The sequence below is a fragment of the Pleurodeles waltl genome, chromosome 8, assembly GCF_031143425.1.
Source record: "Pleurodeles waltl isolate 20211129_DDA chromosome 8, aPleWal1.hap1.20221129, whole genome shotgun sequence".
Lineage (NCBI taxonomy): Eukaryota > Metazoa > Chordata > Amphibia > Caudata > Salamandridae > Pleurodeles > Pleurodeles waltl.
This window is the reverse complement of record NC_090447.1, coordinates 1,280,360,231-1,280,647,227: the sequence shown is the minus strand read 5'-3', so window position 1 is coordinate 1,280,647,227 and position 286,997 is coordinate 1,280,360,231. Positions and strand designations below refer to the sequence as shown.

Here is a 286,997-nt window from a genome sequence, read left to right as displayed (position 1 = left end):
TGATGTGAGGTGAATGGGGATTCTAAAGGACTGGGCTCCTTTGAGGAATCTGCAAATCAGAAAATGAGTCTAATGTAAAAGTAAAAAGTGTTCATATGCAACAGACCCATAGGAGGAACAATGCTGAGGAATGATGGGGTTAAACTCCTACCAACTCAAAGGTCTGGACACTTTGTAAAGATATATACATGAACAGGCTATGGCCTAGGGATTAGAGGCTGTGGTGAATGAGTCACTGGTGCTTGACGAGTTGCCTCCAGTTAGCGATCCTTTTAAGAAATCTAGGCCAAACAGCAGCTCTGGGTCACATTAGCTAGTAGTAGTTACACATGGTTATCAGCCACTGAAGCATGTGTCTTCCCTATTAACTCTTGTTCTCTCCACTTATTTTCCAGGGGTCGTCTTGCAGAGGTGGTGTAGCATCTCCAGATGCAGTTTCTATCAGAAAGGCAGAGTTTACTTCAAATCTATTTGCAATCCCATTACCAGTCATGACATCATGCACCTAGAGATCAATGCACATTGTTGAAGGCCATGATCAATGAGTGCTGGAATTAGAGAGCAGAGACAGGATCAGTAGAGGTTGGTGTACAAAGCACAGAGCTTGGAGAAGGCCAGGCTCTAAGCTCTAAGTTTGCTGGTGCCATGACACTGTCTTGAAATGTTCTGCTGGTCTTGTTCCATCCAGAAAGCTTTGCAGAGACTTGGAAGTGCTGCAGTCCTTTCCCACAGACGCGGCTATGTACATAATCACTATTCTTCTAATGCAATCTTCTTCTCCCCATCTTCCATGATTATCAAGCTCAATCTCAAGGAATACACAATTTACAATTAACTTTCCCACCTGGGTTTGAACAAATCCATCCATTAGCACCAGAGCTAGTTGTACTCTGGATATGTGTAATTCTGGAGGTACTCGTCGGTGGGCAGGCAAAGCAAGACAAAGAGCCAAAGTACCACACATCAGAAAATGTTAAAGGGAGCCACAAAGAGCAAAATAAACTTAGGGTGAGACCTGGCAATGGAATGAAACTTAGTGGAAAAGCAACACTGGCGGAGATTAGCGGTATTGTAGTGCCATTTATGTTGCACTTTCTACTTTGGCGAAGATGCTGAAGAGCTTTGCTGGCAGATAACATACATTGAGACCTTTTTCATGCAAATTAAATTACAATTTGTCATGCTGTTTTCATACAGGTGACAAAGTGTCTGGTTTACAGTTTGGTGGATGGGTTACTCCACCACATATGCAGCAGATATTGGGGGTCATTCTGACCCCGGCGGTCTCAGACCGCCGGGGCCAGGGTCGGCGGGAGCACCGCCGACAGACCGGCGGTGCCCCGCAGGGCATTCTGACCGCGGCGGTTCGGCCGCGATCAGACAAGGAAAACTGGTGGTCTCCCGCCGGTTTTCCGCTGCCCTTGGAATCCCCCATGGCGGCGCAGCTTGCTGCGCCACCATGGGGGATTCTGACACCCCCTACCGCCATCCTGTTCCTGGCGGTTCGCCCGCCAGGAACAGGATGGCGGTAGGGGGTGCCGCGGGGCCCCTGGGGGCCCCTGCAGTGCCCATGCCAATGGCATGGGCACTGCAGGGGCCCCCGTAAGAGGGCCCCACTGTGTATTTCAGTGTCTGCAATGCAGACACTGAAATACGCGACGGGTGCAAACTGCACCCGTCGCACCCCTGCAACTACGCCGGCTCAATTCTGAGCCGGCGTCCTCGTTGCAGGGGCATTTCCTCTGGGCCGGCGGGCGCTCTTTTGGAGAGCGCCCGCCGGCCCAGAGGAAATGTCTGAATGGCCGCCGCGGTCTTTTGACCGCGGTGCGGTCATTTGGCGGCTCCCTCCAGGCGGCCGGCTCCCGCCGCCCGCCGGGCTCAGAATGAGCCCCATTGTGTCTGCTGTATTACAAGTGGTATTGTGTCAATAAAGTGTTTGCCAACTACTTCATCAGGAATTGTTGTTACAGTTGAACCAACAGAAAAATAATTTCCACCTGCCATGGCCAGAATTGGCACATTTCAAGAAATGGAAAAATTGTAGGTTTTATAGTCAGTCCAAACAGTGACCCTTTAAATAAAGATGGTGGTTGGTAAAAATGAATGTAATTATTTTTCCATCTCAGATAATGTCCTAGAATAATATGCAGTCTTGGTTCTATTTTCTCAATATGCCCCCTTCAGCTACGGAAGGGCATCAGTCTACACAACAAAAGTTCTCTGTACATCAGGCCGAACAAGGGGAGTGTTGTAAAGGCTGACTTCATGGATTAAAAAATGTTTCTCAGGCAGAGATAGCCGAGTTCCTTGACAGATGGGTTTATGCAGAGCTCTGGTGTTTCTCCCACTGCAGGGCCTTAAACAGTAGCCTCTGGAGAAAGCCAAGTAAGTCTGGTACCTTCGAAGTGAGTGAAGGGACTAGGGCATGGAATGGTCTAGTCCAAGGCCTGCTCACTGCACCAGCCTGTAAAACACCAACAAGCGTCTCCCTCTACCTCTGTCACTGAAAGGAACCCCAAGATGGTCCAGTACCAGCCAAGAACTGCCTTACAGAGTCTGAAGCTGCAGATAGAGAGGCTCTCCAACTATGAGGGAGGTGAGCGCTACCGGGTGACTGGCACTAAGAGCACTGTCCTGGTGTAATGATTTAATGAGGTCGGGAAGAGAAAATAACTGGGAGAGTCAACATGGGATGTGGTGAGGATTGTAGGGCCTCGAGGAACCACTCCCTGTGGATTACAATGACCAACACAGGGAAAATTTATAGAAACCCATATCTGCTGAACAACTGTGATGGCCAACACCTCCTACAGGAGTAATTAACATTGGAATCCTCTTGCTTCATGTCACCTAAAGAGGTAAAAACAAATCCCTCTAGAGACAAAAAGACGTTTTCACCACAAGCTGCAGGGCTCCATATTAGAAAGTGAGCATGGACAGCAAACCCAAGGACCCTGGTGTGTTTGGCTTGAGCTTCGAAAAGACAGTGATCCATGACCTTCTAGGGGACCTGAAGGCCACTGTGGGAAACATTAATCCCAGGGTCACAGCAATTGAAGTATGGAAGAACTTAGGGAAGTGCAGACTGCCCAGGAAGTGTCACTTTTGGGAATGGAGCAGCTCGTTGTGATATTGGAGAAAACTATTAGTAGACCGGTGGATGCAACAGAGGCAAGAGAGCTTCAGGAAATGCACCATCCATTCTGTCATCTGACTTGAAAGACAAGTGGATATGTTGGACAACACGTTGGGGGCCTTGTGCTTTAAAATACTGAAATTCCCTAAATTAGATGATTGTTAGAAATGGGGTCTCTAGTTGGTAGTGGCCTGAACCCTGTCCAAGTAGTCGGGGTAAGGGAGTCACACAGCTTAGATAACCCCTGCTCACCACCATGGTAGCTTGGCTAAAGCAGCCAGGCTTATCTCGGAGGCAATTTGTAAAGTATTTATATGTACACACAGTAACACAGTGAAAACACTAAAAACGTACTCCACACCAGTTTAGAAAAATAGCCAATATTTAATTAAGTAAAACAAGACCAAAACAACAAAAAATCCATAAACAAGCAAAGATACAAATTTTCAAAGATTAAGGGGGTCATTACGACCTCGGCGGTCTTTTTGCAAGACCGCCGAGGGACCGCCGTGCGGAAGACCGCCTGTGCAGGCGGTTTGCCGCTCGGCGTATTATGACTGTTGGCTGCTCTCCATCGTTATTCCGATGGAGAGCCGCCAACAGCCATACTTGCGGGCGGCGGGGAAGTGGAGGTTGCTCCACCTCCACCGCCACGCCAACAGAACACCGCCCAGCGAATCACGTCCTGTGATTCGCCGTGGCGGTGTTCTGTTGGCGATGTGGTGTCGGCGGAGCTGCCTCCATGGCTCCCGTCCCCTCCCGGAGGATCGACGGACCAGGTAAGTCGATAGTCCGTTAGGGGAGGGGGGTGGGGGGGTGTTGTGTGTTGTGTGCGTGCATGGGGGTGTGCGTGTGTGTATGTAGAGGGGGTGTGTGGGTGCGTGTATGCTTGCGGGGGTGTTGTGTGTATGGGAATGAGTGCGTGTATGGCAGTGGGTATGGCTGTATGGATGTGTGCGTGTATGTTTGAATGTGGGTGTGCATGTCTGACTGTGTGTGTGGATGTAGGCATGTATGTCGGGGTGTGTGCGTGTGTGTGTTGGTGGTGCCTGTATGCGTGTCAGGTGTGTGTGAGTAATGTTATGTTGGGGGTCGGGGTGGGGAGGGGGGCCCTGCCACCTTTGGGGGGTGGCAGGGGTGGTGGGGGGTGTATGGGAGGAGTCGGGTGGTGGTGGGGGGTGGGGGAGACCCCTATCAGTGCCAGGGAAGGAATTCCCTGGCACTGATAGTGCTTACCGCCATGGATTTCATGGCGGCTGAAACCGCTGGAAATCCACGGCGGTAAGCCGGGTCCAAATACCGCCGGCGGTATACTGACAGCCGCCGGGCTGGAGACCCAGGTCTCCAGCCCGGCAGTCATCTCCGCCCTGGCGGGCGGGACGGAGAACCGGCGGATGACCATGGCGGTAACCGCCATGGTCATAATTCACCAAGGTAAGACCGCCAGCCTGTTGGCGGTCTTACCGCCGGTTCTCCGCCATCCGCCAGGGTTGTAATGACCCCCTAAATCTTAGTATAGCGCTTAGAAACACAAGAGCTCCAACTGGGTCTATCACGACATCTTGACGGAGTAGTTCCTAACAGTCCAACACCGCTCGCGAGGGAGTGCGGGCCGGTCATGGAGTCGCATGGACCTCAGGTACAGTACCACAGAAAACAAGGAAACAGGCGTTGCACGGAGTCAGGGAGAAGTGATTTTCAGTGACGATATTTGAAAGTCACAAGCTGCATCCGCCAAGAAGCCAGTGTCCCTCGAGACAGAAGAGGCATCCAGGGGTTCCCCGTTTAACCTACATCGATATGTGACTGTTCGGATACGGGGAGTGACTTGGCTACCTAGTGATAATTGGGTTGTCACTTACTGTACCTTTCGACAGACAGTTGAGCTTTATTGGCTTACTCATTGACAATTTATTTCCTGGAGAGTAAATGGTGTCTAATGTCTTCCTGTTTGTCCTGACGGGGCATGGCCTATAAAAAAGCCAAAAAGCATCAACACATATTTTGGAGGAGTCCACTAATAAGTCGAAATAAAGAGATGGAATCGAGCATATGGGACACACTGCAGAAATGCTAATAGGACATTTAGGGCCAGATGTAGGAAGATTCCAAATTGCGAGTTGCAATTTGCGAGTCCCAGCGACTCGCAAATTGCAACTCGCAATTTAGAATGCAGAAAGGTGTCTCAGACACCTTCTACGAGTCGCTATGGGGTCGCAAAGACCCACCTCATTAATATTAATGAGGTGGGTCGCAATTTGCGACCCCATAGCGATTCAGGGCACTCACGGGGATGGTGGCCTGCTGGAGACAGCAGACCACCATGTCCATGACTGCTTTTAAATAAAGCAGTTTTTATTTTCAAAGTGCAACCCGTTTTCCTTAAAGGAAAACGAGCTGCACTTTGAAAAAAAAACGAAACCTTTAGTTTCGGTATTTTTCAGGGCAGGTAGTGGTCCATTGGACCACTGCCTGCCCTGAAAAAATATTTTTTTGTTCCAGACACAAAGGGGAAGGGGTCCCTTGGGGACCCCCTCCCGTTTGCGCCTGGGTTACCATCCACTTCAAGTGGATGGTAACTGCGCTTTCATTTGCGACTGCAATCGCGGTCTCAAATGAAAATGCATAGCATTGCGAGTCGCAAATAGGAAGGGAAGACCCCTTCCTATTTGTGAGTCGGAAATGCATTTTGCGAGTCGGATCCGACTCGCAAAATGCATTTCTACATAGCAATGAGGCTTTAGCGACTCGCAAACGGCGATTTTCGCCGTTTGCAACTCGCTAAACCCTTGCTACATCTGGCCCTTAATCCCTCTACTGTGTTTTTGTCCTTGGGACTACCTCTAATAAGGACTGTAATTATTATATAATAAAGACACGACAAAAAATTGTTTTTGTAAATTTTGTTGTGTCTAATTTTTGGTATGTTATGTGTTATAGTATTGATGTGTTATATTTCTGCACATATGTTTTCCATAGTTTATACAATAAACCAATGGAGGAATGTGGATTATATTCTCTTTTTAATTAAATAAAAGATATTGTTCTACAAAGGTTTTTTGAGTGAGGGTGGGGAGCAAATGATAGGCTCATCCTTGCTTTAACTTTGGTTTATTTTATCCTACTGTAAACAACTATATATATATATATATATATATATATATATATATATGGTTGTATACAGTATATATATCTACATATTGGCATTGGTTCCTCATGGTTGCAGGAGAGGTGATGCAGTGTCGGTGGAGAGGAGCTTGTTCCTTACGACAAGGTGGGGTTGATGAATCCAGCAGGCCAAAATACAAGGCATCGAATTTGCAGTGTCGCGATCACACCATGTGGCCACAGGTGCTGTGGCGGAGATGGAGGCAGGTGCCACGGGCATCAGTGACATGACACCCAGAACTCATGCTGTGGTGGGGCTTCAGAGGTGCTGCAGCGGTGTAGGGCCTGCGGTGTTGGTCGTGGTCATTGCACTCAGCTCAGACCAAGACCATTGAGTCGCTTTGGAGTCAATGTATTTGATTTCTTCTTGGTTGCACTAGAACTCACTCCCAAGGCCCAGGGATTGGATGTGGCACCATTTGGCAAGTCAGAACTCTCTGCAAGAGAGCCCAGGTGCTGGTAGATGAAGTCTTTGATATCCTTGGGAATTCTTAACAGGTGACAAGCTCATTCCAAGCCCTTGGAGAACTTTTGGAAGCTCGATGTAGAAAGCAAAGTCCGGTCCTTTCACTGCCAGGACAGAAGCAGCAAGCCGCAGGCCAGCACAGCAAAGCAACAGGCAGAGTGGCAGTCCCTCCTACAACATCCCACTCTTCTTCTTGGCAGAGAATCCTCAGTCCAGAAGGATTCTAACGTTGTGGTGTCAGAGGTCCAGTACTTATACCCATTTCTGTCTTTGAAGTAGGCAGACTTCAAAGAGAAGTCTTTGTAGTGCAAAAGACCCTATCCTTCCCTGCTCTGGTCCCAGACACAATGCACAGCCCTATTCAGGTGCAAGTGTCAGCCTCTCCCACCACTCTAGCTCAGAAAGACCCATCAGGAAGTGCAGGGCACACCTCAGCTCCCTTCGTGTGGCTGTCTAGAGTGAACTCACAAACAGCCCAACTGTCATCCTGACCCAGATGTGTATTCCACAGACAGGCAATGGCACAGAATAGTTAAGCAAGAAAACACCTACTTTCTAAAATTGGCACTTTCAAACGTACAATTCAAAAATCAACTTCACTAAAAGTTGTATTTTTAAGTTGTGATTTCAAAGATCCCAATTCCATATCTCCATCCGCTCCCAATGAGAAATGACACTTAAAAATATATTTTAAGGTAATCTCTGTGTTACCCTATATGAGAGGTAGTCCTTGCAATAGTGAAAACTGCATTTAGCAGTATGTCACTATCAGTACATGTGAAACACACCAGTAAATGTTCTACCTTTTAAATACACTGCACCATGCCCAGGGGGGTGCCTTGGGCCAACTTTAGAGGTGACTTACATGAAGTAAAAGGAAAGTTTTGAGCCTGGCAAGTTTAAAACTGCCCACACAGACACTGCAATGGCAGACCTGAGACATGATGACAGGGCTACTCATGTGGGTGGCACAATAAGTGCTCCAGGCCCACTAGTAGTATTTGATTTACAGGCCCTGGGCACACATGTGCCCTGTACTAGGGAATTACTAGTAATTCAAATATGCCAACCATGGACAAACCAATTACCAAATAAAAAATAAATTCAGACTTGGAAAGAAGGACTAGTATCAAATCCCCAACTAGGTACTCCCTCCACTTCTTTCCTTTATGATAGATATATTTCTGATTTTTATGACCTTTCTCTAGGTTGGCATGAGCAAGTTTCCTTAATTTTCCTGTTTGAGATCTCAGTTGGTTAATGTAGTCAAATAGACGACCTGCTTCCTCTTTGTTATCCTTTTCCCAAACTTCCTTGGGAATCTCTAACAAGGTATGTGGATTTTCGCCCAAATTCAAAGGATCAGTATCCAAGGATGCTTTGTACTTGTCTTTTTAAGACACACAGGGTTAGAGGTAATAACTGGTCCCACTTCCTTCAATCACCTGATAACATATTTTCAAGAGTCATTTTAAGAGAAAAATTGTACCTCCAGACCAATCTTAAGTCTGGGGATGATACACTGAAGTTTTAATATGTTTGATATCTAACTGTTTGAAGATTTGTTTCATTAACTGTGACACAAATGGAGAACCCTGGTCTGTCAGAATCTCCTTAGGGAACCCCTTACAAGAAAAACTTTCAATCAGATGTTGTGCTATAGTTCCAGAAGTAGTGTTTCTTAAGGGTACATCTTTTGGGTAACGAGTGGCGTAATCAAGCATCACCAGCAGGTATTGTTACCGCTTCGGGGACTCAGGTGGAGGCCCAATTATATTCATTCCTACTTCAAAGGGCATTCCTGTGATCGGCATAGGCTGTAAGGGAATAGGTGGACCAGGTGGAGGACAATAAGGAGTTTTTTGCTAGCAGAACTCGCACTCTTGCCAATACTTCTTTATTTGGGCCTATAAAAATACTGTAATATAGCCTACATGGTGTTATCACAATCAGTGTGCCTGCAAGAAGATGGGCATTTGCATAGAACAATATTTGTTCTCTGAACTCTTGGGGTACCAGCAGCTGGGGAGACTGGCTCCAGTGATCCTATATAAAAGTCTCTTCTTAATCTGAAAATGAGGATATGTATTTTAGGGTTTCCCTTCACTTTGGTTGGTGCACTGGTGGGCATGCTGTAATGTTCCGTCATTTATATGGGTCATCTTAAAGTTAAAGTTGATAGCCCAAGGTTTACTAGGCTATTTTGAGTCCACAGGGAATCTTTTTTAGCACTTCCCTGGCTACCTCTTTCTGAAACCCTTTTCTCTCCTAAACAGCTCTAGAAAGTGAATGGGTTCCCAGGATGATGTCTTTGGCCACATTCTTAAGAACCCCTACTTCAATACCTATCTTTTGTCCCTCTGTATTAGTTTGGGCTACAGGATAGGTTTTAACATCCCCATGTACACACCCAATACGCACATATCTCACTGGTATAATTTGATAAGGCCGTACTAACCCGCCTCGAAAAATCTACTCGCCCACTCACTTTGGCGAGTCATTTTTATCAGGTCCAGCAGTTTTTAGGACCTACTTCCCCTTCTGGCGAGTTGACAAATAACAGGTGTTCTGTTCAGTCAGAAAGTGAAGGAGCAAAAAAGAACCCTTTAAAACCTGTTCTTATATTGTCACATATGTTGTGTGGTCAGAAACAGAGGTCAAAAGTCAGTTTGTCTTCTTACAATTAATTTTCCTTCTGACTGTAGAGTTCCGGGATTTTGTAAGGTGAATTGTCTGACCTGCTGTACAAAAAGTGTGTCAGGTTTTCCTTAACTCACAACATTTAAATAACTAAGTCAACTGCACAAACACATATTTCAGTAGTTGTGAAAGTCAATTATTTGTACTTCTGTGTGATGAAATAATATTTTAATAGGATGAAAATAAATCAGAATACTTTAATTGGTGTTGTGCAAAGGATAAATATGTTTTCTGAAACCCAATTTTCACAGATTATTGTTAATACACTATAAAGGTCTATCAGTAAAGCTGCAAGTTAGTGGGAAGGTTTTTGCACATTTCTTGGAAATTTACTGTCTGTAAATGACAGTGTGCTACTGCATCATGCTTTAGTAATATATTTATTGAATGTCAGTGTGTTTAAACATAAACTTAGAAACACTTCTGCTCTGATGACAATGCTATTAGTAAACTAAGAGACAAGTGATGAATCATGTGTTCCCTACATGTGGGCTAAATTCTTGTTATACATGAAGCAAGCATTTAGTCTATGAAATCAAATAAAAGAGGTTTTAGGTACAGCAGAAATTCTGAGCTCACATATTTAAAGGTGAACTCACATGTGAGAATGAAAAAAAGGGCGGCTCTGTAAACTAAAATATTTGCCTAGGATCACACAATATGAGACCCGTTTACGGGTCAGGTTAATTTTATGACAAGACCGGAGGCTCTATTATGCGTTCTTTTCTTACTTTATTTTAAACAGCAGCAGTCAAGAAACTACAGCTCCCAGGGGGATTAGCGCCAGACTAACCAATGGGAGTGAAACAGTAACTAAAACTAAGCCAATCAGCATAAGCCATCAACCATAGAGAGTACCCTTGACTGCAAACAGCCCTCTTTTCTTGCTGCTCGCAGTCAAGATAAGTACTCTCTTTTGGTCGTTCGTATATTCTGATGTTTTGTTTCAAATGTTCTTATGTTATATCTTGATATTGTTTATATCCGAGTAGTTTCTTTGTATTCTGTTGATTCTGCCGTTACGGCATATATTTATTTACCGCCCCCCCCTCCTTCGTGCGGCCGTTCGCTCCTAACGCGCGCCAACCGCCGCGTTCTATCTGCTCCTCTCGACTCCGTTGAGACAGCGCGCGCTGCATTTCAAACGCGCGCCTGTCAGGAGTTTACCTCGCGTCTTCGGCAGCAGGGTTTCGGCAGCTTGCGAGTCTCCGGCCTCCCGCGCATACACACGGCTTCACTTCTTGACGTGCCGCTTCTCATTGAACTCCTCCTCCGGCTCTTCCTTTTGTCCCCGCCTCTGGGGGAGTACCATATCGTGCCTCAGGGAGCGTCCTGCTCCCTCATTAACCCTTAGTTTCCCAAACACTTTGCTAATTGGTATTTCACTTATAAAAATTTCTTTCCATTATGGATTGCAATTCACCTTCAAAGTCAGACTCTGGGGATGATGAGGAATCGTTCAAACAAGATTTAAATGATTTTATTCAATCCTCAGTGAAAAGTGCTTTAAAAGCATCAATGGATAAAATGTCTAAGAACATTGAAAACTCAGTCATGTCCATGGTGTCCAATTCTATGGCCCATTCTGCGGGGGAAAGCAGAAAAAGAAAACTATTTTCAATTAAATCACGTAAAGGCGCACACACAGAGAGGGAGCTTGCCTCACACCAGACTGAGGACTTGTTTCCTCCCAGGCCTCCTTCCAAGGAGGGGATTTCCGTTCATAAATTCGACACCTCCCTCAAAATGTAAAACAAAATCAAAGCATATTCCTGCGCCAAAAAAGATTGTGATTTCGAAAATATTGGACACAGATGATGATGACATGGACAACTCATCCCAGTCTGACAATCCTGACGATTCATTCTCCCATTCCTCCCCCCGCCGTAAACGTACTAAACTTTCTCCAAGCGGCCCCTCCACCAGTGTGGTAGATGCCGAGGGCGTTCCTATGTTCGATCCTTCCCTCATTCATCACCCTAACTCAACAGAGTGGCTCGCATTGGATCATGTAGGCGAATATATCTCTTCCCGCCTACGTTTACCTCTGGACAAACAAACACGGTCCAAACTGAAATCAGAATGTCCTAGACCATCGTTGGATTCCAACATTACCGCAACACCGACTATTGATGAGAGTCTCATCACCTTTTTTACCAAGTTTGGCAAGGACCCCCGCAAAGGGGTGGACAAGGCCTGGACCACGTGCCAGGATAAACTCTTGGACGTGGTCGGTCCCCTAGCTAGAATTTTCGACCTGGCCAAATCAGCCAGACTAGAGGACGCTCCTATTGACCCCTTAGATCTTTCTCTCTGGACCCAAAGAGCCTTCTGTCTTTTAGGCAACGCAAATTCCGCCATTATCCATGAAAGACGCAAAGGCCTTCTTCTGAGGATGGACCCTAAGTTGGCTAATTTAGCCACTCGGGACCCCGCCATCCAGGCCGACGGCAACCTCTTCGGCGCTTCATTCATTAAAGACCTTAGCCGTTTCGTTTCGACCTTTTCATCTCTAGACAAAGCCCAACAATCAATAAAAAAGGTCTTCAACCAACGTGTTTTTGCCCGGGCCGGTAGAGGTAGGAGCCGCTTTACCGGCCGCCCATACAGAAATCAAGGCTCAAGAGGATACTCAAACTCCTACAACACCTATCCACAGGAATTCAAACCCCAATTTTACCCACAAAGATCAAGGGGCTTCCGCAACCGTGGTCAACGCTTCTCCAGATCGTCCAATAATCAAGGTAAGCCAAATTTCTGGCCCTCCCGTAGGAGGTCGTCTTTGCTTCTTTCTCCAAAAATGGAAGTCAATCTCAACAGACCCATGGGTCCTTTCCACTATTCGGGGATACCAGATCGAACTTCTTTCTCCCCCCTTCCAATCCTATCTTCCTCCCCTCCCAAAGTTTTCTCTCGAAATGTCCTCTCTAATCTCTTCAGAGATCCAATTCCTTTTAGGAAAAGAGGCTATCCACTATTGTGCTCCGGACCCTTCAGGTTTCGTCAGCTCTATCTTCCTCATTCACAAAAAGAACAAAAAGTTAAGACCAGTAATCAATCTAAAATCTTTCAATCAATTCGTCGTCTATCGCCATTTCAAGATGGAAACCATTATCCATCTCAGGGATATTTTAGTCCAATTCGATTGGCTAGTCAGACTAGACTTGCAAGACACATATCTAACCATTCCTATCCACCCTTCTCACAGGAAGTTTTTACAATTTCACTGGAATTCAAAAAACATTTAATTTTTCCTCTCTCCCTTTTGGCCTGTCTTCCGCTCCCTGGTGCTTTACAAAACTATTGAAACCGGTCGTGACCTATCTCCGATCTTTGGGCATCAGACTTATTATCTATCTCAACGATATTCTGATCATGCACCAGAGCAAGTCTTCCCTGCTGAACCATCTTCACTTAACATCCACCCTTCTCACAGAACTCGGGTTCCTTATAAACCACGAAAAATCTGTGGTCCTTCCTTCACAACAGATAGAGTTTCTAGGTTTCCAGATAGATTCGGTGTCGGCCTCTCTGCTTCTTCCTCATTCCAAAATTTCTGCGATCAAAAAAGAGCTGATTTTAACTCTTCAAAAAGACTCTGGGGGTTATTCTAACTTTGGAAGAGGTGTTAATCCGTCCCAAAAGTGACGGAAAAGTGACGGATTTACCACCAGCCGTATTATGAGTCCATTATATCCTATGGAACTCGTAATACGGCTGGTGGTATATCCGTCACTTTACCGTCACTTTTGGGACAGATTAACACTCCTCCAAAGTTAGAATAACCCCCTCTATCTCTCTCAGAGCGCCCGCAAGGGTCGTCGGTCTTCTCTCTTCTTCGATCCAGGCCATCTTCCCAGGACCCCTTCATTACCGCGCTCTCCAGCGCCTCAAAATTCTTCATCTCCGGCGAGGTTTGGCCTTCTCCGACCTCGTGTCTCTAGATCAAGAATCCCAAATGGAAATCCAATGGTGGATATCCCATTTAGAGGCCTGCAACGGCAGATCCATCTTCCCCTCTGTGCCCGATCTTGTGTTAGAATCAGATGCAAGTCTCACAGGCTGGGGCGCCCGCTGTGGTTCGATATCGACTGGCGGTACATGGTCCGCAGAGGAGTCCAGATTGCACATAAATTGTTTAGAGCTTCTTGCAGGTTCCTTTGCGATCAGAAGCTTTACGAAAAACAGAGCACGATGTTCTATCCTGCTCCGCATCGACAATATTTCAGCGGTACGTTACATCAACCATTTAGGAGGCACCAGATCCAAGCCTCTTGCACTACTGGCCAAGAGCCTTTGCGAATTTTGTCTGTCCCACAAATTTTCCCTCATAGCCGAATATCTCCCAGGCTCGTTGAACTCCAACGCGGACTGGCATTCACGCCACTTATCCGATTCCAGCGATTGGAAATTACACCATTCAGTCTTTCGCCAAATAGAAAGAAAATGGGGCCCTTTCCAGATAGACCTCTTTGCGTCCAGACTCAACGCTCAACTTCCTCACTTTTTCAGCTGGCGTCCCGATCCTCTCGCCGTAGCTACAGACGCGTTCCTCCAAGACTGGTCTCGATCTCTCAACTATGCTTTCCCTCCATTTATCCTAATCAACAGAGTCTTAAATCAGGTCAGACGTCAAAAGGCGTCCCTCGTCCTGTTGGTCCCCTTTTGGCAATCACAGGTTTGGTTTCCACCCCTACTCGAACTCGCGGTGGACTTCCCAATACTTCTCCTGAATTTTCCGTCACTTCTCTTAGACCCTTTCGGATGTCCCCACAACCTGATTCTCAACAAATCATTAACCCTGTCAGTCTGGCACATTTCCGGTCTACCCATCAATCCTTCGCTATTTCGTCAGAGGCTTCAGAGTTCATCAATAACGCATGGGCACCCGGCACAAGGCGAGCATACACATCAGCTTGGACTCTTTGGTCAAGCTGGTGTGTGGGAAAATGTGCCAATCCCTTTTCAACAGATCTAAATTTAATTATCAACTTTCTAGCCGCCCAGGCGGGTCTAGGCAAGTCCTATCACACAATAAATCTTTACAGATCCGCTATATCCATGAACCACTCACTCATAGATGGCAACCCTATCGGGATCCATCCTTTGATTTGTCGCCTTCTAGAAGGCGTGAAACTCTCCAGACCCCCTTCTGCCAAATATTCTCACCTCTGGGACGTTTCCCTAGTGTTGAACCTACTTCTTTCTTGGCCGAATAATTCAAGTCTTTCGCTTAAAATGCTTTCGGCTAAGCTTACTATGTTACTATGCTTAATTTCTATCAAAAGGACGTCGGACGTTAAGTCCCTAGACGTCTCTGCCCGCCAATTCTTACCCTCTGGGGTTTTGTTTCACATTTCCAAATGTACGAAAACTAACTTACATTCTGTCTTCTACCCCTTCTTCCCTGACAAACAAAAACTATGTGTGGGCCTTTGTTTAAAAGAATACGAAAAGAGAACTGTTAACCTGAGAATGTCCTCTTCCAATCAATTGTTGATCTCCTTTCGTAAACCCCACAAGCCGGTGTCTTCGGCAACTCTAGCCCGTTGGGTTAAATGGATCATGTCCTTAGCGGGGATCAATATCTCCGTTTTTGGAGCTCATTCGTCCAGGGGAGCCATGGCCTCCAAGGCGTTTGCCCTGGGTTCCAGTTTAGAGGACATTCTCAGGTCTGCAGATTGGTCCAATGACAATGGGGGTTATTCTAACTTTGGAGGAGTGTTAATCCGTCCCAAAAGTGACGGTAAAGTGACGGATATACCACCAGCCGTATTACGAGTTCCATAGGATATAATGGACTCGTAATACGGCTGGTGGTAAATCCGTCACTTTTCCGTCACTTTTGGGACGGATTAACACCTCCTCCAAAGTTAGAATAACCCCCAATGTGTTTAAAACTTTCTATTGTAAACCTGTTAGATCTGCTTCTTCAATTGTTATTGACAAGCTTTAAACTCGCATAATAGAGCCTCCGGTCTTGTCATAAAATGTAGATTTTCCTAGTAATTTATGACGGAAAGTCTTAATTTTATTAAAGACACGGAGGCTAATATTATCCCACCACAGTACTTCTACTAATATGTACTTTTTTTTTTTTTTTTTTTTTCTCCCTCCCAGCGACTCCAGCACTTCCTCCAGCTTCCGGATAACGCAGCTGGCTCCTCACTCTCTCCCTTCAAGAGGAAATCTCCGGATGCATCATCGCAACCTTCGCAGAACCTCCTGCCTCCTTCATCCGCCTCTCATTTCATCGCTGTGGTCCAAGAGTTTTGTTCCGTTTCCTTGGAATTGGCAATTGTCGGACTTATTTACCCGTTGTTTTATGATTCTATCTAACTTACTCGCTCAAGAAAAGAGGGCTGTTTGCAGTCAAGGGTACTCTCTATGGTTGATGGCTTATGCTGATTGGCTTAGTTTTAGTTACTGTTTCACTCCCATTGGTTAGTCTGGCGCTAATCCCCCTGGGAGCTGTAGTTTCTTGACTGCTGCTGTTTAAAATAAAGTAAGAAAAGAACTCATAATATTCGCCTCCGTGTCTTTAATAAAATTAAGACTTTCCGTCATAAATGACTAGGAAAATCTACATTACAGATTATTCAAGTTACTCAACCTACAGGTCTAGTATAATTTTTTTGAATTTTCGAGGCCTCCTAACGAACGAGTTACTTACCTTCGGTAACGACTTTTCTGGTGGATACATTAGCTACCTGTGGATTCCTCACCTCATGAATACTCCCATGGCGCCAGCATTCGACGGAAATCTTCTTACTAGTCTCTGCACGTCGACGAGGACGTCACTGTCTCGCACGCGACCCCGTCTGACGTCATACAGGCAATAAGAGGTCCTCGACGACGTGCGGACGTCAGTACCAATCATTTTTTACGTGCATGAGAACAACCAGGCAATGCAATGAAAGAACAAAGCAACATCCATTATATTGTAAAAATACACCACATTGTATGAATAACTGTAAATCTTTTTATGTACATATATATATATATATATATATATATAAAACTCTCTCTTTTAAAATATATACACACACCAAGTATATACATAAAGATATATACACATATACCCATATATATATAAATATATTATATATATACATCTATTGCACCCTCAAAGACCAAGAGGAGCGCACTCAAGGATTACTTGGCAAGACCATAAAGGCAACGGGGAGGCGGGTGGGACCGTGAGGAATCCACAGGTAGCTAATGTATCCACCAGAAAAGTCGTTACCGAAGGTAAGTAACTCGTTCTTCTGATGGATACAACTACCTGTGGATTCCTCACCTCATGAATAGAGTCCCAAAGCAGTACCACGCCCGGCGGTGGGTGCCTAAATGGTCAAACCAAGAAATCCTGCAGCACTGACCGTGCAAAATGGCCGTCCCTTCTAACCTCAGAATCTAAACAGTAATGTTTTGCAAAAGTGTGAAGGGACGACCAAGTTGCGGCCTTGCAGATGTCGACCACAGGAACACCTCTGGCTAAGGCCGAAGTGGCCGACTTAGCTCTGGTGGAATGAGCTCTAATGCCCTCAGGAGGATCCTTCTTTGCCAAAGAGTAACATATTTTAATGCAAAGAACAACCCACCTGGATAGTGTTCTCTTGTGGACTGCCTTTCCTCTCCTCTTGCCCACGTATCCAATAAACAGCTGATCCTCCAGCCTGAAATCCTTTGTTCTATCGATAAAGAAGCTCAACGCTCTCTTTGGGTCCAGACGGTGCAGTCTTTCTTCCTCTTTGGAAGGATGAGGCGGAGGATAGAACGTGGACAAAGTAATTGCCTGAGCCAAATGGAAGGGTGAAACAACCTTCGGGAGGAAAGCAGCCTTGGTCCTCAACACCACCTTATCCCCATAAAAAGTTGTATAAGGGGGTTTTACTGATAAGGCCTGCAACTCACTCACTCTCCTTGCTGATGTTATAGCTATCAGGAAGACTGTTTTTAAAACCAAATACCTCAAGGGGCAAGAATGCATAGGTTCAAAAGGGGACCCCATAAGGAAAGTCAGGACTAAGGACAAATCCCATTGCGGCATAACGAATGGCTTTGGAGGATATTGATTTAGAAGACCTTTCAAGAATCTGATAACAATAGGGGATTTAAATAAAGATGGTTGGTCTGGAAGACATATGAAGGCTGACAAGGCCGATAAATAACCTTTAATGGTAGCCACTGCACAACCTTTCTGCGCCAGAGATAGAGCAAAAGACAAAACGTCCGATAGATGAGCATGTAAAGGATCAATCTGCCTCTCTCCACACCACGCAACAAATTTAGACCACCTATTAGCGTAGATAGATTTAGTGGAGTGTCGCCTGGCCGCTAATATAACATCCACTACCTCAGGCGGGAGAGAGAAGGAACTCAGGTTGCCCCGTTCAATCTCCAGGCATGTAGGTGCAGACTCTGGAGGTTGGGGTGTAGAACCTGCCCCTGCGACTGTGAGAGGAGGTCTGCCCTGAAAGGGAGACGGAGCGGCGGGCACGTTGAGAGTTGAAGAAGGTCGGAGTACCACACCCTCCTTGGCCAATCCGGAGCTATTAAGATTACTAGAGCCCGGTCTTGGCGAATCTTCCTCAATACTCGAGGAATCAAGGGTATGGGAGGAAACGCGTAAAGCAACTGGCCGCACCAGGTCATTTGAAACGCGTCCCCCAACGCTTCCTGCATCGGATACTGAAGGCTGCAGAACAACGGACAATGCGCGTTCTCTCGAGTGGCGAACAGATCTACCCGAGGAAACCCCCACTTCTGGAAGATTAAACGGACTTGATCTGGATGGAGACGCCACTCGTGGTCTGCCGAGAAGTGGCGACTGAGACTGTCCGCACGCACGTTCAAGACTCCGGCCAGATGGTTTGCTATCAAGCAAATCCGATGGTCCTTTGCCCAGGACCATAGTCGAAGAGCTTCTCTGCAGAGAAGGTACGACCCCACTCCTCCCTGCTTGTTTATGTACCACATCGTGGTAGTATTGTCCGTTAGGACCTGTACCGACTGACCACGAAGGGAAGGGAGGAAGGCCTTGAGAGCCAGACGTACAGCCCGTAACTCTAACAGATTGATGTGAAAAATCTGTTCCTCTGGAGACCAAAGACCTTTGATCTCCAGATCCCCCAGATGAGCTCCCCACCCTAGAGTGGAAGCATCCGTTATGACTGTGGCCACTGGTGGCGACTGCTGGAACGGCTTTCCTTGTCAAAGATTGTTGCTTGCAATCCACCACTTCAAATCCACAGCAGCATCTCTGGAGATCTTGACAGTACCCTCTAGATCCCCTCTGTGTTGAGACCACTGCCTTCGGAGGCACCACTGAAGAGCCCTCATGTGCCAGCGAGCATGCGTGACCAACAGAATGCAGGAGGCAAAAAGACCGAGCAGACGAAGGACCTTGAGGACTGGAACTACCGCTCCATTTCGAAACATTGGAACCAAATCCTGAATATCTTGAATCCGCTGAGGCGGAGGAAAGGCCCGACCCAATGTTGTATCCAGTACTGCCCCTATGAACAGGAGGCGCTGAGAGGGCTCCAGGTGAGATTTGGGCTCGTTCACCGAAAAGCCTAGGTCGAACAACAACTGGGTTGTTGACTGCAGATGACGCAACACAAGCTCCGGGGACTTGGCTTTGATCAACCAATCGTCCAAGTAAGGGAATACTGCTATCCCCTTCCTTCTGAGCTCTGCCGCAACCACCGACATCACCTTCGTGAAGACTCGAGGTGCTGAAGTAAGACCAAACGGAAGGACCGCAAACTGGTAGTGTTGCGATCCCACCACAAACCGGAGATACTTCCTGTGTGACTTGAGTATCGGGATATGAAAGTAAGCATCCTGCAAGTCGACAGACACCATCCAGTCTTCCATGTTCAACGCCAAAAGCACCTGTGCTAGGGTCAGCATCTTGAACTTTTCCTGCTTGAGGAACCAATTCAAGATCCTCAGGTCCAGAATTGGTCTCAAACGACCATCCTTCTTGGGAATCAGGAAATACCTTGAGTAAACTCCTTGACCCCTTTCCTGCTCCGGGACCAACTCCACCGCGCCCTTTAAAAGGAGGACTTCTACCTCCTGTTCTAGCAACAGGAGGTGTTCTTGTGAACAATACGAAGGGCGGGGCGGGATGAGGGGCGGAAACTCCCGAAAGGGAAGGGTGTAGCCTTTTCCCACAACACTGAGAACCCAAGTGTCCGACGTAACAGTCTCCCATTTGGTGAGAAAATGCTGTAATCTTCCCCCTACAGGAGAGGAGTGAGTGGGAAATGGTGGAAGCCTAAGGCTGCTTCCCCTGCTGCACCCCGCCAGAGGATGAGGAAGAGGCAGAGTGCTGCTGAGAGGCTCCCCTGGTGCGGACCCTACCCCTCCCCCTAAAAGATCTATAGGGATGGGAAGAGGCAGGTTGCTGATATCTTCCCCGAAAGGAAGAGGAGGAAGAGCCACGCCCAAATCCACGAAACCTCCTGAAGAATCTGGAAGAGGCCGTGGAAGAAGGAGCTTGGAGTCCCAACGACTTAGCCGTGGCCCTGCTCTCCTTAAAACGTTCCAAGGCCGAATCAGCCTTAGCCCCAAACAGTTTGTCCCCATCAAACGGGAGATCCAACAATGTGGACTGTACATCTGCCGAAAAGCCCGAGTTACGGAGCCAGGCCTGTCTCCTTTCCACCACAGTTGTGCCCATTGCTCTGGCTACCGAGTCGGTGGTATCCAGTCCCGTCTGGATAATTTGGGTCGCAGCAGCCTGGGCATCAGAGACAAGATCCAAAAGACCCTGGGGAAGCTCTGTAAACGAAGAGGAGATGTCATCCATCAGAGCATGAATATACCTCCCCAGGATACAGGTCGCATTAGTGGCTTTTAACGCCAGACTGCAGGACGAAAAAATCTTCTTCGACTGCGCCTCTAGCTTTTTTGAGTCTCTGTCCCCAGGCACCGTCGGGAAAGAACCAGGCGCTGACTTGGACGAACAGGAGGCCTGCACTACCAAGCTCTCCGGCGTAGGGTGCCTAGATAGGAAACCAGGATCAGTTGGAGCCGTCCGATACCTCCTGGCCACGGCTCTGTGAACTGCTGGGGAAGATGCCGGCCTCTTCCACACCTCTAAAACCGGATCCAGCAGAGCGTCATTAAAAGGTAACAGAGGCTCCGCCGCGGCTGAGGCCGGATGCAACACCTCCGTCAAAAGGTTTTGTTTTGCCTCCACCACCGGCAAAGGCAGGTCCAAAAAACTAGCTGCCTTCCGTACCACTGTATGAAAGGAAGCAGCTTCCTCAGTATATTCCCCCGGGGACGAAAGGTCCCACTCAGGGGAAGTGTCCAGCCCACTGGCCGACTCCAGTCCACGCAGCCCATCACCCGAGTCCTCTAGCTCTCCTTCCTCTAGGGCTCGTTGGTACTCCTGCTCTTCTAGTAGCCGGAGAGCACGCCTCCTTGAATGCAGTCGTTGCTCAATCCGCGGAGTCGACAATGCCTCCGCCGAAGTCGGAGATCGGCGCCGATCTTCCGAAGCCACCGACGCCGCATCCGGCGCCACGGGTAACTTCGGCGCCGACTGAAGAGCAGCTGAAACAGATGGACCCACCGGAGTCACAGGCCGAAATCTCGACGTCGACGGGATGGAAATCCCTGGGGCCAATCCCTCCGAAGCCACCGGAGCGGCCACCGGCGCCAACACTGGCGCCGAGCCCACGTTCCCAAACGGGAGAAAGGGCATAAAGGGTGCCGGCCGAAGAGGCGCAGGATCACCCAAAGAAAAGGCCAAAGGCCCAGCCGGAGCACCCCCTGGAGCCATCTGTTGGAAGATGGCATACATCGCATTCAAGAATGCGGAACTATCGGCTCCAGGGGTGGGAAAAGCCGGATACTGGGGTGCCTGTCTCGGAGGCGACCCCGACGCCGGCCTCGGCGTCTGCGCCGGAGAAAACACTTGAGGCTCCAATACCTCAATCACCGACGCCTGTCCAGGCGAAGTTGGTGACGCCGGAGAGGGCAACGGCGTCGAAGGATGCGGCGTCACCGTGGGGCTGACCTCCCATGTCTTTCGGCGCCGATCCGGAGACCTGGAACGAGCCTCCCTTGAATGACGCCGAGATTCTCTACGGCGCCGGGAGTCTCGATGACGCCGATGTCTTGGAGAAGACTTCTTGTGATGCTTCTCCTTTGACTTGGCCATAAACAGCTTCGCCTCACGTTCTTTAAGGGCCTTCGGATTCATGTGCTGACATGAATCACAAGTCGAGACGTCGTGGTCGGAGCTCAAACACCAAAGGCAATCGGAATGAGGATCCGTCACCGACATCTTGCCTCCGCACTCACGACAAGGCTTAAATCCAGACTTTCTCTGCGACATTATTTCCACAGAGAAAGAGTACGCAGCAAGATATACACTGTAACTGCAAGAGTAACAGTTGCTCCCTCGAAGATAACCGTTTCGAATGCACGGAAAAAAGGGAACTGACGTCCGCACGTCGTCGAGGACCTCTTATTGCCTGTATGACGTCAGACGGCGTCGCGTGCGAGACAGTGACGTCCTCGTCGACGTGCAGAGACTAGTAAGAAGATTTCCGTCGAATGCTGGCGCCATGGGAGTATTCATGAGGTGAGGAATCCACAGGTAGTTGTATCCATCAGAATCCTCTTTTACTACAGATTGTCTACAATCTGAATCTAACAAGGCAGTCACTCATTTCTGGTTTTCTCAAAGACTCACATAGTAGCAAGGCCCATCTCTTGAGTAAAAAGTACGACTCGGGGAACATAGTTCACTTCCATCAGTTCTTCTTCTCTTTTCCTACTTCTGCAGAATCTAGTGATGTGGCCCCAATGTCCCCATCAAAACTTTGAGGCCTGTTGTTGGGTGGCATCTCGGCTTTTATGGAGTGGGGCTTTTGTATTTCCATCAAGCTCCTTTGAGGTTTTTTTCTCATTTTTACTATGTATATCAGTGGAGGTGTATTTGTGTCCTTTCTCATTATCAGGCTGATGAAATTGCGGTTGCATCCTAGAAAAGGTCATAACCATTTCCATTGCCTGTTCTACAGTTAACCTTGAATGTTGGCAGAGCCATTTCTGGGTATGAATGGGTAGCGCTTCTCAAAACTGCTCCAGATATATTTTGTTCAGAATTTCCTCTTTACTGGCCTCTTGGTGTTTAAGCCAGTTGTTGGCTGCACTTTTTAATTTGAGAAATAAGGTTTTTGGAGTGTCTCCATGTGGTCCTCTTTCTATCCTAAACAGGATCTGGTATGTTTCTTCATCTACTCGTAATCTGTCAAAAATTATTTTCTTAATATCAGCACACTGGGTGTCCCTGGTAGTGTTAGCAGTCTGATAGGCGGATTGAGCCTCACCAATTAAAAAAAGAGCTAAATAGAAGGCCCATCTCTCAATAGGCTAAGCACTTGGTGCTCTCTCAAAGATCAATAAGAATGATTCTGGATCTTCCCCAGAAAAGAGCTACTGAAAAGATATAGTAAGTCCAAACGGGTTAGATCCCCTAATTATGGGCTATTCCAGATGCTAGCTGGAGTTGATCCTCTGAAACTTTGCTCAAATTTCTGCTTGGGTTTTAAAGGCATCACAGAAAATCTCGTAATGTGCTTTCGCCAAGGACATCTGACGTTCCTAAGCCCAATCGAGTTTTCGCTGTTCCTGGGCAAGTTGTTGGATAAGATTTTCCATCTTGTATCAGAGGTTTAGATTGTCCACATTCTTCATCATGTGTCGCTTAGCAGATACAACTCTTCAGGTTTATCATAGTTGATATCAGGGATAAAGGTTTATTCATTTGTTCCGAGCACAGCTATTCATAGAAAAGAAAAAATATATATTGTTCCACTGTAGCAGTATCAGAATAACTGTTGTCTCTCTCTCTTCATTCTTATAGGTTCATCTTGAGGTAGTCCTGCCGGCACCCTCGGAAAAACAAACCAAAACACAGGTAAATCTTGGGTTTTTAGGATTATAATCTCTATTTTATGTCTCCTCTTTCTGTCCTTTATTCAACTACCCTTCTTTTCTTTCTCTCTTTTTTCCTTTTGTTTTTTAAAACTTTTTTCCAGCTTTATCTCATCTGCTATCTTGCAAGCATACTTAATAACTTCACTGTTATCCGCTTATCTAGTGTTTCAATACTAATAAACCTTGAGTTTTTTATATGTGGACACCAATCTCACTAAACCATGCAACCATAGAAATTAGTGATAAACTAGTGCAGAAAAATGAGAGGCTGGAACCGTGCCTGCCATTCAGCGCTGTCCGACACATTTGTTACTTCTCCACTCGTCTCCCTCCCACCACTGCATACGTGCCCGCACCTGTGAAAGCCATGTGCGGGTCAACGCGTCCAGCCAGACAGGAGTTCTGCTCTCCTTCACGTTCGGGCAGACCTCCTTTCATCTTGTATCACAGCATCCCTCAGCGGACTCTTGTGGCTCGGGTTCTCTGTAGGTGGGCTCTGGGCTGACTATCCTTCCCCTTTTCACAGCTTCAGCGTTCTCCTTCGAGCTCTTGTGACTCCCATAGACTTCCTGCACCACTCTCCTTTGGGGCTCCAATTCGTCCTCACTGTCATTGGCCACAGCTCTTATTCCCGCCTGCTGAACTTGTCCTTCTTCTCTTTCTGGCGTTTTTTTAATCATGTCCTGTAAGAACAAAAGTGTCTTGTCTTTTTTTGTTTTGTAGGAATGATGTTTGGAGCGGACAAGCAGCAGATATCAGGTAGTCCACCCTAGAGACCCTCTTCCTCGTGACACCCCTCAAATTATTTTTTAGGAAAATGTCTACTTTTAGTAACAAACTTTAATTAAGCTGAAACTGAAGGGCCCCTATGCTCAATCTATGGTCACAGTGGATAGGCACTGGCAATGGCTTGGCCACATTTATTGCTATGTATGGTGGAACGCAAAGCATAGTGCCATCTCTTCTATGGGAAACAAGACTTGGTGCAGGCCATGGGTGAAGGACAGGGCCTCCAGTTGTGCATCCGGTGCCTGCGCCCCCCGTCCACAGCCAAAGGATTTGAACAGTTGTTTAGTGAGCTTGGGGACAGAAAACATTAATAAAAGGATTCATATTCACTTAAAAACCTTAGTTAAGTGCCATGCTCTATGTCCCATGCCCATTGTGCATAGCAAAACATCTTGTGTAGTAAGGTCCGTTCAAGTGCAAAAGGACTTGGCAAAATGGTAATGTCAAAGAATCCACCATGCACCCTCGGCATGGTGTGCAAGTCCCAGTGACAGGCGATGTGGCTTTTGGGCTATAGAACTGTATGCAGCAGAGGGCTTGCCTGCAGCAGACAGCTAACAGCCATGTTTTGTGGGCTGTACTCCTGGGTTACGGGATTAGGAGGATGTCCTGGCATTGGCCATTCCCACTGTCCAAGGCAGGCTGCTCATGGCCAAAGGATGTACACTGCTGGTTTGGGGGAATGGTGGCTGGGTTCAGGGCATGGTATCTGTCCTGGTGTTGTAGAGTAGAGAGACTGGATGCAGAACATGGCCAACGACACTGGCATGCACCCAGTGCCGAGTGCACATAGATGAGGGCTTCACGAAGTAGGTTTTCGCTGCACAGAAAGAAGAAATGTCATTTTCTTTAAATCTAAATTTATGGAAAAACCTTAGTTCACCTTACAATAAAAAACATAGAAATTTGCAAAAATAAAAAACCTTTGTTAATACCACACTATGCAATCCGTGCACTGCTAAAAGGGAATGGGCATAGAGCATGGCCATAATACAGGAGTGGTTCACCCGGTGGATATCACCTGCAAAAATAAGAAAAGCGCCAATGCCAAAAATAAACTGCTTTGGCTGGGAATGGATTAATGATTTCACAAAAGACCCCCGCTGAAATCCAGGAGTGAACTGAGAATGGGAAACATGGATGAACCAAACTGACCTTCCATGAGATCATCCACCAAGAGGTTAGGGGAGTTTATTGTCCCATTCTTAACAGCATTTGAACTGAAAATTGGATGGTAGTGGTCATTACAGGGGCAGAAGTGAAATATGTTATTAGAACATACAGTCTAATATAGGTATGGTTTAGTTAGCTAACTTAAGCTGCATTAACAAGAGTGCTATCACATTGCAGAATGTTTATTTGTTGTGCGCGAGCTGTACAGTTCATGTGGTTTATTTGATTTCACAAAATGATTGAAATTCAGCTGCAAACCATGGTCTCTGTCCTTGTGTGCAAATGTAACTTTCTCTAGCTTTCCTCGAAAAGAATATACTTGTTTTGCAACATTGCCAGGCTATTAGCCGAACCTCTATAGTTAGGAAAGTGCAGATGTAGTTCTTTGTTCTCTGCATTAACAAAGCATGCAATTTCTTCTATGCAACAAGTAATGTATTTAACAGTCAATGAAAATAAGGTATCAGTTCATGTTATTTTGAAATTATCATTGTGACTGGTACTGTGTAACTGAGTCTGATGAAGGTGACCTGGCTGTGAAGTTCAGAAGAATGGACTGGTGAGTGCAAATAAAGTAGTTTGTCTTGTGCTGTGTAATCTGCAATGGTTGTTTGTATGTTTAGGTGAATGCATCCATGTTGTGTTATATAGTATTATGTTGTGGGTATTGTGTCTCGCCATGCATGTGGCATACTGTGCTTAATTTATAAAACAATACGTGCTGGGGCTTAGAAGTCAGTGGACAGCATTATTGTATGTCATGATACCCGAATACCAAGCCTGTGTAGTCTTCTTTCTGTCTTGCACCTTTTTAATACACTACCAGGTACTTCCTGCCTCTTCATGTCACTCTGAAAGGTTCTTTTCACCTCTGCTTTCTCCTTTTCTCACTGTTTTTCCATCTTCGTCTTCATCCTTCTATCACTTTTTATGTGTTTTTCTATCACTTGCTCTAGGTGTAAGTTTTATGAGGAAAAGTAAGTGCTGGTTTCGAAAAATGTGTGTCAGTGGGCCCTATCTGTAACAACCGGCTCAAATTAAGCAATGATGGCATTTTATGGTCTTTTTTATGAAGATGCATTTGTTAGACCTGACAGCCTTAGGGTGGTCACCTCTAACACTTTGCCTGCCTCCCTCCACTTTTTGGACACTGTTTTCCAAGCATCTCCTCCTCTTCGGTTCCTTGCGGAAATTTTGAACACAAACCAGGTACTTTGAGCTTGCAAGAGACACTTATTGCTTTCAAGAGACTAAATACACTTTATATCATTTTTACAGTGATATCTCAACATATACTTATAGCATCATCATCATTTTGACCTGTATTTTACCAGATAAATATTATATATTTTTCTAAACAATGTGTGGTGTATTTTTGTGGTGTTCTACTGTGTTATTGCTTGATTTACTGCACAAATACTTTACACATTGTCTTTTAAGTTAAGCCTGACTGCTCAGTGCCAAGCTACCAGAGGGTGGGCACAGGATAATTTGGATTGTGTGAGACTTAACCTGACTAGAGTGAGGGTCCTTGCTTGGACAGGGGTAACCTGACTGCCAACCAAAGACCCCATTTCTAACAGCAATGTTAAATATTGTCGATGATTCATTTGTCTTGACTCTGTATTTGACGTGAGGATATTGGATTTTTGGAGAACTCAAGTTAGGTATAATGTTTGTGGACGATTAAAGGTAGCACCAACATTTTTGAGTTTAAGAATTGCTTTATAGTATAGTTGTGAGTCAGCACTAATTAAGAATGGATTAGTAGTGTTTTTTCTAGGAACAGTAGTAAGCCATGCAGATTCCAGGTTAGGTCATCGCAGGTGAAAGCCTCGCTAAATGTCCATGTGGTTGGCAGTGCCTTGAAGCACTACTTCCCTCCTGTAGTGAGTTTAAATTCTGCCCACTTACCCATACTTAGACACAGGTTTGATTGTTTATTTTGTAGTTTATGAATTATCCAATTTGAAGATATTGTCTAGTTATTACATTGTTTGGTATAGTGTACAGTTACAATTAATGGGAATCTCTTAAACCCCAAAAGAGCTTAATGACAGTAATGCAAAACTCCTGTGCTAGGTGGATGTCCAGCTCATATGATGCTCATATATTCTGGCATGCATACTTGTTCATGGCTTGAAGAGGGGCACAAAGCTACTGCAAATGACAAACAGTTACTGTTTCCTGAGAATGGTATATCTGAATTGAGGAAATGTGCTTACTTGAAACATAGATTCTTTGACACAAATCTGCAACCAAGATCTGATTAGTTTGATGCACTGAATGATTGAAATTTGGTAGCCAATACGAAAGCCCAACAGAAAATGTTGAGAGATCAGGTTGCTAAGGCTGTGCATGATTGGATGGATAATGGGTTGCATTTGTGGAAAAAAGCATTGTATTCTGAAGTGTTAGGAAACAGTGGGAGAGTTTCTGCAGTTTGCCACTGATCCAGTAAAGGACAAATCAAAAGGAAATAAAAATAAGAAAAGGAGTGACTTGAATGAATTAATGGATATATTGTGACTAATCTGCTACCTTATAATGAGGTTGGGGAAGTGGAGTTGGGTCTGAAGTATGGAATTTCACTATTAGAAATTTCACCAAAGAGTGGGACAGCAGTTGCTCGGGATAGTGCTTCAACAAGTAAATTGAATTTGCACCTGGAAAACTTGGGAGAGTGGCACTGAGAGGGGTGCAGATTTGCACAAAAGAACCATGTGTAACCCAAATATAACAAACAGAAAATGAGATGCCAAGGAAACACAGAGTTGGGAGTGAATTTAAGAGAATTGCAGAAATAATTCGGAAAATATAGAAATATACAGGCATGAATAAATTTCAAAGCCATTGAAGAATGAAGGAAGGAGAGTTGCAAGTGACTTTAAGTGTGATACTGTGAAAGGAGAATGTCTATTGAGAGAAGTGCCAGGAGTATCTCATATTAATTTACTAGGGAGCAGAGAGTATTTATGGACTTTTAAGAAAGATTTTCTAAAACTTAGAGAAGAACCTGCGAAATAGTACACTGGAGTGTAAAGGACTGTAACTGTGTCAAAGGTATTGTGGGAAAGCGTTGTTTTCAGTCTTAGTACCAAAGGATTTGTGGATTGAATGTGAGGAGGTAATGAAGTGACCAGAAGGGGAACCGCACACGGGTCCACCTAGTTATAAGTCTTTATCGGGTGTGATGGAAAAAATATGGTGAGGTTATTGCGCATACGAAGTGAAAGGTTCCAACTAAGCAGGTTAATTGGTTAACATTCATGAGAACGACACAAACTGAAGATGAGTCTGTTAATTCATATTATGAGAGATTGATGCAGATTTACAAGCAATACAGTGGAATTGAAAATCCAGATAAGGGGAGACACATCCGATTTTGTTCCAGAATTTATTTTGGGTTTGCATCTGGAGCTGAGTTTGGGACTTCAGCAGAGTATGATGTTTTGGCAAGCACAGTTACTTGACTAAATATATGTGAACTATTGTAGTGATTATTTTGAGTCTAAAAGAAATCATTGAGGGAAAAATTGATGGTGGCACAGACTTAATTCTTTCAGCAAGGAGGGCAAGCATTGGTATCTCAGGGAAGTAGTGCACAGTTTCGGGGTCGTCCAAGAGGTGGAGGTGGTTTTCAAGGTAAAGGTTTTAATAATAATAATGTTAACAATGGTAGGGTGAGATCTTGAGCTTCTCACATCTATGGTAAAAAAGGTCATTGGAAAAAACATTGTACATGTTATGTAAATTCATATACTAATGGAACACAATGGTGCCTCAAATTAACCCCAAGCAACAAAATGTGATTCCCATGGGACAGAATGGGTTGAGTAAGTCAATGATCCCTGCACCCACTTGCTTCAATGCAGAATATGCAGAATACAGGGCAGTTCTATATGGCCAATCAGGTGGCTCCACCTATTTCACTACACTACAGATGCAGAATAGAACAACAGAATTGATAGAAAATTCCAATTTCAAAATGATGCAGATCAGCCACAAATAGGACAATCAGTGACAAGTTATTCATTTCCACAATAAGCAGCTACCCTCAGATTCCACAAAGATCCAGACAGGCACAATGTCAGAGAGGGGAGGAGGGCTACATGCTTGGTGCCCTTTTGTACAAGTAGAAGTTAATTGCTTCTCCCATATCATTTTTGGTTAATACTGATGCTACCCTATAAACAGTTAGACTGTGGAAGTTCCCAACCTACCCCTCTCAACAAATGAAGTCCAAGTAGTATGCATTTCAAATTAACATGTGGTTAACAAGTTGTCAACAAATGTTCCAGTACAAATAGGTTTAGTCATAAATAAATATGAATTCATGATTAGTGAAACCAGTGCAGTAAATCAAATTCATTACAGTGATGTCATACATCTGGGGCCTTGTAATGATACATGCATGAAAGCCTTCCTAGAGTTAAAATACATTTGTGAGGCACCCACTTACGAAATATAATTGTTTTTATTCTGGCATGAAAAAGAGAGGTGCTCCCTTTCTGATCTTGCACAACGATGTGGCAATTCAAAGAGACCTATTGCTTATTTTTCTGTAACCATTGAACCGGTTGCCACTGCATGTATGACATTTGTAGATGTTACAGCCATTGCCACAGAGTGAGTTAACTGTTATGAGTAACATGTTAAACATATTAGTGCCTTATTCCTTGGAGTTATTTGGACCTGCATCAGAACCCAGTACCTAATAAACAGCGGTTTTACTAAATATGAGCATTTGATATTGGCAGCTCAAAATGTATCAATCAAAAGATGTGAAATACTGAATTGAGCTACCCTTTTACCATTGCCAAGAGATGAAAGTGTTGACGTGGTGAAAGATGTTGATCATAATTGCATAGATGTAACAGAATTACTCACCTTGCTCAGACCTGATACTAAAGATGTAACACTCGATTTGGCTGATTTGGTATAATTCGTAGATGGCTCACGTTTGAGAGATGTCGAAGAAAGCCTATCAGAAGCATATGCAGTTTGCATGCCAACATGATTTATAGAGGCATCAAATTTGTGCAGTGTAACTTTGGTACAAGTGGCTGAATTGATTGCCATTACCAGAGCTTGCTGCATAGCAAATACACAGAGTGTTACAATTTACACTGGTGGTCAGTATAGTTTTGGAGTGGTGCATGATTTTGGCATGTTGTGGTCACAGCAGGGTTTCATGACTTCTACTGGGACACCAATTCTAAATGAACCATACATTCTTGATTTGCTCCATGCTTTGAAATTGCCAAAAACATAGGTATAAAAGGTGCAACTCACAAACAGGGAAATGATGTAGCACAGACATGTAAAGGCTGGAGGGGGCCCCCATGGCCAGCCCCGTTGCCTGCTTTGCAGACAGTGAACATCGCAACAGGTGCTGGTGCACCTTACGTTCTGCAGCATTGCCGCAAGCGTCAATGTTGCAGGCTGTTTCCTGCTGACCCAGCAGGAAACTCCTAATAGGGCCGACGGGAAGGCGGCCACACTGGCGGTAACCTGACCGTGGGTATTTGGTGGATGGCCTTTTCCGTCCACCAAACTCATAATGACCCCCCAAAGTTTCTGCTTATGACCCCACACAGTACATCACTCATGACATGTTCTATGACATTGTTGATAACATCACTGATAACATCTAAAATGACATCCTTGCATGGCAGGGGTGCGAGTCTAGTTATTACAGTTAACTATAATTAGATAATAGGTTATAACCAATGCATAGTGAGATTGCTAGTTATAATTACTTTCGGTTAACTATAACTGGTGAGTTTCAGTGTTTTTTTAGTTTAAAACATTACTTTTAACTGACATTTTCACCGCACTATAATGTCACTTGAACATTTTTTAGTGAATTTCTGAGCCTTTTTAATGCAAAGTAACATATTATTACCAGACTTAACTGTAACATCACTTTAAACTTTTTTTTTTTTTGGAAAATATATGCAGATTTACAAAGAAACACACTACATCTAAACATATACATGTGTTTAAACACTTTATACACGTGTTAATTTAACCAAAATGTTAATTTGAAAATTAAAAATATTTTAAATGTTAGTAACTAAGTGAATATTTAAAGTACATAAATAAAACAAATATAAGTTCTTTCTAAATACAAAGCTATTATAATACAAAAAATACATTTATTGTACAAGTCTATGGTTTTAGGATTATGGGGCTGATTATGAGTTTGGCAGGCGGTTTACACCATCCGTCGAACTTCCAATGGTGAGGTTGCTGCCATACTGGCTACCACCCCGCTGGCCCCATAAGAGTTTCCCGCTAGGTCAACGGGCGGAAACCTGAGTTTCCGCCCGTTGGCCTAGTGGGAAATAACCTACAGCATTGTCTCCGACTCATAATCGAGCCTGCGGCAATGCTGTAGAGCACAGGGTGTACGAGCACCATTGCAATGTTCAATGTATGCTCTTGCGATGGTGCTGGCCAGGGGGGCCACTGCACTGCCCATGCCAAGTGCATGGGCAGTGATTGGGCCCACTGCACCCGTTCCCCGCCAGCACTTCGATGGCGGTGGTACCGCCATAAAACCACTGGCAGAGGACGGGTGTCGTAATACCCACTGCCCTGGAGGATTGGGACTGTCACCAGATCCCGGTGGAGCTGGCAGTTCCCTGGCGGCCCAACCGCCAGGGTTGTAATGTGGCGTTCAGACTGCCATATGCTAGTCTGGTGGTCTAGTGACCACCAGACTCATATGTGTTAAGTGGTATTAAGGTGTGTGCAGGATTCAAGGCTGGTTAGTACTAAGGGGTAGTAATTGTTTTTTAGGGTTCAGGAAAGGGTAGAATTATGGTATAGCATGATGTTTTTAAGGGCCAGAAAAGGGTAACGTTGAGGGGTGGTAAGGAGTTTTTAGACTTTGGGGAAGAGTAACATTAAGGGGTAGTAGGAGTTTTTAGGGTTCAGGTACTGGCAACTTTGCAGAGTAGTAAGGAGTTTTTAGGGTTCAGGGAAAGACAGCATTAACAGGTAGCAAGGGGGATTTTAGGGTCCAGGGATTGGTGGCATTAAATGGTAGTAAGAAGTTTGGAGGGCTCAGGGAAGGTAGCATTAAGAACTGGTAAAAGGTATATATATATATAGATATATATATAATATTTTTTTAAACAAAGGTTACAGGGACGTTATTGTTAGGTTGACGTTTTACCCACACAAAACCACAGAACTTCAGCAGTTATACCTATAATTATAATTATACTTATGTTAAGAAACTATAAATTGTGGTCTAAAGTTACTTAAAAGCAAATTTATAGTTTGGGACCCCACCACCAGAGCTAAGGGGTCAGGGTGTTCGTACCCGGGCTCCTTTTGTGATTTTTAAATATTTTTTTCTGGGACTCAGCCTTAGTCGAGTACCAAGATGGGTGACAACACTTCTGTTGTTGAAGTGTTATCAGCCAATCAGATCTCTGCACGAGATCGGGAGATGTCGCAAATCCTTTGTGTACAAACAAATTTGGATTTTCTTAACTTTCTCAAAAACTACTGAACGGATTTACACTTTTTGGATCAAGAGCTACCTTTCTTCCAAATTTGGTGTAATTCCGTCCAGAAGTTTTTGCACTATCGCTGTTCAATTTTTCCTATGGAAATTAACATTGGAAAAGCTCTAAATGTTACCCGCCCTCTCTTTATCTCAGCCCCCGCTTGACAGATCACCCCCAAACTTTTCCAGACAGCAGCTCACGTGACCTTCTAAGTTTTGGGGAAACATTTGTGAAGATTCTTCAAGGGACACCAAAGATATAGGCAAGCAAAACATTTTTTTTCTATAGAAACTAGGTCCTAACTATGGCTGCATAGTGGTGTCTGCCACTAGGTAATATATACATATATATTTATATAAATCAATATATATATATGTATATATATATATATATATATATACACACACACACACATACTGAAAGAACCAAAGGTTTAAGTGAAGTTATAGGTAGATGAACTTTCAGTGACAACGCAATGTTTTAAACTCAAGAAAAAACACTAACATTCGCCAGTTATAGTTATTTCAAGTAACTATAACTTGTTTCTAATTAATAATTACAGAAAATTACAATAAATAATTTCTAGTTTTTTTTAAATGTAAAGTAATATTTTATTACCTTATGTAAATCCAAACCCTCGACACAGCATGGCCACATGCCCCCTTCTTTCAAGTATTCAGCCCCCAAGGATGGGATCCCTGTGGACCACAAGGGAAGGGAGCCCCACTCACACCCCCCAGGGGTGCGGTATTTAATAAGATATCTACTTGTCCATGGGACAAGTTGCTTCCTAAATCAACTTGTCCTGTAAAGAAATCTACGTGTCTCATTGGTGTCATGTGGTGCGGCGACAAATTATAGCAGCAATCTCATTATGTATGAGTTCTGATAATAGCCACTCTGATTATGCCAGGGCCACTACTATAGTGGTCTTGAATATTTGCAATTTCAAACCCTACTATAGTAATTTCCTTATTTTGCTACCTTTCCGCAGATCTACAGATTGGGGCTGCAGGAAGCAGTAAGCAATAGTGTAATGCCTTTGAGTCTGCAAACCTACTAACTTGCATGTTTTAAGGATTTTCGCAAGCTCTTCTGTAATCTTTTCCCATAACGAGAAAGGTTGGAAATTTACTCCTGACAATGGCAGAAGTAGAAGTTCTTCCAGGGTTGGGGAAAAAAGTGGTTGGAGGGAAAGTGAACTTGTAAACCCTCAACAGATTTTCACATGAGCAAATCTACACTTGCATATTTGCTCGTGCTAAAATACAGTTCACAAATGTTTTCTAGCAGTAGAATTTCCTGGTCTACTTCTGTCTGGCATTAACAAAGACATTTTGGGGCTTATTTACAACCCCCTTGCGTGCTGGTGTGTCACTTTTTTCCTCATATAAAAAGTGGTGTACCGGCGTTGCAAAGGGGCTTATAAATAAGCTCCTTTGTATTTATTAAACTTCTATTTCTCTCTCTACTTATGAGCTGGCTTTACGGTGAGTGATCGCATTCTGCTCTTCCAAAGTAGCATATTGGCACACAAAGTAGTTTTGTTGAGTGCCAGGAACTACTGTGGCTATCAGTAGCGTATCGAAACTGGAGAAGGCCCCCCTGCAAAGAATATGGAGGGCCCCTTCCCCAGACACGCTCAGGGCTGGTGCTGTGCTGAAGGGGCCCCTGGGGGGGCTGAGGGGCCTTTGTCACGCCACTGGTGGCAATGTGTGTGTGAGACCAAAAACGATTTTTTTCTTTCTACCAGTGATGGTTACATGGTGAGGGCCTGGCAGCTCCCAAACAATAAAGTGTTACAAAAGCCATGTCAAAACAAGACTCGCATTGACAAAACCAAAAGACTCACAAAATATGTTGGATCGGTTGGCTTTGCCATTGCTTGTTTATTTTCATGCTTCTCTTAATCTTATTGAAAATGGTTACACTGATTTCCATTAGGAATGTTTTTTGGAAATACTAGCATGCATCAACACATTTTACTAAATGAATCTTCAAATAAATAACACCTAACATTTCATAGTAGTGAAACCTTTTTTTTACCTACTTGCATTTTTTATGAACATTTCATTTTTTACTGGAACCACTGTAAATAGTGCAGTGTGACCTTAAAATATTTATTTGCAGTACTCTCCCTAATAATGAAGGCTTTTAATTAATGAACCATAAATACAAGTTCGAACAGCATTGACATATGGACACACATATTACCTCAACTGCAGACAGTTTCCTTCTGTGCAAACTGACAGCCAAAGGGTTTGTGCTGCAGGGGGTTGGGCCTACCTGTCTCAAGGACAAAATAAACATAAAAAACTTGTTGCCCTTGACCCCATACAATGTGTCAGGGGATAGGAATTCCACATCCCTGCCCCTTCCCAAATACCTCAAAGAAGGTCCTGGGGCCCTGGCCCACATCAGGGGTCTAAATAAAGTAAAGCAGACCAGCAGGCATTTTCTTTTCTAAAAAGATGCAATCCCACCGGAGTCTCACGACTACCGTGGGATTGTGGCTTTTTAAAAGAAAATACAGATTTGTGCTCCCGGGTGGGGGCCCTTTTAGGGCTCGGGGGCCAGGATATCTCTACCCTGACCCATTATTATTTTCAAAATTAATCTCAGGACAGGGGCAAAGACAGGGCAAGTCCTGTAATGGCTGCCAGCAACATTTTTCTTAATGTTGCAGGCAGCCAATCAGAGTGTTCGCTATCACAGGGTGCCTCTCCTGTAGGAGCAAATTGACGCAAGGGAAAAAAAGCCCCCTGGGCCAAACAGAACAATCTATTTTTTTAATTTTGATTTGGGGACTCTCATGAGAGTCCCTCAAGCCCAACAATCCAGATATACCATATATTACATTCTTAATTTCTTTAAAACTACTGAACAGATTTACACTCAATCACAAAAATTACACTTTCAGGACCAACATCTAGCGTTCTGCCAAATTCAGCTCCGCACAGCACTACTGCGGTAGTGCTGTCTAAACAAAAGTCTATGGAAAATGCATGGGGATTCTACTTTTTGGGACACCCTTTTTTTCGTCCACCACTTGACAGATCACACTGAAACTTTCAATGCATAAACTAGGATAAAAAAGAGCACCTTTTTTAAAAGCTTTGTGAGTATCTGTCAAATGTCTCCAAAATTATTAGCAAAACAAAAAAAGCCCTTTCCCACGGAAAAGCTTATCTAGCTATAACTACCCAGTGGCGTTGTCATTGGGTTATATATAAATATAAAAATATGTGTATGTTTGTGTGTGTGCATCTGTGTTTCTGTGAGAGAGAGAGATAACCATCATGTATTATTCTCCAGTGTAAAGTTGTATTGGTCTTTGCGTAACATTTAGAAAACAAAAGTATACCACATTCATCTGAGCTCAAGCATGTCATGTAGAGATACCTTCCACCATATGTATTCCTTTCCATCTCTGCTTCTTATGGGTGGTCATCAAGTGTATGAAGTTGTTGATATCTGCGATTTATATACAGTCCATTGAGGGCCCAGATCATGATCAGCAGGAAGCAGTACATGGAAAGTGAAAGCTATCTGCCAAACCACACTGTCATATTATAGCCTTTGTTAAAAACATCAGTAAACAGAAAATATCTTCAGACACCAAAGGCCACTGTGACAAAGAATCCTATGAAAGGCTGCAGGACTTCTGACTGATTTGTACGCAGTACCCCTAACTGCAGCATGCTCTCTTCATCCAACATCTAAGGCATGAAGGATTACTTGGCACAAATTCAGCTAAGAGTTTTCTGTTGTGATGCTGACCTGCCAAGTCACAAAACTGGTGGGTTGATTTGGAGCTAGCTTGCAAAATCATTGCCTTATGAGGTGAATTCTAATCAGATAACAGTCACAACAGATGCTAACTGTAGGAAACAAGAAAACTCCAAAGGCAGCACTTCCAGTTATATTTTGCAACCCTTCTCATGTCAAGCTTTAACCGAAGACATGGGTCTGATGAAAAGCCTGGCTGTTACTAACTTACTTTGGGGGTAATGACAGTACGATTTCCAGGGTGTCTCATTAATGTCACAATCCTTGGGATTTTCCTTTCATTCAAATTTATCATTAAAATGTAAGTCTCTTCAGCGTGCACAATGTATTATATACACAAAACGAAAGGCTGGGCAACATCTGAATACACAGTGCATGCCACGAAAAAAGGCAGAAGCACTCTGATGGGCAGAATAAACTAGAGGGGGCAGCCAGTGAATGCCTGTGCATGCTGAAGAGACTTACATTTTAATGATTGTACTCGGTATTATAGGATATGAGTATCGATTAACCGGACTCAGGGGCGCACTATGGCCCTTATTATGACCCTGATGGACGGCGGTATTTTAGAGAAGAGTACTGCCAACAGGCTGGCGGTACTCTTCCCCAAAATATGACATTGGCGGTTTGGCTCAAGCCAAACCGCCAATGTACCACTCCGTCCGCCAGGGCGGTAACAGCTGCTGGGTTGGAGACTTCAGTCTCCAGCCAGGCGGCCGTCACTGTCCCACCCGCGGGATTATGACACCGCCTACCGCCATGGTTTTCGTGGCTTCCTTACTGCCACAAAAACCATGGCAGTAAGCGCTATCAGTGACAGGGAATCCCTTCCCTGTCACTGATAGGGGTCTCCTCCGCCCCCCCCTCCCCAGAGTCTTCCCCCACCCTCCCTCTCCAGACCCCCCACGACAGACATGCACATTCACGCACCATCATACACATGCATAAACACACTCATACCCACATTCACCCACACATGCATACATCCATTCACCCACACATCCACACACTTACATACATACAAGCACCCACGCATTCACACAACATACACGCACAATCACAACCCTGCATGCACACGCATTCCACACGCCACACACCTGCATGCACGCACACACAAACATACGCCCACACACACAACACCCCCCTCCCCTGTTGGAGCACCCGACTTACCTGATTGCAGGTGGTCCTCCGGCAGGAGACTGGATGGGGCCCTGCACACCGCCAGGCCGTATCATGGGTCATGATATGGTCTGCGGCGGTCTACTGGCGTGGGGCTGCTGCTGGCAGCAGCGCCACCTTACCGCCGTCCGCCACCATGGCCGCAGCCGGAATTCCGCCATCCTTCTGGCCTCATAATGAGGGCCTATACGTCTAGAAAGGCCAACCTAGCGGGTGGAACAGAGAATCCCTAGGATTGTGACATTAATGAGACGCCCTGGAGAATTTTATGCTGTGACTGGGAGGATTATCCATTCTTTTGTCCTGAAGAAGGTGGTGATATACAACGAGAGCCACCGAAATGCGTCAACGTATATAAAGTACTGAATCCATTGTGTAGCATGTTACCACAGGTTGAAAGTTTTTACATAGGAATCTAGTAATGAGCATAACAGGTGATTAGATCAGTAAGACTGGAATAGAAAACATATTCTATCTTATATATGTGTCTCCCTTGTTTATGAAAATGTATATTTTTTATTGTCCTGGTTTGATTTAAGTTGAATTGTCGTTTGACATTTTTTAAACAACACCCTTACGCCGAATGGGAATTTTAATGTATATTAAAGGGGAAAATTGATTTTCAATGGTTTACTTTGGTGCCCTGTCTCCTTGAAGTAAGGGACCCTCTCTATTGTATTACTCAAGAATAACAGACAGAGCCACATATTAGAGAATCCATAAGGAGCGGCATGGTCTGCAGACACAATCTGACTCCTTACTGGCACACCCAGCTAAAAAGGCTTGAAAACAAACTCGAAAAAATAAATGAGGAATTAAAAATTGGGAATATGAATATTAAGACATTACTAGCCTTCCTAATAATGAAGTCTTATGTGCAACACGCGTTAACATCAAAGGATAACAACCTCTCCCACAAAATCACAAGCTCCGCCACTCACCCTTGGCCATCCACACCTGCACCTCATGATGCACTTCGGCCAAGGAGAGCACATAGTCTATTAGAAATGGAGTCTTTGGTTGGCAGTCAGGTTACCCACCTGTCCAAGCAAGGACCCTCATTCTAGTCAGGGTAAAGGAGAATCACTCTTGGTTAACCCCTGCTCGCCCCCTTGGTAGCTTGGCACGAGCAGGCAGGCTTAACTTCAGAAGCAATGTGTAAAGTATATTTACCAACACACACAGTAACTCAGTAAAAACACTACAAAATGACACAACAGAGTTTTAGAAAAATAGAGAATATTTATCTAAACAAAACAAGACCAAAATTACAAACATCCACCTTACACAAGTCAAATTATGAATTTAAAAAGTAAAAGAGTCTTAAATCCTATTGAAAACAGTAAAAACACTGTTAGCGTTCAAAAGTACCTGGGTAGCGTCAAAATAACACCACACGGGCTAGTGTGCGTTGGAAAAGGCCAGTGATGCGTCAATTTCTCACCCGCAAGCAAGACTGTGCGTCCTTCCTCCTCCGGTCAGGTCAGTGTGCGTCGATTCCTCTCTCCGCAAGAGAGCGAAGCGTCGATCTGGACGGGCACCTCCGGTCGGGGCAGGCTTTGCATTGTTTTTCCACGCCCAGCGATGTTGCGTCAAAAATAAAGGCGCACGGTGTCAGGAAACCACGCTATATGGGGTTGCGACTTTAACACCCTCCGTCAGCTGGTGTTACGCGTCCTTTCTCCAACTGCGTTGCGTCGATCTTCCAGCCGCGATGCAAGTGGAGCGTTGATTTCAGCCGTGAAGCTGGCGGCGCGTTCTTAGCCGCGTCTTGGAAAGTGCGTCGAAAATTTCCCTGCACGGCAGTCTGTGCGTGGATTTTCAGTCTTGGTCTGCAAGCTTCACCTGTCAAGGGCCCAGGAACTGGATAGGGCACCACTTGGCAGGGCAGGAGTCTCAGCAGGGAGTCCACGTGCTAGCAGGGGAAGTCTTTGATGGTCCTGAGACTTCAACAACAGGAGGCAAGCTCAGGTCAAGCCCTTGGAGCTTTCTTCACAAGCAGGAATGCACAACAAAGTCCGGTCTTTGTCCCCTTTCATAGGCAGAAGCAGCAACTGCAGGATAGCTCCACAAAGCAAGGTCACAGGCAGGGCGGCACTTCTCCTCAGCTCTTCTCCTTCGCAGAGGTTTCTCTTGATTTCCAGAGGTGATCTGATTTTTAGGGGTTTGGGTGCCCTTCTTATACCCCTTTCTGCCTTTGAAGTAGGCCTACTTCAAAGGAAAGTTTCTCTTGTTTGTGAGATCCTGCCTTGTCCAGGCCAGGTCCCAGATACACACCAGGGGGTTGGAGACTGCATAGTGTGAGGGCAGACACAGCCCTTTCAGGTGTACGTGACCAAACCTTCCCTCCCTCCTAGCACAGATGGCTCATCAGCATATGCAGGCTACACCCCAGCTCCCTTTGTGTCACTGTCTAGAGGTGAGGTGCAAACAGCCCAACTGTCAAACGGACCCAGACAGGGAATCCACAAACAAGCAGAGTAAAATAATGTTTAACCCAAGAAAATGCCTACTTTCTAGAAGTGGCATTTTCAAACACACAATCTCAAAACCAACTTTACTAAAAGATGTATTTTTAAATTGTGAGTTCAGAGACCCCAAACTCCACATGTCCATCTGCTCCCAAAGGGAATCTACACTTTAATCATATTTAAAGGTAGCCCCTGTGTTACCCTATGAGAGAGATAGGCCTTGCAACAGTGAAAAACGAATTTGGAAGTATTTCACTGTCAGGACATCTAAAACACATTAGTATATGTCCTACCTTAAAAATACACTGCACTCTGCCCGTGGGGCTACGTAGGGCCTACCTTAGGGGTGTTGTACATGTAAGAAAAGGGAAGGTTTAGGCCTGGCAAGTGGGTATACTTGCCAAGTCGAATTGGCCGTTTAAAACTGCACACACAGACACTGTAGTGGCAGGTCTGAGCCATGTTTACAGGGCTACTTATGTGGGTGGCACAACCAGTGCTGCAGGCCCACTAGTAGCATTTGTTTTACATATTATCCCATCTACAACACTAAAGGAAATCAGTCACCTTTTCTCCCCCATACTAACAAATCTTGTAAATGCATCACTAAAACAAGGCATAGGGCCTGATTTAGAGTTTGGCAGAGGGGTTACTCCGTCACAAATGTGATGGAAGCCCCGTGTGCCGTATTACATGTCCATAGAACATAATGGAACCGTAAAACGGCAGACAGGTCCAGATGAGCCTAATGGTCAGCTGGTAAATAGATTAACCAAAGTGAGCAATGGAGAACATAAAGTATTTTATTTTTATTTTATATTTGCATTTAAATAACGAGCAAGTATGCTGGGGAAGTATCTGTGCACAGTGCAAAGAACAACTTCTTGAGCGATAGGTGATTCTATGTGAAGTAAAGGATAGGCCTGTGTTTTAGGAGAAAAGGATATCCTAGACAGAATGTGGTAACAGAAGGAGAGAATGAGGTAGGATACATGTGAAAGTGTAATTGCCGATGAGGAGAGATTGAAAGGTAAACCTGAAGGGATAGTCAAGAAAGACATATCAAAAATAAGAAAGCTGAGATGGTGTGGGAGGATGGATTCAAAAAGCAATAGACTACGGGGAAGGATAGAGAAGAAATTACACTGAATAAGGGTAATGAGCATTGGAGTATGAGGGATAGTGAAGTCACAGAAGAGTTATTTGCCCAGATATTGCACATGTAGACCGGTTTGCAGTTTTTTTTTTCCGAACGGAGATAGCTCCTTGATCTCAACTCTTCAGGCAGCGAGTTCCACAGGGCAGCAGGAGCTGCGGAGGTTAAGTCACAGATTATCTTTGTTCTTAGTGTCTTTTACGCAGTCAGAAAGTTTCAGGGAGAAGCAAAGATATTTAGGTTTGTTAACTGAATATTTGCCAACCTACTGTCCCTTGAATGAGAGTCGTGTATCTGAGGATTATTCCACTTTACAAAACAGGTTTTGTGAAAAAGGTGGCAATATTGCAGTCTGTGGGGCAGTTTCCTTTTTTAAAGGATCAATAGGATTGAAAAAGTGACACTCCAAATGATAAAGAGCTGACAAGTTAGTGGCACGTTCAAAGATATCTCTGTAGCTGAGCCTTCTGGACCACACCAAGTGCACGGACGAGTGCAGGTCACATCCCCAAGCACGGTAAAACTGTTTTGGATGTTATGATAAAGAGATGAGAGCTTGTCATGTGCAGTAATGTGCACTTCGTTTAAAGAAATACATAAATGCCATAGTTGATTTTGTTTATGTTCCCTTGTCACAAGTGTCATTTGTTATTTTCGTTATTCCCACCCTGCACCCCCCAGTGCTGTGTCTCGTGAAGCCTCTCGTGTTTTTGTGGACTCGTGCCATTCCTCGTGTGTTTCTGTCTCACCACGTGTTCACTTTTTTATCAGATGTCAATAATTATCTTTGTAAATATATCAGTTGATGAGTAAAGCTGGGAGGAGAGCTCTAATGGACAAGTCGGCTGTCGGGGTCTTTAACCCCTTCCCCGCCATGGACGTAATGGTTACGTCCATGGCAGCGCCCGTGTGGCGCCATGGACGTAACCATTACGTCCTGCTACCGGCCCTCGGGGGAAGCGCTAGCGCTAGCGCTCCCCGAGGGCCACCCCACACCCCCCCAGGCAAGGGCTGAAAGGGGATTCCCTTCCCCTTCCACCCCCGACCCCCCCATCCCCCCTGTGACGTCAGCGCGCGCTTATTCACAGAGCCTCCCAAAGAGAAATGCTCAGCATTTCTCTTTCGATCACGTGGGGGAGGCCTGGAGAGGCTTCAAAGGGAAGGAAATGTATTTCCTTCCCTTTGAAACCCCACTAGACACCAGGGATGTCTTTTTTTTTTTTTTAAAGTGACATAAGGGAGCGACCCCTTGGACAGGGGTCGCTCCCAGGGGGGCTTTTTTTTAAGGCCTTTTCTGCCCCTCCTGGGGGCAGATCGGCCTATTATTAGGCTGATCTACCCCCAGGGGGGGGCAGAAACCTCTAGGCACCAGGAATAAAAAATAAAAAAATGTTTTTGTTTTGTTTTGTGTTTTAGGTGTGGGGAGCGACCCCTTAGGCAAGGGTCGCTCCCATAGGGGGCAAATTATATTTAGGCCATTTCAGACTGGCATATTTTTATGAGGCCAATCTGCCCCCAAGGGGGGCAGAAACCACTAGACACCAGGGAGTTTTTATTTTTGTTTTTCACGTAAGGGGAGCGACCCCTTAGGCAAGGGTCGTTCCCCTGGGGGGCAAATTTATTTTAGGCCATTTCTGCCCCCCATGGGGGCAGATCAGCCTATTTTAATTAGCCGATCAGCCCCCGAGGGGGGCAGAAACCACTAGGCACCGGGGATTTTTGTTGTTGTTGTTGTTTTACAGATGGGGACCGTCCCCTTAGGCAAGGGTCGCTCCCCGGGGGGTGGGGGGCAAATTTATTTTAGGCCATTTCTGCCCCCCCCAGGGGCAGATCGGCCTATTGTTATTAGGCCGATCTGCCCCCAGGCGGGGCAGAAACCTCTAGGCGCCAGGGCAAATTTTTTTTTTTTTTTAGAGATGGGGAGCGACCCCTTAGGCAAGGGTCGCTCCCCTGGAGGGGCAAATTGTATTTAGGCCATTTCTGCCCGCTTTGGGGGCAGATTGGCAGAGTTTAGGTCAATCTGCCCCCAAGGGGGGCAGAAACCACTAGGCACCAGGGATCTTTTTTTTTGCGCCGTTACGCAAGTGGAGCGACCCCGTAGGCAAGGGTCGCTCCCGGGGGGGGGGGGGCAAATTTATTTTAGGCCAGTTCTGCCCCCCCTGGGGCCGGCTGAGCTAGAGGCCAAAATCCACAGGTAGGCACTTTGCAAAAAACACCTCTGTTTTCTGTGAAAAAATGTGATGTGTCACGTTGTGTTTTGGGCCCTTTCCTTTCGTGGGTGCTAGGCCCACCGACACAAGTGAGGTACCATTTTTATCAGGAGACTTGGGAAAACGCTTGGTGGAAGGACATTTGTGGCTCCTCTCAGATTCCAGAACTTCCTGTCACCGAAATGAGAGGAAAAAGTGTTTTTTGGGCCAAATTTTGAGGTTTGCAAAGGATTCTGTGTTACAGAACCTGGTCAGAGCCCCTCACGTCACCCCATCTTGGATTCCTCTAGGTGTCTAGTTGTCAGAAATGTGCTGGTTTGCTAGGTTTCCCCAGGTGCCGGCTGAGCTAGAGGCCAAAATCCACAGGTAGGCACTGTTTTCTGTGAAAAAATGTGATGTGTCCATGTTGTGTTTTGGGCCATTTCCTTTCGTAGGCGCTAGGCCTACCCGCACAAGTGAGGTACCATTTTTATCGGGAGACTTGGGGGAACACTGGGTGGAAGGAAATTTGTGGCTCCTCTCAGATTCCAGAACTTTCTGTCACCGAAATGTGAGGAAAATGTGTTTTTTTAGCCACATTTTGAGGTTTGCAAAGGATTCTGGGTAACAGAACCTGGTCAGAGCACCACAAGTCACCCCATCTTGAATTTCCCTAGGTCTCTAGTTTTCAAAAGTGCACAGGTTTGGTAGGTTTCCCTAGGTGCCGGCTGAGCTAGGGGCCAAAATCTACAGGTATGCACTTTGCAAAAAACACCTCTGTTTTCTGTAAAAAAAGAATGGGATGTGTCCAAGTTGTGTTTTGGGCCATTTCCTTTCGTGGGCGCTAGGCCTACCCGCACAAGTGAGGTACCATTTTTATCGGGAGACGTGGGGGAACGCTGGGTGGGAGGAAATTTGTGGCTCCTCTCAGATTCCAGATCTTTCTGTCACCGAAATGTGAGGAAAATGTGTTTTCTTAGCCAAATTTTGAGGTTTGCAAAGGATTCTGGGTAACAGAACCTGGTCAGAGCCCTACAAGTCACCCCATCTTGGATTCCCCTAGGTCTCTAGTTTTCAAAAATGCACAGGTTTTGTAGGTTTCCCTATGTGCCGGCTGAGCTAGGGGCCAAAATCCACAGGTAGGCACTTTGCAAAAAACACCTGTTTTCTGTGAAAAAATTTGATGTGTCACGTTGTGTTTTGGGCCCTTTCCTTTCGTGGGTGCTAGGCCCACCGACACAAGTGAGGTACCATTTTTATCAGGAGACTTGGGAAAACGCTTGGTGGAAGGACATTTGTGGCTCCTCTCAGATTCCAGAACTTCCTGTCACCGAAATGAGAGGAAAAAGGGTTTTTTGGGCCAAATTTTGAGGTTTGCAAAGGATTCTGTGTTACAGAACCTGGTCAGAGCCCCACAAGTCACCCCATCTTGGATTCCTCTAGGTGTCTAGTTGTCAGAAATGTGCTGGTTTGCTAGGTTTCCCCAGGTGCCGGCTGAGCTAGAGGCCAAAATCCACAGGTAGGCACTGTTTTCTGTGAAAAAATGTGATGTGTCCATGTTGTGTTTTGGGCCATTTCCTTTCGTAGGCGCTAGGCCTACCCGCACAAGTGAGGTACCATTTTTATCAGGAGACTTGGGGGAACACTGGGTGGAAGGAAATTTGTGGCTCCTCTCAGATTCCAGAACTTTCTGTCACCGAAATGTGAGGAAAATGTGTTTTTTTAGCCACATTTTGAGGTTTGCAAAGGATTCTGGGTAACAGAACCTGGTCAGAGCCCCACAAGTCACCCCATCATGGATTTCCCTAGGTCTCTAGTTTTCAAAAGTGCACAGGTTTGGTAGGTTTCCCTAGGTGCCGGCTGAGCTAGGGGCCAAAATCTACAGGTATGCACTTTGCAAAAAACACCTCTGTTTTCTGTAAAAAAAGAATGGGAAGTGTCCAAGTTGTGTTTTGGGCCATTTCCTTTCATGGGCGCTAGGCCTACCCGCACAAGTGAGGTACCATTTTTATCGGGAGACTTGGGGGAACGCTGGGTGGAAGGAAATTTGTGGCTCCTCTCAGATTCCAGAACTTTCTGTCACCGAAATGTGAGGAAAATGAGTTTTCTTAACCAAATTTTGAGGTTTGCAAAGGATTCTGGGTAACAGAACCTGGTCAGAGCCCTACAAGTCACCCCATCTTGGATTCCCCTAGGTCTCTAGTTTTCAGAAATGCACAGGTTTGGTAGGTTTCCCTATGTGCCGGCTGAGCTAGGGGCCAAAATCTACAGGTAGGCACTTGGCAAAAAACACCTCTGTTTTCTGTAAAAAAATGGGATGTGTCCACGTTGTGTTTTGGGCCATTTCCTTTCATGGGCGCTAGGCCTACCCACACAAGTGAGGTACCATTTTTATCGGGAGACTTGGTGGAACGCTGGGTGGAAGGAAATTTGTGGCTCCTCTCAGATTCCAGAACATTCTGTCACCGAAATGTGAGGAAAATGTGTTTTCTTAGACAAATTGTGAGGTTTGCAAAGGATTCTGGGTAACACAACCTGGTCAGAGCCCCACAAGTTACCCCATCTTGGATTCCCCTAGGTCTCTAGTTTTCAAAAATGCACAGGTTTGGTAGGTTTCCCTAGGTGCCGGCTGAGCTAGGGGCCAAAATCTACAGGTAGGCACTTTGCAAAAAACACCTCTGTTTTCTGTAAAAAAAAATGGGATGTGTCCACGTTGTGTTTTGGGCCATTTCCTTTCGTGGGCGCCAGGCCTACCCGCACAAGTGAGGTACCATTTTTATCGGCAGACTTGGGGGAACACTGGGTGGAAGGAAATTTGTGGCTCCCCTCAGATTCCAGAACTTTCTGTCACCGAAATGTGAGGAAAATTTGTTTTTTTAGCCAAATTTTGAGGTTTGCAAAGGATTCTGGGAAACAGAACCTGGTCAGAGCCCTACAAGTCACCCCATCTTGGATTCCCCTAGGTCTCTAGTTTTCAGAAATGCACAGGTTTGGTAGGTTTCCCTATGTGCCGGCTGAGCTAGGGGCCAAAATCTACAGGTAGGCACTTGGCAAAAAACACCTCTGTTTTCTGTAAAAAAATGGGATGTGTCCACGTTGTGTTTTGGGCCATTTCCTTTCATGGGCGCTAGGCCTACCCACACAAGTGAGGTACCATTTTTATCGGGAGACTTGGTGGAACGCTGGGTGGAAGGAAATTTGTGGCTCCTCTCAGATTCCAGAACATTCTGTCACCGAAATGTGAGGAAAATGTGTTTTCTTAGACAAATTGTGAGGTTTGCAAAGGATTCTGGGTAACACAACCTGGTCAGAGCCCCACAAGTTACCCCATCTTGGATTCCCCTAGGTCTCTAGTTTTCAAAAATGCACAGGTTTGGTAGGTTTCCCTAGGTGCCGGCTGAGCTAGGGGCCAAAATCTACAGGTAGGCACTTTGCAAAAAACACCTCTGTTTTCTGTAAAAAAAAATGGGATGTGTCCACGTTGTGTTTTGGGCCATTTCCTTTCGTGGGCGCCAGGCCTACCCGCACAAGTGAGGTACCATTTTTATCGGCAGACTTGGGGGAACACTGGGTGGAAGGAAATTTGTGGCTCCCCTCAGATTCCAGAACTTTCTGTCACCGAAATGTGAGGAAAATTTGTTTTTTTAGCCAAATTTTGAGGTTTGCAAAGGATTCTGGGAAACAGAACCTGGTCAGAGCCCCACAAGTCACATCATCTTGGATTCCCCTAGGTCTCTAGTTTTCAAAAATGCACAGGTTTGGTAGGTTTCCCTAGGTGCCGGCTGAGCTAGAGGCCAAAATCTACAGGTAGGCATTTTGCACAAAACACCTCTGTTTTCTTTCAAAAAATGTGATGTGTCCATATTGCGTTTTGGGGCATTTCCTGTTGCGGGCGCTAGGCCTACCCACACAAGTGAGGTATCATTTTTATCGGGAGACTTGGGGGAACGCTGGGTGGAAGGAAATTTGTGGCTCCTCTCAGATTCCAGAACTTTCTGTCACCAAAATGTGAGGAAAATCTGTTTTTTTAGCCAAATTGTGAGATTTGCAAAGGATTCTGGGTAACAGAACCTGGTCAGAGCCCCACAAGTCACCCCATCTTGGATTCCCCTAGGTCTCTAGTTTTCAAAAATGCACAGGTTTGGTAGGTTTCCCTAGGTGCTGGCTGAGCTAGAGGCCAAAATCTACAGGTAGGCACTTTGCAAAAAACACCTCTATTTTCTGTAAAAAAAAGAATGGGATGTGTCCAAGTTGTGTTTTGGGCCATTTCCTTTCGTGGGCGCTAGGCCTACCCGCACAAGTGAGGTACCATTTTTATCGGGAGACTTGGGGGAATGCTGGGTGGAAGGAAATGTGTGGCTCCTCTCAGATTCCAGAACTTTCTGTCACCGAAATGTGAGGAAAATGTGTTTTTTTAGCCACATTTTGAGGTTTGCAAAGGATTCTGGGTAACAGAACCTGGTCAGAGCCCCACAAGTCACCCCATCTTGGATTCCCCTAGGTCTCTAGTTTTAAAAAATGCACAGGTTTGGTAGGTTTCCCTAGGTGCCGGCTGAGCTAGGGGTCAAAATCTACAGGTAGGCACTTTGCAAAAAACACCTCTGTTTTCTGTAAAAAAAAAATGGGATGTGTCCACGTTGTGTTTTGGGCCATTTCCTTTCATGGGCGCTAGGCCTACCCACACAAGTGAGGTACCATTTTTATCGGGAGACTTGGGGGAACGCTGGGTAGAAGGAAATTTGTGGCTCCTCTCAGATTCCAGAACTTTCTGTCACCGAAATGTGAGGAAAATGTGTTTTCTTAGCCAAATTTTGAGGTTTGCAAAGGATTCTGGGTAACAGAACCTGGTCAGAGCCCTACAAGTCACCCCATCTTGGATTCCCCTAGGTCTCTAGTTTTCAAAAATGCACAGGTTTGGTAGGTTTCCCTATTTTGCCGGCTGAGCTAGGGGCCAAAATCCACAGGTAGGCACTTTGCAAAAAACACCTCTGTTTTCTGTGAAAAAATTTGATGTGTCACGTTGTGTTTTGGGCCCTTTCCTTTCGTGGGTGCTAGGCCCACCGACACAAGTGAGGTACCATTTTTATCAGGAGCCTTGGGAAAACGCTTGGTGGAAGGACATTTGTGGCTCCTCTCAGATTCCAGAACTTCATGTCACCGAAATGAGAGGAAAAAGTGTTTTTTGGGCCAAATTTTGAGGTTTGCAAAGGATTCTGTGTTACAGAACCTGGTCAGAGCCCCACAAGTCACCCCATCTTGGATTCCTCTAGGTGTCTAGTTGTCAGAAATGTGCTGGTTTGCTAGGTTTCCCCAGGTGCCGGCTGAGCTAGAGGCCAAAATCCACAGGTAGGCACTGTTTTCTGTGAAAAAATGTGATATGTCCATGTTGTGTTTTGGGCCATTTCCTTTCGTAGGCGCTAGGCCTACCCGCACAAGTGAGGTACCATTTTTATCAGGAGACTTGGGGGAACACTGGGTGGAAGGAAATTTGTGGCTCCTCTCAGATTCCAGAACTTTCTGTCACCGAAATGTGAGGAAAATGTGTTTTTTTAGCCACATTTTGAGGTTTGCAAAGGATTCTGGGTAACAGAACCTGGTCAGAGCCAAACAAGTCACCCCATCTTGGATTTCCCTAGGTCTCTAGTTTTCAAAAGTGCACAGGTTTGGTAGGTTTCCCTAGGTGCAGGCTGAGCTAGGGGCCAAAATCTACAGGTATGCACTTTGCAAAAAACACCTCTGTTTTCTGTAAAAAAAGAATGGGATGTGTCCAAGTTGTGTTTTGGGCCATTTCCTTTCGTGGGCGCTAGGCCTACCCGCACAAGTGAGGTACCATTTTTATCGGGAGACTTGGGGGAACGCTGGGTGGAAGGAAATTTGTGGCTCCTCTCAGATTCCAGAACTTTCTGTCACCGAAATGTGAGGAAAATTAGTTTTCTTAACCAAATTTTGAGGTTTGCAAAGGATTCTGGGTAACAGAACCTGGTCACAGCCCTACAAGTCACCCCATCTTGGATTCCCCTAGGTCTCTAGTTTTCAAAAATGCACAGGTTTGGTAGGTTTCCCTATGTGCCGGCTGAGCTAGGGGCCAAAATCTACAGGTAGGCACTTGGCAAAAAACACCTCTGTTTTCTGTAAAAAAATGGGATGTGTCCACGTTGTGTTTTGGGCCATTTCCTTTCATGGGCGCTAGGCCTACCCACACAAGTGAGGTACCATTTTTATCGGGAGACTTGGTGGAACTCTGGGTGGAAGGAAATTTGTGGCTCCTCTCAGATTCCAGAACGTTCTGTCACTGAAATGTGAGGAAAATGTGTTTTCTTAGACAAATGTTGAGGTTTGCAAAGGATTCTGGGTAACACAACCTGGTCAGAGCCCCACAAGTTACCCCATCTTGGATTCCCCTAGGTCTCTAGTTTTCAAAAATGCACAGGTTTGGTAGGTTTCCCTAGGTGCCGGCTGAGCTAGGGGCCAAAATCTACAGGTAGGCATTTTGCAAAAAACACCTATGTTTTCTTTCAAAAAATGTGATGTGTCCACATTGTGTTTTGGGGCATTTCCTGTTGCGGGCGCTAGGCCTACCCACACAAGTGAGGTATCATTTTTATCGGGAGACTTGGGGGAACGCTGGGTGGAAGGAAATTTGTGGCTCCTCTCAGATTCCAGAACTTTCTGTCACCAAAATGTGAGGAAAATGTGTTTTTTTAGCCAAATTGTGAGATTTGCAAAGGATTCTGGGTAACAGAACCTGGTCAGAGCCCCACAAGTCACCCCATCTTGGATTCCCCTAGGTCTCTAGTTTTCAAAAATGCACAGGTTTGGTAGGTTTCCCTAGGTGCTGGCTGAGCTAGAGGCCAAAATCAACAGGTAGGCACTTTGCAAAAAACACCTCTGTTTTCTGTAAAAAAAAGAATGGGATGTGTCCAAGTTGTGTTTTGGGCCACTTCCTTTTGTGGGCGCTAGGCCTACCCGCACAAGTGAGGTACCATTTTTATCGGGAGACTTGGGGGAACGCTGGGTGGAAGGAAATGTGTGGCTCCTCTCAGATTCCAGAACTTTCTGTCACCGAAATGTGAGGAAAATGTGTTTTTTTAGCCACATTTTGAGGTTTGCAAAGGATTCTGGGTAACAGAACCTGGTCAGAGCCCCACAAGTCACCCCATCCTGGATTCCCCTAGGTCTCTAGTTTTAAAAAATGCACAGGTTTGGTAGGTTTCCCTAGGTGCCGGCTGAGCTAGGATCCAAAATCTACAGGTAGGCACTTTGCAAAAAACACCTCTGTTTTCTGTAAAAAAAAATGGGATGTGTCCACGTTGTGTTTTGGGCCATTTCCTTTCATGGGCGCTAGGCCTACCCACACAAGTGAGGTACCATTTTTATCGGGAGACTTGGGGGAACGTTGGGTAGAAGGAAATTTGTGGCTCATCACAGATTCCAGAACTTTCTGTCACCGAAATGTGAGGAAAATTTGTTTTCTTAGCCAACTTTTGAGGTTTGCAAAGGATTCTGGGTAACAGAACCTGGTCAGAGCCCCACAAGTCACCCCATCTTGGATTCCCTTAGGTCTCTAGTTTTCAAAAATGCACAGGTTTGGTAGGTTTCCCTAGGTGCCGGCTGAGCTAGGGGCCAAAATCTACAGGTAGGCACTTTGCAAAAAACACCTCTGTTTTCTGTAAAAAAAAAATGGGATGTGTCCACGTTGTGTTTTGGGCCATTTCCTTTCGTGGGCGCTAGGCCTACCCGCACAAGTGAGGTACCATTTTTATCGGGAGACTTGGGGGAACGCTGGGTGGAAGGAAATTTGTGGCTCCTCTCAGATTCCAGAACTTTCTGTCACCGAAATGTGAGGAAAATTTGTTTTTGTTAGCCAAATTTTGAGGTTTGCAAAGGATTCTGGGAAACAGAACCTGGTCAGAGCCCCACAAGTCACATCATCTTGGATTGCCCTAGGTCTCTAGTTTTCAAAAATGCACAGGTTTGGTAGGTTTCCCTAGGTGCCGGCTGAGCTAGAGGCCAAAATCTACAGGTAGGCACTTTGCAAAAAACACCTCTGTTTTCTTTCAAAAAATGTGATGTGTCCACGTTGCGTTTTGGGGCATTTCCTGTTGCGGGCGCTAGGCCTACCCACACAAGTGAGGTATAATTTTTATCGGGAGACTTGGGGGAACGCTGGGTGGAAGGAAATTTGTGGCTCCTCTCAGATTCCAGAACTTTCTGTCACCAAAATGTGAGGAAAATGTGTTTTTTTAGTCAAATTTTGAGATTTGCAAAGGGTTCTGGGTAACAGAACCTGGTCAGAGCCCCACAAGTCACCCCATCTTGGATTCCCCTAGGTCTCTAGTTTTCAAAAATGCACAGGTTTGGTAGGTTTCCCTAGGTGCTGGCTGAGCTAGAGGCCAAAATCTACAGGTAGGCACTTTGCAAAAAACACCTCTGTTTTCTTTCAAAAAATGTGATGTGCCGACGTTGCGTTTTGGGGCATTTACTGTCGCGGGCGCTAGTCCTACCCACACAAGTGAGGTATCATTTTTATCGGGACACTTGGGGGAACGCTGGGTGGAAGGAAATTTGTGGCTCCTCTCTGATTCCAGAACTTTCTGTCACCGAAATGTGAGGAAAATGTGTTTTTTTAGCCAAATTTTGAGGTTTGCAAAGGATTCTGGGTAACAGAACCTGGTCAGAGCCCCACAAGTCACCCCATCTTGGATTCCCATAGGTCTCTAGTTTTCAAAAATGCACAGGTTTGGTAGGTTTCCCCAGGTGCCGGCTGAGCTAGGGGCCAAAATCTACAGGTAGGCACTTGGCAAAAAACACCTGTTTTCTGTCAAAAAATGGGATGTGTCCACGTTGTGTTTTGGGGCATTTCCTGTCGCGGGCGCTAGGCCTACCCACACAAGTGAGGTATCATTTTTATCGGGAGACTTGGGGGAACATAGAATAGCAAAACAAGTGTCATTGCCCCTTGTCTTTCTCGACATTTTTTCCTTCCAAATATAAGAGAGTGTGTAAAAAAGACATCTATTTGAGAAATGCCCTGTAATTCACATGCTAGTATGGGCACCCCGGAATTCAGAGATGTGCGAATAACCACTGCTCCTCAACACCTTATCTTGTGCCCATTTTGGAAATACAAAGGTTTTCTTGATAGCTATTTTTTACTCTTTCTATTTCAGCAAATTAATTGCTGTATACCCGGTATAGAATGAAAACCCACTGCAGGGTGCAGGTCATTTATTGGCTCTGGGTACCTAGATTTCTTGATGAACCTACAAGCCCTATATATCCCCGCAACCAGAAGAGTCCAGCAGACGTAACGGTATATTGCTTTCAAAAATCTGACATTGCAGCAAAAAGTTACAGAGTAAAACGTAGAGAAAAATTGTAGATTTTTTCACCTCAATTTCAATATTTTGTTTTTTCAGTTGTTATTTTCTGTAGGAAACCCTTGTAGGATCTACACAAATTACCCCTTGCTGAATTCAGAATGTTGTCTACTTTTCAGAAATGTTGCGGTTTCTGGGATCCAGCATTGGTTTCATGCCCATTTCTGTCACTGACTGGAAGGAGGCTGAAAGCACAAAAAATCGTAAAAATGGGTATGTCCCAGTAAAATGCCTAAATTGTGTTGAAAAATTGGGTTTTCTGATTCAAGTCTGCCTGTTCCTGAAAGCTGGGAAGCTGGTGATTTTAGCATCGCAAACCCTTTGTTGATGCCATTTTCAGGGGAAAAACCACAAGCCTTCTCCTGCAGCCCCTTTTTCCCATTTATTTTTTAAAAACGAAATTTTCACTGTATTTTGGCTAATTTCTTGGCCTCCTTCTGGGGAACCAACAAAGTGTGGGTACCTCTAGAATCCCTAGGATGTTGGAAAAAAAGGACACAAATTTGGCGTGGGTAGCTTATGTGAACAAAAAGTTATGAGGGCCTAAGCGCGAACTGCCCCAAATACCCAAAAAAAGGCTTGGCACCTGAGGGGGAAAAGGCCTGGCAGCGAAGGGGTTAAAGGAAATAAATAAACTACTTATTTTGAAGAACATTGATTTTAGAAGTGTTATTTGCTACCCGATGCTAACGTCGACGCGCATGCAAGTGTAATATTCATGAGAGTTCAAGGCGCGACACCTGCGTTCATTGCAGAGGTTCCCAGGGTACAAATCCCAAATATAGAGTTAAACGTTTGATGAGTAATTGCTGCTTCTTCCACAAGCCCCAGTGCTTCATTTGTTGAAAAATAAGTTGTGGTGCTCAAGCCTCTCCTAAACCCGGGACCAGCACCCTGACAAGAATACAAGTCCGGAATCCACCTCACGCGTCTTTAATCGACGACCAGACACTCCTTGCCGCTTATTCTCACTCTTGCGGGTTCCTATTTTCTCCCGTTGTGACATTTTTTGTCACAACGGGACATCTTTTCTTTTCTGCGTTTTCACTCTCGGGAGCTGTCCGATAAGGACAATTAAGGGACACTGGGCCCCACCGGCTCAAATTAAACACTGTAGCCTTATCTCCGGTGGAACGATCAAAATTACTTTCTCCTTACTGGGAGGCACTTGCTAATATGAACCGCTCATTACGTCCAATAAACATGCAATTTCGGGATGGTGTTTGCGCACCTACAGTGTACTGAATGAGAAAATGTACCATACAAGCATTTACAATGGAGCATCGTGACGTTCAGTCCTGCCTTTTTGTACAAGTCTGTTCGGCCGTCTCCAACGCCTACAGATCTGTTCTTCTCTGCAAGTCGGATTCGACCTCACACAGATTGTTTTTGAAACCGAGACTTACGCCTTATAACACATTACACTGAATTATTAAATCGCAGTTTTGTTTACTGGTTGATCTCCAACACCTTTAGCTGCTGCCTCTTTAGTGTCACTAATGTTTATTATACGGGGGCACAGGTATGGAAAACGGACAATTAAAGCAAACGTAAAGCGGTCCTAGCACGACAGTTTTACGTCAGCGGCGCGCCGCAAGTTGCCGGCTGTATATGTGTATGTTGCGGGAAGAGCCGGGCACAGTGCGGACCCTCCTTCCCCCACCCCTCGAGCGGCTCCCGCCGGTACATGCTGATACGGCAGCGGAGCTTCTAGGTAGAGCGAGGGGGTCCCCAGCCCCTGCAGACATGGACTATGATTTCAAAGTCAAGCTGACGGCGGAGCGCGAGCGGGTGGAGGATCTCTTTGAGTACGAGGGCTGCAAAGTAGGCAGAGGGACCTATGGGCATGTGTTCAAGGCAAAACGCAAAGACGGGTGAGTTTGGGGTGGAGACGGAGCACCCACCTGTCTACTCCTTGGTGCCGGGGACGGTCACCTTGTACCTGTGTTATTGTCTTCACCAGTGCCTACCATATGCCTTCGGTTATGGGCGATCGCCCACCACGATCAGATGACACCCAGCTAGTTTTCAAATATTCTCTAGTTCAAGGATCCTACGGTTGATCAATTAGATCCGAAAGTAAACGTTCCAACTGTCGTTGTTAATTCCAGTTGAGCTCACTAGGACAGTTGACACTTTTGGGTGCGCCTGTGCTTTAGTCTCACTCAGACGGGTTTGCCGCCTGTCAACAAATGCTCACTCAGGCGAGTTTGCCGCCTGTCAACAAATTCTCACTCAGACGGGTTTGCCTTTTGTCAACAATTTCGCGGGGCTATTATGCGTTTGCATTAGTCTGTCTTGTGGATTTCTTTGTGACTAAGAATGAGTGAGTTGGCTAGGTGAAATAATCGGAAGCCGATGATATGGAGGTTCAGATTGTTACAACTCATTAAAGCAGATTATAGCCTTTTATTTACCCCGAATTCAGTGGGACAAAAACCTTTTGGATTGAGTGATTCTACTGGTTAGGAACCTGTACGGAATGCTGCGGTGGTTTAGCCTCTCCAGTGATGGCTTTAAGGCACTATTGTTGTCCTGCGTTCTTTTTTGGTCTGGCGTTATTCAAAACCTTTTGATTGTACACAATTATATCTATAATAATATACTTTCATCGCACCCGCTTTATCCATTGATTTATCGTTATCTCACGCTTTTCCCCGTCCTGCATCTTACAGCAGGAGGAACGTAGTCATCTTCTGCCATTGGCTTATTTTACCGAGTGACAGCATTGTGATCCTTCACAAGGAGCAGATCCGCCAAGAAAGAAGGGCACTTCAGTGCCGGGGCCTAGATTTTGCGGCAAAGTGAACTCAATTTCGTGGCAATAAAACATACATTTTGTAGCATAATGTAACCTTATTTATTTTGTTATTTTTATTCATGTTAACTCTGAGCAAATAATTTACCTCAGTACCAGTTTAACAACTAAATACAGCATTAAGCAACAGAAAGGTGGCATGTTCACCTTTACAAATGCCTTCCAGTGTAATGCGTGTCACCACCTTTTATGGTCTGGCTTGTCAGATAATTATGTAAGAGTCACCAGAGATGTGCTTCGGCTCCACCCACATGTTGGGCGCCAGAAGTACATACTTTGATTGGGCTGAAGTTGTGTGCTTCCACAAAAATTTGCTTGACTTCCACTATTTGTGACTTTTGTTAATTAAAGCTTGAACTTTCGAGACTTCACCCATGACACTGGATTGCTATTAAAGTGTGTTAGATATCTAGATAATTTGTTTTTTTCGTCTTGATAGTAGAGCAGACTGGAAAAAGGCAGTCATTAACTTGCATGGAAGTTTAGGTCTGGCTGGGCAGTTCAACTGTCACTTGACCTTTAAACTTACACCACTATTATTGTACAGTTCTTTGCTTCCACTCCCATACGTATCATTTCCCATGCTATTTACTTGTAATGCTTCACATTACTATACAACATTCCATTAAAGTCAGATCTATTGGCTTTCCTAATATTTATTAGTAACTTTGATTCGTTTGTGCTAGAAAAAGTTTTGGTTAAAATGTGCAAATTATGCTGTCGATGATATATTATGTGGCAAATGCCGAAAACTCATAATTATGCCGTAAACGCAGCTGCCAGAAAATCACATATATCCCACGTCTCTGTGTACAGATAAAAAAATATATATATATATTTTAAGGCTCATTATTGTGCTTCAACATCAGTTCTGTGGGCAGATATCAACACAATTAAGAAAGTAAGAAAGTAAGCAAGGTAGCATCTATCTAGCATCCATAAAAGTGAAGGAAAAAAAAAAGGGGGGACGGTTTGCCTACATTCTAAGTTTAGTAAGGGTCTAAAGAAGGGATACAAAGCAGTAAGAGGTTGGCCTGTTTGCATATATTGAGTGAGACTAAAGATAAAGGCATGAAGTTAATTGCCATTCTCTTTATAATTCTGCTTCAGCGCAGACTTATGATTGCATGAGCAACAATTACCGTTGGTCAGGCGTGAACTGATGATAGCATTCTTTTTCTAAAGTGCTTTGAGTCATTTCCTTCTGTAGAGTTACACAATCATTATCAGCACAGTTTACTCTCACAGCATGTGGACCAGCAGTAAGGCGAAAAGGGGATGGAAGCATCTTAGAATCAATTCGACATTAAATGTTCTTCTAATCCACCAAAGCAGGACATTTTTGTTTGATGAACTGTTTGTGCATACATTCCAGGAATATATTACGGAACAGAAGGAAATCATCATAGCAAGTGTTTATTTCCTATTCCATATAAGGAACTCTATCATGTAATGCATTTCTCTTCAATGTTGTTGTCTGCTCCATATATATATATATATATATATATATATATATATATATATATATATATATATATATATATATATATATATATATATATGGAATGAGGTTAATTGCTTTATGGAGAGTTTTCATAATTTGAATGCTTTTTTTCTGTGAGATTTAAAGTCTACGAAGCATAAAACAGATTAGATTGGTAATCAATATGGGAGAGTTGTTGGTAATCGCCCTTTTTTTCTGTTTCTATTTAAACTAATACATCAAGCATTTATTTCAGTTGAGTGGGCTAAATTACTGCTTAAGACGAATAACAAGCACAATGGAAAACCATGTAGGTAAAGGAAAGTCATGATAGTAATGACATTTCGGGATAGGCATACCCCAGGCAGACCAAAATCATTCTTAATATTACCCATGATCGTTTTCCTCTCAGTCTCGTAACATTAGCGTCTTTGGGCCAGGTGTACCAAAGGATTTTACCTATTCTGCGTCTATGGGGAAATGCATTAGTACATATGGCCCTTTATTCTCTTTCGTTCCAGTGCACTTTCTTAGTGCATTAAACTCTAAAGCTGGATGATTGGTCTTCTTTTTATGGTGTTCTTTCATAGCACGTTCAATATCCTAACACTTTGCCTCCATAGCTATAAGTTTATTAATTTGTATATAAAGCAACCCCTTAGGTAATTTCTGCGAAGATAATCTTGAATACGTTTATTGTGAGATAGATGATGTGTGCATTACCAGCGACCTCTTATTACACTTTCCAGACACAACATTTGAAACTGGCAGTTTTAACTGCGTTCAGAAATATCCTTTCACTCAACTTGCCTATTTAACCCGTTTGTGCAAGGGCCCCTCAAGTTTGCCTCTGAAATGCAACTATGAACTAGTGGTGCAGTATTATTTGTTCCTTTTTTTTTTTTTTTTAAAGAGGTTTGCATGACTAAGTTCCAAGTCCCAGGGAATGTTCAAGCAGTACACAACAACAAATACAAAGCGTTTTAGTTTCGAGTAAGATGGCATATTAGTCTACAACTAGCAGTTAGAAGAAAGGCAGACTTCACGAAGACCATACATGATGTGATCTATATCAGTGTTTGCCGACCTTTGTGTAGCGGGAAGGTTCTCTACAAAGGTTCTTATTTATTATAAGCGTTTGAGGGCATTTTTGAACAGCAGGAGACGGGTGCCATTTGACAGTGGGTTGGGAAGTTCATTACAGCAATTCTTGTAAAGGAACAATCCAGAGAAGTTTTTTGTTGTTATTGAAACATTGAGAAAGGAATTTGAATTTGCTTTTGACCTCTTGATATTCTCCTTGAGTTTCTAGACTAGGTAGAGGGGATTGTTGAGCTTCAGTTCCTTAAAGATAACACAGTTAGTTTTGTCGCAGCTCTGAGCTTCATTTGAGAGGCAAGCTTAGAAGACTAGGGCAGGGGTATTGTTGATGCGGTTGGGTTGCTTAGTACAAATCAGATTTGATGTGTAGCCAGGGTATTTTTGGAGTTCTGCCAGGAGAGCATTTCAGAACAGAAATGCATTGATTTCATTCCAAATGCTCGTCTTAGAATATAGTTATAACGAATAAAGGGGGTAAGAGAACAAACCCTGTTTTCCCAGATTTCAGCTTCAAAAGTCTTTGAGACGTTCACTTTTTGTTTAGAGACTGTCAGAATCAGGAAGTGTGGAGAGTCTGTTTTTAACAGTAGTGGCGTATCATCAGTGCACTTTAATGGTCCAACATTCTGCAGCTATTTTAGCTAAGTTTGTCTAGTGGTCTAATGTATAGGCGGAACAAGATATCTGCAAGAGTGACTCTGATGATCACAGAAAAGAGTTGAGTGTCATAATTTTTCCGCTGCTGAGCTGTTTTTGACAGGATCTGAAATAGTTCTTGGCAGTACCATTCTCACCACCGTAGTGTGCAGAGTGTCCATGAGAATATCCTGGGCTGCCGTGTCAGCATCTACGTATGAGTCCATGAGAATCAAAATACACTAATTTACTTTAATTAATGAATCGACAATGCATAGTCAGCAATCCTGTTTCATAGTTTCTGTGCTGTGTCCAGTTCCGAAGAGAGTCTGGGAATTCCATAGGTGACTTATTTATGTGTGTGTTAAAGCTTTATCGATACTTGTCTTCTATAAGTTTTGGAGGAAAGGGAGTTTGCTGATTATAGTCGTTCACACTGAACGAGAGGCTGAAGACCTGGCAATTCCACTAACCCCCAGCAGAGAACCTACACACTTACTCCAGCTCTTGGATACCCTTTGGGTGATAAGTTGCACGCTACGCATCCCAGTAACATGCCATAATATATCTGGCACAGATATTGACTTTTTCAGAAGTATGTTCTCATGTCCAAACTTAAAATTATAGCGAGTCTGCCATGACACTTTCTGTAAGTTAAGCATTTGGCAATGCTTGCCAGTGTGGTAAGCAATTGAGCAACTTTTATTGGGGGTTGCAGTGGAAGTGGTTCTCCCAGTAACCAGACTGTTTCACAATGTCTTGTGTGTCACTTCTGCAATGAGGTTGATGAAAGTTACATTTGTGTAGGTTATTGTAGACCTAGGTAAGTGGAGTAGATCTAAAGAAATGTTTTTTTTTTTTTTTTAACTGAGGAATTAAGAAAAGTCGCTGCATCTATTTTCTGAAAGCTCGTGATTCGAAGAGGAGTAGATTGTTTACCAGCTCAATTAACTTTCAAGGATGTTTCCCTGCCTTTCAGTTTGGTCTGTGAGGAATCTGCCTCGCCCCGTGCATATTCTTTTGTAGTTCTGGTTCATCTCCAATGAGTGTAGTAGTCAAAAAGACGTTTTGTCTCGATTTTATAAAATGTAATGGTTGGCCTTAATAATGTAATTTAAGAGACTACATCCTTCTCTTTGTTTTTACGATTGTGCGGGCCATATTGTCCCTCATTGTACAATAGGAACGTCGGTGAGGATTATGCTTTCTCTTTCATCACATTACTAAACAGCAGCTCAGTTTCAAAGTTGAACAAACTACTGTATCCTTAACACACAAGAGAACCACAATTAGTGACTTATATAGCCACTCGGTAGCTACAAAAGTCCCTAACCATTATGATCTCTTTCTTCGCTGTTGAGCAGCTAGAGAGAGTCTCTCTCAAGTTCTTTATTGTGGTGCCATGTAATTGTACTCTTTTTATTGCTCGATATGTTCATTATGCCTAGTTTTCGCTAATTAGCTGTAGATGCTGGTTTTAGCAGTGATCCTGGGTTATGTAAGCTATTTTGCCCTTCACATCTTATTCACTCTCCTCACAGGTATGGAGGCCTTGAGCGCAAATAGTTCAGAGTGGGCTCCGTCTGCACCTGACCCCTCCTGGCAGACATATCTTATGGGGACAGTCTCCTCCTTCCGCCATCCTCTTTCCCTCCCTTGTCTTCACTCCTTCTCACCTTTATCATCCCTCATCCTCCCTCATTGGCATCCTCCTTCCCTTCTTCTTCCTCCACCCTCATCCTTGCTCCTTCCTCAACCCTCATCCTTGCTCCTTCCTCAACCCTCATCCTCACTCCTTCCTCCCCCTTCCTTTCTCCCTCATCCTCAGTCCTCCTCATCTTTATCCTCCTTCATCAGCATCCTCCCTGATTGGCATTCATCCTCCTAATCCACCCTCATCCTCAGTCCTGCCTCATCCTCGCTCCTTCCTCCTCACTCATCCTCGCTCCTCATCCACCCTCATCCTCGATACTTCCTCCTCCCTCGTCCTCACTTTTTCCTTTCTCCTCCTTCATCCTCACTCCTTTCACATCACTCCTTTCTCCCCCTCTTCCTCGCTCCTTTCTTTCCTACTCTCTCATTCTCCTCATCCACCCTTTCTCTTCACTCGTATCTCCTTTCTTCTTCCCACCCCCCTCCTTATTTCTTCCTCATCCATCACTTATTCTCCCTCCTGCTCATTACCCCCTCATCCATACACACATCACACTGGTGCACATGGATGTGCAGATACACTGCTGCCCTAGATCATCAATTAGAAAAAGAAGTTGTCAAATTAATAATGACCATCTCCGCTTCAACTATTGGAGTAAAAAAACATAGCTGTGCAGCACTAGTTTGTAGGACACTATTTAGGTATTTCCTGATTCTTTCTTCTTTTCTGCAAGCTTTATTAATCTATGAGATATGTGAATCCACACCTCATCGGCAATGAGCCAGTGCCCATATTTGTAATTGGGATGATCCCCTCTGGGCTGATTAGCAAAGCAGTGCAAGAAAGGCTTGCATGCATTCCTCAAAAGACTGACTAAACCCCAACCAAGCCCTCCTCTGGAGAAAAATGGTCAAAACAGAGGTACTGATTAGGCTGCCAACAGACAGGAGAGGTCTCCATTCACTATATCCAAGGGTAAACCAACAGGAAGTTCCACAAAGAAAAAATAAGTATTTTTCTTCGAAAATTCAAAAGGTTTGTACCAAGGTGCCTGCATTTCCTTTTTTATACCAGAGAACTTCTTTAAATAGGTTGGGATATCTATTGTTTAGAATTTGCAGCAGCCTGATTCAGAAGAGGGTTGTATAAGGATTCTCAGACCGTGGATCTCAGAGATTTTTGGTTCATTTGTCACATGAGCAGAAGAAACAAACTAAATGAAGGATCCATTGACCACCAAACAAAAGTTGAAAGGAATGTTTTCTGAAAATATAATACACAGTAGCTCATCAAACTGGATACCGTCTTCTAGGACAGCTCCTTACTTACAGACTATGCTTAGGAAGTCCATAAGCAAGGCAGTTTGGTGATGCCAAACTGCAGAATGACCCAAACCTCATTAGAAGGGAAAGTTGCAGTTACTTCAGAAGTGGATCCCAATTTGCCCACGTTCCTAAGAAAGTTCTCAAAGAACTCTACAAAGGGTCTGACAGAGCCCGGTGGGCTTGCCAGGGTAAGCTTCTCAGTCTGACATTTACATTGTGGAAATCTTCAGCTTGCAATTTTTGGCCAAGGAAAGTTTCTCATGGGCCCTGATCTATTTGATGGACAGCCCAATTGGCTGCCTCCCTCTTGTAACACAAATTGTGACATCTCTATGGAGAGGTTTAGGCATAACGTAATTCTTAGGAACCAAAATTTGTTGAGTTGGACTTTTCTAAGGCTGAGCTGATAGCACAGGGATTACTGTTTGGCAGTCCCTTAGTGAAATAACTAAGCCCGTTTTTCATTACTTTGACAGCCTTGGGTAGAGCTCGACTTTTGCATATCAATGGGTCCCCTGAGCAACAGCCAAACCTTGAATTGGCCAGTCTGCCTCGCTTTCTCTGTCCCAAACATGTGAACAGTTCAGGAGTTGCACCAGAGGGTGACTACATTTACAAACTAGGAATAGCAAGTAAGCCTTCACTCTATTTCCCTTGGAAACTAAGTGGGGAGCATGGGAATTCTAGCACAACCGGTCCCAGCCGACTCCCTATGAGTGAGTGTTGCACACTGTTCAGGGCTTTGTTTGGAATTTTACCATATTCTGACCTAGTGCAGACTGTAAAATGATTTAATTGTTCCAGCAGGAATTAGCAGCGATGGATGTAGAAGTAGAGGTCATATCGTGCAGTGGAGCAATTTCTCCTCCAATGATCTACTCAAGAAATTCTTCAGCTATGGCTTTTGGAGTGAAGTAAAGGGCAGTTTGTTTCGACTACTAATCAGCCTGAGGGACCTAAAAACGTACATTTTGTGTCATCACTTCAACATGGAAGGAATTCATTTTCTAAAAGATGCAAGGTGCACTCGGACCTAAAGGATACATATCTTATAATCCTGGAATTCCAGTCCCATCACACGTTTCTTCAAGTCATATGGAGAGTGTAAGACTACAAGATTTTTGCTCTCCCCTTCTGGTTGTCCCAGGCTCTGCTTTGCCTTACCAATATCATGTAGCCATTGGTTCTGTAAGTGAGAACTTAGAGAATTTATATGATACTTTACCTTAAGCTCAGCACTCTGAAACAACACCTGAACACATTGGTGACTTCTTGAGAATTTGATATATTTTTTTATCAATGGCCACAAGGGCCTAGTACTAAAGAGACACATTGACTTCCTGGACTTCAGGGTAGACTCTTTTTTTTTTGTGTGCCCTTTGCACTGACAAGCACTTCAGAGGTTAACAATTCCTCGCCTCAGGAAACGACCATCTTATTGTGAACTTTTTTTTCTAGCTCAGAAAATTCCCAGTAAGATCTTCAGAGACGGTTAACACCACATGTCATCTGTGAAAGGAAGAGCAATTTTGTCTTGTCACCTGATAATATTATAAGGTTTAATGAAAGAAGGACTGGATAAGGGGCAGGTACGGGTTTTTTTCTACAGTTGCGAGACTGATGAAGAGCCTTCATGCCATTTGTCTTGAGCTCCTAGCGGGCTCATTTCGAGTGAAATGCTTAGTATGAGAGAAGACAAATTGTTGTGCATTGCTAAAGACGGACAGTGTTTCAGCAGTCTGATACTTCAAATCACTGAAAAGAACTGGATCCAAGTTTGTGCTTAATTTGACTAATTAGTTTTGGCATGATTGCAAAAACTACAGGATCTCTGTATCGGAGAGTACGCTCCAGGCAAGTGCAATCAATTGGCAGACTGGAACCTCCAGTGCTTGGAGGTTGAACTCCCAAGTTTATGAGAGACTGATACTTCGTTTGGATTTTTCAAGATAGATCTGTTCACGTCCTGACTAAACTGTAGATTTAATCTCCCCTCCAATTGCTTGTGCGATTGGAAATTTTCTTTAGGATTAGACTGGAGCTCTGCAGTATCCCTTTCGACCATTTGTAATGATCTATTGGGTGACCACTCAAATCCGAAGAAAGTGGGTAGAACTGGTTTTAGTAACTCAGAATCACAAGTTTTGGTTTCTGGTGCTCCTCTGATTCTAACAAATTCTCTAGAAGAGGGCCCATCCCTTTGCAAATTTCGACTGATGGCTTGTGAAGTTTCAGGGGACAATGGAAAGTCCTGGGAATTTCAAAATGTGATTTCCACTACACCATCCAGGCTTAGGCCAGATATTCTTAAGAGATAACAGGTCAGCCTGGATTAAGTGGCCTAGTTAGTGTTTGTTATGGAATCTGGATCCTTATAGTTAACAGCATCACTTTTTTGTGTTGGATTTGGATATGACCTGTTGAACTGTTAACTTGTATGGATCTGAAATTTCAGCTGGTCACTTGCATTACCAGGGCCTCTGTTAGAGGATTCCTTCTGGTCAATAAGCATGGGTATATGGATGGTTCTTCCTATTGAGCCACAGTAGCCTTCTTATTGGATGTTGATTTGGTATTGGGATCCCTTCATTCGTAGCCTCTAAATGCAGATTTGTCAAGAAAGTGCTAAATTAACCATGATACTCTGCCTTGGTGTCACACATTGAAGCACTTGATCTGGATAACAGGATGCTGACCCCTAATAGGGTCAGACTGATGATCTTTACGAGGAATAAGATATTGACAAGCTCTGGTTTTTTTTTGTATCATGTTTTTCATAACAGTCCTAGGCTTTGTACTGTACAACACTTAAAGCAGTATGAATCAAGAATGAGGGTATTCAGGCCCAAGGCTGCTGAGACATCTTTTTTTGTGTTTGAAAATCATTTTGTTTTGCCTATTGGGCCAAACGGATAATGTCACTAACAATTATTGACCTGGATAGGTTTGACATGCACTTAAATAGCAAGGCCACTGCTACAAAATCTTTTTTTTTTTTTTGCTCTACATTTAAACTGAAGGGAATTATGAGGTCTTGTTACTGGTAACAGGACTCTATAATCAATATTTTTTAACTTAAAACTAGCCTCATGAATAGCTGCTCAGGTACTGAACTAGCACAATTCTCACCTCCAGCCTAGCGTTTGTATTTGAAAGTTGTAATTCAGTTAAGTACACTGAGGCAAGTAATATCCATCCCAAGTTTTCGTATGCTCTATTCATGTATCCTTGTGTAATGCTGTTGAGTTTCATTCTGTTTTTATGAAGCAGTGTTTGCCGGCACTGATAAAATATGTAATATTAATAATGTGTTGCTTGTATGTATTATAGCTCCAGTCTAATGATGAGTTCGTCTTGGGAGTTATGGATATTGTAGTTTATTATTATTAAACAATTTACATTAGAAGCTAGTACTCAGGTAAACCTGCACTCAGTATCCGTATGGCAAAGTATTGAACTGGTGCAAAACACTATAGGTCCACCTAAAACAGAACCCATTCCCACGTATGTGATAGGATATATACCATGTTCATCAAATTGGTGTGCAAACATAAATTAGATCACCATTTTGGTCTGAAAGTAGTCCTCAGAGATGAATAATTTCAAACCTTTTTCAAAGTATGTTTTAGTTCCAAAACCTTATTTTTCTTTCCATTAGGCAAGAGTTGGGCATCAACAGCTGGCTCGTTTCACCCCAAAAGGGACTTCCTCATGGAAATGTGCGTTTGGCTTCTTATACAGAAACTTTAGTAAGGTAATCAATAGTGATTAATTTGTTCATATAGTCTTTACTAGGGTAGAGAGTGTCAGTAATCGGATTTCATTTATATGATCTAAGGTATAGCAATGACGTAATCTTTGTCTCTTTGATTTAGCTTTTTGAGGTAAAATGGGACAATAATGTTGAAGGGGGACCAACGCACATGCAATCAGAGCAGACTATGGCCAAAAGGTCCACGGTCTGCAGCATTTCAGGGTTGCAGATGTTTAAGTCCATGATGGAAACGTCTCTTATATTTTCAGTGCTATTTGTTTTAATGCTTTCGGGCAAGTGAGGGCATTTTTGTATGTGACTATCATTCCACTCAAAGCCTATCCTCCTGATCTAACAGCAGAACGTAGTAGTTCTCTAGGAGGGGCTTGTCAGTTTGGGTGTGCCCTGTTTCCATAAAGAAGCAAGTCTGAATTGGTCCTGAATATCGATAGCAGAGCCAATACATTTAAGGAACCAGTTGCCTATTTTGTAGTGCAACAGTGGTGCCAGTGGATGTTGTGAATAACAGTTTTATTTGTACTATATTTAAGGTGTAATGGATTCTTTGTTTTCGGACAGTGTAGCAGATATTAAGAATGCAACACATGGTCCTATACATTTGCACTAGTCTGTCAGATAGTGTAATTTGTGTTTCAGGACAGGTGTAGTAAGGGAGATTTGGTTGTAAATCATATGGGGGATGAAGCTAGTTCCGTAGAGAATAAGGTGACATTTGGTTTGCTAAGGGAATAAGTAATGAGGACATAGGGGTTATTTGTAATTGGTTACAATTAGTGGCTTAGTAGGTTTTTGAAGCTGTGTAGCTTTTTTCTGAGGTAATCACTCTTGCAGGGATTGCATACAGCAATGGTTCTTAGCCTGTGGTAGGGAGACCCCAGGTGGTCCTGAGGTTCTGCTCTGGTGGTCCGTAACTGCTTAGAAAATTGAATATTAACAAAGATTAATTAAGTGTCTGTAACTAAAAAAGCAAAATTGAAAATTTAAAAAACATTTCAGTAAATGTGAAGCAAATTGCAGTTGGAACTAACATGATTCATAAAGGTAAACTTACACTCTTTCACAAACAACCAGTGTAGTTTTACATGCAGTGTTTTTTGTAACTGCAGAGTCTGTTCTATCTTCTCCACATTCGTAAATACTACTTGTAAAACTGCACTCGTAGTTTATGAATAAGAAAAAAAAATAGCGAACTTAAACCAAAAGTGTAACATTACTGTAAATGGGTTCGTTATCGGAATGATGTAAGATATTGGAAGAATGCGACTGGCACCACTATTTGAGGGAATAATAACTGTTTTATTTAAAGTTGGCCAATTCTCTCTTGTTTCTTTCCACAAGATTAGCCCTATTTTCTATTTCCCCAAAACCCTGCTTGGGTTTTACAGTCTCTGGTGGTGTCTTGGTTCCGTCTTGAGGCGGTCTGGTTTTTCCGTCCTCCGATCTCCCGTATTCCCAAAAGAAAAAGAAAAATAAAAGTAATCAGGTAAGTGAATAAAGTAGGGGTAAGACAAGGGTTCAAACAGGGTTAGTAGGGTGGTGTGGACTAGGTAGGGCTGGTGCTGGTGGTGGGTATCACTCTGTGGTTATTGTGCCCTTATTTCCTTTTTACTCCAAAAAAAAATCCCCTTTCTCTTCCTCTTCTTAGGGTTTTTCGGGTGGTGTCCCTGTCCGTGGGTTAAAGCAGTTTAGGTCCCCCTCTCCTTTTCTGGTAAGTCCCCTTCTTTCACGAGGTCTTCCCGTCCTCCCTTTCTTCCCCCCCCCCCCCTCCCTCTTTTCCCTGTCAGCCAGCCTGACAGAGTCTGCCAGGCAGGGTATAGACGTACCTGGGAGGGCCACGTCCCTCCCGGGGCGCGGCCGGCACGTGGGTGATCTCCCGATTTCTCTTCGTCTGGGCCGGGAGTTGCCCAGTGGTTCCTCCTTCCTTCGAGGCGTCCTGACTTCTGGGTCTCTTCCTCCGTCCTGGGCACTCGGATGGCGGTGCTTCCCTTCGCTGCAACCGACTCTCCGACCTCGACGGTGTCCTTCTCTTTCTCCGGCCCCCTGGTGATGGCGGTTTCCCTTTCCGTTGTCGGCTCTCCGGTCACGGCGGTCTCTTTCTCTTCTTCCGATGCTCCGATGGCGATCTCCTCACTCCGGCTTCCCCGCGTTCTCGGCTCCTCCTTCTTTTCTCCCGATCTCTCTCGTCCGTCTTCTCTTCTGATGTTTATGACGCCCTCAGCGTCATACGTCATGGCAGGGAGGTTTTCTCTCGTGTCCCCGGGCCATTGTGTTCCTCCCCCGACAGGTGTTTGGGAGCTGCGTTCGGCGGCACTCCCGTTACACATCCCCTCCCTTGGATGGGGCTGTTCGAGCCCCCCAGGTCCCGGAAATCGAGACAAATAGTCTGCTTGTCCCATAAGGTCTCCAGGGAGATGGCAAACCTGGAAGGAGAAAGGTTGTAGCTCCATAAACCATCTTAAAATGCGAACGTTGGTGTCCTTATACCTCGAGAGCCAGGTAAGAGGGGCGTGGTCGGTATATAAAAGGAAGGACCTCCCTAGGAGATAATATTGAAGGCTTTCAACAGCCCATTTAATGGCCAGGCACTCACGCTCTATTATGGGATAGTTCTGTTCCCGTGGAAATAGCTTACGACTAATGAAGACCACCGGATGGCTTATCTCATTTTCATCTTTTTGGAACAGTACTGCACCCAGGCCTACGTCCGAGGCATCCGTTTGGAGATGGAAGGGACGACTGAATTCAGGGCATTTTAATACGGGTTGCGTGGTTAGGCACCGTTGCAAGGTACGGTAGCTATGTGATTGTGGAATGGTTAGACTTGTGATGTTCTTGGGTTGCCCCTTCCTCAAGAGGTCAGTGAGGGGGGCGGCCACTGTAGAGTAGTGGGGTATGAATCTTCGATAATACCCCACTAGTCCGAGGAAGGATCGGATCTCTTTCTTTGTGGTGGGTGCGCTTATACGTAAAATGGCTTCTATTTTACTCATTTGGGGCCTGATATTCCCCTTCCCAATATGATAACCCAGATAGGGAATTTCATTGAAAGCCAGTCGGCTCTTGGAAGGATTGGCGGTCAATCCGGCCGCCGACAGTGCTTTAAAGATCTGTCCTACATGGTTTAAATGGTCTTCCCAGGTTTCGCTATGAATAACGATGTCATCCAGATAGGCGGCCGTGTATCTGGTATGTGGTCGTAATATAGTATCGATGAGTCTCTGAAAAGTGGCGGGGGCTCCATGCAGTCCAAAAGGGAGTACCTTAAAGTGATATAGACCGGAAGAGGTGGAGAACGCCGTTTTTTCTTTATCGGCTTTAGCTAAAGGAATCTGCCAGTATCCTTTTGTTAGGTCTAGGGTAGACATGTATTTGGCTTTACCGAGCCGTTCTATAAGTTCGTCTACCCTGGGAAGAGGATACGTATCAAATTGGGACACGGCATTGATTTGTCTAAAGTCGATACAAAAGCGTATGGATCCGTCCGGTTTTGGCACTAACACCACCGGGGAGCACCAGGGGCTTTGGGACGGCTCTATAATATCCAAATCTAACATCCTTTTTACCTCCTCTTCAACTATGACCTTCCTCGCTTCGGGAATGCGATAGGGACGTAACCGGATTATTTTACCCGGTTGGGTTATAATCTGGTGGTGGATTAGCTCTGTTTTACCTGGAACAGGGGAAAACACGTGGGGGTGCGCATTAAGGAGTTGGTTTAGTTGTTGGTTCTGTTGCACTGTTAACTCCGCATTTCGGAGGGGTATATCGCCCTTTGAGGGGGGGTCTGTGGGGCACCACCCTATTTCTAGCTCTTTTACTGTGTTAACTAAACAGTTTATATTTTGGTCTACTTGAGATTCCTCCCATCTTTTTAGTAAGTTAACATGAAAGATTTGAAATCGGTTGGGATTAGTCGCGAGTTGTAGTTTATAGGTAACCGGAGTTACTGCTTTTATTATTTTATATGGGCCTTGCCATTTTGCCAAAAGTTTATTGTCTGAACTGGGTAAAAGCACTAATACTTGGTCTCCCTCTACAAAAGATCTCATTTGAGTGTTCCTATCGTAATAACGCTTTTGTTTCTCCTGAGCTTTTTCCATGTGCCCTCTCACATCTTCCCATATCGTTTGTAGTCGGGACTTTAACTCACTGGTGTACTCTAGGAGAGGTTTTTCCCCGCTTTCGTCTTCCTCCCATAACTCGGCTGCCATGTCTAATAGGGTCCTAGGCTGTCGCCCAAACAGCAGTTCGAATGGACTATGTCCTGTAGATGCTTGTTCATGGGTTCTGACGGCATATAACACTAGGGGAAGTTTCTTGTCCCAATCTTTACCTGACTCGGAGATCGCTTTCCTCAGAAGGGTTTTCAGGGTGCGATTATACCTTTCTACTAGTCCGTCTGTCTGGGGATGATAAACCGCTGTCCTTATCTGTCGTATCCCTAATAATTGACAAATCTGAGCCATCAAGTTGGACATAAACTGGGTCCCTTGGTCCGTCAATATTTCTCGGGGAAACCCTATTCGTGAGAAGAAACCTATCATGGCGTTGGCGACACTTTTAGTGCTAATACTAGTTAGGGGGATAGCTTCCGGATACCTAGAGGCGTAATCGACCAATACTAGAATGTAACGGTATCCCTTGGAAGACGGTAGGAGGGGCCCGACTAGATCCATTCCTACTCTAGAGAACGGTACGTCAATAATGGGAAGAGGATGTAGGGGGGCTTTTTTCCTGGGTCCGGGATCTATCAACTGACATCTAGGACATTGCTGACAGAACTTTCTGATATGGGAAAAAACCCCAGGCCAGTAGAATTTCCTTAATAGGTATTCCTCTGTTTTTTCTCTCCCGTAATGACCCCCCCCCCCCGGCTGATTATGGGCTAGATGCAACACCTGCTGCCTATAGGGTTCGGGAATCAGTAACTGTTTCTTTTCCCCTCTCTCGTTACTGGTGATTCGATATAACAGATTTTTATTGATCACAAAGGAGGGACCCTTATCATCTATGGTTCGAGGTTTGGCACTTCTCCAGGCGTGGATCAAACTGGGATCGTCCCTTTGACTACATCGGAAGGGCGGAAGACCAACGAGGGCGAATACCTGTGCGTTATCTCTGTCGTGGTTTGTATCCTCTCTTCTATAGGACTTCCTGGCTTCTCGTTTTTCTCTTTTAGTGGGTTTATAGCGGGTCACCGGGGCTGTTATGGGTAATTCAGAAAAAGGGGCGCTTCCCAACCAGGCATCCAGGTCTTTCTTGCTCTGTGTGCTGTCCAAAAGGATCGGAAAGTCTTTAAAGTCTGTTCCTATGATGGCCTCTTCCACCAACCGTTCAACTACCCCCAGCCGTATGGGGGTATTTGTTCCTTCCCAAAAAAGGGTAGTCCATATTAGGGGATATTCTCTTGTTTCCCCGTGAATACAACATATGGATACTGTGAAACCTGGGTCAAGTGTATGCTCGGCAATCAGATCCGCTCTGATAACGGACTGACTACATCCGGAGTCGATGAGCGCTAGTGTGTCCCTCCCATTAATGGACAGTATCTTTTTGTATTGGGTATCTTTCCCCCCGGTGTAGAAAACCCGGCCTCTCGTAACCCCTATTTCCATGGGTTCGGGTTTGCCGGACTTCAGCGGGCAAAATCGGGCAATGTGTCCCCATTCCCCACAACTAAAACACTGGGGCTGCTGTCCAGAGGGCTTCTCTATCCCTCGTAACCTTCCCGGTTCCTCTATCGGCCTTTTCCCCGAGGCTGCGGATTGTCCCGTGTTTTGCCTAACTGGTTGAGGTAACAACCGCGGAAGGGGTGTTTTGAATTCGAGGGAGCGGTGGAAAGCACAGGCCAGCTCAATGGTAGTATTCGTGTCGGGGTTCGGGTGTTGCTTGATCCAATGACGAGTATTGGCGGGTAGGGCGTCTAGATATTGTTCTAGGAGAACGGCCTCAATAACATCTTCCCTATTCGTCCCTATGGGTCCAAGCCATTTGAGACCTAAATCTTTGACCCTAAAATATAAAGCTCGAGGGTTCTCAGAGGGGCCCCACCTGGCCTTCCTGAAGCGAACCCGATAGTGTTCTGTATCAAAGCCGACCCTTTCTAGGATGCTCTTCTTGATGTCCGGATAGGGTGTTGTCCCACCCGGGTTAACCGCTTGATATGCTGCTTGGAGGGTCCCGGTTAATAAGGGAGCGATATATTGACCCCATCTGTCCTGCGGCCAGGTGGCTGAAATGGCGACGCGTTCAAAGTTAGTAAAGAAGGCGTCGGGGTCTTCGCCTTCCTGATATCTCTGCAAAACGGAACTAGGTACATTTGGATGTACCCGAGTTGCTGCAATGGTATCCGTCAAAGTCTTTATCGCGTTGTCATGTACCAACTGATTGTTGGCCATGATAGTAGCCTGACTTTTAAGCGCGTTTTGCAGAGCCTCCCTTTCCACCTTGGCTGCCTTCTGTTGCTCCTCCCATACAATTTGCAGATGGCGTTGCCCCTCAGCTAGTTGCTGCATCATATCCGCCATTGTGGGCACCCCCTCCATTTTCTAGGGTTCTCCTGTCGCCTGTTCCAATATCCCACTTCTGACACCACTGTAAATGGGTTCGTTATCGGAATGATGTAAGATATTGGAAGAATGCGACTGGCACCACTATTTGAGGGAATAATAACTGTTTTATTTAAAGTTGGCCAATTCTCTCTTGTTTCTTTCCACAAGATTAGCCCTATTTTCTATTTCCCCAAAACCCTGCTTGGGTTTTACAGTCTCTGGTGGTGTCTTGGTTCCGTCTTGAGGCGGTCTGGTTTTTCCGTCCTCCGATCTCCCGTATTCCCAAAAGAAAAAGAAAAATAAAAGTAATCAGGTAAGTGAATAAAGTAGGGGTAAGACAAGGGTTCAAACAGGGTTAGTAGGGTGGTGTGGACTAGGTAGGGCTGGTGCTGGTGGTGGGTATCACTCTGTGGTTATTGTGCCCTTATTTCCTTTTTACTCCAAAAAAAAAACCCCTTTCTCTTCCTCTTCTTAGGGTTTTTCGGGTGGTGTCCCTGTCCGTGGGTTAAAGCAGTTTAGGTCCCCCTCTCCTTTTCTGGTAAGTCCCCTTCTTTCACGAGGTCTTCCCGTCCTCCCTTTCTTCCCCCCCCCTCCCTCTTTTCCCTGTCAGCCAGCCTGACAGAGTCTGCCAGGCAGGGTATAGACGTACCTGGGAGGGCCACGTCCCTCCCGGGGCGCGGCCGGCACGTGGGTGATCTCCCGATTTCTCTTCGTCTGGGCCGGGAGTTGCCCAGTGGTTCCTCCTTCCTTCGAGGCGTCCTGACTTCTGGGTCTCTTCCTCCGTCCTGGGCACTCGGATGGCGGTGCTTCCCTTCGCTGCAACCGACTCTCCGACCTCGACGGTGTCCTTCTCTTCCTCCGGCCCCCTGGTGATGGCGGTTTCCCTTTCCGTTGTCGGCTCTCCGGTCACGGCGGTCTCTTTCTCTTCTTCCGATGCTCCGATGGCGATCTCCTCACTCCGGCTTCCCCGCGTTCTCGGCTCCTCCTTCTTTTCTCCCGATCTCTCTCGTCCGTCTTCTCTTCTGATGTTTATGACGCCCTCAGCGTCATACGTCATGGCAGGGAGGTTTTCTCTCGTGTCCCCGGGCCATTGTGTTCCTCCCCCGACAGGTGTTTGGGAGCTGCGTTCGGCGGCACTCCCGTTACAATTACCTTTGTGAATAAGACCCTATGTTAGTGTCCTCAGATTGATCCTTGGGACCTATGCAAATATATCAAACAATGTAATATGGAAGATAGGGGGCCTCAGTTGAATTTTGAAAACCCCCAACCTTCCAATAAAATGAACAATTCTATTTTCTTTAATTTTGAGATGTATAAAAAATAATTTGTGTATTTGTTTGATTAATGCTTGTTTCTGTGTTCTTGTGTATTGTTTTGCGGTTCAAATCATCCAAACTGCTTCAACTGGGTTTTCTGGCCTTCAGTAATGATTCAGTTGGGGTTCCCAGATTTCATTAATGATTAAGTGGGGGTCCACAGAAGTCAAAATGTTATGAACCACTGGTATAGAGAATTCAGACTATGTAGTTTCACATCCTTTTACAGAGGTACGTATTTTCACCCTTCACAGTCCTTTTGTGTGGCAGCCTACACAAGGGGCACATGCCCAAATAAGAACCAGGATGGAAATTACGATTCCATGCAAGACCTAGACTTCAGTTTTTACTGATTTCTATTTATTTAATTTTTTATATCTAAACACAGACTGAAAACAATCTATTTTCCTGCCTGTAAGTATTTTTAAATATGGAAAAATACAGAAAATAAATAGTTTTTCTTCAGGACAATTCTCGCTACTGTCAGTCACATATACTAAGATTGGCAGGTACGAGAGTTACAAAAATAAGATTTCTGTATGAATCTTAAATAACTGCAGCAGTACTGCAGTTTAAGCTGTTCTACCATGCAGATGATTTCAGATGACTGTATTGTAGTATCAGTGACTAACACTCACTGAAAAATTCAAGCATAAGTAAATATTTGTTGGTAAATAAACATGAAATATACCTGTCACACCTTCATTTTTTTTTACACTAAATACAAATTAAATATGGTTAAATACAGATAAAATTAGCAAAAAATAAATATGGATAAATACAGAAAGAAATATAAAAAATAAACACCATAAAACCACAATGTTGCTGGTGGATTTGAAGTCATTGGTTCTGATCGTTGTCTAATTTAGGTTGGTGCCAGTCTGTTTTTAGTTTTAGAGGTTGATTTACTTGACAGCTGCCATTAGGTTGACTATATTAGAGTATCTGCACTTTACCTGTTTGAAACTGTTTCCATGGTTTGGTAATGTCACTTTGCTACACCTCCAGCAGGATCCTTGTTAGCTGTTTAAGGTCTTTGTTTTTTCGTCATATAAGATGTTCTTTTCTGAAGTGTGATTTATCCTATGTAGTCACGCAAGGAGGTTTTAATTTTCAGTGTTTGTAGATTCAACTAACCAATGAGAAAGATATTAGTAACTTGCAGGGTGTGGAATTTAATGAAATATCTACTTGTCCACGGGTCAGGTTGCTGCATAAATCTATTTGTCCTGTAAACAAAAAAAAAATCTGCTTGTCCCTTTGGTGCCACGTAGTGCAGCAACAAATTATGGCAACAATCTCATAATATTAAAGTTCTGATATTAGCCTCTCTGGTTATGCCAGGGCCCAACCATAGAAGGGCTTGAATTCTAGCAGTTCCCTTATTTTGCACACATTTCCGCAGATCTACCTACTGGGGCTGGAGGTGGCAGTAGTTCCTGGGCTAGAATGCCCTTTTGGAGTCTGTGCAAACCTAATAACTTGCATGTTTTAGGGGGTTTTGCCAGCTCTTCTCTAATCTATTCCCATACTGAGAAAAGATGGAAATTTACTCCGGACAAGGGCAGAAGTAAAACTACTTCCAGTTTTTGAAAAAAAAAGTGGTTGGAGGGAAATTGAACTTGTAAATGCTCAACAGATGTTTGCATTGCATAAGAAAATCTACACATGCATATTTGCTTGTGCTAAAATGAAGTCCCCAAATATTTTCTGGGAGTATAATTTCCTGGCCTATTTCTGTAAATTCTTGTGAATTCATGAACACCGCAAACATGCACTAATGCAAAGATATCTACTATAGGTGCACTTTTGTGACTTACTTAAATTTTTGGGGCCCTAACTAGATCTGAACTTAATGAAGACCTCTTGTTTTTATAAACATTCTCTCACCCTCTCTCACTTGCTCCCTCCAGGAGCATATTGGCACACAAAGTAGTTTGTTCAGAGCCAGGGACTACGGTCGAAAGGTATGCTTTTTGAGCCCAAAATATATTATTGCGTTTTGCCAATGTTTGTTATAATGGGGAGGGCATGACAGCTCTCATAACAATATCATTTTACAAAAACCATGTCAAATAAATGCATTGATAAACCTAAAGGATAACTACCAATGTCGGACCTTTTGTCTTTGCCAATGCTTGTTTATTTTCATGTTTCTCCTAATCTCGTTGAACCTGGTTGCACTGTCTTTTGTTTCCTTTTTTCTTTTTCCATGTTTTTCTTTTTCTGTAAATACTAGCATGCATCTACTCATTTTTACTAAATGACGTTTCAAAGAAATGGTACCTAAAATTTCACAGTAGTTTAGCAAAACACGTTTTTTCCTAGTTGCATTTTTTTTTTGTTGTGAACATTTTATTTTTTTAAGCAAAGGATCATCAGTCTTGCTTTCAAGTGTCTGGAGATATTTGCATCCAATCAGAGAGAGAATTCTGGGAACATTACATGTAATCTCATAATGATAATCTTTGCAGAGGCATGCACACATTTGTACACTGGAACCACTGTCTGTAGTACATCCTGATCTTATAACATTTACTTGAAGCACTCACACAAATAGGAAAGGCTTTGCATTACTAAACCATAAATACAAGTTCAAACAAAATTAACATATGGACACAAATATTACTTTAACTGCAGTCAATTCCCTCCCCTGGTTCATTTGTTTTTAACACAAACTTTATTGTAGTTTTTTTTTTTAATAAACATTACAGGAGAATGACCTGCTAGTAGTGAATGAGTACAAAAAATTGGCATCAATGGCATGTATAAAGTGCCATGAGTATGGCATCAGTCTATTCTTGGTTGAGCCAAAGTAGGAAGGCAAACAAAGATTAAGCAACCTAATCAACCCCCCCCCCCCCCACCTGGATCCAAATCCCTTGATATGTCAACCTAGGAGCCACCGCTCAGAACAGGAAGTGGGAGTGTACATGCTAGTGTGGCGCAGTGGAGTCATAGACCTGGTTGAACCAGTGGTTTCTGATGGATACAACTACCTGTGGATTCCTCACCTAATTAATACTCCCATTGCGCAGGGAGTATTCATTAGGTGAGGAATCCACAGGTAGCTAATGTATCCACCAGAAAAGTCGTTACCGAAGGTAAGTAACTCGTTCATTAGAGCCCCTCTTCCCACCCCCTCCGGGTGCACTCAGTGTTCGACCAATGTGGAAAACCTTGCTGTGAATCAGGTTCTCCTGTAATATGTGAGTTTTTACCACTGACTCCATATTGCACTTAGCCTGGCACTACACCGTCACATTAGTGACCACAGCTTCATTTTGTCTGTTGACTTTATTTTAGCATTAGCCACTGCCTCGTTAAAAGCTGCAAGTAGTTTTCCATGTTATACTGTGCTCATGTTTTTATTCTTCTTGTTTTTCCCACCAAGGGCTTAGGCTGATAAGAATGTACTCAGATGGCAGGGACGGTCTTGTTTTGAATTGGCACTTTGGGATTGTGGCTGAGTCCCGAATTGTTATTTTCAAAGCTAGCCTAAACCAATCGGCATTTTTTGAATAAATGAACTTCTGCAGTGAGAGGGATGTTCTAGACTTTTCCTCTTTTGTTTGTTCAAAGTATAAGAGGCTGAGACCAGATGGACTGGGGACAGAGAGTGTTTGCAGATCTCGGGCACATCCAGGACCCTGGAGTGTGCCATTTTTCCCTTGAGGATAATTGATTTCTCTCTCCTCGATCGATTCTGGGATCTGGCGTTCTGATGCTGAATAAGAGGGACATGAAGCAGTGATGCCCTTTTCTCATGGTGATGCATATTTTTTAATTCATTATTCACTTTGCACTATAATATAGATGCATATATTTGCTGTTTATATTGCAGTGGAGAATCATTTGTACATTCTTTCATTTCATTGCTGTGACCATTTTTGAACGTGTGCTTTCAGCATACTAATCTCCTTTTAGGAACTTTGAGTAGTGAAATAATAAATGTCTTCTTTGGACTAAGAAGCGCATTCCAGAGATTTTTGTCAGTGCATGAGTGTTTCAGCTCTGTCATTAGTGAAGCAAAACACCTCCTCAGAGAACGGGATCTTGTTCCTTAAAGCCCTCCCACAGAATATCCCATTCCATGGAGGTGGGCGATTTGCGAAGCCCCCTTTGTTTCTCCCATCTCAGGGCCAAACTTTCTGCAAGACCCCAGTGATGAACCTCTTCATGCCAGGCTTCGAGAATCCCGTAAGAAGGCGTTTTGCCAGCAGTAAAGCTAATTTCATGAATCATATGCCCACTTTGGATACTCTAAATCTCATGGCCAGTCCAGATATACAGTGTTCAATGTTATCCCAGTGGGCCTGTCCAGTGATCTCACCTAGTGCTCCTGTTATTCCTGCCCAATAGTATGAAACGGGCCTCGGCATGTGACGTAAGTCTGCCCCCTTCACTTTCCAACAGGGACAAACTGACGATGCAGTGGGGTACATTGGATTGATTTTTGTGAGGCATGTGTAGAATGGCAAATTGAAAAAATTTGAATCTCGAGTTGGTATTCTAGCATACATGCCCATTCCTTGTCTGACAGTGCCCTGGCTAAGTCTGCCTTCCACCTTTTTTCTTATGAATGTAAGTGGCGTCATGAGGTGGTCCTTATATAGCGGCCACACTATGTGCCGACCATGCCCCATTGCGTGCAGTGCCCAGAGTAACTCATGAACAGATGGCTCCCGACTGTCCGCTGCCCAGTATTTACACACATATCCAAGGATACTGGCACGAGTTGTTGTGTAGCCCTTTTAGTTACAGCTCCATGCACGTTATTTTAATACACTAGGCTGCTGTGCACTTTAACCTAGATATATTTTATTCAGCTTCGCTTTATTATTATTACAATAACCATTTTTACTGTCATGTTTATTTTCATCTATCTAACTGTTTTTACCTAAGCCAGCACTCTGTTCTCAAACAAGACATTCTTGATCACTCTGTGCTTCATTCAAGGCTGCAGCTCGGCACATTGCCGGTGAACGTGGTAGAAGTTTAGTCTCCAACATTCATAGAAAATGCACATCCTTAAGTAGGGACATTTTCTCAGAACTTCAGCTGTGTTATTATCTAAACCCTTCGTGGTCCCTTACACGTTAGAGGGAGATTCCAGCCAGGGAACCACGACTGTATGCTGATTGCTGAATGCTTCGCTACAGATGCTAACGCAGACCACGGGCCTTTGCTCAGGTATGGGGGTTGATGTCTTCCCAGGGGAACCTGAAAGGCAGAACTAGAGCTTAACATGCTATGCTCAAATTACAACCTAGATAGGAAATAGTCCATTGTTCATAGTGACAATATGATAGCGTTGTTTTTATGCTTCACTCTTCTCGTCACAATTTCAATACTGTCATGTTGTGTTGTCCTGGTTATTGCAGCTCACGCTTTGCTATCTAAGATGCAGTTGTTTTATTAAACTCATTATTGAAACATATAGTGCCTCTGTTTGTCATTTATATATGAGACAGAATTGTAAATGAGAGAACCGGTGCCGACCTTAGTGAACATGACTTCCCTGAGAAGCCTAGTATGTCATGCGCTCGACTGCCCAATCATCACTATCCTTTGGTAGAGATGAGGCACTGCTAGTTAGCCAGAGCAAAACCTGGATTGGAGCAACAGGTGTCACCCGCAGTGGGTTGGACTCAGTCTCCCACACTGCGGGCGATTCTGCTGCTCAAAATCCAGTAGTCTCATTAGAATAATGAGAGCCTACGCGACAGAGCGAGGAATAGGGAACCGTTCCTTGCTCCATAATGTGATACTGTAAACTGGCAGCCAAAGGGTTTGTGCTGCGGGGAGTTGGGCCCACTTGTTTGAAGGACAAAATAAACATGAAAGCTTGTTTTTCTTGACCCCAATCAATATGTCTTGGGAGTCGGACTATAGGAATTCTACACCCCTGCTCACTGCCTTATAAATTGGTTGCTGAAGTACCTTGGCCGTGCCTGCTTACAATAAGATGTAGCTGGCATGTAGCACCTTTAAATGAGCCTACTTTCTATTTCTTTGCAGGCGCATTGAGGTGTTGTTTCATATGAAATTACATTTGCATAACTCTTGAGTGAATTGTAAATAGGGGAACTGTGCTTGTTGATGGAAGGATTGTTGCTCTATTCAAACATCACTGTAGTACAATTATTGGTCTTTAATGTTTAATAAGTAATCTTGCATCTTTTTTATAGTTGATGCTAACTTTGCTAACAGCTGCAGTTAAGCTCTCACTAAAGTCTAATTTGTTTATGATCTAGACAAAGGGGCATCATATCTTCTTACTACGAATCATAAATTCTTATCAGAATGGCCATACCATTGATTACAATGTTGATCAAATATGGTACCTGTGAGTTTGTTCTAATATTTATCTCCATATAGAATTTCTCATTTACCCGTTAAAAGTATTGGCATAGAAAGTAACAGACCTATTGCAGTACCTTTCTTGCAGCTTTATATCGGTTCTATTAAAATAATAGACTAATTGCAGTAACACTAAAAATCACAACTAAGCGTGCAGTATATTGCTGGTGTCCTCTGACAGCCAACAGTCCTAAATCTGCTTTTGCATGTAGTTGCGTGTCTAATTAGGGCAGTAGTGAATGTTTTTAAAGCCTGTTTTTTTCTATTATTTTTCTCCAACCAGGAAAAAGGGATAACTCAGTTGGCCATCAGCGTTATCCCTTTTCAGGCCTGGACGACTCAGATTTTATCAGGTCAAGCTTAATTTAGAATATACTCCCCCAGAGTTGACATAGAACAGGTGTTCTGATAACTCAAAGTGAAGGAGCAATAAGATGCCTATAAGTCATCCTTTTATCTTGTCACATTTGCTCTGTGCTCAGAGAAAGAGGTCAGAAGTCCGTTTACTTCTCTGACTGCAAAGTTCCAGGATTTTGTAAAGTGAACTGTCTGACCTGCTGTACAAAGAATGTGAAATTAGAGGCTGAGATTGTCCGGTTTCTCCTATCACACATGTAAATAGCTAATAGGTTAACTGTACAAACTTTTCAAAAAAGTTACATTTTGTTTTTTCAGTAGTTGTGAAACCCATTTGTTCTTCTGTGGGATGAAAACACATATTTTAATAGAATGCAAACAAATCAGAACACTTTACTTCGTAATGTACAAATGATGAATGTTTTCTGAAACCCAATTTTCACCAATTATTTATTTTTTAACTATATTGGTTTTCAGAGAAGTAGGTATTTGAACAATGGCGGCACATAATTAATTAGGCATTCAACAGTTTCGTATATGAATGTTCTTTTGTATACTAGTATGTATATGTTATTCGGCACATCTATTATACGCTGTCAAGTGTGCTACAATGCTTGTGCTCGGGAAGCAAAGCTCGAGTATATGATGCCGCTCAGCCTCCCCTAAAATGTCATTTCTATGTGGTGTGTTGCTCAATAAGTAGTTGTGCGTGGTTGTTGGTCGTTTTAGTGTGTGTGATGAGTAATAGTCATATTTGTGGGTTGGGTGGAGAGAGGGTTTTAAATGCATGTATCATTACATCATATGGGTTCAAAGCACGGCTTATACACGAGGGTCGCATTTGTGGCGTCATGTAGTCTGTAAAACAATTTAGTAAGTGTGTATACGGTAGTAGTGATCTGTTTATTTGTATGTTCACAGGGACATCTTGAACAGACTCAGGGTGCTCTACTATCAGATTTTGCTTCCCCCTTTTCCAGATACCTCTGCCATTGAGGGGGCCTGGTCGGTGGAGTACCCCCTGCCCTGCTCGCAGTTAATGCCACTTGTTCAGCCATTATTCCATTACGTAGGTCTGATAGCCACAGTCGGATGAAAGGGGCAGTTTCAGACTTCCAACACATCGTAAGGCGTTGCTGCGCTAGAATGCGTGCAAGATCAATACTTTTTTGTTTTTTGTGCTGTGCAAGTTGGGTCCCCCTAAGAGACAATGTAGTCCTTCCCTGTAGACCTAGCAACTCAAGACCTCTGTAAGAAACTTAGTTATTTCCTCCCAGTAAGAGTTAAGATGGGGGCAGGACCAGACCATGTGTATGAAGTCTGCAGCACCTGTTTGAAAGCGCTGGCAGGTGTCTGTTGCCCTCTGGTACTATAGGCGCTAGACGCTCTGGTGTGAGGTAAGTATGGGGTAGATAGTTTAATTGCATGTATTTTAGCCCAGCATTTGTGGAGCTTAGATTTGGCACAACTAGAAAGTTGTGTCCATTGTTTCTCTGTGAATACTGCCTTAAGGGAGGCCTCCCAGTAGGATTTGATTGTGGATAAGGGGAGCTCTCTATATAGAGTGGTGATCGCTCTTCGCACCCCCCACATGTCAGCAGTGCCTGTAAGAGTAATATTGCTATTGGCTCATTGTGTGGATTGTGCCAGAGTTGGTTCAGATATTGTGTAAGTGTAGCGTTTGATAGGTCGGAACCCAGTGGTGATCCGTAATCGTCTACCAAGCTCTTGAACGTGTTAAGAATCTTTTCAGTAAAGGCGGTCTTCCCACATGGTCAGTCACGCCTCTGTCCAGGATATCGAGTCCGGGCGTGACCGGAGTTCAGAGCAGCCTGGCATTGCCCAGAGAGACATCCCCGGCCCATATGGGGGACAGTGGCATTTTGTGAGTATATCTGTAGTCCAACACTTTTTGGCAACCCGCGTCAAGATATTGGTGCCTTCTGCAGGTGCCCTCACCACAGAGTTCAAGAGCCACCAGAGCACCTGTGTAGTAGTCACCCTGCTGGACCAGCTCCCACAGGTCGGCCATATTCTCGCCGGCCACACATCACATTGGCCACTGGAGCTGGGCTGCTGCGTAATATTTGTAGTTGGGAGCACCCAGGCCCCCCAGCACTCCAGTGGAGCGTACAAACTAGACAATGGCACTCTACATCTGCCGTTACCCCATATTAGCTCGGTCAAGAAGGAGCACATATCCGTGAATAGCCTGCGGGGTAATAGGGCGGGTATGGCTGAGAAGAAGTAGAGGAACCTGGGGAGTACCACCATCTTGGAGATGGCAATCTAACATGCTGGGGAGAGAGGGAGGAAAGTCCATAACGTAATAGATGCCCGCGCCCCTTAAGGGCTCTTCTTAGATTTCCATCTATCAGATCTTCCTTAGAGTGATATACTCTGCCACCAGTCTAATGGTATCATACACCCACATAAGCAAGGTGTGCGGGAACTCTCTCCGCTGAACCTCGGACAGAGCAGTGAGATGGAGCAGACAGGATTCATCCCAATGGACCTTCAGCCCCGAATCCTCTCCCAATTGTCCCAGGAGGTCAATTACGTGGTGAAGTACTGTCACATCCTCTCGAAGATAAAACAGGGCGTCGTCTGCATATAGTGAAATTGTATGCCAGGTGTTCCCAGCCTGTATCCCCCAATCCTTTGCAAGCAACTGCAGAGCACAAGCAAGAAGGCTCCATAGCCAGTGCAAACGTTATTGAGGATAGAAGGCATCCTCGACGGGTGCCACGTTCAATTGGAAACAGCTCTGAGTTTGCGCCATTGGTGTGTTGTATAATAAAGCAATCCATTTGAAGAAATTAGGGTCTATTCCCATTCTTGAGAGGACTTCTGCAAGTTTCCCATCCTGAGGTATCTAAAGCCTTTTCTATGCCTAAGGCTGCTACCCATGGTTGCACATCCGTACATCTCGCCCAGTCCATCAACATGAACCGGCTCCGCAGATTCATGAACATGTTCCTGCCTGTTATAAACATGTTTTGGTCAGGGTGAATTATATGTTGTACCATGGGGATCAGGTGGTTAGCTAGGACCTGCCGAAGGATCTTGTAGTCTTAGTTTATTAGGGAGAAGGGACTGTAGGATCCCAGTAGCAGGAGATCTGTCTGGCTTCGGCAAGACCATTAGACTTGCCTCACGCAAAGAGGCCGGTAGCATCCCTGTGAATTCAGCAGAATTATGTACCTAAAGCAGTTGGGGGATAAGCTGCGTTTTATAAGTAGAGTAGAAGTCGGACGGCCAACCGTCTGTCCCTGGGGTTTTTCTGCATGCCATTTGCTGTATTGCTTCTGTGATTTCAGGGTTTCAAGGTCCGCGATCTGGGAAGCCCGCACGTGTGGAAGGTGGGAATGTGTTTAAAAAAAGAACCAATATGGTTTGTGTTATCCGGCCTCTAGGCTGGTTTAGTATAGTAAGAGAAAAAGGTCGCGTTAATGGAGTCTTATGTGTTAACCAGTCAGCCTGAGTTGCCGCAGATGTCATTGACATGGACGCGGAGGCAGTCTGAGCGTGAAAGCCAGGCTAGAATCTTGTCTTGCTTATTGCCCTTTTTGTGCTTTTGCTTCAGATAGTCTCTAAAGTCGAGCTTGCCCAACTGATCCAGTGTTGTTTTATGATCGAGTCGTGTCTGCACCAAGGGGCAGCCATTGCTTGATCTCCCGGTAGCATTTGCTCATACCTCTGTATATTTGCTTCTAGAGTCAGTTTCGCTCCGTATACTGGCTTAATTGCATTACCACATAGGACTGTTCTGAAGGTGTTCCATTCTATGGTAGTATTAGAAGCTGTGCACTCACTTACCTCAAAGTATGCAGTGATGTGGTCCAGTGTATTGTTGTGAAATGCCTCTTCCTGCAGAGCTATTATTAGGCACCTTTGTCCCCGTGCTGTTTGAAGTTGCGGGGGGCAGTGATCTGAAATAGTGCGCCGGAAGTATTCAGCGCTAATAACTTTTGAAAGAGCTTTGGGGTTGCCACTAGAAGAGGTCTATCGTAGTTTGTTAGTTGTGCAATCCTGAATAATAGGAGTATTCGCTAGTGGTAGGGTGCAATTTTCACAAATTGTCACAGACTTGTGTGTGAGATGGCCATTGCCTCAGGTGTTGCGTAAGGGCCATGGATTAGACACCCTGGACCAGAGGGCGTGAGTGGTCCAAATCTAAGACTCAGTTGAAGTCTCCTCCCCAGTAAAAGGGTGCGAGTAAATCGTACATTCGTGTAAGTGATTGTAGGAATTGGGCCTGATTGGCAATTGTGCAATATAGAGTGACCAACAACATCGGGAAGCTGTCCAGTTTCCCCTCCAGCACCACATACCTCCCTTCCAAGTCTGTTTTGATGTGGAGTACTTCCAATAGTACTCCTGGAGCCACCCATATTAAAATCCCTCTAGCACACCTAGAGTAAATGGTCCCTACCAGAGTACATACGTAGGCACAGGAAAGAAACTCAAGGTCCGGGGCAGTGAGGTGGGTTTCCTGGGGGGAAGTGACAAATTTATTGGTACACCGATACCGTTTAACAAACCCAGCAAGTCCTCTGACATTCCAATACAATAATGTACACTGTCATGTGACTGCGCGCAGGGCCATTTAATAAGTGGTAACATTTGAAACATTATCCCACTGCCCAACAACCCTCCGAATGACCCGATTCCCTCCCTCCATCCCGTACTCCTTCATCCACATACCTATACGTTTCTGTGCACCAAAAGATATGTTAACAAACCCCACATGAAACTCTGGGGATAACATCAAACATTCCCCCCAGGTTGGTGTGCCAATGGATGCCCATCCAATGGCGCTGCAATGATACTTGGTAACAACATTGTAAACTAGTGTATTTCAGATTCACTGTCTGTGAGTGGGGAGATGGCAGTGAAGTTGTATAGGCACCCACTTGCCTAAAGTCTGAGGCCCCTGGCCCATTACTTGAATTACAGCTTCTACCCCCTGTGGACTGTACAGTGTGTATTACTTATGTCTGTGTGCTCCAGTAGTATACAGGAGTTTATATGACTTCCTCAGCCATCTGGGGAGTCACCATAGGCTGCCCCTCCCACCCCCGCAGGGTATCCATAAGTGCCTGCATAGCACCTCCCGGGCCCTATTTCAGCTGCCCTGTGTCTGGGTTAGTTGGCAATAGTGTCACCTCACTATTTCATTTCTGCTACCACCTGCACCCTTTACTTTGCCCCCTGTTCTTACGTGGGGCCAACCAGTGAACAACAGCGGTGGGGTCTCTGACGCCTCTGAACTCTTCATCCTGTAGAGGGTTCCTGACTTTCTGGGGTCATGCCTCTATGCTCCATCCAGGACCAAGCTTCGTCTGGGGGTGGTGCATAAAGTGGTGGTGTTGTCATACATTTTTTATGGAGTGTAGCAGGAAACTGCACAGCATACCTGACGTTATGGTTTCTAAGGCTCTTTTTCACCTCTTAGGTGTAGTTTTAGAAGATAGTGACTTGAGAGTCCTTGATTCTCCATGGGGTTTTTGTATGTGTAACTTGCAGGATGTTATCCCTGTCTCTATAATCCCTGTCCCTAAGGTTGAATAGGCGGGCAACCACTGGTCGCTGAGGGGCCCTGGTTGAGGTGGTCTGCCTGGCACTCTGAGCATGCTCCAACAAGAGAAAAGTTGACTGTCCTGGAGGGTTGTAGTCGAGAACCACTCTTCAAGGTACAGTTTCATGCTGGGTCCTTCAATTCGTTCTGGTAAACCCAAGATGAGCACATTGTTGCGGCAGAATCTGTCCTCCTGATCGTCCGCCCGCTGTCTGAGGTAGGCCACCTCTTCTTGGAGGGCTTTAATTTGCGCACTAGTGTTTGTAACTGAAGGCCCTAGGGGGAAGCCTTAGTGGATTCAGTGGTTTCAACCTGTTCCTTCAATTTCTTAAGGTTCTCCTTCCTTAGTCCCATATCTATTTGAAGAGCATTGATTTTAGGTTCCAACGTAGTCTTGATGTCAAGTACTGCAGTGAGGATTCCATCGAACCTGCCACAGCGTGCCACCAGGGTGCTCTCCCATGAACCCTCCTAAGAACGTGGTTTCTCTCCATCCGTGGTACCTCCCTGTGCGCCAGTCTCCCCAGCCATTGACCTATCTTGTTTTATGCAGCCAATTGTGTTTGGGGTTGGCACTATTGGGTAGCAGCATGGAGTGCTTGTAACCGTGCTATGCGCTCCAGTCAGTGCATGAGGGTAGTAGTGTAATGTTTGAGCTACAGTACACCGTGTCCGTGGCGGGAGAGGAGGTAGACATGGCCTCCTGTCCAGACTACTAGCTTGTCTCTAGTGTTTACCTTTAATGCATATATTGTGGCCCATGAGGAGGGGGGGAAAGCAGCAGTACACCTTCTTTCAGAGATCGGATGCTGTGTGAAGGTGTAGTTACCATGAGGGACAGATGAAGTGACTTCTTCCTCAGTGCACTCTGTTAAACCCTTTGAGATGGCTCGGGCATAACACAGTCTACTAGGCCTACGTAGGGTTGCTCACCAGAAATGGTAGGGTAGTTGTATAGGTGCACACCCAGTTTTCCTGTTACTGCTTCTGTAAAGAGGGAAGAGTGACCACCAAGTGATGCAGTATATTCCTATGCTTCTTTTTTCCCCTTTCCTGCATCCTTGTGCTGTGGCTCTCCCTAAGTCCATTCGCCGTTAGTGCGCAGGCACCAACCCTCTATAACTCTTGCTGCTTCTCCAGGAGGACTGCAGGAGACACCTTTTGTGTTCTTTGTCCTCCAATGCCAGTGCTATCTACCTAGGGCTGTGCCTACCTAGGGAGCGATGGTGTGGTGACCTCACACCCCAGTTAAATAGGAATATCCTTGAGTCTCTAGAGGATGTTTTGGGGGTGGGGTCCTGCAACAGCCTTGCGATGATGAAGGGGAATCCCCTGTCTCCCCAGGGGGGTCATCCGTGATGCGTTGCTTCTCAAGTGCAGCAGGTCGCTACTTAATTGGGTCAAGTCAGCGGCCTAGTTTCACATGCCAGTTGTCCCCAGAGGGGGATTCTGCCTCAGGACCTCAGGAGGCCCTGGCAGACTTTGCATGAGATTGATAGTTTTAGTATTTGATCCCCAACGTCACTGATCTCTGTGCCTCGGATTGTGCAGTGGGAGGATGGGATCTCCTGTTCCTCTCAGGGGTCCTCCTCAGCTTGCTTCGGCAGGGGCACTGCAAAATTCTGATCATTCGGGTCACACCTATGGTTTGCTTCACTGTGCAGGCTGCTGTATGGATGATCACAATGCCGATGACTTCTTCCACAGCCACAACCCCCTGTGGAAGACTGACGGCTCCAGAGCCTGCTCTTGCTGTTCACAGGAGTCTATACCACAGTTGGTGCTACATTGGGGGCTTTGGTTTAGGGGTAGGATGATGAACGTACGGGCTAGGCGCAGCGGAGCTTCTCTCTATGTGACTTGTAAGGTTGCGGTCTTGGCCACGCCCCTTTCACTGATTAATTTTGAATACATTATATAGCTTTAATGGTAAACTGCAAGTTTGTGGGAGATTATTTGGCCATTTTAATGGGAAATTTACTGTCTGTAAATGACAGTGTGCTACCACATCATGCTTCAGTAATGTATTTATTAAAAATGAGTGTTTATACATGAACTGAGAAACACTCCTGCCTTTACCTGATGGCAGTGCTATTAGAAAACTAAGAGGCAAGTCAGGGATCATGTGTTCTCTATAATTAGGCTAAATTCTTAATATAAATGGAGCATACATTTAGTCTCTTTAATCGAATGTACAGAGTTATTTTGTACAGTAAAATTACTGCACTCAGATATGTGAAGGAGTACTCGTACGTGAGAATGAAGTAAAAGGCATCTCTGCTAAATAAAATATTTGCTTTGGAGTACACCATTTGAGACCACTTTACAGATCAAGTACATTTCAGTTGGGTCGAGTAGATTATTCAAGCTAATCGACTTGCAGGTAAACATTTTTACGATTTTTCTAGGCCTGCTTGTTCCTGGTGGGAGAGAAAGAGTTGAATATGTGGAGCGTGTTGCTGTTTTCCCACATGCCGAGGCCACTACGCTGGGAAAGGCGACCTTAAAAAATAACAACAACAAAAACCCACAAAGGTTACAGGAACATTATAGCTAGGCTCACATTATAAACGTACACAACCATAGAAATTAACTTGTGATATTTAGAGTTATCTCAAGTAACTATAACTCGTGCCCTAAGGTAACTATAACTCGTGCCCTAAGGTAACTATAACTCGTGCCCTCTGAATACACAGTTAACTGATCAATAATTTTACTGCAGATGTTGCAGTGAATGTTCATTCCGATACATTAATCAAACCACCGCCGCGCACGGGCCTCGGCCGCGTGATGCAGCTGTTGGCATCATGGCGTGATGCCAATCCCCTATAGGCTTCCAGCACTGTGCCGTGCATGGTCTTTGGCTGTGTGTGGCGGGGGTGGCAGCAATAGCCAGACCCTGCGTCCAACCCCCTTATCCACCCAACCCCACGCTGCACACCGCTCTTTGGCAGTGCATGCCGGGAGTTGGCTGCAGCCTGTCTCTCTGGGTGTGAGAATAGGTGCGATAGGGTGTATCTGGGGGTGAGAGTGGCTGTGAGAATGTCTGTCAGGGTGTGAGAGTGGGTGTGTCAGTGTCTGTGTGGGTGCGTGACGGTTTCATTGGATCAGTGAAATAAAGTGGAAGATTGATAGCGAGAAATGAGAGAGAGAGAGTTTTGAATGATAGAATAATGATATACTTAGAATGAGAGATTTCTGGACAAATTGAAAAGAAAAATGTATCTGTCAATTAGAGTGAGATCACCTTTCAGTATGAACCTTTTTAAGCGTTTGAAATTAAAAATAAATTAAAGAAGGAGAATGACCAGGGACACACCTGTAGTAGACCCTTCAACTTTCAGTCTGAAGGTCTGTGACTTTAACCTTTAGGCTATAGGTGACTGCTTAGTATGATGCTTCCAGACATATCTATAACAGTCAACCCACGCATGTGATTGGAAAGAAAAGTGAATGTTCCATCACTAGAACCTTTAACAGTCAAAACACTACTAAATAAATAAACACACTGCCAAGCGATACTAGGATTTGAAACTTCAGCCTATTGAGTGACAGTACAAGACCATGACCTCTCCCTCTCCCTCTTCCATTCCAATATGGGATGGAAGGCACAGTGACTGGACCATGGGGGAGTCTGAAGGCCCGCATGGTCCTGGCCCGATCCCTACATCCTGTGGGAGCCAGCATTACTCCCCCCAATCAGGGAGCTGCTTTAAATATCTGCTCCCTGCTTGCGGGAGCAATGTTTTCATCTGTCTTCCCCGCATGCATATTTATGTGTAGAGAAGACAGATGTAAACTCTGCTTTCTGCAAGTGGGGGCTGTTTGACAGTTCTCACTCGCAGAAGTGGACTTTGTTTGCTTTTGCTTGGTGGGAGCTGTTGGCACGCCCCCTGCGTATTAGAAATGGTAAGCCCTTATTTTTTACTTTGCTTCCGGGACCATGATCAACCCGGGGGCTTCCCCCCTTCCCCTCCCCCCCCAAAAATGCAGGGAAGCCCACGCTTGTGGTTTGTGGTTTTTTTTTTTTTTTTTTATCAATTTTTGCTGCAAATTTGCTCAGAGACTCCATACCGGGATGTGTCTACCCCGCCCCCTTCTCTTTTTTTCATTTGAGGGACTCCACTGAAGCAGAGTCCCAAGATGGCTGCCAACACTTCCTGGTTGTAGGTTTGGCAGCCAATCAGTGCAGTGCATTTCCCTACACAAGCTCATCATTATTCACAAAGTTGTCACGCCAGAGATATACAAATTTGTATTTCCTTAAGTTTCTTAATCTGTGGATTTACACCACATAAGCGAAAGCATAACCTGTGCATCGAAAGCTACCTTTCTGCAAAATTTGGTGTAATTCCATCCAGGGTTTCGGGCTGTAGCCTTGTCTAAATGTCATATGAGAATTAACATGGGAAATGCAGCATTTTTAAATCTCTCCCCCCCCCCCCCCCTTTTTTTTTTTTTTCCCTCTGCCCCTGCTTGACGAATTGTCAAATGCACATATTTGCAGATACTTACAAATGCATTTACAAAGGAGTTTTTGACACGGAGAGCCGGAGTGAAAAATCAATGACCAAAGGTCTGTTTATTTTTGCTGCAGCAAAGAGGACAGGTTTACCACTGGCATCCCAGGCCCGAAGTAAAGTGTGCTAGCATAAAGCGTTTAACAGTGATATTTATACTCATACATCAAAGGATACATAAAATGTGTAAATAATGATATACGTCATACAGATATTTTAAGGAGTTAATCAGTTTCCACACACCGGTTCCATTCCCAGCTTTGTCCTTGCCTCCCCTCTGCAGCTGCCTGACTCCCCACATTCTTGAGACCCTTCAAAGGATTACGTGGTTCAAAGGTGTAGATATCAGCCTTTCCCTCCCCAAAATACCACAGCCGAGGTCAGTTAGTTATTTTGAACACACAATTATAATGAGTACAGTGCCCCAGAGAGGGAAAGAAACCAGCTGCAAGCCTATGGCGTGGAAACAGGCTTATTTTACTTAAACAAATATACATAAGATAACATATGTGATAGACGGTGCGTTCAGAGACAACAAAAGCTCAAACTTACACGTGTAAAAGGAACGAAACAATTCAAAATGGATTCTAACAATCGACCCTTTTTGAGTTTTTTTTCTTCTGAACATAATCAACGTTTGAATAGTTCTAAATTTCCTCATATATGTTGAATTTTACTCCTACTTCCTTGAAATTTGCATTCATGGGGACATAAACAACCGATGGGTATGAGCAACCAGTATCTGTAGTGAGGATAGTGGGGTCAATAGCCATTAGGGAATTTATCTCTTCTCTCTGCATCATAGCTCGATTGGTTTCTAGTATTTTCACTGGCGGAAGTTTACACAATTTTAAACAGGAACAGAGAGCAGGTAAGCACTGTACTAATAAACAACTTAATACAATAGCTATTATTATAAAAAGTATGTCTTTAAACAACCAGCCCCACCCCCCAAACCAAGACCATAACCATGATAAACTCAAATCGCCTCCTTCATATTGGCCCCCCTTTTCAAATACCTGTACTGCTTCTTTTATTTTCCCAATATCCAATTCTATCTCTGATGACTTGTTGACAAAATAACAGCACTTTTGCTGGTACTGATGTTGGATTAAAACACATACTCCTCCTTGTTGTACTGTAATCAAGTCTAGGGCAAGCCGATTTTGTATCGCCAATTGGGCTGAAGAGTTTATCTCTATCTGTACACTTCCTATGGCCTCCCTGGTGGCATTAAATGCAATGGCTAATTCAGCTGACATATTCATCATTGCCAGTTGTAAATCGAAAATTCCAAATCCTGGAATAAGAACATGTAACACTTGAAATACCCAGTTCTTTCGCTCCTCCAGTATGGGTGTCCCTCGTTTGTACCTATGTGCAAAACTCCCCATGTTAAGGGGCTGGGAAGATGATATATTTGATATCACAGTAATGTTGGGTGCCAAATATGCCAGTGAACATATCCCTTCCCAGTTTAGAGGTAGTACTTTATATGCAGTTCTTCCACATACGAAGTACATGCCTCCCTGGATTTGTGAATTTATAATGCTGTATTTTATTCGGGGCAATCCTACACCCTCTGGGGTGTCATGCTCAGAATTATTGCAATACTTGTAATCCTCCCAGATTGTATTTAGCAATGATACATTTGCCCAGGGTGCAACATATGAACATCTAGCCGTCCAGAGGGGGCCAAGGAAAACCCGGGACAATATTACAGGTGAATTTTTCCCATTTCTATCTTGTTCTCTGGAGGGATCATATAACAATCCTTCTGGATCTACTAGAATCTCATTTTCTCCCACAGTCAGGTTCCAATAATTTACAGTGTAATTTTGATGAGTCCCATTAATTAACGCTGTCCAATTTCTGTCTATTTTCTCCTCTCCTTCAAGATCCCAATTCCCTGTTTTTATATCAAATAACAAAGTGTAAACACACTGTTCAGGAGGGATCTTTCCCATGTATTTTGCCTCTGGGTTTTGCCCATAAAAATAGGTACCAAAACACATGGGAAACATTTTAAGTGTGGCATTCTCTCCAGGCATCGGGGAGAGCTTGTATTCTGCCTGGGTATTAGGGAGCACCGCACACCTAGGGTACCATTGATATTCTTGTTGGTCACATCTCCAAGTGGTATTTGGTACAAGACACACTTCCCCTCTTTCATATTCGCTTGGTGATACTGGTACTTCATAAAGGCCTATAGGATCCTCAGGGTGTCTAGACAAGTGCCGGCAAATCCAGCAGTCAGTGAGACTTAATGTCTCCGCTAATTTTCCATGAACCTTTATCAATGGATGTAAGGTAGGATTTTGCAACAATGATGCAACACCACTGGACATTATACATATTAACATAAGGGTCACTAGGTACTTCATTGTTGTTTTGTAGAAATAGTTATAAGGCCACTCTTCCCTATTCTCTAGAGGGATATTTGTCCTGCCAAATGGATATATTTTAATAATTTTTATTGTGCTCTCCTCCTTGGTCCTACAACCTTTCTATGATACCGTTTTACTCGTCTCAACCGCCTATGTGTGTTCAAAAATATACCCACACAATTACCAAATATGTAAATGCAAAATATTGATATCACTATACTAATAATCATATACGTATAGATACAGATAAGTACGTTTTCCTTCAATGTTCACACCCACTAGGGTTCAGCACTGCCGTGCTTTCCACTCTAGCAGTTAGGCTGCACTGGTTGGTCCATGAACAAGTTTTTCAAATACAGGACAATAGATGTTGGCTTGATCCTAGGTCCCTTATCTTCTCCTTTTCGAGTTTTAACTCCTGGTGAGTCTCAACTCCCAGTGAGTAAGTCGCGATACTTCAAAGTTCGTCTTCAGTATAGTTTGTCAGTTTCGTTCAGTGTCTCGGCAAAAATGAGGGCGGAGGCCAGCAATTTTCAACCAGATCAGTGATGTGCTTGGGTATTAAACAGAAAAGGGCACCTTTTTTTTTTTTTACCGCTGGGACTACAAACCGCACCAACCATAATGGCTGGCCGCTTCCGTAGAACTGGTACTTGGTCTTTCTCGCCAGTCACAGAACTGTTAACTCCATTTACCCACTGCTTTTAACACAGATAATAGCGTTGCATAAGCTGCATCCCACTATGCTTGTGTTCTCGTTGAGACAATTGTTCTAACCAATGTTCTGGTGTCGTTGCACAGGCTAGTCACCCGTGTTCCTGTTCATGCTGAAAATTTAGTCATCAGTCATTTACAACCTCGTCGCCCAAAGTGTGCGTAACAACAGTGAGGATAGCTCGTTTTAATGCTGGTACATCAATGGCATCGGAAATGCCGGTGGCGGTGAAAGCGGGGAACTGTATTTCATGAAGGCAGGCGTGCCGTATTCTGCTGAGCAAAGGATTCCTTGGCCATTCAGAAGAGACCTCAGTTTGCAATTCCAAGCTAGGAGCTATCAGGGTGATGTAAATGTAGCTTTTCGTAGGGGTCACCACCTTACGCACCTTCAAAATTCTGTTCATTTGGATGGGCGAGGACGCAGGTTGTATCGATGAGTTTGTTGATCTTCAAACAGTAACTCTTCGTCACTGGGCTGCTGTGTCACCTCAGGAGCAGAAGTAGCACTTGAAACCTGTGGAGGTGTTTCCGGTCTCCCTACTTTTCTGTAATCAGGAGACAATGGTAATTCTGCTGTTAGAGTACTTTGTAGTGGAATTGGTGCACGCTTACAGTGGCTAGCATGTATCCAGTTTTTCCTTCCTTCCACTTTCACCGCTGTCTGTGTTGCAAGCAGTACCTGGGCTGGCCCCCGCCACCTGGGCTGAAGACTGTTGGTTCTTTGAAAATTCTTTGTCATAAGCCAATCCCCTGGCTTAAAAGGGTGACCAGGGCCTTCAAGAGGAGTTGGTAGGCTGGCCTTGACCTGTTGGTGGATCAAACGCAAATCTTTAGTCAATTGTTTACAGTAATCTACAAACAAAGGATATTGCACTTCAGAAAGCTTCTTTGGTCGTGGTACCCCCCAGATATTGGCTGGCCTCCCCATGACAACTTCATAGGGGGATAATCGTGACTTGCTACTGGCAGTCATCCTGATGGACATTAATGCTAGGGGCAAAGCATCTGGCCATTTTAAGTTGGTCTCAGCACAAATCTTAGCTATTTTGCTCTTCAAGGTGTAATTATACCTTTCTACAAGGCCCGCTGATTGTGGGTGATTTGCAGCATGAAATCGATGTTTGATGTTAAGGGCGGTACAGACCTTCTCCATTACCTCATTAGCAAAATGACTGCCATTGTCACTCCAGACTAATCGTGGCAATGCGTATCTAGGAAAATATTCTTTTAGTAATATTTTAGCGGTAGAGAGGGCACCATTGTCTTTTAATGGATAGGCCTCTATCCATTTTGAAAACATGCATGCTACCACTAACACGTATTTCAGTTTGTTACACGGTTCCATGTGGATAAAATCCATCTGTATAGCTTCAAAGGGGAGATCAGGAGGGGCAAAGTGGCCAGGGGGCGTAGGAGTCCCTTTTCCTGCATTGTGCACTGCACACACCATACAACTTTTAACCAGGTTATTAGCAGCTTTGAATATCAGAGGATTACTCCAAACATGGTCCAAAGTTGTCTTGATGCCTTGGGCACTGATGTGTGCAGGACTGTGGGCCATAGTAACCATAGCGTGTACATAACAATTAGGTAACATCCATCTTCTTCTGTCTGTGTCATCTGTGTAACAACCCTCACTGTCTAGTCTACCGTTCTTCTCCCACTGTTCCCTTTCCTCTGCTGTTGCTTCTGCTTGAATATCTCTCACACACTGCATGGTATTTCCTAATACTTCGTTCTGGGGCTCTCCCTTGATGCTACTCTCAACATATGCATTGTCAAATGGTGCTCGTGCTGTTGCTTTCGCTGTAGCATCTGCAAAAGCATTTCCTCGTCCTATATCATCAGTAATATTTTTGTGGGCACTACACTTAATGATTGCGACCTGACGGGGCAGGCTGAGAGCATTCAAAAGTGTCACAATCAAGTTGCCATGCTGAATGGTAGTGCCATGTGACGTGATAAAGCCTCTATTCGCCCAGAGTCGCCCAAAATTATGAGCTACTCCAAACGCATATTGGCTATCAGTGTAGATGTTAACACTAAGATGTTCACTTATTTCACAAGCTCTGGTGAGGGCAATTAATTCTGCAGCCTGTGCCGAATTTTGCGTGATTCTATGAGATTCAACCACTGTTTTTACTGTGGTGACGGCATAGGCTGCAGTGGTCGTACCATCTGGTAACTTGAAGCAAGACCCATCTACAAACAGCTCTCCCTGTGGGTCAGATAGGGGAGTGTCTGTTAAGTCTACCCGTCCCTTGGTTTCTTCCTCCGTGGCAAAAATGCAATTATGATCAAATTCCACATTGTCCTGAGGGAGGGGTAGTAACGTAGCTGGGTTCAAGACATTGCACCGCTTCAAAGTAATATTTGGACTGAACAATGTTAATTCGTAACCCGTTAGACGAGCACTGGTGAGGTGCTGCGTCTGTGTCTTGTTTAACAAAATATCAACTGCATGAGGAACCATCACAGTGAGCGGATTGCCACCAACAAACCCTTCACTTTGTTTCACCGCAGCTGCTGCAGAAGCCACTCCTCTAAGACAAGTAGGCAAAGCTTGCGCCACAGTGTCCAAGGTGGAAGAGAAGTATGCACAAGGGCGTTGTCTCCCACCTTGATCCTGTGTCAAAACAGACAATGTACAGCCATGCTTTTCATGCACAAATAAAACAAATGGTTTGCTGTAATCCGGATTACCCAATACAGGAGCAGAGCACATCGCCTTTTTTAAATCTTGAAAAGCCTCCTCACATTTGTCAGTCCAAGGTACAGGAGAGGGCACATCTGAAAGTGTCAGAGCAGTCAATGGTTTTGCTATAAGTGAAAAATTTGGAATCCACTGTCTGCAAAAGGATGTAAATCCCAAAAATGCTCGGACTTCAGAAGGGGTGCGTGGTGCAGTCATTGTATGAACCAGTTTAATTCTGTCTGGATGTAATCTCCTTCCCTCCTTAGAGAGGAGGTGTCCTAGATAGGTGACCTCCTCTCTACAATACTGCAATTTTGGAAGGGACACCTTATGGCCCAGAGGCGCTAAATGATGTAATAATGCAACAGTATCAGTCTTACATTGTGTCATGGAATCTGAGGCAATTAAAATATCATCAATGTACTGCAACAATGCAGAGCCTGAAGGTGGATTGAATTGGTCTAATTGACGTTTAAGACATTGACTATATATGCTCGGGGACTCAACAAACCCCTGAGGAATTCATCGCGAATGATCTACCAAAAATCGCGAAGCTAAACAAATATTGAGATTCTTCGGCAATTGGAATGCTGAAGAAAGCATTCTTCAAATCGATTACGGTGAAAAAACACGCAGAGGGTGGAATCATGGTAAAAAGACTATTCATGTCTGGGACCACGGGAAACTGGGGAATTACTATTTTATTTATTTCTCGGAGATCAATAACTAATCGATATACTGTGTTATCAGTAACTGATTGCTCACCATCTAATCTATTTGCATCATTTTGTTTCTTTACAACAGGAAGGATTGGACTGTTACATGGGCTGCTCACTATTTCCTTTATGACACCTGCATGCACAAGATCAGATATGACTGCCTTGAGCCCTTTTTCGCTTGATTTAGGTAATTTGTATTGAGGAACACGAGGTAACCGGGCACCTGGTTTGATTTTTATTACAATAGGGTCGATATCCATAATGCCTACATCATTCTTGCCTTTGGCCCATAAGCGGGGTCTATTTCCTTTAGCTCTGGGGGTAAGTCGTATTCCTGTGAGAACATGCACCGAGTAGGGGAAACACTATCCATAGTTACATAGACACCATCCATTGAACAGTGAATAACTGCATTTAATTTCTTTAACAAATCTAATGCAAACAAGTTTTCATTGCAACCTGATGTTAAAGAGAGTGGCGTGTGTACTGTAAATGGGCCTACAGTTACTCTCATAGGTGTTGAGATGGGGCTCACCACGGGGATCCCAGAAATCCCAATTAATGTGGTATGAAGCCCAGACAGGGGAGCCCCGGGGACTGCAGAATGTGCAATAGATGTTCTGGTGGCACCAGTATCTAGAAGAAACTTATGGCCCTCTCCTTCGATTTTTACATCAATGTAGGGACCATTCTGATCTACAGGAATACTTACTCGCCCCTGGCCCTGTCTGTGGCTGTCCTAATAATTGTAGGATTCAGAAAAGAAATCATCAGCATAATATTGTCGTTCAAATGCATTGTCAAAAATATTAGTGTTACGCGGGACCTGATTCTCATTCTGCGAATTCTGATCAGTTCTACCTCTTCCTCGTCCTCGTGCATTACCTGCCGCGTTCCCTCTATGAAGTGACATACTTTGTCTTCCTTCCAGTAATGGGCAAGTATCACGCCAATGTCCATCCTGCTTACAGTAGGCACATTGGTTGATATTTAATCGGCGGTCTTGGGGTGGTGCAGATGCACCTCGGCCTCGACCCCCTTCCCCGTCCCCTTGGTGGGCCACCCCTTTGCTGAGGGGTTGTATCCCGCTGGGGGTATGCCTGCTGTAATAATACCTTTTTCTTCAATTCTTTTACTGACTTCTCATTCTTTTCTAATTCTTCCTTGTACCTGCTCTCATAATATTGTGCCATCTGTAAAATCTCTGCCTGTCCCTTCGTCATCCACGAACTCTGTTGCTTTTAATTTTTGTGATATTTCAGGTAGAAGGCCATTAACAAAGCGTTCTACAAATAGTGTGACACCTGTTACGGTGGCGAGGTCTTGACCGCTAAAATCTATGAAAGCTTGTTCAATTCTAGTAAAATAATCTGGGACATCTTCACCTATTTTCTGTTTATAAGTGGCAAGTTTTCCCCAATCCACAGTCTGAAGAGGTATAACAGTTTCTAACTTAGTCAATATCCGGTTAGGTAAATTTAAAATATCCTGATGCGGCAGGGTTCCTGGTGCCCTTTGTGCTTCCCGTGCTTCTAAACCCCCCCATGTATTTCCCAAAGTAGGTGCATCATCTACTCTTCTAATTTTATGCCAAACTTCAGGACCCAATAAAACACCAAAAAAATAGTCAATGTCTTTGAGTGTCATGGTTGTGGTGGAAATGGCAGTTCTAAGGTCCCGATAGAATCCAGCTGGATTCTTTCGAGGGTCTGGCAAGTCTTTCTTTATAGCCATTACCTCCTCCCTTTTCCATGGTATATGGACAAATTGGGCCACCGGCACGGGAGCTGGTCGTCCGGCGGCAGCTGCTGCTGCAACTGCAGCTGCAGTGGGCATATCAGGGTGCACTTCACTCATTGGGTACCCCTTGTCATATATATTGAGAACATCTTCCCTGGCTATGACACAAATGCGTACTCCCTCATTTATGCTGTTACTATCAAGAATACAAGCCACACTGTCCCGCCATAATTGGTATAATTCTTGTTCATGAGGGAGAGGGGTAGAATCTGTAATACAAGACTTCCAATCCCTCTCCAATTTTTCAATCATATACTGTAGTGCTAATTGCTGTCCAAAATGTGACATCTGTTGTATTGTGTCCATAATATTGGTGTGGGTGTAAATAGTATGTGACATCCAGTTCTCTGACTGATTCTTGATAACCCGTTTTTCCCCATCCCCAATAGTGGAGCGGGTACTAGGGGGCGAAATCGACTTAATAGGTGTGCTCCATATGGGTGAAAGTGAGTGTGTGGCTGTGCACTGTCGGCGTTGTCCATTTGGGGTATTAGGGGCAGGGGACATTATTTGTAACCTTGCAGTGCTGGCTGGTAGTGGTGGGGCAGGTGGCGGAGGGATTAGGACTTGGGCTATTGGGGTAGCTTGGGCTAGAGGCTGTGGTGGTTGTGGCACATGCTGCTGTAGTGGTGCACCTGGATTTCCCAAATTGTGCCCTTGCCCTTGCTGCTGTTGCTGTGCCCCCATGATAGGTTGGGCTACTGCAGGGGGTGTGTAAGGTGGAGGTGCAGTAGGGCTATTATCTAATAGCTGTAGCATTACCTCATCTTCCTCTAATGCATGTTTGGTTTCTGTTGGCTTTGATACATAACTTCCCTCCACCTGGGCCCTATGGACTCTATCTTCAGATTCAATCCCTTTCTGGGTTTGGGAATGGTGATACAGGGCGGCCTTCTGCATGATGGTTCTCCTGTTTTCCCTCTCTATCAGTTTATCTGATTTAATTTTTCTTTTAGTGGCCTCCATTTCCCATTTTCTGTATACCTCAAACATATGTTGTCTAGCCTTTTTATGAAACAAACATTCCTGTAGGTAGGTTAGTTTCTTTAAATCAAAAGACCCATCCTCCGGCCACTGGAGGTCAGGACAATGTCTAGTATACCTGCGCCATATACTATTATACAAATTATTCTCTAAGCCATAATCCTTTAACATGTCCCACCCTGGTGTTCCCTCTTTTGGGATCGGTTGCTTTTTATCTAAACGTGGCACATGATTTCGGCGAAAACAAAGACATAACCCTTGCCAACATTTCTTATTTCCCATATCTAACCTTTTAAATTTTCAAAAGACAACACACACCAAATTTCAAAATGCAACATGCACCAAAGAAACCCTTTTTCAAATGTGCACCAAAGAAAACCTTTTTCAAATGTGCACCAAAGAGGAAAAAAAAAAAAACCCTTTTTCAAATATTTACCAACTTACAAATTGCTCCAGGCCTGGGCAAATTACTCAAACAAGAAAAACACGTGTAATACAAATTGTCAAACGGTACCTTGTACAAATGCAAATTTACCAAGAACTAATCATTCCCAAAAGTGATAAGTTATCCAAAAACAATTATTCTCTCAAATGCAAGTTAAAGCAGACAAGTAGCCAGCGAGGAACAGTCTTACCTGACTATCTGCTTTTTCCTGGATTTCTCTCCGGCCGCCCGTGTCAGACTAATCAGTCAAGATAAAAACCGATGTTTTCAGGGACTTCGCTGGGACATCATGAGAAAGCGGGGAGAGGCCTGCCCGGTGGATAAGATGCAGCTGCTTTTGAAACTAAGTCTTTGTGCAGGGGCCCCTGGAATCTACACCTCCGGAACGGCGTCCCCCCACTGGCAGCACGTCTCTTGACAGAGCTACTGAAGATATCCACTGGAAGGTCCCTGTTCGGGCGCCAAATTGTCAAATGCACATATTTGCAGATACTTACAAATGCATTTACAAAGGAGTTTTTGACACGGAGAGCCGGAGTGAAAAATCAATGACCAAAGGTCTGTTTATTTTTGCTGCAGCAAAGAGGACAGGTTTACCACTGGCATCCCAGGCCCGAAGTAAAGTGTGCTAGCATAAAGCGTTTAACAGTGATATTTATACTCATACATCAAAGGATACATAAAATGTGTAAATAATGATATACGTCATACAGATATTTTAAGGAGTTAATCAGTTTCCACACACCGGTTGTTTCCCAGCTTTGTCCTTGCCTCCCCTCTGCAGCTGCCTGACTCCCCACATTCTTGAGACCCTTCAAAGGATTACGTGGTTCAAAGGTGTAGATATCAGCCTTTCCCTCCCCAAAATACCACAGCCGAGGTCAGTTAGTTATTTTGAACACACAATTATAATGAGTACAGTGCCCCAGAGAGGGAAAGAAACCAGCTGCAAGCCTATGGCGTGGAAACAGGCTTATTTTACTTAAACAAATATACATAAGATAACATATGTGATAGACAGTGCGTTCAGAGACAACAAAAGCTCAAACTTACACGTGTAAAAGGAACGAAACAATTCAAAATGGATTCTAACAGAATCATTTTGAAACTTTTAGTGCACAACAAGAATCACCAGTACACTTTTTTTGGAATGGTTCCAAAGATATAGGCAACTCAAAAAATGCTTTTTTTATGGCAACATAACTACCCCGTGACCACCACTATGTAAAATATATATATATATATAATGACTGACACTGTTTTGTTTCGATTTCTTCTAGAAATCGAAAGCTTTCTGTTCACTTCAGTTATTACTAATTCCTTTATCCAGTACTGGATCCGTTTCAGCTTTTTAAAACTCTTGTAGGGCTTTAATGAAGCCCCAGATAACATTTAACCATAGTTAGCACTCCTGAAACTTGCTCACCCATGTTTGACTCGTCCCACCTCTTTTCTTTGCTACTTTCCCTTTTATAGAGTTGCAAGATACACCTCTATTTATTTCATTCTACACATTTATGATTGAGCTTCCATGGCTTGAATAATTCTACCGTAATGACAGTTTATCATTTTTAAGTTGATTTTATGGCTGCTTTTAAAAAAAAATATATAATTTACTAAACGGCACCAGTTTTCCATATGCACATACTTACCCGGTCTATAACGTATTGCATAATAATATTGTGTCATGATAAGTCATTCATATGAATCTTTAGGGAAAATCCTTTGCATAATATTTTGAAAAAAACATGATACTCATTTAACACATTCCACTCCAAGAAACTCACATTAGACAAACCTAGACACTTCATTACTCCTTGTGTTTTAATTTCCGTATTGTAATTGTACTTCTATAGCTCTTACTACCCCTGACAAGGCATTGAAGCATTTTTCGGTGAGTAGCACGCTACGCTGGAACCCAAAAGAAAGATTAGTGGTGGTTTAGCACAGGAAAATAAAGGTTGTTAATATGCGGTGTGGACACGTGAGTCTGTCAGTTTGATTGAATGGGATACAGTAGGGTTTAGAAGAGGGAAGATTCTAGATGGTGTTATTTGGGAGTTCATATTAGTTTGAGGTTTGGGCTGAGCCAAAGGAAGGATAGAGGAGAGTAGAGTGTAGAAAGGGTTATTAGGCTGATCATTGTAGTAAAATGAGGTTTGGGGTGAGCCAAGGAGGTATAGAGGAGGGACGAGTCCAGAAAGGGTTGTATGGGAAATCATAATAACATAATGAGGTTTGGGATGAGTCAGAGTGGAGGTAAAGGATAGATTGAGAGAGGTATAAGGTGAGGCACACAGTAGTGCACTCGATGGAGTTGAAGGCTTTTTTTTCTCTTTCTTTCTTTTTACAGTAGGAGTAAAGTAATAAATATATAAATACATAACTACATAAAAAGGGTATATGAGGAATATAATAGAGATCTAAAAATTGTATTGCATAAAGTTCCATTTGTGCAAGTATGGACAGAGTTAGAAATTCAGACTCTGAAGTGTTGCTGTATGTAAAAGCCAATTGATTTGTGTAGTTTTACAATTTATTTTTTCTTCATAGATATTTTTTTTTTTATTTTCCTCAATACTCCATATTTTAATAGTGAAGCACTTATAAATACCATTGTTATGATTGTATTTACATATTGTGATAGATAAATATAATAACCAGAGACTTATAAGCATTTAATCAAATAACTTGTATGAAAACTAAAATGATCTACATACATTTTAAGGATAAAATAGCATATACATGTGTATATATATATATATATTTTTTTTAACTACATGCAGTATACAAAAATGTTTGCCCCTACCGCCCGTTAATTTCCTATATTTTTAAATAGTAACCTTCAGTGGATTTTCTATCTTCCACTTCTCCAGCATAGTGCACACCCTTCACCTGATGCATTGACAATGAAAATGAGGTCTAAGTTGTTCTCCTGGTGTCGATTTAAACTCTTCAGCGCTTTTGTTTGATGTTGCAAACTGTTGGATAACACGAGCATTCTTTAAATATTGATACAAAAACATGTCATTAAAAATTTGCTTTCCTTTTCAGAAAGGACGACAAGGACTATGCTTTGAAACAAATAGAAGGTACTGGAATTTCAATGTCTGCATGCAGAGAAATAGCAGTAAGTAAATATTAAGCCTTTTTGGTCAGAACAATATTTTTTTTTTTCTTTCTTCTAAAGCATCCGTACAGTCCTTTACCCATATTCTCTTTTTCTCCTATAAATAGATAATTTGTAATATACTATGTCTTGTATTGCCGATCTGTGGCGATGACCCCATATTTGCACTTCAGCTCTTTTGTGTTACGTAAAGTTTATCAAACCAAATTTCAATAACTGGCATCACCATAATTTTATTATGTAATGGATTAAATAAAAAGTGGGCCACTGCAAAGAATGATTTTTTTTAATTACATTTCCAGCCTCCAGGCAGGCATAATAGGTTCTTCTCACAAACGGGGGAGCACTCTTGTCTTTCTTACAGCCTGATGTTGGGAACAATGTTATGGAAATCTGCTATAATGTTAAATTACTCTAAAAATGCTTTGCATGCAGCGAGAAACATGCAGTGCTTCTCTGCAGGCCCTGCAAGTAGTCACAAACATAGAGATGTTTGGCTCACTTCAAATTTAGAGACACCACAGCACCTCCTGCACCGAGACAGGTTTGCCTTTTGACATGTCACTGTCTGCGTCCACTGGCTGGGTGTCAAAACCCAAGTCAGAAAGATATGTGACCGAACACTTCCTGTGGGTTGCAGAGTTAAGGTATACAGTAGAGCAACAACTAAGTAGAATAAGACAGAACAAAGTGGTTAGACAAATGACTGCTATTGTTCACATTTATAACAGTGACCCCACTTGTAGAGAGGAAAACATTTAATCGAACTGAACTATACTCAAAGTGCAGCAGAGTTAGTAAGCCCTTAAAAGGAGTATAGTGAGATAAAACAGTCAAATAATAGCACTGCTGTAAAATGCACAAACTAAAACCACTAAAATGAAGAGTAAAATTGTAGATGTAGAGGGGATTAGCAGTGTGTGACCTTTACAAAAAAAAAAAAAAAAACATTTTTAAAAAGTGATTTCCTATGCCTTCCACAATACTTGGACTGTCCGAAGTGGGCAAGACTTAAAATAAACACTGTTTTGTTAGGGAAGAAAGAATATAGAAGGCATTAGGACTTGTCACAGCAGGACATTGTTCTTCCATGTGAAGTTCACAATAAACCACTCTGATAACACCATGTGGATGATTCAGGCAAGCAGTATTAGCCCGAAAGATTTTGAAGCTACCTATGTAATCCTCAAATGTTTCAGATTAAAAGAGCCAAAGAGGAAAAACATTAGGAAAAATGCAATAAGAGACTTACATCTCCTATAGAGCTGTCACACAGAAGTGGGCAGTCAGAGCCACCAAAAATGAATGATCGGTATCGACCAATTATACAAACTTGCCAACTGAACTCATGGCCTTCGTGCATTTTTTTTACCCTGCAGTACTAATGCAGTGTAATGACTGAAAAATATTGCGAACTATGATGCAAAAAGGTCTGACCGTTTAAAAAAAATCACTTCCTTATATTTAAACACCACCTTAGAATGCGGTACAAGGAAAAATGAATTGATAGTCTACATAAATAGGAGCAAGTAGCTGTAATGCCTGTGACTTGTACCAACATCCAGTACCGAAAACCTAATTTTAAACTGAGCCCTAAAAAATCCAAAACAAACACTAACCACAGAAAGAAAAGGGTAAAAACTCCGCATCCTCGTTGACCATAAGGAAACGCACAAGACAATTCATAATATTTGTCAATAACAGACCTGCAGTGCTCTACCAGATTGAGTGGTATAGGGAAGCGGGCTAACATGAGCCCGAAACAAACGTGTCAACCATCAATTGCCCTCAACTGAAACAAATATCACATAATGGGCTTGATTATTTCACACCCAGCTGAAAAATACTAAAATACTCACTTTTAAATCATGGAAAAGTAATGCTGAATATTAGGCCTCACAGAAGCACAGCTTGCTCAATCGCTATTTTAGAAGACATACTACCTAGCTTTATAAAAATCATCCAGATAAGAAGGCTCATGAAGAGATGAGATTTTTTTTTTTTTTGGTGGTGGTAACATTTGAGACAGCAGATTAAGGCATTTGAAGGAATTTAAGTTAAGGAGTGGGAAAGAGAGAGACAGAGAATTACAATGGGCAGTGAGGCGATTGCCGTTATGAAGGGAGTAGAAACATCTTTTGGTACACAGACAGCGTCAGATATGATAGCAGTACAAAAGTAGAAACAAACTAAAATCACAATGTGTAAGCAACATCAAAGCAAACACCTTAACTCAAACAAATGTTTAATATTTCCCATGAGTCAACCAACCCATAAAGTTTGAAAACTTCCGTGTGAAGAATTCTGCAGGGCTGTGAAAAGCAATAATGTTCTCAATCCAAAATGACACTTGCAAGCAATGTTCCGTCTACTTTGTTCCTCTGTGTGTGCGATAAAGAATCTCTGTGCGCTGCAGCCACTCCTGTGTACTTTGAAGACATTCACCCACTCTCTATGCAAGTGACTGCAGCAGGCAAGCAATCAAAATCATTGTTGTTAGACCCTCCAAAAATGGTCGGTAGGGAGTGGCCACTGGCAGTGCAACCAGTAACATCAAATATAGAACGAGTAAGATGCTTCAAATAATTTTTAGCAACTCTCATAGTTTTCAGGGTTCACTGCACTACTATGTCCAATGCGCTTCCCAGAGAGCTTAGCATCTGTTGGGTAGTATATACCAGAAAACTCACTTGTACACCCTGCCGTGTATCCCAAGTGACCATGTATGCCCTTACACGCCAGAAAAGATCAGGTTCTGGCATGCCTAGGCACACTGCCAAACAGATCTTTAAATCATCATCATCATCTTCTTAAAAACGTTATTTTGGCCACCAGAACCATAAAAGTACAGCAACAATACACATACAAAAATATGACAGTAGCACATAAGCTGGTTCTAAACAAATACATTACACATAAGTAAAAACTACAACCAAGGTACACCCCCTATAGGCATATTATTTTACAACAGTAAAACAATACATTGAGGGGGTAGCATTGCAGCGTCCAGCCTCTGCAGGTGAGAGTAACATTTTTGTTCTAAGAAGCCCCATGGCACCAAGAAACTTAGCAACAGAAATGGTTAAAGCCTGTTGGATGTCCGTCCTAAGAATGACGAGAGCAATTAAGTAGCTGCGAACACCCATTAATCTACAGGCAGGGGCATGCGATTTCCTGCGGTGCACTGCATAGGCTGGTCACACAAATAGAACATGTGGTAAGTTTTCAGTGTGAACTTTGCATGCTGGGCAAGTGGTTGCTCCCCTAGTCGACCACTTATGAGTAAACAATCCTAAGCCAAAGGATGCTAGTAAAATTATCTGCTTTCTGCACAGTCTGAAGAGCTGCAACATAGTGGGCTAACTCTGGAGTAGTCCTGAGCTGCCTCAAGTACAAAAGAGGTTGCAAACATGCTTTGGACCCTATCCCTTTAATGCCCAGGTCCTTAAAAAGAGGGGCCAACGGGGTGCTCTGTGGAAGGGAGGCAAGATTGCTCAAAATTGTTTTCTGTTGAGGATAATTCTTGAACATTAGAATATCCCCCATAACGCCTCACCATAAAGGGCGGAACCAGTGTCCTTAGCGTCCTAGACCTGAAGGGTCTGGCAAACGGGTTTGGTGTACGAGGCAGCAAACTCCCTAATCAAAACACCAGTAATCTGCTTTTGTTTCAGTGCCACCTTAGCAGTGCGTGGCTTCCAGGACATGTTCTTGAAGATCGTTAAGCCTAAAAAGGTGAAAGATTTCACCATCTCAAGTGGGGTGCCTGTTAGTACAATGTTCCAGTTGAACAATTTGTGAGGATTAAACAACATCAGTTTAGTTTTTGAAGTGTTGATCTCCAGCCCATAAATGAAACAGAACTCTTTAAAACATGTTAGGAGTTTCTGTAAACCACTCGGGGTCTTGGAGAGCAGCAGAGTGTTGTCCGCAAATAAGAGGATTGGAACTTTAACTGTTCCTAAAGATGGAGCATCTGTCTCATCCTGCGCCAGAAAAGGAACAGTGTCGTTGATGAATAACGAAAATAAGGTGGGAGACAGTATGCATCCTTGATGTACTCCCCGGACACTGAGATCTTGTCAGTTAACTGACCTTGGTCACTCCACCTAATACGTGAGTAACTGCCTTCATGCAGACGTACAAGTAGTGAAAGAATATGGGGAGTCATTGCCATATCTGAAAGAACGTTTCAGAACTTTGCACAGGGTTCTAAATCGAACGCTGATTTTAAATTTACAAAAAGAACATAAAGATTCCCTTTGCCAAGTGTAACCGTTTTCCAATACAAATGCAAGAACCTGAAAACTTGATCTATGTTGGAAATTTTCCTACGAAAACCAGCTTGTAATGGGTTGAGAATGTCAAAATCAGACATCTAATCCCGGATCTTCCCCAGAAGGCAGCGACAAAACACTACCTACAATTTCCTCAAGAAGATGTTGGGGGAGGTGGTCGTGGGGGCAGTGGCCCAGCCCAGTCTCCTCTGTCCCCCTCGCAGCAGGGATGTTGCCAGCACTATATAATGCCTCAAGTGCCAGCAGCTGGGTAAATGAAAGGGACGCCTCGAGGGCCCAAGGGCAGTCTGTGATATGGAGTCCCTTTTCCAACATCAAGCGTTGGTGACGTACTTGGCGCAGGGGCCAATCAGGTAAATCTCTCCTTTGTTTTAACTGCAGTACATTGGTTCATGTCTACTAACTTTGTTAAATCCCTCAATATGTGAAATCCTTTTGATTTGTGCAATTTACCTTTTATAGGATGCCGAACTCCTGATTTCACCTTTGGAAACCTATCCTGCATCTAGCTGGCAGACAGAGCTTTTGGAGTTTTTGTTGACTCCGGTCTCTCCGCTACCTCTTATGCATTGGATTCTCTCCGTTTTAGGACTTCCTCATTGTGGACCTGCAGTTAATGACTAAGTTGCTTCTAGGCAGTACTACAAAAAAAAAAAATTCGTGACCTTTTGAGCACCTTTCAATATATTTTAAAATCTGCGGGCTTTCTGTATCTTGGCAAGTTAATATGTTACTTCCTTTACTTCTGAGCCAGAAGCAGATTCAGCTTAAAGGCTTATGAATGATCTAATGCAGCAATCTAAAGTAAAGCCTCAGTCTCTTCGTTTTCCTGGAATAGTCCCCATATTTTGGTTGTCTAACACTTTCACCACGAGACCACACTAAGCTAAGTTCTTAGTTAAATACCTTATTGACATTTCAAGGCCACAGAAAGCATAGATCAAATTGTGCTTCAAAAAATTGGTTCAGGTTGTGGTGCCACAAAGGCACTTTTTAATCTGGCTGGCAACTGGTAATTCCCTTTGACTGCCTTCTTGAAGACAAAAAAGAGAACATGTCCCTGCGTAAACATGATGGCTACTGGCTTTAAATAAAAAAATGAAATAAACTAAAATAAGCATCACATATAATGCTAATAGAAAAGTGTTGATGTTTACTAGTAAGCACACATGTTTAGAATAGGTATGGAAACCCCTTTCAGTTTTAATGATATCACAGGAAAAAATATTCTTATTGGATCAAGTACTGCCACACCAGTACTGCCAAAAGTGCACTTTTTTTAGGTGGCTCTTAACAGACAAGGTAAAATATTGTGTAAGAGGCCGAGGCTCAAGTGGGCTGACCACTGCCCCATGCTCAGTGCTGTGGTGGGAAAAAGCAAAATGTGAATGACAGCTGAGCAGACCAATAGATCAGGATAGCTGACACAAAGCATTGCTGTATATGCATATTTGTGTTTTTATTCATGAAGTGTTTTGATTAAATGGGACTTGCAAGGCACTTACATGGTCTTTAGGCCTGACCGAATAACAGAAGGCAGAGGTTTTTTGTATCTATTGCCTTCATGTTATATTAGGTCATGTGTATTTATAGACTTTGAAAATTGTGCAGTGACTGATTTTAAAATATGAAATTCGGTGTCTTTGCTTCCACAAACCAAAAGTGGGATCATAGTTCAGAATATCGTGTGTGACCGAACAATTCTGATACGCTTATTCATGTTAAAATAAGATAGTGTACTTTGCAGGTAATGAATTCCATGCACAAGTGTGTCCTAGAAATGCAAAAAGTGACTAAGCATCTGAAAGTCCATGCAAAGCAGAAGGGATACTCTGCACCTCAGAGAGAAATAGATTTTACAGCACCCAAAGCACATGGCAAGCTTGTGTTAAGTTAGAGTAGCCTATACCATGTGGACAGCATTCCCACTACATGGCTAATTCAGATCTACGTTTTAAACTGTTCTGCTGTTGAAAGAAAAAGAAAATACAACTTCTCTTATGTTAAAGTTTGAGAATGTGCTGTTTAGATTCTGCCAGTAGTCTCTCCCTTAAGGAATTTTCAATCAAATTAGTGGTAATTGTATATTTCTGGAGGAAGACAAACTCTGGTATAAACCTGTTCTAAAGCAGTTCAGAAAAACATTTAAAAAAAGCCAAGGCTTGTTTATTTATAGTTCAAATTTGTTTTATCAATGTTATTATTCAGCCAATTGATAACAGGCATAGCATAGCTTATGACCATGGCCCAGACACATAGAAAAACAACTTGGAACACACCCTACCCTACCCTACCTCTCCATCCCCTGGGGTACTAACAAGCACCTGGCAAGGCTTATTTATTTACCAATAAATCAATGAAGCATAAAACACACCCCGTACAAATTTTGAAAGTTCATTTCTTGATAAATCGATTGGTACAAAATCAATCTATTCCAACATTGCAGGAGTTTGTTGATAACATATCAGAATATTTCCATGACAAAGTGACCAACATTTTTTCTAAGTTTTCAAATACTAGAGACATTAGGTCGGTCACACTTGGACCGACTTCCCAACTGTCTGCATTTGAAAAGATTTCTTTCAAGGATTCCAAGAGTCTGATCCTAAAAGCTCATTCTGGCTCTCTTTTTGGATCTTTGCCCGCCACCCATTCTCAAAAGGGCTTCTCAGTCCCTGAATCCACAGATCAACACTCTCTATATCCTTTTTCTTGAGTCACGTTCTGTGGCTGCTTGTTGGTAGGAGGCGTTGGTCCCCTCTCTTTTAAAAATAAATAAATAACTTGGACCCCACATGTACTGCCAGCTATAGACCTATCTCACCTCTTCATGCTTGTGGGAAGATGCCATAATCTGTAGTTAATTACCAGATTACTCGTTTTATTGATGTAAATAATGCGCTATACCCCTCACAATCTGGTTTCCAGTCGGGATTCAGTACAGACTGTACTTGAAGTGACTGAGTTTATCATAACCCATGTTGATCTGGGCTCAAATACCATTGTCATTCTGTCGGCGGCTTTTGACAGTGTTACATGACATTATTCTGCAAAACTGGAAAAAATAGGAATAGTCAGCACCCTGTGGATATGGATCAGGTCTTTTCTTTCCAACTGAAAGCAAGCAGTCCACCTCCCCATTTACATCAGCGTTTCGAGAGGTCTATTGCGGAGTACCTCAGGGATCAGCCTTGAGCACGTGACTCTACAGTATCTACATGCGCCCCTTGCTGCTATTGTTCAGGGGTGAGGTTTCAATGTGATGTCCTATGTTGTTGACACGCACTTTGTTTGCTTTCAAACACCTGGGGATCTCAGTCTCAACCAATTTTAAGGGTCTGCAGTAGCAGATTGGATGCATAAAAGCTGTCTTTCCTTAAACTCCGAGAAATGTGAGATTTTGATATTTGGTGCACCCCCTGTTTCAAACCTGAACCATTTGTGGCCTGCTGAATTGAAACGCCCCATGGTACCATCCAACTCTGCTAGAAATATGGGGGTAAAGCTAGATGATGCTCTTTCATTTAAGCCATTTGTCAGTGCTACTGCAGGAATGTTTCTTCTTGTTGAAAGTACACCTGAAAGGTCATTATTCAGGCACTGATTACGTCAAGACTCAACTATGCCAATGTGCTGCTTTCAGAATCTCTCCAAGAATTGCTTAGCAGACTGCAACGGGTTCAGAACACTGTAACCAGGCTGGGTCTCAATATTCCTAAAGTGCAGTCAGTTTGAAATGGCTTGAAAAACCATCACTGGCTTCCTGTCAATAAAATAATAAACTTTAAAGCTCTGACAGTAACATTTAGGCCACTCAAATGAAAAGGCCTGACGTAAATCTGCAATAAAATCAAAAGATACCTTCCTTGCAGAGCATTGCTCTCCGCAAACCACAACTTCCTATGCATCCCCAAGGTTATCAAAACTAAAGGAGGTGGGTGCTCCTTCTCTTATCTGGCCACTAAGCTCTGGAATCTTTTACCTGAGCCTGTTACTTTCAAGAGCCTTTTGAAGACCCACTTTTTTAAGGGAGGCCCTGGCCTGGTCAGCCCCACCTCTTTCACCTTCTCCTAGTGGCTTCTTACTAATACCTAGCACCGAGACGCTCCTTTCTGGAGCAACTGTTTGTACTCTATGAATTTAATTCAGTCGTGTTAAAGTTAGATCGTCCACAACACAAATCAAGACTGTACAGAAACTTTGAAAACAGTGGTACATTTTTCTGACAAATTCTGCCATGTACCAGGTGCATAGAGCTTGTGGCTGGATAACGGCTGTAGCTCGGAGATTTTGCTCCATTGCTAACACATTACTGTTAGTTATGTAAGCGCAGCTCACTGATTTGGCAGCCAATCAAAAAGTTCACAAATTAATACTATGAGGTGTGTCTGCTCCAGACAAAAATGAAGATGCATACAGGTGTGTTGCCTGTTGAAATACAAAATATAAACTGTAGAAACCTGCTTTCTGAACTTTTCTTAATTCACTCTCCCCACTCTGTCAATCCTTCCTCTGAATCTTCTGCATATTCCCTTTGCCTTGTTTACAATACCTTTCTGACAGGCTGGCATTTCTATTTTCGTTGGACTGTAAATGAGCACCATTGAGCAACTCATACCACAAAGTCATAAGTGTTTTGTAAAGTTTCCTAGCAGGGTAGGCTGATTTGGGGAACCATGGAAATAGAAAGCATAAGGCGACATGATTCACCGCCACATTTCATTTTTTTCTTACCAGGCCTTATTTTTTTTTCATTCAGCAGCTTGTAAGTATGATGCAACTTGTAATTTGAACTTTACAATTATAATATTGACCTACAAGTTGACGGATCCTTAGTACTGTTGGCTTAAAAAGCAAGAATTGCTGTAAAATGCCTTCATACTATGATGGAGGTTGATAATGGAAAATTTTAAATAAACTCCTGCTTTTGAGTATTCGAGAGGAATAACGGATATGCACATGTAAAACAGTTTTCTGGCATTCAGTTTCTTTCCATTGTAATTTAAGGTTTTACAATTACTGTAATCACAACCCACTTTAAGAAGAGTAAAGACTCCAAGCAATATTGTTTTTACTGGAGACGATTTACTTTGGTTGGCAGGTACCATTAGTTGTACATAAGGGCAAAAAACTACCATGGTGTAGCCAGAAAATTAAAATACCCCCTGCTTTTAATCAAAGCTCTGATAACACCAAGCAATTAAAGCAAGTGAGCCTGATTCTCCCTGGAAGAGCTCCTTTGTCTCTTCCATCCAAGCATCTGTCCATGTCTACGGTAGTCAAGCATATATCCATCCATCCATCCTCCCGACCTTCCTTCCACCTGCAGATATCCACCTTTTACATCGTCATCCGTTTATTCTTTCATCCGTCATTCCATTTTTTTTATCATTCCATCCATCTGGTCATTCCATCCATCCTTATATCTACCATTTCACCATTACATTTAGTTACCTACTCATTCTTTCAGCCCTCTTTTAGTCTTTCACCTTTCCATCCATCCATTGGCAATTCGATCCATCCACTCACACATTCATCTATGAATTCATCCACCCATAAAGCCATCCTTTGGCTTACCCATCCATTAATAAAGTTAAAGAATTTCATCCATCAGTTGATCCTTTTTGTCCCTTCGTCCAGATTTCCATTTACGTTGTCATCCAGTCACCTGTCCGTTCAGTTAGCCATTCACCCAGCCATGTATCCACCCACTCATCCATCCACATCTATCTACCTTCACTCCGTACTTCCTATCACCCTTCCTTTACTCTTCCTTACTTTGAACATTCCATCCTTCTTTTGGTGGTCTGTCAATCCTGCTGTCCTCCTTGCCTTAAATATGAGCTATTGTCTTTCCTTCTCCACTGTAGCTGCTAACGGAAAGCGGGCAGGGAAGGTTCACAACAGCCACACTCACTGCCACTTAAGTAATAGGAGTCTATAAAAATACGTCTGCACTGAATGAGCCTATTTATGTAATGCAGCAGGATGTCAGCAGAAGCCTCAGCCTGTATCCATGTGCCCTGCTGGCCTCACCACATCCCATTTAGGTATAAATAAAGTTGAGAGCTATCCCTTGTGATATTCCGATAAGTTTTCAACAATAATTGCCCTCTTTTCCATGAAGCAGTCTGATTCGGTAGCTGATCATCGTGGCTCTCGTCTGTTATCAACTGAAAAAGGATTTTTTTTTGCTATAAATAAACTGTAGAGCAGGCGGCATTGACATGCTTTAGATGTCCCAGTCCTCGCACACCTCCCTGATAGTCCTCATACTAAGTTTTAACCCCGTTCCCTCTGTCTCCCTTCTCTGTCTAGTTTAGTACTTTTCACAGCAGCGTCGCACATCAAGAGGAACTCTAGCTTTGATGGTAACATTTCTCTCCTAGATGCTAGGTCGGCCTCCACGCTCTCAATATGATTTTGGTTGACAAGCGAAAGAATGGTAAGAGAGCAAGCTATGGGGAACACAGCTTGCAAGTATAGTGAGCTCTGCGTTTCACCCCAGTTTACTGAGTAGCATTAACTACTTTTGCTCCTGATTATGTTCTCCCTAGAACGCTAACTTAAAAAAAAAAAGGAAAAAAAACCTCTTAAGTCTTTATGACTTTGCTTCTACAAATTATATTTCAAACCAGAATTGCACTTTTTTTTCACGTGCCAGAAACTAAAATAGCCAAACCATGTAATTATAATTTTTTTTTTTTTTTTTTTTTTAATGGAAAGAAATTAGGACCTGGATACGATCTTGGCTGCATTCGTGCCGCGATCTCCAATACGGCGGGGCGAGGCTGCCGTCAACCTGGCGGGCCTCATCCTGCCGTAGTACGATGCTTCCACCAGGCTGACCGGCGTAAACATTGTGTTATGATGTTTCCGCAGGTCAGCCTGGCCTAAACAAACCTTAAGGTAGCTAAAGCCAATGCCGTCACACACAAGCACCCTCGGAAAGAGCAGACAGTGCGCATTCTGAGGGTGCTGGCGGGGGGGAAAGGGTGCCCAGCACTGCCTTTCTGCCAGCCTTTACATTATTGGGCAATGGCTATGGAAAGGCTGGCCAAAAAAGGGGAGGAAGAGTGGGGCCATGATTGGATCATAACTCTGACTGCTGCCAACCTGTGGGGATCAATGATCCTGGCGGTGATGGTCAGACCACCAGGAGTGGGCCAGTCTGACCACTGCTGCTAGTTTGGCGGTCCCCAGACCACCAAACCCGTATATGGAGCCTTTGTTTTATTTTTCCTAATAATGGTGTCAACAAATGGAATGCTGTGTTCAAATTGCCCTCTTCTGACCTTCCTAGACAGCTTGAGCGTAATAATATATCCCATGGTTATTTAATTATTTTATTTCCTTTTTTATTTCTTATTCTTACCTTTTTATCATGAAATTCACTGGTAATTTTTTGAAAACTGAGGCAAAATGCTGATTTCATGCTGAGCATAAAGTTATTTGTGTAAATTGTCAGAAGTCACCCTACGGAAGTCTCATTAAAAAAATGAAAATGATGAAAAGTAAACGGAAAAAAAAATTGGTGGCAATGTTAGTACTAATTTTTCGGAGAAAATATATCCAGTAGGGTAGAAGTGAGGGGAGGGGAGGGAAGTGGGCAGGGTGGATGGGAGTAAAAGGGAGAAGACCAGGGCAGTGTGGAGTGGAGTGGGAGCGAGGCAGGGTAAATTGGAAGCAGATGGGGAGGGGAGCGGGGGCACAGGGCGGATGGAAAGCAGATGGGGAGGGGAGCGGGGGCACAGGGCGGATGGGAGTAGAGAGGAGGGGAGTGGTGCAAATGGGAGTGGAAGGGAGGGGAGGGATGAGGGCAGGAAGGATGGGAGTTGAGGGGAGGGGAGGGATGGGGGCAGGAAGGATGGGAGTTGAGGGGAGCAGGGTAGGGCAGAGGGGAGCGGGGCAGAGGAGCGTGGCAGGGACAATAGTAGAAGGTAGGGGAGCGGGGCAAGACAGATGGGAGTAGAGGAGAGGGAGCAGGGTAGGGCAGGTGTGAGTGGCGGGGAGCAGGGCAGGGTGGAGGAGAGGGGAGCGGGGCAGGGCGGATCGGGTAGAGTAAAGGAGAGTGCTAGGGAGCGGGGTAGATGGGAGTGGAGTGGAGAGGGCTGGGGAGGGGAGCAGGTCAGGGCAGATGGGAGTAAAAGGGATGGGAGCGGGGCATGATGGAGGGGCGGGGAGCGGAGGAGGGAATGGGAGCAGAGAGGGGCAGATGGGAGTAGAAGGGAGAGGAGCGGGTCAGGATGGATGGGAGTAGAAGGGAGGGGAGCAGTGAAGGACAGATGAGAGTGGAGTGGAGGGGATGGGAGCGGGGCAGGGCAGGGCAGATGGGCGCAGAGGAGAGGGTAGGCAGGAGGGTCACTGTTCGAACAACCATGTTTTGAGGTTCTTTCTGAAGAGCAGGAGGTCTTTGGTTTTGCGGAGGTTGGTGGGGAGGGAGTTCCAGGTTTTGGGGGTGAGGTAGGAGAAGGACCTGCCTCCTGTGGTGGTGCGTTGGATGCAGGGGACTATGGCTAGGGCGAGGTTGGCTGATCGGAGGTTGCGGGTGGGAGTGTGAAAGTTCACTCTTTCGTTGAGGTATGTCGGGCCGGTATTGTGGAGGAATTTGTGTGCGTGGATGAGGATATTGAAAGTGATTCTCTTGTTTATGGGGAGCCAGTGAAGGGTTTTGAGGTGTGGTGAGATTTGTTCATGGCAGGGGAGGCGCGCAGCTGTGTTCTGGATTCTCTGGAGTTTGCATGTGAGTTTGAGTGTGGTGCCGGCATAGAGGGCGTTATCGTAGTCTAGTCTAGTCTGCTGCTGATGAGTGCATGGGTGACTGTCTTCCTGGTCTCTGGGGGAATCCGTTTGAAGGATTTTTTTTAGAATGCGGAGTGTGAGGAAGCACTAGGAGGTAAGAGCATTGATTTGCTGTGTCATGGAGAGGGAGGGGTCCAGGATGATGCTGAGGTTGCGTGCGTAGTTTACGGGGGTGGGTGCGGGTCCTAGGGCGGTGGGCCACCAGGAGTCGTCCCATATGGTTTTGTTGGGGCCGAAGATGATGATCTTGGTTTTGTTGGAGTTAAGCTTGAGGTGGTTAGTTGTCATCCAGTTGGCGATGTCGAGGAGAGCTGCGTGTAGGTTGGTTTTGGTGGCGGTGGTAGGGTTGCGGGTGAGGGAGAGGATGAGTTGGGTGTCATCTGCGTAGGAGAGGATAGTGATTCCGTGTGATCGGAGGATGTTGGCTAGGGGCATCATGTAAATGTTGAAGAGTGTGGGGCTGAGGGAGGACCCTTGGGGGGACTCCGCAGATGATCTTGGTGGTGGTGGTGGAGTGGAAAGGTGGGAGGTGGACTCTCTGGGTCTGGTCAGTGAGGAAGGAGGTGAGCCAGTCTAAGGCTTTGTGGTGAATTCCTATGTTGTGGAGGCGTGTGCGGAGTGTGTGATGGCAGACAGTGTCAAAGGCTGCGGAGAGGTCTAGGAGGATGAGTGCGACGGTCTCGCCTTTGTCGACTTTGGTCCTAATGTCGTCAGTGCATGCAGTGAGGGCGGTTTCTGTGCTGTGGTTCTTGCGGAACCCAGATTGTGAGGGGTCAAGAGTGTTGTTTTCTTCGAAGTGGTGGGATAGGCCGGTGTTGACTAGTTTCTCTGTGACCTTGGAGGGGAAGGGGAGGAGGGAAATGGGGCGATAGTTAGAGAGGATCTCTGGGTCGGCTTTTTTAAAAAAAATTTTTAGGAGAGCAGTGATTTCCGCGTGCTTCTAGGGGTCTGGGTAGGTGGCGGAGTCAAAGGAGGAGTTGATTATGTTGCGGTGTATGGGGGCTATGGTTGGGCTGGCTTTGTTGTAGATGCGATGTGTGCAGGGGTCGAAGGGGGATCCGGAGCGGATGGAGTTCATGGTTTTTTTTCGGTTTCTTCATGTGTGGTGGGGGCCCAGGTAGTGAGTGTGGTGGGGGGTGGGGGATCATGAGTGGGGGTTGAGTTGGGTGAGTGAGGTGTGTGTGTGTGGTGGGTGGGTGTGGTATGAAGCTGTTGTGGATGTCCAGGATTTTGCGGTGGAAGTGGTTAGAGAGGTCGTCACATAGGGGCTGTGTGTGAAGGGTCTATGTTGCTGGCTTTGGGTTTGGCTAGTTCATTAATGATGGTGAAGAGTTCTTTGCTGTTTTGAGAGTTGTTTTCAAGGTGTGTCTTGTAGTGGTCTCTTTTGGCGGTGCGTATAAGTTGGTGATGGGTGCGAATGGTGGCTTTGAGGGTGGAGAAGTTGGTTGTAGATGGTTCTTGTCGCCATATTTTCTCCGTTTGGCGGCATTTGGGCTTGGAGTCTTGGAGTTCGGGGGTGAACCATGGGGCGTTCTTGATGTTGCGGGTGGCGTTGTGTTTTCTCAGTGAGGCTAGTGTGTCTGCGCAGGTGGTGATCCATTTTGAGAGGTTGTGGGCTCCTGTGTTGGGGTCGTTGGGGAGGGGGGGGGGGAGTTGTGAGCCAGTTGGGAGTTAAGGCGTCCTGTGGGGGTCTTGTCCCACATGCGGTAGGGTGTGGTGTGTTGATGGGGGTGGGGTTTGGCAAAGGAGAAGTGGATGCAGTGGTGGTCAGTCCAGAGGAGTTCGGTGGTGTGGGTATAGGCTATGTGTTGGCTTGAGGTGAAAATTGCGTCGATTGTGTGTCCTGCTGAGTGGGTGGGTGCGGTGACCAGTTGTTTGAGTCCGAGGTTGGTGATGTTGTCTATGAGGGATGTAGAGTTGTGGTCTTGTAGGTTCTCCAGTGAAAGTTGAAATCACTGAGGAGGATGTCTGTGGAGGTGAGGGCGTGCGAGCTGATGGTGTCGCAGAAGGCGGGGCGTGGTCCTGGTGGTCTGTAGATTAGTGTACCTCGGAGGGTGGAGTTGTTGTTAATGTGGATTAGGAAGTGCATGTGTTCTATGTTGTCAGTAGTGTCTTGGGAGCTGGTGGTGACTTTGATGGTGTCCCTGTGTAGGATGGCAATGCCACCCTTTGGCCTGTTGAGGCGGTCTTTGCGTTGGAGTTTGTATCCCTTGGGGGTGGCTATGGCTATGTCGGGTTCTGAGGAGGGGTTGGTCCAGGTTTCCTTGAGGAAGGCGACGTCGGGTGATTGTGATGTGATGAGGTCCCAGAGTTCTATGGCATGTTTGTGAAGGGAGTGGGTATTGAGGAGCAGGCAGTTGAGGCGGTTGTGGTGGGTGGTGGGTGGTGTTGGTGTGGTGCATGAGGGTGTTGTTGGGGGTGTGTTCAGGTTGTGGGGTGGTGTGCTGCTGGGCTGGTTGGTGGGGGTGGGAGCGGGGGCAGAGCAGGTGTGTGTTGCGTTGGGGGTGTTGTGTAAGTTGTTGGGGGGGGTCGCTGTGGTTGGTGTGTGGTGTGGGGGAGGAGGAGCAGGAAAAATGACAGGTGTGGCAAATGAATGTGTGTGGGGCTGGAAAGGGTGCAGGTGGGGTGAGGGCCTGGGTTGAGTGAGTGGAGGATGAGGGGGGGAGTAGGCTTGTCTGCGAGGGCCAGGGGGACTGGCGCTGGGCGCGGTCTTGCCGCGGACGGGCGCAGACGGGCTTGCCTTTGGCGCGCCTTCGGCGCGTCCGCTGCGCGCCACAGCTGCCATAAATGGGGGGGCTGGGGGGAAGGGAGTGGCAGCGGGGAGGAGGGTGGGCTGGATGAATGGGAAGGCTGGGGGGAGGGGGCCGCAGGGGACGTAGCAGCTGGGGAAGCTGGAGTGGAAACAAACGGAACAGTGAGGTGGAAGGGGGGAGGCGGGAGGGGCCGCCGGAGTACACAGCGGCTGGGGAATCTGGAGTGGAAACAAAGGGAACGGAACGGTGAGGTGGAGGGGGGAGGCAGGAGGGGCCGCAGGGGACGCAGCGGCTGGGGAAGCTGGAGTGGAACAAAGGTTTTGGAATGTTGAGGAGGTGGGCGGCAGAGCAGGGAGCGAAGAATGAGATTTAAGACTACTGAAAGACTGCAGAAAAACAAAGACTGCAGACTAGACTGTGCACTTGCATAGTCTAAGGATAGAACTAACAGTTGAAATAATCTTGACAATTTGAGTAGGAAATAAGTGACAGTAGTGTAAAAATAGAGTGGAACAACCACTGATGCTGTGAACATAAATCCTAGTAAACACGTTCAGTTTCATCTAGTTAGAGAATTTTTGCATAGATTTTCTAAGTGTTGGTAGTCCATGGTCAAAAATCATAAATATTCAGATTTGATTATTGAACTAACCTCTCTAATTGAAGTGCTAATATTAAGATACTTCACTTATTTGTATTCTAGAACTGTATGTGGGGCACTCTGTAGGGCGTCTTTCCTGCAAAGACATGTTGTGTCATTGGCTATGCACAATCTCTCCCTATTTAAGAGACATCATGTACCAATGTGAAGACGTTGCATTGTATTTGGGAAGCCTGTCCATTTCACTTAGAAAACATAATCTTAACAATGAATCGCTAAAGGTAAGTAAGCTCCTTACTCCAGAACAGGGTAGGTTAGCGTCTGTCTTGATCCCTGGGTGCGATAATCCTTGTCTGTGTGTCCTTAATGGAACAGAAACTTATCTTCACTTAAGCTGGGCAAATTGTCATTCTATGTCCGGACCGGAGGTGAGGATTATGCTGGTTCAGAGCTTACTTGCCACCACTGCTGGCTGAAAGTAGAATCTCTTAAAAATGAAGTTTGAAGACCAATCTTCTGCTTGTATAAGGTCTTCCAATCGTGCTCTCTGACAAAAAGCTTTTGAGCCCATTGCACCTCTTGAGTGTGCTCCAGATACTTTGGTGTCTATGCCAGCCTCTTGCATAACCCACCGAACCCATCAGGCTATCATAGGCAAGGATACCTCTTTGTATGGTTTTCTCAGTGCAATGAGAAGTTGCCTTTCGCCAGGAGGCTGCCCCTTCTGTCATTTGCTTTTATGCCTTGAGGCACTGGACCACACATAGGTTTGGAGAATCTGCAAAATCTGGATAAGAAATTATGAAAGTATTGGACCTTGTACGTCTACTTACTGTGAAAACCACCCCTTCCAGGGAAAACACCCTGGCAGTTAAGTCTAAGACTTGCACGTGTGACTCTCTCCTGCATGATACAAGACAGAGTAGCAAAGGCAACTTGGATGAGAGTTCTTTTGAGGACAAAAAACAGTTTGGCTGCTGTGACAAGAAAAGGTTTAGAACTAGTTTACGCTCTAAAGCGCTACGTAGCAAGGTTCCGATGAAAAAGAGGCGTATACCGCTAAGCAACCTGCAAAAAAAGGATGTTCACCTACTAGGGCACCATCAACCAGCGAGTGACCCACTGAAATTTCAGAGCAAACACCGTTATTCGCGGAATGGAACGGTGATTGCTAAACCTCCCTACAGAGAAATTGTCCATCTTTAAAAGGACTGAAGACTGGATCTGGTCTTTTGTCCAACACTGAACCGTGAAAGACCCTGCCAGGAAATCCAATAAATTTTATATGTAAGTTCTGTTCTAGTGGTGACCAGCTTCCTTCTGTGGAGAAGTCCCGACATCTGAAGCCCCTACTGGACCAGCCTGTGTATGATTCAATTACAAGATCAGGAGATGAACCGAAGATCGCTCTCCCATTCCAAGCCTCCATGTGGGAAAGCCATCATTCTGTTTCCTCTCTGGCCTTGCCGGACAATGGGACTGACCCTGCATACATTAGACCTTTTCCCAGGTGTTGCGCCTTGAGGTGTTGAAGGGCCCGGTTGTGAAAATGGCCCGGGAAGATCGTCGCAGCATGAGGCTGGGCGTCACCTTGAGCAGCTGGGCAAGGTTCAAACACTTACAGGTTCCGATGGTCCGTTCAGGGAGTACGCGTCTCGGAGCTAGAGTGCCTCACCAGTCAAACGCCCTCTTGGAGGCGGAGGACCGCACCGCAGTCAATGAGGGTTTTCCAAGGTGCGTAAGGAGCGCAGCAGCGGTCATGCGACAAAAAGGAAAGCTTGAAGGGAAGCACATATGAGTGCAATATTAGATTAGGTATTAAAAAAAATACCGTAAATTATCTCAAATAGTCTACAAACTAAGGAAAAGCAAACACCACTTAACTGACTGCTAAGCAGCAAAGAAAGAGGAAGATCAGAAAGTGACAAAGGACTACGTTGGGTCTTGATGGCAGAGACTATGGAAGGACTTAAGGACTCTGTTCTCCCTGGTGTTCATGGGAAAAGTACATTTTTATTGCTTTAATGGTTGCTGTGTTTTGAAATGGTATGAAAGTAAAGAAGGAATATAGCATAATCCTTGCTTTCGGCTCTGACATAGAATTTAGACAGTTTCAGGAGGTTTATTAGATGGGGTCAGCTATGTAGTATTTTAACAGTTTGCTATGTCTAATGACTGGAGCTGACTAGATCTGTGTTTGGAAGAGGGGTACGTCTTGGCTGCCACTATCTGAATTTGGATGGGTTAGTAACATATTTGTGTTTACAAGTTAGCTTGTGTTTTGCATGAATTTTGGAACTGGGCATTAGAGCTCAGTTTGAAATATTTTTTTCCATACAAGAATGTACTACTTTCAGATGGGGATTTTGTATCCAAGAATTGATTTTGCATCACCTGTATTCAACAGCAGTGTACGCTGTTGTTTTGTTCCCCCTCCACCCCCAAAAAGACCTGACTGTAAGCTGCAGTATGCATTGTTCCTGCTTTTTGATAATGATCTCACTTATCTCCTTATCTTGCATTACATGATAGTCCCATTTTAGCTGGATTTTACATTTTAAGTACAGGGTAAATAAATAGGCAGCATCTTGCCAGCCAGTGATGCTAATTTATTTCTGAGCTGAACCTAAGGTATGTTTTTGCTTTACCATTTCATAGGTTGCCCAGCAGGTGAAAGTCAGCTGACCCTTGTCAGTGGACGGTGGAATTCCCAGTTTAACAGTCATTGGAGGGCTGTTTCGTATTTGGGCCAAAGTTTTAGCCTGACTGTCAAAACGCTAATATTACTGTAAATAACATGCCACATGTCTACATCTCCATGCACTGGAAAGAGACCCGTATGTCAATGGGTAGTGGGTCAGGTCATTTATGATCTTGTGATAAGAGATTTTTTCAAAATCATAAATGCTTCTGCCTTTCTTGGCAAATGTAAAACTCTCAAAAGATCCGTGTGGTATGTATCATGAGTGCAGCAAGGAAATGTGTGCAGCTCTTCATTGAAGATCCGTAAAAAGTCAGCTGGTCTTTAAGAATTTTAACTGATGTCAAACCATGCAGATTGGATGGAACTCAGTGGAATTTCTCTTGAGCTTGTTTCTCTGGGTGGTGAACATTCAGTCGTCTTCGTTACACACAGCTGTTAAAATGACATGTGATTGATACTAGCACTGATGTAATACGCTTTAAAGAGAATCGTTTGTACTTTAGATCAGTTTGGAGAGTTTGAGATCGTCTATATACGTTAAATATGCATGGCTCTGTGGTTTATTGCAAAAATTAGGAGAACCAGTATCCCTTGGTAGGTAGCATATCCTTAGTGCCCTCAATTCATCTTCAGTCCTTGCTATTTCTTGGAAGACGACTTAGCAGGACTTGTTTGAAAATATGTGTGAATGGATATGCGCTTGTCTATTTCCTTTCCTGTTGACAACAAGAATACTCCTGCTGCTCTACTTGGGTCTAATTACTTTTTATTTGTTTTGCAGCTGTTACGAGAACTTAAGCACCCAAATGTGATTTCTTTGCAAAAAGTGTTCCTTTCTCATGCTGACAGAAAAGTGTGGCTCCTTTTTGATTATGCCGAACATGACCTATGGGTAAGTTCTACTCAAGAACATTTTGAGCTTTTCTAATAAGGCGGTTCAGTAAAGAACGCAATTGTGGCGTTTCTGCCATTTCGGTAGTGTAACCAAGCAACTAATGAGTTCTTCTGTCAGTTCATTGACTTTGCATTTTTATCAGGGAGAAGGAATTGAAGTAAAATGTGAGAGGTCAGTCATGCTATATTACTTAATAGCAAAGTCGAAATCAAAAGTTGGTAAAGTGTGGGAATTTAAAGCAGTAACAAGAAAACCTGATTGCGTGGAACCCTTTTCTAAAGGAACTAGTTGCTTTAGCAAGAGTATAGGTCCGTGTCTAAGTAATGCCAAACAGATTATTGCCATTTAGAGCCCTATTCTTTGAGTATTTATACAATAATCTATATATGAACTAGATGAATTTTCGGATTAATTTTAACGTGCTTGTATTTTGTGGACTAATCTATAGTGTCACATTGGAAAGGTATAAGGGAAGGATTGAGTGAGATGTGTGAAATATGTAATAATACGTTTGGTGAAATTTTTAGTAAATGAAATACAAATTTTAATGGCTCTATCACTCATGCTATAATATAATTTGTTGTTTGAGTTCCTGTAACTGTGCAGTGTTCATAATTTGAATGTCTTGCATGATCCCGTTAGATTTAAAAAACAAAAACAAATTATAAACAAATTTTGTTCTTCTGTGGACAAAACAGCAAGTCACAATTACAAGTCAAATATATATTAGTCCGCCCCGTCCACGGTTCGTGTATACCCATTGTATCCAGTACATATCATGCAATACATAAGATAGCATCACCATAATAAGACAATCAGCGCCATTGTTACAGCAGTTCAGTGTCCATTCCTGTACCATTGAACCATTTATTCTAGATCTTGCATGTTTTTTTGGACACCCTCTGTGCTAAGTACATGGGCCTTTCCATCTGGGTACACCAATTGACCCCTCGCCTCCATTTAGAAACTGCGGGAGGACCAGGTGCCTTTCAGTGTGCCGCAATATCTCTTTTAGCGAACCCCCCACTCCTTATCCACTCCCAGTAGAACTACAAGTGGGGACATGTCTACTGTTTGGCCCAGCACCGTGGAAAGCTCAGCCTGGATCGCTTCCAGTACCATGGTATGACTGGCATGACCAGACCATATGGACGAATTAGGCAGGCGAGTGGGGGCAGCAGTTGCACTGTGGACTGGCCATAAGGCCTGACAGGGATAATATAAGCACAATGTAGATAGTATACCTGCACCAGTTGTAACCTGGTGGTTCGTGATGACTGTAGGTGCCATCAATGCATTCCGCCAGTCCTCATCCTCCACGGGTCCAATCCAATTTCCCCAGCGAGTCCTAAGGGAATGGAGAGTCTCAGGAGTGTTCAGAATCAGGGGAAGGGCCTTACCCGGGGACCCCATCATCACCTTTGCGTTCATAGGACTGAATCCTGGTACAAAGGTGTCTGAGGGGCATGTGAATCATCAACGCATTGTGCAGCTGCAAGAAGTTATGAAATTCTGTGTTGGATAATGCATAGTTCTGTTGGAGTTCTTGGAAAGATGCCATGTTTGTGTCTGTCGATACATCTCCCACAAGGGTGATTCCTATGGTGCCCCATCGGGTAAAACCTTTTAAAATGGCTACATCCCACATACCATGCCACACAGGGGTATGTTGAGTGATTGTCTTAGACCATCCTGTGTGTTGCTGCGCTGCTATCCACCCATTAAACGCCATCCTAGTAACTTCTGGAATTTTCACAGAAATGGGGCTGCCGTAAAGCAGCTCCATAATACAAGGGAAGCCCAACAAGGTAAATTCTTGTTGGTAAGCTGTGTCTGAACAGCCCCCAGTGATAATATTATTTAATAAGCCAAAATGATAGCTACATTAATTTAGCACCTGCTGTAGATGTACATGGTAAGGTCCAGTGGGGAAGGCATGGCTATATGTTGTAAAAGATGAGGTAAGCCTGTGGAATGCTTGAGTGAGCCTTGTTGATTCTAGCAGTGGTGAGAACAATAAGGCATGCAGTGTCTCTGGCTCTATTTGAATTGTACATGAATCAGTCTTTCTCCTTCTAATAGGATGCATGCTGATCCAGACTATAACAAGTGGTTCAACACTGTATTGTAATTATATTTCATTTTATAGTGATTACTATCACTGACAAGTTGTTAAAGCACTTTAGGGCGGGTAGCACTCTACTCTATACCCCAATGTGTGTGCTTAACTCAGTGGTTATGAATTAATGTTTTACAATTGTTAGTTTTTGGGTTAGTCTTGTGCTCTAATTAAACCATTTTCAAATGGTGATGTAATAAGTTAATAAGAAATGGTTGTAATTATTTGAATAAGTTAATGCAAGTTGAACAAAGGGTGAATACATAGGGAGAAGAAGGTTAGATATTGTGAGATGGCAAGGAAAGAATAAATGGAATGATAAATTAAGATTTATGGGAGTGGGATAAATTGATATCTTAGAATGGTTGTGGTATTGCAGGGATGGTTATTTGGAAGGAGTGTTTATGATTTGTAGGGAGGGGTTATGGTTAGTTTGCTGAAATTTAGTAAAGATTAACACAGGATGTACTTGAAAAGATGGGTTAAACTCTGAGGCACTAAGGCATTCAGAGGATGGAGCGCAACAAAGGTTTAAACATAATTGAAATTGTTTGAATTTGTATTTTTTTTAAATAAGGGATTCCGAATTATGTTTAATGTTTAGATAGTGGGTTGTTAAGGTTTGTCTGAGTTGTTGAGGAGTAGACGATCTCTGGGGTTTGCAAAAGTATCATTCAAATAGAAAGGGTGGAGAAAGAATGATCCCAAGCTACAAATCGGGTTATTTTCATGCAATGGATTTTGGGATGTTGAGCTAGGATGTATTCTGAGGAAGTACAAAGAGTAGGAAAAATGGCTGAAAGTTGATTACCTGTGGGAATGGTAATACAGTGTGTTCAGTGTTAGGTTGTTCAGTTTGACTGTTGGTGTTGACCCTGTGTTCCTTTTACACAGATATTAAACATAATTGAAATTGTTTGAATTGGGCGGGGGGAAAGGGCAGGCTGGGGAACAGTTATTTGTTCGCCACCCCAAGCCCACTTCACCATAGGGCAGGATGGTTTTGTGCATGAGCATTGCAATAGCTCCTCATCTTCCCGCCCCCCCCTGAGTTCTGAGGTTTTCGGTGCCCCTGCCTCCTACCCTGCCTATGAGCAAAAGAGCACAATTGACATGGGGCCAGATGTAGCAAAGGTTTTTACCCATTCTGTGTCTATGGGAAAAAGTGTTCGTACATATGGCCCATAGTCCCTTAGCCTGTCTATTTCTGGTATTTTAACATGTCTTGCAGGCACAATTTAACTGCCTTCCTTCTGAATTAAACTCTTCTCTAGTATACATGTTTGTATATATTTTTCAAATTAGTCAGTTGAATTGTAAAGATGTCACAGCAGAGACAGCAGTCTTTAAATCTACACAGTACGTAATTCTGAGAATGAATATATCAAAGAAAGTGGCCAGGTACGGATAGTACAGCCTCGTATAGTTAAAAAAAAAAAAAAACAGCCCTGTGCGTTTCAGTATTCAAGGCTTAGAGAGCCTGTGGTTGTTGTGCGACAGTTCCTTTTTCCAATCTGCAATCCGGTTCTTTTGACACAGGTCTTGTTTTGTGAACTAAATCCAGTTTGACTTTTTTTTTTTTTAAGTTCCATTTCCCTTCAACGTTAACGTTGTGCATGTTTCACTTTCCGAATATTCTTTTGAGATTTGTATGATGTATTATGTATATTTTCACCCCTCCACGCCACGTGTTCTGTGAAATGCTCACCCTGTTGCATGAAAATATCAGACAAATAATTCCTGGCCTGTGCATACTCTGCATGTCCAACAGACTTACAGTACATTAATGACCATTCTGCAGAAAAATAGCTAAGAGGTCATTGTGAGACCATAGGGTGTAAGTATAAGGCTGACAGGTAGGGAACATTCTAGAGCCTTTTCAAAGTCTGCTGCTTGGAAATTCTAGTCCTAGGAAAAGCTCAAGGAGAGGCTCCACCTATGCTGTCTCTGGTGTGTGGCTCCTCCAATTGAGTGTAAATAAATCGTATAAGGCGGTTAGTTTCCTGGAATACATTTCTATGTAATTTGTAAAGGCAATCAAGCAGTAAACTTTGTGTAAAGAGTTGTTTCTGTAATTCCTAAGCACAGAACTGAGTACAGAGCAAGGCAGCACTTGCCACTCTGACCTTCCAGTGAACGTGCGTTACAAGGTCTTTAGCAGCAGTAGTAGGTAAAAAAAGCATGTCGGCAGTTATGTTAACACTGGCTGTATATGAAATTAATGTTTATTTTTTCAGAACTTGATACCCTATGTCATTTTGTAACTAGCCCACCACGTTTGAGATGTCAACCACCAACCCCCTTGTTGTCTCAGGGAAGCTGCAAGAGTTTTGCTTGCTTAGAGCTGAAAAACACCTGTAGGGTAGCTTTGACAAAACGTCGCTAGAACTGAGGATGTAAAGGACAATTGCCTGCTTTTACTTATTTAAGATTATAGATCTCACTTTCTAATATGCTTAATATTCCAGCCAATCGTATAATGCTAGAGATGCAACCAGTTGCTTAACATAACTTTTTCTTTGACTTACACCAGTTAGGTCCCCTTCCCTGTAGACTACCCCATCATACCCACTCTAAAATATGCATGCGTTATCTTAAGATAGACGGGAGCAGAGATAGGGGACATGCTGGTCACAGGACAGATGGGGGCCTGGTTGGACCAGGCTGTAGGAATATTAAGAGTTTTAAACCTTTTTTTTTATTTTTTTTATTTGTAGTTATAAAATGCCCTCTTACCTGTTCCAGCTGTTTAGGGCAATCCCTAAAGTACAGTTGTCACTAGGTATGTTTATTGTACTTATTTATGTTTGCAGAGAAAATCAAATTGCAGCTTCATTTGAATGGGGAAATTGAAGCCTATGAAATAATTTTTTTATTTAGGTATACCTGAAAAAATACATTTTTATTCACATTACGTTTTTGGCACTCATTCCAGGCTACTAATGACAGCCTATCAATTTAGATGTTGGTGATCTGTTTAGTTGTGCAAAATAAATGATCATGATAAAATATAGGCTACGTGACCTGGATTATGTACAGCTGTCATTTTGTGTTGCTTTTTAGCCTAATCCTTATAGCTAAACAATTGTGTCAAATATTGCTAAATGTTAGGGGGATTTGTGAAATGTCCTGTAGAGGGCCCTCAAGTATAAAGAATGAAAATCTAAATCCTTTTTTTTTCTTTTTCTTTTTTTACTAATGCATAATGTTTTTTCTTTCCGTTTCAGCATATAATTAAGTTTCACCGAGCATCGAAAGCAAATAAAAAGCCTGTACAGTTACCCCGGGGAATGGTGAAGTCCCTGCTATATCAAATTCTAGATGGTATTCACTACTTGCACGCCAACTGGGTGTTACACAGGGATTTGGTAAGTTGATGGTGTTTTGGGCCTGTTTGGATCCCATCGGTGCTATAGGAGATATTCTGAGTACATCTTCCCATAGCGTAATAATTGAACTCCAGAGTAAGTAAGTGTGTGCTGTGTTTATGATCCAAAAATACCATTTATAATATAAGGCTTTGTCATTTTCTCCCTTGACATTTGCCTCGCGTGATTTCCACTGTTTGCTTTGCGACGCGTGATTTACACTGTTTGCTTTGCCACAGTAAACCCCTTTGTGCTATGCTTCCTCTAAAAATAGTTGTTGCTTTACTACCCCTGACGCTCTCCTGGGCTTGGTCTAGGGCATGGGTACTCGGAAGCATTTTCTGAGGGGCAGCAAAGTTTGGTTTGTGATGTGACCGAGGGCCGCATTGATGCTAGCAGGGTGGCGGGTGTGGGGGGAGGAGATGCAGTATGGCGGGTGTTCCCCACTTTTCCAAAATGTGTGATCACAGGCAATTCTTTTTTTTTTTTTTTTGTCCTTTTTCTTCATTATTGCAAATAATAGAACCTCAAAATATGACTTCAGGGTGTGCGCAGTATAAAACCTTCTTCTATGTTCGATTTAATAAACTATATTGATTTTCATGTATAACAGGAGACCAGGCCATCGAGAGTGCACATAAAAACAGACTTGCCTCTTAGTTCACTACTGCCATTGTTTTCATGGTAGGAAAGAATGAATGTTTCCGAATTTATGTTTGAAAACTATCACTTAAAAAGAAAACATTCAATGCACTAATATTATCTGATGTACTAAGCTGAAACGATTCTGCATGTTAATGAAATACAGTTTTGGTTTTTGAAGAGACCTTATTATATTTTTATACTTTTGCTGCAATAGGTATTCAAAGGTGCAGGACAACCTAGTTAATTCCTTTCCTTATCTCCAATTATCGTTTAAATAAAGATTTGCCTTTTATTTAACATCTTTTCAGTCATTGTGCAGAGGAGAGTAAACAGCAGCCCAGTCCTGCTGTTGACCAGACGGCTGCATACGTCCCCCGGTCCGTACTTTGAGTATCACTGGTCTAGCTAGGGGGATGCTAATTCTTTACTTTAAATGCTTTGGAATGTTGCTGTGCTCCTGTCAGTGGCCAGGAATCCAGAAGATCATTTTTAGATAATGCCCTGAAGGCTACAGGAGCTACCAAGCTCACATGCTGCTAAACATCAATGTCCTCAAAAGTGACGTGGTTTCATAAATGGTGTTTTGCCTCTTCTTTGGTACCCTAAGCATTATTATAGTCCTAAGAGGAAATCTCTGGTGTTGTGCAACAGTGTAACTACTCAACTGTTGGAGAAATGAAGGATGTTCACTATGGCCAACACCAGGTTTTAGTAAAAGTGAGTAAGTTAATAAAAAACAAACCTGGAGTTAAAGTAGAGTTGTCAGTCAGTTCAAATGTTATGATGGAAAATCTGAAATCACTGTAAGAAACAATGCAGCAAAAATGTTCCAAGGGCAAGTAATGGGTAAATTAAAAACACTTAGTAAAAGTAGTCTTTGTTTCCAAGTCTTATAGGAGGTGGGGGTTAGGCCCAAGAAAACCAAATCGGGCTGAGTAGTTGATGACCTGACTTCGACCACTGACTGTAACCTGTTGACTTCCGGACTGTGTGATAAAGTCTGTCACTTGTTTACATACACCTTCTACAAACATCAAAGGGGCAAATCCCTTGAGATTTGTGCCTTGTGGCTATGACACGTGCATACATATCACAGTGGCGTGAAAGGCTTATGTTTGGGTGGGAGTGGATTGGGAAGGTATAGGAGAGACCAATTGTATTTATTCTCCAGACATACTTTTGCCTCCTCTCACATCTAATGAAGCCATGGACTGACCAACAGTAGATATCCGTGACCCACTGTAAAAGATTTGAACCTGCACAGAGTAGAGCACATGGAGCTGAAAATATGGAGCAAACTTCTCGTTTGAATCTCTGAATCCTTGCACAATTTGGACTTCATTCTAGTGTTGCGTAGGGTGTCGTACAGAAGGGTTTCTAAAGATGCCTCTTGTTGGGTTGTTACATTTTAATTGATGTGTGCATAATATGATCAGTGTTAATGGCAGTCCTGCAGTGGTCAGCGCACATTGGCTACTGTACACGTCTGAAACGTGTGAATTTTATGCAGTTTTAATTAACATGTTGCAGTACCAACAAGGTTGGAACCTGGTGACCTAATTTCTTTTGGTCTCGACACTTGACCAAAATTAGGATCCTAGATTATCGCAGCGTGTACCTCTTTCTCTTGGATCATTGTTTTCAATTTGTTTTCAATTTTTGAATGGTAGTGCAGTCTAAGTTCACGTAAAATGTAATGTAATTAGTTGTTTGCGATATTGGTCTATTTCTTTCAGTGTGTTCAAAGAAGGAGCCCATCTTTAAAGGGAAAAAATCCTTAAAATGCACTCATTTTGTTCTCAAATTAGGACGATTTTGACTGTGCTTGAGTAAGCGCATGCAAATTCTTGGATAACTTTCGAAATATGATACTCTGAAACGACAAGCGTGATATTTCATTTATCCGTGGAGAGCGCTGTGTAGACTTACGTTTATTTTGCTGTTCCTTTTAAGGTCTGTATAGAAAATACCTAGCTCCTTGTTTTTTCCTAACCCAATTACTCTAACATAATATATACATGCACTGAGAAGAAATTAATACAGAAGCTGTGGGGACTACGGAATCATTCAGTGACGCTCTGTCAGTAGCTTAAAAACATCAGACCACATCCTTGATGCCTGTAAAGAACCATCACCAGAGGACTTCATTTTTTATGGTGTCGTCAATTTCTAATGTCCTCATTGCTAGGGCCCAAATTATCAGTCGGTCCTCTCATTTTAAAGAGGGTCACAAATTCAGATCTAGAAAGATGCAACAATGCTCTCTTTTTTTCTATATTCAGGCTTCCGAAAAACATGTAAAAACCCATCACCCTATTGGATTTCAACTCTGTGACAACCTCAGTCTTCATCTGAAAATCTGAACCTGCACCCAAAACATTAAAAGACCTTCGTAAACCAGCCTTTATTACCATCATGTTGTCGAATCGAGGACGTCCTGCCCCACCCCCTATAGTGAGAGAAGAATCCCTAGCATTTGCAACCTCTGCCAGCCCAACTCACTGTAACAACACTTGACTCCGGGCACACCTCCTGTTTCTTATTACTAACATGAGAGGTGGAGAAATAATTAAACCTAGAACTTACTTTAGTTCCTATACTGGCTGCCATCACTGCTCTGTGTTAGGACAGCTCTGAAAATACAGGGTTGACCTAGAACAGAGAGAAAACTAAGCTAAAGATGTTGTTTAATGTGGATCTTCTGGCGGGCATTTGAAAAAATGTTATTGTTGGTGTAGTAGGCTGCTCATTAATAGCTGGCCAAACACGGAGTAAATTAACCCGCTAAACACATGACAGGACCACACCTCTTTGCCTTATAAACAATTATTAGACTGCAGTATTGAAATTTACAAATCCATATAGTAAATAGAAAATATAATCTGTACATTAATTATATAATTACAGAGTAGGGTAGCATTAATTCATCATATAGTATGCCAGATCACTATAAATGTGTATCTAATTGTACACATTTATTTTTCTTAACACTGTACGAATTTAAACCAACAGTGCGATCCTGTGATATTAGTAAGCTCACGCCAACCTTTGGAGTTTTAAGGGTCATAATCAGGACTACAGTTAATTGCCAAAAGAGGGCCTGTGGAAAGTTGCTAGTTACTTATAGACATCAACAAGAGTTGATTAGGTGCTGCTCCTCTGGGAAGGTACCAGTTTATTTTTTGTTGCACTTTGCATATTTGTGTGGCATCAGACTGAAGAGTCTCCCGATTTTTAAATACTCCATCAAGGATGTCCACGATGTGAGTAGGTCCTGCTCAAAAAGTAGTAGTTACATTTTTCTCTATGTACATGACTTGGAGTGCCCGTGCCTCTTTTTATATCTGCATTCAGGACACTGATGCTGTCTTACAGTTTTTCTACAAATTTTACAAGCTTAAAATGTTTCACAGCAAGAGGATTTGCAGCACATCCCTCTTGGATTGAAATAAGCAAAAATTTAGTGAAGCGGTGACAGCGTTCTGAACTTCATTCATCACTCATTTGTTAGCTGCTTACAGATTGACAACTGATCATAATATTTCTCCAAGCCCTTTTTTTGCTGCAAAAAAGTAACTCGGCCACGTTTATTTGCTCCTTTAAACCCCAGGGCACACATACCCAGATTTTATTTTTCTTGGATTTATTGCACTTCTTAACCAGCTGGTTCTCCTGTGAATAGGGTTATCTAACTTAGGAGGTGCAGTGTTTCAGTGTATGTTTTTGAGAATGAGTGCATAACCAGTCTGTACAATAATTTGCGCACAGTTCTCTTGTCTTATTTACTGCCACTGTGGGAGTTAAATAAGCATATTTCTGCACACCAGTGTGCACAGAGGGCAAGGTTGTGAGTTACGTCTTTCTTGGATTTGGAGGTTTTGCAGCTGCTTTTGAAGACTGGGCTTCTCTTTTTTTCTTTCATTGCTGTTTTTGCCGATAAAGTATTTTGTTTTGGGCCTTCCGGGTTAGGTTTTCTACTCTGCATCGATTCGTTGCCTGCCCTAGTGAATGTACATTCTGATCTGAAGTGATACGTGCCTTGGTGTGATCTTCTGCTGAATGTGTGGCCACCTCACTATTGTAAGTGGGCTAAGCCTCTAAAGATTGGAGGGATGAATGCTATAAAAAATGTTGACGGTGGTTTGAACTAAATTTGACAAAAGCACCTTTTGCACATCCCTCATTTTCCGTATATGTGACTTGTGCAATGTATCTATTTGTTCTTTATGACTGCCTTATTCACTGATTGCTGCAGCCACCAGGCCCATGTTTATTTTAGCTCCGGCCTCCTTGCTGGCTTTCTTGATATGTCTCTTCAATTGCCTAATCTGCACCATCCACAATTTGTAAATTCTCCTCCCATGCCGAGGTCGTGAACGACTTCCTACTTAAGAATTTGAGGGCTTTGCACCCTAGATCCTGCACCCTTTCTGTCCCTTAACAACTTAGAAAACGGCAAAATCTCAGAATCCTAGAGAACTGCACCATCTGTATTCATTCAGGATAACCACACCACCTCTTTACCTATTACATTTTTGTCTCGGTTCAAGTCATGTCGCTTGGTCAAGACTGCCTCACTTTATAAAGACTGATGAGAAAGAGCTGAGCTGTGGATAACCAACATTTCTGATGGATACAACTACCTGTGGATTCCTCACCTAATGAATACTCCCATGGCGCCAGCATTCGACGGAAATCTTCTTCCTAGGTTCTGCACGTCGACGAGGACGTCACACTGGCCCACGCGACGCCGTCTGACGTCATACAGGCAATAAGAGGTTCTCGCCGACGTGCCGACGTCAGTTCCCTTTTTTCCGTGCATTCGAAACGGTTATCTTCGAGGGAGCTACTGTTACTTTCGTGGTTACAGTGTATTTTTTTGCTGCGTGATTTTCTCTGCGGTTATAATGTCTCAGAGAAAGTCGGGTTTCAAGCCCTGTCGAGAGTGTGGGGGCAAGATGTCAGTTACTGACCCTCACTCCGACTGTTTATGGTGTTTGAGCTCTGACCACGACGTCGCTACATGTGATTCATGTCAGCACATGAATCCGAAGGCCCTGAAAGAACGAGAGGCTAAGCTCTTCATGGCGAAGTCGAAACGGAAGGAGAAAAAACATCATAGAAAGTCATCTTCGCCGAGATCTCACCGGCGTCATCGAGACTCCCGGCGCCGTAAGGATTCACGGCGTCATTCCAGCAAGGAGTCTCGTTCGAGGTCGCCTTCGGCTCGGCGTCGGAAGACCTGGGAGGTCAGTCCCACGGTCACGCCACATCCGTCGACGCCGTTGCCTTCTCCGGCGTCACCGACTTCGCTTGGACAGGCTTCAGTGATTGAGGTGACGCAGCCCTGGGCGTTTTCTCCGGCGTCGCAGACGTCGAGGCTGGCGTCGGGGTCGCCTTCGATCCAGGCACCCCAGTATCTGGCTTTTCCTGCCCCTGGAGCCGATAATACCGCATTCTTGAATGCGATGTACACCATCTTTCAACAGATGGCTCCAGGCGGTGCTCCGGCTGGTCCTTCGGGGCCGTTGGCTTTTTCATTGGGTGCTCCGGCGCCTTTACGACCGGCACCCTTTATGCCCTTTCTCCCTTTAGGGAATGTGGGCTCGGCGCTGGTATCGCCACTGGCCGCTCCGGTGGCTTCAGAGGGTTTGGCCCCGGAGGTTTCCATCCCGTCGACTTCGGGATTTCGACCTGTGACTCCGATGAGACCTTCGGAGACTCCAAGACGCGACCCTCTTCGTCCGGCTTCTGCCTCGGCGCCGAAGCTGCTTGTGGTGCCGGATATGGCGTCGGATGGATCCGGAGATCGGCGCCGATCCTCGACTTCGGCGGATGCCATGTCGACGCCGCGCATTGAAGAGAGGCTACACTCTAGAAGGCGTGCTCTTTCTCTTTTAGAAGAGCAGGGATACCAACAAGTCTTGGAGGAAGGAGAGATTGAGGACTCTGGTGATGGACTTCATGGTCTTGATACGGCCAGTGGGCTGGATACTTCCCCTGAGTGGGACCTTTCATCTCCAGGGGAGTATACGGAGGAAGCTGCTACCTTTAACGCGGTGGTAAGAAAGGCAGCTAACTTTCTGGACCTGCCTTTGCCAGTGGCAGAGGCGAAGCAGAATTTGCTGACTGAAGTTCTGCATCCGGCCTCTTCTGCAGCGGAGCCTCTCTTGCCATTTAATGAGGCTTTGCTTGATCCGGTGTTGGAGGTGTGGAAGAAGCCAGTATCTTCCTTGGCGGTTCATAGGGCTGTGGCCAGGAGATATTGTGCTGCGCCTTCTGACCCTGGCTTTCTATCTAGACACCCTACGCCGGAGAACTTGGTAGTGCAGGCCTCCTGTTCTTCTAGGTCAGCTCCTGGATCTTTCCCGACGGTGCCAGGGGACACGGACTCCAAAAAGTTGGATGCACAGTCCAAGAAGATATTTTCGTCCTGCAGTATGGCGTTGAAGGCCACCAACGCGACTTGCATTTTGGGAAGATACATCCATGCTCTTATGGACGACATTTCATCTTCTTATACGGAGCTTCCCCAGGGGCTTTTGAACATTGTTTCGGATGCCCAGGCTGCCGTGACTCCGATTATCCAGTCTGGGTTGGACACGACAGACTCGGTGGCTAGGGCGATGGGCACGGCTGTGGTGGCAAGGAGACAGGCTTGGCTCCGCAATTCGGGGTTCTCTGCAGATGTGCAGTCGACCCTTTTGGACCTCCCGTTTGATGGGGACAAACTGTTTGGAGCCAAAGCGGATTCGGCCTTGGAAAGGTTTAAGGAAAGCAGAGCCACAGCCAAGTCACTGGGACTGCAGGCCCATTCTTCTGCCTCCTCTAGGTTTTTTAGGAGGTTTCGAGGTTTTGGACGGGGTTCTTACTCCTCTTCATTTTGGGGGAGATACCAACAACCTGCCTCTTCTATCACTTTTAGACCAGTTAGAGGGAGAGGTAGGATCCGCACCAGGGGAGCCTCTCAGCAGCAGCACTCTGCCTCTTCCTCGTCCTCTGGAGGGGTGCAGCAGGGGAAGCAGCCTTAGGCTTCCACCAGTCCCTACTCACTCCTCTCCTGTAGGGGGAAGGTTGCGGCACTTTCTTCACAAGTGGCAGACTATTACATCGGACACTTGGGTTCTCTGTATTGTGGGGAAAGGTTACATCCTTCCCTTTCGGGAGTTTCCGCCCCCCATCCCGCCCCACCCGTCGTATTGTTCAAAAGAACACCTCCTGTTGCTAGAACAGGAAGTCCAGATCCTCCTATTAAAGGGCGCGGTGGAGTTTGTCCCAGAGCAGGAAAGGGGTCGAGGTTGTTATTCGAGGTACTTCCTGATTCCCAAGAAGGATGGTCGGTTGAGGCCAATCTTGGACTTGAGGATCTTGAATTGGTTCCTCAAACAGGAAAAGTTCAAGATGCTGACCCTAGCTCAGGTGCTTTTGGCGTTGAACAATGGAGATTGGATGGTGTCTGTCGACTTGCAGGATGCTTATTTTCATATCCCGATACTCAAGTCGCACAGGAAGTATCTCTTCTTAGATTCTTGAAAGGTCTTCTAAATAAATATCCTCCAAAACCATTCGTTATGCCTCAATGGGATTTGTCCTTGGTCCTGACTTTCCTTATGGGGTCCACTTTTGAGCCTATGCATTCTTGCCCTTTAAGGTACTTAGTTATTAAGACAGTCTTCCTGGTGGCTATAACATCTGCAAGGAGAGTGAGTGAGTTGCAGTCCTTATCGGTAAAACCCCCTTATACAACTTTTTATGGGGATAAGGTGGTGTTGAGGACCAAGGCTGCTTTCCTTCCGAAGTTTGTTTCACCCTTCCATTTGGCCCAGACGATTACTTTGTCCACGTTCTATCCTCCGCCTCATCCTTCAAAGGAGGAAGAGAGACTGCATCGCTTGGACCCAAAGAGGGCGTTAAGCTTCTACATTGATAGAACAAAGGACTTCAGGCTGGAGGATCAGCTGTTCATCGGATACGTGGGCAAGAGGAGAGGAAAGGCAGTCCACAAGAGAACACACTCCAGGTGGGTTGTTCTTTGCATTAAAATCTGTTACTCTTTAGCAAAGAAGGATCCTCCTGATGGTATTAGAGCTCATTCCACCAGAGCTAAGTCGGCCACTTCGGCCTTGGCTAGGGGTGTTCCTGTGGTTGACATCTGCAAGGCCGCAACTTGGTCGTCCCTTCACACTTTTGCGAAGCACTACTGCTTGGACTCTGAGGTCAGAAGGGACGGCCATTTTGCACGGTCAGTGCTGCAGGATTTCTTGGTTTGACCATTTAGGCACCCACCGCTGGGCGTGATACTGCTTTGGGACTCTATTCATTAGGTGAGGAATCCACAGGTAGTTGTATCCATCAGAAGAACGAGTTACTTACCTTCGGTAACGACTGTTCTGGTGGATACATTAGCTACCTGTGGATTCCTCACGGTCCCACCCGCCTCCCCGTTGCCTTTTTGGTCTTACCAAGTAATCCTTGAGTGTGCTCCTTTTGGTCTTTAAGGCTGCTATAGATTTTGTATATATGGATACTTGTATATGTATATATATATATATATATCTATATATATATATCTTTGTGGGTATACATAATTAGTGTATATTTGTTTTGATTTAAAGAAAGAAAAAAAAAGAAAGAGGAGTTTTATTAAATCTACAGCCATTTTATTGCAATGTTGTGTGATTTACAATGTTATGAGATGTTGCCTTAATCTTTCATTACGTCAGGTTATTGTTCTCATGCACGTAAAAAATGTTGGTACTGAAGTCGGCACGTCGGCGAGGACCTCTTATTGCCTGTATGACGTCAGACGGCGTCGCGTGGGCCAGTGTGACGTCCTCGTCGACGTGCAGAAGCTAGGAAGAAGATTTCCGTCGAATGCTGGCGCCATGGGAGTATTCATTAGGTGAGGAATCCACAGGTAGCTAATGTATCCACCAGAAAAGTCATTACCGAAGGTAAGTAACTCGTTCTACTGGTAAATATTTGCAGCACTATTTACACATCAACTCTTTTAGCGGGCTAAGGCATGATAGGGTGTGCGTTGCGACAGGCCCACTGGATTCTGACTGTACATTGAGATAATGTTCACCAGCATAGTCCGAAGACTTCATTTTTTACACTTCAAGGCACTATAAATGGTTAAAGCAAAAGGTCCGTACTTCTCTCTCTGAAGTATAGAGTTGTAGAATGGCCTGTCTCCTGTACACAGCTCAGTATTAGTAAATATCAAGTAATTTGTTTATCTGCTTTTCTTCTCTGTTAAACAGTTTATTTCAGTGCTCCTACAGTATTTGCATATCACACATAGAAGGTACATTTTTAGGACAACCCTGGGTATCCCTCTTCGTTTTCAAGTATGTTTTATATGCTATTTAGGTGCAAAGGGATATCAAATAACCTAATTAAAATGAAAGATTAACAACATAAATGGACCAGGTGTATGTTTCTGTGTCGTAGACTGGAACAGGATGATTTGATTGGTTCCTTTACAGGTAAGATGCCAAATAGGAAATTAATTAATGTCGCACCAAAAAAACGCTAATTCAAAACTTTTTTTACCCCCACAGAAACCTGCTAATATTTTAGTTATGGGTGAAGGCCCTGAGCGAGGACGAGTAAAAATAGGTATGGATATTATGTTCTTATCTTATTGATGGAATTTATTCTCTTTGTCTCGTAATTTATTATTGACTGAAGTCTCCTTGGGCTGGGTAGTATCATAGGAAAGGGCAGTGTGATATGCCTTTAACCTCTTTGATGACTGAGTGATGGTAGTTGTGTGTGTGTGTGTGTGTGTGTGTGTGTGTGTGTGTGTCTGTTATCAGAACTTTGAAGCAATGGTGTCTCTGAATTGAAGCAACATGTGAAAACGACAAACCTCTTCATCCTGTCCTTTAAAGGCTTGCTACACCTTGTGAATTACTTTACATTCAAAGCTGCTACTACTAAATATGAAAATGGCGAACACATGATATACATTGTGTTTCAAAATCAGTTTTAAAACTGGTCTTCAGGTCTTCAGCTTTAATTTTGGTGTGTGTCTGTATATTGTGGGCCTATGAAAGGACCTATTACTTTGAGGCACAGCCCTGCGGAACAGTATGTTGAAATAGATATGCATTGTGAGAGTGTCTTTTTAGGAGTCCGGCCTAATATGACAAAGTGAAGTAAAACCTAGGGGATTTTTCTACATTATGAATGCCCTTTTTCTGATGGATACAACTACCTGTGGATTCCTCACCTTATGAATTCTCCCAATGCACCAGCATTCAAAGGAAATTTTCTTCCTAGCACTCCACATCGACAAGGACGTCACAATTGCACGGCTCCGCACTCAACTCCATCTGACGTCATCGTGGCAATAAGAAGTCCTCGTTGGTGTGCTGACGTCAGTTCCCTTTTTTCTGCACGTTCGACGCTAACGTTTTTTTCCTACTCTCGAACAGTTACTGTTTCGAGGAGTTGTTGTTGAGTTACAATGTCTCCACTGAAAAAATCGGGCTTCAAGCCTTGTCATGAGTGCGGGGGTCATATGTCGGTAACAGATCCTCATGAGGACTGCTTGTGGTGTCTGAGCTCGGACCACGACATGGAGGGGTACGTGTCCTGCCAGCGGATGAACCTGAAGGCCTTGAAGGAGAGAGAGGCTAAGCGCTTCTTGGCAAAAGCTAAGAAGGAGCATAAGGGTCATCGAAAATCTAAGGTGAGGGATTCATCTTCGCATAGGTCCTCGAGGTCACATAAGAAGCGGCGCCAGCATGATTCTCGACACCGTTCTTCCAGGGATCGGACTCCTCCGAGATGGCGCCATACGGCGTGGGAGGTCAGTCCAACGGTCACTCCTCAGAGTCCATAGGCTTCTCCGGCGCAGATGTTGTTGGAGGTCACCTGTGGTTCATTTTTCTGCTGTGTCACCTCATGGTCAGGAGTCGGGTGTGCAAACCTCTGATTCGGTTCAAGTGCCTCAGGAGGAGCAGAGGTTTCATACCTTCCTGACTCCGGGAGCAGATCCATCAGCGTCCCCTAATGCTATGTTCAGCTTTTTCAAAAGAGGTATGGCCCCTCCTGGTGCACCGGCTGGTCCCATGGGTCCATTAACTTTCACGCTGTGGTCGCTTGCGCGGTACAAACAGCCACAGGTTTGTACCCTTCTATCCAGGTGAAGGTGCTGGTTCGGAGTTGATGACGTCTTCACCCCAGATGATGATGCCGATGGGGTCCATGCAGGCGCCGGATGGGTACCGATCGGGCTGCAATGTCTCTCCACCCTCCTCCGCCGGATCGTCCATCTGCCTTGAAACCGGCATCATTGACTAATTCTCTGTTGATGCCACGTTTAGAGGCCAGACTTAGGTCGAGAATTAGGGCCTTGAGGCTGTTGGAGGAGCAGGAGTGTCAGCAACAGCTGTTGGCGGAAGGGGAGATTCTGAGCCTATGGGTGAATTTCAGAGCCTGGACCCCTGAGTGGGATTTTTCATCACCATGCGAGCTCACAGTGGAGGCAGCATCTTATCACAGAATGATAAGAAAGGCTGCTGAGTTTTTGGACCTTCCTTTACCAGCATCGGAGGCGAAGACATACATTCTGACTGAGGTGTTGCATCCTTCCTCTACGTCTTATGAGCCCCTCTTTTCATTTAATGACGCCCTTACTGAGCCCATTGTAGACATTTGGAGGAAGTCTGTCACAACTCCAGCGGTTTCCAGGACTGTGGCTAGGAGGTACAGAGTTGCTTCAGGGGATCTGCAGTTTCTGTCCCAGCATCCAACACCTGAGAGCTTGGTGGTGCAAGCCTTTTGTTCTGCCCGGTCTGCACCTGGTTCGTTCCCTGCTACTCCATCAGATAGAGAATCTAAGCGAATGGAACAAACAGCAAACAAGGGCTTCTCCTCGTGCAGTATGGCTTTAAAGTCTGTCAATGCTACCTGTGTGCTGGGGAGGTATATTCATGCCCTGATAGACACAGCAAGAGCTCTTGTGCCAAGCTTGCTTCAGGATGTGCAGGGGTGGTTTGATGAACTCCTGTTGGATACTCAAGCGGTGGCCAAACGGGTTATTCATTCTGGTTTGGATACAGCAGATTCAGTGGCCAAGGCAATGGGTTCAGTGGCGACCAGGAGGCATGCATGGCTCAGGTCTTCTGGCTTCTCCACCGATGTTCAGGCAACTCTGATGGACCTTCCGTTTGATGGCCGACTCTGCTTTGGAGCGTTTTAAAGACAGCAGGGCTAATGCAAAGTCCTTGGGACTCCAGGCGTCAGTGTCCACACCCTTTAGCTCTTTTCAGAGGTTCAGGGGTTTTGGCTGTGGGTCCTCTTTTTGTGGGTGGCCACAGTCCAGCATGCAGCATCCTGCCAACCCTCTCTAGAGGTCTTATAGAGGGCAGGGGGGAGGGTTCGAACGCGAGGAGCCACTCAGCAGCCTCCCGTCTCATCTTCTTCCTCCGGGGGAACCCATCAAGGAAAGGAGCCTTAGTTTTCTCTCCATCTTGAATCATACTTATCCCGTAGGTAGAAGGCTATTTCATTTTCTCCATGACTGAGAGTTAATCACATCAGACTTTTTTGGGTGCTGAATATTGTGGGGAAAGGTTATGCCCTTCCTTTTTGGGAGTTTCCCCCTCCCAACTCTCCCAGTCATTTGTTTTGTATGGAAGATCATCACCTGTTGCTTCAGCAGGAGGTGCAAGTCTTTTTGTTAAAGGGTGTAGTAGAGTTGGTTCCAGAGCAGTGAAAGGGTCAGGGATGCTGTTCGAGGTATTTCCTGATTCCCAAGAAGGATGGTTGATTGAGGCCTATCCTGGACCTGAGGATTTTGAATTGGTTCCTCAAACAGGAGAAGTTACAAATGCTGACCCTAGCACAGGTGTTTATTGCATTGAACAAGGAAGTCTGGATGGTGTCTGTAGACTTGCAGGATGCTTATTTTCATATCCCCATTCTGAAGTCGGACAGGAAGAATCTCCGGTTTATGTTAGGGTCGCAACACTACCAGTTTGCGGTCCTTCCTTTTGGTCTTACTTCCGCACTTTGAATCTTTTTGAAGGTGACAATTGGCTGATCAAAGCCAGGTACCCAGAGCTCGTGCTGCATCACTTGCAAGTGACAACCCAGTTGTTGTTCAACCTGGGCTTTATGGTAATCGTGCCCAAGTCTCACCTGGAGCCCTCTCAGCGCCTCCTGTTCATTGGGGCAGTACTGAACATGACATTGAATCGGGCCTGCCCTCCACCTCAGAGGAATCAGGACATTCAGGCGTTGATTCCAATGTTTCAGGATGGAGCGGCTGTTCCGGTCCTCAAGGTCCTACGTATGCTTGATCTGTTCGCTTCTTGCATTCTGTTGGTCACTCATGCACGTTGGCACATGTGGGCTCTCCAATGGTGCCTCCGCAAGCAGTGGTTTCAACACAAAGGGGATATCGAGGAGTCGATAACGATCTCGAGAGACGCTGCTGTGGATCTGTGATGGTGGGCTATGGACGGCAACCTTTCCAAAGGAAGGCCGTTTTGCCTTCCACCTCTGGTGGCTATGGTCATAACGGATGCTTCCACTCTGGGGTGGGGGGAGCTCATCTGGGTGACCTGAAGATCAAAGGCTATTAGTTTCCAGCAGAACAGATGTTTCACATCAATCTGTTAGAATTATGGGCAATACGCCTGGCTCTCAAGGCCATCTTCCCGTGCCTTTGCGGTCAGTCAGTTCAAGTCTTGAAGGACAACACTGCCGCGATGTGGTACATCAACAAGCAGGGAGGTGTAGGGTCATACCTTCTCTGCAGAGAGGCATCTTTCGGATGTGGGGATTTCCACAGATAGACCCGTCTGCCACTCAGGAGAACGCACACTGCTTGTCGTTCTGCAGCCTCCAGTATCTGGTGCAGGGGCACTGGGGGGCCCGTTTCAGATGTCTTGGTGTGACCATTCGCTTTGTGTTCCCTCCCCCCTCCCCCAACCCTTGATTCCTTGGGTTCTGAGGAAGATTCGCCAAGATCGAGCTCAAGTCATTTTAATAGCCCCGGATTGGCCAGGAAGGGTGTTGTACACAGACCTTCTCCAACTTTCACTGTGCCCTCTGCTCCGCTTCCCTCACAGGGCAGACCTCCTCTCGCAGTCACAGGGGCAGGTTCTACACCCCCACCTCCAGAGCCTGCACCTACATGCCTGGATATTCAACGGGGCAATCTGAGTTCCTTTTCTCTCCCTCAAGAAGTAGTGGATGTTATCTTATCGGCCAGGCAACACTCCACCAAGACTGTCTATGCCAACAGATGGGTAAAATTTGTTACTTGGTGTGGAGAGAGGCAAATTGATCCCTTAAAGGCCCATTTGTCTGATGTTTTGCTTTTTGCTCTTTCCTTGGCGCAGAAGGGTTGTGCAGTTGCAACTGTGAAGGGTTATTTATAAGTGCTGTCTGCCTTTTTTTGCCTTCCTGATAAGCCTTTCTTATTTAAGTCCCCTATAGTTATTAGATTCCTGAGAGGTTTGATTAACAAGTTTCCTCCTACTCCGTTTATCATGACCCAGTGGAATTGGAATTTGGTTCTGACTTTTTTAATGGGTTCACTGTTTGAGCCTATGCATTCTTGCCCGTTGAGGCTTTTAGTTTTAAAAACAGTTTTCTTAACTGCGATCACGTCAGCTAGGCGTGTGAGTGAGCTTCAGGCTCTTAGTGTGAAACCTCCTTTTACAACCTTTTATGCTGGCAAGGTGGTGCTGAGAACCAGGGTCGGCTTTTCTTCCTAAAGTAGTCACTCCCTTTCACATGGGTCAGTCTATAACGCTCTCATCCTTTTACCCTCCTCCTCATCCATGAAAGGAGGAGGAAAGAATTCATCGCTTGGATCCAAAAAGGGCTCTGAGTTTCTACATTGAGACGACAAGAGACTTTCGAGTTGATTATCAACTCTTCGTTGAATATGTGGGCAAGATGAAGGGCAAGGCCGTCCACAAGAGAACCCTTTCCAAGTGGCCATTCTTTGCATAAAGATTTGTTATTCACTAGCAAAGAAGGTTCCTTCTGAGGTAATTAGGGCCCATTCCACCAGGGCTAAGTCTGCCACTTCGGCCTTGGCTAGGGGTGTCCCAGTTGTTGAAATTTGTAAGGCTGCAACTTGGGCTTCCCTCCACACTTTCGCAAAGCATTATTGCTTAGACTGGGAAGTTAGGAGGGATGGCCATTTTGCGTGTTCTGTTTTGCAGGATTTCTTGGTTTGATCGGTCAGGCACCCACCTCCGAATGTGGGACTGCTTTGGGATTCTATTCATAAGGTGAGGAATCCACAGGTAGTTGTATCCATCAGAAGAACAAGTTACTTACCTTTGGTAACGCTTTTTCTGGTGGATACAGTAGCTACCTCTGGATTCCTCCCAGTCCCACCCACCTCCCAGTTTCCTGTCTGGTCATATCAAGACTTTATTATAAATGTATATACGTTTTTGGTGTTTTCATATAAACAAATATTGTGGTTTATTTTTGTGTTTGGTATATATAGTTCTTGTGAGGTCGGTATTCACCTGTTTGTCTCAAAGGCACGAAAAATATGGTGAAACTGATGTCCGCACGCCGGCAAGGACGTCTTATTGCCACGATAACGTCCGGCAGAGTCCCATGCGGAGCCGTGCAATTGTGACGTCAACGTGGAGTGCTAGGAAGAAAATTTCCGTTGAATCCTGGCGCATTGGGAGAATTCATAAGGTGAGGAATCCACAGGTAGCTACTGTATCCACCAGAAAAAGCGTTACCGAATGTCGTCTCTCAGAATGTAAATGGTCAAATAGTATGGTTGACCGTCAAGGACTTTGAAGTTGTCATCTTGGTCATCTTATCCGCCATTTCTCTTCTTAAGCTATTCCACAGAATGTTGATGCATTGGGATGCCCACAGCAACCCTAGTTTCTTTCCTATGTTTTTTAAGGCAGCATGTCCTATGTTTGGATATTTTATAGGTGCAATAGTGGCCTCAATCTAAAGAGAACCGCAGATAAGTGGTCTAACTTCAGCTTGCTAATGAAATGCCTGAAGTGTGACTCAGTAGGAAAGTCGCAAAACAGATTTGAGGGACTGTCTGAGCCTTCCAGACAAGGATAATTATTTTGCCATTTGAAGTTGTTTTTCCACTTGAATGCCTGAGGATACGGAAATACACTGTCTACTATAGTATGCCATAGTTCTGTAATATATGGCTATGACATCTGGTGTCAATTCTCCAGTAAAAAAAAGTTACTGTGTCCAGTTGATGGATCGAGTATTTTAGTTTTAGGTTCAGTAGACGACTCAAGATATTATATCTGCAGGTCAGGCAGACTATTGCAAGACCTGATCTCTTAGGTGCCTGCAAGAAGAGTACTGACTGCTCAAAAAGGACCTGGAGCACCAGTTTTATTGTTTTTCTTTTCTTTAAATCTGAATTAAAGTTGACCTTCAGTCTTGGGTTTATTCTAGGTCTTTAGTGTGTCTACACTCTGGGCTTTTCAAAGTCGCTCCTTTCATAAAGGGGTGTTTGGGGGGATGGTGTTGGTGGGGGGGGGTGAGACAAAGAAGGAATCCGTATTCTCATCCTGTTTGATTTCTGTTTACACATTTTAAACATGGTAGGATTTTTTTCATGCTCCTGATAAACCCTTCTCTAATCCATCAGTAGAGGATATTGATAGAATAGCTGCACAACGTTGTCACCTGTTAAATATTAGAGAACAGCAGTCGGTGGATAAAAGGTAAACAGCTCACTTTCACTAAGTGTTTTGTACTGCTTTTCTCTGTATGCCAAGTCTGTATGGTAACTTTTGGTCTCTTCAGTTTGGAGCAGGATATATTTTTTGTTGAAATCTGCATAATATGCAACAGGTGCTGAATTACATGGCATATGCTGGAAAAAAAAAAAAAAAAACACGATGAAACAAAAAACACCACCATCTTGCGTGACCCTTTTTGTGGTTGAGTCTGTGTTCAATGGAAAGACCCTGTTTTAGTTTGCTAATAACATCAAAGCTTCATTTGAAGTATTGGCACAAAATTGACTGGCTAAACAAAAAGCACATAAAAATACATCAGGAAATAGTGACCTACTCAATCAAACAATTGTGAATCCCTAGTGATGTCATTGATGTCAGTGGAGAGGTGATATGTATTGTCACTAATTATGTAATTGATGTAATTGATGCTGTAGTCTTTTATATGATGTAATAGGCAGTGCATTGGGGTGAGTTGCATGCCTAAATATAACTGGCTATTTTCAGTGATTTCAGTTTGACCTAAAATTGTAACCGTAACCTTTCCCTATTTCTCCATCTCACTCCTTTCCTTTCCCACTCTTTTTGTGCCCCTATCACCATGAAATGTAGTGGGCAAGGCACTTTCACCTGAAGATTGGCACCTTCAAAAGCATGTAAAGAAAGCTTAAAGAAGAGAATGAATTGATTTAAATAAAAAACTGGACTAGATTTGGTGAAGCATAGAATTTAGTTTTAAAAATATGACCATCTGAAACAGAGTTGATGTAGAAAAGGTGTTCACTCTTAGCTGCTAGAAGCAAAGGCCTTGAGGCATGCTATGGCCACATCATCAGGATATTGGGCTTCCCTGAAACCACTGTCCTGGGAAGGCAATGACTCTTTTTGAATAGCCTGCTTGCTGACTTCTTGGATCACAGCAACCTCTCTGTTACGTTTGGTTTTGAGAGGGCACACTGCTCCCTTGCCTTAAGAACACAAACCTAAAACTCTGTTATATTCGGCTAAACTGAGTGTGAACCTACTTGGAAAATCTTAGCTCTTCACTGATGCTAAAGAATCTGCTAAATTTGTGCAAAATGATATGATTAAAGAGAAGCACCAGAATGCCTCCATGTCACAGAAATCTAGACCTAAATCGATACAATATTTAGAAGGGGCTGTGAAGTGGAATGATGTCCTTGCATGGGCTTCACTGGAGACTATAAAAACTTCATGACACAATAGACCAATCTTAGTAGTCAGCCTTGTGCTCCTGTTTGGGGATAACCAGTCCACAGAGGATGAGTAGCATTTATGGGTTCTCTTTTTGATTCATGTTTATGGCAGGGAAACCTACTCATTATACAGTAGAAGTTGAGGGAGGGCAGTTAGGTTGGAAATCACACTCCCATGTGTATATCACACTCAGATCTGTTGTGGTCTTTATAGAATGACTGCTTTTGGGGGCAACTTCACTGATTAGTTGGGTAGATTACTGTACACAGGATGTTGAAAATGTTAAGTGATGTTTAGATATTACCGGTGACAAATGGGTACCATACATGAAAATAACTAGCACAGATATATGATCAGACACACACCATACTAAAGATGGATGAAATGTAAGCTTTGTTTCCCCGTATAAATATTTCCTTATGTTCCTGGAACATTAGGTGACTTAAAACACATAAGGCTAGAAAAGTGATAGCTTACGTAGATGGACATGGTACAGGCATAGTCATGCTTCAAGAAATGCATGTGGACCTAAGCAAAAGTTGCAGTTTACTTCAAAATGGGGGTCAGAAAGGTTTTTTTTGTTCTCACTGTAAGTATTCCACAGGGATGTGCATGTTAATATGTAAACCATTGGACTTAAACCGATAGAGTTTGATACAGATTCACTAGGCAGATATCTGTTAGTGACTCGACTGGCTATAGAGGAAAGCTGATGCCAGTATCCTCATACAGGGAGTGCAGAATTATTAGGCAAGTTGTATTTTTGAGGATTAATTTTATTATTGAACAACAACCATGTTCTCAATGAACCCAAAAAACTCATTAATATCAAAGCTGAATATTTTTGGAAGTAGTTTTTAGTTTGTTTTTAGTTTTAGCTATGTTAGGGGGATATCTGTGTGTGCAGGTGACTATTACTGTGCATAATTATTAGGCAACTTAACAAAAAAGAATATATACCCATTTCAATTATTTATTATTACCAGTGAAACCAATATAACATCTCAACATTCACAAATATACATTTCTGACATTCAAAAACAAAACAAAAACAAATCAGTGACCAATATAGCCACCTTTCTTTGCAAGGACACTCAAAAGCCTGCCATCCATGGATTCTGTCAGTGTTTTGATCTGTTCACCATCAACATTGCGTGCAGCAGCAACCACAGCCTCCCAGACACTGTTCAGAGAGGTGTACTGTTTTCCCTCCTTGTAAATCTCACATTTGATGATGGACCACAGGTTCTCAATGGGGTTCAGATCAGGTGAACAAGGAGGCCATGTCATTAGATTTCCTTCTTTTATACCCTTTCTTGCCAGCCACGCTGTGGAGTACTTGGACGCGTGTGATGGAGCATTGTCCTGCATGAAAACCATGTTTTTCTTGAAGGATGCAGACTTCTTCCTGTACCACTGCTTGAAGAAGGTGTCTTCCAGGAACTGGCAGTAGGACTGGGAGTTGAGCTTGACTCCATCCTCAACCCGAAAAGGCCCCACAAGCTCATCTTTGATGATACCAGCCCAAACCAGTACTCCACCTCCACCTTGCTGGCGTCTGAGTCGGACTGGAGCTCTCTGCCCTTTACCAATCCAGCCACGGGCCCATCCATCTGGCCCATCAAGACTCACTCTCATTTCATCAGTCCATAAAACCTTAGAAAAATCAGTCTTGAGATATTTCTTGGCCCAGTCTTGACGTTTCAACTTGTGTGTCTTGTTCAGTGGTGGTCGTCTTTCAGCCTTTCTTACCTTGGCCATGTCTCTGAGTATTGCACACCTTGTGCTTTTGGGCACTCCAGTGATGTTGCAGCTCTGAAATATGGCCAAACTGGTGGCAAGTGGCATCGTGGCAGCTGCACGCTTGACTTTTCTCAGTTCATGGGCAGTTATTTTGCGCCTTGGTTTTTCCACACGCTTCTTGCGACCCTGTTGACTATTTTGAATGAAACGCTTGATTGTTCGATGATCACGCTTCAGAAGCTTTGCAATTTTAAGAGTGCTGCATCCCTCTGCAAGATATCTCACTATTTTTGACTTTTCTGAGCCTGTCAAGTCCTTCTTTTGACCCATTTTGCCAAAGGAAAGGAAGTTGCCTAATAATTATGCACACCTGATATAGGGTGTTGATGTCATTAGACCACACCCCTTCTCATTACAGAGATGCACATCACCTAATATGCTTAATTGGTAGTAGGCTTTCGAGCCTATACAGCTTGGAGTAAGACAACATGCATAAAGAGGATGATGTGGTCAAAATACTCATTTGCCTAATAATTCTGCACTCCCTGTATGATGATAACCTGGATCCATTAAAAGGCAGATCTGGGTTCTGTGATGTCCGTACTTGAAATAATGGAGGTTTTTGGACAGGAAGACCTTTGGAGACTCCGGTTTGGCAGTACACAATTATTCTTATACTCTTTGTATGTACATGACACATTGTGTATAGAGCACTCTCTTTTTTTCTTGGGATATTGCTGCATGGGTACAGTCTGACTATCTTCTGTAATGCTCTCCTGTGAAACTTGAAGTGAAAATCTCGAGCAGGGGTTACTGGGCAAAGAACCAGATATCGCCCTCCTTTGCTATGATCGACCAAGTGTTTCACTGGCAAACACATCAGGCAAGCACGTTCTTCCATATCTGAATTCTTTCAGTTACTGATTATGCAACACTTTGGGATACCGTTCACCTCTACATAAGATGTATGGCCTTACCCAAGCAAGCAAAACTCTTAGAAAGCTCTACAGAGAGTTACAGCCGGTTAAAGCCCAACTGCACCTTCTTGTAATACAACACTGTTTATCAGAGATTAATGTTCTTCTGCTGAAATATCAGGAACTGGATGATAGGCAGGCAGATTATCTGACCAAACAGTCACTTGCTCATCCTGAGATAGCGAAAGATCAGTCAAAACACTTGAGTGAAAGGTGAGGAGGAAAAGGGGCAAGGGAGTGATGAAGGAGGTTAGCAATGAGGATGGGAAAGTGGTTACTGATGTGTGCAGCATAGCGGTGGCTTTCTCTGCGTATTATTCCTGATAATGCACTTCCAGGTGGAAGATAACCAATGCTCATTTTGAACAATATGTGAATGGGTTGTCTTTTACATGCTTGGAAGACCCCTGCAGAAAAATACTGTGCAAACCAGTCTCATTGGCTGAGATTAACTAGCATTTGCAAAGCCAGTAGTTTTCGTTTTATATTGCAATTGGCAAGCTATACTGGTGGCAAAGCAAACATATCTTACATGTATTTCAAAACAGAACAGTGAATTCAGTATTTTCAATCTTTCTAAACTGCATGGTATGTTCTTCAAATAATTTTCAAGCAGGAGACTGAACAGAGTTAAATAAATCCTGATACATGCAACCAGCTTACAAACAGCATATGTTGAGGCTGCGGGTAAGGTACTGTCAGAATTTAGAGTAAAAAAATAAAATAAAATTGCCACAGCCTACTCGCAGCTGGGCAAATACTTTGGCCATTCCGTGCAGTGCCTCAATCCAGGGGGAAATGTAGTCCGTCTGCCTCAAATGGCACGTGAGTAAGTATAGCAGCCGGCTTCTCCACCCTGGATGCTGCCTTTGTTTACTGAGTAATGTGCTTTCACAAGGAATATAGGCAATTAAATAGTCATTCTTTATAGTCTGCTAATCAAATCTCAAAAAATATGTCTTCTATTGTTCTTTCACAAACAATCCAGAAGGGCTTACAGTCCATTATAAGATGTTGGCACTTACTCCAATCACCTTAATGATCTGCTATCACCCTAATTATCTACGCCTCACATATTGTTTCCCCTTTGCAAAGTGTGTCACTTATTAATCTCTTTATACCTATAAAATTGCATTAAAATGGACTAACGATACTTATTCCGTATATCTACTTCGAAAAATCCAGAGACGTTTCACATTTAACAGAGCTTTTATTGGACTTGTGTTGTATGAAAAAAAAAAAAAATATATATATATATATATATATATATATATATATATATACGTGTTTCGGCTGTTGCCTTCAACATGGTTATAAAGTCGCCGTGGGCAGAGTACTTATTTAAAGGGACCACCCCTCCCCACTACCGTGCAGTTAAGAACAACTGGGCCGCTACATTCAACATTACAATGAGTCTCACCTTGTCCGCCTTTGTTCCACATCGCATAATATTCCACATCGCCTGAGGATACAGTTCTTGTAAGAATCTTGTATCATGGAGAACATCTGAATGATCAATGCTTGAGAAGTTATGTTCAGAAGTTGTTCAATACATTATTGCCATTTATCTTAAGAAAAGTCGTAGAGTCTAGTGAAGTGACCAAGTCCATTTCATGTGCATGAGTAAGGAATTTTGAACAAGCACAGTCATGAAGAAGAGACCGTGTCTCGAAGCAAGTGTTGCCTGTTTCTGCTGTTTTCAATGGACAACAAATATTGAAGAATAAAAAATAAAAAACGTTTGGAACTATGCATTTGTGATGGAATATATTCTCTGACTAAAATTGATATTGCTTACCTACGCTGGCTGGGTACCAGTGTTTCTGAGAATTCGCACCAGGCAATTGCCTGATTTTCTTTTGTTTGTGTGTGTTTTCTTCCACCCTTGGTGTTGAGTACCACAACAGAGCCACAAAGTGTGTTTTTTCTTGGTCTCAAACTAAACACTTTCAGAGAAACGCCCATCTTGGAGTCCGTTTGGAGGAAAGACTAGGCTGTGGAGCGGAGTGTCTACCAGACTCCCCTGCATGATTGTCTCCACTGACCAAAAAATATTGTCAACTCAAGCTCCAGTACAGCACCAGTAGAAGACTGAAAATGCAAGCGGACAGATACCAAGACTGTCACATGCTGCCTTTTTTTGGTGGATCGCATGTATTTCTGTAGAAGGAAGCTATGCAGAAACCATATGAAAAACACAAAAGAAGGGTGAATGCTTTTGTCAAGAGAACAGGGTTATTCCAAATGCTTGCATCAAGACCATCATGGATGCCATAGGTGCTGCTAGCAGGCAATTTACATCTGGCTGGGTGCAAAGGTCTTTCATCCAAAGAGAGTCTGTAGATCTATCAAAGTGTAGGTACACATATTAAATGTCTGTTGAAAACTCCAGCTTTTATCTATTATCTGGCATTCCTTTTATAAGGGTCTGCACCTCCACCCCAGACTGTTTTCGTATTTTGCTAGCAGTGATCTGTCCTGTGGCATCTTGGGCCGTTTATCAAGATCAGCTTACCAGTCATGTAAATAAGGATGTGAAAATAGTTGGAGTGGACTTCATGGTAAATGTGCTTACCTTTCGACAATTATTTACATGTTGGACATCTCTGATACCTTTCTGCAGATGCTTGTTTAAGCATTGAAAACAGTGATCAGTGGGATCATCAGCTAGGTACAGCTTGCTTCCAGTGACCGTGTGCACAAGACCCACATCTGGGCATAGCCGTTCCACTTAGGGCGTCACAATAGGTATACAAGACAGTGATGGATGGAATGCTTGAAATAATCTCAGCCATTGGTAATCACTCGGGCTGTGTCCCAATTCATTGTTATTTTGCACACTATGCCACCTCAGTTTGGACCCAGCTAAATGTAAATCACAAGCTACCCACAATAGATGCTTGTTTGAGGTATGTTAAGAATGTGATCAATACACATGAGAATTATCATAATTGCTGCATGCATTTTTCATATCTGATGTTTCTTTCATTTATGAAGATCATTTGTTTGTTCTGTTTTACAGCTGACATGGGTTTCGCCAGATTATTTAATTCTCCTTTGAAGCCTTTAGCAGATTTAGATCCAGTAGTTGTAACCTTCTGGTATCGCGCCCCAGAGCTGCTATTAGGAGCAAGACATTATACTAAAGCTATTGGTAAGTAAAAGTAAGGAAAATGCACTGTGCATCCTCCTAATTTAATTGGTGTGCCTACATCATTATTAAACATTGTTACCTCAGTTATTTTGTCATTGAATTAGGAAATTAGGAAAGTAGCAGAAACTGGGGAGGAGAAGACATTTGTTTTGCTAAGTATTCTCAATCAGTTTTCTGTTCCACACACTAAACTAATAATTGATGAAGAAGTCCTATTGGTCATGTGTACTATTCATAAGGAATGTACTGTTGGTTAAAAGTCTATAAAAAATGTTCCATTGGCCATCTAAATGAGTTTTTTGATCAGGTATGCTTTTAAAAAATATTTTTATATTGAAGATTATATTCTTGCTTTCCACATGATCAGTCCTCTAGTGCCATGTATCACATTTTGGCATGAGCTTCCTCTGTTGCTGTTCTTTAAACCTTTCAGGGATGCTGCTCAATCATTTCCCAAAGGTAAACCACCATGAGCAAAACCACACATTCCTTGATAAAGCATGGTTTATTTCTTTTGCGTACATGACCACCTCAAGCTTTGCTATTAAAACTATGAAGTCAAATGAACGGACAATGATATTGCAAAATCAACCAATGTTATTGTGCAAGGCCTACCTGCTCCAAACTGGTGTCATAACTTGAAACCTACTGGTAAACCTAAACTAAGCAGTTTAATTTATTTTCTATAAGTTAGCAAAATAGTAATTTCGAACCTCTTCTAGGGTTTTTAAAATGTATTTTGTTTACACTGATTGAATAGATCACTTTGCTATTAAATGATAAAGGAGCATTGTCAGATTTGCTGTGCAGTTATATTTTCTGTTTGCACACAAGTGACATTTTCCCTGTAGGTTTGATTTCGAGTCCTCCCCTTATAGTTTTAAAGACTCTGGTTTCCTCAGTGACATACCTACTCTGCAGGGACTGTCACTGCAGAAAGTATGTTTGTTTCTTTGATCTCTCACATATCAGTGAGATGGAAGCCATAGACCTTCATGGCGCCCTTCTAAGTAAGTTAATTTCTGTTTTGTTGATCATAAACCTGTGGGCTAAAAGTTACATTTTTACTGTACACCACATTCTTAACTGGTGAGGAGGCCTGTGTGACTGTACGCCAGCCCTTGGCTGCCCTCTTTTACCTTCTTTACCTTTCTTTGCAAACCCTTATCACTGTTACGCTTTTATCCCTTTTTGAATCGTCCCTCTCATCTCGACTTGCTCTGTTCCTTTCCCATACCTATTATGGAAGCCTATCCCTTGCTCACATCCACTATGGCTGTCCCTGTTCTAATCTCTTATCATATTCAGATGTTCTTTATTTTTTTTTTTTTTTTTTATATTTGTATTTTATCTTTCAATTCAAATTATTCATCAAGCTGAATCCACATCTCAGTTATACAGGCAACATATTCAGAGCATATATTCAGGCTGAACATACATATTTGTTTTCCATATATCAGCTTTGTATTGCTCCTAAGTTGCGAACCATTTCTTTGAGTCCCCTTTTACTTGTTCATAGTTGGTTCTTCTTTTGAGTTATTTTCTATGTAAGCCCTATATTCTTCACTTATCCCGTCTTAGTTTTGCCCCAGATTTTCTGAAACTCCTTCGGGCAACCTCTACCTTCATGCAACACGTTTTCGACTTCAATGTGTATATCTATCCCTGCTTTGGTTTGTGGACTACCTTATTCTCTGGCAGTGACCTTGCTAGCTATAATGAAGACCAACATACAATACTTTAGTTTTGGTGTAGGTAGGTCTACATTGTTGGAGATTGCTAATATTGAAAATTGTGGGGTTTATGTTAGCTCACAATCTAGAATCATTGCTAGGTCGGCTATTTCTTTCAAACGCATTTGTACCTTGTTGCCTCCCCATATTGTATGTAGGAATGTTCCTCTTTCTGAACACGTTTTATGCAGAGAGGGATTTTTTTTTGCCTTTCCCGTTTTGTATAACATGTTTTTATTATAAAGTACCACATGTAGGACTTTTAGCCAAAATAATTGCAATCTTGTTTTTATTACCACTTCATCAGTGTTACCTCTGAGTAGATGTCTTCCAGTGGGCCTTTCCTATGTCACTATCAGTCTCTGAAGGCAGTCTGGTTTGTTAAGAATGGTTTTATGTTTTAGTGATGTTAACAGTTTGTTCAGCTCCTCCATTAGGCTCCGTCTTTTCAACGTAGTGAAGTTTGCTACTTCAGTCCTGTAAACTTTATGCATTCAGAGTGTGCTTTAGATTAATGTATTTGTACATATGGGTTTGTACCAGTTAGTATAGCTTTTGGAACTTTTACTTTTATCTCTTTCTTGTATATCACCCACCTTGGATATCCCAATGAGATTATACTGTCGAAAGCTGTCTTGTTCGCAAAACTTTTTATTAGGTACCCTTCCCACTATGGGGTATGTGATTTTCCCCATCCAACCCATGTTGTTGGTGGCTTTGTCCCAGGTTACTAGTGTAGCCTGTAAAGTGCACATATGTGAATGCTTCCATTGACATTCTTTCTAACCTCGTCAAGAGGGTCATCTCTGGACGTATGCTCTGTCGTTTAGTCAGTAGTCCATTAATATGCTCTCAAATATGGGTGTTCCTCTGCTTAACACTGATCTCCTAAATGTTTGTATTTTAATCCCGGAGGAAATATCCTCAAAAGTTTATTCTAATGCTATTCCATAAGTGCCTTTTAGTCCATCGTGAAAGACTTATGCACATCTGTTTGTAATGCTGTTTTTGGGTACTTCTACACAACAGTAATGCAAAAAAGTCTTTCTCTAACAACGAGAACAGGGATTCCTGGATTATAAAAGGAGTTTTGCATCACATAAATTCCACATTATTGTGTCATCGTTTACCACCTCAACATATCGTCTTAAAAATTATTCATGACCACTTCAAGATTCCCGTCTCGGAAACTGTGGTTTTATTGGATGTTACCTTTGTTGGGAAGCTGTTTTCTGTCACTTGGATCCTTTTGGGTACTTCTATGTCCACTTCCCTACGTCCAGTTTCCATCTATTAATTTGATCTAAACGTTATGTTCCCAAATGTATTTTATATCCTGCGTAGTTCCCAAATCTTTAAATAGTAAGAATATTGTTATGGGTACAGTGGTGTTTGCCCTCCATGTCAAAATCATCATCTTCTTGTCGTCTTCTGCTGGGAATCCTTCCATGCCATTGCACTAGCCCAGAAGCACAGCAGTTTTAAAAGTGAAAAGTAGTAAGAGTGGTCACCATTGTCTTGTGCCCCGTTCTAGTGCAAACGGTGGTGATGTAACCCTATTTACTCTAACTGCAGCTCATGGTGCCTCGTGTAGTAGGGCAACACATTTGCAGAGGCCCAGGCCAAATACAGAATATCTCCAGTTTAGCAATAGGTAGGTCCAGGTATTAGAATCAAATACCTTATCGGTATCCACTGATACTATGGCTGAGGCACCTTTTACGTTTCTCATGACACAGCCTCAGAAGATAGTTGGGTGAAACATCCGGACATAATCCTAATTGACCTGTGTGTGTGAAGGTACGACTCTCAATCTTAGTATTCTAAGTATTCAACCTAGTATTCTAGCCACTATTTAGCCTTAGTATTCACTAGCAATATCATTGTGATTGCTGCATGCCTGTGATCTGTGGGATAGGGAGAGGGTGTGAAAGGGGTTCAGGTAACTGTCCCTTTTCCCTGGCTATCTTAAACATGAGGTACATCCCTACTAGAGAGGGTCTTTCGCATTACTCCACTGGAGTCCAGGGTTTTGCTGATTTTATATTTGTTTGATGGTTTGTGTCACTTTATCTAACGAAAGATTTCCTTGTCTTCATCCTTTTATCTAGCTTCTCCAGAAAAGGTTTAATTTCCTCCTCCCAACTGGCTGACTGCCTCTATACAAGCTTTTATAATAAGCTGCAAATGTTTGTTCAGTTTCAAGGTCTGTTGTAGCTCTTTTCCCATTCCTTTTTTGTTATTTCTCCCACCTACCCAGCCTCTTTTTCCCTTCAACCTAGCCAGATGAAAAAATGCCTTGCTTTATCTCCAGCTTTGTGTAACTTCTTTGTGTGGTTGAATACTGTAACCTAGTAACATTTTGAGTCTTTTTTTGGGGTCCTGTACACAATATCCCATCTCAAGGTGTCTGCATTGTACAGTTTCTACTGCGGCTCTGTTTTTTTCCTTTTTTTTTTTTTTTACAAAGCTTTGCTCCATTCCTTGTGCTCAGTTACATTTTATGCTCTGGCCCTCAGCGCTGACTTAACTATTCTCTGTAGTGTTATTTGGCCCTCTGCTGATTCAGGCTTACAGTATACGGTAGTGTCTGCCCAGATCCTGGCTAATATCACTGGGATTTTTAGTTCCCATGCATCTAACCACTAATAAATTAGTGTTCGATGGCATCTGTCGCTGTAGATACGCATGTTTTGCAATAGCTCGCCATCTGGTGTTGGGCCGGAGTGTTACAAGTTGTTTTTCTTCGAAGAAGTCTTTCGAGTCACGGGACCGAGTGACTCCTCCTTTTGTGTCCATTGCGCATGGGCGTCGACTCTATCCTCGATTGTTTTTTTTCCGCCATCGGGTTCGGACGTGTTCCTGTCGCTCAGAGTTTCGGAACGGAAAGATAGCTAAATTCGGAAGATTTTCGTCGGTATTGTTGCGTTCGGGATCGGCGTAGTTAGATTCAACACCGCATCGAAGAGCTCCGGTGCCCTTCGGGGTAGTTTTTCGATCCCCCGTCGGGGCCTGGTCGGCCCGACCGCGTGCTGAAGAACGCCGATGGAACGGACCCCGTTCCGTTTCTGTCCCAAATGCCACAACAAGTACCCCTATACAGACCAACACTTGGTCTGTAACCTGTGCCTGTCACCTGAGCACAGTGAAGACACCTGCGAGGCCTGTCGTGCGTTCCGGTCCCGAAAAACACTCCGAGACCGTCGAGCCAGAAGACTTCAAATGGCGTCCGCGCCGACAGCCCACCGAGAGTTCGAGGAACAAGAAGAGGAAGGTACCTTCTCGATCCACGAATCGGACTCCGAGGAATTCGATGACCCACAAACCGTGAGTAAGACGTCGAAAACAACACATAAGAAGATTGACAAGGCCCAGGGGACGCCACTGCCACCAGGCCATGGCTTGACCCATAAATTCGGTGACCGACCGTCGGCACCGAAAAAGGCCCAAACAGTGCCGAGACAGTCCGACTCCGGTCGAGACACCGGTACGCAGCCTTCTCGGGACCGAGAAAGTGCTGGAGACAAGCATCGACACCGAGATAGCGGTGTAGACACGGCTCGACGCCGAGACAGCGGCACCGACGAAGATCGACGCCGAGAGGTTTCGGCCCCGAAAAAAAGAAAAGTCAGCTCGGAGCCGAAAAAAGATGCAGACAGGGTTTCGGTGCCAAAACAACCTGCAACCGACCCAGTTTCAGGCTCTTATACAGAGGAGCATTCACTAACCTCCCAAATGCGAAAGCATAGGTTCGAGGAAGAGCTGCAATCTACCGATGTAGACCATACGCAAAAGCGTATCTTCATACAGGAGGGAACAGGGAAAATAAGCACCCTTCCCCCTATTAGAAGAAAGAGAAGACTGGAGTTCCAAACTGAACAAACACCACAAACAAAGGTGGTGAAAAAGGTTACTCCACCACCCTCTCCTCCACCTGTAATTCACGTCTCACCAGCACAAACTCCATCACATTCCCCAGCTCACACCACCATGAGCCAGGGTGACCAGGATCAGGAGGAATGGGACTTATACGACGCCCCAGTGTCAGATAACAGCCCGGAGGCATACCCTACGAAGCCATCTCCACCAGAAGACAGCACTGCGTATTCTCAAGTGGTGGCTAGAGCAGCACAATTTCACAATGTAAGCCTCCACTCAGAACAGGTCGAGGATGACTTTTTATTCAACACCCTCTCCTCCACCCACAGCTCCTACCAAAGCCTGTCTATGCTCCCTGGTATGCTCCAGCACGCGAAAGAAATTTTTAAGGAGCCGGTCAAAAGTAGGGCAATCACACCAAGAGTGGAAAAAAAGTATAGGGCGCCCCCTACAGACCCTGTTTTCATCACTGCACAGCTGCCACCAGATTCCGTTGTTGTAGGAGCAGCTAGGAAAAGGGCCAACTCCCACACATCTGGGGATGCACCACCCCCGGATAAGGAAAGCCGCAAGTTCGATGCAGCTGGAAAGAGAGTCGCAGCACAGGCTGCAAACCAGTGGCGCATCGCCAACTCTCAAGCACTACTTGCGCGCTATGACAGAGCCCATTGGGATGAGATGCAACACCTCATTGAACATCTACCCAAAGACCTACAAAAAAGGGCAAAGCAAGTGGTTGAGGAAGGTCAAAACATTTCAAACAACCAGATACGCTCCTCCATGGACGCAGCAGACAAAGCTGCAAGGACAATTAATACATCCGTGACCATCAGAAGGCATGCATGGCTACGAACGTCTGGGTTTAAACCAGAGATACAGCAGGCAGTTCTCAATATGCCTTTCAATGAAAAAGAACTGTTCGGTCCAGAAGTGGACACAGCGATAGAAAAACTTAAAAAGGACACGGACACTGCTAAAGCAATGGGCGCACTCTACTCCCCGCAGAGCAGAGGAACTACGGCACCTTCCGCAAGACACCCTTTAGAGGGGGGTTTCGGGGTCAGGCCACACAAGCCAGCACCTCACAGGCAACACCGTCCAGTTACCAGGGACAGTACAGGGGAGGCTTTCGGGGCCAATACAGAGGAGGGCAATTCCCTAGGAATAGGGGAAAATTTCAAAGCCCCAAAACCCCTGCAACTAAGCAGTGACTCACATGTCACTCATCCCCTCCACACAACACCAGTGGGGGGAAGAATAGGTCATTATTACAAAGCATGGCAGGAAATCACTACAGACACTTGGGTTCTAGCAATTATCCAACATGGTTATTGCATAGAATTTCTACAATTCCCTCCAAACATACCACCAAGAGCACAAAATTTATCACAACATCATTCCGAGCTCCTGGAGACAGAAGTTCAAGCACTATTGCAAAAGAATGCAATCGAATTAGTACCAAACACACAAATAAACACAGGAGTTTATTCACTGTACTTCTTAATACCAAAGAAGGACAAGACGCTAAGACCAATCCTAGACCTCAGGATAGTAAACACATACATCAAATCAGACCACTTTCACATGGTCACACTACAAGAAGTGCTACCATTGCTCAAACTACACGACTACATGACAACCTTAGACCTCAAAGACGCGTATTTCCATATACCAATACATCCATCGCACAGGAAATACCTAAGGTTTGTATTCAAAGGAATACATTACCAATTCAAAGTATTGCCTTTTGGTTTAACAACAGCACCAAGAGTCTTTACAAAATGTCTAGCAGTAGTCGCTGCACACATCAGAAGGCAGCAAATACATGTATTCCCGTATCTAGACGACTGGCTAATCAAGACCCATTCGTTATCAAAGTGCTCACACCACACAAATCAAATCATACAAACCCTCTACAAACTGGGGTTCACCGTCAACTTCGCAAAATCAAACATCCTGCCGTGCAAAGTATAACAGTACCTAGGAGCCATAATAAACACAACAAAAGGAGTAGCCAGTCCAAGTCCACAAAGAATTCAAAACTTCAACAACATCATACAACGCATGTATCCAACACAAAAGATACAAGCAAAGATGATATTACAACTCCTAGGCATGATGTCTTCATGCATAGCCATTGTCCCGAACGCAAGACTGCACATGAGGCCCTTACAACAGTGCCTAGCATCACAATGGTCACAAGCACAGGGTCACCTTCTAGATCTGGTGTTAATAGACCGCCAAACTTACCTCTCGCTTCTATGGTGGGACAATATAAATTTAAACAAAGGGCGGCCTTTCCAAGACCCAGTGCCACAATACGTAATAACAACAGATGCTTCCATGACAGGGTGGGGAGCACACCTCGATCAACACAGCATACAAGGACAATGGAACGTACATCAAACAAAACTGCATATAAATCACCTAGAACTGCTAGCAATTTTTCAAGCACTAAAGGCTTTCCAACCAATAATAGTTCACAAATACATTCTCGTCAAAACAGACAACATGACAACAATGTATTATCTAAACAAGCAAGGGGGGACACACTCAACGCAGTTGAGCCGGTTGGCACAAAAGATATGGCATTGGGCAATTCACAACCAAATTCGCCTAATAGCACAGTTTATCCCAGGGATTCAGAATCAACTCGCAGACAATCTCTCTCGAGATCACCAACAGGTCCACGAATGGGAAATTCACCCCCAAACTCTGAACACTTACTTCAAGCTCTGGGGAACACCTCAGATAGACTTGTTTGCGACAAAAGAGAACGCAAAATGCCAAATCGCATCCAGATACCCACACAGGCAGTCCCAGGGCAATGCCCTATGGATGAACTGGTCAGGGATATTTGCCTACGCTTTTCCTCCTCTCCCTCTCCTTCCTTATCTGGTAAACAAACTCAGTCAAAACAAACTCAAACTCATATTAATAGCACCAACTTGGGCAAGGCAACCCTGGTACACAACGCTGCTAGACCTATCAGTAGTACCACACATCAAACTGCCCAACAGACCGGATCTGTTAACTCAACACAACCAACAGATCAGGCACCCAGATCCAGCATCGCTGAATCTAGCAATCTGGCTCCTGAAATCCTAGAATTCGGACACTTACAACTTACACAAGAGTGTATGGAAGTCATAAAGCAAGCCAGAAGGCCATCCACCAGGCACTGCTATGCAAGTAAATGGAAGAGGTTTGTTTGCTACTGCCATATTAATCAAATCCAACCATTACACGCAACTCCAAAAGATGTAGTGGGTTACTTGCTTCACTTACAAAAATCTAACCTAGCTTTCTCTTCCATTAAAATACACCTTGCAGCAATATCTGCATACCTGCAGACTACCTATTCAACTTCCCTTTATAGGATACCAGTCATTAAAGCATTCATGGAGGGCCTTAAAAGAATTATTCCACCAAGAACACCACCTGTTCCTTCATGGAACCTAAATGTTGTCCTAACTAGACTTATGGGTCCACCTTTTGAACCCATGCACTCCTGCGAAATACAGTTCCTAACCTGGAAGGTTGCATTCCTCATCGCCATTACTTCCCTAAGAAGAGTAAGCGAGATTCAGGCGTTTACAATACAAGAACCTTTTATACAACTACACAAGAATAAGGTCGTCCTAAGGACTAATCCTAAATTTTTACCAAAGGTTATTTCACTGTTCCATCTAAATCAAACAGTGGAACTTCCAGTGTTCTTCCCACAGCCAGATTCCGTAGCTGAGAGGGCACTACATACATTAGATGTCAAAAGAGCATTAATGTATTACATTGACAGAACTAAAAACATCAGAAAGACTAAACAACTATTTATTGCATTCCAAAAACCTCATGCAGGAAACCCAATATCAAAACAAGGTATAGCCAGATGGATAGTTAAATGCATCCAAATCTGCTACCTTAAAGCTAAACGACAGCTGCCCATTACACCAAGGGCACACTCAACCAGAAAGAAAGGTGCTACCATGGCCTTTCTAGGAAACATCCCAATGCAAGAAATATGTAAGGCAGCCACATGGTCTACGCCTCACACATTCACCAAGCACTACTGTGTAGACGTGTTATCCGCACAACAAGCCACAGTAGGGCAAGCCGTATTAAGAACATTGTTTCAGACTACTTCCACTCCTACAGGCTGAGCCACCGCTTTTGGGGAGATAACTGCTTACTAGTCTATGCAAAACATGCGTATCTACAGCGACAGATGCCATCGAACTGAAAATGTCACTTACCCAGTGTACATCTGTTCGTGGCATCAGTCGCTGTAGATTCGCATGTGCCCACCCGCCTCCCCGGGAGCCTGTAGCAGTTCGGAAGTTACCTTCAACTATTTGTATATATATCATTTCAAACTTATATAGGTACATACTTAGTCACTCCATTGCATGGGCACTATTACTACAATACAACTCTTACCTCACCCTCTGCGGGGAAAAACAATCGAGGATAGAGTCGACGCCCATGCGCAATGGACACAAAAGGAGGAGTCACTCGGTCCCGTAACTCGAAAGACTTCTTCGAAGAAAAACAACTTGTAACACTCCGGCCCAACACCAGATGGCGAGCTATTGCAAAACATGCGTATCTACAGCGACAGATGCCACGAACAGATGTACACTGGGTAAGTGACATTTTCATTCCTTTGTATTTGTTGTCCCCTGACACGACTACCAGGAGGGGTGTGATCAATTTTCTCTCTTGCCAAACAATCTGCTTCCAGTTATAGGCAGGATTTCTCCCTTCGGTATGAAAATATATGCTAGTCCTGATAGAGTTTTGTGCACCTGATCGGTATGAGTATTATTTGTCAGAGTGTTTCAACCTCCAGATATCCCTCAGGCCTAAATTGTGCCAGGTGCTTGGGTGCCTTGGATCAGCACATCACAGCTATTGAGGTCTATCCATTTTTTTTCAATCTGAAAAGGGGGGGGGATGTTTAGCCAGTTGCACTGACCCCACAGTACCCTTTTGTAAAACCTGCATTGGCCAAAAAACCTTTCCCTTACTCATGAACTTACAGAATGTTGCTACCAAATGGGGTTTTTTCAGTAAAAATAAGTCTGGTGCCTCTTGGCATATATTTTGGATTCCCGCTCTGCTTTTCATCTTGTTGCTCACGCTGTTAACATTTGAGAGTTTTCAGTCTCTCTCTGCTGTTCTAGTGTCTACAATTGCCTTGTCCTGCATCATCTGGACAGTCTTCCCCCTCCATTTTGTTGTACAGCTGGATTATATGCGCTTGCAGCAATAACAATAGAAGTATCCTGTATGCTGCTCACTCCAGTTTTCTATTTTGCATGTTTCAGACTGCTCATTTCCCCAGTTTTAGAAAGGTCTCATCCTCCTGCCCAAATATATTTCCTTGATGAAGCCTGATGTCTCAGAGCTTTCACATCCCTGTTTTTTTTTTATGCTGCTTTTTTATGCTGTATTTACTCTTTTGATCTTCGTGTGTATCTTCTTTATTTATGGTATGCTATTTCTGTCTTCTTTATTTGTGTCTTGTTAAGATGCCCTTCTCTCTTGAGGGTTTCTTGAGCGAGTGCTTTCTTTCAGTGTAGACACATGTTGCTCCTCAGCTACTCAGTCTTAATCTTCTTCCGTCATATGAAAGAATATATGTCTTTGCATTATATATGACTGTGACTCTGATAGGGAAAAGCAGCAACTATTGTTTGTTCATCGCTCACATATTTTTTTTTACTTAAGGCAAAGACCAGCTTAGTCTAGTCTGGAAAGAACATGATTTATGTCCCTTTGTGCGAAACCTCTTTCATTTCTCAGGCTGTTGTAACAATAGCATGTGGTCAGAGTAGTTGAGGAATCAAATCAAATCATTAACATTGATAAAGCGCACTACTCACCTGTGCGGGTCTCAAGGCATTAGGGGGAAGGGGGTTACTGCTGCTCGAAGAGCCAGGTCTTGAGGAGTCTCCGGAATGCGGAGTGGTCCTGGGTGGTCCTGAGGCTGGTGGGGAGGGTGTTCCAGGTCTTGGCTGCCAGGTAGGAGAAAGACCTCCCACCCGCTGTGGAGCGGCGGATGCGAGGGACGGCAGCGAGCGCGAGGCCAATGATTGATTGGGTGGGGTTCCGGGGGGCCACGTAGAGGTTTACTCTTTATAACAAAACAAGGGGGACAAACTGTCCAGCTGAGTTGGCTATTGCAGCCATTCCTTTAGAACTTCCTCTCACGGTTACCTTCCTTCCCCTCCAGCATCCATGTTATGCAGAGGTTATTCCTTCTTCCTCTTGTTTCTGTGTCTTATATTAGTTCCTTTAGTGTATGTGCTGTCATGGCTGTTTTTTCATAGTGTCATTTACATTGTTTTGGTGTTTTAGTCCAGTTTGAATAAACTTTGTTCCCTATTGAACAAAAACAAAAGTGCCACAGCCACTTCTCCAATTCTGATTTCCAAGGCTTAGTGCATGTCTTTTATTACTTGAAGTACTACCTCTGTATCTGGCGATTTTGGCACCTGGTCCTCCCTGTCTTGGTCAATCTCTTTGTTTGCCAAACCTTTTCTTTCTCCTCCTCTATTGGCAGTTGCTCTAGCATAATTGTCAAATTTCCCCTAGTTGGGCTTTTGCCCTTCTTTGTTTTTCACCATCTTGTTTATGGCTTCCACTGTTTGTAAAATTCTATTTGTTTATTTTTCCTGTATCCAGTGTGTAGCCTCTCTTTTGTGTTAATTACATTTGACGAATCACTTTCCTTCCCTCCTTACCACCAGTTGTATTTCTGCTTCTGTCATATAGCCTTTTGGTTTACTTTTCCACTCCTCTGCGAGGGTAGTTTGGTTAATCAATGCCCCCTTACATCTCCAATTACCTCAGTCCTTTTCTTTGTGGAGGACAGGGTGTTTGATATTTCTTCTTTGCTTCACTGTCCTGGCTTAAAGTTAGGACCAAATAGTCTCTAGCTAATATTCCTTTCACAATGTAATCCCCCTAGGGTGGCTTCTTGAGTGGTGTACGTCACCTGCCATGCTATTTTCTCTATATGGGCATGAGGAGTCTTGAGTGTTTTGTGGGCCTCTAATGCAATTTGTGTTTGTTCCACCACTGTATCTCAAAAAACAGTCACAATATGTAGTGTGTCTCTCTTTAAGTAATAGGTTTTTTTTGGGTCTTTTTTTTATGTGAGGTTATCACTGCACTATTGAATTAACTGTTGCTGCATGTACCCTTTCCGTAATTGTTCTGTGCCTTTTTCTCAGACTCCCCGATGTTCCTACCCATGCCCCAAAGGATGCTTGTGGATAAGAAAAAGCAGAGGGTAGGCTTGGAGGCCCAACTGATAGTGTCCCATTTGAGTGTCTCTTCTCATTTTGGCTGATTGAGCAATCATAGCAACTCTGATGCTGCTGCCTCCGTCTGGTCTCCAAAGTACTTGGTTTCTGCAGGGCTTGCCTTGGTGACTTCTATGTGGCAGTTGGACACCGGCCTTTCTGTACTGCGCCCCTTCTCCCATCTCCGAAAACAAATCCCCCTTTCTTGATTGGTTAAGGTGCAGTGAAGAGAGACTGACTGTTCATGTGTAGTTTGGTATGTCATCAGGCCCTCTGCTATAATTTTCTCCCTCTTTTTGTTTTCACCCTCCAGCTCAGTCTTTTCATCACTTCTTGCAGCTCTCCTGTCGCATCACTTATGCCTATTAATGTATGCACACTTCAGCTGTCCTGTCTTGGTTGTAGTTACTTTGTTCACTGCCATTTAGGCTGGTCATGCCCTCCAAGCAGCCTGCATTGGTCCGCTAGGTCTGGGCCTCCATCAATCCCTTTTTCAACAACTTCATATGGTTGCTACTGTTTTGTGGGTTTTGTAATACCCTCTTTCCACTTTTGATTGTTAGTACATATAGGAGACTATACTGGATTTTGGGTATGCAGAACAGTGCTCTAGAAGACTCCATGTTTTCTAGATGGCCACCCCCTCATTCAGATAGTCCTAGCCATTTTTTAGAATTCCATCTGCCATGAATATTTGTCTTGTGCAACAAATTATTTAATGGCTCATTCATTTGCCTTCTTTGTTATACATTTTATCACTCTGGCTGTGCCCAAAGCATTGTCTTACATGATGGTCTCTGATTTCTCACCAAACAAACTGTAATTCCATTTACCTTCAATTTTCCAGTAATCCCAGGGTTAATGAGAAGTTTTTGCAGGTCTATTAATTTGGATTCTTATATGGTATAGTATTACTATATACTGGTTGTAACACGCACACTATGAGAACATTTCTTACAGAAAAGACTATATCTGCCTATTTTGGAGATAAGGATTGAAAAAAAAGCTACATTCCAAAATCTACCTTTCGAAAATCATTACAAAACCCTGTAAATGTAAAAGGATTATCACACAACAGATATTTTTGTGGGAAAAAAACAGAGGAAAGAACAGTGCCAGCGTTGTGGGATCCCACTCACTGAGCCATAAATACAGAACTGAGGTGCTAACTTCCACAGTACTGTATGCCAAATTTATTACAGTCTTCAGTTTGCCTAATTGAGCATGCGGTTTCACTTTCATGTGAGGCTGCATGCTAAGGAAACAATTTTATTTATTTTTTGTGTTTTTCAAAAGTTTTTTTATAAAAAAAACAAACTGAGCTTCTATGTTTTAAAGCCATTTTTTATTTTATGAGGATTTCTTATAGATTATTTGAATGTGGTTTCATTAAAAGACAAAAAATAGAGACCATGTGCTGCCTTTGCATAGGTATTGTCTTCTGTGCGTTTCTTTACTAAAAGTAATCAACTAATCCATGTACACATGGAGATTGTGTTTATAAATTTAAGTATCCTATGCTTGGAAGAAAAATTGGTATTACTGGTAAGTACCAAATTACTTCTTTGGGGTATCCCTGTCTTTACAATGAACCTTATGCCTTACACTGTGATCACTAGCAACAAACTCGACATAGCCTACATTATTCAATAAGCATAACTAAGTATAAGGGATGTACATGTCTGCACAGGCTTTTCCAGTCTCATCTGAGTTGATCAATTCATTGATGTATCTGTCGATCAACAGCGTATTATTTGACTATCGTTTTTAGGAATCGTCCACAGAAAAAACACTAAGGTTTTCCATGAAAAGCACAAAATGGAAAACCTATTAAAACGTACCACTAGCTGTCACAATTGATGTGTTTGACTGTAACGCAGTTGTAATATGCACTCATTTTAGTGTGTTGCACGGTAATTCAAAACTTACAAAATGGAAAGAAAGGCAGACAACTCTTTAGCAGTGTAAAGACAGCTCTTTACTGTCGCGACAGAGAGAGCGACCCTCCCCACACAGGCAGGCAGCCGTTCTCAATCTGCTGTTGCACAGACTGCTTCTTGTATACAAAACTACACAGGGCTTTATTACAAAACAGCAAATAATGAATCGCTATGTAGTTATACATTAGTTGTGAAAAAACATCATGCCACCTGTGACCCTATTACCCTAAACTTTAACCTAAATTACTTCACATCCTTTATTGCAGAACAGCAAATAGCTGACTTGTCAGTTACATATTGAAAACAGAAAAACATTGGAAAAACTGTGACCCTGTAACCCTAAATTCTGACTAATCCCTTACACATTCTTCATTTGTGGGTTAAGTGTTTGACAAACTAACCATTCTTCATTCTTGAATGCATGCATATTTGCGGTAAATACAGCTTTAATAATGTGTGGTTTATCATTGTGAACCTAAGACCGCTGTGTACCCATTGTCAAATCAGGTTACAACCTATTAGAAAACACAAAATATGTGCCAGTGAGCCTCTGTTAAGATCATAAATTCTGTCACTCTTACTAAACACAAATTAACCTTTACCTGTAACCCTTTCAAGTTACTTATTTCATTATATCCTAAAGTTAATTCTTCATCTTATTCTGGTCAATATTAGTTCTGGGCCTACTATGTTCTCTTGCTACATACAGCTGTGAAGCGCTTTCTGCTGGTGTCTGTTGCTGTGTTACATTTTCACATTCATATCCCACATTTTCTGTACCATTGCCCACTCTAGTTGATATTTCAACTATTGAATCTAAACCTTGGTCTACATTAGGCACTAGATGATATACATTACCCTGAGAATCTACTATACGTGTTGGTGACTTAACTGGAAACATCCCTCCTGCCTTAGCACCTACTCTTCTACAACATGCTAGGATCAACTGTATGACATAATATATTGATAATAAGGCTACAATAGCTGACAACAAAGCTCCCAACAGTCGCAACATCTGGGATGGCAGCCACCCACTAAACCACTTACCTGGTGTACCTCCTTCATCTACCTTTATCTCTTGTAGATTATGCAGTGTCTGTCTAGCTTCTGATAAAGTTCCATTATCCGCATCATTTGCTGGAATGAAAGTACAGCACGCAGTTCCAATCTTCTTGCACACCCCTCCTTCTGTGGCCATCATAAGGTTCAGTACATAGCAGTGCTGCAGTGCCATCATTCTCACTGCACATACCTCTTCCGTTTTTGAGTCCATCCTTGTAGCATTGATGCACTTCAGCAACTCCCATCAAGTTACCTGCAGTCATCATAGCCTGAACAAATGATAGCATGCTTCCAAAGAATAACTGCATCATTAAAGGAATAGTATTCTTGAGAAATGTTACTCCGAGTGCTTGTACCATGATACTCTGCCGTTCTCTTCTTTGAATTATGATGTAGCAAATTGTTGGACAGATCATGGGGTGTTCATGTAAAGCTATCTGATTATTTCCAGTAATTATTAAAACTGGAAAGTGCAAGCAGATGGAGCAGATTCCACCCCAGTTAGGTGGCACCTAGACATACAGTAGTTCGCCACACTGCCAGTAATAATCCATGAGGCTGGAGGTGCCGCCCCTGCATGTTGGCGATATCTCTTGTAGTTTTACATCCAATATTCAGGCCTACATCTACATCAACAGTGCCATTTCCTCTGAAACGTAAGACAGAAGTTAGTCTCATGACAGTCTGAGGACTAACTGTGCTATCTATCCAAGTGTAACGTGAAATGTTTTCGGCCCAGGTATGTGTACACTTTCCTATCGTATCCTGGCTGACATCAATACTTTGCCATTAAGATATAACCATACAGGAATTTTCAATATCAGAATGCCATCGATCATGGGCAAAAGACTGATCCGGTAACTCTAAATCCTGGTCTACGGACACAGTCTGGGGGATAAAGGATTTACTAAATAGCTGTTAAATTCAGTGGGCGGGTGTGTTACTCCTACAAATCCTAAATCCAAGACCATCTGGATCCAATCTACAGTGGTAGGACGACCTGTCTTCTACATATGTAATATCTCTTCTTTGATGTCCTTCCTATCTGTGAGCATGTAGAACACTTCTGCTAAAGAGTCATATTCCATGGCACTGACTAAGAAATGTGTTACTTTAACATGCGGCAACTGCATTTGGGCCTTATTCCTACATAAGTAAGGATGTAAATAAACCTAAGGTTGTACTTAGGGGACTCTATTGTCTTGTTGAATATAGCCTATCTGATCCAGGAGCAGACAAAGCTGGACTCATTAGTGTTTTCCGAAACAATTTCTAGCAGATACCACATATTATCTAACAATTGAGTATGGGCATTACGAGTCACATTATTAATATAGGAAAATTGTCTTAATACATCTAAACTATTACAACAAAAAAATCTTTTCTATAGAGAAGCAAAAAAGAAAGCATCAAGAGACAAAAGAGAAACTAGGAAAAAAATACATATCTTTAGTGCTGTCTTCTTAAAAAAAAAAAAAAATTGTCCAACGTGGAGGGGGATAGTTTTACGATGACAGTCTTTCTCCCCCCTCTTGTTTTATTTAAATTGTCTATGTTGTTTAGCGTGATGCTGAATTCAGATGGACACCAGTAAGGTGGAATCACGGCCTCCTGCCATTGATTTTGACTGGTTGTGGGAGTAGTCATTGTTCACATTAGAGGGTTGGTCAAACTTGGGATCCTTTCAAGACATTGTTACAAATATGAACTTGATAGCTAGTTGTCATCAGGTGGACCTCCTGGTCATTGTTGGGTACCTTTCACAGAAACACCTATTTAGGGCAGAACTTAGAAATCCTGATCAACTTAAAAAATATGCTGACTGTATGCATCTGTGGTATTTCATCTTAAAAAGGCAATGTTTCCAATGTTAATTCCCATAGGAAAAATTGAACAGCATCAGCGCAAACATCACAGGACATAATTATACCAGTGAGGGCAGAAAGATAGCTCTTGGTCTGGAAAGAGCCCTTTTGTTATTTGGTGTAAATCCGTTCAGCGATATTTAAGAAATTGAAGTGAATCCAAATTTGTATATCTAGGGCCATGAAGGATTTGTGACTCCTCCCGATCTCGTGCTGAGATCTGATTGGCTGCCAACACTTCAAACCAGGCAGAGTTGGAAGCCACCTTGGGATTCGGCTTGAGCAGAGTCACAGGAAAATAAAAACAAGAGGTCAGAGTATAAACACCCTGACCCCACCCCTTAGTTCTGGCACCGGGATACCAAAAAGAACCCCCCACCCCCCCACCCCCAAGAGAAAAAGCATTTTTTATTTTTACACCATTGTGATGGTTTAAAAAAAAAAAAAAAGTTTTTTTTTTTTTTTAAGCCCCTGCACATTGGAGGGGGGTGCGCGTTTTGCCTCTCATGGAGCCACTGATGGCCCTGGGGACCGCCCCCCCCCCCCATACCCTCCCCCTGGTCTCCTGAACCCATCCTTTTAAGCATAATTTCACAGATGATGAGTACTTATAAAGCTGTTGAGAGTCTGGGATACCTTGTACTACAAAGGGAATCCTAATGAAATGAAGCTAGGAGAAATACTAACACTGAAAACATAGAACATTACCCGCCTATTATAATTCTTGCTGTAGTTGTAGTGTAGCAGCCCTGAAAAGACACAGAAGAGCTTCAACATTTTCTACATAAAGTTTTTATTTTATACAAAAAAAGGATTCAAATTAATCATGCCGATAAAAGATTAACTAATTTCTCCATTTTACACAAATTCTAGAGAGTATGACACTTGTCATTCATATTTGAAGAAATACCTTTTTATATTTTGTCTTGAGGAGACTGTCCCTGCTTCAGGCTAGGTCAAGGATCTCTGACCTTGTGTTTACTAAGGCATAAAATCATCCCAAGGTACTAACGCACATTCAGTGACCATTTGCTTTACCACTTCCTTTACCTCAGTCTAAATTCCATTTGTGTCGGTGCCAAGCAGGATTACTACCAGTGAGCCTCTCAGTGCATCAAGGAAGGCCACCACCTATAAAATCAGTTTTAATTTTGGATAGTGCTGCATGCCTTAGAGGTCAGATGCACGTTGCGGCTAGGCACCTAAGAACATCTGTAATGGGACTGCCCAGCACAGCATAATTTACAATTTAGCTATCAGTCTTGAATTTTTTTTTTTTCTCCAGACATCAGATCTGAAAACGCGCACATTTTACTTTCAAATGTGTTCTTTTCAATTTTGAGAACATATCTAATCCACTCAAACAGCAGCTTTTTCTTTATTCTGGTAGGCTACACATGTAGGAGCTTCTGACCGGATTCTGGATAGCTGGAGAATCCGGATTTAGGTTTACTGTTTGGCTTATTGTTGGCAACCTTCATCTTGAACTGCAGTGAGGCAGAACGGTTTGACTAATGGGTGTCTTTCTGGGCAGCTGCAGATTAATGAATAAATCACATCCACTTCCATAGGTGTTTTCAATGCATATGTAGTATTCTGGAAATAAACCTCTATTTTTCTTGTCAGTTTAAGTTCATTCTTTGTGGAGACGTGTAGTCCTTTCCGTGGTTGCTTCCTATCATTTACTTTTTAAACGAGGTGCATTATGTTTAAGGTCTGCTTTACTTTGCAGGCTCGTGATTGGTGTCTGATTCCATGAGTTTGTATTCATGATTATCTTCAGAAAGGAAGGTATAACAGGTGTCACTGCACTGCTTAAATGAACATTTATGGAACTCAAATATATACATGGAAAGCAATTTCCATCTGTGTAGCGAGAGCAGCAAGCTTGCAATATTGCTTCTTCTCAATACATGTGCCTATAATGGGGAGGCGGTTCTTCACAATGTGTAGCTATCAAATTAACTTTGCAACACGTCTGTGTATTCAATAAATTCAATGTGTTTCTGGTTATAAAAGTCTGTTCAGGTGATGTTGAAATATTTGAACAGTAGTACAGTCAGTGCATTCATGATTGAGGAAAGGATAATCTTTCATTCTACCTCACTGTAACTATGTTCACATCTGCATGGTCAGTGAAAAACATACATTGTGGCACGTGTTGGCCATCATTACAGCTAAAGCTTGATTCAGTAGTGACAAAAGATTGTCTAAGAAATTACAGTCACATTACAATAGTACCAAGAAAAATAAAAACCTTGACAAAAATGACCGACTAAAAGCAGCATCACCAAGTACGGCACCTCCATATGAATGCTGGTTTCTTTTATCCAACTAAATATCTTAAGCACTTGTCCCTCATGCAGTTTTCATATCTTTAGAACCATATCTTCCAAACTCTTGCCAGCGATGGAGTACCTTCTGTAAAAAGAAAATACATGATTTCCTCTACAGTCACTTAGGATGTCTTTTCCTTATTCTGTTCGTTGTCTTTATTTCCTACTTATTTGTTGGGGTTAGCTGGTTTCCTTTGAGAGACAGAGCACTTTCTTCTTAAACTATGTTGTATTTTCATATCAGAACCAGACTCATGTTGTTCATGTATGTGTATGTAAAATCAACTCAAATACCATTGCAACGTGGCATTACAGAAACTTATGAAAATGCTTCCAGACACATTTCTTGCAGTTTTCTTGGCTCCCATCTTTAATATTTGAAGACCTTTATTATAAGCTGCTGCAACATGGAACATTAAAAATTGCGTTCTTGACTTGCTCTTAAATCGATTGTTTGTGAAATTGTTCAGTACCACAAAGACCCTGATTATGAGTGGGCCAGAGCTTTTCAACCTTTGTTCAAACCATTGCCATATTTGTGCATTATTTACAACCTGCAGTAATTGTTGTTTTAAATTTCATCAGAGCAAACCTGCCAGAATTTAATACAGAAAAACTCATGGTATTTACCATAAAATGAATATTTTGGTATAGTAAGCACCAATACCTCCATGCGATTCCAAAAAAAACTCAGTATAAGTGCAATTTATCACACCCAATCCTGAAACTGGGGAGTCAGACTTAATAGTGTGTGATAAATAGCACATATAACCAACCTTCTGAGGGACTCAGAATACGGGGTTTATTCACAAAAAGGCTTAAAAAAATATTTAGCCCTTTGTTCATGATGGTCGGTTTTGCTTTTTCTATAACTGCTGTATCATAAAGACTGCAAGGTATTGAATACAAAGGAACACTGGACTTAAATAACAATTTGAAGGAATCATTTTATTTAAGAATACTAATTAACGGATTTATCCTGTTTATGAACATAAAATGATAGTAAAGAATCTTTCTAATAGACTTTCATTTGTTTTTCTAGATATTTGGGCGATAGGGTGTATTTTTGCAGAGCTGCTGACGTCGGAACCAATATTTCATTGTCGGCAAGAGGATATTAAAACTAGTAATCCTTATCACCATGACCAGCTGGATAGAATATTCAATGTCATGGGTTTCCCTGCAGGTGTGTACTTTACTCCTTAACACTGTGTTGCCAATTTATTTTGTTGGGGAAAACCCGCACCCCCCTTAGCTGTGTATCCTGAAGTAAAAACATGTTTTTAAACAATTGCACATCTTGTATTAAATTGTTGTGAATAACATGCATCGGTGCTTACATGACTTTCAAAACATTTTTTTATTTATAGATTTATCTTACAAATACTGATAAATTGGAGAGTAAAATGAACAGATATGCTGGTCTCTTTCTCCCTTGCATCTCTTTCTAACCAAAAAGTTTCAAATTATTGAGAATGCTGCACTTCCCAACCTTCAACAGAAATTACAGTAATGCTAGACTTTAGAACTGCATGGCAAAATGTATTTGTCATTACTTTGCAGTAGTCTAGCCTAAATACATTTTTATTTCAAATGGCCTTTGTAGTTTTTTAGTGCATACTCTATTATTGGCCTTTTTGCATAAGCATGTCTGCCAGAATATGACTTTCAGTTTGTAAATTTAGTGTTCGCATTTTTAGAATTTTACTTACATTCACCTGGTTGTCTGATAACCGTTTGGTGATAACATCTTACCATTTTGACCTGTCCACCCTTCAGCGGAACCCAGGCTTTCTTGTCATGTTTATGATATCCTCCTGCACCCCCTCCTTCACTGGTTTAGTTCCGAAACCTTCTTCAAAGAAAGTTGCCTCATTATGAGGGAGCTTTTGTCATCACTTCTTTCTCACTTTCCTCGCCTTCATTGACTGTTGTTAGCCTTGATCCAAGGCATCTCCACAGCCATGTTACTCAAACCACATCTTTCTGGGTGATTTCTCATGCTGGACTTTGCTGGTGTTTAGCCAAGCTCTCGAGCTGCCTACTAGAACCCTTATTGTGTTTGTTCAGATGTTTTGTGAAGTGCAACAGCTTTTAGGTTTCTCAGAGGTCTGATGATTTTGAAGAAGAGTTTCGAGTGCGGATAGGGTGGTTAAGTAACTGTATCCAGCATTCATCTCTTGTGACCCAAAAGCAGCTTTAGTTATGTTTTTAGAGTTTTCATTAACCCTCTTATGGTTGGTTTCAGGTGTCGGGTTAGGGTCGTGGGTATTTCACAATTTAGGTACTTGAAAACCCATTGACCTTAATGTTTCATCCTCTTGAAGAATTGTTGGTTGTGAGTGCACACTCACCTTTGCCCTGGGATGTTTTGTGGACAGTGCATTGGACTTTCAATTCGATCCTGGTTTTAGGGTGGGTTGGTTTGACCGATTCTGCTGAGATTTAGGCTCATTCTGGCTGCCCAATTCAGTAGTCTTTGAAGCCTGGCGATGAAGTTTGTATGGTCGCTAGAGCAAAAAACAAAGTAAAACAAATATGCCAATACCAATGCTCTTGTTTTCTTAACTCTTAAAAATGCTACTACTACTACTCCAATCTGATCACAGAGAAAGCGGAGTTGAAGGTTGATATCCTGTGGTGACTCACGTTCAGTTTTGTTAGAGATTAACAGGGTCTCAGAGGCCCAGTAGTCCAGTCAAATGGCAGACAACCGTCTCTGTTTTGTATCTGTTCATGCAGAGAAAACTCTCCTTCACTGAGTAGAGCACATAATTCAAGTAAGCAAAGTTGCTGGTTAAATGATCAGATTTCTTTCCTGGTTGGAAGTGGATTTGCATGTAATGCGTACATATGGAAGTTCATGCAGTATTAACCTAATAGTTTTGGCAACAGGTGTACTTATATATTGAAAATAAAACTTGAGAGGAACAAACCGGTAGCATGCTACAGGGCATGTGTGTGATTTGAGCGACCCATTACTGCTTTTTTTAAACATTATTTTGGTTTTCTGCTGCAGTCGGTCAGAATTACTTAATCTGTGAGACCGCTTTTACAGCAGTATCGAAAACTGCAGATGGCATCAGGACGGCAACATACGTCCTCAGCCTCTTGCCACCTTCAGTGGAGGTAAAACCCAATGTCTTTCCAGCCATCATGCAACCCTGGCAGACTTTTGATGAGCCTCTGCTCACATTCATTGAAGCCGTCACAGACGCTCTCCTCTGCATCTGTGCGAAACCTGAGTCAAAGCTACGTTGCATTCCCTTGGCGAAATTGCCGTAAGTGTTCTTTGTAAGGCCAACAATATTGCCCCTTTCGAGGTTTCAGAATGGGTATCCAGCGTAGGCAATGTCAACATCTGCCTCTGCAACAACAGACCTTGTAAGCCTTTCAAGGTAGAGGTAGAGGATTTTGCCTACTGAGTCCAGACCCTAGAATCAAAGCCCTACCCACTATATGTCCTGTCAGTCATCATTACACCCTCCACTTCACCTTCCCACTGTCTTAGTAGAAAACCCCTCTGGGTTATCCTGAGCATGCACTGCCACCCAGTTGCTACATGGGTGGCAAAGCATCACATTGGAGAAATGGGTGATTCAGCTTGTCTAGGACGGGTTCTCCCTACCCTTCCTATTCACCCCTCTAAACATGCTGCCTACATCACAACAGCTTCTGGAGGACCACTGGTCCATCGTGTGGAAAGATGTCCAGTCTATCTTGGAACAGTCAGCTATAGAGAGGGTACTGGGATTTTTCGTGACTGGCTGCGTCTCCCGTTGATTTCTGGTGACGAAGAATAGAGGAACTCATCCTATTTTAGACCTTCAACCTCTAAATTTCTGCCTCCAAAAAAAGGCAACAAAAAGATTCACCATCAAGTTTGTTCTGCCATGCATCCAGGCAACTAGATGGTGGTGCTGGATATGCAAGATACCTGTTTTCACATTCCTGTTCGGCAGTCCCATAGGTGCTACATATGGTTACAGGGGGCCACACGTACTTACCAGTTCACCTCAGATGTTCACTAAAGTGATGGTAGTGTTAGCTGCCCAACTTCAGAGGTTGGGAATACCAGTCTTACCGTATCTGAAAGTGTTGAAGGTGAGCCCCCTCTTCAGCAGCCAAACCACCGTGATGCACCTCCAGATACAGGCCAACCTGTTAACATCTAAGGGATTTCTCATGAATGTGCTGAAGTCCCACCTGATTCCTATGCAGAGACTCCTATTTATTAGAGCCATTCTGCATGTGGTGGTATCATGGTTTTTCTTGCCTCCTCATCGATTCCAGGATTTTGATGTTTCAGCCTTTGGCCTGGGTATCAGTGGGGACAACTTTGGGGCTCTTGGCTTCCTGCATCCCCCTAGTAGCCCATACCAGGTGGCACATGCAGGTTCTGCAGTAGGATATAAAGTCTCAGTGGGCTCGGCACCAAGGAAACCACTCAGATTCCATCCAGATATCAGAGGAGACTGTGAAAGATCTGCAGTGGGCTCTGCTGGACCGCTAGTGGACTGGTGGCAGACACCTCTCCTTGTTCCACACAGAACTAACAGTTGAGGCAGATATATCGTTGCTGGGTTGGGGAGGTCATCTGGGAGAGGTGGACATCGTAGGCCTCTGGTCTCTGTTAGAGACCCGCCTCCACATTAATCTGTTGGAGTTGTGGGTGATTAGCTTAGCACTAGAAGCTTTTCTCCCATCCACCAAGAGGCAACCGGTGCAGGTTATCATGGACAACTCCACCACCATGTGATACAGCAGCATGCAAGGTTAATGGAGATTGTGGATCATTTTCCAGGCAGATGGGTGCCCCTTAAGCTAGTTGAGTTGTCAGGTCATTTCTCTCGTCATACAACACCTGGCAGAAGCTTCAAATGTAATGAGAGAGAAACAAAGCTGTTGTTTGTCACATCATGAATGACCGCTAAACTCGGAGGTAGTACCGAGTGTCTTCATGTAATAACTGGCTTGATCTCTTTGCTACTGCTGAGAACCCTCAGTGTCCAAACGTTTGCATGCTGGAGTTCCAAGGTAGTTCTCTTTTGGTGATTTCTTTCAAATGAGCTAGAACTTAGGACACCTGTATGCCTTCCATGTTTGCCTCTCCTTCCCAAAGTTCTGAAGACGATCCAAAATGACCGGGCCCAGATCATCAGAGTGGCTATAGGTTGGGCCAAAAGAGTGTGGTACCTGAAACTTCTGGCCATGAGCACCTGTCCTCCTACTTGGATGCTTTTTTTTGGAAGGACTTTCTGTTGTAGGTGCCGTGTCCTACACCAGAGCCTATGGAACTTAGTCCTAAATGCTTAGAGAGTCAGCCGTGGCAGTTGATTGCTTTTCACTCCCACTAGAGATGGTATTTCCCATACAGACAACTTGGTGTCCCTACTCCAAAACCATCTATGTGGAACGTTTGAGAAGTTTGTTGTGTGACGTTCTTTAGGGCATATTCCATCCCCTCAAGGCATTTTTATCTGACATTCTTATTTTCTCCCTATCCTTAGCCCACCAAAGCCTTGATGTGGCCAAGTTAAATGTTATTTGTCTTCCGTTTTACATTTACTTGATCAGTCATCCCTGTTAAAATCACCTGTTGTGATGCATGTTCTAAAATGGCTGACCCTTATGTTTCCGCCGAAACCAGTTGTGATTCCTCAATGCGATCTGAATTTGGTGCTCACTTTTCTGATGTGCACCCTATTTAAGCTAATGAACAGTTGCCCTCCCCACTGCCTTCCCAGACAAGTTTGTCCTAAGGACAAAGCTGCATTCCTCCTGACATGCAGAAAGGCATTAGGCTGCCTGCTGACCTTCTTTGCCCTGTCTCCTCTATCCAAGGAGGAAGAAAGCTTTCATTGCATAGACCTTAAGAGAGTTGTGTTCTTCTGCATTGATCCACTGAGAACCTTCAGGGTAGATGATCAGCTCTTTGTTGTCTTCTCTTGGACAAAAGAAGGTATGGCAGTGCCGAAACTGACCACCTTCAAATGGATTGTTCTTTGTATAAAGATCTGCTAAGGTTTAACCAAGCCAGCCCCCAGAAGGCCTGCAGGCTCAGTCCACCAGAGCCGAGGCTGCTACCACCTTGTTGGTGCGAGGAGTGCCTGTCTTGCACATCTGTGTGTTAGGCTGCAACATGGACATTGGTTAACATGTATGTTCACAAAGTATTACGGTCTGAATTGACAGGTCTGGCGGGAACGGTACTATGCCCATTCTGCCCTACAAGGCTTCTCGGACTGAGCTATTCCACAGGTCCCCTGCCTGTGGAGGTACTGGTTTGGTATCTGTTCTCAAGGTAAAGAATCTGCAGATAGAAGTATCCACCTGAAGAAAAAGTTACTTAGCTTCAGAATTGCTAGTTTTGTTGGATACTCCTGTTAGCCACAGATTCCTCACCAATCTTCCCACGTCCCCTTTCTATAGAATAGAATATTTTTCCTCCATCTTAAAAAGGACCCAGTTTGAGATCTGCACAGTGTAAAATCTGATTATTCAGGGCTTGCCAGTCCAATATGGAGAATATCAGAAAGAAACTGACGTCCGCTTGTAGGGGATGAGGGCATATGTGGCCCAGACAGCACTTCTGGGGTGAGAGACAATGCCACCTACTGGCGTTTGAGGGAACTACAGAGAAAAATATCTGGATCCGGTTTGGTGCCTGGAGGTATTCACAGGGTGAGGAATTTGCGGTTAGAGTATCCATCAGAAAGAGCATTACCGAAAGTAAGTAAAATGTTTTCCTTCACTGCTTGTGGCTTTGTTGTTTCTAATCAGTTCTGAAGATGAAAGTAAACACTTTACTGACAACTTTACTCAATATTGTTGAATGTAATACCCAATGTGTAATGACATTAGATTGTTTTGAGGAATAACAAAATAATCTTAGTTTTTTTTGTCAGTTGTACAGTTTGAAATATTAAGCATTCCAATTCAATTTCACTGTGAATACTTACTTATTTTGGATGGTCTGAAAAATAGTTTGCAATCCTTTTGACTATGCCGTCCTTAGACAAAGATTGGGAAGACATTAAGAAGATGCCTGAACATTCAACTTTAATGAAAGATTTCCGGAGAAACACGTAAGTTGATGTGATTAATAGCTTAATTTATAATCCAGTCCACAATTTCCGAAAGCTAAATTCTATAAATTGTGAGTAGCTGTAATGACTGCAGTTGAGTGTCATCGACCAGTGTTTGAATTGAAAGTTTATCTTTGTGTCTTTGTGTGCTTTATAAATAGGGCTTCCAGCGTTTTTTTTTTTGTTTTGTTTTTTTTGGTCAAACATGTTTTTATTAGGTTGAATTCCGTGGAGACATCACAAAAGTCAACAAAATGGTGTGAACCATCTGAACCTGGTTGTCACTTAGACTTACGTTATTACAATGCAAGACAGTATCAACACCAGTTCTATTGTGATAAAGAGTTTCTACCAATTTTGTTAATAAGGGAAAATAAGAAGAAAAAAAAAGAAAACTTATAAATCATGCTACTAAATATAAACATGAATCGGAGTTGGGAGATCATCATGTTACATCACTTTAAGTATATCTTTACCATAGAAAAGAGTCATTCATGTCTTTTGCAAGAGACTGGGGTTGTGGACGGTTGCAGTTCATATATCTCTCTTAAATTTGAAATAGGTGCAGTAATCTAATTCTAGGTGGGCATACAGTCAGCGGGAGGTCTCTGGAGAGATAGGATACTAATGGGCTCCATTTATATTCAAACTTTTTAAAATCATCTGCCATTCTTTCCATGGTCCAGCACGGAGGTGGCTCTGCCGCTGAGTGATCGCTGGGGCTTCTTGCTTTTTCCAGGCCACCGCTTTTGCCATTTTAGCGGCACCTAGTCAAAGCCACATAATGGCCCCATCTGCTCCTGTTTGATATTGGAGAGTGTCCTCTCTCAATCCGAGGAGTGCACAGTGGTCTGTGATCGCTATGGGATATACCAGTATATCCTTAATGTGGGCCAGGATTTCATTCCAAAAAGGGCAGATCGTGGAACGGTCCCACCATATATGTTTGAAATCACCTTGTGTTCCACACCCTCTCCAGCACAGATCTGATGTGGTCGGGATTATTTTCTTCAGTTGGGTTGGATAGAGATACCAGTCGTACAAAATCTTATAATGGGCCTCTCTCAAAGCCATAGAGCGATTGTGTCTCTGGATATCTTGGTGTAATTTCTCCCATTGTGTGTCAAGAATTTCTTCTCCCAACACCTGTTCCCAGAAGTGATGGTGGCGGTGCCTTGTCATTTTGCCTGTGGTTGTTAAAGTATAGAGATGCGAGATAATACCTTTCAGGAAACTTGCCTTGCGAATTAATTTTTCAAAAGATGTGAATTCCCTCAAGGCTGCCTGTTGATTTTCAGGTGTCACTGCATAGTGACATAGTTGAGTATAGTGATAGAATTCGGCTTGTGGAAGATTGAATTCTCTCTTACAGTTCTCAAACGAGATTATATCAGTATTGTGGAATAGATCTGCTAAAACCAAGCATCCTCCCTCACGCAATTTATCAAGTGGTCCTGTGTGTACAGCACGGGGAAAGGCTGGATTAAAGTGTAGTGGTGTGTGTCGGGAAGGGAAGGTCCTCCAGTTTCTTGTGTTTGTTACCTCGTCCCAGACCTTAGGTGTAGTTTTTATTGGTGTACTAAGGTATGCATTACGGGGGCAGTCTGTCTTAGGCTTCCACAACACATCCCAGATCACTCTCCCCACCACAGCCCGGTCCATATGGAGCCAGTGTTTATCGGATTCTCTAAGGGACCATTCCGTGACTACTCTTAATTGGGCAGCCTTTTAATATAACTGAAAGTCTGGCAAGCTCAGGCCGCCTCTCTCCTTAGGCATACTTAACATTTTATATGAGAGTCTGGCTCTATTTCCTTGCCAAATAAATCGCACCAGAAGGGTGCGGAGGGCTGAAAAGAAGGCATGATCTACTTTCAGAGGGAGACTCTGAAATATATAGAGTATCTTAGGTAGAACTGTCATTTTAATGGCATTGATCTTTCCCAACCATGTAAGATAGGATGGGGCCCAACATTTCAGGGTGTCTTTTATGCATGTCAGTAGCGGGCAGTAGTTGGCCTTGTAGAGCTATGTTTGGTTTGATTTTGATACTCAGGTAAGTTATTTCTTTTTTTGCCCATTGGTATGGTATGGTGTGGTGGCCGCCAGATGTTCCATTTCCAAAGGGGGGCATGGTCAGATTCATCATATAGGACTTGGAATGATATACCTTAAATCCCGCTACCTCTTTGAAGTGACATAGTTCCTCCTGTACGGCGGAGGATGAAGATGAGGAGGCTGGATCTGTCAGTGTCAAGAGGACGTCATCCGCAAATAGTGACATTTTATGTTCCGTTGTCCCAAAGGTAATCCCGTGTATAGTGGGTGAGGCCTGAATGCGTTCTGCTAGTGGCTCTATACTCAAAGCAAACAGCAAGGGGGGTATCCTTGTCTCTTCCTCCTCGTCAACGGGGATGGGGCTGAACTAGTGCCATTTATTAATACTCTGGAGTAGGAGCTGCATAATTGGCTCTTATTATCTGGATAACTATTTCGCAGAACCCATACGTCCATAGAACTTGGGTCATGAAGGCACAATCTACTTGATCAAATGCCTTCTCAGCATCTAAACTCAGGAGAATGGCTGGGATTTTTTTCTTATGAGTCTTTTCCAGTAAGTGTATCACCCTACGAATGTTATTGTGTGTCTGACGACCATTTACAAATCCTGATTAGTCTGGGTGTATCAAATCAGGAAGAAGCTCTTCAAGTCGGTAAGTCAGTATCCTGATGCATAGTTTTGCATGTAAATTCAGGAGAGCTATAGGTCGATATTAGCTACAGATTTGAGGGTCCTTCCCTGGTTTGGGAATGACAGAGATAATAGCTTCACCCATTGTGTGTGTGTGGTGATCCCTGAGGTACCTATATAGTTGAATAAATTGGTTAGATAGGGCGTCAATTCTGAGCTATAAGTTTTATAGAATTGAGCTGTCGGTCCGTCTGATCCTGGTGACTTATTTTGTTTAAGGCGGTCTATTGCTGTCTGTACCTCAGATTTCTCGATGGGTGTCCGTAATTGCTCGTTGTGCTCTTTCGTGACTTTGGGTAGGTCTATATGTTCTAAGTAAGCCAATTGGGCAGATTTAGAAGTGGTTTCTGCTGTATATAGAACCTGATAAATATATTTGCCTTTTCTACATCTGAATCAGTCAGTCCATTAGTGGGGTGTCTTATATTCCCTATATGCTCCTTTTCTCTTTTCACTCGTAATTGTCTGGCAAGTTGTGAACCCACCTTGTTACTTTGTCATATGTCATTCTCTGCAGACGTAGTAGTGTAAGATCTGCTCTGTTGGCATATATAGCATTTAATTTGCCCCTCCAGGCTGTCCTCGTGCTTTGAAGGGGTAAAGTCGGGTGAGTTTTATGAGCTTCTTCAGTGGCTTAAAGTTCTGTCTCTAATATTAGCTGCTGCTGTCTTCTCTGTTTGTTTAGTGCCGCATTTAGGGAGATACATTTCCCCCGTAGAACTGCTTTGAAGGCGTCCCATGTTATGCTTAGATTGGTATCTGCCGGGTCGTTGAACTCAAAGTATTCCCTAATGGTAGTGCGTATATGTTCTCTAGAAGGCTTATCTCTAATCAGGAAGGGTGGAAAGTACCATCGCAGGGTTTTTGATTTGTTCTCTCTCCAGTCTATTGTTAGTTCCATTGGGGCGTGGTCCAAGAGGGTGATGGAATGTTTTGTTGCCCTAAGAAGTTCTTGGGGCACCCCTTGGCTAGCGAACACATGGTCAATTCTTGAGTATGCCCTTTGAGTATGGGAAAAAATTGTTTAGTCTCTGTTGTTGGAGTGAAGTTTCCTCCAGGTGTCGACTAGGCCAGTCTTCGTCATTACCTGTTGTAATGCTAGCAAGAAGTTCCCAGATGGCGAACAGTCGGGGTGCGTACTATCTTGGTTTGCGTCCCACGTAAGGTTAAAGTCGCCCATCATAAATATATCCCCCTCTGCAAAGGCTCTCCCAGTGTCTCTAGGCACCAGCATAGGAATTGGTCTTGGTTTATGTTCGGTGTATATATTGAAGTCAAAGTTACTCGGCGACCTTTCATCACTCCTTTCACCATAACATAGCGACCTTCCTTATCTGTATGGTGACCTGTAGGATGGAATTGTAGAGCTTGATGGAACATGAGTGCTACTCCATTGTGCTTCATCGTAGCTGTTGATTTGAAGGTTCGTGGGTATTGTTTATGTTTGAGCCTATGGTCTTCTCCTCTTTTAAGATGAGTCTCCTGTAGCGCTATTATGTCATAGTGGGTTATCTGTTAAGTATTTCCATATTTTGTGGCCCTTCACTGGTGTGTTTAATCCTTTGACATTCCAGGTGAGCATTGTCACTACCATTCTGTCAACAATGGGTGTGACCGTCTCTCTGAGGCTAGCATTGAGCTGGATCAGAGTCTATTGTGCTCATTCCTTGGAGTAACCCCTCACGATTTCCGGAATGTCAATATGGGATATATTCTCCTCGTCTTCCCCCCACTTGGGTCTGGATCTCGACTCCTGCTTATGGTACATGGTCTCCCAACTCCTAATAAAAACCTAACATTGAACAATTTAAGGACAACCGGTCCAGAGTGTGTAAGTCTCCATAAGTCTATTAACGACATTGAGTGCAGGCCTTATTCTGCTTTGTCGCTCTAGGGTTAGATATTATTGGGCTTCAGTATTGGGGTATGTGAGGTAGTGGGACCTGCCTGTGTTCAAGTTTTGACGAGGGTGGCTCTCGTAGGCGTGCAGCTTCATTATCCTGTTGGATCTTCCTCTATCAGTTTGTGTCTGTGCTCGGGGGTTTTTCAGGGCAGCCATCGTCTGGGACCAGCAGATTTTTGCTGACTTGTCTCTGAAAGGTCCTCTCTACCATCTTCTCCAGACTGGGGATTTACAAGTATGGACAATGCCCTTGTGAGGTATGTTACATGATAAGATCTATTATTTAATTCAAAGGCCAGGCCAAAGGGGAAGGTCCAGCGGTACCGTATATGGTCTTCCCTTAGTCTATCCATGGCGCTATGTCTTGGAACAGGGAGCAAGTTTCTCCCTAAAAAACATTACCTTGTCAACTTTTTGTGAGGCTTGGAGGATGGCTTCTTTGACCTTGAAGAAATGTAGCTTACAAGAATATCTCTTGGTCGGGTCTTGTCCGTGGGTGTGCTGCTGCCCACTCTGTGGATTCTGTCTATCTTTATCTTAAGATGTGTTTTGTTCATTATCGCCTGGAACAGGCCCACCACAAATGCCTCAAGGTCTGACCCCTCCGCTCCTTCTGCAAGATTTCTGATCCTGGTGTTGTCTCACCGCGCACTGTTTTCCATATCTTCTTGTTTGTGTCGCTGTTTGAAGTTCCATCTGGAGTGTCTGCGTGAGAGCGTCCAGCTGGTTGAGACGAGTCTCCATTTCTTCAGTTTTCGTCTCCCCGTCTAAAATTCGGGCGCCTATGGAGTCTACATCTTGCCGCAATGTGGATAGTTTATCATTAAGATTTGCCTGTAATTTTTCACGTGAGGAGGCCATATCGGTCTTCAGTTCTTCTTTTTAAGGTCTCTCAGGGAAGTCATGAGGTCATCCCGCATGCGGGCCATCTCCTCACTCTGCTGTGCTGTTCCCCCCCCCCCCCTCTCCCCCCCCTCCAGAGGTGAGAAGTAGTTGGAGACCCTGTTAGAGTTTTGTTTCTTGGGAGGCATGTGTAGGAATAAGTACTCCTTACTTCTTCTATGGTTAATTTTCGCTCTGCAGCTTCTCACGTGATCTACCGTAGTTTCCACCTATCGCTCCCACACAACCACTTCCTGCCTCATTCTGTTAAGTGTCTCTTTTCTGTAAGTTTTGCCGCTCCGCAGTGTGATCTGGGCTCCTTTACAGCAAACTCACGGCTTCCGGGTGTCTAAGACCTTTCTTCCGTTTGTTCTTCTCTAACCCTCATTCTGAAGGAGAACTGCCAGTTCCTCAGGTCCGATCTGGAAGTGCTTCTAGATCAAAGCTATGAAGGCTGCATGCAAGTGATCTTTAATGGAAAATGGGTAATTGTAGAGTTCAGACTTCTTTCTGCCTGTTCGGGAATCCCTAGGTCTTTTCATCCCGTGTTGGCATGATTTAAACCCTTCGCTGCCAGGCCTTTTCCCCCTCCTGTGCCAGGCCTTTTTTTACCTATTTGGGGCAGTTCGCGCTTAGGCCCTCATAACTTTTTGTCCACATAAGCTAACCAAGCCAAATTTGCGTCCTTTTTTTCCAACATCCTAGGGATTCTAGAGGTACCCAGACTTTGTGGGTTCCCCTGAAGGAGGCCAAGAAATTAGCCAAAATACAGTGAAAATTTCGTTTTTTTTTCAAAAAAATTGGAAAAAGTGGCTGCAGAAGAAGGCTTGTGGTTTTTCCCCTGAAAATGGCATCAACAAAGGGTTTGCGGTGCTAAACTCAGCAGCTTTCAGGAACAGGCAGACTTGAATCAGAAAACCCAATTTTTCAACACAATTTTGGCATTTTACTGGGACATACCCCATTTTTGCAATTTTTTGTGCTTTCAGCCTCCTTCCAGTCAGTGACAGAAATGGGCATGAAACCAATGCTGGATCCCAGAAACCTAAACATTTCTGAAAAGTAGACAAAATTCTGAATTCAGCAAGGGGTCATTTGTGTAGATCCTACAAGGGTTTCCTACAGAAAATAACAACTGAAAAAGAAAAATATTGAAATTGAGGTGAAAAAAACATAAATTTTTCTCTACGTTTTACTCTGTAACTTTTCCCTGCAATGTCAGATTATCGAAAGCAATATACCGTTACGTCTGCTGGACTCCTCTGGTTGCGGGGATATATAGGGCTTGTAGGTTCATCAAGAACCCGAGGAACCCAGAGCCAATAAATGAGCTGCACCCTGCAGTGCGTTTTCATTCTATACCGGGTATACAGCAATTCATTTGCTGAAATATAAAGAATAAAAAATTGCTATCAAGAAAACCTTTGTATTTCCAAAAAGGGCACAAGATAAGGTGTTGAGGAGCAGTGGTTATTTGCACATCTCTGAATTCCGGGGTGACCATACTAGCATGTGAATTACAGGGCATTTCTCCAATAGATGTCTTTTTTACACACTCTCCTGTATTTGGAAGGACAAAATGTAGAGAAAGACAAGGGGCAATAACACTTGTTTTGCTAATCTATGTTCCCCCAAGTCTCCCGATAAAAATGATACCTCACTTGTGGGCGCCCGCGTCGGGAAACGCCCCAAAGCGCAACGTGGACACATCCAATTTTTTGAAAGAAAACAGAGGTGTTTTTTGCGAAGTGCCTACCTGTAGATTTTGGCCTCTAGCTCAGCCGGCACCTAGGGAAACCTACCAAACCTGTGCATTTCTGAAAACTAGAGACCTAGGGGAATCCAAGATGGGGTGACTTGTGGGGCTCGGACCAGGTTCTGTTACCCAGAATCCTTTGCAAACTTCAAAATGTGGCTAAAAAAACACGTTCCTCACAGTTCTGTGGCAGAAAGTTCTGGAATCTGAGAGGAGCCACAAATTTCCTTCCACCCAGCGTTCCCCCAAGTCTCCCGATAAAAATGATACCTCACTTGTGTGGGTAGGCCTAGCGCCCGCAACAGGAAACGCCCCAAAGCGCAACGTGGACACATCCAATTTTTTTGAAAGAAAACAGAGGTGATTTTTGCAATGTGCCTACCTGTAGATTTTGGCCTCTAGCTCAGCCGGCACCTAGGGGAAACCTACCAAACCTGTGCATTTCTGAAAACTAGAGACCTAGGGGAATCCAAGATGGGGTGGCTTGTGGGGCTCGGACCAGGTTCTGTTACCCAGAATCCTTTGCAAACTTCAAAATTTGGCTAAAAAAACACATGTTCCTCACAGTTCTGTGGCAGAAAGTTCTGGAATCTGAGAGGAGCCACAAATTTCCTTCCACCCAGCGTTCCCCCAAGTCTCCCGATAAAAATGATACCTCACTTGTGTGGGTAGGACTAGCGCCCACGAAAGGAAATGGCCCAAAACACAACTTGGACACATCACATTTTTTCATAGAAAACAGTGCCTACCTGTGGATTTTGGCCTGTAGCTCAGCCGGCACCAGGGGAAACCTAGCAAACCAGCACATTTTTGAAAACTAGAAACCCAGGGGAATCCAAGATGGGGTGACTTGCGGGGCTCTGACCAGGTTATGTTACCCAGAATCCTTTGCAAACATCAAAATTTGGCCAAAAAAACACTTTTTTCTCTCATTTCGGTGACAGAAAGTTCTGGAATCTGAGAGGAGCCACAAATTTCCTTCCACCCAGCGTTCCCCTAAGTCTCTCGATAAAAATGGTACCTCACTTCTGTGGGTAGGCCTAGCGTCCACGAAAGGAAATGGCCCAAAACACAACGTGGACACAACATATTTTTTCACAGAAAACAGAGGTGTTTTTTGCAAGGTGCCTACCTGTGGAGTTTGGCCTGTAGCTCAGCCGGCCCGGGGGGGGGGGGCAGAAATGCCCTAAAATAAATTTGACCCTCCCTCAAAACTCACCTGCCCGGGAGCGACCCTTGCCTACGGGGTCCCTCCCCCTGCGTGACATTGGCGCCAAAAAACAAATCCCCGGTGCCTAGTGGTTTCTGCCCCCTTGGGGGCAGATTGACCTAAAATCCCCCAATCTGCCCCCAAGGGGGGCAGAAATGGCCTAAATACAATTTGCCCCCCAGGGGAGCGACCCTTGCCTGATGGGTCGCTCCCCATCTCTACAAAAAAAAAAAAAAACACAATTTTTTTTCCCCCTGGCGCCTAGAGGTTTCTGCCCCCAGGGGGGGCAGAAATGGCCTGATATAAATTTGCCCCCCCCCAGGGAGCGACCCTTGCCTAAGGGGTCGCTCCCCTTGCGTGAAATTCACGCAAAGAAAAAACTCCCTGGTGTCTAGTGGTTTCTGCCCCCCTTGGGGGCAGATTGGCCTCATCAAAATAGGCCAATCTGCCCCCAAGGGTGGCAGAAATGGCCTAAATATAATTTTCCCCCAAGGGGAGCGACCCTTGCCTAAGGGGTCGCTCCCCACCTAAAAAAATAAAATAAAACATAAAAAAAAAAAAATTATCCCTGGTGCCTAAAGGTTTCTGCCCCCCCTGGGGGCAGAAAAGGCCTTCCCGAAAAAATGCCCCCCCTGGGAGCGACCCTTGCCCAAGGGGTCGCTCCCTTATGTCAATATCCCTGGTGTCTAGTGGGGTTTCAAAAGCCGGATTGCAAGCAATCCGGCTTTTGAAACCCTCGGAGAGACTTCAAAGGGAAGGAAATACATTTCCTTCCCTTTGAAGCCCCTCCGGGCCTCCCCCACGTGATTGAAAGAGAAATGCAAAGCAGCGCGATGGGGGAGGCCCCTGTGACTAATCAGCGCACGCTCGCGCGCTGACGTCACAGGGGGGGTGGGGGGTGGGAAGGTCTTCCCCTTCCATCCCCGCCTTGGGGGGGGGGGGGGGGGGGAAGGGGAGGGGGCGCTTGCGCTCCCCCAAGTTCCCCTGTGCCTTGGACGAGGTGATCTCGTCCAAGGCACAGGGGAACTGTAGCCTTGGACAAGATCATCTCGTCCAAGGCACAGAAGCGGTTAATACCTCTGCCCGGTCGCCATTTTAGGGTCAGGCATTAGCGTGCCTGATCTTGCTTTTGGGGGACCCCATAGGTGATACTCCATTCGCTGCCTGCACCAGTTGCTCCTTGTTCCCCTATTGCGGGGGCGGTCTCAGGGGGGCAGGCCTCTCTCACCCACCTTCTCTGCTGATTCTGACGTCCAGTGTTCCAGCGCCGCAACCGAGGCCCGCACCCAGAGATCCACCTCACAGTTCTCTCGGCGTCGGCAGAGCTATCATAGTTAGCGGGGGTCCCGTTTGCACTGTCACCCCTCACATCCCTTTTTAAGCACAATTTATGTTTCGATTATCGCCGAAATGCCCAGCTTTGATCAAATGTTAGCGGAGCCGATGGGAATCACGTCCCGGAGGCCATCCTGGCACTGCCCAACGGTCCGTTTTTACTGATTTTTACAGATAAATACAGATGAAAAGCAATGTGTTTCCTGTCTGTATTTATTTTTAAAAGCAGAAAATACTGAAAATTGTGCTTCAAATGAGTGACTTTCCATGCTAATTGTTGTGAATTCCAAGGCGACAAATGAGCAGATAGCATGGAGAGTTAAAAGAACATATTAAGATATGTTTGAATATAGGCATATGCTAAAATATATTTGTAGTAAATTTCTAACCTTTACCTGTGGGTGTATTGTTTTGCTATTGTTGACTGCTGAGTTTGCTAAAATGCAAAAGGCATCACAGTATGTTGGTTAGTTAAATAAATGTGGAAATGTACCATTTTTGACTACACTTATTTGCAAACCACAAAATAAATATGGATAAATACTAATAAGATGGCAAAAAAATTAATATGGATAACAGATAGAAATGTAAAAAATATATATATATGATAAAACCGGGAGCCCTATTTATAATGCTGAAATCCAGATGGTTTGTTGCACAGTTAGCTACCCCTGTCAGGTGTTATCCAGCCTAAATGTTCTACAAAATTAATGCAAACAACATTACAAAGTCTGGTATTCCACAGCAGGCAATACTAGTGAAGATGGACAGAACAGGCGCAACAGAAAGGTTTGCTTTTGAGAATTAGCCCTTTTTCCATAACTAATCCAGATAACACTAAGAACCTGTTCATGTAGCAGTGGTGGTTGGTCTGTCTGAACCCACTGAGGCCTGAGGATGGCAGTACTTTAAATCTTTGAATGTCACATATCGTAAGCATGCAGAAGGAGTATTTGGACAAATGTGGTGATGTTTCTGAACATGCTAAATTTAATTGTTCGTACTAATCAATTTTACACCCCACTTTCTGATGTCTCAAAACAGCACAGTTGCAAGCTTCTGTTTAAATCCCTTGGCCTCCAGAAGTGGCTGGGGCAATAGCTGAGGCCAATGAGATAGAACAAGTGTACAGTTATTTAGTTATCACCAGAACCGTTCCTCCCACCAGCAGATACCAGAGATCTGCTCTTCATGAGATAAAGAAATGTAATGCCATATTGATCTATATGTCTCTGATTCTCATTGAAATTAGATGCTTAATATTTTCAGTAGTTTGCTCAAAACATCATACGGTAGCTTTTGCCAAGGACTAGGACTCTTATACACAGATGTAATGAAGAATGACATATTCCAGGTTTGTAGTTGGAGGAAGACTGGCTTACAGGGACATGGGGACATTTCGTGATAGCCCAACTCTCCTGCAGGTCGAAATGTCAGTGCTTGTTTGGCACATGGTTGAGTGTACTCAACCCTAACACCTTTCTGCAAGTATTGGTCTTTCTAGGGTGTTAGGTGGACATGTCTAACAGATAAACAGTGTTGCAGAGAAGAGTCATCGCTGTAGACTGTAGGTTCATGTGACGTCCATTTGTGGTTCCAGTGGCCAGAAGATGAAGTAAACGTTGCAGAGGATTCCTGCTGGAGTCTTGTATGTCAAATCTGAGAACCCACTCAAGAAAGAACCATATAGCCCTGAAAGGGGGATTGGTCACCTAACCAGGTAAGCACCTATCAGGAGGGAACTCTGACGTCACCTGTATGGCCTGGCCACTCAGATGCTCCCAGAGTTCCCTGCCAACCTTGGAAACAAGATGGCAGAACCCAGGGACCCTCTTAAGGAGCGCTAAGCACCATCCCTGGTGTGGAGATGGACATGGGAGTGGTCACTCCCCTTTCCAGTGTCCAGATTCATATGAGAACAGGTGGTGGGGGCTTTGTTGTGGGGGGGGGGGGGGTGGCTCGGTGCCTTGGTTTGGGGGAGAGAAATGGGGAGGGGAGGAAATGGAGTGGTGTCTCTGAACAGGTGTGGACTGGTTTGTGCACGGAGGCTACCCCTCCTAAGCCAGTCACACCTATTTTCAAAGGAAGAGGGTGTTACCTCGCTCTCCCAAAGGAAATCCTTTGTTCTGCCTTCCCGGGCTTGATCAGATCAAGCAGCAGGAGGGCAGAAACCTGTCTGAGGCGTGGCATCAGCTTGGGCTGCACAGGAAACCCTGTAAGACCGGTGGTAGCAATGCTGGGGGTCCTCTAAGGAGCCCCCAGAGTGCATGGAATCATACTTCCTATACGTGCAACAGTATTGGGGTATGATTCTGACATGTTTGATACCAAACATGCCCAGGTTCGGAGTTACCATTATGTAGCTGGACATAGGTAGTGACCTATGTTCAGTACACACTTAAAATGGCATCTCCTCACTCACAAGGTCCAGGAAAATGGGCCTGGAGTTTGTGGGGGCAGTGCATGGGGTGACCTCACACTCTTGTACCTGCATCCTGCCCTCTGGGCTGAGAGACCCTGCCATAGGGGTGACTTACAGTGACCTATAGTAAAAACGGGTGCATGCACCCGTTTAATGCAGACTGCAATGGCAGGCCTGCAGAATCCTTTGCATGGGCTCCCTATAGGTGGCAGAATAACTGCTGCAGCCCATAGGGATCCCCAATTACCATAATGCCCTGGGTACCTAGGTGCCATATACTAGGGATTTACATGGGGTGGTGGAGGCAGTATGCCAGTTGTGGGGAGAAAAAGGTACAGTTAACAATTTAGAAGGGAGAGAGCATAGTCACTGGGGTCCTGCTTAGCAGGATTCCAGTGAATACAGTCCAACACACTGACAACAGTCAGAAAATAGGGGTAACCATGACATGAAAGAGGGTACTTTCCTACAACGTCAGAGTTAGAAAGTGCACATTGTGTGTTTATGTTGAGGCCAGTGAATTACTTTCAAATGTTGATATAGTCAATAGAACGGACTAACCTTCTTACTTGTAATATGTATTGTCATTATAATCAACATTGCCTCTTTACGGTTTCCCTTGTCACGTTTTAGTCAGGAAAGTAAAACTGCTTTGCACACACACCTATGCCAAGTGTAGAATAGGATGGCTGTCTACCATCCATTGTGCTGTGTTCCTGATTTTTTTTTTTTTTTTTTTTTTTTAACATGTCTGCATTGTGCCTTTTTTGCATATCTTTCAAACAACACTCCTTTTAGCTTCTAGCCTAGAAGTACATGAATTTGGTAACTTATCTATCTGACCAGTCATTTACCCCACATATAAACTCTGTATAGAGATCAACCATTGGATTCCCTTTACACTCCACAATAGCTCTTGTGTTATTCTGGATGTCACTTTTAGCTGCAATTTAAGATATTGCAAACATGGTACAAATATCTAAGTATCAATATGGAAATCTGTCTGATATTCATAAATAGATTATATCTGCAGATTCCCAGTCCAGAACTTTAAATATTCGTTTACTGATTCAGAAATAATTTAAACAAAGAATACATGCTTATGTGGGGGGGGCATCATTTTCATTTTTAATGCAGCTAACTTAAATTTCCTCTTGTGGCAAAGTACTTTTGACTGAATACACCACTTTAAATTAGTATTTTTAAACTGGTCAAAAAATGATCAGAGTGTTGAGCCTAAGGTAGTAAGACTGAAATTTAATTCTGCCACTTTAGAAATTGTTGAGTCGTACCTGTCCCTTCCTGTCCTGCAGATGCACTCTGGTATATATGTTTTTTTTATCACTCATAGCTAGAACCCCTGAATACAGCATCCTTTTCTGGAGGCTACATTTGACTAGAAACTTCAGTTGCAGTTTTCATTACTCATCCTTTTTGTAAAGATAGGACCTGTGCTACGGTTATTAGTTCTCTGCTCTTTGTCATTACATTTATTGGGGCGTAGGGGTGGCAGGGGAGTCTAAATGAAGCGAAGGAAGTATAAGCTTGACTTTTGCGCTGCAGTCTTGTTTGTCAGATAGCAAAAGTCAAATATGGCCAGAGGTACTCTGTGGGTGAATGAGGAAAATAATGAGTGGGTTGACCTCAAGGTTAACATTGGGCAGGTAGGGAAAATATCTAAGTCTACTTCTTCAAACAGGAAGAAGAAACAAATTCCTTTTTGTGTGCCATTGTTGTAACCAGTTGTGGCCCAGTTCAAACTTCCCAGATGAAACATCAGCTGCCACTTGATGATGAGGTTATCAAGATCATCCTGTAATGCTGAGGCACTGCTTGTTGAAATCCTGCTCAATATCTAGGTTGGTCTGAGATTTATCCATTAATTCATTAGACAGAGGCCTCATACCTCATTGTCAAGCAAAAGGTTCTGGAAAAGGATCAGAACCCTTTCTCCCTCTCAAGACCTGTTGCGGTCTCCGCTAAGAATCTCCCATGGATTTGTGCAGCAGATGATTATTGGACAGTATCACCACATCCAGCTACTTCACTGAACACTGTAAAATAACCGTTACAGAATGTACCTTCACTTTAATCAGCTCTTCCAAAGCTGCCTGTTCCCTCCAGGAATGGGTACAATCATGCAACATGGCCATCCTCAAAAGACCTTCTGGAGGACAGACTTGGAACTGAACAAACCATTTGGGAACTCATGATAGACAATTAACACAGAGATGATCACTCTAGGATCGAGGTACAGTGTCCTAAAAAGGACACTGCTGTAATGACTACTCGTCGGTACACACCTAAAGCATGTTTCCAGTTGGGGTTCACTTTGTCTTCAAACAAGGATACTCTTCCTTTCCAATTTTTTTTTTTAAATTTTTTTTTACCATTAGATGTTGCTGAGGTTACTAGAGAGCAGTTCAAAAGTTCATAATTAATACTATGCAGTCTTCATGTATTACATCTCTATTATGTATTATAAAAGTCTCTGTTTCTGAAGCCACAAACCGGATCAGTGGTAACCTAATATATAAACTATCCTGACTATTTTTTTTTTTAATTTGTGGAAAGCAAAATGTAGATGAATAGTGCTCTAGATTCGGAATCTCATGCGTGGCACCTCTCCAATAGATTCTCTAGTTGTCTCTGCAGTGAAAAAACTTCAAATTGCTTATGACCTCCACTTCCACAGAATGAATTGCAATAGAGTAGATGGACAGACTGGAACAAAAACAGGAAAGTATGCAAGACATAAACCATTGTTTAGGAGATCAAGCCTTTCAGCACGTCTGGGTCTCTGTAGTCAGGATCTCTAGGAGTTGGTGCAACAAATTGTGAACCTGCTGCCTAGAGAAAAAGGATTGGCAGAAGATTCTCAAGGTGGGCGGTGTGATTTAAGATCAAACCATTAACTCAGTAAAAGACAGCAACTCTGACACTTTACTACTGTGATGGACTATGACGTAGTGATTGTGACTATGAGTAACTCTTTCAAGCTCATCTTTTAAATCTTGTCATAAGCGTTCGGTCCAGAGAATGAAAATTGAGGTTGGGCCAGAGAAAAAGGATTTTCGTAAAGTCCAATAACAAACCTGCAGATCAAGCAACATCTCTTTCAAAGTCTATAGTTGAAAGGCTGCAACCGTTGCAGCCCTTGCATTAACAATAGAAACCCTTTTGTCAGCCCCACGGATCTCCAAATAGAAAAGCCTTCTGTAGCTGGAGGAAATACACCTTTTCTTTAGCAGTGACCACATTTAGCCCATTTAGTACCTCAATGGGCTTGAGTTGATTATTCTCCCAGCTTGGTAATATAACAAGATGTGGGTGCTTGATCACAATTTGATTCCACTGCTTTTTAGCCGCCATACCACTAATGCTTGTTAAGGCCTGTACACTTTAACTGGGTGGCGCAGGAGATGGAATTTCTCTTAGCAAAAATAGTAGAGAGAAAGTTGAAACTCACTAGAAGTGCATCTTCTGCTATTTATAAGTCCAAAAGAACAGGGCACAACACACGATTTGCAACCAATCAAGGGTGCCCAAAAAGCTGATGATTTGAGAAATTCAGTATATACTGGCTCTTCGTCAGATCCTGCCTCATCTATCCTATGGACATTTAAAGTAAGGTTGTGTCCTCCAACTCCAATTATGTACTGGGCATAAGGCACACTTAAAATTGTTTCAGATAATACCTAAGCAGATCAATGTGTAAATGTAAACTTCGCTCCTTGATGATGACCGATCTAGGGTTTTTGCAGCCTTGGACACTAAAGTTGCAGTGTTCCTTTGGAGGACAAACCTAGCTGCAACATTCGAAGGCAACTACTTGTCCGTTAGTCCTAGAAGTCTTCTCTCTGCATTTGCAACAAGGTCTAGCTGATGATTGCTTTCGAGCATTGGGAGACTTAAAACAACGGATCTCAGTGGGCAAGACAGCCTTTCAGCCATGATCACATTAGGGGCAGAAGATGAACATGCATCAAGGTGTCTTGTTGTAGAATGCTCCTCCTTATCCGATAATTGATTCCCTTGAAGGCTGGAGAGCCACTTTGGCTTTTCATCACATGACAAATGGTTGCAAGGGGAGCAGATCTACCACACCAGTTTGGCCAAGCTAGTGACTGGTCCCTCAATTCCTAACTGAAATTACCAGATGATTACATGGCCGATTTCTCTTCTCCCTGAAATTTCCTCCAGCCTGCTAAACTGACGGTTCCAGGAATATGACTAAGTTCCCTCGAGAGCTGCTAACAGGAATTGGTTGCTGTTGAAATTTTCCGCATCCCAGCAGGTCCCGTTCCAGGACTTTAGCACTTGACAGACATCTGTAGGAGCAACACACGTGAACTACTTTCAAACACCTTTAAAGCCTTGTCCTTCCCAGATAGCAACTTATTTGCCACTGAAACAAATCTTAAAATTCAGCATCCGGTAACCCAGATCCTCATTTCTAAGAGAACTCAATTTCAATAGACTGATTTAAAACCATTTTTCTCACAGTTTTCTTCCAACTATCTTAATTCCATATAATTGCCAAGTTCAAACTGTGCATGCCAAAGATGATCCTCTTTGCACTAGACTGGTCGGATCAGTCCCCAACTCCAAAGAAGTCACAGCATGTTTTTGTGGACAACCGCCCCTCTCCCTTGATACTGAGAGTAACATATAGGCTGCCTCTTCCACCATGCTAGAACATATCTTGAAGTCCTGCCTGAAACCTGTAGTGACCAGTGGTGGCCGGCAGCTTTAGGAGAGAGGGGGGCGGGCGGGACACACACGCACATTCTTTCAGACACACACACACACACACACACACACACACACACACACACATCCATTAACAACACTCGTACCATTCAAACATGCACGCACGCACGAAACATTCATTTTAAAAGATCGCACGCATTCATTCTTTCACACACACACGCAGGCACATCCATTAACAACACTCATAACACTCAAACATGCACGCGCGCACCAAACATTCAATTTAAAACAACACACACACACTTACACTTGGGTGCGCCTAAAAGCACTAATTAGATAAATAGTGATTTCTCTTCATTAAGTCTGAGACATAAAATACCTCTAGACTTCTCAAGTTATTTTATCATTAAGTGCATCATGAATGTGGCCTGAATATACCGGCATGTTCACTGACATGAAGCAAGACTAAATGTTTGGTGTTACTTATCTTTATACCACAGTTGTTCAGTTTAGTGCTCCTCGTTGAGGCTAGCAGCTTGATCACCATAGTGAATAGTAGTGAATTCAGCGGACCCCCTTGCTGGTATCCTATATAGTCTCCATGTATCTTACACCACAGAGTTGGTTTTCTCCCTGTCGTCAGGAAACCAGTAAAAATGTCCAGCTAGCTAATAAACTGCGGCCACAATTTAATCATTCAGAGATCATAAAAGGATAGTTCCATTCAATTGTGTCAAATGCTTCTTCTGGGTCTACTGATGCCAAAATCTGCCATTCATATGTTTCTAGTCTTCCCTCATGTAATTGTTGACAAGTGTTCCTAAAGGGTATGAAACCACCTTGATATTATGGAGCAATGATAGGGATTACCAACTGAAGTCTTAAATTGCACAATTTTGCCAAAACAAGTGTTTATCTAAATTGTCCTTATTAATTTGACTTGTCTTCTAGGTATACCAATTGTAGCCTTATCAAATATATGGAAAAGCACAAAGTAAAACCAGATAGTAAAGCATTCCACTTGGTAAGTATTGTACTAAACACATTCATCTATTTAATGTCCACATTGATTCAAAACTGGTTGCTTCTTTTGGAAAGTGAGCAGTCTGGTGCGGCGTTGAAGTAAGCTGCTGTGTGATTGTGGTGGTATTAATGTTACTTTGAATGCTAATGTCAGCACACCGTTTTAAATGTATATTTGGTTTGCAGACTTTGCTTATGAAGCTATGATACAGCCACCTGTACCAGCTTCTAATTGACTGTTACACTACTCTTGGTCAAGCCATATTATCTTCTTACATGTTGGATACTATTGCTTGCTGATGAGGGCCCGAAACCGGAGTTAAACAAGTATATGTTATGTGCCTCTACTCTCCTTTGGGGTGCACAATTGTGTTTCAGCGGCTAGCCAATTGAGACATTCCTTTTTTAGGTTGCAGCCTACCAGACAGCAGAGCTGTCTGGTTGGTTAAATACATCTTGGGGACATTCAGAATGTTGACCTAGGTATGCATTCTGGCCATTGATTGCCATTTGCTTTGTGGTTAGTAACTCATTCTTGCTTTTTATTTGCTGGCTTTATTTGTTTTAGGCTGGCCAGCTTGAGTTCGGTCCCTCCCTTCCCAACACCTTATTCACACAATCCTTCTGAATGGTCCCTTTCTGTAAACAGGGTTGTAAATCTTGTTCTTATCTTGTCACATTTGCTGTGAAAGACAGAAGTCAAATGACAGGTGCTGTCTTCCAGGGGTGCTTGTTTACATTTCTTTCTCTGACTTCAGAGTGAAAGGATTTATGCGACAATCTTGCTGGATAGTGGGGGTACACACGTTTTTTTTCTAGCAGAAAACATTAAATGGACTGTGTATGTATTTCAGAATATCTGAATTATGAATGCACAAAAGAAAGATATTTTTTCACATTTCTGAAGCGTATTGGGAACAAATACTTTAATGTGGTCAAAATGAATCCTTAAACTAGGTGATGCAGTTTCCACACGTTTTTATCTGTGCACTGCATAGTTTTATTAGTAAAACTGTATGCCTGTGCAAATGTAATGGTCACTTCACTAGAAAGTGTTGCCTGTATGGCAGTGTGCTACCAAACCATGAATACTCCACTAATGGCACTTCACTGTACTTTGCACCCTTCCACTCCACTGTACGCCACTTCACATAACTCCTTTCTACGCTACTCTGTACCACTGTACTTTTCGCTACTGCAATCTGCAGTGCTCCCATCTAGGCCACACCAGTCTGCTCTGTACAACTGCACTCTATTCCGCTGTACTCTGACACTCGGCCACACTGCACTCTACTCTTGCACCACTGTGCTACTCTACTTTGCACCACTGTCCTGTGCATCACTCAACTCTACACCACTCTACGCCACTCTACACCACTGCACTCTGCAACAGCACTCTACACCACTCTACCCTAATCTGGCCAGTCTGCCCTGTGCCACTTCACGACATTGTATTGTATGATGCTGAATTCAATGCAACTACACTCTACGTAGCTATACTCTGCAACACTCTACACCAATCCACTCTACTCTATGCCGCTCCAGAATATGCCACTGTATGCGCCTCCACCCTATGCCACTCCAATACACGACACTGCCACGCCGCGCTACAACACTGTACTCCATTCTTTGCCATTCCATTCTAAGACACCCCATGCCGCTCTTCTCCACGCCCTTAAATTTAAGCTATGCTGAACAGCAGCCACGCTGGTGTACAACGTGGCTGAAATGCATTGGCAAAGCCAATAGCTCTTGCATAGGTGAGACATATTGGCTTTGCCAATGCCTGTCAGTTGTTTCTGATTATGCAAGTTCAGCTTGCAGTAGCCCTTTCTGGCATATTGTTGCAATATGAGGCTCATCGGGCTTTAAAAAAAAATAATAGACTTTTTGGTAAATAGTCTGGCAAGTATTTGAGGTCGAAGACTTGGTAGTATGAGCTGTGACTCAAGTGCTCTTTACTGGTTAGTATTGGAGCGCTGAAATAATGAAGTGCTTAAAAGTGTGTTGACAAGATGGTTAAGTTCAGCCTCTGTCTTAACTCGAGCCTGAGGTACCACTGTCTTAAAGAGATGGATAGCCATGTACTATGGCTGGCAATTGGAAAGGATGCTTCAAAGTAGGATCTCACAGTACATGTTATCCAAAGTGAGTCCATGTTGTTTTGCTTCGAAACATGGGTGGAAGAAAAGATGAGGAATCAGTCCCTCTCAGTCCTTTATTTTCCACAGGGTTCTCAGGTTGTTAGTTTTTACAGGTATCTTCTGTGTCCGCACCTTTTCATGTTATGTTAAAAGTACTTATAGCATCGACATGCACTCCACAAGGGATATCCCCATGCAAACAAAAAGGTCACAGGAGAATTAAAAAGCCTAAAATGAACAGTGAACAACAGTTGAGTTGAGAAATAGCCAAGATTTCTGAAGTTGCTGTGGTTTAGTGTTAGACATTGTTTCTCCAGTAGGTGATACCAGTGCCAATGTACAAGAAAGGATAAAGATGTTACTTCTTGCTTTTGTTCTAGCTTTGTTGGTGCATCGAGGGGAGCATATGCCAAGGCTGAGGATCTGAGAATCCTGTCAGGAATGTAAAATCTTGTCTTGGGACTTGACACAACAACTTGAACACAGAACTCATACGCTCTGGCAGCCAATGGAAAGATTTCAGTATCTGTGCAGATGTTGCTCTTTCTGGAGCAGTGCATAAGGATCTTGCAGCAGTATTGTGAACTTCTTGAAGTCTTGTTAGGGACTGTTCTTCCAGTCCCATGTAAAGAGTGTCACTATAGTCCAGCCGGCATAGTATGAGTACCTGAGTAATGGATTTCTGCAATTCAGTGGAAGCCAGTTGAAGGATTGGCAGAGCATCCACAAAGTACCATAGCAAGCACAAAAGCCTTTACCAGCTCCTTTATACTACATTTAATGTCTATTAAAATACCAATTTTCCTGGCTACAGAATTAGGTACAGGTTCCTCACTGGGTTCCCTAGGAATCAATAATCTGTCCTAAAGCTGTTGGCTCTAGCAAACATAATGATCTCAGGGTTTTCTTTCCACCATTTAACTTCAGTCAGTTCTGTTTCATCCATTGGGCCACTGAGCAAAGACCATCCTGAAATTTCAGTCTAGCCTTTCATGTTCATCTGAGATAGATATTGCTAACAGTGCATCATCTACATAGGATATGATGCTGTAAAATCCACACACTCATTATATTTAGTAATAGGGTCATGTATATATTTAAGAGTGTGAGGCTTAATGATGAACTCAGTGGTGACATTTAGGGAATCGGAGAGTGCTCAGATATAAAAGGTGGCAAGATTGAAACCAGTGAAGGGCCCTTGAATTTATAACGAGCCCATGCAACATTTCTGTCGGAGCAGCATGGAATATGGTATCGAAACCACTGGAGAGATCAAATAGAATAATGGCTGCCAGACAATTTATATCCAGGCTAAACCTAATCTCATTCGTAGCTGAAAGCAGTAGCCATCTCAGTACTGTGGCCGGCCTTGAAATCTGACAGAGATTCGGCAGACTGTTCTTCTCTATTTAGGGTGACCAATTTAGCCGGAAATGGAACAAGGGAGATGGTTTTTATTTTTTTATTTTTAATAACCATCCTTATAGCATCATACAGTCCTATGTCAGACATGTGGATTAGTGTTACACATCAATGCTTTGTGATCCGACTACGGTCTCTGTACATACATTGTATGATATAAGATCTAACAGGAATGATTGGTTCAATAGATTGACAACTACAGCAGATTCAACAGTAAGCCATTACAAGTGCAGTTTCAAACAAAGGGAATTAAAGATGGGGCAGCAGTCGCCTACTCGTATGTCTGCCTTCAGCGTAGTCTCATACCTGTTCTAAGAAATGTTTTCATACTCTGGTAATATGGCCACGCCCCTGTGCAGCACATCTCCCGCAATTTATGCGTTCTAGCCCATAACAAGGGAAGAATGAGGCAACAGTGTCCTGGGTTGTGGTATATTTTGGCTACTGGGTAAATGTCACATTCTCACTTAGGGAGGTCCTCCTGGAACACTTGCACTTTGTCCACTAGTTTGTTTGCAGCTATGTTTGTCTTCTGCAGTTCTTGGATCTACTCTTGCCTTAGCGCTGCCTATTTAACCCTACCCCCACTTTGTTGCAGTGCACCAGTGTCTGAACCCGCGTAGCGTAATGGCTTTCCAGTGCATGGTGATCGACCTGCGAACTGTAAGCAGTGCTAGGTCTATGAAACTGTTTGTGGTGCTCCGGCCTTCCTTAAGCCAAATGGTCCTGAGACGCAACTAACCATAGTGCAGAGGTCCCTGTGCACTGTGATGCCACTTAGAGCGTCCATGTCCTTACGCCACAAATCAGCTGCCACAAGACAATTCCAGAGCGAATGCGCCATATCGGTATCTGGTTCCTGGCACCGTGGGCAGTTTGAGGCAGATCTAAATATTTCACGGGGTGTTATAAGTCTTATTCTGTGGAAGACCTGTGGCTGCTTAGCAGTTGTTTAGGGACAAGTTAATCAGATCCTTTAAGCAAGGGATAAAAAGCTCTAAATGGGTCTTTAATATGGTACCCTGAACAGATTAACTCTATGGTTTGCTCTATGTCTAGAATGGTCTCAAAATTTCCAGGTCTGCATTTAAAACCTGGCTTTAGAAGATCTTCTTAAAGTACTGATTGCAGGCTGGGGGTTTAAATTAGTGTAAATTTTCATATTTTTTCCCAAAAAATGCATCGAGAGGAACAGTGTACAAAGGAGGCCAGGAAGAAGGTCTTACACTCAGTGGGTCAGAAAGCTCTTTAATAATGTTAAAATGCTTTTTATTGGGAGACCCACTTTCTTTGATGCTTTTTGTGGCATATATTCTCCAGGCCATGCTGAACTGATAGAGACTTCTAGTTGCAGATTTCTTACCTTAGAATTTCCCCCAGGTGTCAGACTGGATCCGGAGATTGTTCTTCGCGCAGTACCCTTGCGTGTCATTAGGTGGTGTCGGTCACCTTCGCGGGTGCTGTTGGGAGTCATCCATAGGCGCTGCCTCTGCATCAGTTCTTTTCTTGCCGCACTACGTGCTGATCCGGAGAGAGCTACCCTGGTCTGTTTTTGACCGATTTAGACTTTTTTTTTCTATTTTTTTTTTTAAACATTTTTGGTGCGTCGAGGATGTCCCCAAAGATAGGTTTCAAACCTTGCGTGGCCTGTCACCCCATGATGTCAGTGACGGATCAGCACCATGTCTGTTTGAGGGACCTGGAGCACAACCACAACCGAAGTCATGCTCCGAGTGCCGGCCCATGCACCAGAAAGCCTTCACTCCTCATCGATCCCGGTCTTCCTCGAGAGGAAGGTCTCAAGGCCACTCGCGAAGTCACCACCACCCACCGTCCTCTAAGTCTTCGGGTCACTCAGGTAAGAAGAAAAGGAAGTCTAAGAAGGCTAGGCATCCTTAGACTTCACTCCGTTGCTTGGCTGATGTGACACAGGAGGAGCGTCGATGCTCTAGGCCTCCATCCTCCGAGCCTACTTCTGGGTCTGCTCTGCCCCTCCCTGACTTGCCGGTAGCCAGAGCAACTCCTGCCCAATTGAAAGAATTCTATGAGGCCATTTGTATAATTTTTGGGCAGTCCGACCACCACTTCGGTGCCTTCAGGCCCTGGAGGTTCAGCTGGGGGTCCTTCGAGTTCTGCGCCGGCGGCTCCGGGCACCGTGGTCCCCTCCAGATCCGCTACCGGATCCGTAGTCCTGCACTCTTGACTTTGGTTGTGCTCACGATCGACGTCAACCTGATCCTAATCCCCGACGTCTTGGAACAGTGTCGGGTGACAGCGCCCTCTTCTTCGATGGGATCTATTCACCCCAGGTTGGATTCAGACCCTTTTTCTTATGAGTATGAATATGGGTAAGAATTGGAGGCGTCCCTGGACCCTTATGAATACCAGGTCGACTCTAATATGGACTGGGCACAGGAATTGGGCAAGGCCAGTGGTCTGGATACTTTTTTCCAGACGCTGGCATGCTTTCTCCTCCTACCGTAGCTACGGCGGAGGGAGCCACTTATTCTATGGTGGTCAGTAGGGTGGCTGAGGTCCTTGGCCTCAAACTGCCTACTGTTGAAATCCGGTCTAATCTCCCGGCATAGGTACTTCAACTAGGGCTTCCACATCTGTGCCTCTCCTTCCTCTCAATGAAGCTCTCACTGATGTCCTTCTGGGTACTTGGTCCAGACCCAGCACAGGGGCTCCATCTTCCCACCCGAACGACTCTAAATTCCTGTTCCAACACCCCACACCTGAGAGCCTTGTTATCTAGGCATCCTCGTCATCTGGTGCATTCCCTTCAGCACCTCCGGATCGAGAATCCAAGAGACTGGACCAACTTGAAAACATTTTTTCTTCCTGCAGTCTGGCATTGCGGTCAGTGAACACGCATGCCTTTTGGGCCATAATACTGACTCCCTGAGGGATAAAGTTGTGCACGTTTTGCTGCAGCTACCGGAGGAGGCCCAGACTATTATCTCCTAAGCAGTTGCTGATGGGAGAGAGATGGTGCAGTTCACTATTCAATGTGGGCTGGACACTGCTGTTTCTCTGGGTAGATCGATTGCGTCGGCGGTGGCCTTGAGGCACCACACCTGGCTTAAAACATCTCATTTCTCAGGGAATGTCAATATGGACATGCCCTTTGATGGCATCTGTCTCTTTGGAGGCAAGGTGGACTTGGCACTTGAGAGGTTCAAGGACTCCCGAGCTATGGGTCGGTCGCTCAGCCTTTCGACTGTCCCTCGTCCACAATAGTCCGCCTTTCGCCCCTTCCGTGGACATGGAAGTCGCTTCCTGTCGCATCCCTTTCCCAACCACTGTGCCAGCTTTGCTGTTCAGGCCCTGCATGGCCAGGGACACGGAATCCCGTGGGCTTCTGTGACAGGGAACTAGAGGTCTGCCTGTCCATCCCAGCCCCTGCTGCAGCCTCCAAGCCTTTCTAGTCCGTCCCCCAATCCCAAACCAGTTGGTGGCAGGATTGGCCATCTCCTATCCCACTGGGAATCCATCGTTACAGACAGGTGGGTTTTGCAGATCGTCCGTGGGCAACTCCTTCCCCTTCGAGACTGCCCTCCAGCCATGCCACCATCCTAAGGCTACTTACCAGAAGATCCTCTGGCACTTGGCCAAGGGAGCCATAGAGAGGGTCCCTGAACCATAAGTAGGTTGTAGTTGTTATTCCTGCTACTTTCTGGTGCCCAGAAAGGACAAGGGCTTACGTCCTTTCTTAGATCTTCAGTCCCTCAATCTCATCTTCAAAAAAAGGAGAAGTTCAAAATGCTCACCCTAGCTCCGGTCCCATTTGCCTTTTACCCAGGAGACTGGATGGTAGCGTTGGACTTGCAGGACACTTATTTCCATATCCCCCGTCTTGCCTGCCCAGACACCTACGATTTGCGGTTGTTCACGAGCACTTTCAATTTACGGTGCTTCACTTTGGCCTTACCAGCGCCCCTCAGTTGTTCACGAAAGTGATGGCAATGGTTGCAGCTTATCTGCACACATTGGGGGTTTGTCTTCCCCTACCTCAACGACTGGCTGTTGAAGGAGGACATACCCCAGGAAGTCATCTCCCACTTTCAGAACACGGCGACCCTCCTGCACATGCTGGGGTTTACTACAAATGTCCCGAAGTCACACCTGACTCCCTCTCAGACTCTCCCTTTCGTCGGAGCTGTTCTGGACACAGTGCAGTTTCGGGCCTAACCTCCCGAAAAGCGAGTCCAGGATATTCAGGCTCTGATTCAGGTATTTCAGCCTCTATCCTGGGTTTTGGTGAGAATGACTCTGAGGCTGCTGGGCCTCACGGCCTCCTGCATCCTACTAGTGAGACAAGCCAGATGCATATGTGGGTTGTGCAGTGGAACTTAAAGTTCCAGTGGGCGCAGCATCAGCGAAATCTCTGACATGGTCCAGATCCTGCAGTGGTGGCTTTCAAATCAGGATTGGGTCAACGACAGATCCCTCTCTCTTCCACAACCAGAAATGTCAGTAGTGACAGAAGTGTCACTCCTGGGATGGGGCAGCTACATGGGAGAGGCTGAGATCAGAGGTCTCTGGTCTATGGCGGAGTCTGGACTCCACATCAACGGGAAAGTAGTGCAGGTGATCACGAACAACACTACCACCATGTGGTACTGCAACAAACAGGGAGGAATGGGGTCGTAGACCGTTTGTCAGGAGTCTCTGTGCCTCTGGACATGGCTGGCACATCAGGGCATTACCCTGGTGGTTCAACATCTGGTGGGCTCCCTGAACTTCAGAGAAGACGAACTCAGCCGTCTATACATAGACGATTACGAATGAGGTTTCCATCTGGAGGTTGTGCAAGGTCTCTTTCAGCAGTGGGGAGAGCCTTGGTTAGATCTGTTCGCCTCCACAGAGAACGCGTAATGTCAGCAGTTTTGCACGTTTTCGTCTCGAGTGGAGCTCCGGCCTCCTTTCCGCATATACAACTTCTGACCAGAGTTCTGAAGAAGATCAAGAACGACTGGACCCAAGTAATTCTGGTGGCTCCGGACTGGGCACGGAGAGTATGGTATCCAGAGCTACTGAGCATGACCACCGATCCTCCAGTCAGACTACTTCTGGAGGATCTTCTGTCCCAGCAGCCTGGGACGTTCTCCATCCGAACCTGTCTAATCTTCCCCTTCATGCGTGGATATTGAAAGGCGGCTATTGATGGCTTTTGACCTTCCACCTGAAGTCTGTTATGTTATCTTGGCAGCCAGGCATCCCTCCACACAAACAGTGTACGCCTGTTGTTGGCATAAATTTGTGACATGGTGTACCAACAAGTCTGATTCCCCTCTCTGCGGTTCTTTTGTTCATTCTTTCTTTGGCCCAGCAGAGCTCTTCTTTGGGCACCCTTAAAGGTTACTTATCGGCCATCTCAGCCTTTCTTAGATTGGCTGATCAGCCTTCTCTTTTTGAGTCTCCTATTGTTGGTAGATTACTTAAGGGTCCCACCCATTGGTTTCCTCCCACTCCATTTATCATGCCTCAGTGGAACCTCACTCTTGTCCTTACTTACTTGATGTGTGCTCCTTTTGAGCAGTTACACAATTGTCTCTTACGGCTCCTTACTTTCAAAACTGTTTTTCTTGTTGCCATCACCTCTGCTCGCAGAGTCAGTGAGCTTCAGGCTCTTTATTCAAAGCCCCCATTTTTGTCTGTGCTCCCTGACAAAGTGGTTTTACGCACTTGGGCCTCAATCCTTCTCAAAGTAGTTACACCTTTTCATGTAGGCCAGCCCATCACTTTGCCTACTTTTTACGCACCTCCACATCCTTCTCATGAAGAGGAGAGACTCCACCTTCTGGATCCAAAAAGAGCATTGGCATTCTGCCTCAATCATACTAAAGATTTCTGGGTGGACGATCAATTCTTTGTTGGATATGTGAGTGTGAGGAAAGGGAAGGTTGTTCAAAAGCATGCCATCTCACGATGGGTACTTCTTTGCATCAAAATTTTCTACGCTTTGGCAAAGAAGCAAACCCCTGAGGATTTGTGCGCTCATTCCATCAGAGCAACTGCTGCTTCCACAGCATTAGCACGTGGAGTTCCTGTCCTGGATATCTGCCAGGCAGCAACATGGGCATCTCTGCACACACTTACAAAGCATTACTGCCTGGACAGTCAGGTCTGCAGGGACGGCTACTTTGGTCGTTTTGGTCCTTTAGACTTTCTAGTATGATCTTGGTTCGCAGCCCACCAGCGAGGATGGCATTGCTTGGGTATCTATTATTAGGTAAGGAATCTGCAACTAGAAGTCTCTATCAGATGAGCAAGTTACTAACCTTTGGTAACGATTTATCTGGTAGACATATATTCTAGTTGCAGATTCTTACCGACCCACCCATCCTCCCCGCTTGCGAACTGATTTCTAGGGGCAGGGATTCCTCATTCAGGGCCTTAGCTCTGGCGCACCATTTCCAGTGTTCTTCATGGCTCTGCGCTTTTGGCGTGGAAAGTCGTGAGAAGAAACTGACGTCACGGCGCAGAGGCGGCATCTATGTAAGACTCCCGTTGTCATCACGGCGACCAGGCCCACAGAGTTGCCCAACACCACCTAACGACGCTCAAGGGTACTGCTCGAAGAATATCTCTGGTTCCAGTCTAACACTTGTGGAAAATCTGAATGTAAGGAATCTGCAAGTAGACTGTCTCCACCAGATAAATCGTTACCGAAGGTAATTAACTTGTTCTTTAACAGCCGTTTTATACTTCACTTTCATGATCTCTAATCGTGATGAACACCATGGTTGTTCTAGTTTCTTTTTTTTTTTTGAGTCTTCAGTTTGTTAGTGCACCATTTCACCCCAGAGGCCTTAGGCGTGGACTTATTGCACTGCATGGGTGGTATCTTGTCTAAGGTGTTATTTTTATAGCAAATTATCATATTTCTGTTTCCATTTCTCTGAAGACTGGCTCAGGACTCGGACTGCTAGCTCTTGAGAAAGATTGCCATTGTTTCCAAGAGTGATGGTACCATTACGGTTGACATGGTGGGGAGCTGTTAGCATTAATCTTGTATACTTAAGAGAGTGGTCTGTTCATTGCACTGGTCTAAGGGGAACCGTAAAATCTGTAGGCAAGAGATCCAGCATATGACATGCAATCTGAGTGAGCCCTCTTACTCTTTGAATGAGTTCCATGGCCTTCGAATCCACTTTAAGCCTACTATCAAAGGCAGCCAGGGTATCAGCAACTCAAAATTATAATTGAAGTCACCCAGTTTCAGAAATGGACTAGGTTTAGTAATGTGGCGAGCTAACAGATCCGGCACTAAAATCCTTTTTAGACGCAGGGTGTCTATAAATTAAGGCTACACCAAGTGACTGTAAGGTTGTGTGTACTATCCTAAAATCAAGGGTTTTTGTAGTGCCTGTGTAGATACAGCTCAATTATGGTGCATTTATAAGACTTAAATATAAATGCTAACCTCCCCCTACCCCCAACTTGTCTGCCCTGTTCAGTTTGATTATGCTGTTGTTTTGAGCAATGGCAATATCAAAGTTCAATGTTTAATTGAGACAGTTTTTCTAATGCTGTAAATATCGGGTTTGAGAGTATGAATGGTGTTCCTTATCTCAGTGTTATTACTAGGTATTGAAGGAGCGTTTAAGTGTAAACATTTATCCGTTGCATACTTCAAGGAGTTGAAGAAGAGAGTATGTCATCTTTACCTTCCAGGGGGAAACAACCGAGGTTCTTGTGACATCCAGGCGGAGAGGGTCTTGCCTCTGGCACGCATTTGGCACACATTTGGCTCCCGGGCAGACTGGAATCTTTGTTTCAAATTATCTGGTGTCTGAACCAAAATAATAAGTTATTAACCAAGGATTGAAGTGCCTTGATTATGAACAGTCACTGATGTCATCTTTGTAGTTGCTGCAATATAAGCTTTATATTTGCTAGTGAGATGACCTCTTCCTGTGGTACCGGTCCGGGTGTTCTGGCTATTAATCTGACTGGATGTAACTAAATTATTGAACTCCTGGTTCAGTTTCAAACTACTACATAGACACTTGCTGTAGAGAGCCTTTGAGAAATAACAAAGTAGAGGCAGTTACTACACCAGGGGGTAATACCACAAGAACAGTTAATTATTGGAAAAGAAGCCTTTTGCCTAGCCTTGTCCAGGACTAGTTACACAGCTCACCAGATAACACTGAGAGAGGCGAAAATATCCCGAAATTATCCAACAGAACTCCTGACAGCATTGTTCTATTCAGCATTTACTTTTTCTAGTTAATATGGAAGCTGCTATCTGATAGAGACTTCTGGGGTTATCCTGGAAGCTGAACCTGATACTTCCCATTCAGCAACATATCCCTGTTTTGAAGTTCATATGCTGTGGCCTGAGTTATTAGGCAAAATCTGCTCTTAAAAGGAAGATACGGTTCCTAGGTGGCATGCTGTCACTCGTTTTATAAAGGTCAGTTTTATGCACTTGTCTTTCTATGGTTTCTCTCACAAACGTGTGACATTCCATGTTTTACTTTTGTTAGAAATTAAAACGTGTTGTAGGTTTTTCTGTTGGTGTGTGCGTGTTACAGCATCTTTTATCAAGCTACGACGAAAATAATGAAATGCTGAAAGAATATGCCAGCATACCAGGCTGTTTAACACACAGCAAAATTCCCCTTGACTTTGAGGCCCAAACAAAGATGTCACCAAAGTCCCAGTCTCACAGTGAAACACGGGGTCAGATGAAAGTGCTTAAATCAACACATATTGAATTTAAATGCAGTTATTGGTGCAATCTCTGCATTTAAATTTCCATACTTCCTAATTTTGTGAACTGGGATTACGACACAGGCATTTGACAGTAGGTGCACACAGCTAAACGTGAGTCTCCAGAAGGCTTTGATTCAAATAACTGTTGTTATTGAACAGATGGCAGTGGATACAATGAGCTACTCTTTAGGACGGTACCATATTACCAGGAAGGGCTTGATTCTGCTATTCCAGTTGTAGAAAGCTGTAATTGGGTACATTGCGTCTCCTCTGCCCATTGAGTATCAGAGCAAACAATCAGTCGGCTTCTGAACAGGAGCACCTGTTAGTGCTGCTTCTTAAAGTCTTATCCTGTTGTTCAAAACCAGCTTCACAGGTTTTTGTCCTCTACAGGCAACCTCGCCAGTGCTCTTCCTGTTACAGAGCTAAACAGATAATGCTGAGGGAGGCCAAATATCTTGAAATTATTCAACAGAACTCCCAGACAGCATTGTTCTATTCAGTATTTGTTTTTTCTAGTTAATATGGTAGCTGCTATCTGATAGAGACTTCTACGGTTATTCTTAAAAGAGGCATGTGTCTTTATCATCCCTAGTGAAACAAGAAGGGTACCTTAACACACACGAGGGGTTAGACCAAGAACACATTACACAAAACATAGAAATCTTTTGTGCTTAACTAGTGCAGTTAGCAACCCTGAAACTCATCATTCGTTGCTGTTAAACTTCGTGTGTTTTTGTCAATATCAGCAAAAATTCCTTAAAGTGGAAGCAGCACATTTACCTAATAGTTTAAGACCAATATCTAGGCAAAGAGTTTTGGAATTAATAGAAGGTTACGGAAAAATCATGAATATTATGAGAAGACCTGTGAATTTAAATAATGGTTTTAAATTTGATACACGGTTAATGGTTTATCAAATTTAAAACAAACATTATTATAAAAAAATTCAAAAATGTGTAATCCAGTTACATAGAAAGAAGAAACTAAGGTGAAACCTATTGGCATGAGGGGATGCAGCAAAGATGACAGAAGACTGAGGTAAAGAAGACAGCAAAGAAAGAAGATGGCAGGCAGTAAAGAAGAAAGAAGACAGCGAAGCCAGAAGATGGCATGCAGTAAAGAAGAAAGAAGACGGCAAAGAAAGAAGACACCGAAGAAAGGAGACGTCTGCGGAGAAAGAAGACAGAAGATGGCATGCGGTGAAGAAGAACGAAGATGGCAGCAAAGAAAGAAGACGATATGCAGAAAGAAAAACGAAGACGGCAAAGAAGACAGAAGACGGCAGCAAAGAAAGAAGATGTCAGCAAAGTAAGAAGACGGCATGCAGAAAGACAAATGAAGACTGCAAACAAGTTGTCAGCAAAGTAAGAAGATGGCATGCAGAAAGACAAAGGAAGACTGCAAAGAACATGACTGCTACGAACAAATAAGTCGTCAGCTAAGAAAGAAGACAGCATGCAGAAAGAAAAAAGAAGTACCTTCAGCGTCTTAACCAGAGGAAGGGCACTGGCCAGTGTCCAATGGGAAGTGACCGAGGGGAGTACTTGGTCCACAGGCAACTTGACGACAAGATAGGCGAAGAAGACAAACGGGAAGTGACATGCATAAGAGGTGCTGGTCAGTAAATCAGAGCGGCGTTGGAGTAAGCCAATGGTAAGTTCAGGACAGTTATGGGCTGTTTCTACGCCCCTTTTAAGTTTTTTTTTTTTTTTTTTTTTTTTTTTTTTTTTTTTTTTTCTCAATTAAGAATAGATTTCGCAAGCAGTGCGCAAGCGGTCAAGCACGCATGCAAGTGAAACCTTAAAAGGTACTTGCAACCCTGAGCTACATTTTGAACTCCATTATTATATCCAAAAAGCATTGTGGATAAACCGTGATGCATGTTGTCCCTATTTTAAAATACATTTTAACACTAGTTTTAATTCAGCGCTGAAAGATATGCATTCGTTTGTCTATTACTCAGAAAAATCTTTTAAATAAACCAGGTGGCATCAATTTTTTAACTGAAACGTGCTCCATAGTCTTATACTATTACAGAAAACCCCACTCTCTACGATTCTGCTGCAGAACGAGACAGATAAAGCCCAGAGGGTGTGCTGTTCTTGGCAATAGGGAGGTACTGTTCAAACAATGATTACATATTGTAAGCAATACCAACATGCCAGTCTGTTTTACACTCCGGTTTTAATGTCCTTTGAAGTATCATGAAGGCATTATTGCCTCATTGAACAAGTAGATTTGGTGTATGTTTGCTTCAAATATATAACTTTGCCATGAGTGGCACTGAAACATCCACCTTTTTCAGTGCCATCAATACATTGAAACATACTGTTGGAGCGAGACAACGTTTTTCCACGTTTAGTTGTCTGGAACTCATTTAATAAAATCCAGAATACTAAAAAAAAATATATATATATATCCATCTTTTCAAAGAGCCCTCCCTTTACCAAATACATTTGGGGCTGGGGAGCGTCCACATTCAGAATTTTTGTATATCAGTAATCGAACACACAGCCTGCTGTATGGTCATTATTCATGGCTATTACAGATTCAGCATTGCGCTCCTTTAAAAAGTTACACAGTATAAATTTATATAGCTCAGATAATAAATAATCATTGCTCTGTCTTTAGCACCCCGAAAAGTGACGTGGTTGTGTGAAGCACTTTTGTTCGTATATGCAGATTTACCTAGCCATACATCCGCCACGTTCCTGCTTCTTAGGCAGTTACTGTTCTATACGAATAGCTCTGGAGAGACAGAAGACATAGCCCAGAAGCGTGTACATCTGCTGCTACTAATTTACATTTCTAAAGCCAGAGTGTGATGGGTGTAACCTCACTGCTTCCTCACATTTTGATCTTCATTGTGCACATTTTCCCACCTCTCCAAGCAGAACCACTAAATCACATCTAATGCCCACATATTTTTTCAACTGTAAATCTTTCAGTTCCATCTACAAGGGGTTATAAAAGCTGACAGCAAAGAACTACATCTTACTGTTTGGAGTCATGTAGACTAAACAATGCAAAGACGGACGTAAATGTAACCTCTCGTCTGAAACCATAATTTCTGTTTTCAGCTTTTATTTCCATGGAAATCCAATAGCGGATGCAGCCCAGACCTTAGTAGTAGTAGTAGCTATGGTAGTAAAGAGTGGCCTCTGCGCTGTGAGATGCAGACATCTCGAAGGTGCCCTGTTTGTAAATGAGACCTCTCTCTAATTCGTAGCAAATACGTCAGAGACTATCCGGTAGAACAGCCAGTTTCTTGCTTCTGCAGTAGTAGGGGACTACCTCTAGGCAAGAAAGAAAGAAGTGTAGAAAGAAGAGAGAAGACGGCATGCGGTAAAGAAGACAGCGAAGAAAGAAGACAAAAGACTGCATGTGGGAAAGAAGAATGAAGACAGCACACAAAGAAGACATCAGTGAAGAAAAAACTGTATGCAGAAAGAAAAAAGACGGCAATGAAGAAAGAAGACTTCAGTGAACAAAAGAAAACGTCTGCAAAGTAACAAGACGGCTTGCGTGAAGAAAAAGATCAGCAGGAAGGACGTGCAGACTTGTTGGCCAAGCAGAAACGAGTGCTGTTGGAGTAAGCCAATGGTAAGTTCAGGTAAGTGAGAGGCTGGTTCTAGGACTTTTTTTTTTTTTTGTATTAACAATAGATTTCGCAAGTGTGCTTGCAGGCGAAACCTAAAAATGTGAATTTGGATTCCATCTGGAATACTGACTTACTCATACTTCTTGGCTCAAGTTTCAACTGGCCAAGTAGGACCCTGGCTCGTATATTTACACTGGACCACCTTGGTCCCCCACTAGCCCCTCAGATATTTGCAAACCTATCAACTAAATATCACCTAAACAGTGTGGAATTCTACCAATTCCTTAAATTGAAATACATCCAAACTTACTCACATTCTCTTCCCCATCTGTTCTAGATCTGATAGCCTTATGCAATTGTAGTGATCACTTTGTTTCCAGTCTACAGCGTCCTACTTTCCAAGCTGTCTAAGTTACTGACTTCTGCTCAATTCAAATGGGAATGTGAAACCAATATAGACAACTCCCCTTATAATTGGCAAGAGATATGAACCTCTAGTTTTAAATATAAAATCATGCCTTCCCTGTCGCAAACCAAATATCATCTTCTACATAGATCTTTTTGGACTCCGCAACGTGTGTAAGAAATGAAATTAAGAAATGACCCGATATGCTGGAATTGTCCTTTTACAGCAGGAGACCTTACTCACATTTTTTTTTAAATCTGATAGAGACCTCTAGCTGCAGATTCCTTACCTTTGAATTTCCCAGGTGTCAGGCTGGATCCGGTAACATTTGCTTGAGCAGTACCCCTGCATGCACCATCAGGTGGCACAGCTCAGTTCAGCGTGGTATCATTGGCACTGAATGTGACATTACAGTCATCTATATAGGCGCCACCCAGGCACGTGGACATCTGTTCTTTACTCTCCACGCCAGTTCGCGCGGATCCGCTGTTTGTTTTTTGACAGGCTTTTTGCGAAGTTTTGTCCAGTATTTTTTGTAAGGTATGTTGATGACATCTAGGAAGATAGCATTCAAGCCATGTAGCACCTGTCACCGTGTCATGTCTGTTACGGACCCTCACCTTGTCTGCAATGGCACCTAGGCTTTGAGGGAGCGGTCCCCAAAGCTGCTTGCCGCCTGGCAGTGGACGCCATCCAGCGCGACTCCTAGGAGGTCACAGTCCAGGTCGAGGAGAAGGTTGTGGGACCGCTCCACGAGCCCCAAGTCTTTTTCGCCCCACTCGAGGTTCTCGGGTACACTCGTGAAAGAGGCACAAGAAGAATAAGAAGTCTAAGCTTACTTCAACTTCGCCTCATCTGTCAGCTGATGTGGCAAGCCTGGAACATTGACGTTCCAGGCAGGGTTCTGCGGAAATGGTGCCAGGTCCAACTCCGCGCCTCCTTCCATTTCTGGGAATCGCAGTAACCCCTGCTAAAGTGAAGGACTTTTACGAGGCCTTGCGCCGCTTATTTGAGCTGGCCGAACCCTCCAGAGTGCCTATGGGCCCCGCGGGGGTCAGAGAAGGCCCCTATAAGGTTCTGCATCGGCGGCTTTGGCCTCTTCTCCGATGTGGTGTCATGGATCAGATTCCGGATCGGCACAGGCCGTACCCTTGTGACTACCTTTGGAGCCCATCCCAACGCCAGCCCCATTCTGATTCCAAACGATCCGGAGGCGGGAACAGCATCGCGCAATGCTGATTCTGGTGCCACAGGTGCCAGATCTTTGCCTGAACCTTATTGTCAACAGCCAGGCATGGAAGAAGATTTGGAGGAGTCACTGGACCCTTTAGAACACCAGTTAGAGACATCTATGGACTGGTATGAGGAAGTAGGAGAGTCTAGTGGACTGGACACCTCTCCAGATACTGGCTTTCTCCCCCATCCCACCTCCACCATGGCTGCGGAGCAGGGAGCTTCTTAAGTAACTGTGGTGCGAAGTACACCAGAGGTCCTCGACCTCAAACTCCACTAGGTGGCGGTCAAGACAAACCTCTTGACTGAAGTGCTTCATCCTGGGGCCTCCACTTCTGAACCCCTTCTGCCCTTTAATGAGGCACTCACAGACCTCCTGCTGGGAACTTGGTCCAAGCCCAGCACTAGGGCTCCTGTAAATAGGACGATTGCCCGCTCCAATAGCCATGCACCAGGAAACCCTAGTTTCCTCAGCCGACACCCCACTCTTGAGAGGTTGGTAGTCCAAGCCTCATCTTCCCACGGTGCATTCCTCTCCGCTCCCCCAGACAGGTAATCCAAGAGGCTGGACCAGCTTGGGAAGAAGATGTTTTCTTCCACCATTCTGGCCTTGAGTTCGGTAAACACCTCATGCTTATTGGGCTATTTATCGCACACCTTATAGGATACGATTGTGCAAGTGCTGCAAATGGTCCAGGAGGAGGCCCAGGCCATCCTCTCCCAAGCAATGAAAGATGGGAGGGACGCAGCAAGGTTCACCATTTGGTGTGGCCTGGATATGACTGATTTGCAGGGCAGAGCGGTTTCATCGACGGTGGCCTTACGGCACCATGCCTGGCTGAGAACATCTGGCTTTTCGAGAGATGTCGAGGCAAACCTTATAGACATGCCTTTTGATGGGACTCGCTTGTTTGGTGAGAAGGCAGACTTGGCGCTGGAGCGCTTGATGGACTTTTAGGCTACGGCCAAGTTCTTGGGCCTCTTGGTGACCCCTCGTCCACTGTCTGCCTTTCTCACACCACCGCACCAGTCCTGTGCTAGCCCCTATTGTGCTCAAGCTTCCCAAGCTAAGCAAGGACATGGGTGTACAGTGTCTTCAAACCTAGATGGTCTGGAAGCCAAAAGTCATCTGGCACCCAGCCTCCAGCAGCTTCAGCCTTCAAGCCTTCCTAGCTTGATTCTGCAGGGCCATGCTTGTTCAGTTGAAGGAGAATTCAGCATCATTTCCTCCACTGGCAGTCCATTATATCAGATGCTTGGGTTCTGCAGATCATTCCGAAGGGCTATGCTCTGCCTTTACAATCCTTTCCTTCCCCAATACTGCCAACATTCGAACGGCTGGTAGAGGATCATTTGTCACTGCTCAGAAGGTAAGTTATGGCTCTCTTGGCCAAGGGAGCCATAGAAAGGGTCCTAATGTTTTTCCTGCTACTTTCTAATACCCAAAAAGAACAATGGTCTTTGCTCAGGTTTTGTCTGCCCTAAACCTAGAAGACTTGTTGGTAGCGCTGGACTTGCAGGATGCATGTTTTCACATTCCAATATTTCCTGCCCATAGGCATTATCTGCGGTTCACAGCAGGCCATGAGCACTTTCAGTTCATTGTGCTCCCATTTGGCCTTACCAGCGCCCCTCAGGTGTTCACTAAGGTGGTCACAGCTCATCTGCACTGTTTAGGTGTTTCAGTCTTTCCCCTACCTTGACGACTGGCTGTTGAAGGCGGGCTCACCCCAGGCTTTTGTCTCCCACCTGCAGACTACGGCGAACCTTCTGCGTTCACTGGGATTCACTAAAAAAGTGTTAACTTCACACTTGACTCCTTCTCAGACTCTCTCTTTCATATGAAAAGTTCTGGAGACAGTGCCGTTTTAGGCTTATACTTCAGAGCAGCAAGTCCAGGATATTCAGGTTCTGATAGCGATGTTTCACACTCTATCTTGGGTTTCGGTGAGACTGGCTCAGGCGGCTGGGCCTCATGGCCTCCTGTATCCTGCTGGTAAATTGGGCCACACGGCATATGCAGGCTCTGCAGTGGTACCTGAAGTTCCAGTGGGCGCAGAATCTGGGAAATCTCTCCAAATCTTAGCGGGAGCTGCAAAAGACCTGCAGTGGTGGATTAAGAACTGCAATTGGGTTAAAGACAGACTTCTCTCTCTTCCCTAAAAACACCTCACAGTAGTGACAAATGCGTTCCTTCTGGGATGAGGTGGCCATCTGGGAGAGGACTCTGGTGTTCGGCGGAATCCAGGCTCCACATCAATCTGCTAGAGCTCCGGGTGACTCAGTTAGCATTGAAGGCATTTCTTCCATCTGTCAGTGGGAAGTTAGTGCAGTTATTCACTGATAACATCACCACTATGTGGTACTGCAACAAGCAGGGCGGGTGGGGTCGTGAACCTTTTGTCAAGAGGCACTGCGTCTCAGGGCATGGCTGAAACAGCAGGGCATAACTGTGATGGTTCCTTGCCTGGCACCTTCTCTGAATGCCAGGGTGGACAAACTCTGCTGTCGATGCCTAACGGATCACGAATGGTGTCTCGACTCGGAAGTGGCACAAAGGCTTTCAGCAGTGGGGATAGCCTTGGTTACATCTGTTCGCCACCGGAGAGAATGCGCAATGTAAGCAGTATTGCGCGTTTGGGGCTTCCAAGGCAGCAATCGCTCAGCAACACTTTTTGTTGCGAGTGGACCTCAGGCCTACTGTACACCTTTCCGCCGATACCACTTCTGCCCAGAGTTCTCAAGAAGATTAAGAACGACCAGGCCCAAGTAATCCTTGTGGCTCTAGCTTGGTAATGGGTAGTCTGGTATCCCAAGCTTCTGAAAATGAGCATCGATCCTCCGATTAAGCTGCCCCTTTGGGAGGATCTTCTGTTGCAGCAGCAGGGGAGGGTTCACTACCCAAACCTGTCAACTCTGCGCCTTCATGCATGGAGATTGAGCAGTGACAGTTGACAGCATTCAACCTTCCTCCTGAAGTTTGTGATGTTATTTCAGCAACCAGACGTTCCTCCACAAAAACAGTATATACCTCCTGTTGGCAAAGATTTGTAAAATATTGTACAGAGAAGTCTTTAGATCCTCTTTCTGCTTCTCTTTCTGATCTTGTTTTCATTCTGTCCTTTGCCCAGCAGGGCTCTGCTCTTGGCTCTCTTATGGGGCTATCTGTCTGCCTTATGTGCTTTTCTGCTGCTGCCTGACCAACCCTCTTTAAGTCCCCTATTGTAAATAGATTTTAAAAAAGGCCTTGTAAATATGTTTCACCTTTTGCACTTTGTTATGCCTTAGTGGGACCTGAACTAAGTTCTCACATACCTCATGTGTGCTCCGTTTGAACCACTCCACAACTGCCCCCTCTAGCTGCTCCCCATCAAAACAGCTTTTCTCGTGGACATAACATCTATAAGAGGGTGAGTGAGCTGCAGGCCTTGTCATCCAAGCCCCCATATTTCACAGCGTTTCCTGACAAAGTGGTGCTTTACATCCATGTCTCTTTCCTTTCAAAGGTGGTGACCCCATTTCATTTGGGACAGACTGTCAGCCTGCCTAGGATGTAAAGAAGAGGAGCAACTCCACCAAGTGGTTGTAAAACTGTACTTAGTAACTGGAAAAGCTCCCCCAAAAATCTCTTTCCAAGCTTGGAAATAACTGTTCTCTCGTAGGGGATTTCCATGTATAGTCATAAGCACTGAATAGTTCCGCGCGCCTGCGGGGACCCCGGAGCACTGTTGTGTAATATATTCTTAAGTGCAATCATCAGCTCCTTGACAAAAAAGGTCTGTGAAAAACCCTTAAGAATAACAATGTGCAGCCTATGTGAACAGCTACACAGGCCAAATTGTTAGAAGAAAAAACAGTTGTAGTGTAAATTCACGTTTAAACCTCAATTTATTCTATAAATACATAAATACATTCTCATATTTTATTTACATCTCTCATGAGAATAAAACAATGTAGGGCAGTGTAGCCCATAGGCTGCCATTATACAGAATGAAAATAGAGCTGTGCCTTTAAGAAAGTAAAGTCTTCCTGTTTCCCATCATGCACAGCAAAAGGCAGTTGCCTCAGTTCTTTTTTCCGGCTCCTTTCTGACAGAACCCTGAAGCATTGAGCTCTACCTCACAAAATCCTTTTGTGACAGAAATTCATTTAAAATCTTTTGAATTTCAATTTCACTCGACGTTTTTAACATTGAGTGATCATTTTCTACTTTTTTCTGTTAGATTCTGACAGAATTTTGAGGTTTTTCTACTTCAGAAATGCCTTCACTGTTTGACAAATGCCCTTCTTGTGGCAGAAAAAAGGCCAAAACAGATCCACATCGGGTCTGCATAATTTGCCTTCCATCCAGCCACAAACCGGAGTCGTGTGACATCTGCAAAACCTTCTCCAGAAGGACCCTTCGTGACAGGGAGAAGATCCGACTCCAGGCGAAAGAGGACAGGAGGAAAAGTGGTCGTTCTACCACAGAGCGAGGAGAAGGTCAGTCTTCTACCAGGGCTCACACTGTTTCCTCTATAACTCCGACCAGACCGCCTCAAAAACGGCACAGGTCTCCGACGACGTCGAGGGCGTCGACGTCGAGGCAAGGAACGGCGCCAACATGCTCGCCGTCGAGGAGTGGTTCGCCGGCGAGAAAGAGACATCGCTCGCCGTCGACGACGATTTCGCCGTCGAGACGGCGTGGACTTTCGCCGTCGAGATCTGGGTCGCCGTCGACACGGTGAGGACGTTCCACGTCGAGGAGATCTGAATCCGGCTCGCCGTCGACACGGCGAGAGCGATCAACGTCGAGGGGTGCTCGACGTCGTAGGCGTTCACCGTCATCACGGCGACGTCGAGGGTCGTCGTCGAGAGATTCTCAACGGCGAGAAGAATCGACGGCGAAGGGCACTCGCCGTCACCGTACTTCGACGTCGAGGAGTGTGTCGACGTCGAGACAATCAAAAAGACCTAGAAGGGTTTATACAACCTCGGAATCCTCTGCTTCACTCATCCTCCTTCCAGCGTCTCCACAACTCTCTCCTCGACAATCACCATTGCCACAGACGCCGGTAACACCTACGGCGCCTCTTCCGGCTCCTCCTTCAGAGTCTGTTTTGAGGACTCCAACGCGGTCTGTAAGACGTTCGGGACATTCCTCTAGACGCTCTTCTTCCTCTCGGCACCGTCATGAATCACAGAGATCTCCGCATTCACATCACAGGCGTTCTTCTTCGTCTACACGGGACTACTCTCCAACCCTATCGGACTCACCGTCCCCGAGAGTGTCCCCCATAGATGATGTGAATACGTTCCAGGAGGTCTTAGTACGAGGGGCGACCAAGCTGAACATCCCGCTGGCGGTACCTGCCCCATCGACGTCAGTGATCTTCGAGACCTTGCATCACAGGACATCTTCCAGACCTTTGCTTCCACTGGTTCCAGGTCTCCTTGAACCAGCAATGGATATTTTCCTTGCACCGGCCGCAACAAAGTCTGCTCCTTCCAGACTTATTAAAAAATATCGTCCACCAGAACAAGATCCTCTATTCTTGAGGTCGGACCCAGTACCTGATTCGGTGGTCATAGTAGCGGCAAAGAAACTGCATTCAACCTCACCGTCTTCTTCTTCGCCTCCAGATAAAGAGAGCAGAAAGATAGATGCTGCAGGACGAAAAGTATGTTCTACTGCAGCCGTCACGATGAAGGCAGCCAGCGCTACTGCGTTATTAGGGCGATACGACCGTGCCCTCTGGGACTCTTTAATGCAGTTTGCGGAACATCTTCCTAAGGATAAAAGGGAAGATTTCCTGGAGGTCGTGGGTGAGGGAGCCATGGTTTCTAACCAAATTATAAGTGCTGCAGCTGACTCTTCGGTGCTATCCGCACACAATTATGCACACGGGATAGCGCTCAGAAGGCATGCATGGTTGAGACTTACATCATTCAAACCTGAAGCGCAGCAGAGAATACAAAACTTGCCTTTCTCGGGCTCCACCTTGTTCGGTTCTCATGCCGATGACGAGATGGCTAGAATGAAGGCTGAACTAGATACCCTGAAAGCGGTAGGCATGGAAACACCGAAAGAACAAAGAAAGGTTTTCCGGCCATATCAACGACGACTTTTCACCCACCGGTATCAGTCGCCACACTGGATGTCTTCGCGCCCCCATCAGCAGCAACAACAGCAGCATCAAAGGGGTTTCTCCACTCAGCGAAGGTCGACAAGGGGTCATTCAACACCTCAAACTCAGGCAACTCGACAGGCTCCCACGTCTAAGCCCTGAATCTTTGCTTCCCCCTCCTCCGTTATCCACTCCGGTAGGGGGAAGTATCTCAAATCATCTGGACGAGTGGCTACGCATCACAACAGACGCCTGGGTATTGAATATTGTGAGACAAGGTTACACTCTCAGATTCACCAGTTCTCCACCATCTGTTCCACCCAAAACAGCCAACCACCATCTCGAAGCTCTACAGTTAGAGGTCAATATCCTATTGCAAAAAAGAGCCCTAGAACCCGTTCCCATCAGCCAACAAGGGAAGGGGATTTATTCGAGATATTTCCTTGTACCGAAAAAAGCAAATGGATTTGCAAAGAAAAATTCAGGATGTTAGCCTTACACCAAATTTACCCACATCTACGTCAGGGCGACTGGCTCTGTGCGATAGATCTTTGCGACGCTTACTTTCATATCCCAGTAACCAAGAAACATCGAAAATTCCTAAGGTTCACCGTCGGAAAACGCCATTACCAATTTGCAGTTCTACCTTTCGGCCTAAAATCAGCGCCGAGAACTTTTTCCAAATGCATGGCGGTAGTAGCCGCCCACTTGAGGAAACAGCGAATATTCGTCTACCCCTATCTAGACGATTGGCTCATAAAGGCCTCCAGTTGTCTCGAGGCACAACAACATTTCGAATGGACTCTACAACTGCTGCAAAAACTTGGTCTTCAAGTCAATCTCCTGAAATCTACAGCAACACCTGTTCAGAGGTTGCATTACTTAGGGGCCATTGTAGATACCAGGCTAGGAAAGGTGTTTCCTTCGGAGGAACGACGGTTATCGAGTCTCCAAAAGTGCAAACAACTGCAGGAAAGACCTCAAGCCACTGCAAGAATAATAGCTTCTCTACTGGGCTCGATGGCGTCTTGTATCCATCTGGTTCCCAATGCTCGCCTCCATATGAGACCATTGCAGGAAAATCTGGAGGATCAGTGGTGTCAACTGAGGGACGATTGGGAGAACAAAGTCCTTCTTTCTCCTCACACCCTACAATCCCTCAAGTGGTGGTGTTTACCCAGCAATCTCTTGGTGGGGCTTCCGTTCCAACAACGGCCTCCATCTCAAACCATCGTAACAGATGCGTCACTGCTCGGATGGGGGGCGCACATGGAACATCTTCGAGTCCAAGGCGAGTGGTCACAGAGAGAGAGTCTCTATCACATCAACCTGCTGGAACTTCGCGCAGTCCACCTTGCGCTCAAAGCCTTCCTTCCCTCTCTGAGAACGGAAACTCTCCTTCTCCAGACAGACAACGTGGCCACTATGTACTACGTGAACAAACAAGGAGGCACCAGGTCCAGAATTTTATCCAGAGAGGCTCAGACAATCTGGCATTGGCTTCTAGCCAGGAACCTGTCGCTAGTGGCAACTCGCCTGCCCGGCATCCAGAATGTTCAAGCGGATGCCCTCAGTCGGGTAATGGACGAGAACCACGAATGGGTACTACACGACAACGTCGTTCATTCCATTTTCGCACTCTGGGGTACCCCCTCTACAGACCTATTCGCAACCCCAAAAAACAAAAAATGCCAAAACTTCGCCTTCAGATATTACCATCCAGGGACACTGGGGAATGCCCTGTGGATAAGCTGGTCAGGAGCATTTCTTTACGCCTTTCCACCGCTTCCCCTGATTCCGGCGGTCCTCCAGAAGCTGTCCAATGCTCAGACCAAAATGATCCTAATTGCTCCGGAGTGGCCACGCCAGTGGTGGTTCCCAGACCTTCTTCACCGGTCACTCAAACCACACATCAGGCTACCATATCGTCCGGACCTTCTCACGAAGTTCAGAGGGCAGATATCTCATCCCAACCCCTCATCGTTGAGTTTGGCAGCATGGCTCCTGAGCTAGTGCAATATGGACACTTGAACCTACCTCAGGACTGTATGGAAATTCTGAAGGAAGCAAAGCGCCCTTCCACACGATCAGCCTATGCAAGCAAGTGGAAGAGATTCTGCATTTGGTGTTTACACAACAACATTGACCCGGTTTCCTGTGGAGAACAATCTATCCTGCCATACTTGTTAAGTTTGGCAAAATCGGGCTTACAACTGTCGTCAATAAAAGTTCACTTGGCGGCGGTAACGGCATACAGAAAGAGTCCTTCACAAACTTCCTTTTTTCGGATTCCGATTATTAAGGATTTCCTAGAAGGTTTAAAGAAGGTTTTTCCTCCCATTAGAAAGCCTTCTCCTCCATGGGAACTGAACGTTGTGTTATCACGTCTGATGCTGCCGCCATTCGAGCCGATACATAAGGCATCGCTGCAGCATCTCACATGGAAAGCTGCTTTTCTGGTGGCAATCACTTCAGCGCGTAGGGTCAGCGAAATCCAGGCCCTTTGTGCTCAGGAACCCTACACGGTTTTTCATTCTGCGAAAGTGGTAATGAGAACTCATCCAAAATTTTTACCTAAGGTAGTCTCCGACTTCCATGTGAACCAAACAATTTCATTACCGACTTTCTTTCAGAATCCAGCTACTCCTGCTGAGAGAACTCTGCACTCTCTGGATGTAAAGAGAGTCTTGAAATTTTACTTGGACAGGACAAAAAGCTTACGAAAATCACAACAGCTTTTTATTAACTATGGCCCAATCAGAACAGGTTTGGGCACATCTAAACAATCTTTATCCAGGTGGATTGTTTCATGTATAATGTTATGTTATCAGTTATCAAACAAATCCCTTGGTGGTAGGCCAAAAGCCCACTCTACCAGAGGGAAAGCAGCTACTGTAGCCTTGATGATAAATGTCCCTTTGGCAGAAATATGCAAGGCTGCCACTTGGAGGTCGGTCCATACCTTTACTAAGCATTACTGCCTTGATACAGACGCTAGGGCAGATGCGCAGGTTGGACAGGCCTTGCTCAAGAATTTGTTTGCATGATTCATGTTTTCTCAGTATTCTTATGTCTACTCCACCGCGGTTATGGGGATGGGCTTGCTACTCTATTCAGTGCTTATGACTATACATGGAAAACCCCTACGAGAGAAGGAGTGGTTTCTTATCTGTAACTCCAGTTCTCTCGTAGGGGTATTTCCATGATAGTCATAAGCAACCCTCCCTCCTCCCCGGTGGAGTTGACATAGAACATGAATATTATTGAGGTTGGTACTCCAACAAATGTTTTGTTTCTTCATGTCAGGTTACTAGTCTCCAAAAAAGAACTGAGGCAACTGCCTTTTGCTGTGCATGATGGGAAACAGGAAGACTTTACTTTCTTAAAGGCACAGCTCTATTTTCATTCTGTATAATGGCAGCCTATGGGCTACACTGCCCTACATTGTTTTATTCTCATGAGAGGTGTAAATAAAATATGAGAATGTATTTATTTATGTATTTATAGAATAAATTGAGGTTTAAACGTGAATTTACACTACAACTGTTTTTTCTTCTAACAATTTGGCCTGTGTAGCTGTTCACATAGGCTGCACATTGTTATTCTTAAGTGTTTTTCACAGACCTTTTTTGTCAAGGAGCTCATGATTGCACTTAAGAATATATTACACAACAGTGCTCCGGGGTCCCCGCAGGCGCGCGGAACTATTCAGTGCTTATGACTATCATGGAAATACCCCTACGAGAGAACTGGAGTTACAGGTAAGAAACCATTCCTTATTCTCCACGAGAGGAGCGGATAACCTCACATTATAGCAGTTCCCTTGGAGGCACCAGACCCATAAGGGAAAAACTAGACCTCTATCTTGATCAAATTAAGTCTCTGTGAATATTGGACTCGACACTAATGGTATTTCATTGATAATGCTCACATGTTTCGCAGTCTTATTGTGTTATCTCTACTCATTTCTACTGTATTATCCTTTTTTTCCTCTCATCACTTTCCTATTATTTATTATTAAGCGGTCTTGTTCATAGCCTTCCATACGATTCTTGAAATGCATAACCAAATGCAAAGACAGTCTGTATATTTGTTTTCCCAGTAGATGCATAACCTGTGTTCAGTTTTCTTAAAGCCAGTAAATTGTTCTGAAATTAAAAAAATAAAAGGTACAGAACGCAAATAGCAAAGCATTCCTATCTAAAAGTTATACATCAGATATGTGGCTTAGAAAATTGCCTTCTACTAGCCTTAATATGTGCTTAGTGAAATGGCATTTCAATTAAACTACCAGACCTACAATTCCGTGATGAGTTACCTGAAGGCTAATTTAAAGTTTGCTTATTAGAAGGGCTTTGTATTCAAACTGATGTGGTGCCTGATGTTTTACATATAGACAACTAATATTTGAGGCTTTCATGCAGTTTTGCAGTGGCCACTGCGTCCTAGAAAAAGACAGAGCTCAATGGTTGGGGGGCTGCATCATATTGCAGCACACTAAAGCAGACAGGCCAAGCTTGGGATTAATATCTGTCTACTCGAAAAGATGAGGTGCTTCTTGGTGAAAAGCTGCAACATGAAGGCCACCCACTCATTCACCAAGCACTACTATCTGGACCTGCAAACTCGAAGGAGGTCCACTGTGGGAGGAGCAGTACTGTGTCATCTTTTGAGGCACAATGAGCCTTTTCCCTACTGTGTGCCAGTTTTGATTTGCGCATTTGACTCTGACTGACATCCGCGCTTTGTAATTATAGTTGAAAGTAGGTATCTTTTTATTTCCTCCTTCTCTTCTGTCCCAGTTTTGGACTACGTTCTCCAGTTTCAAAGAACAGGTGGGCCTGGTGGAAACTTTAGTAAACTGTTTTGGAAACAGACAGAATTGATTCCTCATTTGCACAAGCCAACATGGCGGCCTGACAAGCGATGTAGCTTCTTTTCTTTTTGTCCCCTCTCACTGCTCTTGGCTCTCCACTACTAAATTAAATACACACTTTCGTGAAAAGCAGTACTTGTGTAACAAAGATTTATACGTTATTTGGCTGTTCTATGTCTCAACTTAATGAAGTACAGCCTGTGCAGAAAATCCTAAGTACAATTGATGGCACACACTTCGAATTATGGAACTCTTACTTTGAAACCTTGTTGAAACTCCAACTTAGTTTTACTTCAAAACACTACATTGTGAAATTTAATTTTCACTCAGTTTTTGTGATTTTCCTCTATTTTTTTGTGTGTGTTCAGCATATGTAATGGCTTATAGGAAGATGCATGATTCTTTGATGCAGGACGCAGGTACACCCAACTTTTTTTTTTTTTTTTGCTGGTTGTCATTTGGGTTGTCAACCATGCTGGGTTGGTGGCTTTACGCGCATATTTCGGATAAATATTTGTATTATTTCCTATATGTTTGTTTATGGTAAATCCTTCAATTAGGCGTGTAGCCCAGGCCAAAAGGACCTCAACATTAGAACAAAGTTTTTGTAAATTCAAATGCTTGTGCATATTCATAGCAGACAAAGTTGGGTGGTTAATGTTATGGCCAGATTTGTGATGCTGCATAATTAGTAATTAGAATCCCGTTAGTGTGTTATGTTGTTCATCATTTCCACATAATATTAATTTCTTTACTTTTTTCTCCAAGCTTCAAAAATTACTTACGATGGACCCGATAAAGAGAATTACCTCAGAACAAGCTATGCAGGATCCGTATTTCTTAGAAGATCCACTTCCGACTTCAGAGTATGTATACTTTCTGATCAGTCTTCTAACAGCACTGACTGTGATCTACCCTCTTCATTTGTAATGGTGGTGAAGCCTTTCTTTTCTCTGCGAACCCCCCACATCATCCCCCTTTTTCTCTACCCCCACCCACCCAACTTGACAAATCAGCCTGAAACGTTCAGTACAGCAGATGAACTAACTAGTAGTGTGGTGGTGGAGATTGGTTGGGGTTTGCTCTTGCTGCAGGCACTGAGATCAGAAGCAGTGGGTTAACATCCCGGGGAACTTCTTCGTGATAGGCTTTGGATTTGATGTATGTAGTTAATTTGTGTATATTTGAACCACTCATTCCTAGTCACAATCTTTAGGTATGCCAAAACACTTGCCAATTCAGTTTCAATGAGTACCTTCCCCAAGCATTGTTCCCAGCGGGCCTTCAACAGGGACAAATCTGCATTAAAATAAACAGGTACGCTAGATAACTGGAGGGTGGTCACTACGTACAGACATGCACAATATGTTAACAGGTTAGTGAGGAATGCAGTGCTTTCCGGTTCCATCTCCTCCACACCCTTAGTACATCTCACAGCTCCTCTCAGTGCAACATGCGCCATGAACTAACCCCCGGGAATATCCGTGTAAAGGTGATCAAGTAACCACCCATGGTACAGGCCTTCACTACGTAAATATCTGCTGCGCCCACATTTTTTGGTCATATACAAGGGGTCAACTCTCTAAAGTATGGCATACACCACAGCTGTATTTCAGGTGTGTATGGTGTCCCCTTGCCCTGTTTATCTCATTGATGTAATTTAACATATCATGAGTGATGTTATATATGAGGCCATTAGCAGGACATGATGAGGGGAGGGGTGGGGCAAGTTCAATCCTGCCAACTCAAACGGTTCCACTGTGTGACACATGATATTGGCTCCCTTCAAACGATCTCCTGGTGAGGAGCCAATATCACACGGTGGCAAGGAAAACGGCTGAAAAGCAACGTAAAAAGTGGTTTTCAGCTGTTTCTCGGAGGCTTTAAACTGCCGATGTCCACTAATGGGTGTGAAAACACCCCAGGACATCCACGGCAGCCTTTGGGCAGGGGGGGCGCTTGGGGCTGGGGTGAGGGCTAAAGTGCCTCATAGGTGCTTCTTGGGATGAATCCCTGCCCATCTAAGGTCCCGCCCCCTCCTCACAAGGAGGTTTTTGGCGAAGTTGGCAGATCTGACAGTTAGTTTACCCTTAACTGGCCAATTTAATTATTATTTTTTTAGTTTGTTTTCCATCCAAAACAGCACTTTAACTGTTTTGTTTTTTTTCTTCAATAAATGAATATAACATGCAAAGCCAGTGACGATAAATGTAGTCAGTCGCACGTTGTTTAAAGGAAGTGTACAAACTATAATTTGCACGTTTATTACTCAAAAAAGAAAGTTATGATAAAAGATATGTTGGAATACACTGTTGCCCCGCATGGGTTTCATGGTGCTATTTAAAGAAGGAATTGAAAAGATTGCTCAAGGGAGTCCGATCTGCTGAAGCCGTGCAAGCTGTGTGTAGGATACCTGACTTAAGCTGTTTGTGGAATTTAAGATGTTTTTGTCTCAGCAAATAGTATAAATCACTGACAGTCGGTGAGCGCTGCATTCGAACCCATCATTTTCCGCCCCTGTGTCACGCCAGGTGGATTCATACTGTATGCAAATTAGTAATCCCAGGACCAAGTCAGTACTGATTTACATAAAGCATGACTCTGTCCAGAGTGGCAGAGTGAGTGGAAAACTAAGGTTTGCAAGCATCCCTCATCATTTTGTCTGTCTGTTGTAACGCCATAAATGTCCAAGGGTATGCCCAGACATGGGTCATTTTCTCGCTGTACCTATACCAGGCCGAATCTCATCGGCGTTTGTAGGATGAGTATTGAGTTGTCTGTGCGGGCCTCTGTCTAGACTGGTATAATGGGTGGAAAAGTATAGTTTGCAATGCTACCCAGACCGATTGCCAGTGGTTTCGACTATTTGAAAGCATTTCTCAGTTCACATTTTGTGTGTTTCTTGTTAGTTTCTGCCTTGTTGATAGAGCTGTACTTTTAACGCCTTTCACTCAGAAAGGACTGGAGCCAAACGCCATATAGCACTAAAAACTTTCAGCCAGAGGTTTTTCGGAGGAATATATTCTTATTTCTTTATCTCACTAAAGAATGGTCCACGGTGGTAGAAAGCCCTTCAGGCGACAACTGATTTCGGACTACTTTTTGTAGAGTTTACACAGTCTTATTGAGAGAGACCAAAGCCTGGCAATGCAGAGTGCACACTTAACGACTTGAGGGAAATTCATACTGGTCATAAAAATGTAAACTCCTGTTCAACTGACTGGCCTCCAGGGCTCCCGATGCATTATGAACTATCAGTTTTCCAAAACATTTTTTATGCCTGAAAATAATCTACTCATCAGCATGAAAAGCAAGCACTGGCAAAGCCAATAGGTTTGTCATTTGCGAGAGTTAAAGCTAATGGTGTTGTAAATGGCAATGTCTTTTAGCTATGTGTTGTGGTTTGGAGTGGAGGCATTGCGCAGAATCTCCATGCTGGCGGGGGCTTAACGCATGATGGACAGGCCGGTGTCCTTTTTACACTCGCCATGCCTGGCGGACCTTGCAGCGTTGCACTGTGTGCAGCACTATCAACATAGCACGCAGTTATGCGGTCCATGGTGCACAATATGCGCGCAGTGAAAGTATATCAAGCGACGAGTGTAGAGCAGGATGAGTACAAGGGCCACTGATATTCTGCGACGTTTATGGATTTTCTGCATTTGCCACATAATCTATCACTTGCTGCATAGTTTTCAGATTTCATATTTAAATGTTTCTCACACAAAAATATCAAAATGTACTTTAAAAAAATGTAGCAACAAGGGATGCTGCACAGTAGACAGCCCTTTCGAGAGGTTGACTGGTCACCTTTCAGTAGTTTATTGCTGTATTTGAGTGTTAAAGTTACTCATAGGGTGAAAGCTTTGATATAACGCTATTAACTTGGGTGAAAATGACAACATAATGTAGTAATACTGTTTCAAAATATACCACATAATTTACCTTTTCTTGCTGTATAATTTTGTCAACTCTGCCACATAATTTGGTCCTCTCCTGCCAGATAATTCCAGTGGATCTGGGTATAACCAAATGCCACTGCAATTATAAGAGTATGCGACTGCAGTGTTTTCTGTATTATAATGGAACAACCACACTTGTCACATATCACCTGCCTTATCATTTGCAGTACTATGCAAAGCACATTTGATTTCTAATCGAAAGGGATCAACAGTAACTACATGAAGTGTGGCAGTACTACATAGCAGAGTTAGTTGGCTACAAGCAAAGAAATAAATGGAAAGGCCCCAGGTTTAACTAGTTGAGCAAATTGACAGCCTATAAGTGAGTTTGCAGAAGATGATGCTTTAGGATGCATATGAGCCCATGCAGACCTCCAAGACCAATAAGACCAGGGAAACATTCTCATATAACTGTCTGGCCTAGTGAAGAAAACGCACAGCTTTCAAAAGTTAACATTTTCATATTTGCCGATTTCACGCGATTCATAGAAAGGAAATTATCTCATGGAAAGCTTTACTGGCCAGAAAGACTTCAGTACCATGGACACACTTGTTACATTTTATATAAAAACTTAGACTATCCAGGCAGTTCAGTGGGATTGCTGAGGAGGGGGAGAGTTATCCTACTAAACTAGCTTCTTGTATTTATTTAAACTTTAACTCCCTGCCATAAATATTAGCATCAAGTCAGAATCTATCGCGCGCGGCTGTTTTATTTTTGCTAAATTCTGCATTTCTCATTACTTTGACGTGCAAGGAAGAGCAACGCTTTAAACTATGTTTCAGATTAAAAGCAAAATGAGCTTAGAGGCACCACGTGGAAAGGCAAGTATTATGAAGGGTTATAGAATTGAGGCTCATGTCAGAGTCCTATTTCCCATAGAGTCTAGATCCATGCAGTAGGCACGAACCTGACCACGGCTGCACATCAGCACTCAAATTCACATGTGAGCAAACAATGAAGTATTGTCTTTAAATATATTTTCCAGCCATAAAGACTGTTTAAAAATAATGTCAACAAAGAAGTTGAATGCACTTATTACTCAAGTTTATCTACATTTATGAAAAATTTGAGATAATGGAATTATGTCGATCAGCATTAAAACAGTCCTTTCTGAGTTAGGTATAGTAATTCATGTTCTGCAGCATGTAAGCTGATGGTTTCCTATGATGGCCTGGGAGCAAAGATATTAACTATTGAGGTGTCTCCAACTCCCCTGCAAAGCATGGCCGCTCCCACCGATAGCAGCATCCACTTGGATGGCCCAGAAACAAGAATACAACATGTACTAAATGACACGTTACCCACTGTCTTCATGCATGCAACAAATGGAGAACGACAAACTGTTCACATTGCTTCCCAGTGATGTGACAGCAGAACTTCAATCAAGAGGGTGCCTGAAAGCCCCGAGGTGGGTTTCAAGGAGCTCATAAGCAGTTAATGAGTGTTAGGAACATCCTGGCAGCCACCAGAACAAAAGCAAGACAAAAGTTGATTACACAAAGTTAACTCAAACCATGCAGAGTAATACTTCAGATATGTTGAACAACGATAAAAGCTCCCTTAAAGCACGAGTGAAACAGGGTCCACCTCGGAGCCCACGCCTCTCCTCCATGCAGCCCGCATGCGGTCTTGGAGTACTTAAAAGGCTGCACACTGTGCTCATGGCCAGTGACAGGGGAGTGTTCGAGGAAGCGCTGTGACTAGATGTAGACGAAAGTGGTGGGGGAAGGGAGGCTCCATGAGGGGGATCCATGTACTCATGGTGGGTAGCTCTGCAAAATAGTAACTTCTTCCGCCTATGTGGGTGGTAGGGGAGGAGTGTGCCCACCTCACAAAGAAGTTAATACACGGATTACTCAAATTTATCTACATTTAGGAACATTTTGAGACAATGGAAAAAAGTCAGTCAGCATTTAATCAGTCATTTCTTTGAGTTATATACGATAATGTTCTGCAACACGTAAGCGGATGGCTTCCTATAACTGCCTCGGACCACAGATATTAATTGCTGCGTTGTTTCTACCTCCTGTGCAAAGCGTGGCCGCTCCCAGCCACAGCAACATCCGCTTAGATGGCCCAGAACCAAAAGAAACAAGAAAACAGCATACACTAAATGACACGTTACCGACTGTCTCCATACATGCAATAAACGGAGAATGACAAACTGCTCACTTTCCTTCCCAGCAGAGAAGAAAAGCAAGGCAAAAGTTTATTACACACACACACTAAACTCCAACTCCCAGAGGAATAGCTCCTAAATGTTAAACCACGATTAAAGCTTGCTGAAAGAACCAGTGTAATGGGTCCGCCTGAAAGCGCACGCCTCTTCCCCATGCAGCCCACATGCAGTCACGAGGGTTGGGGTCAGCGGGGTATTAAACAGGCTACACGCTGTGTTTGTGGCCAGGGGCAGCATAGTGTTTGGGGAAGAGCCGGGACTGGATGCGGGCAAAGGTTGGGGGGGTGGGTGGGGAGCCTCTGTGTGGGGTAATCTATGCTCCCTTGCCGGGTTGCTGTGTACCATAGTAACTTCTTCCTCCTGTGTGGGTGGTGGGGGAGGAGCGAGCAGGTGAGACCTAAAAAATTAATATGAAACCAGATGTGCGACGTCCATGATTTGGGTGTCGTGTTGCTATAACAAAAGCCATGTGGACTCCGATAATAAGAACTCACAGACCTTAAACCGGTCCCGCGTCGGCTGCTTCACAGCACCTGGAGCTGGAAATAGAAAGAGGACATCATAAGAAATGGAAGAAACAAACAAATAACAAGGAATAGCAGCCAACGACTTGTGGATGAGGAAAAAAAAAAAAAACTCCCTGAAAATGAATGGATCAAGACAAAAGCGGAATGATAGCGAAGTTGGTCACAGCTCCGTGGAAGGAAACAAGGGGCGAAGAAGGGACATTAAACAATTGCAGAGCTTTTTAAGGGACAAGCATAATAATCAATAAAAAGCCAATGGGGGTTGGGGGGGGGGGGTCTGTTCGCCCACAAATTATATACAACAAATTGAGAAACAGCACAAGTGCTGTTGAGGCTGGGGTTAAACAATTACCTGTAAATGCATGGAGTCGATGAGCCAACAGATATGTAAATTAAACAAAAGCAGTAAGAAGCTAACCTGTTTTGATGAGAATTTAAATGATCTAACTGAAAAACATGGAGATCAAAGGAAAGAAAATAATCAATAGTAATAAACGTCTGCAAGTACCACTCTCAAGTAGACACAGAACTAGTAAATCATGCTCCATGAGGTTTAATGGGACAGAGGCAATAAAAATATAATGACTCATAAACACTGCGACCAAGCCATTACAATGAGTTGGTCCTTGGCGCTTTACTCATTTTTGTACTGCAGTAGAAGATGCTGCTTTGCTGTACTGAGAGGCCCATTTATGATATCCTGGGTGTTGTAGTATGTAAGGTGAAGTGCTGCATATTGTCCCATGGGAATATAAAATGTCTTCATCATCTGTTACCTTATAAAACGTTGATGAAAATACCATAAAATACATTTCAGTACAATCTCAAGCCATATAGAGGAATCCATCAACATCGGAGAGAAGCTAAAATCGTAGGTATATTAAAAAGACTTCGAAGTAAAGATTCTGTTGAGTTAATAATCACTAAACAATGATACAATGCCACACTCGGACCCCAGAGTAAGTGGCAGCTGCCAGGCTGAGCCATTTTTGCAGCATTCATCATGGATATGATCAGAATGAAGAACTTCAACTCAGTGCTACTGATGTGTAATGCAAAGACTTTACACTTGGAGACGCTTCATAGGCCATTCGACAGGGGTATTCTTGTTACTGAGATTCGCTTGATTGTTAGTCTTGGTCACCATAGATGTTTATTTCTGCATGATTTTTCAGAATTTCTAATGGCCCATATTATCCAGTTCCCCTTCCTTAATGGTCTCGTTGCTTCATATGACATTGGCTTTTTAACATAGAAAATGGCCATCGGGGGAACACTGCCTGGAAGGAAGAGAACCCGTGCCTGATCTTCGACAAAGAAGTAATGGTGCTTAGAAGTGTGTCCTCTAATTGCAATATTTTGATGAAATTCCATCTTTACCAACGAAATATTTGTCCAGTTTATTCGACTTATTCTCTGTTTCCTCATCTAAGTAGGTTTGTTCATAAGCTAGATCTTTCTATCCCAGATAATCAAACAGCGAATGATGTGATTGCAAGGTAGCTGGTCTTGTGCATATTGAATACCTAATTCAGAATGTGCAATCCCTAGACTTCCATGTCCTGATTTAATCCACTCAGGATTTTCTTGAGGTTTGTGAAAAGAGGCTTTCCAGCACCAGTACGATAAACCCTTTCATTTTGAACTTGAACATTTCAGTTTTCACCATGTTGGCTTCCAACTTGTGCTTTGTCACCCACAGATGGCTACATAGTACAAGCCCACTGTGAGGCAGCCGCGGACTCCCTGCACCTAATTATGTCTCTGATTTTCCATTTCGGTCTGTGTGTGAATGAGTGAAACCCCATTCAATAAATTGGTGCTGGACACAGAATTGGGAATAGATTTCCACGCCCTATCATATATTCTGGCTGTTCCTAAAATATGGTCCCAATTCTGTGATTAAGCACAGTGGTTCCAGAGGTCCATGGATGTGATGATTTCCTCTGGCCCTTTTAAGGATGTGTGAAGTATAGTTGCAACTCGCACCTTGGATTTTTCAAGCTTGACAGTCAGTCAACCTTGGTTGCCTTTCTCACAGAATGACTTAGACAATTGTTTATGTATGCAAGAGCTCTAACTTTTGGTGGTTTTCCCTTCTATGCACAGCCTTCGTCGTTGGTAACGTCCACTTTTGTCATGAGTCTTTCACAGGTTCACAAACAGTTTTCACCAAATTGGTGTAGTAGCCAGAAAACTAATACTCGGACCTCTATTAGCATGGAGCAAGTGAGTCTGAGCCCCCTTGTAGAGATCCCTTCACAGTTACCTACATCCAACCACCCTCTCTGAAAATCCATCCATCCCTCCTTTAATCTCTAAATCCCCCAACCCTTCAGTCATCCATAATCTAATTTTTTTATCTATGCTTTCATGATTCCATCTGTCCATTTATCAATTCATACATCCATCCCTCCTCTGTTCACCTATTGTTACATAGCCATATCGATCCATTCTTTTACACTTCTTTCATTGTATTTGACTAGTTTAGCAGCCTGTCACCCCATCCTTCAGTCATGCCCTCTTATTCCGTTATAAGTTACGTATGAGCTTTTCACTTCAAATTTGCCCCTTCTATGGCTAAGCCATTGTTGGCGGAGGCAATCTTTCTGGCATTAAGGTCACTATCTTGGCTCTGGACAGATTCCCAATATTAGAAGTTGCTGCTGTGCCCCTTGTCCTTTATCTGTTTGTTCTGTGATCTGCTACGTGTAAATTTACTAAACAGTAGTATGAGAACAGATGGGTAAAGTTTTTTTTTTTTTTTTTTCTCATTGGGAAAATTATTTACATTGCTTCTTTTTAACTTGGGATAGGCTTTTAAAATGCTGTGATTGAATTCGATCCATAACAAAGTAGACTGTGTAATGTAATAAGCATTTAGTTGTGACTTTGCTGGGATACGAAATTGTAACCGGAAGGGCACGAATTGCATGCTACTAAACTGAGCTAACGCAGGGCCAGGGTATCAAATTGCTTTTCTCTCGCCTCATTTAAGTTGTAACGAGGGCTGTCTTGCTTTGAAATAGTGGTGCAACTTGCTTTGGTATGGATTTTAATAGATTGCTATATTTGGAGAGTCACAGCTTGAAACTACCAGTACTTCTTTATCAAAATGTTTTAATAAAATCTAAGGTACAACCCTGCAAATGAAGGTTACTGGAGAGGTGTCTTTCATTGTCTTTTTGCATCTAGGCATGGTGTGGTATGGAATGTACCTGAGCAAATGTTCTCATGCTTCATGCAACATACCCCAGCATGATATATGGAATGTCATCTCCACAGGTTATCAGATACGCTTTACACCCACTAGCGAACAAATAGAAAGAACGAGTGATAGTGCCTGGAAGGGTCAATGTGAGTGCGTGGGAGGGAGTTGAAAACAGTTTCTCTGGTTCTCATTTAGGCAAAATACACACTCACCCAGGGAGTGGATGAGGGAAGAGAGGTCAGCGGATGGACAGTGAAGCCGAGGTGAGTGTGGGAGAGCAGTGAGTAATCCGAGGAAAGGATGTAAGGGGGTAGTGTGTGTCTATTTTGTTGCCTCATGGGTTCGGGGTATCGCCCCCTCCCTCCACGCTCATCTTTCTTATAATATTCCACTGCAGTTGATTTGCCTGCGAGTTACCTCAGTGTTACTTCCCCTGCTTCACCCAGACGTCTGTCTTTCGCCCGTCTGCACAGGAACTGAGAGCAGCACAAAACTAACGGACCATCCTGCAGCCTGTCCATCTTTAAGGCTTCAGAGGCCGGAAGCCAAGAAAAATATCTGAATACACCAGACTGTTCTTGCCACAGTAGCTCTGGTCACCTCCTGCGAGTCACAATAATTTGACCGCAGGAGTATGTTTTAGTCCCTGTTTTTTTCCTTCTAGTTAGCCAAACAGACCGCTCTAAAAGAGTTCGGTTCCCTTTGTTGTTTGGGCTGGTGTGGGGAAGGGGGTGTTGGGGGGGGGGGGGTTCCGGGTGTATTGCATGTTGTAACTACTATATTACATTCCAATTTAAACAAGACAATGTGAATATTCTGAGCAGATTGAAGAAGGCCCTTGATGTTGTCTGCTGTAGTTTCTATTTTACGTGACGTTTCTTCATTCCTTTTTCTTAGCAGTGTCTAACCCCAACACATTGTAGTCTGCTCTCATTTGAAAATAGCCACTAATCTTTACTTGTTCCAAGCAGGCACAATATAATAAAGTCGCAGTCCTTAAAACAGTGCAAGAGATGGCTCTGCATTATACCCAGTCTCTTTGTTCTGCAACAGCCATCTTTTGAATTCCAAAACGTGTTTGATCCAAGCGTTGCAATAGCAGTTTACACTTTTTTAGTCTGGTACTTACTGTGCGTGGTATAGCTGTTTAAATATTTGCTGGATGTCCTTGTAACATAGCATTGGAGCATGATTTCAGATTTGTCACAGGAGTAATGCAAGTGTGTTTCTGTGTTGTCTAAAGAACCCTTAGACATGTTGTTCTTTGTTCCGAAGCTCTCAAGTTTTTTTTTTTAATATCTTTTAAGATTGCTCAGTTTGAAATGTCTGTTTGGTGAAAGTGACTTTCCAGTTGTGACAACTTGCTTTGCTGCAGGTGCATTGATATATAAGCAACATTTTGAACAGACCTGCACTCCCACTCTGATGCCGTGGTAGCCTATTGTATCAATCACTGTGTCCATAGTTTGCGTCCCCAAAAAATGTATTTCGTATTCTCTATGCTGTTTTAAGAGAATTTAAGAACAAGCCTGCTGTTTTATATAACTCCTCTTGGCAGTGTTTTTGCAGGTTGTCAAATCCCTTACCCAAAAAGAGAATTCTTAACAGAAGAAGAGCCGGATGACAAGGGAGACAAAGTAAGAGCTATTGTTCAATTTGTGTCCTATCGTTTTAAAATGTTATTCAGTTCATCTGTTCTGTAGTGTATTTTGTGTTGATTGTCAGTCACTTGTATTTCTGTTAATCATTGTAGAAAAACCAGCAGCAACAGCAGCAGGGCAATAACCATACTAATGGAACAGGCCATCCAGGGAACCAAGACAACAGTCACACGCAGGGACCCCCTTTAAAGAAAGTGAGAGTTGTTCCCCCTACAACTACCTCAGGCGGACTCATCATGACCTCAGACTATCAGGTACGTTGCCTTATTGTTTTTAGGTTTAACTTTGGCTTTTTGTTAGTATTGTATATTCAAATCCTCTACATAAAATATTGCAGTAAGCTGAAAGGAAACAATCACGCCGCACTGTGAAGAGTTGTATCTTTTTGCTGATACCTTAGATGCTGGGACAGGTAGGATTGTTGCACTGGTAATAGGTTATCAAAAGTCACCACCATTTTTAAAGTTGAAACATTTACTAGTCAAAATTTGGACCGGGCAGCGGGAAAACAAATCTATTTTATTAAAGTATTGAATTTGAAACTCATTTTATGAAATTTGATGGTTTAATGGCAAGTGAGAATGTCCATTTTTTTGTACTTGTCATTTTCTGTTTTGTCCATGTTCTAAATGTGTTGAAGTACATAGGGTCTGGAGTGTGTTTATGTACTGAAGGAAAGCTCAGTTGGATGATGAGCGGGCATAGATGATAACGTTATTGGGCTACATTTTGGCAATCTATGATAATTAAGTATATTTAGTATAGCTTCTGGCTTATATGCCTTTTGATGCTGCTTTGTCCGATTTGTTATTCACGTTGAAAAGCGATAATGTCTTTTTGCCATGTGCTCTGATTTCATGATGCGTCTTTAACTTGAAAATGTGGAGGTTTGTTGGCTTCCTCATGCTCTAAATACGGAAAACTTGATGCAATAAGGAATTTGTATGTTGCAGTCTAGTTTCATGCTATCCACTAGCAGAAAGATAGTTGCTGTGAGTTGCGGAAACAGCTCTGCAGAATACTTACTTAAAACAACCAATACTATTTTGAATTGTGTTCTTTAATATGAGGCAGTCAGCATCAGTACAGAAAGGCTTTCACTATGGTACACCAGGATACCTACTGTACAAACCCACTACCTTGATCTTAGGTTTGTGAAAGTAGCTAAAACAGGAAGTCTCTAGAAATGCATAAGCTCAAGAGCAAGACCACCCCTAAAATGTTCTTAGGCAATTACCCGAAGCTGTGGAAATCTTTCAACCTAGCTTTCGTATTTGCCTTGCCACCTACCATTTTGTCATTGTTGACTAAGAAATGAAAGTATTTTCTATTGTAAATAGTAATAACAGACATATAACAGAGCGAAAAAAACATGAGGGAGTCTGTATATTTCATAAAAAAAGACAATTCAACATAGGAGGAGAAAAGACATGTAAGGTATGAGTTGAGAAAGAAGTTTGAAAGGTGTGCCTTGAGGGATTTATAAAAGGTGCAAGGCAGATTAAGACTTGTTTAGGTGTCTTCGTTTCTTGAGTTTTTAGAATTTGCCAGTAATCGTGATATATTCCAGCTGCCACTAGATCAGCCTGCAAGTCTGTCTTACAGATATCAGAGTAGACTTAAATAGGTAACCATGTATGTCATGAGCCAACCTTTGCATTGTATTCTTATCTCTAGAGAAAAAGCAGTCGTAATTGTTCAGAATCATGCTTTAGGTGCTGTTTTCTAGGGGGGGGGGTGGGTTTAAGGGCAGGGGGTAGCAGAGTGGAGCATTGTTTCAGGGGTAAGATATGTGCATGGTAAATTTCCATAGTCATTGTGGAATGGCACCATTTCTTTTACAATTGTTACGAAGTTTGGTAAAGGCGTTACAAAGTTTAACTTCTTAAAGAAATGAAGTTGGTAGGATATGGTTGAGATGCAGCTCTGGATAGGTGACTGAAACCTGTTGGTCAACAGTTTGCCAGTAGTGAACAAATGAAATATCACCCCATTATCCGAAGATCACAATACAGTTGTTTTTTTTGCATTCGTTGTTCACACAGGCTTTGCTCATGGCACAAATACATTTAGTTTACATTTTTTTTGCACTTGCAACCATCACACAGGTCGGGTGGACGTGAAGGAATTGCCATAAATGTGCTACACAGATTACTGTCCTCACTGAGATGGTAACCATGGGGTTCAACGAAGATGTGGATGCTGTAGGAGGTAAGAGGCATCCTAGCAAACATGCACTTAAAGCAACGTGCAGTGGTTTCCATAAACTATTTCATGCAGTTGGCAGTGAGGATGGAGTTAGTTTTGCACACATGCAGTACTAATATCTCTACTGCAAGTCTCAAATTCCTTGATCTCTTGTTGAAGGGCCATCCTGCATTTTGAAGACACAGTATCATACTTTTAACAGGGCAAATTTAAAAAGACTTTCTTCCTTATTGGTAGGTTGATTGTCCAGCACACTTCAAGGCTGCGCAATGCTAGCATGCTGTAAAACCAGTTATTAGTTTGGCATATATGTCAAGAAGAGGCCATAGTGATGCAAGAAGAAAATACAATTCTGCCTTAAAATAGCAAGTGGATTTATTTTATAGTTACAGTACAATACAATAACTGAGTTCTGGCTACAGTAGTCTTCTAACAATGCTGTTGGAAATATCAAGCGTATACAGCTTTCATCTACCACTTTGGAATTTGGCCTGCATCTTGGAATGACCCTACATACCTAATGCTAGATGCTTAGGTTTTACATATTGAGTAATATCTGACGTTCCTCTAGTTCTTACAAATCCATAACCATAGATAAGTGTAACGTCTTGTAACAAACCACACAAGTATAAATTTGTCATTTATTAAGCAAACAAAAGCCAATCTTTGGGAGCAGTATTACTGCTGCCATATCATTCAAGAATATAATTAGAATAGGGTGCTGCTAAATAAGTGCTCATGATTATTTGATCATCAGAAGTCTCTCCACATGTGTATAAAGTCATAAGCTCTGTTTGGTCTACAGCATTAAGGTTTGTGAGTATGGATCATTCCTTATTCAAAAACATATGGAATGATTCAGGATAGCGAATTTCGCTCCTCACTAGTTTGGAAGTGGTTATAAAGCTATTTCCAAACAGTATAAAGTCCATCATTCCACAGCAAAGTAGACTTAAACTGCAGTCCTCCCTGCAAATTCACCCTAAGCTCAGACTCTGATGTTCCGAAAAATAGATCACCAGAGCTACAGCAGAAATCCACAGTTGTCTGTTATTAAGGGAATGTTAGAGTTCAGGATTCTACCAGTAGGAAAACTTTTAACAGTTACAGGTTTGATTGGAACATTTTTGTGGCATGTCTTTGAGTATTTATGGAGATGTTTTCCAAACCTAACTACTTCTGGCACAATGGCCTTGTACAAATAAGGCTAACAAGAAGTTGAGTTGCTTAACGTTAATGCATTTTTGGCAAATAAAACCCACACAAATTGTGCACCACTACAGGAACCTCATCACATCGTTAACCATGGTAGTGGAATGGTGATGATTTGGGCCTGATTTGCAGCCACGGGACCCGAAAGCCTTACAATCTGAATTTGTCTCTACATCACCACATTATGTGAGAAAAATGCCAGATCTGTCCAACAGCTACCACTTGTCTAGAAGTGGACCAGCCAACGGAACAATAATCATGAACACACCAGTGAGTCTGACAGAACAGCTCAAAGTGATGAGATTTTTAAATGCCCAAACTTCTTACCCTCTGATCCTGTAGCTCGATCATAGAGAGCTGTGTGCATATAAATGTCCTCAAACACTATGGACCTGAAGCACTGTTGTAAGGAGAGGTGGGCCTCAATTCCTCCCTAATGAAGGGAATGCACCTAAATTCTTATTAGAAACATTTATTTGCAGGAGCTTGTTGCTAACACTTGGGTACACTACTGAATCACAAGGCTACTAAATATTGCTGTTTTTTTGGTTTAACAGATGATTGAAATGTGTGGTACATAACGTAAATGTTATCAATTGTTAAAACTTGGTGAGGACTAGATGATTAGATAAGTTTTAAAAGTAAAAGCATAGAGCTTTAGAAGGTGTGTATATTTTGGCACATCAATGTGTGAAGGCTGCCAAGAGGTGTGCTCAGCCCTTCCTTTTTCCTTAAGTTGTCTTCAGCTGTCCAAAATGAGCAGGGCCGTGCTCTGGTCTCATGTTTCCCGAGATTGTGCAGATTGTGTTTCTTTTTCTGTATGCCTTGCCTCAGCCGATTCAGAGATTAAGTCTCAAAGCAAGCCATTTATTACAGACTTCGATAGGTCAAATTCTATAACTTCTGGATTTTCCAACCCTTTTTTTATCTGCTTTCACTTTTTTACTGATCGTCATATGCCAGCTATGCAGTCAGGTACAATATGTAAGGAAGCTCTGGGGTAAATCTATCCCATGTAATTGTGTCACTCTTTCTGCATATGCTACATGTGTAAATGTATGACGGGATCCACAGGGAACACGGGGCTCTGATGTAGGATGCCACCACTTTCTAGGTGAGAGTAGAGCCTCATTCTTCATTATCTTTCACCGTCTCTCATAAGGGATATATTCTAGACCACACCACCATTCCCCATGGCCAGACTACTACTTACATCCCAATGATGCTTTGCAATCAGACCTTCATAAATCTTCTTGTTTCCAGCTGCTTTATCCACCTCTGCAATACTCTCCTACCCACTAGCCTTGTGGTATTTTAGGTTTCTATTGCAGCGTTGATAATAATTCCAATATTTTTAGTTTTTGCGACACCAGTTACCTTTAACTGATACCCGAGTCTCATCTCAAAGAAGAGCAGGAAAAGATTGGTGCCAAAAAGAAAGCTAAAAACAGTAGTATTCGGCCTAAACCTGTGAAGGTTTCAAACCAAATGGAACTCGCTTTTCTGTTTTGACAGGTGCTCACCAGTTACATCTGTTAGACCTCTCACCCCTGGGGTACTGTTTTAGCAGACTGAGATGATCCGGTGATAGGTTTTTTCGTTCTTTGAGACTGAGAATCACATTTCTGGAGTAATCTCACTTTTTCAGAACCACCTTTTCTTGACTCTTTAATAATTTCAACATTGATGAGGTAAACATTCGGCCACTTGTGTTTTTACTGGACAAGGTCTTTTTTAAGGACTGCTGGCCCTTGGGGGGCAAAAGGCGATTTTGAAGAAGTAGAGCCAGCTCCTGGGCTACAATGCCCGACATGAAAACTGGAGCATGAAGCAGACCACACAAAGCCTAAAACCTAGCCTTCTCATTTGTGTTGCGGGCTGTGACACAACGTGCTCTCTGAATGAAGGCGCAGAAGGTTGCTGGGTCAGAACGGATGTGCTCACACGCGTGTGCTGTTTGTGGCAGGGTTAGACAGAAGGAAAAAAAAAAAAAAACGAAAGCGGTTCACTTGAAAACTCATTCTGATCACTGCAAAACCTGACATTACATATTTTAGCATTCACAAAATTTGGTTAGTGTTGCACATGTTTAAAGAGGTAATTAAATTCAATTTAAAACCATAGGACAAATTAATTGTTTTGAACTCATATTAAAATGTGCAGGTACGTACAAGGATCATATTCATTTCTTTCTAATGCGTTTACCAGTGCTTTCTTTATGTACAGCCGGGTCTCTTTACCTTACTTAGGTGTCAGTCCGACGCAGGAGTTTCTGCAGAAATCAAAGGAAAAATCCTATTGCCAATTATTTTTTCAGAAAGAATCTAACCACTCCAAACCTTTCAGAACTATAAACTAAGACGGCTTCTAAAATAAATCCCTCTTTGAAATGCTTACTGAGCATAGGCTATGTGCCACCATGAATTCCCACCTTAATGTGAGCCATAAGACAATTACAGTAAATAGAAAAAATGCAGTAGTTGAAGTTGTTCTTTCTGGGGACATGGAGAGAAGTTTCAACTCTGTTGCAGTAAAATAGTAGATTCCATCAGTCAGTGGGCCCTAGACAGAGGGCAATGTCGAATGTAGCTCTTTGCAGTCAGTCACTCGTAGTTGCACCTTCCCCAAAGTAGCCCCTATGCGTACTGGGCTAATTCCCATTCTGCTGGTTGCAATAAACGCTCGAGTCCGACTGTTAACCAGTGGTTTGTGGCTGTTCCATTGCATGTGATCGCATTCCTTAATAGCAACCTCAAAGGTAAATGGGTTTTACATTGCACGTTTTCTGCTGCAGCTGTTCCCATACAGATTCCAGTACCACCAAAATCTGGCATCTCTCACCCACTTTTGTTCAATGCATGTTGAAAATTACAAAGTTCACCAATATAAAATTATTAGATGATCCCAAACAAATTCACTGCAATCAACACGCCACCATACGTGTGTTTATGAACGGAAGCTTGCGTTCTGCTTTCAGTCTGCAATTGTTGTGAGCGTTACGCATGCTCAAATTAGTTTAGGGGTAAAATCATTGCTGCAGTGTCCAAATAGTTATGTCTCCACTTCATGAGTTGAACGCATTAGTTGTGGTGGGTCGAGAAAAAAAAACCTAAGCTACTAGAACTGCAGGTCTAGTAACATTTTTCATTCTGTGCCTGGAGTAGCTGGAGGTTTGATTATAATACAATTGTAATCTTTTTGATACTGGAGAGGAAAAATATAAGGACTTTGATACTCTGATAACTTTCACAAAATCGCTCTGGGCTATCAAGAAACACATTTTTTTTTCACTTTAGATTTAAACAGTGGACATTGACAGAGATAACTTAGGGATAAAAAGACTGTTGTCTCCGTTTCACCCAGTTTCCTTTTCCCAAGCATAATAAAAAAAAAGTTTGTCCCCATTGAGCTATAGCCTACAAGGAACAATCAAAGCTCTGAGTTGTTCCAAACTTAGCTAAAGATAGTGAAACTGCAGCTAAATCCAAATGAATTGAATCTGCAACAGAGTTTTCTCAGTTTGAGAATGGTACAGCAGTTGGCACGTTGCACTCAGACTCTAGTCAGAAGCTGTAGACGTTTTTTGTATAGAACGAACATACATGTGGACAGAGTGCCCGTAAGGAACCCACAAGTGGTATCCAGGGATTAGGAATAGAAAGGTTCTAACATGTTTACTGGGTCAGCTGACATAAGAAATCAGAAAACCAGTTGAGCAGTTTTACTAACCCCCAGCTACACTGAGGCAATGGAAAATAAGCTGTGCTTGATCATGCCAGAGTCCATGGAGATGTCCAATAATAATAAATATACCACCTCTTTCCATCACTTGTGGACAGTGGACACACAAAACCTCAATTACAAATGGACATTGGAATGCCACCCCATAATCTGTAAAGCTCAGAAAGCTGAAAAGGTTTCACTACTCCCAACACATCCTTGAAGCTACTTGCCCAACTAAAGAACTTCAGAAGATGGTTGAGTTGCTCAACTTGAATTGCTTTATGTAGGAAGCTGTCCTGGTGTGTGGTGGGTACCTGTGGTGCTTACACCTTATTCCAGGTCCAGGTATCCCCTCTTAGTGAAGTGTAGGCAGTGTCTAGAAGACAGGCTCTCTAGAGGTAGCTGTGGATGAGCAGCCAAGGCTTATCTAGGAGACATGCAAAGCTCATGCATGACTACTGTAGTCACACAGCACTTACACACATGAAAGAAAACACTCAGTTGTACAAAAATAAAGGTACTTTATTTCTGGAACAAATCACCACAAAATGCTAGACCAGAAACCCACCATTAGGAGGTAAGTAATACACTAAATATACACTAGTTACAGGCATAGAAAGGTTATAAAACAGTGCAAATAGCACTAACCAATAGTGACCCTAGGGGGAGCACAAACCATATACTAAAAAAAAAATTGGAATGTGAACAAGGTACCCACTCCTAGGTAAGTAAAGTGTGTAGAGTGGAGCTGGGGGTATCAGAAAATCACAAAGGTAAGTAACACACTACTCTCCAGCGACCAGGAATGCAGGAGTAAAATGCTGGATTTTCCCCAAACCACGCTTAAACGAGGTAAAAAAGACACCCAAACAAGACTGCAAGAAAACCGGCGGTGGATTCCTGAAGAAAGAAGACCTGTGGAGAGAGGGGACCAAGTCCAAGAGTCACAGTGGAGTCCAGGAGGAGTAAGAGCTACTACCCGCCCAGCTGTGGATGCAGGAGTTGGACGACGGTGATGAAGAACAGGTCAGCACTGCAGCCCTGGAGCTGGAGACTAGTTCCTGATGGATGCAGATGAAGCCCCACACTAGAAGGAAGATTGCAGACTGGTATTGGTGCAGGAATTCCACCAAGCCTTGGCAACGGAAAACTTACCGCTAGTGGATTAGAGTTGCTACCAGGGACCAGAAAGGCCCAGGAGGACTCAGCCAAGTAGGGGGAGTCACAGAGGACCCTCAGCGCTGCAGAGAGTCCACAGGAGCAGAGGCAGCACCCACAGTAGTCCCACAGGATGGGGACACGGGAGTCACAGAAGAAGCCCACTCAGCATTACAAAAGAGGATTCCACGCCGCAGGAGAACCACACAGGAGGCTGTGCTTTGCAGGATGGAGTGCTGGGGGCTGGAGCTACATGTCGCCTGAAGATCCCTTGGAGGAGATGCAAGCAAACATTAGCAGCTGCAAGAGACGCAGTACACGTGGGTACTGTCCTGCGTGGGAAGGCAAAAGCTTCCTTCGACCAAACTTTGACAGCTGGCAGAGAGGACCAAGAGGACTACTCCAGACCACCACCTGTGATGCAGGATCCACGCAGCCGGTCGTCGCTTGTTGTAGGTGCCTGCGGTTGCACGGAAGTGACTCTTTCACTCCAATGGAGATTCCTTCTTCTTCTTGTGCAGGCTGAAGAGTTGCAGTCTTCTGAGGATGCACGGAGAGGGAAATGTTGCAAACGATGTTGCTGAAGAGTCCTTTCTTCTTGGAAGCAGCTTGTTGGGTCCTGGAGGTTCCAGTCGCGCTTCCATAGGCCAGAAGTCCATGCAGAGGTTGCAGGAAATTCCTGCTGGAATCTTGCAAGCCGAATCTGGGGACCCACCCATGAGAGAGACCCTAAATAGCCCTGAAAGGAGGATTGGTCACCTAACCAGGTAAGCACCTATCGGGGGGGGGGGTGGGGGGGCTCTGACATCACCTGCCTGACATGGCCACTCAGATGCTACCAGTGTTACCTGCCAACCTTGGAAACAATATGGCAGAGCCCAGGGATCCTCTGGAGGAGTCTTGGGACCACCCCTGGGGTCGTGATGGACAGGGGAGTGGTCACTCTCCTTTCCATTGTCCAGATTCGTTCAAGAACACGGGCTGGAAAGAGGGGGGCTTTTGGGGGGAAGGGAGAGGGGAAAGGGGGGAGGAATGGAATGGAGTGGTGTCCCTGAACAGGTGTGGACTGGTTTAAGCACGGAGGCTTCCCCTCCCAAGTCAGTCACACCTATTTCCAAAGGGAGAGGGTGTTGCTTATCAAGCAGCAGGAGGGCAGAAACCTGTCTGAGGGGTGGCAGCAGTTAGGCTGCCCGGAAAACCCTGTTAGACTGGTGGTAGCAATGGGGGTTCTCTAAGGAGCCCCCAGAGTGCATGGAGTCATACTTCCAACACTTGCAACAGTATTGGAGTATGTTTCTGACATGTTTGATACCAAACATTCCAAGGTACCGAGTTACCTTGATGTAGCTGGACATAGGTAGTTACTTATGTCCAGTACACACGTAAAATGGCGTACCCGCACTCAGAGTCCAGGAAAATGGACCTCAGTGTGTGGGGGCACCTTTGCTGGTGCAGGGGTGCCCTCACACACAGGTACCTGCATCCTGCCCTCTGGGCTGAGAGGGCCTACCATAGTCTCCAATGACAGGTCCGCATAACCCTTTGCATGGGCTCCCTATGGGTGGCAGAATAACTGCTGCAGCCCATAGGGATCCCCTGGAACCCCAATGCCCTGGGTACCTAGGTACCATATACTAGGGACTTACGTGGGGGGGACCAGTATGCCAAATGTGGGAAGAAAAAGGTACAATTTAGAGGAGGGAGCAAAACTACTGGGGTCCTATTTAGCAGGAACCCAGTAGACACAGACAAACATAGTGACAACAGGCAGAAAATGACAGTAACCTTGCCAAGAAAGAGGGTACTTTCCTACACATTACCTCTAAAAACCACCCACTCACAAGAAATATGAGAATTCTTGGCAGTTCACTTCATATCTAAACACCTCTTCGATTAAAGCTGCCCTTCATTAAAACTTTGCCCGCTGATAATTCTTCCAACCTTACTAAAGCCTGTTGCACTTCAGGGACACCAGAGCCTACGTACAGCGCACACATTTGAGTACATTCTCCCTAATGTGTTGGCTGTTATCTCGGCCAGAGCACACATCAACCACTTCTTGAAATCGGGATTAGTAAAGGATGAACTCAAAACTGTATATATCAAACTAGTAGTGTAAAAAAAAAAATGACTAAATGGTTCCTCCTATCTCTTGCCCTATTTGTAGTTGTGTTCTGCTAGGCAGACTGATAGAACAGCATTCAGACAATTATCATCTTCATGCAAGGTCACAGTAGCTTCAAATGCGGCATCTGCACCTCCTTTTTTTTTTTTTTTTTTTTTTTTCAGGTCGACCTGCTTTACATGAGATTTCTTCCTTCCTCGCTAACAGATTGCATTCTCACTGTATTAATTTTGCTCAAGCAGCCTTTTATCTGAGCTAATATACTCACTCACCCTCAACTAGTCAATTATGCAGATGAGTTGCACATTAAAAGAAACTTAAAAAGCCATCTAGATTTTACTCCTGTGTTGTCGGCAAGCTAGCCACGCGCTTTCGATGCCAATGAGTCATCTCTGAAAACATTAAAAGCTAAGATTCTAGCCTGTGGTAATAGAGTGCCTGTCACCATAGGGCCAGAATTGCTGGGCCTTCCTTCTAATCATTCACACCATGTAAGGTGTCTAGGCATGATTTTAAACACAAACCTCTCACTGAATACTTACTCCACAGGCGAATCAAGTGACAAGTAGATCCTTCTACATGGTGAGATGCCTCCAGTGAATTTTCTTTCAACTCTGTGCCCCTCAAGGGTATCATCCGCAAACAGCCTGTTACTTGCACATTTAGATTGTGACAGTGGTATATACCTCGCAGAATCTCTCTTTGTACTTTGGAAGTTGCAGCGTACACAGAACGCAGCAGCTAGAAATATTCTTAACTTTAATATGCAGTCTCACTGGTCACCTGGCCATCATTTTGTACGCTGACCACCCATGGCTTTCGACCTACCTTCTTTCAATTACCACCAGACCTGAGCTCTTTGACCTAGACTATCTCTATTCAGTTTAGGCTAACTAGAGCCTTGACCATCCATTTCCTCAGAAAATCATGCGCAGGTCTCGATTCCTGAGTTCAAACAGCTAAAAGTTGGAACTCATTCCTCTAGAATAAGAGCAATGTATCAGCATCTGGCGTTCTGGAGAGCATTAAAAACATGACTTCCGGTGCATGCACAAATGTGTCTATTTTCACACTATCCTCAAAAACGTGTGCCAGTGTGGACCATGTTTAAAGCATTTCTCCAACCAGCACACATCATCAAATCGGAGACCTGTGTTGGTGCTTCTTTCTGCTGGTTAATGCAGTATTATTTAAATCCATATACATTTGTAAAACTTGAGCGTTTGCACATACTCTCTGTATTATTCAGTTGGTATTCTAATAGGGTAAACCTACCAAAGATCCTGTATTTGCTACAGCAGTTGTCCTCCCATAATTCATCTATTTACATCTTTTGAGTTAACAGTTAACATTCAGATCTTCTGGTTGGTTTCTTGACATTGACATTGACATTGATGTTGCAGGTTGACGTATTTCAACGGTAATTTGAACCTTTAGACCTGCATGAGATATAACTATGCTAAATCACGACTCCAACATCATCCTGTCTGTATATCATATACGTATATAATCACTGAATGAAACATGTAGACCTCAAGTATAGTTCAGGTTCGTGTGTGTAAAATCACTGCAAAGTGCCCATTATGGTTTCCAGCCACACGCCATAACTCACGGGACCCACCATATTGCTTTCTTGAAGGGTATTTGTTTTGTTTTAGTACTGTTGACAAATTAGTGTTGAACATGGTGGGCTGCATGGGATATGGCACACCCAAATCAGGAGATGTTTTAAAGGTTTCCGTACAACTGCTCTGGTCAGCCCCTTGATCGCTCTGAGGCACTTATTTGGGGGTCATCCATCGTCTGACCGGCTCAATGGTTTTGCACAGTCTTCTCCCTGCCTGGGTTAGTCTGCTTCTCTCAGCACCCTGTTTGTACTCTGTTTCATACCCACATATTCATAAATATAGCATGCAGCCTGTGGACTCGGTATCCTAAAAGTCAGCCAAACCCTTTCTTGGCTCCATAGCACAAATATCCAAGAGAAGATCGATTAAGAAGTTACATAGTGACCAGTAGATCATTGGCTTTCTCCCAAACATCCAGCTCCTATCAACATTACATTTCCTTCTATATCTTGCAAGACACGTCTTGGCCAGTTCCCTTTGAGAAGAAGACTACTCAATAAGTCTACAGTTTCTGCTGCTACAAGCTAATGCACTTCAGGGCTGTCCTCGCCAGATTCTATTTTCTGCCATCGAAATCGGCTACATTCTCCTGATCATCAGTAGAGACTAGTGATGTTGAAGATTGTGAAGCTTTCAGTGATTTCATATTGGAAACTGTTAAACAGAGCAACGCAAATAAGATATCATTGCCAGAACTGCAGAGAAGCAGCTCTGGCAGTGACCATTCTTCTTCTTCAACCATTCAGGAACTCTTGAAGGATTTTTTTCTTTAAACTTAAACAATGTTCTGAAAACACAAAGTGGGAGTAGGCATGGGTAGGTGTGCATGGTTTATGCAATTCATGTCTCCCGCTCTAGCATGAAAATACACTTTAAGAACTGTATTTTGTTTAAAACAAAGCATTGACCAATATTGTGCTTCCTCACGAGGTGGGTGAGGTCAGAGTTTGAAGGGAAAAAAACATCCTGGTTCTCAGGGTTAGGGTTTTGGTATAGACAGTGCTGGTTCTGGCATCAAGTAAGCCAAATTAGCACAGCCAGACAAATTGATCCAACATTTGTTCTGAACGTAATTTAGGCGTTCTTTAAAAAAAAAAAAAAAAACCTGCAGGGCAACTGAAAAAGATTTTGGAACCAGAATTTTCCAGCATGATATAATTTACTATGTTTGATGTGGATAGATCTTGTTAAACAGTTAGGTAAGAGCAAAGAGCACTTCAACGTTAAAAACACACTTAGAATGTAAGAAGTGGCATGCAGAGGTTAAAGTGACTCCAGAAAAACGATTCATTCAAACTCATACCACCAGCCAGCATTATTTCAATCTCTAAAACGGCAGAACCAACGCCGGGGAAGAGGGGTGATTATGCAATGGTGACCAAAACTTTATGCAGCAATTTTTTTTTAAGCCTATAGGCATTGAAGAAATATCCTATCTGCCTAAGAATCTCCTAAATTGACATAATTCCTAAACTACCTAGTCAAGCCACGTGTGGTGAAACTAGTGTATATTCGGGGCCTTTGACCATTGCAGTTAAATTTACTACAGCATACACAGGAAAGTGATTGTGTAGATAAGGTTCCAGAAACCCCACACGCTATTAGTGCAGTAGAAGTATCCAGTTATAGATACATTTGCAACAAGCAAAAGCTGACAATGGCAACATTTCACATACCGTTATGACATATTCAGTCTAGGGGCAAAGCTTTGTCAAGTTAGAGGTCTCTCCATACATTTTCCTCCAGTCTCACTGTTATCTGATGTGATGAACAAGTGGAGAAGGTCATGCCTAACGTTGATACCACTAGCACTAAACAAATCAATTAGAATACCCCTCAGTTCATTGGGACAGGGTTATTTGAATCAAATCACAAGAATTCCCCTTGATAATGACCAACCTAATAATAATCTTCAGCGTTCACATTTGTACTACATTCAAACAGAATAGGAAATAAACACTACACTTGGGGGGAGTATTAAAGTGAATGAGTGTTGGAAATGTTGAATTGCAGTGTGACCTATATGGGAAGGGTTTTGGTGTCGTACATGATTGCACAGAATTATATCCTAACCTGACTTTATTTCTGTGTTTTGTTGAAAGCATGTGTTGTGAGTGTGGCAGATATGGTAAATGTGTAGTTGTTGTGTGTGTGATGAGTAGTGCAATGGAGTACGGGTGTTGCTGCACTTATGCATGAACTGGAAAAAAGTATTGTAACAGCTCCACATGCGGACTTCTCTGCTGGCCTAGAAGGGCATAGGTTACGGTTCTTGGTTTTGTTTGCTCCTAGTTATGTTGCTAAGAGCTCACCACCCTACGAAAAACCAACACTAATACTTAACCTCCCCTTCTCGCCCCACAACTCCGGTCGGTCAACTCCAGTAATGACTAGCCTTCTCTACAATCCAGTATATTTGAGTATATAGATCCCTAAAACAAAAAACTCAATCAACAATGTTATCAATGCGTGTCGGGCACAGCCAGGAGAACTGTAAGTCTAATTTGGCTCCCAGCCCTACTACAATTGTTTCCTAAGATTCCGTTTGTGAGCCTTTGCCGTTTCTCTTATATTAAATTGTTTATATATATATATATATATATATATATGTTCAATGGCATGTGTAGCTGCAGATACACATGCTGTGCATATCCCGCCATCTAGTGTTGGGCTCGGAGTGTTACAAGTTGCTTTTCTTCGAAGAAGTATTTTCGAGTCACGAGATCGAGGGACTCCTCCCATTTCGGCTCCATTGCGCATGGGTGTCGACTCCATCTTAGATTGTTTTCTTTCCGCCACTGGGTAAGTGACATTTTCCATACACATACACATCTTATAGTGAGAGAAGAGACCCTGCAAGGTGATACTTTGCAAAACGGGACAACGCAATTGTAGTTGACTCTTCAGACAGAGTGTCAATCTGGAGTTGTAGAAGCCCATCTTTGGTTCTAGACATTTTGGTCTATTCTTTTGATGTCACAACATACATTGTGAAGGTTTTCAAAGACATTTGTTGTCACATGTATATGACAAAATGCTTTTAGGCCATCATAAGTGATGATGCGGCAGACTGTGTTTGGTCTTTCATCTTCATAGAGGTGTAGCATGGTGCCAGGGTCGAGACTGTTGTCTAGGTTAAATATTTGAAAGCATGGGTCATGGTGACTCGAAACAGAGGAAAGAATTCTAGGAAAGGGAATAACCCATGATGTTAATGTCATTTGGAAATTGAAACTGATCTGAAACCTCTTTAAGGGTTCTGAGGGTGCTACTCAGTTCAAAACAAAGTCCAGTGCCACAAGTCCGCATATTAACTCTAGCTCATGAGTCATTTTTGGCAAACATATAACCTTAAAGTTTGAAGATGGTCTGAATTCCATCTTAATAGCTGTGGCAGTAAGGCCAAAGTTTTATCTAGTGGGGAAGGGAACTCATGCCCTGAAGGACACTAAAAGGAACAGGTTTTGCAGAAGAGAGAAGGAGAGGGATGTAAGATGTAAGATGCAGTCTAATAAATGCCATGAGATCCATTGAATGTCTTGTCCGGGTTGGCAATCTTGAAAGGAGTTGCAGGGGTTTGGGGATGGTGCATAACACAATAAAAGACTTAAGAGGAAGAGCTTCTTTAGTATGCATGTATACACAAAGGTCGTCCCAAGTAGCAATGGGGGACAATTCAGCCCAGTTTTAAAGTTAGAACCAACTTGACATTTTGTGAAATTGTTGTTGGACCGAAGATAGGGAAATAGTTTTTGAAAAGCTACGTTTTCAAAATGTTTTTCCTATAACATGCAGATTTGGAATTGTGTTTAGTTCTTTGGGTTATTGATATAATATGTTCGATGGCATCTGTCGCTGTAGATACACATGGTATGCATGAGCTCGCCATCTGGTGTTGGGTCGGAGTGTTACAATTTGTTTTTCTTCGAAGAAGTGTTTTCGAGTCACGGGACCGAGTGACTCCTCCTTCTGTGCTCATTGCGCATGGGCGTCGACTCCATCTTCGATTGTTTTCTTTCCGCCATCGGGTTCGGACGTGTTCCTGTCGCTCCGGGTTTCGGAACGGAAAGATAGCTGAAAACGGAAGATTTTCGACGGTATCGTTGCGATCCGGTTCGAGATAGACACATGCGACGACGCGTTGAACATCGAAGCGCTTCGGTGCCCTTCGGGGTAGATTTCGGCACCCCGTCGGGGCCTAGTTGGCCCGACCGCGTGGAGAACAACGCCGATGGAACGGACCCCGTTTCGATTCTGCCCCGAATGCCACAACAAATATCCTTATACGGACCTACACTCGGTCTGTAACCTGTGCCTGTCACCCGAGCACAGCGAAGAATCCTGTGAGGCCTGTCGGGCGTTCCGGTCCCGAAAAACTCTGCGCGACCGTCGAGCGAGGAGACTGCAGATGGCGTCCACGCCAAAGGAGCGTCAACAGTTCGAGACAGAAGAGGAACAGGAGGAATCCTTTTCCATCCAGGATTCAGACTTCGACGAGCTAGACTCTACAAAAACTGTGAGTAAGACGTCGAGATCAGAACTTAAAAAAGGAAAGAAGGCCCAGGGGACGCCACTGCCAACCGGCCATGGCTCCACCCAAATTCTCGGTGACCAACAATCGGCACCGAAAAAGGCCCATTCAGTGTCGAGATCGTCCGACTTCGGTCGAGACACCGGCACGCAGCCTCCTCGGGACCGAGAGAGTGCTAAACAGAAGCATCGACACCGAGAGTTCGGTGTCGACACGGATCGACGCCGAGACAGTGGCGCCGAAGACCATAGAGGCCAAGAATTTTCGGCACAAAAAAAGAGGAAGGTTACCTCGGAGCCGAAAAAACAATCAACAGGGTTTTCGGAGCCGAAAAAAGCGACATCAGACCCTGTTTCAGGCTCCTATACTGAAGAGCATTCTATGTCTTCACAAATGAAGAAACATAGATTTGAACAAGAACTGCAATCCACTGACGTGGATCACACGCAAAAGCGTATCTTTATTCAGCAGGGGACTGGGAAGATCAGTACCCTTCCACCTGTCAAACGAAAGAGAACGCTTCAGTTTACTCCTCAGCAACAAACAGCACAAAAGGTAACACCTCCTCCCTCGCCTCCACCTGTAACTCCGGCTTCGCCAACTTACACCCCGTCACATTCGCCAGCTCACACCGCCATGAGCCACGATGACCAAGATCAGGATGCGTGGGACTTGTACGACGCACCAGTGTCTGATAACAGCCTAGACACATACCCAACTAGGCCATCACCACCGGAAGACAGCACAGCCTACTCACAAGTGGTGGCTAGAGCAGCACTATTCCATAATGTGGAACTACACTCGGAACAAGTAGAGGATGATTTTTTATTTAACACCCTCTCTTCAACCCACAGCTCCTACCAAAGCCTGCCGATGCTCCCAGGCATGCTACGCCATGCAAAGGACATTTTCAAGGAGCCAGTTAAAAGTAGGGCAGTGACGCCTAGGGTGGACAAAAAGTATAAGGCGCCTCCTACGGACCCTGTATTCATCACCCCTCAGTTGCCACCAGATTCTGTGGTGGTAGGGGCTGCCAGAAAACGGGCAAATTCACACACTTCTGGGGATGCACCTCCCCCAGATAAAGAAAGCAGGAAGTTCGATGCAGCCGGGAAGAGGGTTGCTGTCCAAGCAGCAAACCAGTGGCGCATCGCAAATTCACAAGCGCTGCTAGCGCGATACGACAGAGCCCACTGGGATGAGATGCAGCATCTCATTGAACATCTCCCAAAAGATCTGCAAAAAAGAGCAAAACAGGTTGTTGAGGAGGGTCAAAACATTTCCAACAATCAAATACGCTCCTCCATGGATGCAGCAGACACGGCCGCAAGGACCATTAATACGTCGGTTACCATCCGTAGGCACGCATGGCTCAGAACGTCTGGATTCAAGCCAGAAATTCAGCAGGCAGTGCTTAACATGCCAGTAAACGAAAAACTTCTGTTCGGTCCGGAGGTCGACACAGCCATAGAAAAGCTCAAGAAGGACACTGCCAAGGCCATGGGCGCACTCTACTCCCCGCAGAGCAGAGGATCTTATAACACCTTCCGCAAAACACCTTTTAGAGGAGGGTTTCGGGGTCAGGCCACACAAGCTAGCACCTCACAGTCCGCACCGCCCACCTACCAGGGACAGTACAGGGGAGGTTTTCGGGGCCAGTATAGAGGGGGGCAATTCCCTAGGAATAGAGGAAGATTTCAAAGCCCCAAAACCACTACCAACAAGCAGTGACTCACACGTCACTCACCCCTCCCACACAACACCAGTGGGGGGGAGGATACGTCAATATTACGAAGCATGGGACAAAATAACTACAGACACATGGGTCCTAGCAATTATCCAACATGGTTATTGCATAGAATTCCTGCAATTCCCTCCAGACATACCACCAAAATCACAAAATTTATCAAAATACCATTCACAGCTTCTAGAGATAGAAGTTCAAGCACTACTGCAAAAAAATGCAATAGAATTAGTACCAAGCACACAAATAAACACAGGAGTTTATTCACTGTACTTCTTGATACCAAAAAAGGACGAAACACTGAGACCAATTCTAGACCTCAGAGTAGTAAACACATTCATCAAATCAGACCACTTTCACATGGTCACACTACAAGAAGTGTTACCATTGCTCAAAAAACACAACTACATGACAACCCTAGACCTCAAGGACGCATATTTCCATATACCAATACATCAATCACACAGGAAATATCTAAGGTTTGTATTCAAAGGAATACATTACCAATTCAAAGTATTGCCTTTTGGTTTAACAACCGCTCCAAGAGTATTCACAAAATGCCTAGCAGTAGTCGCTGCACACATCAGAAGGCAGCAAATACATGTGTTCCCGTATCTAGACGACTGGCTAATCAAAACCAGCTCGCTCACACAATGCTCAAACCACACAAATCAAGTCATACAAACCCTCTACAAACTAGGGTTCACCGTCAACTTTGCAAAATCAAACATTCTGCCAAGCAAAGTACAGCAATATCTAGGAGCCATAATAGACACGACAAAAGGAGTAGCAACGCCAACTCCACAAAGGATCCACAATTTCAACAGAGTCATTCAACACATGTCTCCAAACCAAACAATACAAGCAAGAACAATACTACAGCTCCTAGGCATGATGTCCTCATGCATAGCCATTGTCCCAAACGCAAGACTGCACATGAGGCCCTTACAACAGTGCCTAGCCTCACAGTGGTCTCAAGCACAGGGTCACCTTCTAGATCTGGTGTTGCTAGACCGCCAAACTTACCTCTCGCTTCTATGGTGGAACAGTATAAATTTAAACATAGGGCGGCCTTTCCAAGACCCAGTGCCACAGTACGTAATAACAACAGATGCTTCCATGACAGGGTGGGGAGCACATCTCAATCAACACAACATAAGAGGACAATGGAACATACATCAAACAAAACTGCATATAAATCATCTAGAATTATTAGCAGTTTTTCAAGCACTAAAAGCTTTCCAACCAATCATAACCCACAAATACATCCTTGTCAAAACAGACAACATGACAACGATGTATTATCTAAACAAACAAGGAGGAACACATTCAACGCAGTTAAGCTTGTTAGCTCAAAAAATATGGAAGTGGGCAATCCACCATCAAATTGGTCTAATAGCACAGTTTATTCCGGGGATCCAGAATCAGCTGGCAGACAATCTCTCTCGAGATCACCAGCAAGTCCACGAATGGGAAATCCACCCACAGATTCTGAACACCTACTTCACACTCTGGGGAACACCACAAATAGACTTATTTGCAACAAAAGAGAACGCAAAATGCCAAAACTTCGCGTCCAGATACCCACACAAGCAATCCCAAGGCAATGCCCTATGGATGAACTGGTCAGGAATATTTGCTTACGCTTTTCCTCCTCTCCCTCTCCTTCCTTACCTAGTAAACAAATTGAGTCAAAACAAACTCAAACTCATTTTAATAGCACCAACTTGGGCAAGACAACCCTGGTACACAACACTGCTAGATCTGTCTGTAGTACCACACATCAAACTGCCCAACAAACCAGATCTGTTAACGCAACACAACCAACAGATCAGACACCCGGACCCAGCATCGCTGAATCTAGCAATCTGGCTCCTGAAATCCTAGAATTCGGACACTTACAACTTAGCCAAGAGTGTATGGAAGTCATAAAGCAGGCCAGAAGGCCATCCACTAGACACTGCTACGCAAGAAAGTGGAAAAGATTTGTTTGGTACTGCCATCATAATCAGATACAACCACTAGACGAAACTCCAAAACATATAGTAAATTACTTGCTCCATTTACAAAAAGCAAAGCTAGCCTTCTCTTCTATTAAAATACACCTTGCAGCAATATCTGCATACCTGCAAACTACCTATTCAACTTCCTTGTATAAAATACCAGTTATCAAAGCATTCATAGAAGGGCTTAAAAGAATTATACCACCAAGAACACCACCTGTTCCTTCATGGAACCTAAACGTGGTTCTAACAAGACTCATGGGCCCACCTTTCGAACCCATGCACTCTTGCTGAATACAATTCCTAACCTGGAAAGTTGCCTTTCTCATCGCCATTACATCTCTAAGAAGAGTAAGTGAAATTCAAGCGTTCACAACACAAGAGCCTTTTATACAAATACATAAAAATAAGGTCGTCCTACGACCTAATCCAAAATTTTTACCAAAAGTTATTTCACCATTCCATCTAAATCAAACGGTAGAACTACCAGTTTTTTTCCCACAGCCAGATTCTGTGGCTGAAAGAGCACTACATACATTAGATGTCAAAAGAGCATTAATGTACTACATTGACAGAACAAAAAACATCAGTAAAACTAAACAGCTATTTATTGCATTCCAAAAACCTCATGTAGGTAACCCAATATCAAAACAAGGTATAGCCAGATGGATAGTTAAATGCATCCAAATCTGCTACCTTAAAGCAAAAAGACAACTGCCCATTACTCCCAGGGCACATTCAACAAGGAAAAAAGGTGCTTCAATGGCCTTTTTAGGAAACATCCCAATGCAGGAAATATGTAAGGCAGCCACTTGGTCTACGCCTCACACATTCACCAAACACTACTGTATAGATGTGCTATCCGCACAACAAGGTACAGTAGGTCAAGCTGTATTAAGAACTCTATTTCAGACAACTTCTACTCCTACAGGCTAAACCACCGCTTATGGGGAACTAACTGCTTACTAGTCTATGCATACCATGTGTATCTACAGCGACAGATGCCATCGAACTGAAAATGTCACTTACCCAGTGTACATCTGTTCGTGGCATCAGTCGCTGAGATTCACATGGACCCACCCACCTCCCCGGAAGCCTGTAGCAGTTCAGAAGTTACCTTCAATTTTGTACATTTGTATATATTATTTAATCCTTTAATAGGTACATACTTACATTTTTCATTGCGCGGGCACTATTACTATAGTACAACTCCTACCTCACCCTCTGCGGGGAAAACAATCGAAGATGGAGTCGACGCCCATGCGCAATGAGCACAGAAGGAGGAGTCACTCGGTCCCGTGACTCGAAAACACTTCTTCGAAGAAAAACAACTTGTAACACTCCGACCCAACACCAGATGGCGAGCTCATGCATACCATGTGAATCTCAGCGACTGATGCCACGAACAGATGTACACTGGGTAAGTGACATTTTCAATTTACTTCTTCAGCAGAGACTAAATATACGGGAGATTCAGCTGTTGTGAGAAGGAACAGAAATACCGCACCACAGCAATCAGACTTGGTTGATTAATAGGCAGTTGACCACATTGGTCAACGCTAAACACATTGCAGCCTTGAAATGGTAGAGAATTCCCAATTTGTGAAGAGGTAAAAAATGAAGAATTCCCAAGCTATAAAACCTCCGTGAGAGACGTAGGCTTGAAAGTTGGTAAGAGCCATGGGTGCTGGGCATAGATTTCCTACCAAGACACTTATATGCTTTCTTAGAGCCAAACAATCAAGTAGTCGCAGGATAGTTCACTTTGCTGCTTTGCAAAACTATTGCTCAACACCTTGTAGAAGAGAAATAAAAAGGCCAGATTTTAGGTCACTTGAATAAGATGATGCATGAGAACCATTCCCTGTAAAGATGGTTGTGCAAAACGAACACTTGCAATTGAAAACATACAATACTAAATGAATCATGTACAAGGAAACACAGCCTGCAAAGCGTTATTGCAAGTGTCTTTTTTTTATTTAATTTTTTATTATTATTATTATTATTATTTTTTTACTTGATGCTAATCTTTAAATTCGGTTGGTGCTCGGCACATCTAAAAACATGTTTTTAAGGTATTAGTAATGCGCAAGCCTCGATGTTTGTGTGTGTGTATCTTTGGGAATACCTCCTTGTCTACAGTTGATACCTGTCCATATGTTAGAAAAATGGCGGGTTTGACCTGAACTGATAAGGTCCTGTTTCTACGTGCGTTATGCCACCTTGATACAGTTTTATACTTCAAGCGTTTGAGGCTTTGCACCAGGATTGCTATCTTTTTCTGGTCAAAATGAAGCCATCTCTCCTTCACCCAACTCAGCTTGAGGTGCATTGCAACTACATTGGTAGCAATAGAGAAACGTAATTACCCTACACCTGAAGCTCTGAATTTCTGCACAAGTTGTTTATCGTCTGTACTCCTGGAGTATATTTCATTTTTTCCATATATGGCGGCGTTTATGTGATTGCTCTTAATTGCTTAGAGGAGCATGTAATAACTGGAACTCTAATGTTCACTGTGCAAAAAATTCCCCCCCCCCCCCCCCCCCAAAAAATAGCAAGTGTGCTTTTAAATACTGTTCATGCAAGGAAGTTATTCATTTGGTGTTTTTGATCATTAAGATGACATTCTGTAGCTGGAAGGGATCACTATACTATTTTGATTGTAACATGGTGGAAAGGAAGCAATTTGGGAACATTGCAATTTGCCTTGAGCTAGAAGCACAAGTATGTTTATCCGGCGTACTTGGATGGTTGCATCTCTGCATACTAATCAGTATGTTTACTAAAACTCTTAAGCTAAGCTAAAGTTCATTCAGGGTATTACAAAAAAATCACGCTTGTCTCTCTCTCTTTTATCTTTACCATTCATGGGATTGCACAAAATGTATTTTGTCTGTTTACTTCCAAAAACTGCCATTTAGAAATGAAGAAAATGTTCTGTATCTTGTCTTTTGTCTAGCGTTCCAATCCACATGCTGCCTATCCTAACCCGGGACCAAGCACGTCACAGCCGCAGAGCAGCATGGGATATTCAACTACCTCCCAACAGCCTCCACAGTACTCTCATCAGACGCACCGGTACTGAGCTGCAACATAGCGTCCACGTACTGTCACTGAAGCTGCAGGACTGACCGTGCAGCTGCCTGCCTGGCTTGGACCACATGAATGTACTGTCCAACCACACCTTCAACGTGTCCATCAGCCAGGGTCCTCCACTTTTCACATAACGGAGTAGTGGTTCCTCAGTTGTAAAGATTTGGGGTTAAACTTGAATGAAAGTGCTAGCACAGTTTGTGTTATGGGTATGCTACTTCCATCGTTTACTTGACATGGTTCAGGCTGACCATTGGTCAGCGACAGTCTGTAGCAGTTAAAGCTGTGAAATGTGACGGAGCAAGCGTTTTTGTTGTATGTGTGGTGACTTCTATCAATGTAACAACATTGTCTGACCAGTAGTGTCCAGACTACTTCAAGTGATTGCTAAAGCATATATATTAACATGGCAAGAAAAGTAAAAACACAATCACCGTGAATAATGAAGACTAATTTGGTACACTTTTGTGATTTTTCTTTTTGCACATGTTGATTCATTGTTCACATCCGTTGATGTTAATGACCAACAACAATGCTGCAGGAGTATTTTTTTGATAGAAAACATTGCATTTTATGTTCTCAAGAGCCTCCCAAAGAAGATTAATTTTCAGCAAACAAGGTATTGTTTTTCTTGGTTAAAACCAGCCCCTTGACTGGTTTTACAGCTGCTACAAGATAGTAAATGCATCCGTTGCGATTAAGCTAGCTCCCTAAGCTTTGAGAAACTAAAGTGAGTCATAAGTGTCTCTTCTTGCTGACATATGAGCATGTTTCGGAGCTGGGAGAGCATTGAAGCCCTACAGGTGAGCAGCCCCCGCACGTATGTTTCGTCATGTTTGAAAGCTGGCTTGGTGTAGAGGATTACAGTTGTATTTAGTTTTATTTTTTATTTTAATTTGTCCGCACAATTTCTAGGGTGTCCTTATGACAGCAAAGAAGGTGTTAAGTAGATCCTTTGAATTTACAAGAAACAGGACTGTAACATACAATGTACTGTATCAAAACTATTTTACATGAATGATGCAAGTATTCTGAATTAAAAAAATTACATTGTTAAAACAAGGTGTTATGTAATAAATTTATTTTTCATAAACCTGAAAATCACGCATGTGTTTGCATTTCTTTTACAATTTGTTCTACTCTGAGCACGGTTGGAGGCTAAAATGAAGGGGTGCTCATTTTGCTAAATGAATATTTTGTCTTTCACCTCTCCATGCTTTCTAGCTGTCTGGGCGCCCTGCTGTACAGTTTCTGAAGGGCTCTGGATGCCACTTTTCCACTTTTGCCTCCTTGATGGCTCCCTGAACTTGTTTCACCCCAGGAAAAGTTCGTTGAGCATATGTAGCAGTTGTGCTGCAACCTCCATCACCAAGATATAAGGGGATCCTGTGGTCTACTGCATCTGGTAATGAAGAGGCTCTCCCCACCCCTAAGAGCAGTAAAAAACATGCTTGTGTCCTAGGAGAGGGGATGTCTTGTGAGCCCAGTCATCCTGTGATGGAGGTGGGCGCCATGTCATTGCACTCTTTGTTGGGCTAGTGGATGGAGGGCCTCTCCAGCTACTTTCGGCATGCATCAGTTTAACCAAGACCAGTTTTTTTCTCCCAACCGGGAGTCACCTGGAACGAGGAGTAAAGTGAGCTGAGAAGGTCTCCCTGGAAGGAATGGTCAGGCCAGACAGTCCCCAGTCTGGTCCCAGCTATTGTGGGTTGGTAATGAGTCCACAGAGGAACAGAAATGTAAGACGAGAGCATGAGGAGGAAGAGGAAATTTTTCTTCCCACCTTTTGAAAATAAAACGGTTGTTTGGTGGGGAGGGGGGCGGTGATGGAGCTGAAAATACTGTTGGGGGCATGGGGGAAGGGCAAAGGCATATGAAGGTTGCCCTTTAATCCTTTTTGCCAAAAAAACTGACAGTGGAGGAAGCATCTGTGGCAGTGGGGACCCACACGTTAGATATGTGGAAGGTAAAGTAAAAGGGATAGAGTAAAGTTAGAAAGGTGTCTGTTTTTGAAAGCCCAGTCTAATTGTATTGGTAGTGATGGGGCCCTGCTGACGCTAGATAATCAGCTTGAGGCCTTGGTAAAACTGAGGTCTTGGCATTTATTAGCATCCTGGAGTTTCCCTCAATACAGTCCGATCTGCATGTCCTGTAGGTAATGTAAATGATTTTTCCTTCCTTTAGTTATACATGGGCATATTACTTGAAAAGGCGTGCACTCTCCCAAGTCGGATGGTCATGGCGAATTCACCATCATCGTAGTTCTTGGAGATCAAGTGACTGCCCGCTGCAGTGACGCACACGTTCCAAACTGAAGAGAGACACACCACCGCTTCCAGGCCTTCGTTTGGCAATTCAAGTGACGAGAAAGGAACTTCATGTTGCGGGAAAGGAATTGCTGCCACTAGATGGGGGAATCCTCCCTCTGGCATCCAGCACAGATGAATGCAGTAAGGAGCAGCAAGACATACATTTGCACTCACACTCAGGCGGCACAATCATTGTTGGTCGATCTTGAGAAAGTGATCCCTAATTCACTTGTTGCACAGATGCTTCTGAAGTGGCAGAATCTTATCCCTCTAACATATTATTCATTGCAGTAGGGCATCTGGTGATCGGAGAGATGGATTGTTTTTCTCCATTTGTTCATAACTGAGAGTGTGTAGGCTCCCTTATCTGTCCAACCCTGGGTTCCTCCTGAGTTCCCCTTGTTTTCTGTCTCTGTTTTGTCAAATGGGGCATTTGACCTGTGGTAATTCCTTAGTCCATGTTGGTGACTATTCACCTGGGCCAGGACACAGCGAGAGGTGGTGACCTGCTTAGCTCCCATTTTTCAGCATGAACGTCTCTGCTCTATGGATTTTTTTGTACTCATCTAATAACAATGTAATCATTGAGTCTGTTACTTTAAGAATAAACTGAAGGCCTGCATGTTCTTTGCCCAACGCTGAACAAAATAAAGAAAAATATGTATATTTAAGCTACACTTTTTTTTATTGGGAACCACCTATTGGGCCCTTAGTTGAGAAAGCAGGTAGGGAGAGAACCCAAAAAACAGCAAGTTAAATAAAACGTTAGTTTTAGTTTCCATCATTTGAAAACAATCTCTATTATGGCATTTCAGTCATCCATCTGAAAGTGAATATCTTTGATAGTTAACATAACCTGTAGCCTATATTGGGACACGATGTAGGAAGTAAGGCCAGTTCTCATGAAATGTCAACAGAAACTCCACGCAGGTTTGAGGTCCTTTAGCAAGACCCTTTGTGAGAACACAACCCTAAAAATCATCAGTGATTAAATAGTAAATAATGTAAGGTTCTCAGCAGCTTGGAAACCTCACAGAGACATTAATTATTTGTCCAGTATTCATACGAGTATATTCAGAGTCAACATTATGTTTCAAACTTGCATCACCAGACCTGAAACTAGAAGAAAGATGAGCAATACGGAAATTAGCATTACACAAGATAACAAATCTCTTTGAAGCCGAAACGAAACTGCTACACAATTGTATCATTGGTACCCTGGGATGAGGAACGTTTCAGATAAACGAGGCCCAAGGGTAGGGGGCCTGTTTGAACACACTTTGTAAGCCAGTGAGCCAAGTAGCCTGCCAAAATTAAAGCAGGTGGAGGAAAGGCTGAAACTTTCATGAAAGACTCTGTAATTAGTCAAGGTAGAAAAAAGTCCAGGTAGATTAAACGTGCACCTGTACGGTTTTGAATCTTTGACTACCATTCTTGAAGATAACTCATATTGTTGAGCTCACAAGTGGGTTTTTCAAACTGTTGCATTATTTATTTTGACACTTTGGTGCATTGTTTTTCGTGTCAGTAGCCAGTGGCTGAAGTATACGTTTCAGAAAGTACAGAATTCAATCTTTAGCTCCATTGTTACACACCGGCCATCAGGAAATGACAGCATCACAGTGACCAGTTCATATTTAAGTACTAGTGTATTCGTGAGTAGAGCACAATATTTTTCTAGTGCACTAGTTAGAAATTTCCCTTGCTTTCTGTGGTGGTTTTCCTCAGATCCCTCATCATCTCAACCTCTGTAGCAACGAGTTCGAGATGAAGCCTAGCTCAAAGACAGATTGCACTTATTTCTGGTTGCACATACACGGTCAAACGAAAGACCCCTGACATCGCCATCATGTTAAAGTGAGTCCACGGATTTAGATAGATGAAAAATGTCTCAACAGGCAGCACTAATCAATTGGGTCTAAGGATCTCCTCCTGGATTTAGAATGTTCTTCTATGCTCTTTTATGGATTAGGTACATGTCATATAAGGATATTTAGCTATTGGACATCTGAAAAATATGTAACGTTTGTTCTGCAACAAATAATTTCACTTTGAAAGTTGTCCGTAGTATGTTAGTGGAATGTGGTCTCTAATTCCCCCGGACTGGATTAGATCTACAATTTCAGCTCACATAATCTGGAATTATTTTGGGATCCACTTGTACTGTATATGAATACAGGTTTGTATGCTATGGCAAAATGCAAGTTGCTACAAACAAAGAAGTGACTAATTAAATTTCAGGTATGAAATGGAATGTCCTTCATCTGTGAAGTACAGTATTTATTATAATTGGTCATGTACTTAATTTGCTAACATGATTTGAAAACACTCTTATTGGGGGGCGTGGTCTGGCCAAGGGAAGAATGGCCGCTTGCTAAGGGAGCTCCGCGCACCGATGTGCGCTTCGGGACAGCGGCGGAGCTGACGGGACACTGGGGGCACACCTTTTCCCTCCCCGCAATACCTATTCTCCCGCACGCATCCCCCCACCCCACCCGGAGCCTGGGGCGGACAGCCACTGAAAGGAGAGGGCCGCCGGTTGGGCTGCAGTGCTCCTGCAGGATCCTTTGCTCCTGGACACATCTCTTGGGACTACAGCAACACGAAGAGCCGCCGGCCCATTTATTAGTGTCTACCACGGCTGACGGAGAGCTTGCGGAGAGGTCTGATGGCTTTTCCGCTCACCAGGACTGGGACCAATACCCCTGGCCCTTGCGGTGCCTCCTAGGTGAGTGGCCTCGCGGCCCTGCAAGGTACTGGACTGCAGGGTCACAGGGCATTGCGTGGCATAACAAACCCCCCCTGCATCTCCCCCCACCCCCTGCCGAGTTGAACCCTGCGTGTCGACACTCCTGCCCCCCCCACAGCCCTGAACACACTAGCCCTCGCCCCCTGAAGTGGCAGGGGCCACAGCTCCCTTCTGGCCCCTACAACACCAGGACTTGGGGACCCCTGCAGGCAGCCCTCCAGAACTACCGCATTTGCCTGTGAAACCGAGCAACTTGTGGAGGTGCAAGCTGAGCCCTCCCGCTAGGCTCTTAAACCCGGCTTTCCCTGCACCCATGGCCTGACCTCCCACCTGCCACTGAGGTTCCCACGGACACCCATAGATCCTGCATTGCCCCCTTTCAACTACACCGCAGCATGGGTGCCACAGAACTGCCAGCATAAACAGATTCGCTGGCATACAGGGGAACACGAGGCCCGCACCACTAATGACGCCGGTATGGCTAGGACAACCCCCGGACCTAGGACCACCTGTTTCTTCCTCCTTGCTGCCTACACCAACAGCACCATATCCCCAATACGGCGATGTCCACCGGCAAACCCTCAGGCAAATCCATCCATCGGCTGCTTTTCTCAGAAGCTATTTCACAGCCACGTACCATGTCCTCCTCACAAACGTCTAATGGCTTGGATCCAAATGATGCCTCGGTAAGCAAGCGTTCAGACATCACCATGGAGAGCATACTTTAGGAAATTACAGCAGTGGGACGCTGCCTGGAAGTCATGGACTCTGAGATCACGGACCTGGCCACAGAATCCAAATCGATCCTGTCAGACATAGCCAGATTCCAGGACAGGGTGGTGGAGTTCGACCATCGACTCACAGACGTGGAGGGCAGGATCAATGCCATGCCGGACAGAGACCAGGAACTGCAGTATCTCCGGAATAAGCTATCGGACTTAGACAGGAGCTGTAGGGACAGTGTCCGTTTCTTTGGATTCCCGTAACGGAAGGAGGGCACGGACATCAGAGCCTTACTTAGGGACCTACTCCAGGCCTCACTGGCCTTGTCTTCTCCTCAGCCCTGGAATTCCAACAAGCCCACAGGATTGGCCACCTCACAAAGACATCCCTTGGAAACCGCGTTTAGCGTTTCCCAGGCGTGTGCTTTGTAAGGCACGAATAAGTGCCCCAATTGCTAACTGTTGCATGCGCTCATGGCCTGTACAATTTCGAGGGGCAAGAAATACGCATAGCGGCGGATTTTTCCTGGGAAACAAACGAGAGACGGAAAACAGTCCTGGCCCTTTGACAACATTTGAGCCTGCCCGCATGTGAATAACAAAAGATGACCGGTCCAGGGATTTTTTCGACCTGGCTGACCTGAGACTATACTTGGATAGGCCCACTGGCTGGCCCATGGATCATGTACCCATGGAAAAAATGGCGGCCTCCTCCTCCATGGACACCCCTTCTTTCCCCCAAACCGCTCCACCGGATCAAACCTATGTCACAGAAAAGGGGCAGGACCTTTGACGGTCCAACAAGGTCCCAAGATGGCAGAGACTGTGCCCTTCAAGCAGTTTTAGCTCTTACTCAGGACCAGTGCAGAGATAAATCGAGATCCCCACTGAAGCCCCCACCCCCAGCAGGCTGAGCCACGCACAAATACAGGGGCCATCACAGCACAGCACTTGCCTGAGTACCTTTTTGGTGCTTACATGACGGGCGGCTAAGTACCTACTTTACATCCTTACCACTACTATTGCAACTGTTTTGTTACATAGTTCTCACTTTTTCTTGTTTAGGGCTTGTATGTAGCTATCTGTTAATGTCTACTGCATCATAGTTAGGCATCGATGTAAAACGTGTGACGAATGTTTGTATTTTTGTATTATTGTAGGTCCTCTACCTGATGCTGGGAAGTTCGGCCCGGTATTTGGTACGGTTGGGGGCTATAACTTTTTTTTTTTTAACCATGTTCTTCATGCTGGCATAGAGCCATCTGAGCTAACTTCAACTTCAATTTCTATATGTAACACGTTTAGAGAACACCTGGGGATGCTTGGCCCTTAATAGTGGTGGCTGCCCTATTACGCTCACTCCGAAGGTGCTGGTCCCCTTAGTCCCCCCCCCCTAATAGTACCACATACCACCCCCCATCAGTCCCAAGTGAACTTCTAAGGAGTATGCTGGGACTACCCCCCCCATCACATGCCATCTTATCCTTGTCTATACTGTTGCCGCAGTTGGGTGTTAGTGGAGTATTCCTACGACACTTCAGCAATATTCCACTGTTCTGCACCTCTCGTCGGGGAGGGAGGAGTGATTGCTTGACACAATCACACCGCCTGACTCATACCATTTACCCTTCTAAGTGACCCTAGGGATCCTAGCGCACACTTTGATATTCTAACCCCTTTAGGGCCCTCCCTTCCTTCCTCCACTGAAAGACATGGGCCCTTGCTCCCACCCCTCCCTGCCCCCCCACCCACCCCACTATAATGGTCTGGTCCATCCGCAGGTGCTTTACTCGTTGGCTTCCTGCCCTCCCGGGCTGCGCCCGCCGGTGCACCAGCTGCACAAGTTTAGACCTGCAGGTCAACAGTTTTTGGCTCTCATGAGGTTTCACCCCTTGGTTTAAAGTCGGTCTCGGAGTAACTCTTCTTTTCCTTTCGATTCTCCCGTTTTCCCCTTTCCTTCCTCTCCTCTCGTTCCTTACTTTCTTTCCCTCTCTCTATACCCCCCCTTCCTTTTCTCTTTCTGGTCAGATTCTTTCCCTGCACAACTGAGGGGGGGGTCCCTGTCTTCCTTCCCTCCCTCTTGCCCTCCCCTTACACTGATCTCTTTTTGCCCCTGCTCTTCCCCTATGACCAACAGCACCCATCGCTGTCGCCTCACACCCCTATCGCATGAATGTCTACCCCGGGCCTGGGGGCCACCCTCCTATTGCAGACCGTATCATGGAATGTTAATTGTCTTACGCATTATATCAAACGAAAGAAGGTCCTATCCTATCTCCAATCAAAACAAGCAAACATTGCCCTCCTCCAGGAAACCCACCTTTTCCACCTAGAATCGGCAAAACTGTGCCACGACTGGGTAGGTCAGGTGCTTTACAGCATCAGTCCGCCACCACCATCAGGGGGTTCTGGTTCAGTTAGAAAATGTGTGGTTGTGATACTCCTTCGGAGATCTTTACAATTCAAAGTCCTCAAGATCTGGCCTGACCTGGAAGGCCAATATGTCTTCGCCAAAATTAGACTTGACGTCCATACCATGAACTTGACTTTGGTTCCATATACACTCCTACAGACTCCAAACGCCTCTTCTTCCTTCTCCTCAACCGTCTTCTGACAGAGGTGGGCGTTTCCCAATACCTTCTGGGTGGGGGCTGTAGTTTGGCACCCAATACTGTTCTCGATCGTACAGGCAGGCTAGATGTAGGCAATAACACTGACAGGGTTGCTGTTGGGGGACATATTATCAGACTATGGCCTGGTAGATCATTGGCGTCTCTCACACCCGACTGACAGAGAATACACCTTTATATCGCCAGTCCATGGTACCCAGTCTAGTCGGACTATTTTTTTGAACATCACACAGAACACTTTCCCTGGTCAGGGAGTCCCAGATCTTGGAGCATGCTTTATCGGACCATTCCCATCCTACTTGCTTTGGACCTGGGACTCACCATTCTAGACCGCAAACCATGGCGCCTTAATCCCTCGCGGTACCGCATCCTACTGGGCAAGGACCAAATACGCTCTCATATCACCACTTATCAGGGCAATAATAAACTGTCGGTTCCCCCCCCCCCCAGGTTCTGTGGGCAGCTGCAAAAGCGACTATACGAGGTCAGTTAATGAGGGAAGCTGCCATCGCAAATGCCCAAAGACGCTCCCACCAACAGACTCTGGATGCCACGATAGTGACATGCACAAGGGAATACACTGCGACCCTGTATCCCACCTCCCTCATACGTTGCTGCCTTGAGCTGGCCAAATTCGAACTCAATGCCCTCTACATTTCTCATGCGAAATACGTGCTGCAACAGAAAGAAGGGCGACACTATGAGCAAGGAGAAAAGGCAGGCTGTCTTCTGGTAGCCAAACTACTCCAGCAAGAAGCAGCACTAGGCCTCGGGCAATAGTCTGTTAATCCGGTAACTTTTATACAACACTATGCACCCCTGAGACAGAGGTGGATCACACCTGTCTTGCAGAGTTCTTCACAAACGCTCGCATACCTAGTCTTCCCACCGAGGGCAGAGATCTGTTGGAGGGAGAAATAAGTAAGGAGGAGATAGTTCAGGCGATCTCCAAACTCCCTTCAACAGCCTTGTCGGGGACCACGCATAATGAAAAATGTGTCCCAGAGGAATCCCCCACAATTGACCTGCGCCGTGGGGGAATCATAAAGCCAGTATTGAAATAGCTAGGATGATAAAACACACTAAAAGCAAGGTTTTGACAAGGAGAGTAAAATACAAAAACAGTCCCACCATACTGCCACTAGGAATAATATATATTTATATTTCCTACCTTAGCTATGTTAGAGCACAGCGTGATAAGCCCCCATACCTGAACAAGGAAGCCTGTTGTCTAGAAAGAGACCGTCCCCATTGAGGCCAGGGATTCGGCAGTCTAAGCGAGTGGTTGTAGTGAAGACAATCAGCATGCAGTCGTGGTCATCTGGCTGGAATCTCCCTTGGGATGAAATGGAGACGAATAATGCAGTTGGACCACTAACGAAGCCATGGCGTCAAGTGGGTTTTGTATCCGAACGGTCCTCCAGAAACCATCTACGTACCCTAGCACATACCCTTTGGTCTGCCACAGACCTACGAGAAGAAGCCCTGGTCCTCTCCCTGGATGCCGAAAAAGCGTTTGACAGGATAGAATTGTGGTACCTCTTTGAGACCCTGAGACGTTTCGGCCTGGGAGATGAGTTCATAAACAACGGCTGCTGGCTTTATGATTCCCCCACGGCGGCGCAGGTCAAATGTGAGGGATTACACTCTGACACATTTTCCATTAAGCATGGCACCTGACAAGGCTGTCCACTGTCGCCATTGCTGTTCCTTCTGCTGGCTGTAGAACCCTTGGCAGCATCTATTCAGCAATCACCACTCATCTCCGGAATTCCCATTCCAGGCAGTCGATCTACCATCTAGCTCTATGCTGATGATATAGTTCTCACCCTCACAAATCTCACACATTCAGTCCTGACTCTGAGATCCCTACTAACTGATTTTGGGGAATTGTCGGGTTACAAAATAAACTGGGACAAAAGCGAAGCATTACCTTTGTTCCCTTTGACCACATGTATGGCAATAGCAGACTTCCCGATCTGCTCAAAACAATTGCCCCTCAAATACCTGGGGCTCTATAGTAATAGAGGCCTAGACCACATGGCAGACAACCTGGATCCCTTGCTTACCCGCACAAAATGGGACTTCGAGAAGTGGTCGCACCTGGGTTTGTCCCTGTGGGGGAGAGTGCAGGCGGTCTGCATGGTAAAGATGCCGCAATATACCTTTGACCTTGGAATGCTGCCCCTGCTGCTCCCCCCTCTGTTATGAGCAGTGGACAAATGCATATGCGCCTTTGTGTGTGGGTTGTACAGCTGCGACTATCCAGCACTAAACTCATAGCTTGCCGGGCGTATGGTGGCCTGGGCCTCCCTCAGTGGAGCAATATGCACTGGCTCTTCACCTTTCCCAGCTTGCATATATGCTCCCTGGGAAACCAGATCCACTGATGTGGGCAGTGGTTGAACGTACTCTGTTGAGGAGCCCTCAAGGATTCAACTTGCTTTACAGCACCGGAGACACCATGATCCACCCTGCCAGCCCAATGATACAGGCATTGTTGAAGTCTTAGCATCATGCTCCGGGCCTTCTGTGGGGGGACCCTCGGAACCACTATCACGCGCCCAGGTGGGGTAATGCCAGCTTGCTTTTAGGGGATGAGGTAGCTGTCTGGGAGGGTTAGTAATTGGTGGGCATTTTGCATATAGGCCAGCTTTTGGTTAATGGGGGGGGAGGGGTCTTAAGTCCTTTGCAGCCCTCCAGGATAAGTTTGGCCTCTTGAGACAGCAATCATGGCGGTATTTACAGCTCCAGCATTGCCTTAAACCGTCGCATGGGGGCCCGCCAGTGGACTCTTCAGCCCTCCCCTGTACTTTCCTACCTCAAGTCCTGGGGTACCTTCCGGGGAGTAATGTCGGGCATGTGCAACTTGATGAACCGTCATTTATTCTCCCTGCCACTCTTGAACATCCTCTGAGTAAAATGACAGACGAAACTACAGGTGGAAAATGAAATGGAGGATTGGACTGACTTTATAGAGGTGCTCAACTGAGGCGCACAAGAGGCCCGAATGAAATTTGGCATTGTTAAAACCCTACATGAATGGTACTGGACGCTCCAGAAACATAGAGCTCCAGGTCTCCTTCCTCATGCGAGTTGCTGGCGTTGCCCTCACCCACATTGTGACCAGCTCCACATCCTATGCGATTGTCCATCCATCCATCCCTATTGGGACGCGGTATGGGAAGTCATACCAATCCCATCCTATTTCTTGGCCCCTGATCATCCTACACGATGCGGGTGAGATACAAGACTTCTCTCGCCCACAAAACCGTCTATTACACACAGCGCTGGCCACAGCTAAAATGTGTTCTTCTACACGGTCGTGTGCCCACGCCCCCCTCCCACAATGAATGGCTTACAGCAATGCATCAAAAAACGAACGAGTCATATATAACCTGCAGGACATGACAGAACAGAGGTTTTTCTCCACACCTGTCCCCTTTTCCTTCATCATAATGAGCGTTAATCGCAATTGACCCGGCCACTATGCATTCTCCTAACATTTCCTCCCACTCCGCGCCAACCCCCCCACCCCCCTTCAAGGTCATATTTATACGTAGCATGGTACTCACGAATTTCCCCTCCCCGGTCGCCCTTCCTCCCTCTTCTTTCCTCTGTTCCCCCGCTCTTTGCCTTCTTTGCATACGTCTCCCCCATCTGACAATGGACGTGGGCAACACCGACGACTGCAACGCCTGCCATCGTCTGAAGCCCAAGTCTTTGAGAGAGCTTCGTACGAAGCTCCTTGTGGCACGGGTGGACAAGTTGTCTTCCTGGCAGCGGCGGAGTCCGTCTTCTTCCTCGTGGTCCTAGGATTCCAGAAATCATTTGTGTGTGGTTCCATCGATGTCCAGTTGTCCATCGGTGTCTCCAAGTAAATCTTCCGGTATGCCATCACGCCCTTTGGCGTCTCAGCCCTCGCACTCTCCTCCCTCTCCCTCTCGCTCTCCGCAAGTGGAGCCCGCTCTAGAATGCACCCCTTCCGCCTTATCCAGGCGCCGGGGCGACTCTGGACCAAATGCAGGACTACTATACGTCCCTGCATTCCATCTTTGGGTCCTCCCCTTCCTCTGGAGCACCTTCGGGCGCTAAGGAGGTGGGAAGTGCTCTGACTGGGTCTTCGCTGGCGATTTCGACCTCGGTGCCCGTTCAGCCTCTCGACTCCAGAGTCTGATCGGTGCCGGTGCACAGCCTCTTGCGACCTCCGTCTCCTCCGCCCGATCCTATTGCCTTGATGCCCCTCACAGCACCGTTGGCCCAATCGACTCTGCTCGAATCTCCTATTCTGATTTCCCTGGAGTCAGACGAAGCCACTTCCGAGAGGCTTCCCCCACTTGCCGACATTGTCCCGGACACAGAGAACAGCGCAGTTCGAATTGGATGTGCTTCCTGGGCTTGATCCACCTTCTGAGCCTTCTGCACATGCTCAGGCTACTTCTACGGGTCCCCTTCCTGTTTCATCCTCTGATTAGATGCTTGACTTTGCCACTGCAAGTGGTCTGGACTCCTCTCCAGTATCCAGCCTACTGTCGTCACTTGGATTGGCATGGAAGCCAGTACTGCCTTCGCAGACATGTTGAGGCGGGTGGTGACAGTTTTGCTACTGCAACTTTCAATGGTGCAGTTATCTACAGACCCGTTATTGGATTTTCATCCGGATCAATCTTCCACTAAACCCCTTCTGCCTCATTGCGAGGCTCTATACGACATCCTACCCGGTGTCTGGAACAAGCCTGTCTTTGGTCCTTCTGGGGACCGCTCTCTATCCAACAGGCACCGGCTGGCACAAGAGGATCCCATATGCCTTTGCCACCACCCTACGCCTTGGAGTTTGTGGTGCAAACTGCTTTGGGCATTCCTGATGTTGCACAAATTCCTCCAGCCCAGCAGTACCAAGAGGCCAGACAGCTAAACGCTGCCGCTCCACTAACGCCTTATGTGTGTTGGCTTGTTTCTCACATGCTCTGTGGGACTCCGTGGAGCAGTTATCTCTCCCTGAGGATGCTTGTACTGCCCTGAAGTCTTTGATCAGAGATGGTCAACAGGCTGCTCGGATCACGGTTCGCACTGGCATGGATACTACCGATTCCATGGGTCGGCTCATGGCTGCGTCTGGTGCCATACGTCACAGGGCTTGGTTGTTGCCTTGTAATTTTTTATCCCCTGTGTGGGATGCTCTCCTTGATATGCCGTTTGATGGCAAATCTCTTGTTGGTGCGCATGCAGATTCTGCCTTTGTGCCATTTTCTGGATTCTCATGGTGGGGACTGATCCACTCGCCTACTCCGTTGCAAGTCTTCTTGATATGCCAAGTTCCTCCCAGGTGTGGGTTCTGTTTCATGCCCACCCTTTTCTGTTACATGTTTGTTGCACTTATTGCATCCCTCTGGTTCACTCCAGAGTATACTCCTATTCTTAGTTGACGCTTTAATCCATGTTGGGTTTATTGCACTTGTACTGATGGTGGTCCGTGCCCTTTTAAGGATGGGTGAACTAGTTGTTCAAACCATGTGCTACGAATGATTTCGGTGTGAGTTTGAACCCCACCCTTTTAAAATTGTTTCAATTTTGGCGGTGTATCGCCGTGTAGAGCACCAGCTCTACGTCTGAGGCATGGCCATGAGCCCTCATTTGACCATCTCCAGTGGTGGATCACCTCCGCCACATCTTGGTCGTTTTATAACATGTATTGTGGTTCTCTTTTTGTTGTGCTGCCTGACAACATGTGCCTCTACCTTAGTTTGCCCCTAGGCGGATCGCCTATAATCTCTGTTGGTTAGAGATGGTGTAGGAAGTTGGCTCTCTATATACTATCACTAAGTGAGAGATGGTGTGCACAGAATCCAAGGGTTCCCCTTAGAGGTTGATAGTGGCAAAATTAGATAATACTAATGCTCTATTTTGTGGTAGTGTGGTCGAGCAGTAGACTTATCAGCAGGTACTGTTAAGCATTTGTTGTACACACATAGGCAATAAATGAGAACACACACTCAAAGACAACTCCAGGCCAATAGGTTTTTATATAGAAAAATATTATTTTCTTAGTTTATTTTAAAACCACAAGATTCAGAATTTAGGTAAGTACATAAATTCTAAGGTACTTCACACAGGTAAGTATGGAACTTTGAATTAAAACAGTAATGTTCACAGTTTTGTCGAAAATGACAATAAGCTTTTTTAATAGTGGACACTGCACAAATCAACAGTTCCTGGGGGAGGTAAGTAATAGTTAGTTTCTCAGGTAAGTAAAGCACTTACAAGTTCAGTCTTCTGGGCATAGGTAGCCCACCGTTGGGGGTTCAAGTCAACCCCAAACACCCAGCACCAGCATCACAGGGCCGGTCAGATGCAGAGATCAAAGTAGGGCCCAAATAACATAGGTGCCTATGAAGAGCAGGGGTGCTCGGGTTCTAGTCTGCTAGCAGGTAAGTACCTGCGTCCTCGTGGAGCAGACCAGGGGGGTTTTGAAGAGCACTGGGGGGGCCCCAAACAGGCACACAAAATACACACTCATCGGTACAGGGGCGGCCGGGTGCAGTGTGTGAACAAGGCATCAGGTTTTGTATTGAAATCAATGGAGGGACCCGGGGATCACTCTGATGATGCAGGCAGGGCACAGGGGTGATTCTCGGGCCAGCCACCGACTGGGCTAGGATGAGGACCACCTGCCAGTCACTCCTGCACCGGTGTTTGGGTCCTCTCGGTCCTGGGGGCTGCAGGTGCAGTGCTTCTTCCAGGCACCGCATTCCTTTGTTACCGGGCAGTCGCAGTCAGGGGGAGCCTCTGGATCCTCTCTGCAGGCGTCGTTGTGGGGGTGCAGGGAGGTCGACTCAGGGTGTCCAAGTCGTTGGAGTCGCCTCTGGGTCCTCTCTGCGGTGTTGGTTTCTCTGGACATGAGCTGGGGAGTCGGGTGCAGAGTGTGAAGACTCACACTTCCAGAGTGAGGCTCGAGCCTTCTTTAAAGTTGGGTTCTTTGTTGCAGATTTGGACAGAGCCGCTGTCCTCAGGAGTTTCTTGGTCCTTTAGGTGCAGGTCAGTCCTCCGAGTCCTCAGAGGTCGCTGGTCCCGCTGGATGCATCGCTGTGCAGGTTCTCTGAGTCTGGAGACAGGCCAGTAGGGCTGGGGCCAAGTCAGTTGTTGTCTCCGTCGTCTCTGCAGAGTTTTCAGGTCTGCAGTACTTCTTCTTTCTTCAGGCTGCAGGAATCTGATATCCTGGGTTCAGGGTCGCCCCTAAATACTCAATTTAGGGGGGTGTTTAGGTCTGGGGGGCAGTGGCCAATGGCTACTGTCCTAAAGGGTGGCTGCACCCTCTTTGTGCCTCCTACCAGTGGGGAGGGGGCACATTCCTAATCCTATTGGAGGGGAATCCTCCAAAACAAGATGGAGGATTTCCTAAGGCAGGGGTCACCTCAGCTCAGGACACCTTAGGGGCTGTTCTGACTGGTGGGTGACTCCTCCTTGTTTTTCTCATTATCTCCTTCAGATTTGCTGCCAAAAGTGGGGGCTGTGTCCAGAGCGGCAGGCATCTGCACTAGCTGGAGTGCTGTAACATCAGGCTGGAGCCTTTGAGGCTCACTGCCAGGTGTTACAGTTCCTGCAGGGGGAGATGTGAAGCACCTCTACCCAGTACAGGCTTCGTTCCTGGCCACAGAGTGACAAAGGCACTCACCCCATGTGGCCAGAAACCCATCTGGATGTGGCAGGCTGGCAGAAACTGGTCAGCCTAGCACTAGTAGTTGGACTGGTATACAGGGGGCATCTCTAAGATGCCCTCTCTGTGCATTTCTCAATAAATGCCACACTGGCATCAGTGTGCATTTATTGTGCTGAGAAGTTTGATACCAAACTTCCCAGTATTCAGTGTAGCCCTTATGGAACTGTGGAGTTTGTGTTTGGCAAACTCCCTGACCATGTACTCTTTATGGCTACCCATGTCGACTTAGTCTTTTTCTCCCCACCAGCACACACAAGCTGTGAGGCAGTGTGCATGTGCTGAGTGAGGGGTCCCCAGGGTGGCATAATGCATGCTGCAACCCTTAGAGACCTTCCCTGGCCACAGGGCCCTTGGTACAAGGGGTACCATTTACAAGGGACTTATCTGTGTGCCAGGGCTGTGCCAATTGTGGAGACAACGGTACAGTTTAGGGAAAGAACACTGGTGCTGGGGCCTGGTTAGCAGGGTCCCAGCACACTTTCAGTCATAACTAGCATCAACAAAAGGCAAAATAATAGGGGGTAACCATGCTATCAGAGGCATTTTCCCACACATGGTGTTTAACATTTGCTCTTTCAAGCTTCTTGGTGGAAACTATTTGCTACATTTTCCTCCTTACCAAGTAAGGATATGTTCTTGTACTCCTCTGGGAGCCATGTTTTTCCTATGTTTTAGGATTTCTGCAGTGGGCACTATGTTCCTACTCTTCAAAGGGTTTTTCCCCCCATCTTTTCTTAAGGTTCTATGTTACACCTTGTCTTTCTCTGCTTGCAGGCCCATATTGATGCCTTTGCAAGTTCCCACCCTGTCTTGGAGTGTCAGTAGCCACTTACCATGTGTTTATTTCCCCGCCCCCCAAAAATGAATCCTTAAAAACAAAACAAAAAATTAAATACGATTAGGGGAACGGTACTATACCCCGGAAGGTCGCCCTTCCTCATTTCCATTCGTTCCCTGGAAAATCTTCCAGGTTTCAGCACGTTAAAACCTATTGTCTTTTAATCTCGGCAGTTAGAAGCCCTGCCCCGTATTCATTTGTGTTTCATAATAGGCCTACTGGTGCGCTTATGTCAGTCACAATGTAAAATGCTAGATCTGTGCAGTGTGGGATGCTTTACCAGAAATCTTTGCTAAATAGACATATAGAACAATTATAAGACTAAATTCAGCACTTATTGAACATTTACCCAAATGTCCATATCTGGGTACTAAAAGTTTAATGATTCAATAAATATGCAAACTGTTGTTGGCTCCCAAATTTATTTTTAGGATACGGAGGTTCCTACATGATAAAGAATTAGTCTTGGATAACAGAAATGATTTAAGTTGACATGAGATATTAACATTCAAAATTACAAATAAACTTTAATTGACATCCACACTAGTGGGTAGGGAAGCAAACGTGACATGACAGTGTCCCCAGGGAAGCAAGATTGATAAACGTGATTTATGTGTATTCTTTATGCCACAGTCTGAATAATAGCAATGCAGCCCAATCGATTCTAATAAAAGAAACAAGAGTCTGCATGTAGTTTCAACAAAGTTTGAGGATTCTCATCATCAGCAGTTATGAAAGGACGCTTGAGACAGTTTAATACATCAATACACATACGTAAAAGACATCCCCATTATCATACGCTAGACCTAAGTCTCGACATAAATTAAATCCATATGAACTGATTTTCAAGAGTACATAAAATTATTTACAAAAATAATAATTGAGCATAAAGTATCTCACCAATGTGCCATGGCATAGAGGAATATCACAATATCGCCCTCATGGAATAAGTGGAATCTGTACGTAAAAAGAGTGTTGTATATGAGGCACAAATGACTAGGCAGACCGGAGGGGAGCGCAAAGAAAAATCTATGTCATAACCTACCTTAAGAGAAGGTAATGAGAAGTCCCGGGCATATGTAGTTTACGTGGCAATCTATAAAAATGCGAAAAGGAGATTAAGGATCAAAAAGGGGCCTGTGAAAAAAAACAAAGCTACAGGAGAAACTGTTAAACATACCTAACTGTTGAGAAGCCGGGAATCATGGAGCAGTGGTACTCGGGATATCAATATCACGTCGACAATAGATGCTTGTTGAGCAAAGACAAACTTGGAAAATCCCAGGCCGCATCTACAGTGGCTCCCAAACTTAAGCAAAGCTTTTCAAGACATTGACATGTGCTGCCCAGCTGCCAAATTGTGTAAATAAGGTAAGGTAGTTGACTCCGTACAGTGATTGCTTCTCTGAGTTGTCAAGATCTGGTCCCCACCCACCCTCAGAGATGCAGAGGTTGGATTTCCAACCCCTAGGTGCAAGGACTTTTTTTAATGCACCAAAACAAATTAGAAATCTAGCTGGACTGCGCCCGATGCACAACCCTCTAAGCTATAGTATGCAGGTGGTGTTTTCTGGACGCAATTTTTCTCTTTAGATGAGTTGACAGACGTAGAGTAAAACTTAAAAATGTTTATTTTCTAAAACTCAGGTCTCTTGTATAAAATATGAACGGTGATCATACAGAATGCGTAAAGAAATGCAACAATGCATGACTCCTAACACTCTTTAACTAGTTCTAAAGAATTACTAAAATTTAGCGGAACAAAATGGCAAGCCTGTAAATTGAGTTAAAGGTGGATCGCACAGCATAGCTTTCTCAGCAAGGAATAGCTTTTTAGTTATTCTATATCACAGCCCTTGCCCTGGAATGCTAAGCAATGCCAGGCTGAAAGCCACTTCTCTGCACCACTTGCGAAGCCCCTGGGGCAACTCTCCCTGTCTGGGGCTGGTTTGCAGCAAAGTAGTGTGATCTCTGGTCTGATGGCTCCATCACAAAACCTCTCCCAACTATGGCCAAATTCTGGGGGTTTTAGAACGTCTGCCGCTGATTTTTGTCTGATGTGCGTAAGTTTGGTGACACTTAAGTCCCAATAAGACAAAAAAGCTATTGCGATGAATGTGTCGCCTCTATGCACGTTAGCATTTTAGCCTCCACTTTTAATGTGTATATTAACATGGCACTTACAATATTATGAATTCACAAAAAAGTTCAGCCTAGATAGAAGGCAGGCGCGATGCTGAATCTTCTGCTCATGTCTAAACTTCACACCCTCTTAAAGAGTGTGCAGGAAAATGTGCAATACAAATAGAAGTTTAAGCAACCCTTTTCATCGTGTTCATGACATCCCCAGATTGCCCTATTGTTAGCTGAGATAGCAGCAGTAAAAAAAAAATCTATGATATCATGAAACGTGTATACATATGCAAATATGTTATACAGTTGCGTTTGCCACTGGGTAGTTATTAGGATTGTGTTTCGATATGAATTGTATTTTTTGATTTGCTTATATGTTATTGTTTAACAAATCTTCACAAAACTTTCCCCCAAAACTTTTTTTCAACTCTGCTTCTTCCTGGAAAGTTTTGGGGTGATCCATCAAGCAGGGGCCGAGAAAAAGCGTGAGTATCATGTTTTCTCCATTTTTCTACGGGAACTTTAAACACACCTACAGCCCAAACCGCTTACCGAATTTACACCAAACGTGTCAGAAAGCTAGACCTTGGTCCAGAAAGAGTTTTTTTGTGATTTAGTTTAAATCTATTTAGCAGTTTTGGAGCAATTAATGCTCAAAAACTGTATACATCACATCGCAGAGGATCCGCAGAGCCAACTGATCTCATGTTGAGATGTAATTGGCTGCCACCACATCAACTAGGAAGTGGCAGCAGCCATCTTAGGACTCTGGGCTCATTTCAGAGTCCTCATAAAAAATTTGAAAAAAGACATAAGGGGGCAGGGTAAGGTTACTCAGGCCTCCTAGGCCCTGGTGGTAGGGTCCCAGGGTGACTCCGTCTGGGGCCAAAAACATATTTTAAAAAAGTTGCTGCAAATTTGTGGAGGATCCGCAAATCCACTGCATTTTTTTTTTAAAGTGTCGGCTCGTGTGCCTGTTTATTAAAAAAATAAAAATAAAAAAAACACCTTCTGGGGTGGCCAGGGGCTCAGGGGACCAGTACATTTTTTATTTAGGGGGGATTGGGGGCACATGGTCCCCCATCCCAACCTTCTGAGAGGCCCTGGGGACCCCATCTCTTGGAACTGATATTATAGTAAACTATTGCATGGCATTAATGAATGAAATACATGGCATATAAAATATTGCATGAAACATTTGCAAAGAATAGTTCTTAAAATATTGCATAAAAAATAACATTAATAGTAAATGTATGACCGTATACGATGATGAATTAAAAAACAAACCAGGCAAGGCATTATGGCCCTCATTATGACCCTGGTGGTAAAGTGGCGGTAGTACTGCCAACAGGCTGGCAGTAACTACCACCATATTATGACCATGGCGGTGATATCTCCGATAGACAGCCAATGTACCACACCGACCACTAGGGCGGAAACAACAGGCACCACACCGGTAGCCGCCTACAGCCAGGCAGAAGTCAAAGCTCCGCCCACCATATTATGATCCTGCAAACCGCCACCTTTTCCGGGGCAGTACCAACGCCATCAAAAGCCTGGCGGAAGCACAATACAGAAGTGAAAGGACTCTCCATTGGAGACACAGGGAAGAACCATGCTGCCGTGGAGTCCGACCTGCATGTTTTTCCGATCATCTTCCACCACGAACACCAACGCCAGTGAAGACGACGACGGTGAGTACAGCCGCCTAGCACATAAGGGAGGTGGGGAGGTAAACGAGAGTGGCACACACACGCACAACACACACCCCATACACACAACCAGCTGCACACGAAAAACAAATTATCCCCTAAATCGGCTGAATAATGCAAGGACAAAACTATTTCACCAAAGTGTTTCTAATAAGATCAATTCAATTCAGTTCAATTCAATTCATAAAGCTTTATTCGGCACATATAAATGACCATAAAAGCATAAACAAAGAAGAGAAGAAAAGAAAAAAAAGACAACAATACATATTTAAAAAGACATTGCAATTAAAACTTACAGTTATTAATTATAGTTGATGGCTCATTGGGTAATACATATGGTCATTCATAAATATATAGAATGAATAATAAAATACATTAAAAACTCATACTTTTCCTGGAATTGATGCACTGATTTAAAAAGGTGGCGGTATAAAAACAAATATCTGCCGATTGCAGATTAAAAACTAAAGCCATGGCATGTTTAACTGTACGTGTTCCGTATTTAACAAACAGAGGTTTCAAAAGTACTATACGAAAACATGTATACAGTTTACAGAACAGCAGAAAGTGCACAGTGCTCTGTGTAGATACATTATCGCACCTACATGGCCCAATCGGGTGTTTCTTAATGTTTGGATGGGCTACTAAACAATGTGCCATCCCAAATCTTAGTCTAGTTAGCACAAATTTATGTGAATTCCTAGTCACCATAGTTAGGTAAAACGGAAAACCCTCCATTAGGTTGTATCTATTATAAAAAATGACGGAGGACAATGATCCGGCTATAATTGCACGTTTCCTTTCTGCATAAGTTAGAAATATACTTTTCATTTCTGATTTGGATATCGTGGTTGCTGCACTAGGATTATTTAAAATATTTAAATTAAAAATGTCTGAAAAACAGACAACAACATATTTAACCCAGGGAATATCTCGATATTTATCCAAACGTAGGCAATCCTCAACAATAGTTCTGTTAAATAGCTTCTCATCGCCAAGCCAAAAAGACCGCCAAATCATCAATGGTTTAAGTGATATCAAATCAGTTAAATAATTAATGGCTAATTCGCGATGGCTTAATTCAGTTGAGGCAGAGATGGGCAGAAACAGAAGCTTTTTTAAAAACATATTTTCCTCCAACTGCAAGTTGTAGGTACAGCTATATCCCCATACTCCTGCCCCATACAGAGCAATAGTCACACACCTAGCTTGGTAAATCTTGAGCATATCCCTGGTTCGACGATCCCCAACTTTTGCAGCAAATCTATAAATACCATAAGCATTTTTTGCCATTTTATTCTGGATGTTATTAAATTCATTGTTCCATTTCCTGTCGTTAGAGAAAGTAATACCTAGGTAACAAAATGTATCCACCTGTTGCACCTTTTCGCCGTCTATAAAAAAGGCGTTTAACGTTTTGGCTTTAGCTCCGCAGGTCATGGTATACGTTTTTCCCTTATTAATTACTAGTTTTCTATCTTTAATAAAAGAGGAAAAACTATCCATTAGTCGTTGTAATCCGACAGGTGTTCGAGAAAGTAAAACAGCATCGTCGGCATATAATAACACCGGCACCGGAACACCATTGATCTGAGGAGCATCAGCATTAACCTTTTTTAAAATATCATCAATTCCATTAATAAATAAAATAAATAAAAGAGGTGCCAAAACACAACCCTGTCTAATTCCACGTGTAACACAGATTTTTGGAGTACATTCTCCTCTGGTTCCAAAACGTACGTTGGTTTTCAATTTCTCGTATAACCTAGCGAGGAAAAAGATTATGCCTTCTGGGGCTCCCAAATTTTACAAAGTTGGCCATAAAATGGAATGATCTACCATATCGAATGCGCTGCTCAGGTCAGCAAAACAAAGATACAGGGAACCGGGTTTTGCTTCAGTATACTTCCCGATCAGTAGATCAAGATTGATGCACTGGTCGAGCGTACCTCGTCCCTTCCTAAAACCATACTGGCTGTCAGCCAGTATGCTATCCTGCTCAGCCCATTCCTCTAATCTTACTAACATCACTCTACTCATAACCTTGACTGAAGAGTCAAGGAGAGAGATCGGGCGGTAATTCTTAGCATCAGATCTACTTTCCTTTTTATGAATTGGCACAATGATTGATTCACCCCAAGTTACAGGGGCCTCGGCACACACGGCAACGCTAAAAACAGTGGTTAAAAGGGGGCCCCAGACATCTGGCGCAGCTTTATAAACGTCTATAGGTACCCCGTCCGGGCCCTGAGCTTTCCCTCCTTTGCTAGCCCATATACCATATTTGACCTCACTAACGGATATATCCAAAGGCAGAGTAGGCCACTTATTGGGAATAGGATCATTGTCTTTATCAGAATCAAAAATGCTGGAGAAATGTGCAATCCACCCCTCACTAGAAACATTAGAAGTCAACTGTGGTATTTTTTCATCCCTTAAAAAAGGCGAGTTGACCGTGGCCCAAAATAATGTACAATTTGATAATTCAGCAGCTTGGTTGAGGGAATCCCAAGCCTGTTGCTGCAGTTCGCCCTTCCTTTGTTTGAGCGCACATTTATATTCCATTCTTAATTTATTTACCAGTTTTTTGTCCCTGGGCCTCGCTGCTAAAGCCTGCTTGAGGCCAGTTAGTGCGGAGGTGCAAAGGTGATTAAACCATCTCGGTCCGTTCCTACTTTGCCTACTATTGCGACTAATAAACTTGGCATCAATAGCTTTATTAATTTGATTAAAACAATATAAAACCCTCTCAGAGTCAGAACTATTTTCTAAAATAGAAGCAATGTCCAGCAGGCTCTCATTAATTATGGAGCTAGATAAATCATCGTCTCTTTCACCAATCCATCTTAACCTTACACCGTTAGTCCTATGTGGTTCTATATTAGAAATAATAATTCCCACATCCACCGAACTACCGGCCCAAAGGGTAGTGTCCAAAATAATACGGTTGTGGTCACTTAGGGTAGTTACTTCAATTCTTGGTGGATCACAGTAAGAACTAATATTAGAAGATGTGATCACATGGTCAATAACCGAACTGGTGTGCCAATTTTTAAAAGTGGGAATGGGTAAACCTTTAACATCTTTACAGCACTCCACTATTTCCAGGTCATAACAGCCCATGAACTTATGCAGTGCTTCCCCATAACTATTATGTCCAAAATGCGGAACATCCCAGCCGGCACTGTTAGTAACCCCACAAACCCTTTGTGTAGACAAATCGCACAAAGTAGTATTGAAGTCCCCTACCCAGATGAAGTCAAATACAACATACTGTTCCTGACATAGATTTTCGACAGCGCCGGCTAAGTCTGTTACTACTTTGACCCGGGTAGCATCAAAAATGTTATTATAATAGTTAATCAATAAAACATTATGGTCTTTGTCATCCGCAAGCCAGAGGATCTGCACAAGGTCCCCTACAGGTATATACTTTTTAACCACAATGGGACGACGGATCGTTACAAGTATAAGGAGACCGCCTTTCGCTCTACCTATACCACCTCCCAACGCCGGTAAATTGTAAGAAACGAATCCCTCATAGTTAACATCATCTTTACACCATGTTTCTTGAAGACATAAAATATCGTGGGCATTAACAAACGTTAACCATCCTGGATCCCTCTCCTTCGATTTCAGCCCTGCCACATTCCAACAAACAATAGTAATAGTATCCTTACCCCTAACACAATTACTATCAGGCACCATACCATTGTTTCGTCCCCAATTCGCATTCTGGTTTAAATTGCTTATGTCCCCACAATCGGGCGGTGCCCTTATATCCACCGCCAATTCAATTGCTATGTTGTTGGGCATCTCTTGGGCCATGGTATTGTCTATACCAATATCCACACAGGGCATAATAATCACCTGGGGTAAGAACTGCCCTCCGTCATTAAGTCAATCATTTGCATCCAGAGATCTTAGGGGTTGAAACCGGTTTTGCATTGAGATATCAGGGTATAGCCTGTGTGTAGCAGGGCGTAATCTACTTCCTCTACTCCCATAAGGGGCATTATTA

General features: G+C 44.1%; 1 protein-coding gene across 5 annotated transcripts; it reads left to right on the top strand.

The window, feature by feature from the left end:
* Positions 1–54,686: 54,686 nt before the first annotated feature.
* CDK8 (cyclin dependent kinase 8) lies at positions 54,687–263,267 on the top strand. 5 transcript variants are annotated; one of them, XR_011194600.1, is made up of 15 exons: positions 54,687–54,970; positions 65,772–65,867; positions 103,381–103,456; positions 123,396–123,506; positions 128,856–128,996; positions 139,208–139,265; positions 153,332–153,463; positions 174,631–174,774; positions 180,607–180,676; positions 198,601–198,673; positions 227,963–228,060; positions 238,636–238,714; positions 238,831–238,992; positions 240,847–240,949; positions 262,033–262,161. XR_011194600.1 is itself a non-coding variant. In XM_069202227.1 (14 exons), the coding sequence occupies exons 1-14, from the start codon at positions 54,708–54,710 to the stop codon at positions 262,156–262,158; spliced, it is 1,629 nt and encodes a 542-aa protein (XP_069058328.1). In that variant the 5' UTR covers positions 54,687–54,707; the 3' UTR covers positions 262,159–263,267. The 5 variants fall into 5 exon arrangements, 4 of the variants coding, with proteins under 4 accessions (XP_069058328.1, XP_069058329.1, XP_069058330.1 ...); XM_069202227.1 differs by lacking the exon at positions 240,847–240,949 and having other exon boundaries at positions 262,033–263,267; XM_069202228.1 differs by lacking the exons at positions 65,772–65,867; positions 240,847–240,949 and having other exon boundaries at positions 262,033–263,267.
* The last annotated feature ends 23,730 nt before the right edge of the window (positions 263,268–286,997 follow it).

Bases quoted from the DNA above. Each gene is read 5' to 3' on its own strand.
- CDK8 (XM_069202227.1), top strand. From the start codon at position 54,708: ATGTGTATGTTGCGGGAAGAGCCGGGCACAGTGCGGACCCTCCTTCCC. The intron at 103,457-123,395 runs GTAAGTAAATAT...TTTGTTTTGCAG, and splicing joins CTGCATGCAGAGAAATAGCA to CTGTTACGAGAACTTAAGCA. The intron at 139,266-153,331 runs GTATGGATATTA...TCTGTTTTACAG, and splicing joins GCGAGGACGAGTAAAAATAG to CTGACATGGGTTTCGCCAGA.